This window comes from Artibeus jamaicensis, unplaced genomic scaffold (genome assembly GCF_021234435.1).
Source record: "Artibeus jamaicensis isolate MK-2021 breed Jamaican fruit bat unplaced genomic scaffold, CSHL_Jam_final contig_233, whole genome shotgun sequence".
NCBI lineage: Eukaryota > Metazoa > Chordata > Mammalia > Chiroptera > Phyllostomidae > Artibeus > Artibeus jamaicensis.
In genome coordinates, this window is record NW_026521486.1 from 7,870,283 (window position 1) to 8,131,062 (window position 260,780).

General features: G+C 56.0%; 8 protein-coding genes and 1 long non-coding RNA gene across 19 annotated transcripts; 5 read left to right on the forward strand and 4 right to left on the reverse strand.

Moving 5' to 3' along the window:
* The first annotated feature begins 6,317 nt into the window (after nucleotides 1-6,317).
* On the forward strand, nucleotides 6,318-15,680 carry LOC119060427 (uncharacterized). Of its 3 annotated transcripts, XR_008390974.1 has the most exons (8): nucleotides 6,318-6,429; nucleotides 9,066-9,188; nucleotides 9,562-9,746; nucleotides 11,510-11,603; nucleotides 11,801-11,939; nucleotides 13,982-14,090; nucleotides 14,933-15,030; nucleotides 15,495-15,680. It is a non-coding gene; the product is annotated as an uncharacterized LOC119060427 (long non-coding RNA). The 3 variants fall into 3 exon arrangements; XR_008390972.1 differs by having other exon boundaries at nucleotides 9,066-9,746; XR_008390973.1 differs by lacking the exon at nucleotides 6,318-6,429 and adding an exon at nucleotides 8,336-8,466 and having other exon boundaries at nucleotides 9,066-9,746.
* Nucleotides 15,681-15,965: 285 nt separating this feature from the next.
* Nucleotides 15,966-33,772, forward strand: IL2RB (interleukin 2 receptor subunit beta). Its single transcript, XM_037160557.2, has 11 exons — nucleotides 15,966-16,177; nucleotides 16,639-16,819; nucleotides 19,119-19,239; nucleotides 19,668-19,782; nucleotides 20,587-20,668; nucleotides 22,810-22,915; nucleotides 24,308-24,456; nucleotides 25,647-25,812; nucleotides 26,350-26,446; nucleotides 27,747-27,831; nucleotides 30,810-33,772. Exons 3-11 carry the CDS (start codon nucleotides 19,152-19,154, stop codon nucleotides 31,578-31,580), a joined length of 1,659 nt encoding a protein of 552 aa, XP_037016452.2. The 5' UTR covers nucleotides 15,966-16,177; nucleotides 16,639-16,819; nucleotides 19,119-19,151; the 3' UTR covers nucleotides 31,581-33,772.
* Nucleotides 33,773-42,029: 8,257 nt separating this feature from the next.
* Nucleotides 42,030-76,019, forward strand: TMPRSS6 (transmembrane serine protease 6). 2 transcript variants are annotated; one of them, XM_037160403.2, is made up of 18 exons: nucleotides 42,030-42,248; nucleotides 47,718-47,914; nucleotides 50,893-51,026; nucleotides 52,146-52,213; nucleotides 52,785-52,969; nucleotides 53,171-53,212; nucleotides 55,096-55,300; nucleotides 57,941-58,077; nucleotides 59,445-59,557; nucleotides 59,823-59,932; nucleotides 68,246-68,391; nucleotides 68,760-68,858; nucleotides 69,699-69,812; nucleotides 71,025-71,141; nucleotides 71,452-71,620; nucleotides 72,813-73,084; nucleotides 74,584-74,720; nucleotides 75,206-76,019. In XM_037160403.2, exons 2-18 carry the CDS (start codon nucleotides 47,719-47,721, stop codon nucleotides 75,362-75,364), a joined length of 2,403 nt encoding a protein of 800 aa, XP_037016298.2. In that variant the 5' UTR covers nucleotides 42,030-42,248; nucleotide 47,718; the 3' UTR covers nucleotides 75,365-76,019. The 2 variants fall into 2 exon arrangements, with proteins under 2 accessions (XP_037016298.2, XP_037016299.2); XM_037160404.2 differs by lacking the exon at nucleotides 42,030-42,248 and adding an exon at nucleotides 42,291-42,402.
* A 2,285-nt stretch (nucleotides 76,020-78,304) lies between these two features.
* KCTD17 (potassium channel tetramerization domain containing 17) lies at nucleotides 78,305-87,837 on the reverse strand. Of its 6 annotated transcripts, none has more exons than XM_053662226.1 (7): nucleotides 87,579-87,837; nucleotides 86,350-86,458; nucleotides 84,096-84,199; nucleotides 83,110-83,205; nucleotides 82,017-82,142; nucleotides 80,648-80,738; nucleotides 78,305-79,119 (listed from the first exon to the last, which is right to left on the reverse strand). In XM_053662226.1, the coding sequence occupies exons 1-7, from the start codon at nucleotides 87,786-87,788 to the stop codon at nucleotides 78,782-78,784; spliced, it is 1,074 nt and encodes a 357-aa protein (XP_053518201.1). In that variant the 5' UTR covers nucleotides 87,789-87,837; the 3' UTR covers nucleotides 78,305-78,781. The 6 variants fall into 6 exon arrangements, with proteins under 6 accessions (XP_053518201.1, XP_053518203.1, XP_053518205.1 ...); XM_053662228.1 differs by having other exon boundaries at nucleotides 84,108-84,199; nucleotides 87,579-87,834; XM_053662225.1 differs by having other exon boundaries at nucleotides 79,027-80,455; nucleotides 87,579-87,836.
* Nucleotides 87,838-99,494: 11,657 nt separating this feature from the next.
* MPST (mercaptopyruvate sulfurtransferase) lies at nucleotides 99,495-107,280 on the reverse strand. 3 transcript variants are annotated; one of them, XR_005084548.2, is made up of 4 exons: nucleotides 107,159-107,280; nucleotides 103,203-103,827; nucleotides 102,463-102,587; nucleotides 100,753-100,841 (listed from the first exon to the last, which is right to left on the reverse strand). XR_005084548.2 is itself a non-coding variant. In XM_037160239.2 (3 exons), exons 1-3 carry the CDS (start codon nucleotides 107,192-107,194, stop codon nucleotides 99,788-99,790), a joined length of 960 nt encoding a protein of 319 aa, XP_037016134.2. In that variant the 5' UTR covers nucleotides 107,195-107,280; the 3' UTR covers nucleotides 99,495-99,787. The 3 variants fall into 3 exon arrangements, 2 of the variants coding, with proteins under 2 accessions (XP_037016134.2, XP_037016135.2); XM_037160239.2 differs by lacking the exons at nucleotides 100,753-100,841; nucleotides 102,463-102,587 and adding an exon at nucleotides 99,495-100,086; XM_037160240.2 differs by lacking the exon at nucleotides 102,463-102,587 and having other exon boundaries at nucleotides 100,689-100,841.
* Nucleotides 107,281-107,526: 246 nt separating this feature from the next.
* On the forward strand, nucleotides 107,527-114,795 carry TST (thiosulfate sulfurtransferase). Its single transcript, XM_037160241.2, has 3 exons — nucleotides 107,527-107,624; nucleotides 108,257-108,872; nucleotides 114,328-114,795. The coding sequence occupies exons 2-3, from the start codon at nucleotides 108,278-108,280 to the stop codon at nucleotides 114,624-114,626; spliced, it is 894 nt and encodes a 297-aa protein (XP_037016136.2). The 5' UTR covers nucleotides 107,527-107,624; nucleotides 108,257-108,277; the 3' UTR covers nucleotides 114,627-114,795.
* Nucleotides 114,796-116,969: 2,174 nt separating this feature from the next.
* On the forward strand, nucleotides 116,970-135,145 carry TEX33 (testis expressed 33). Its single transcript, XM_053661989.1, has 7 exons — nucleotides 116,970-117,030; nucleotides 117,104-117,188; nucleotides 122,401-122,445; nucleotides 125,080-125,507; nucleotides 127,276-127,420; nucleotides 134,706-134,816; nucleotides 135,009-135,145. Exons 3-7 carry the CDS (start codon nucleotides 122,424-122,426, stop codon nucleotides 135,098-135,100), a joined length of 798 nt encoding a protein of 265 aa, XP_053517964.1. The 5' UTR covers nucleotides 116,970-117,030; nucleotides 117,104-117,188; nucleotides 122,401-122,423; the 3' UTR covers nucleotides 135,101-135,145.
* A 21,104-nt stretch (nucleotides 135,146-156,249) lies between these two features.
* Nucleotides 156,250-183,029, reverse strand: CSF2RB (colony stimulating factor 2 receptor subunit beta). Its single transcript, XM_037160395.2, has 14 exons — nucleotides 182,755-183,029; nucleotides 175,292-175,504; nucleotides 174,370-174,541; nucleotides 171,588-171,778; nucleotides 168,153-168,304; nucleotides 167,899-168,067; nucleotides 167,224-167,359; nucleotides 166,919-167,076; nucleotides 165,131-165,270; nucleotides 164,023-164,182; nucleotides 161,166-161,256; nucleotides 160,887-160,944; nucleotides 159,961-160,058; nucleotides 156,250-159,329 (listed from the first exon to the last, which is right to left on the reverse strand). The coding sequence occupies exons 2-14, from the start codon at nucleotides 175,365-175,367 to the stop codon at nucleotides 158,195-158,197; spliced, it is 2,736 nt and encodes a 911-aa protein (XP_037016290.2). The 5' UTR covers nucleotides 175,368-175,504; nucleotides 182,755-183,029; the 3' UTR covers nucleotides 156,250-158,194.
* Nucleotides 183,030-216,845: 33,816 nt separating this feature from the next.
* Nucleotides 216,846-235,320, reverse strand: NCF4 (neutrophil cytosolic factor 4). The gene is made up of 10 exons (XM_037160394.2): nucleotides 235,099-235,320; nucleotides 228,276-228,360; nucleotides 227,802-227,955; nucleotides 225,846-225,916; nucleotides 222,650-222,777; nucleotides 221,924-221,981; nucleotides 221,212-221,310; nucleotides 219,282-219,412; nucleotides 218,949-219,014; nucleotides 216,846-217,705 (listed from the first exon to the last, which is right to left on the reverse strand). The coding sequence occupies exons 1-10, from the start codon at nucleotides 235,128-235,130 to the stop codon at nucleotides 217,510-217,512; spliced, it is 1,020 nt and encodes a 339-aa protein (XP_037016289.1). The 5' UTR covers nucleotides 235,131-235,320; the 3' UTR covers nucleotides 216,846-217,509.
* Between the last annotated feature and the right edge of the window lie 25,460 nt (nucleotides 235,321-260,780).

Sequence of the window (260,780 nt, forward strand, 5' to 3'; positions counted from 1 at the left end):
GCACACAGCACACAGTGGGTGCTCAAAAGGGCATTTGTCAGGTGAGTGGCTGCGCTGAGCAGCCACAGGAAGCAAGAGCCAGGAGTTGAAACCAGACCTGCCTCCCCCTCGTCCACTCCCCCTCCTCCCGCAGGCTCCAGGCTCCGCCCAGTAGCCACAGACTGCCACGTGTACCTCTGGAGGAAGGGAAGAACATAGGCAGAAACTCCACCAGACCAGAAACAGATGGCAAGAACACTGTGGGCGGGGCCGAATGGGGGGAGCCGGGCCAGCAGGCGGCCGGGAGCCAGAGAGGAAGGAGGGATTTCCACTACACGAGTCGGGAGTGAGCAGGGCCAAGCCGCAGAGCTGGGAGCCTCTGGCTGGCAACCCAGCAGGACGGGCGGCCGGGATAGTAGGGCAGGGTCCGGGTGGTGGTGGGGGCGGGAGGAAGTGGTAACTGGGGTCCAGGCACACCGAGGCGCCAGGGGACCCTCTGCAGGGTGGCAGCAGGGGGTGGAGGTGCAGGTGGCCAGTCTTCGTCTGGCTGACTGCCTTTCACCACTGGAGGTAATGAACTGACGTCACAAATTCAGACGTACATGAAATAGAGCTGGTTTTATTTCTCCACGCCTCAGCTGAACTTGTATTAGGACTTCCTTTTTGCCGAAGTCAGAGAAATGTGCCTTTGGCCAGCTGGAGTTCTGGGGTTCCTTTCCCACCACATTTCTGGGGGTGGGGGCTGCATCGCAGTGCCCCTCCCCGGCAGTGGGCAGGAGTCACCTGGCGCAGCATGTCCACGTGACATCGTGTCAAGTCCCATCTGCCCTGGGCTCCTGGTGCTGGCACATACCTGTGGAGTCACGCTCATCCCTGCAGAGCCTACTGGCCCCCCGTCCCTCATGGGACAGCCCCCTCTGCCCAGGCGCTCGCCTCACAAATTCTGTGTCCCCCCCACACCGAGGGCTGTCTGAGCCCAGCCCTATCTGCCTGGATCCCCCAGGTGGCTGTTGCTGTCTAGGGGCCTCTGCTGCCTCCTTGGGGTTCTGCCTGGGGAGAGAGGACGACCCCTCTGAATCTCAGGTGCCCACACCTGCCGGGGAGCTTCCTGAGTGCAATGGAGGCTGCTGGAGAGGCCCGGCCTGGGTTCGCCTCTAACCAGGTGGAGGTGGGCAGGCAACCTGACCTCGCTGAGCCTCAGGTTCCCCCCTCCCAGAAAAGGGGGTGATGAAAACAGCATCTACCCTGCAGGACTGTTGTGGGCACTAAAGAAGTAAATATATGTGAGAGACTGGCACACAGTAGGCGCTCTTACGTGCCAAATACCATCATAAGGCGGACACTTCACTCATTTGTAGGAGAAGAAACTGTCAATCAAGTGCAGACAGACTGGAGAATTTCCTCCACGTAGTGTGTGTTCATTCATTCACCCAGTGCTGACTGACCGCCTGTTACCCAGGCTCTGCTCTGTGCTGGGCCCGGGGGGGCAAAGCAGTGAACGAGATGCCCACGTGGTCCGGTCCCTGCCCTCACGTGGCTGGGAGTCTGGTGGGGGAAACAGATGCCAGGCATCTTGTCCCACCAGGACTTCAGATCAGGGTCAGTGCTCTCAAGGCATCATGGGAGAAGCTAACTGGAAAGTGGGGGGAGCAAGAGGCAGGTTAGCTGAGCCCCGGAGGGTGGAGGGATCAGCATAGGCACAGGCCTGGAGGGAGGACCCTGCTCAGCACTTCCCAGGAACTGAAGAAAGGCCAGGAGGCAGGAAGGAGCCAGCTTCCCTGGACCTGGGATTCGGGTCCGTTCAATGGGCAGCATCGGAAGGAGTTTCTGGTCATCGGGTCAGAGGCGGACCCAGGATTCAAACTCAGGCCTTTCCAAGAAGTATCCACCCCTGAGCTGTTATTTCTCAGAGGATGGCTGGAGGATGCCATACCTCCTCAGGCTGGCCGGTCTCCACACAGGGCAGGGCCCTTACAGGAGTTTATGGGGAGCACTCGCCCTTGGGCCTTGACACCCTCCGTCAGCGGGTGTGCTGAGCTGCTGGCGCCTGCTGGCGAGGGTCAGCTGTGTGTATCTGCTCCAAGCTCCGCCTTCGGACACGCAGGACACTGGCCTGGAACCGGCCATGGCAGCAGTACTTACACCGTGGAAATTGGCAGATGTGACCATTTACATTTTTAACAGAACAAGGCTTTCATTAAAACTGCAGCCCCCGGTGATGAAAGGATGTTCCCCGGAGCAGCTGCCATCATCACGACCGCGATTCATAGGAGACCATAGTCTTTGAGGCCCCTCTCCCAACGGGAGTCCCAGCAGGCTTGGTGGGGGCAGGGCCTCGTGAAGGGTGTACCCCGAGTGTGGTCCCGAAACTCAGTGACCTCCTCTTTCCCTGACACCCCCTCACCCCACCACCATCCACCTCCCCACCCAGGGCCCGGTCTCTCTAGCCTGCCCCCTGGTGGCCAGGGTGGTTGATGGCTCCATGGGAGGCCCCAGCCCCAGGGGCCCAGCCTGGGTCCTGCTCCTGGGATTTGGGAAGCAGAAGGGCACTGCCTGTGGGCGGATGAATAGGAGCCCTGGAATTTGGGGAGGTGAGGGGGTGTCAGGAGGCCTTCCCCGTATGCTCCAGCCAAGCGAGGCCCAGGTGGTGGTGTTTTATTTTGTATTGTTTTGTTTTGTTTTTGTCCTTTGTGTGTGTTTTGTTGAACTTGGCCCATTCTATGTCTCTTATACTCATTAAAACCACATTTTAAAAAAGTTTTAGAGAGAGGGGAAGGGAGGGAGAAAGATAGGGAGAGAAACATTGATGTGAGAGAGGTACATAGATTGGTTGCCTCTTGCATGCCCCGAACCAGGGACCTGGCCTGCAACCCAGGCATGTGCTCTGACTGGGAATCGAACCTGTGACCTTTCAGTTTGCAGGCCGGTGCTCAATCCCCTGAGCCACACCTGCCAGGGCTATAACCACATTTTTGAAAAACAAATTGCCTATACAGTCTGAGAGATTATTTTTTCTGTCTTGTTATTGAGATAAAACCTTAAAAGGGTTAGAGTCAAATAGCCTGCATTTATTCTTACACTTGGTCCAGGACTGTCCTGAAAATGCAGGCCCACGGTACTGTACTGACATGCTTCCTCTGCTACCTAATTGCTTGCATTTGCCCTTCCCCCATAGTAAGAGAAGCTTCCTTGAGTTAGGCAGACCTCAGTCCCCACACGTCCTTGAAACTCCCCCAGTGCCCAGCGCAGGGCTGCCAGCAGGAACTCGGTGAATCCCTGTGGAATGAAGGAAGGAAGGAATAAATACCTCTCCGCCCTCGTAACAAGATCTTCCTCCCTGCTGTGCTCCCTTCCTTTCCTCCACCCTTCCTTCCACCCATCCACGCATGCATCCATCCATCCATCTATCCTTCCAATAAATACAGTTGATCATCTACCCTGAGCCACTCATGGCTTTAGGTACTAGAGAAGCCATGGGGCTCCATGGACTTGACCCATGACTTTGACAAGCCACAGTCCAGCCAGGAAGACAGGCATCAATGTCCAGCTAATTACAAATAACAGCAAGTGATGGGGGGAGAAGGGCAGGTGCTGGGACCGAACAGGCCCATGTCACCTTTAGATCGGGTAGGGCTGGCCAGGGCAGGCCTCTCTGAGAGAGCGAGCACAGGCCGTGGTGGCAGCAGGGGAGAGGCCGAGGCCTGGGAGAGCCCGGGCCTTCCAGGAGCTGACAGGCAGCCAGGGGGAGGGGCGGCAGGCCCGGGCCTCTCAGGGCAGGCAGGTGATGTTGTATCATGAGTGCAGCAGGAACCCTGCCTGTGGGTGACATGCTCTTATGTGATTTTCATTTGAAGAGACCAAGGCTGGGGGCAAGGGCATGGCAATGGTATTTGGGGGCAGAGTGAAGGACAGACAAGGGGAGAGAGGGCTGAGGTTGTGGGTCAGGGCTGGGGGTGTTGGGACTGTGAGTCCTCAGTGCTCTGGGGCGAGGGGACTGCAGGTAGGGGTGGGCACCATGATCATCGCTAAGGGAAAGCGATGCGGGAGGAACAGAGGGCTGGGGCTGGCGGCTGTCTCAGAAGCCTCAACAGTCGGGCTGGGAGAAGGGGGCAAACTCATTTCTGACCAGCACCGCTAAAGGAAGATGAGGAATCGCCTGAGTCAAGTTCCCTGCTCCATCCGTATGTTAAGTGGGATGAAGGGTTCTGGAAGGCTGTGGGTCAGTGTTCAAGCCCCCACCCTGCTGTGTGACCTAGGCTAATAGCTGCACCCCTCTGAGCTCAGGCCCGTCCTCTGTGCAGAGAAGAGATGGACTTGGGAGCCCCTGAGCTCCCTTGCAGGTCCCTGGTGTTGGCCTTTTTCTTTCTTGGGCTCCCCTCACGCTTTCCTGGAACCCAGAGTCACTGCCTTCTCCCATGCACCCCCACCCCACCCCGGTTGCCACGAGGGCCCCTGGAACTCCCAGGAGGAGAAGGTGCTGCTGTCCAGTTTGGGTGGCTCTCCTCGTCCAGGCCTCATCTCCTTCCTGCAGAACAGGCCCTGAGTGGAGGCAGCGGAGAGGCCAGCATCGCCCTCTGGTGGCAGCTTCTGGGCCCACATGTCAGCGTGCCTTTTCACACTTCAGCTCAACTGTGGTATCCTTAAAGCAACTACCAACCTTCTTTTGTAGGTCATGTCCTGAGGCAGGTGTCAAGGAGGTGGGTGGTGAGGAGCAGGTGGCGGGGCAGGGCGGGGGAGGCGGAGGGATCCTTTGTGTGTGGTGCGCAGAACTCAGCCGGACCCCGTCCTGGGTGTCCTCCTCTCTGCCGTGGCAATCACCGTAAAGTAGCGCACGTGGTTGCAGTGGGGATTAACCGGCCACAGGCCCAGGGTGCCGGGCAGCCTCCATTCATAACACATGTGTGCTCAGCGCCTTCAAAGGAGCCCACCGCCTGGAGGGGCAGGCCGCTGTGTGTGGACACAGCCGCCTTGGGGTTCCACAGGCAGGGAGGGGCTCAGGTGTGGAGGGGCCCTTTTTAGTGCTGTCCCTGCAGTGCAGTGGAAGGTCCCCCTGCCCGCCTCCCCATCGTGGCTGCTCTGGGTGGAGAGACCTGGCTGTACAGGTCCCCTGCAGATACACCCTGAGTAACAGTGGCATTTCCAGGAGCCAGGGCTTCTAGGGCCTGAGGGAGAGGGGACCCGTCTGGTGCAGCAGAGACCTTGGGTGTGTGAGGTGTCCCTCACCCCTCAGGCAGCAGCTGGGCACACCTGCGTGTCCACCAACGCCAGAGTGGGCTGGCTCCTCTGGGTGTGGGGGGAAGAAGTGATCTTGCTGTCACAGGGCGAATCCAAGAGAGTCTGAGTGAGATGCTGTGGAAGGGAGCTGGGCACTGGGTGAGGGTTGGACTGGGGGATGTTTAAAGCTCCAGGCATCTGCTTGCACCACATGAGCCTCTTTAATGCCTTTGTCCACGGCTCTGCCCCTTGGCTCAGGCTGGTCTCTGACCTTTGCCCTGTGTTAGCCATCGTCCATCCTTCAAGGTCTGGCTCAAAGCCTCCTCCTCCAAGAAGCCCGCTCTGCAGAGGCAGCTGCCCAGGGAGTGTCTGAGCACCTTGCGCAAACTCGAGCTATTGTCACAGTGTTCACACATGTGCCATTTCCTGTTTCCTCCGATGGGCCCTGGACCCCTCGAGCGTGGGCTGTGCCTGGACTATTGTCTTTGGCCACCAGAGCTCTCAGCCCAGAGCTGATACCGTACCTGACGAATGCTCCGTGCTGACCTTTAGGTGCTCTTACCTCCTATGCCTGGGGAAGCGTGACTCAGACTCTTCCCGGGGAGGCGGGAGGTCAGAGAAACGGTAGGAAGGCCAGAGTAGGTTCCGGAAGGCCGGAGCAGCACGGCCGGGACAAGCACCCGATGGCGAGGAGTGTCCCCTGGTCCCACGGCTTCTCCTTGCAAACCCAGCAGCAGCCCAGCAGTTAGGAGCCTGTCTTTCAGAGCCAGATGGCTTGGGTTCAAGCCCCAGCCCTGGCACTTACCGCCTGAGTGACCTCAGGCAAGATACGGAACCTTTCTGCGCCTTCGTTTCTTCTTCCATAGAATAGAATCATAAGGGTACCGACCCGAAAACATTGCTGCCAGGATTAAATGAGTGAATATGTGAGGCTTCTCAAACTTCCTTGTGCACATAGATTGCCTGCTGACCTGGTTAAAATGCAGATTCTGCAGCTGAGACGCTGCACTTCTGACGAGCTGCGGGGGAGGCTGACGCTGCTGGACCCCCGCCTGGCAGGCGGGGAGCCCCTGGGTGTAAGGTGCTTAGTGAGGGCTGGGGGCAGTGTTGCTGGCTGATGTCACCTGGCATCTCTCGGGGAAGGCTGTGGCTTCCAGAACTTTCTGCCCTCTCCATCCTTCATGGTGCTTCGCTCTCTGGAGCCCTGGTGTTGCTGTAGCCAGTGATGTCTCTGAGGTGGGCTGTCTGGACCTCCTTGGTGTTCTGGGTCCTTAGGAGGGACAGGTGTTGGGGGCAGGCAGAGGGTGGTTTTGGGAGAGCTGAGAAGGAAACAGGAAGAGGGCTGGTGGCATGGGCTGGCTCAGAAGCCCCTCGTAGCAAGTGTCCGGGCTGTGGTGTGAGTTTCACAGCTGCAACCACACACCTCGCAGCTCCCCCGCCCCCTCCGCTCTCGCCGCCCCCCTGTTTCCTGCAGGAAAGGCACAGGTGACTTCAGCCAGAGTTCCAGTGGCGCTTCTGGGCTGGAACCACAGGCCTGAACCACATCCTCCAGATTGAAATGCCCTGTTCCATCCCCTCCAGCCGCCAGCGCGCTGGCCAGGCCTCATGTGGTCCCTGAGCCTGGGCCGGGGCTGGGGTGCGGCCGGGGTGCGGCTGCGGCTCTTCAGCGTTCTGTCAAAGACTGGGGGTGGGGAGTGGAGGGACTGAGGGCCGGGTGTGGACAGAACCCTGTTGGGGAAGCTGGGTGGTGCGTCTCAGCTCTGCCCTCACGCACTCCTGTCCCACGGTCACCTTCCACCTCCAGGGCTTGTTTCCAGGGGTCCCATGTGGTGACCTGTGGGGAGTGGTCTGGGAGCCCAAATCCCCCCCTCAGTTAGGAGTGGGCGAGGGCCTGAGGGCAGGTGCAGCCGGTCATGGTCTGAGCTCCAGTTTGAGGTCATTTCCCGGAGAGCAGCTCTGGGCCCCAAGAAGTGAGCTAGTCACAGCGGTCCTGCGGCTCTGCCCCGAGAGAGGTGACACAGCCTGGGACTCTTCGCCTTCTGCTGCTTTCGGGTTGGCTCATGAGCTCTGGGAGGCCTGTGAGGTCAAGGTCACTGGTTCAAGCCCCACGTTGGGGATGGAAGTGAACTTGCCCTCTTTTCCACTCAGGTGGCAGCCCTGCCCTTGTCTCCTTCCCTCCTAAATAGAGGGGGAGTTCAACGCCTCCTCATGCTAGGAGCCCCTCAAGGGCTGAGAAGAACCCCTCCTCCTGTGAGGGGGCAGGTGCCCAGTTTGGATGCTTGTCATCAAAGAATATACTTCCTGGAAGAACTTTCAGAATCTTGGGCCCAAACAGGGAGGCCTGGCCCCTCGGGCTCTGGCTTGCTGGCACCCTCTGGCCTTCTGTTTTGGCAGCTGCCCCTTTTTCTCTTTGAAGATCTACCTTCCTGTAAGAGGTGAGATCTTGGCCAAGCTGCAGTCCAAGTGCCCTGTCTTCTCTAGCCAGTGGTGGGGGAGGGGTGGAGGACAGCGGGGACACCTTCCACCCCATTGTAGCCAAAGAGACTCAATTCTAGTGGAATAAAGCCGGGAAACAGCTGGAGATGGAGATGGGTGCCTGGCAGGGATCTTTGCAGCTAGGCCTGGAGTCTGTGCCCCCCGAGGTCTGGTCTGCATCTGTGTCCAGAACCTGTGAACCTCTCCAGAGCCTTCTAGCTAGTTCTGTTTGGCTCAGGTTCGCCATGGGCCTTTCCTGTGGCCTGTAGCCCCGGCCCAGTGCTTACTGCAGGGAGGGACATGGGACTGCTGAGCTGATGGCCCTGCTGGGACTGAAACCCAAGCCTCTTGACTCCCAACCGGGGCTCGTGTCCCCTGGGAGGAGCCTGGGGCCTGAGAAGGGTGGTGGGGCCGAAACGCAGAAGCGAAGGGGAGAAATGAGTGTTCCCATCTACAGCCAGGTGTTGGGGGGTGGGGTGGGGGTGTCGGTGGTTTGGCTGCTGGGCAGAGTGTGAGGAAGCACAGAGAAGCTGGGCAGGTGGGAGTGCCGGCAGGGGGTCGCCCCCCGAAAAGGAACCAGGATCTGATCAACAGAGTGCACCCTGACCTGGTTCAGCTCAGCCGTGGTGGGTGTGCGGTGGGAGAACTCGAACAGGGCCGTGTCTCACTCACTCTGAAAGCGAAACCAGCCACCCACCAAACACGGGGCCTCTGCCACTCTGAGAGCTCTGGGAAGCCTGCTTGTCTCTCTCTTCACCAGCACTCAAAATGGGAGCCCGTCATCAAGTCAGATTCGAGGTCAGTCGGCCCGCAGGGACTTGCATGGGCCTTAGCAGGTGGCAGAAGTCAGGCCTTCATCCCCATGTCTAGCCAGGAGGACACTCACCTGTGACTTCCTTTCGAGAGTGCACCGGGCAGTGGGAGGCTTTGTCTGGGAGCCTCCTGCATAGCCCGGCCACCCGGCCTGGTGACAACACGGATCCTGTCCCAAGGGCCCCAGTAGAGGGATGACCATGGGGACAGCACATGCTCTTGCTGCCCTCTTGCTCAGTGTCACCCCCCATCACCAGGCTGATCAGCCATGGTAGAAGGGTAGGGCAGGGGGTGAGGTGCTGGAAATTAATGATGACGCAAGCCTTAACCTGTGAGTTAGGTTGCTGCTCCTCCCCACCAGGCAGAGGCACCTCTGCCTGTCAAGGATTTTGGCTGCAAACCACAGAACCCGGCCTGGCTACTCTCCTTACAAAAGGAGTTTGTTCAGGGCGTGCTGAAGCGCAGGAACCTCTGGCAGGCCTGGGAAAGCAGGCAGCGCCTGCGTTGGGATGTTCCGAAGCCGCTCCCCGGGATTCTCTGCCTGCTTACTTGCTTCCCTCTCTCACACTGAGGTCTGTCTGCAGCAGAGGCTTCTGATTGGGTGAGCCTGGTCACGTGCTACCAGAGAGGCCGGGGAAGCAAAGTGTGTGCCTGTTGCTCGAGACACGTCAACTCCTAACGAAGTCAACACCAAACACACAGGACAGGTTTGCACGGCTGCTGTGTGACCACAGCATGAGATAAAGAGACGTCCCCGATGGAGGGCGCCTCCTTCGCCCGCCCTGGCCCTCAGCGCCACCCCCCCTCTGAAAGCGGCCCCTTGTGGGGTTTCGTTGTGTGTTTCAGTTAGAATTAATGACCAGTATTTTCAATGAGAGGATTTCATACTTAAAAATATCTCAATGTTCTGCTCCTCTTGAAACTTTGGGATTTTCTGGCGGTTTTCTGCCATTTCTCCTGTAGGTGGGGCCCCAGTTTGCCCTGGTCCCTCCACCCCCTGCACCGGCCACCCCCACAGGCATTGTAGTGGGGGCTCCTGCCCGAACTCACTGTGAGGGAGACCGGGCTGCCCCCCTCCAGGAAAGCCACTGGCGTCGGAGACCAGCAGAGTCCGGTGGACGTCAGTTACCGGCTGCTGGTCCAGGAGTGCCATTGGCCCGTGCCGGTGGGGACGGCCCGGGAGCCTGCCCACCAACCTGAAAACATGGAAACGACGTCCAGGGAATCTCTTTTCAAGTTGGCAGTGCACCTGGGAGAGCTCACAGGTGGGCAAGGCTGCGGGCCGCCAGTGCAGGCACCTGGGCGGGAGCCCCGAGTGCCGTTCACAGGGGTTCTTCTCCACGAGCCCCCGTGGCTGGACCAGCACACCCCGAGGCTTTGCCTTGATTGGCCTGTGCACCCCCTCTGCAGGCGCGCCTTTGGCCACCGTGCCCTGGGGAGGAGACCCGTGGTCTTTGTGGCCTGTTTTAGGATCTGCCACATATTGGTGTGTCTCTCCTCTCAGGCCACCTTATTTAGGTTCTTGAGGTGGCGGCGGTGGGACTGGCATGCCAAGATGCCAGGAGTAGGGACCAGAGGAAGATTTATGGTCTCATTACATGATGCAGGGCCGGGTGGGACCCAGGTCTGGCCCACTTGGCCCCTGTGTACAGCCCAAAGCTGGCATCGCCTCTGAGAAGGGAGCTCAGGGTCCCCTGTTCTCTGAGGGTCCAGGGTCCCTGGCCACAGATTTAGGCTTGACTGGGGGTGTCATTCCAGAGCTGGTGTGGGTTTCTGACCCCATCTGCTGCTTTGCTCCAGGCAGACACTGCAGGCAGGCCGTGGCGGCAGCCAGACACAGCCACCAGAGAAGGACACTTAGTTTTTTTTCTGGTTTTTAAATAAAAACTGTAAGCAAAAAAGTGATCGAGCATAACTGCTAGATAGAAAGGAACCGCTCCCAGATGCTGGGCAAACATCACACGTCCTCTTTCCTCACTGTGACACCTAGACGGGTTTCTGAGAAAGATAACAGGTCGGGTGAAACCTGCTTGTGAATAACAAAAAGTAGAAAGATTCCTTTCTGCTCCTTTCCCACGGGAAAGGAAGAGACCGGTGCAGGTGCCGGCGGATGGTCGGGGAAGCTTCCCTGACTGTCCCGGTTCTGGACCCCGGCCCGGCTGCCGGGTTGGACTTGGGGGATGGGGGTCGGTGTGACGGGGGACAAAAGGTTTCCCTCCCTCCCTGGGCTCCCTGGTCCCACTGGCCTGGGGACGCCGGGACATTTTCAGGTGAGGGCTGGTGTTCGGGGAGCCCTGAGGGGCACTCCACCTCCCACAAGGGTCCCACACTTTTGATTTTGGTTCCAATTTTATTTATTTCCTCAAGTAGGCATTATGTTCCCATGAAATGAAGCTCAAATAGTCCAAAGGGTCGTTCTGGAGAGTTCCGCTCCCCGCTCTACCTCCCGGGTCTCCCAGCTCCGCTCCCTGATGGGAACCGCTTCAGCCAGACCTTGAGGGTTTCCTCCAGAGCTCCTTGGGGCATACACATGCCCGGTCCCGGTCACGCTCACACCCACGTGCACACGTACACACTCCCCCTCTCACATGCATGTGCGGCACACTCACACGTGCGTATGCCCTCACGCACAGAAGGCTCACCTTCACACCCATCACACTCACATGTGCGTGCTCAGACCTCGTACTCACCCCCACACGCAGTGAGGCTCACTCTCACACAAGCACACCTCACACAGCCTCACAAACACCCCCACACATGCACATGCCCTCTCACACTCACACACTCACTCACATTTACCCCCTTTACTCCCACTCCAGTGGTGGCCCGCTACACACTTTGTTCTGAACTTGTCTCCTTCCCCCCTTTTCTTGACACGGCTACATTGCGTCCCACCAGGTGGATGACCCCTAGTTAACTCACTTCCCAGCAGTCCTCTGTCCATGTGCAGTTAGGCTGCCTAGGTCTTGCTGCTGCTGTGTGAATTCCTTGCACGTGCACCTCATGCTGGGTGTATGCTTCTCTGCAGGGCGGCTCTGAGTCACGGCGCAGGAGCTGAGGCGGGTGCTGGGGACGCTGGCGGCTGCTGTCCAACGGCCTCCCTGAGAGGCGGTGGAGCCCCTGTGCGTGCAGGGCAGCAAGGGACAAGCCCCTCAAGACCGGTTTTGGTGGCAAACCTTTCAAACTTGTAATACATTGTTCCCAGCATTGTTTTCAACTTTTCTGGGAACTTTGGGGTATTAGAGCATGGGAACCTTTGATTCTTTTTCTTTTTCTTTGTTTCTTCCATCTCTGCATCTCGACACCTTCTGCCTGTCAGGTACCTTCCCAGGCTCTGGAGCCGTCTGCACGGATCGCACGCAGGCCTGGCTCTCCGGGGACGCCTGGGCAGACATGTGCATGGAAGGCCACGAGCAGAAGCTATAGCTGGTGTGTGCGTGGATCCGGCCTGGCTAGAGGTGCAGATCAGGGAAGGACTGGTTTAAATTGGGGAGCTGGCTTAGTCTGGAAAGAGTGGGTGGTAACGGGGTGACCAACTTTGTCCCAGCTTTAGCTTGGAAAGTCCTACGTCCTGGAAACCTGTTCAGGCTCTGGCAAAGTGGGACAGCTTGTCCCCTGGAGTAGTCTCAGCAAGGAACCAGAACAAGGAGTGACTTTCTACATGAACGGAACAGTGTGCACCAGATATGGGCTGCTTGGGGTGCTGGTGTGTGGGGCGGGGGGTGGGACCAAGGAGTGGGCTGCTCAGAGAGGAACATGCCAAGGTGTTCAGGTCTGCAGCCTGGGAGGCGACCGCGGCAGAGCAGAGATGGCGAGAGGGATGCTTGGAAGTGGGGGGGGGGAGGGTGAGAAAGAGGAAGTGCCACCACGGATGGCCTCATTCTGGCTTGGGGGCCGGTGGCTGGTGTGTGAAGAGTGGATGTCAGTGGAGGGGTAGGTTCAGAGCAGAGCCCTCAGGGTGCCCAGCACCCCACCTCACTCTTTCTCCTTATTCTACTCTCAGATTTCCTCCTGCCTTGTGATCTCCACTCATGTGGAGCCCCCTTCTATCTTGGGTGGGGGGTGACCAAGCTGAGGGTGGGATACAAAGTCATGTTCAGTGTCCCCTCCTGGCCAGGGACCGGGACTTGTGTCTGGTCTCCAGTGAAGCCTGGTCTACGGGGTTGGGAGTTGCTCCAGTTGCGGACTCGGCTCCCTGCTGACTGTGGAGAAGGCAGGTCCGTGCACCTGGGAGGGCTGGGCGGGGCGGCCCATGCTGCGTGAGCCACCAGGCCAGCCAGGCTGAGCGATCGAGGGAGGGAGGCCTGCAGCAGCGGGTGGCCCGGAAGGTGCTGGAGGTCTTTGTGATGGCAGAGACAGCGAGCGGTCCCTCCAAACTTCTCTGCCCTGGCTGTGGGTCTCTAGTCCTGGCCAGGCCCAGTCCCCAGCCTTCCTTATAGCTGGGTTGGTCCTGTGACTCTGAGACAGCCAATGGGATGGAAGAAGTGTTAAGGGCCACTCTGGGAAAGGGTCCTGGAGAGGCAGACACAGGCCTTTCTTTGCTCCTTCTCCCACATTCTAGCTGCAGGAATGCAAATGTGGTGGACGGAGCTTGGGCAGCTCTCTTGGGCTGTGAGGAAGGAAAGAGACTGGAGATGCTCTGGGCACCAGCCAGCCAGGGCTCAGGGTGCTGCTGACATCATGAGGCCCTCCGCCAGCCCTGGACTGCTAGCCCCTGGACTTCTTCTATGTGAGCTAGAAAGAAGCTCCTCTCTGACCTCAGGCCACCATTGTCCTCTCCTAAGACTCTGACCCCACAGCTAAGACATCACGCTAACTGGGGCACTGATGTAGGTGGGACAGGGGGAGGTGCAGTTTAGGGGGTCTGGGCTGGCAATAAGTCAAAGTGGTGACCAGGGCCCAGTGTGGGCTGGGCCTGGGCATTGATGTGGGGTCAGACTGAGGGGCCCTGGGGGGAAGAAGGAGTCTGCAGGCGGGGCATGGACCCTGAGGTCTCCCGGGAGTTGCAGTGGAGAGGAAGGGAGGGGAGAGGCAGGGGCCAGGGCTGAGGAGGGCACGGGGGCCTGGCAGCCTGGCCTGACCCCCCAAAGAGGCAGCCCTATGATGGGCAAGTGGAAGAGCCCTGGTCAGGGCAGGACATGGAACCAGGAAATGCCACTGAGTGCCTGCCCCACGGCACCTAAGAAAGTGGGGTCCCTGAGGGGGCGTTCAGTGGTGGCTGAGCAGCTGGGCCTGCACCCTCAGAAGCTGAGGGAACAGGGAAGTTGATTCACAAAGGGATCTGCAAGGACGCAGTGGGCAGGGCTGGTGGAGGGGGGCAGGGCTGTAGGGGTGAGGGGGCAGTGGGGGCAGGAGAGGCTGCTGGCAGAACGAGGGTTGACGCACTTGGGGGTTTGGGCCTGCCGGAGGGGGCTGGGTTGGCTCCCCAGAATGCCTGAGTCAGAGGTCTGGGCAGGCCTGAGGCCCCAGCCCTCAGAGAAGCTTCTGGATTCTTCTGCAGGTTTCCGCAGAGAGAGTCCGATGTGCCCTGTCCAACAGACCCCAGTTCTACCTCTGGTTGTCACGTTCTGGCCGGATGACCAGTGAGCCCCCGCTCTCTTGCCTGTGAGGTGGGAAGGCAGGGGCAGCTCCAGAGAGAGCCTTCGGGGCAGGGGCCAGCCTGTGAAAAGCCCCCGGGGAAGGGGAGCTTGGGCTGTTTGCTGAACTTGGCCTGTTTGCTGAACATGAACACAGCCTGTGCTGGTGGGAAGTTCAGAGATGACGGCCGGGCTCGCTCATGCGGATCTTTGAGGCCGAGATCTTTGAGGCCGAGAGGAGGAGTCTAGATTCTATTATGAATGCTCTGGGAACTCCTGGGAGGCGCGAAAGGGGGGCAGTGCAGTGAAATGACCTGATTTGGTTTGGGAAAGATTGTTCCCGCTGCTGAATGGGGAATAGACGGGAGGGGGTCAGGAGTGGAAACAGGGGGACCAGTCCTGGCTGAGGGGACACGATGGCAGCGGGACAGGGCTGGGGGCCATGCAAAGCACTTGAACTTCCCTGTGCACTTGCTCACCACCCTAGCCTTTGGGGCGCCTTCTGTATTAGTGAGTGACTGTCCACTGGCTGCGGACACCTCCAAACCTCAGAGGCCCCACACCCTGGAGGCTGTGTTTTTGATCATGTCCCAGCCCCGCATGGGTTGTCCAGGCTTCACACAGCGCCAGCGGATTGTTGCAGGAGAAGAGGGTTGGGGAGGGAGCAGGGAGCGAGGGGCAGAGGAGAGACACAGAGGAGGATCCAAGGAGGCCTTTTGGGCCTGGGAGGAAACTAAACCACTTCCCCCACGTCCCCCTGGCCAGGCTCAGCTCACGGAACTGCAAGGGAGCCTGGGATATGGGATCTAGCAGATGCCCCACAGGGAGCGGGGACACATTGCCACCTTCTCGCTGATGTGTCCCCTCCCTTGTAGCCCTACAGCCAAAGTTTAGGTGGAAGACTGAGCAGTGTTGAGATGCTCCAGGCCTGGAATTGTCCCCTGAGATGTCCTGGCCTGAGCCCCTCATGAAGGTGAGACACACTGGGCCTCCGGCGGGGACAATGAGTGTGTGGCCTGTCCTCTTCCCTGTCTTAGTTCCGCTGTTCCAGTGGCCTCAGACGATCCCCCCACCCCTGCCTCTGGGGACCCCAGCAGGTTAGAGTCACCTCCCTTCCCTCACCTGGCCCTACTGTGTGGCCTGCTCATAGAGATAGGCCTGTGCGTCACCTCAGGCTCCTCTGCACCCGGCCGGCCGCCAGGACACCCTGGGTGGTCAGCACGCATTTGCCGAGCAGGTGACGGGAAAGAGGGAAAGGGACAGAGGAGGAGGAGGACGCGCCCCAGGCAGGCACTCGGGACGGGCCCAGGTGGTGATAAGCACCGGCGGCCGCCTATCCCCAGCTGGGTTCCTGATGCCTGGCTTCGCCCGGGGATGGGTTTTGTTCTTTATTTGTGTTTTGAAGTTATAACTGGATTCACGTGTTTTGGGGGGCAGGAAATACGTTCTGGTGACGCAGAAGGGTCGACGGTGAAAAACGGCCTTCCTGCCCCTTCCTCACCTGGCTTTCTTTCCCAGAAGAACCAACACTCCTGCTTTCTTGAGAAGCTTCCAGAATCCGGTCTTGGCTAGTATTCACATCTTGCTGGTGGTTGTCACCCTCTCCTGCAGCCAGAAAGCCTTGCTGGGCCTGGGGGGTAGGGAGTGGGGGAGAGGGGCCCGCCGGCCTTCATTGCAGCCTGCGGTCTCCACACACCGGTCACATACCCGACATACCTAGGGCCCTAGACAGGCGCAGGACAGGCCCGCGGGCGCTGTCAGCCCTTCACCCAGCTTCCAGGGGGCCTTGACTCAGGCCTCCCAGGCGGAGGCACTTCCTGCTCAGAAGGGAGTCACCTGGTTCTCAGGGTCTCCCGGCTTTCTCGGGGGCTCTGGCTCTGTGGAGCCCCTCGTTCCCTTCTGGGAAGGAGGCGGCTGCTTACCAGCAGGGCCAGTGAAATCGGGAGGGGGGAGCTGCTTCTTCACAGGGCTGGCACCACGTCGCAGGGTCCCCGGGCCTGGGACACCCCGAGTACATACACATGCGCTTTTCTAAACAGGGGTCTGTAAGTTTTCATCCTTAAATAGAAGCTGACCTCCTCCCCCCTCAAAAAAGAACCACGGCTCGAGAGGAAGGTTCAGTAAGTGGCTATCAGATTCTTCGCAAAGCCCCCCCCAAAAGTCACCCCTGGATGCTGGAGTGAGTAAGGGGCTCCCTGGGGGGCCAGGGGAGAAGGGAGGCCCCAGAGAAATGGGTTTGATGAGACTGAGAAGCCCTGGGGGACACCTCAAAGGGACGTGTTTGTGTGAGGCTGGGGTTCGTGGGCATGTGTGACCGGATGAAGGCGTCAAAGGTGGTTGATGTGGGACGGGGTGGGGGTGGCGTAGGAGGGAAAAGAAGGGTCTTTGTCCTCCCCCCCCCCCCCGGGCTCCTGTGTGCAGCAGGGCGTCTGTCTGAGGTGTGTGTGCTCACGCTGCTTCAACACCCACGCCCCCCAGCCTCGCCCGCCCCCGGGAGGAGGGAGATCTTATCGGGTCCTAGGTGCTTGGGGAGTTTCAGGCTTTCTCAGCAGCCCCATCTCTCTGCCCCCCCCACCCCCAGGCCATGCCCCCTCCAGCCTCTGCACAGGAAGTAGGCTGGCCCTAGGGTTCGTCTGCGGCCCTATCAGCCTGCTACATGAGTCGCCAGCGCCAGAGCCGCAGCAGGGCCCTGGGGAGATGGCTGTGGTCTCAGCCGCAGAGAGAATCCGAGAGAACTGGCCGCAGCCCCATGTCTCAGCCAGGTGATGTGCCACCTTGTAGCCCCTCTTGCCCCTGCCGGTCCCGGGGCCGCTGGAAGTGGAGGTCTCGGGGGGTGGGGCCCGCCCTGGGGAGGCTCCCCTGTGAGTGCTGCCGAGGAGGCTTGTGGGGCGAGGGAGGCCTTCGGGGTTCGAGTCCAGGCAGGGCCCTCACTTGGCTGTGTCACTGGCCTGGTCCACCGTGTCCCCAGGCTCCACAGGGTGTGGGTGGGACGCCCTCTCTGGCATCTGGGGCTGCCTGGAGGGCGGCTCTCTCTTCTCCCGGGGGCGGAGGACACCCTTGGCTGTGTCGGGGGAACTGTGGGGGTGGGTGGTGGTGGGGGGACAGAGCCATGCTTAAGGTCTCCTTCCATCCCCCACAACCAGGAGGCCAAGTCCAGAGGCCGGGTGGGATTCGTCTCTGGCTACTGACCTCCTGCTTCACACCCTCTCCCAGCCCCCAAGAGCCCCCTTGTTCCTCACTATCTGCCCCTTGGAGTCTCTGCCCCAGCTGACTGGGTTCAAAGCTCGGCTCCCCCAGCCTCCAGCCTGGGTAAGAGGCTCGCTTCCTTGTGCCTCCGGCTCCTCGTCTGAGAAAGGGAGTCACAGTAGCACAGACCGGAGGGCTGCTGTGAGGGTCGGGTGAGGTGCTAGTGCCGGTCCGAGTGGGGCTGAGTATTAGTCACCCTCGGCATCCTCCCCGCCATCAGCCTCTTCTTCTGACTTGAAATCAGATGACCTGGTTAGAGTTCGGCCCCCGGGCAGCTCTGTGTGCCTTCACATCTGTCAAAAAGGAGCCGATGCCGCCCACCTCTCAGGGCTGCGGCGGGGACCCAGTGAGTCAGTCAGTGGGGATGGCCCTGCAGATGCGAAGGGCGTTCGGTGATGCGTGTGGGGACCCTGGAGGCCGGTGCTGGGGCTCGGAGGTCGGACCGGTCCTCCCTGAGGCCGGGCCTCCTCCTCCTCCCGTGAACCTTGCCCTGCACCCTGCCTCCCCGCCCGCCAGGCCCGCCCTGCTGGGGCTGCGGTTGCGCTCTGGCCTTCTCGCAGTTTTCCGTGCCTGTGCCCGCACTTCCTCTCACCCCGGGGCTTTGTATCCTGGCTTTTCCGGGACATGGGCTTCCCTGGTGGCCGGGGCCTGGCCCCAGGTGACACCCTCCAGGGCATCCACAGCAACAGTGCCCCAGGGTCATGATGGAGTGACTAGGGACAACAGGGGGCTTGCTGGGAGCCCTTTTGCTGGGCTCTGTACCCTCTGGGGGCCCAGTGCTGTGCCCTGTGGTATTTGGTGGGGGTCCAAAGAAAGAGGCAACCAGCCCCACTCTGGGGAGCTCGCCCTTTGGTGGGGATTGTGGGCCAGGCATGGAGACGCCCACCGGGACCTCTGGGGGCTCCTCCCCACACCAGGCCAGGGTCGGGAGGCCTAACCTCTGGGACCGGTGCTGGGGACGGGGGCTGGGCAGGGTAGAATGGCCTGAGAGGACAGGCTTTGGGACGGAGTGCGGGGACTGGATCCCGGCTCTGCCTCTTCTTCCCACGTGACCTTGGTCAGGTTAATGGTGTTTCCTCATCTGCGTAAGGGGAGAATACCAGCACCCCCAAGCCCCCCGGCTGCTGGGCAGATTAGAGGAGCCAGTGGGCCGAAGCACCTGGCAAGCGTGAGAGCTCAGTACCAGTGAGTACTGTTCTGAGGTCACCGGCCTGCGTGCCCTCTCAGTAGGTGGGAAGCCAGAGTCAGAGTTACCGGAGGAGCCCTGCCCTGGCCCCGGGCAGTCTGTGCTGACTCAGATCCAGTCTGCGCTCACTGGCGGTGTGGCCTCCGGCAACTTGCTCTTCGCTCTCTGTGCCTCAGTTTCCTCATCTGAAAATGGGACAGTAAGACTATCTCTAGTAGACGCTCTTGTAGCTGCAGATAAAGGGTTTAAAACAGAGCCTGGCACAAAGCACATCTTCGCGAGTGGTTCTAGTGCAGTGAAGGGGGCAGCCGGGTAGAGAGGAAGCAGCCGCTAATCCCCGCTCTGTGCTGGCCTCTCTAGGTGGCTGTGAGCAAGTCTTTTCCTCTCCTGGGACTCAGTTTCTCCAATTTTGAACAAGTGGTTTGGCTCACCCAAAGAGCCCTTTCAGCAGTGTCCGTGTGTGGGTCCCAGAACGTCAGAAGGAAGGGAACGAGCACGGGTGGGGCGGGGGACCAGCACGTGCAAAGGCCCTGAGGTGGGACTATGCCGTGTGGTGGAGAGCAGACCTGTGCACCCGAGAAGGGCGGGGGTGGGTGCTCACTTGTGCTCTCCCCCTCTTCCTCCCTCAGGGCTTCCTTCCCTAGCTCCCACCTGTGGATGTAATGGCGGCTCCTGCTCTGTCCTGGTGTCTGTCCCTCCTCCTCTTCCTCCTGCCCCTGCCCATCCCTCAGGCATCCACAGCGGTGAAAGGTGAGGATCCCAGCATCTGGACACAGTGGCCCGGGACCCTGCCACTTGGCAGGTCCATCATCAGGGGCAGGAGGCAGGGAGGAGGAAGTCAGGGGAGATGGGACCAGAGATCAGGGGTCCCCCTCCCCCTGCCCCTCCGTCCCACCCCTGACGCCCAGCCACCCCCATGAGCCTCTCCAAGACACAAGAGGACACTGGCCTCTTGTCCCTGCCCCGCCTTAGCCTGCCTGTGGGGATCTTGCAGTCTCTGGGGCTCTGTTTAGTCCTCTCTGCAACGGGCCGCTCACTGCCCCTCCGCCTATGGGGGTGGCTCACCTCCCCATCCCGTAGGCTGAGGGTGCCAAGAGCAGGGATGGTGGGTGGGTCTGGAAGAGCAGCAGGGCAGGGGGCACCCTGCACCAGCCACTCACACCTTGTCTTGCTGGCAGGCACTCCTGAGCTCACGTGCTTCTACAACTCTCGAGCCAACATCTCCTGCATCTGGAGCCCGGATGGGGCCCTGCCGGACACTTCCTGCCGCATCCACGCGAGGCCTGCTCAACGGTGAGGGTGGCGCCAACCAGCCCGGCTGCGGCGCCTCAGGATGGTGGGGTCTTACCGTCCCTGCCGGTCAGGCTCTTGGAATTCTAACGCTCAGACTCCAGACGTCTTCATTTTGAGAACCTTGGGTAAACGGAGACCACGGACTCTCATTATCACAGGAGTCTGGAAAATTCGGGAGTCAGATATTTAGACTGCTGGAACCCAGATGGGAGTAGGGTGTGGGGGTCCAGGCTGGAGAGGGGCTGGGCAGGGTGGACCGGGGACACGGGCTTTGAGTTTGCTCTGCTGCGGCTGGACGTGGCTTTAGAGGCGGAGGGGGATGAAGGGAGGATCCCAAAGCTTTGTGAGTAATCTGGGATTTTGAGAGACCCCTGTGGGATCTGCGGGGACAGGGGATGTGGGAGTGGTTGGGGAGCTTCGGATGGGTGGGGGTTGATGAAGGGAATGTGGTGACCCAGACATCGTGGCGACGGCAGCAAAGGCTCCCAGGGGTGGTGACTCCGTGAGACTCCCAAGCTCACTGCAGCCCCATGGGAAGACTGCAGGGCTTTAGCTGCAGAGGTGGGTGTCCTGAGCTGCTTTGCTTCTAGAAGATCCCTCTGGCTGCTGCGGGCCAGGCCAGGGTGGGGAGGGCCGAAGGAAGGGCTCGTGAGGGCAGGTGGAGCAGATCGGGGACCTGACACCGCTGGGAGGTTGGCATGGAGCATTTGCACAGACTGGCCTCATGGCGTGGCGACCATCCTGAGAGCCAACGCTGGGGTCCCTCCCTTGCTTCTAAGGTTTTCTTTTTTCTTGCCTTGAAAGTCCCTGGAACAAATCCTGTGAGCTGCTCCCAGAGGTACCGGCATCCTGGGCCTGCAACCTGATCCTTAACAGGAACCCAGAGGTGAGAGGCCCAGGGGCAGGGTGGGTGCCAAGGGCTGCCCTTCCAGATAGGAGTGGGGCCAGCCCAGTGTGCAGGGCTGGGAGGCAGAAGGAGGGCGGGCAGCCACCAAAGGCCAGACCACCAGCCTGCCTCCGGGAATGGCAGATCCATGGTGCACGGGGCTCCCATTCTACTCTGTTCCAGTGGCCTCCCCAGGCTGGGGAGACCTCGGGCACTCCTGCGCCTCCCATCGAGTGGGGAGAGCACCCCAGTAGTAGTAACAGCCACACAATGGACTCTTTCTGAGGCCATGGGTCAGGAGCGTGGATTCCAGAGCTGGGCAGCCTGGGCCCCAACCCTGGCTCCACTGTGCATGGCTGGGTGCCACTGGGTGGCTTCTGTGCCCGGTTCCCTCCTGTACCTGCCTGGAGGGTTGGCCTGGGTGCTGTGGCATGTGCCACCTGGAGTAGAACAGGCCTTGACACGATCGTCAGCAGGTCCCCAGGACTCCGGTGGGCACCAGCACTCTCCCCTTCTTAACTAAGGAGGAAACTGAGGCTCAGAGAGGTGTGGTCTCTGCCCAAGGTCACAAAGTCAGAGAGTGGCAGAGTCGAAGCCCAGACACTTCACCACGGCACCAGGCCGCCTCTCAAAGGACACGTGGTCATGATCATGGCCATGACCCTGTTGCTGTGCATCCCATCATTGTCTGGCAAACCCCCCTTGGCAGTGGGGGACGCCAGGGTCACCCAGACCATGTTTACCCACTACCCTCAGGTCCTCTGCCTTCTCAGGGCACAGGAGAGTGGGCAGACGGGCCTGTGCAGCGCAGTTGATAAAGGCGCAGCCTTGGGGACCAGGCTGCTGAGCCTGTCCCTGTGAGCTCTGCAGGCCCTGGTCCTGCCTGGCTGGGTGACGTTCCTGACTGCGTGGCCTTCGGCGAGTCCCCAGCCTCCCTGTGCTTCAGTCTCCTCAGCTGTAGGACCAGGAAAGTAAGAGTGCCCGCCTCACAGGGTGTCGAGAAATACATCAGTGCTCAGAAGGGCACCTGCCGCAGACTGAGGGCCACGGAGAGTGTTATTGGCACCTTTCCAACCACAGCCACGGCAGCAATAACAATGATGGTGCTGTTCATGACCCAGGAAAACCTGGCCCCTGTAGGAGCTGGGAGAAGCCTAGGGCAGGGTCCTCAGAGCACAAAGGGAGGAACTGCTCCCAGCTCCGCACACTCTGAGGCCAAGGTTCAAGGTTTGCTCACAGTGGGCCCTGCAGCCGGTCAGAGGGACCAGGCCCTGGGTCCTGGCCGTGAAGGCAGCACCCGGCCCCGGAACACAGATCCTCACTGCTCCGGCTCTAGGCCCTCCTTCTGCAGGAAGCTGCTCGCTCCGCTGCCCCGGTCAGCCGCGGCGGGCCAGGGCTGCAGTCTCCATTGGCGCTGTGGGCACAGAGCGCCAGCTGCGGTTGAATCTGGTTCCCCGGCAGACCAGTCGTGTGACATTGGGCAAGTCCCTTACCTACCTGAGCCGCAGGTTTCTCACCTGCAGGGCGGGGAGGGTCTGCAGTGAGAATCCGCGGAGAGGCAGGCGGCTTAAACGCCTGAGTGGTGCCTGCCCACAGATGCTTAGTACCTCCCAACCATTTCTTTCCAGAAAAGTCGGGAGGTGGGGTCGGGGCAGGAAGGGGGAGGGGAGGCTTTCCCACTCAAAGCCATTACACAGGTGCAGGGCCCACCCTGCCCCTTCTTGGAAACGCCTCCCGCTTGCATACCTCTTGTGACTGGACACTCCCCCTTCCCAAGCAGCCCTCTGCCCTTTAGGTCAGTGGTTGACAAACGATGGTGGTCCATGGGCCAAAACTAGCCCGCTGTCTGGTTTGTAAATAAAGTTTTATTGGCACATAGCCACATCCATTCTTTTACTTGTCTGTGGCAGAGCTGAGTAGTTGTAACAGAGACCACAGGACCTGCTAGGTCAAAAATATTTACTCCCCGACCCTTTACAGAAAACATTTGCTGACCCCAACCTTAGACAGGGTGGTCGAGAGGCGGGGCCCCACCTGCCTTGTGGCCCTGCTCTCCGCTCGGCCCTCCCCCCACAGACTCGTCCCTATGGCCTCCCTTCCCTGCCCCAGCTGCTGGCAGCAACACCTCTGTCCCCTTCTAGTCTCAGATGCTGACCTCAGCAGATGTCGTCCACATAACGGTGATGTGCCACAAAGGGGAGAGGTGGCAGGTGGTGATGACCCAGCAGTTCAAGCCCTTCGAGAACCGTGAGTGAGGAACCCAGGGTGGGCTCGGGGCCGGGCACTTCCTTCCCTGCCTGCTCTGTGGGATCACACTGCTCCAGTCTCTCCCCATCATCTGCCACACCCGCAGCTCACAAGTTCATGGCCCGTTGCTGTTGGGATGGAGTCCCAGCTCTTTACCCTGACATTCAAGGCCATTTGGGAATCTGCCTGGCTTCCCCCTCCATGCCAAAGGCCAGCTCTTCAGACTCAACTTGCCCATTCATGCCTCTAGCCCTTGCGCATGCTAATCACATGGCCTGGAAGGCTCTTCTCCCCGAGAAGATTCCCACTCACCCTTCAAGTCTCAGTGAAAAGCCACCTCCTCCAGGAGGCCTTCCCAGACTCTCCCAGCTTTTTGCATCTCCTCTTTCAGGGCATTTATGTGCTAGGTCATTGGTGGCTGATTACGGGGCTGTCTTCCTCACCGGGCTCTGAGCTCCCTGAGGGCAGAGATTCTGCCATCCCTGTCTCTATACTGAGTACTCAGCACCAAGTCTAATCTGGGTGGTGCTCTGGGAAGGTTTGTTGAATGACTGAGAGTCCGGCCCCATGCCCAGCCCTCCCCACCTCCCCCCCCCAGACCTTGCACGCTGTCTGTAAGGAAGAGGAGGGGCAGAGGGTGAGACCCAGGCAGGGTTCTGAATGTAGCCCTGCCTTAACTGTCATCTGACTGACAAATCATTTAATCCATCTGAGCTCAGTGTCCTCATCTGCAAAATGAGACCAGTTCCCTGCCGCCCATGGTGGCCGTAAGGAGACTGCTCCGCCCATGCTCAGTAACCATTCGCTTATAGCTGTTTGTGAAGCTCTACAAAAATCTCAGAATTATAAAACTTTGATCAATTTAACTTCAGAATCATAAAATCTCGTCATCGCATAAGACCGATGAAGTTGAATGAAATGAATGAAATGATTCATTGAAAACTCTCAGGTCGTTTCTGAGTGCAGAGAAATGCCGCCCTAATTCATTCATCCAGCAGATATTTAATTTAGTGCCTATGACCTGCCAGGTAATGTCCCAGGCACCAAGGACGCATGAGAGAACAGGGTCCCTGCCCTCAGTGAGCTCATGGTCTGGGGAGGGAGGTAGGAAGTAAATAAAGGACCCCAAACAGGGACTTAACGTGTCAGGTGGTGGTAGTGCCAGGAAGAAAACTGGAACAGGTGAGGGACAGAGAGTGGTGGGGAGCTGGGGAAGGCTTCTCTGCAGAGGTGATGTTTGAAGGGTGACCTGCAGATTTCTGGGGAGGCCATGCCAGGGAGGAGGAACAGCAGGTGTGAAGGTGGGGGTGGGAGCACCCCTGGGCTTTATCATCTCGGGGTCAAGGTCCAGGCCCCCCAGAGCTTCCTCCCCCTCCTCTCTCCCTGCTCCAGTTCGCCTGATGGCGCCGAACTCCCTCCGAGTCACCCACATGGAGACCCGGAGGTGCAACATCACCTGGGCCGTCAACCAGTCCTCCCACTACCTTACAAGATACCTGGAGTTTGAGGTCCGGACCAGGCCCCCAGGCCACAGCTGGGAGGTGAGTGCGGGGCCCAGGCCAACGCACCCTGATCCCCCCTCCCTGTGCTGGGCACCCCGCCCATTGCCCCTCTCAGCAAAGGCACAGTGGCCCCCAGGAAGTCCCTGCTGCCCCTATGTACTGCTTGCCTTGGCCTCTTCCTCCCCCCATGCGACCTCTGACACCCAGGGTTCCAGCTGGTGGCAGATTCCAAGCTGACACCAGGCAAGGTTGACGTAGCCAAGACACAGGAGACTCCCCTCTCCATGAGATTGCAGAGGCCCTGGGATGCACCCTCCCCACTCTTCAGATTCGGTGTGGTCCAGGCCCACAGGGGTCTGTCCTTATTCATTGACTCATTCCTTTGCTCACTCACTCAGTGACAGTAGGCATTTCCTGAATGCCGAGTGTACGCTGAGTGCTGGGGGGAGGTTGGAGGGGCAGACTGACAGTCTTCCTGCTCTCAGGAAACTTACATGGATGCACATGCAGGGTGGGGCGGGGGGGGGGAGGCAGACAGTCAGCAGATGGAGGACCAGCAGGCTGTGGGACACTGAGAAGAGTCTGTCAGGGACACAAAATGGGATGATGCTTCTAAGAGGGACGGGGACAGGCTACTTCCAGGGACAGGTGACCAGGGAGGGGTGCTCTGAGAGCTGAGGGTCAAGAAGGAACTGACCTTGCAAAGATCTGGGGAGGGTGTTCCACACAGAGGAAGCAGCCACAGCAAAGGCAAAACACTGCCCGGTGTGTGTGGGGCGGGGCGGGAAGAACCGGAGGGAGGATGCGGGGGTGGGAGAGGTCTGTGGAAAATCCCTCTTTGTGGTCGTGTGGAGAGCAGGCTGCAGTGGATGTGGTGGGAGCAGGGAGGCCAGGCTCGGGTCTGAGAGGTGGTGGGAGTTCAGGCTGGGATCGGGCAGGAGAGACAGGGAAGGGTCCAGAGGAGGTCCGGGAGGTGGAACCAGTTGATTGGCAGGTGGCTTTGGCTGGAGTGGACGAGTGAGAAGGGAGGGTTTAGGATGAACCTGGGGTTTGGGCCCTAGCAGTCGGTAGTCAGGGGGCCTTTGGGAGGGTGGGTGAGGTGCGGGAAGGAGGTGGCTGGAGGGGAGGACGGAGGGCGTTGCTTTGCTCAGCCTCCTGGTCAGCCCTGCTGTGAGAGCTGGGTGGGCTGTGGGCGCCCCTCCTCTTTGACAGCACCGTCTCCACCGCAGGCGGCCCCCCTGCTGACCATCGGGCAGAACCAGCAGTGGATCTTCCTGGAGACCCTCGCCCCGGGCACCTTGTATGAGTTTCAGGTGCGGGTCAAGGCCCAGCGAGGCAGCAACTCGACGTGGAGCCCCTGGAGCCAGCCCCTGGCCTTCAGGACGATGCCTGAGGGTAAGACGCAGTTGGGCAGAAAGGAGCTGGACAGGAAGTGGCGGCTGGGGGTGGCTCTGGGGGCAGCGGGTGGGGTGGGCCGGGGCTACAGTGCTAACTTTCATCATTAGCTCACTTGACATGACCCTGCAGGGTGGGCATGGGGGGCTCCAGGGGCATGTCTGTGCTCATTTTATAGATGGGAACAGGGACTCAGCGAGGGGGTGGGACGGCCCACGGCCTTAGGAATTAGTGGGGAGGCCCGAGAGGTTATGCTCACTTTCTCCACCTGAAACCTCTCACTCCGGGTTTCTGCCCAGGGCAGCCTCGGGCTGCTTCCACCTCTCGGCCTCAGTTTCCTCATCTGTGAAGTGGGTAGCACGATGCCCCGTGTTGGCCCAGCACACAGCAGCTTGGCCTGGCCAGTTGGGATGCTGGGAAGGCCGTTGGGATGCTGAGATCAGCCTGCCCCCAGCACAAGTGGGTGCGGAGGGATCTGGGTGAGTCAGGGAACCCCTCTAACCCCTCTCTCCCTGCTTCCCCTCCCACCACCGGCAGCCCCTTCGTTGGGGCATATCATCGTGGGCCTCAGTGGTGCCTTCGGCTTCATCATCTTAGTCTACCTGCTGGTCAACTGCCGGTACCTCGGGCCGTGGTAAGAGCACTTGCCTCCCTGACTGTCCTGCACTCTCCCCTTGGGCACATGCACCCCTCTCCAGGTCAGGTGCTGGGCTGAGCCCCTTGCTTGGACATGTCAGCACCCCCTCTGCCCTCCCAGGGGCCTGCCCTGCCTAACACCTGGCCTCTCCCTGTGATCCCACTCCAAAGATGGAACCCACGGGAATAGCCTGATGGGAGTGGGGGAGGGAGAGCCCTAGGTGGGGGCCGGTCGGAGTGATACCCTCAGGAGAGTGTGCATGCATGGGCCTGTGCGTGTGCACACCAGCTGGTGTGTGTGTAGGTCCTCATGGCTCCGTCTGGGTCCAGGCCGGCTCAGTGCCAGGCATGGTGCTGAGTGCTGGGAGCAGCCACACACACGTGGTCCCGTCTTCCTGGAGGGGAGGCTGATGCTTGTTAGTTGAACGCATACAGAGTGACATGCTGTGATTAGCATGGTGCAGGAAGGCACTGGATGCCCTGGACACAGAGCACTGGGGGAGGAACCTCAATGGAGGGGTAGCTCAGGGAGCTTCCCTGAGCAAGCAATGATTCCCAGTGTGGGGGTGACGGGGACAGGAGGGGAAACAGCATGTGCAAAGGGCCTGGGTGGAAGCAGGCAAGAACATTTCAGAAACTGAGAGCGCAGGGAGGTGGCTGTGGCTGGAGACCAGAGGGGGTGGGGGAGGTGCTAACCCGGGCTTGGACACGTGGGCAGCAGACACGCTTTCTGGGGGTCTCAAGGCCGTAGAAATGCATGCACTACATTTCAACACCGGTGCATACAGATGCTGGAGCCCTCAGGGTGGAATTCGGCCCCCACTCTCCTCTCCCCAGACCGGGAGCCCTGGGGCAGCGTGCCCCCTGAACTGCCGCCCAGGACAGCCCTGGCCAGGAGGCCCACGATTGGGCCTCTGTCCTAGCTCCCTCCTCCTGGCTCGCTCTGCGCCAGCCACCTCTGTCCCTGACTTCTCTGGCTCCCGTCGTCCCCTGCCACACTTCCACAGTCGCTGTTTGTCCCCTCCGATGAGTGGTAGCATGGCACCCCACTTTGTGTCCGTGTCCCTGTTAGAATGTCAGCTCCTGGAGAGCAGGCACCTTCCCCGTTGGCCAGTCCTGTGTCCCAGCGCCCAGCACAATGTCCTTCGTTACTGGGCATTTGATCAATGTCAACCAGATAAATGATCCCGTGTCCAGTGGCTCCGTGCCCTGTCCCCAGGGCTGCGGGCTGATGGCAGGACACAGTGGCCCCGTCCCCTCTCCCCCTCACCCTCCCTCCTTCCCTCCCCCCTGATCAGGTTGAAGAAGGTTCTGAAGTGTCACATCCCAGACCCGTCCGAGTTCTTTTCGCAGCTGAGCTCAGAGCATGGAGGAGATTTCCAGGTAGGAGTGCGGAGCTGGGGGCGGAGTCAGACAGCTGGTGCGGGCCAGCCAATGCATGGGCAGTGGTGCCGGGAGGTGGGGCCAGAGTAGAGGGTAGAAGCAGAGGACTGCTGAAGGGAGCAACCTCTGGTGGGTGTGGGGTGGGGTGGGTGTGGGGTGGGTGGGCCCATCCCCCAGCTCTGTCACAGCATTCTCTGGTGGAGAGGCGCCTCCTGTTTGAGCCAGGCTGCCTGGTTCTAATCCCGGGTCCACCACGTCTTGGCTGTGTGACTTTGGGCAAGTTATAGAACAGTTCTACGTCTCGTTTCCTCACCTGTGAAAGGGGGAGGAGCATAGTGTTACTAGGTACATGGCCCTGAGAACATTGCTGGCTCACAGGCAGTGCTCAAGCAGCCCTCACTAGAACTGTCAGCAGTCCATTGACCGAGCAGGTCTTGGCAAGCAGAGCACGGGCTGGAATTCAGCCCCGTCCCCACCTCTCAAAACCAGGTGCCCTGGGTACCCCCCGTTCCCTGCACAACCTGAACAAACCACCATCCGTGAGGGCCCTGACCAGGAGGCCAGGATCTGGCCTGTCTTCTAGCTCCCTCCTCCTGGTTTGCTCCGTTCCGTGGGGTACCAGCACTCCCCACACCACAGAGCACAGATGGTGCTCCCTCGGCCCCTGCACAGAATCCTGGGTAGACCTGTCACTTTGCATACATGCTCAAAGTCCTCTAGTCCCTTCTGATCACAAAACAGATTCATGTGGAAGGTGCTGGCCCGTGGAGCAGTAACATTCTAAAGCCACTCAGAGTCGTCATCTCCCCTCCCCCAGTCCACACCCACTTCAGGAAGGAAGCTTCAAGGGGGAAGGGGGATGTGGTGGGCTGCCTGTACCACCCTACCTACCCCCTACCTCAATCAGGCTCCCTAGATCTGGGGGGGAGGGGATGAGGTGGCGCTGGAGGAAGCTCAAGAGGAGTGCTGAGGGGCTGGAAGGCCATCATGGACAGGGACTGTCATGAGCTGACTTTGGGGTTTTCTATCAGGGCTGGTCAGGGCCCTCGTGGAGTTTTTTTGAAAACTCAGCCCTGTAGGTAGTGAGCTCCCCACCAACAAAAGTATGCAAGAAAGCCTGACTATGCATCAAAAGGTGGCTGAAGGGATTCCTACATTGCACCTGGTTGGAGGCTGAACTAGATGCATTCTCAGTCCTCTGCAAGCTTGAAGCCTTTCTGATTCTGCAAGCCTAGGCATTTTGAGGTGAAAGTGGGGTCTTTTCCAGAGAGCTGCAAATCACTCCATCTTCCCAGGAGGTCACCCCCAGTTTCAGACTCCTGCCCCAGGAGGAGTCCCTGGGCGCGCACCTGTGGCTGGGGGTTGGGGCTGGCCAAGGGGCACCCCTCTCATCCTCTGCATCTGAGTGGGAGCCTGCTCCTCTTTGTCTCCGTAGGGGTTCTCTCTGAGGACCCCAGCTGCCAGGCCACAAGGCCCACTGTCCTGGCCATGGGACCCGGAGTGCACGCGAGTGTGTTGGTGTGCATGATGTGGGATGAGTTTCCCCTCCTGCCCCCTCCCTCTGCTTTCAGGGCATTGTGGAGGGAGGCCCAGGCCTGGGAAGCGGCTGACCACACACTCCCGGGAGGGGGTCTGGGAAGGCCGGGCGCACCAGCACTGGCCACAGGCCTGGCCTCGGCCCCATGCTGCCCTCCGCTGCCTCTGTGGCCCCCACCCGACCTGTGCTCTCTCCCTCCCTCCCAGTTGTCTCCCCTTCCTTGCCGTCTTTGGTTTGCCCTGGGGTCTCAGATTTTTCTCCTGTAATAACCACCTCTGGTTTGGGGGACAGGGCAGATTTCGTTGAGTGGCGTGTGCAAGCATCTGCACGTGGGCACATATATGTGTGGGGTGTGTATGCACATGCCTGTGTCTGTGCATGTGTGTAACAGCCCGCATGGCTCCAGAGACTCTCTCTGGGGAGGGAGAAACGAGGCATTTCTCTACTGGTCCATTAATTCACCCAAAATATATGGACTGGCCCCGCAGGCCCGGTACCAGGCACAGGAATGTGGGGGGAGCCCGTCAGGCCTGGTCCCTGGGCTCTAGGAGCTGCTGGGGTTCTCGAACGTACCACCCCGAGGGGTCGACTGCCCCCACATCTCTGCTGTTTCGCCTGCATTGCACCCCACGCCAGCCGTCCTGCCTTGGTTTTCTCACCTGACAATCCCCTGCAGGTCCACAGGGAGGAAGCCAGGGAGGGGCAGCTCACTGCTGTGGAGCTGAGGCTGAGAGAGACGCAGGGACCTGCCCAGGGTCACACAGCTTGTGAGGGCCGGGGCTAGAACCAAGCGACCCTGCTCTGGATTCTGAGGCAACCGAGAAGTGCTCTGATGGGTGCAATCCTTTCTCCGTGGACGGAGGGCGGGGAAGTGGTGGGGGGATGCACGGGGCGGTGGGAGAGAGATGCACATTAGAGGACTATTAACTCCCCACCAGAGATGTGCCTGTGGCAGCGTGAGGGGGAGTCTAGGTCCCCAGCCCTGCTGCGTGATCAAGGCCAGGGCACATCTGTAAAGTGAATGAGATGCGCTCTTGGGCCCTTCCTGCCTCGGCACTGGCTGGTTCGTTCACATATTCTCGCTGGTCCAAAGCGGACCCGGACATTCTACCCTTTGCTGCGTCCTCGATACCTAGACTAGCACAGGACTTAGAGCAGGAAAGGGAAGCGGTCCCTTGGGCCAGCACATCCCCGGGCACCTGCGGTGGGCCAGGAAGGCCTGCCAGGGGGCTAGGAAGCAGGGGCCTCCTCTGGCTGACCCAGAGGACTCCCAAAGCATCAGGCAGCAGGTGGGGCCTGGGGGCACAACCAGGGAGGGCTTCCCCCTGGGTGCAGCCTAGAGCGGCTTGCTGCCAGAGGAGTTAGGAGCTGTTGTTAAGAACCTGGAGGAGATTAAACTTAACCTCCCACTTAAATCCTGCACCCGCCTGTCTCCCTGCAGAAGTGGCTGTCCTCGCCCTTCCCCTCATCCTCCTTCAGTCCTGGCGGCCCGGCCCCCGAAATCTCCCCACTGGAGGTGCTGGACAGGGAGGCCAAGGCCACACAGCTGCTCCTGCTGCAGCAGGACAAAGCGCCCTTACCCTCCCTGGAGACCAGTGGCCACTCGCTGACCAGCTGCTTCACCAACCAAGGCTACTTCTTCTTCCACCTCCCGGATGCGCTGGAGATTGAGTCCTGTCAGGTGTACTTCACCTATGACCCCTGTACCGAGGAGCCCGACGACCAGGGTGGGCCTGGAGCATCTGAGGGGTCTCTCCTCCCACCCCTGCCGCCTCTGCCAGGGGAGGATGACGCCTACTGCACCTTCCCCCCCAGGGATGACCTGCTGCTCTTCTCCCCTACTCTCGTCGGTGGCCCAAGCCCCCCAAACACTGCCCTGGGGGATACTGGGGCTGATGACCAGAGGCTGTCCCCATCTCTGCAGGAGGGAGTCCCCAAAGACTGGGGCCCCCAGCCCCTGGAGCCTCCCACCCCAGCAGCCCCTGACCTGGTTGATTTCCAATTACCCCTGGAGAATGCACTGGGAGAAGCTGGGGAGGAGGGCCCTGGCCCTGGCCCTGGCCCTGGCCCTGGGGTGCTGGCAGGCTTCCCCTGGGCCAGCCCCCCTGGGCAATGCCAGGTCAGGGCCCCCACCTTCTGCCTGCCCCTGAACACTGATGCCTACCTGTCCCTCCAAGAGCTCCAGGATCAGGACCCAGCTCACCTGGTGTAGACAGACGGCCAGTGGTGGGGCAGGTGGCTGTTCACTGTCACTCCAGGCTCAGTTGGGGACTCTGTCGTCAAGGCTTGTCCTCTGCTGAGTTACTCAGTATCCAGCTGCCCCATGGACATCTTTGCCCAGATGGCCCCCACTGGGCCCTGCACATGGGGCTGTTTACTTCCAAACCACACATGCTGCTCCCTGGTCCTACTTACTGCCCCAGCCAGGAACTGTAGCGGGGCACTTGGATCCCCCCATCAATCATGAGGAAGCCCTGGGTTTTGCCTCTGAAGCATCACTCCTCCCCAGCCTGCAGCAGTTCCTCGCGCCAAGATCTCACGGCTCTCCAGGGGTGGCGGCCAGCCTCTTTACTGGGCTCCCTGCCCAGTCCCACCCCCTGTCAGCCCCTCTCACCCACCTCCCCGGGGCTGCCAGAGCCCTCTTTCCAAAACACACATATGGACATGCTGTCCTTGTTTAAAACCATGCCGGGACTGCTCATTGTCCTCTTGGCCTGGCCCCGCCCCTCTAGCACCACGCTGGTCCAATCCCTTCAGGAACCCTCTCTACAGTCCTCCTGAGCCCCTTGGAGCTCCTTCGTGCCCCTACACCTTTGCACATGCCATTCTCTGTGCCTGGGTGCCCTCCTCTCTCATCTAGGTGACAAACTGCCCTATTCCTCCACTGTGTTCAGCCTTCCCTGGACGGAAACAATGCCTCCTTTAACGTGCCCAGACCCTGGGAGAGGAGAGCAGGAGAGACCCTGGGAGCAGGAGGGACCAGTTCTCAGGGTCACAGGGTGGCTGGACAAAGAGGCCCTGTCACCTTTCTTGGGAATCTCCCATGGCCGCAAAAGGTTTGGCTCCTGCATCTTTAATGTGGCCCAAGTATGGATACAAATCCCCCGCCAAAGTGGACATCGGCTGGATCCTTCCGCAATGGCTTGTTGACAGTCCTCAGGCATGTTGCTGGAGGAAACCCCGCCTGGTGTCACAGACAGCCCAGTGATGGTCCCTCCTGCTCCACTGCAGGGGTCTCTTCTGAAGCCTAGGGGCTGGCGGACCTCTTCCAGAAGAGCAGCTCCATCGCTGCACTTGGCATGGTGCACTTGGCCCCCCCGCATTGTGTCCCCCTGATGAATTAATGAACCGTCTGGTACCACCTTGCCCGGACTTCCTGCACCCAGCTGCCTTCTCACAGGGGGGCACCATCCACTTCATGAGAGCACCCTGGGCACCCTGACCCTTCTGAGGTCAGCAGGACTCAGAGAAGTGAGGCCCCACGCCCACTAGGTTCCAGCATGTCCACTCCAGCAAGAGGCTCATCCCCTTACATGGAAACCCTCCCCCTCCCACTTCCTTCTCAGGGCCTCCCACCATCCCTCCACTTTTCTTCCCTCTGCCCCTGGCACTGATCACACCAGCAATGTGCATTTTCCCACACCGGGAAGGCACCAGCCTCCTTTAAAACTGAGCTGGAAAAGTAAAATGCCTGTGTTTATAGGCCTTGCTTGCAGCTGATTGGGCACTTGACCCAGACGAGCAACCTATGGGTGGTTTAGAACAGAAACTATCCAATCAGGGAGGCCAGGCCTGTGCTGGCCAATAGATTTCTCCCAGTCTTGGGCTTTTGACCTCAAGGAAGGAGGGAGGCCCCTGGATATAGGGACGTGTGGAGAAGGCACCAGAAAAGGTTAGGGAGGCATTGAGCCCCAGCTCCGGATCCAAAGACTCCTGCTGCTGAGGGGGCTACTGGCCGTTGACTCAGGATTCCTGTTCCCTTATGGCCAATATCACCCTTTCCTGAGGCAATTCGAGTCTTGAGTTGTTACTATGGAATAGCTTAATTGCCCTACGGGGTCACTTCCCACTCCCTACCGTCGGATGCCCCTTATTCAGGGCCACTAGGCAGCGCGGTCCTGGCCAAGGCGTCAGACCCCAGCTCCGTGCCCACCCCTGCTGTGTGCCCTAGGTAAACTGGGAAACCTCTGAAAGTCACCTGGCAGAGTCCTTGGGAGGGTGACATTGCTCAGCCTCAGTCATTGGTGTTACATAGATGTTTAATGATCTGTGTGCGCTATCTTTGTTTATTTCATATTTTTAAGTCAGTTCACATTTTTGGTTAAATCCTTTTATTTAATGGAAAATCTTTCAATTGCTTCTCTAAATGGAAAGCTGATACTCACTATAAATAAAAGGTAACTGTGAAAACTAAATACAACGAAACATGTCTTAATTCTTTGCCTACTGGCAATCTGCTCGGGCCCTCGGTTTAAAGGGGAGATTACAAGTGTCGTGAAGCTGTTGAAGGCATGCCAGCACTAAACAGAGACTCCTTCTTGAGAAAAAGCAAAAGCGTTGAAAAGGAAATATCTTTTTCACCAACAAGAGTCAGGTTTACCTTATCCTGTGTCCAGGCATCATACAACCTGGTCTCGTGGAGAAATATTGCGCTCGACTTCCATGAACCCTGGCTGCACCGCCCATCAGCTGCATGTCCTAACTTCCGTGGACCTAATCTGCAAAATGTGTGACATAGCACCTGCCTCACAGGGGCCTTTTCAGGTGATGAGACACAATGCGTGGGATGTATATGTACATTTTTTATTTGTTTTTATTTTTTCAGAACTCTCGACTCTGAAAAGTTGGACAGATTGTGGACGGCAACATCTGGCACTCAGAAAACTGCGCTCCAGGCAGACTACTGACGGGCTGTGCCCGTGCAGGGCAGATGTTGCGACTGACCATGACCCGCCTTCCTCTGGAGCTTAGGTGCAGCTTTGGGTTCTGCAGGCAGGTCCCAAATGATCGGGGCTGGCACCTGGTGACGCCTATGGACCAGATAATCCCTCAGGTTCCTTCCACAACAGAGACTCAGAATTTCCAGGTGGGAAATGAGATGATGGGGGCTGGAAAGCTGAGAGGGGACCATGACAGGCAGGCACAGGGAACCCAGCTGGCGCCACCATTTCTGATGAGAGACCTGAGCTGGCAGTGAGCAGATTAAGGGGCCACTTCGCACCTGGTAGAGATGGTGTGATGGTCCAGAGTGCATGAGAGTGTGGGCCTTGGGCACTGGAACAAGGAGGGGGTGGTGGAAGGAGTAAAGGAGAGACAGGCCCACAGGGTCAGATTGCAGGGGAGAGGAGCGGCACCAGCTGGGGACCAGGTAGCCTACGGCTGGGGACCGGCAGGTGTGGAGCGGGAAGCAGGAGGCAGCTGGGGCTGATGGGGGGGATAAGAGCCAAGGGCGGAGAGGCGGGTGGGGCCTTCATCCTCTCAGGTCCCCAGTGCCTTGAACAGTAACTGTCCCCTCAACACCCTGATCCTCTAGCATCTCTTCTCCACCCCCATCACTGCACCTCCGGCTCCCACTCCAAGCAGCTTCCAGCGTCCAGTTACCAGGAGAACTGTGAAAACAGACCATGATGAGGATGAATAATCCACCACTGTCCTCCTAATTATTGACATTCTGGATGACTCTCAAAACAGCCAAGAAGCACATTAGAAAGGGATGAAAAAACTGATATTTATGTTTCAGACACTGTGCCAGGCACGTCCCAAGCATCACCTCCTATCACCTGAAAGGCACCCTCTGCGGCAGGTGTTGCACGTTTGGCAGATTAGGAGGAAACCAAGGCCCAGGGAGGTTAAGACGTGCAGCTGATGGTTGGTACAGCCAACGTTCGAACTCAGGTACATGTGGTTCTACAACTTTTTGCCCTCTGTATATATAAGACAATTACATTAGTGAAAAAAAAATAAGCAAAATTCCACTCTAAACTTACTGGCAGCCCATTAAAAAGATTAAAAGCAGCTCACATTCCATCGCTGGCATGGTGGCTGAAACTGGCCCCTCGCCCGCGGCCTGGCATCTCTGGGTCACATCCCTGCTCAGCCTTTCCTCGGTCCATGCATCCCCTCTGATCCCCCCACCTGTGAGCCCTGCCAGGGTGGTCTCTGGCCACGCCACACCCTTGATTAAGCCTGCATGGGCTCCCTGTTATCTTCAGGACAAGGGCTGAACTCCTTAATATGAGTCCACAATTGAAGGGCCTTGGGCAGGGCGCCTCTGCTCTCGTGCCTCAGTCTTCCCATCTGTGAATGGGGCAGTCAGATGACGTGATTTCTAAGTGTTTTCTTAGCACCGATATTATGTGGTTTCGGGTGCTACACGAAATGTGGCTTGTGGCCAGGTCTACGCGTATTTCACTTCAAGAGTGGGAGGCAAAGGACAAGGGTAAGGACCATAGACGGCTCATTTAGCTCGACATCTGTTGGTGTTTGAAGTTGTCACGACACCCAAACAATCTGCTCCCAGACTCCTACACATCCCTCAGGACCCCACTCAAGCATCTCCACCTCTGGGAGGCCCTTCGATTCATCCTGAGTGGGGTTGATTACTGCCTCCTCCTGCCCACTTCTGAATTCCCTTGGTGAAAGCCATCTGCTGTGCAGTGGGCCAGGCCCTGTGCTAGATCCTGGGATGCAGGGGACATAATAATAGGTGTGGTGGAAAATCAGCCATACTGCATTGGCACAAACCCGTCTTCAGAAACCCCAGGCACGAGAAGACTCTGCAGGAGCCTCTAACTCAGGCACGGCGGGTGGTGTGTTGTTTGGGCCTTTAGTAGAAGGGTCTCATCAGAGTCCAGCTAGTTTTGGGAAAAGTTGGTTAGCACTTGGAAGAGGAAAGGAATTGTTCTTGTGGATTTGCGGCCACTGTTTGGCAATTCGGATTTTATCAGCAAGCAGTAGGGGAGGGACAGCTGTGGGGACCAGGCCTGTGAAGGCCATAGTGGAGAGTTTTCAGTCCTTCAGGGTCTGTGTCTCAGGCTGTGTGCTAAGTACCATACTCCCACCCTCCACCTCTCTAGAAGCGGGGGGGGGGGGCTGCTCTTCATTGTCCAGATGAGAAAGAAGGCAAAGACCAAGAGTGGTCAACGGCTTGTGCAGGGCATCCCGGCTGGAGCACGGTGGAGCAAGGACGGGAATGAAGGCAGTCTTTAGCATTCACAGGGGCAAGCCCTTCGTAGCTCTGAAAAGGTGTGCGGTGTGGAGTCTCATGAAATCTCTTAGCGACCTAGCAAGACAAGAATGACAGAGATTCTTGGTTCTGCATCACTGGAGAAGATAGGAGGCCCTGTGAGACAATGCTGCCGTGTCCCAGGCCACACAGTGGGTTCAGGGGCCAGAGGAGAGGACTGGAACCATGAGCGCTCACTCCTACATCCTACTGTCTCATGGCCACTGTCACTGGGGACAAGAGTTGGGTGTTGGGTTGTTGATTAAACTTAAGCTTAGCACCAGCGGCATCAGCCTGGCCCCTGTGACCGCCCGGGGACATCCCCTTGCTGGCTTGCTTAGAGACATTTTCCACCACCACAGGTATGACACACTCCGCTCCCGTCACAGTGCCGGGGGAGCAGTGGTGGCGTTCAGGGCTGTGGGAACGCGAGGCAGGAAGTGCTGAGTGGGGAGAGAGATGCTTCGGGGGGTGGGGGGTGCCCAGTCTACAATTCCAGGAAGCCAGGGCACAGAGGGGAGGGAGGAGCTGGCGGGACACACACCACCTCCCATTCCTCTGTGCAGCTGGCTGTGGGCCGGGTGCTGGTCACAGAGAGGAGTGCGATGACCCTGTCTACAGAGTCCTCAGCTTGGTGGGGGAGGGAATGACCACTGAGGGCAGGGACAAGAAAATTGATAGCTACACCCTGCCTCTCAGAAGAAAGGCGCTTAGAAAAAGGCCTGGCTTGGGAAGGCTCTGAAGAAGCCATCCAGCTTTGGGCGGGAGAGCGGAATCTGTGATTGAGCCACAGGGGCTCGGCCCAGCTCTGCAGGTTTGGGGTGTAGTTGGTTGAGGACGGCCCTCGGAAGAGGGAGGGATGCATTCCTTCATTCCTTCAACAGGCATTTGCTGAGGGCCTGTTAAGTGCAGGTCACGGTGCTGGGTGCTGGGGATCCTGGGGTGGACAGAACGCCCTCTGCCCCACCCAGAGGGCCGTGTGGTCCCCGCAGGGCAGCTGGTATGATGGTAGAAGCATGGACTCGGGACCTGGGTGGCCCGGACCAGGTCCTGCTTCTGCCGACTGCCAGCCGTGCCCCTGGGCTGATGCGTAGACACCTCCGTGCCTTTGGTTTCTCATCCGTAGGACGGGGGAAGTACCTGGGCAGTGGTGAGGATGAGAGACATGAGTATATGTAAAGCACTCGAAAGAGGGGGGCTGGGCGGGGGCTGGGCGGTGACCACGGCTGCAGGTGTGGATGCAGCTGGCTTGCCGGCTTGCCTGTCCGGTGCTCACCACCGGCTCTGTGAGGCTGTTTGGGCGGGGCCACCCCCTTGCCCTTGCCCACCTCCCGCTCCTCATGGGCTGTCTTCCCCAAGTCTCAGGGCTCACAGGTCTAAGGTGTGACTCTCCCTGTCGGGTCTGAGTACTCGGAGGGATGACTCTCTGATGTGGGGACTCTGGGAGGTATGACACACTTCAGCAGTGACTCGAGGACCCAGGGATACATGGCCCTTTGGAAGAGCAGCCTGCAGCCCACGGATTGTCAACAACCAGCCTGCTCCCGCCTGCCTCCCCCCACCTGTAATGGGATGAACTGTGTCTCCCCAAGACAAGTTCGAGACCTAACTGCCCCTCCCGCTTATGAATGTGGCCACATTTGGAAACAGGGGTCTTTGCAGATGCAAATAAGGTGAGGCCATTAGGGTGGCCCGTAATCCAATACGACCTATGACTGTGTCTCTGTGAGAAGAGGGGAGGAGACACTGGGAATGACACAGGGGAATGGCCATGTGACCACAGAGGCAGGGACAGATTGAAATTAAGCTGCCACAAGCCAAGGAATGCCAAGGATTGCCACCAACACCACGGCAAAGACGAGGCAGGAAGGATCCTTCCCTGGCAGCGTCACAGAGGACATAGTCTTGCTGACACCTTGATCTTGGACTTCTAGCCTCCGGAACTGCGAGACGATACATTTCTGTTGTTTTAACCCATCTGTGGGCGGCTCTTTGTTAGGACAGTCCTAGGAAACCAATACACTGTCTCGGGGCCTGGCGGTCCCAGGCCTCCCAGACTCCACCTGTTCAGACAGCATCTGGCTGGGACCCACGGAGCCAGGCCCCGCAAGCCCCTCACTGCAGCTCCTGAGCCTGCGAGCCCCACACTTACCCAGAGGGCTTCAGAGAGGCTCGGCCAGCAGAGAACCTTCGCCAGGCTGGGCCGGACCCTCAGCCCCCAGGACCGCAATGATGGCCTTCTCGAGCTCTGAGGCTTGGCAGACCCGCAAGACGGCTGACTAGGGCGGGCAGCTCTCCGTGGTCTCCCACCCTGACCTCCTGGAATAGTTCCGACCCCCCATATTGGATTGAATAGTGTCCCCCCAAACCTGGAACCTGTGGCACTGGCCGTAGCCAGACGTAGGATCTTAGCAGACATAAGCAAGGTAAGATGAGGCCGTAGTGGATGGCATGGTGCTATACAACCGGTGTCCTTAGGAGAAGAGGGGACTGGGCACGGAGACCCGGGCCGCAGGGAGGCGGGGCCAGAGGGGAAGGGCCGCTCCTGCGAGCCAGAAAGCAGCGGACTGCTGGCCCCTCCAGTAACTGGGGCATGGCTGGGGGCAGGGGCACGAGGGGTTCTTCCTGGAGCCCTGAATGGATCTGCTGGCATTGTGTGAAGCTGCCGGGTGTACAGTGATTTGCACCGTGTGTTACAGCAGCCCAGGCAACCAATGCTCCTCCCAGCAAAGAGAAGAGGATGGAGTCCCTGTTCCACCCACAATGGCTGCGGGACCAAGGATGGGTCACCCCCCTCTTGGAACCTCGGTCTCTTTGTCAGCTGAGTGGGGACATGTCACTCCCCAGCCTGGACTCGAGGCGCCAGCGTGAAGAGCCCAGCGTGGGCCCACAGCTCGAAAGTCTCCCTGTAAGACCGTCGAAGGAGTCAGCAGCGGCTGTCATTTGTGCGCTCAGCCAGTGCTTGTCCCGTGTGCCGGGCGCTGTTCTAGGCTGGCACCCAGCAGGGGACAAGACAGGTGGGACTCGATCTTCATGGGGCTCACAGTCTAGGGGTGAGGAGGGAGCTTAAGACACATCCCTGGCTGAGGCCTGATAAAAATGCAGCTGTCGTGGCGCTTCAGCCTCTTCGGCGGACAGGTGTGAGCACGTGCTGTGTGTGGCCTGGGAGGAAGCAGGACACATACATGCCCTGGCATGATACCCACCCAAAGTTTCAGTCGGCACTGCGCTAGTTTGCTGGGCGAGAAATCACCACAAGCTGAGGGGCTTCAGCCACAGAAGTTCATTGTCTCACAGTTCTGGAGGTGGAAAGTCCAAGATCAAGGTGACGGCAGGGCTGACTCTGAGCACTGTGGGGGAGAGTTCATCCCGTGCCTCCCCCCACCGGCTGGTGGTGTGCTGGCCAGCTTTGGGGTTCCTGGGCTGGTGGGAGCCTCGCCCTGACCTCTGCCTCTGCCCTCCTGGGACCTTCTCCCTGCATGCCTGTCAGTCTCTGAGTTTCCCTTTTATCGGGGCATTGGTCACCGGTTTGGGGGCCTGTCCTGCTCCAGTGTGGCCTCATTGTAGCTCACGGCATCTGCAGCAATCCTGTCTCCAAACAAGGTCCCAGCCGAAAGGACGGGGGTTAGGACAGCCGCATAAGAGCTGGGAGGACACAGTCTAAGACATCAGAAGCACCTTTTTGTGCCTCCTGCATGTCAGTTTGTCTTAGGATGTTTTGGGAAGTGGGACAATGAATGGCCAGGCCTGATGTGTTGTAGGCACTTCACACAGGTTTGCGTGATTAATAAACCGGAGCTGTGAGTTCACATTTCATAATGGTTGGGTTTCTGCACGTTGGGGCTAAAAATGGCACCGATGCAGGGGCTGCTGTGCAAAGTGAACGGGATAACACGTGCAGTGCAGGGCAAGGCCCCTGGCCGTAGTAAGCGGTCCTCACAGCGCCAGCCACGACCTGGTGCCCATCTCACGAGGCCCCTGTGGACAGTGGGGAGGACACAGCTGCCTTGCCCTGCCCCCGACTCCACCTGAACTTTAAAGCAAGAAAGGCAGCTCACCTTTGTAAAGACTTTACAAAAGTCTTCACAAAGGCCTTCAACAACCTAGCTTCATCCTCCCTGTCCACAGTGATGAGGGGGCAGCTTGGGGAGTGCCAGGTCTTGCCAGGTCTCCAACCGGTGGAGGGACCGAGATTCTGGCCACAGCCTCTCACTCTGCAGCCACTGGCAGGATCCTCGTCACCTGCCACACGAAGGCCTGGCCTCCCAGCCTCACTGGCCACGCCTTCGGGACCTTTCTGGAGACCAAGGGGGCCCAGCATTAGTGTGGAATGCAGGCTCCCAGAGAACAGGGAGGTCTTCGTCCCCTGTCTGTGTGGGAACACGGTACCCAGGCCACTCGGTCGCCCTGCCGACAGGAGGAATCTTCTCTCAAGGGCCGGCTGCCACCTGCCTGCAGCTCTCTGAGCGCCTGGGGAGGTGGTCCCCATGCCCATGTTTTCAAGTGCCCCCCTCCTCATTTTGCCGCCAACCCATGTCAGCCCCTCCCCCGGGCTGGGGCCCATAAATCGATCAATCGATCAATGACCAGGCAGGTGACCAGTACAGAGGACATTGATTGCGCAAGATCTACTTTTCAGACTGTCCAGCTGCACAGATCTCAGGCCCAGACGCCTCTGTGCATGACTCTTGCTTCTGATGGACATACCTCGGGACACACGTGGGCCCCATGGACCCCTTTGCACTCAGCAGGCTCCTTACAGAGCACACGCAGGAGCACGCACACGCATGTGTGTGACACTGCGAGGTGCCACGTGGTCAGTGTTGCACAGACACCTTCCTCACCTTCACCCAAAACTCCATGTGCACACTAATGGGGCACACGCACACACCTCACATGTGTACACACATGTTGGGACCCCTGTGTCACAGCACACAGGGTCTCAGGTGTGCAGCTTCCTCACTGGGACAGATGCTGATCAGCCTGCACACACCCAGAAAACCCCGGTGCCCAGCACGTGCTTCGGAGATGGACAGCACAGCTCTATAGAATCAGGTAGAAATTAAAATAATTGCCAACTAAACAGAAAGTGGCAGCAAATCCCACCCCCTACTCCATTCGCTTCTCTCCTGTGCCAGAACCACGTGGGCCCCACCTCCTTCTCTCTCCCTGGCCACTGGCTCCTCTGGTCTCACCTGCCCAGGTTTGGAGACCTGAGTGAGCCCCTGAGTGCACCATTCAGGCCCCTCGGTTTAGCCCCCAGGCCTTGCCACCCCCACCTCATGCTCCAGGGGACCAGGGGCTGTAACCAGGCAAGAATGTCACCAGGCAACGGGCCTCGGGGGACAGCTCAGATCTCCTCCAGGGTGCCTGTGGGGCGGGGCAGGGCAAGGTGGGGCGGGGCCGGCACTGCCTGCCTCCAGCCTCTGGACTGTTTACCTGAGTGCCGGCACACAGCAGGTCCTGAACGGACCGGCAGGCCCATGGAGCCTGGGGCCACAGGCCGCAGAGGACAAGGGCCAGACACCGGGGCCATGGCTCTGGGCCATTGATCCAGCCCCAGCTGGCCAGGTGGGGGCAGGGAGACCTTGGCCTGGAAAAACAGTGGCTGTGAGGTCTGTGTGCAGGCCCGGCACTTGCTTGCCACTCCCAAAGGTAAGTGGGGGCCCCCAGGGGAGGAGACCAGGATCTGTGAATGACCCAGTGACAGTGTCCATGCTGAGACCTGGGCCTGGCTCCCTGGAAGTTGAGCTGTCCACCCTGCTGTGAGGCCAGGTCTGCGGGGCCTCATCGGCCAGAGGGTGACCGTGTAAGCAGAAGGCAAGGGGCCCCCAGAGCTGGGGCTGGGGCTGGAGCAGGGCGGGGTGGAGCTAGGCCAGGGGCATGGGCAGTCCAGGGGCAGTGGGCCTGTGCCCAGGTGGGGCTGGTGGATTCTGGGGCAGGGCCAGGCAGAGGAGAGGCCTGATTTGTCGCTGAGCACCCCACTTTTACTGCAGGACTGGACATGCTGCCTTCTCCATACCCGGGTCCCCCACCTGGGCTGTGCAGTGTGGAGACAGGCCCAGAGTCCCACACTGCATTAAACAGGGGACCCTTAGCTGCCAGGCTCAGAGTTTGGAGCCAACTGTGTGCGTGCGCACGCGTGTATGTGTGCAGCGTGTTCACAAGTGTTTATGAAGTAGTAGTGTGCATCTATGAATCTGTGGCATAGGTAGGGGTGTGTGTGTACCTCGGTTGCTCCATGAGTCTGTGTACACCGTGTGTGTGGAAGGGACATTCATCCAATGCCATCACATTGGGGACACACGGCCACAGCAGCTCAGTGCAGGGGATGGTACTCTAGGCCCAAACGGCCTCCCGGGCAGGCTGCAGATCAGAACTCCAGCTCTGCCCTGCTCTGCCTGCCCTGCTAAGTGACTGGGGTGAGCAGCTTCATCTTTCTCTACCTCAGTTTCCCGGCCATTAAGTAGATACAGCAAGGCCGGCACCCCAGGCTGCTGGAGGCTGAGGCGAACTGGGGTTTGTGGTATTGCCTGGTACAGGGCTGGGGCTCAGCCTCCAGTGGGCAGACTGAGGACCCTCCAGTGGTCAGAAGGGCAGGAGAGAGAGAGAGGAGCAGATTTCAGGGTGGGGTCCAGATACTCACATCCAGGGACTGCCTCAGCCCCTATGGCAGCTGTGGTACACCCAGTCCTTTCTCCCAGGGGCTCACTGTCAGTGGGTCAGAGAGACTGTGCCCCAAAGCAAACTGCTCATTGATGGAGATGGCCCAGGACGCTGCAGAGGGGTGTCTGCTTCTCCTGAGGCACTCTGGGAAGGCTTCCAGGAGGAGGCGAGAGCTGAGCTGAGGTGTGAAGGGGCCATCAAAGAGCTGGCCAGGTCAGGAGGTGGGCAGCCAGGCATAATGAAGCACGTGTGGGAAAGCTAGGGAGTAACAAGAACGTTCAGTGTTCAAGAACCCATCTGTGCTATGCTCTGCCATATTCGTTGTGGGAATTGATAACTGTGAAGTCCAATGTCACTGAGGTACAAGGGGAAAAAGAAGGCACAGGGAGAAACGAGACGAGAGGTCGCCCCGGCCACATGTGCACACAGCGCCTTGGAGCTGTGTGGGGAGGAAGTAGGATCTTAGCATTCATTCATTCAACTAAAGTTACGGAGTGCCGAATTCTGCTCTTGGAGCAGGGCACACAGCACTGAACAGAATCAAGTCCCCGCTCCCTTGCAGCTCACAGGCGGGGAGGGGACGGACAAAGGACACAGAAGCATCTCATGCAGGGTTGAGAAGTGCTGAGGAAAAAAACGCTGCAGAGAAGGGCGTGGGAAGGTCTCGGGAGGAGGAGGTAACATTCGAGCAAAGACCTGCAGGCGGTAAAGGAGCAGGCATGAGGCAGAGCGAAGGGAAAGCATTTGGGTGGTGGGAACAGCAAGTGCAAAGGCCCTGAGGGGCGTGTACTTGATATGTTGATGGTTTGGCAAGGAGTGGGGTGGGGCTGCAGCAGAGGGCGGGAGAGGACAGAGACACGGGCAATGGCCAAATCACAGTGGGCCCTGGTGGGCTGTGATAAGGGCACTGGGCTCTGTTCTAGGCGGATGGGAGCCACGTGAGGCTTGTGAGCAGGGTGCCGGGTGAAAAGACCACCCCGGCGGCTGTGTGGCTCTGTGCCATGTGGGTGGTCAGACAGCTGGCTATTACTGCAGCAGACAAGGTGACTGACAGTGTTGACCTAGATGATGGTGGGAGCCATGGAGGCACCGAGAAAGACCTGGGTCCTGGGAACATGTGGAAGGTAGAGCCACAGACTTTTCCGATGGGCTGGGCTGCTGAAACGATGGGGCAGTTGCCATACAACAGTGAAAGACAGGAACGGTGTGGTCATTGTCAGGGCTGTCAGTCGTCCCAGTTGTCCATCTCCTGCGGGGCCGTCAGCCCCGAGAGGATGAGAATGGGGCCTCGTGTTCACCAATGTCCCCCTTCTGTCCAGCATGGAGCCTGGCATCATGCAGACGTGCTCAACAAAAATGGGGCAGCCTGGTCACTGCATGCAGGATTCCGAAGCCAGCACCACCATCCAGGTGCCAGCGGCAGGCTCCCCAAGTGGGGGGAGCACTGCCCTGGGAGTCTGGAGACCCGGGGCTGTGTGCGTTCACCCTTCCCACGAAGCAGTCACTCACCTGGCAGGCCATGTGCTGGGTGCTGCAGGGAACGGGGCTGGTGGGGAGAGAAGACGCAGCTCACTTCCTTGTGTGGGAGCGAGACAAAGCTGAAGGACAGGCATGTCGTTGATCGGACCAAGGGCTGCCCCAGGGGAAGAGGCTGCTCACTCCCCAGAGCCCCGGGCCCCAAGGCCAGGCCTTGGAGTCACCTGTAAGGGTCCCCACTGTTCTTTATGCAGAGGGTGTGGCTACACAGAGGTGGCATCCCCTGGGCCTGCAGGGCGATACGTGCGATGGAAATTAGGGCCACAGTGGGGTGGGCAGCAGCCTGGGGAAGAAGGCGAAGGGTCCGGAGGTGGCTGGGAGGATGCTGAGTGGTAAATGGCTGGGGGTGGGCGGGGCAGGAGTCTGTCTGGTGCCACGTGGAGCACGTGCGGGAGGGGAGGTTCGCGGTGGAAAGCCCAGGTGGATGGCTGCCCCAGGAGTCATCGGGGGGTGACAGGGAGCCCAGGCGAACAGCACCCCTTGCCCCACCTCTGGGCTGTATCTAACCTTGGGTTTTTACACAGCAGGTTTTCTGCAAGTGGGCTTTTCTGTGACATTCAAAGTCCTCCTGGACAGAAAAGGAGGGCATTCGTTTACGAGGGAGGCAGAATCTGCAGAGCGAGGGCCTGGCTGGGGAAGGGGGAGCAGCAGGAGGAGGTCTGCTGAGTGTCTCACCCTGGATGCTCCACTTGCTGCCTTCCCTAGTGGACCTATGACCTTCTCTGAGCCTCAGTTTCCCCCTCAGTACCCAGGTGATATGTGAGGCAATAGAGAGTAGGGACCAGGAGGTTATTCTGTAGACAAACTATTTAGGTTTGTAGCCTGGCTCTGCTGCTGACTGACCGCCAGTGCGACTTTGGCCAAGCTGCTCAACCTCTGTGCCTCAACTTTCTCATCTGTAAAACAGAAACGATGAGAGAACTTACCTCCACAGGGTCTGAGGAAGGCTTACATGAGACAGTGCATACAAAGCACAGGAAACAGTTGAAATAAATGTCAACTATTGTCATTTCTAGTGCCCCTGAGTCCCCAACATGCTATGAGTCATCCCAAAATAGGTCCTTGGTGATCCCGAGTCAAGAGTAAAACCAGTGTGGCCCTTCCTGGGGGAGGGAGCGGCCCAGGCCTGAGAGAAGATGAGGACCTGGGCTGTCACAGGGCTCTCCCTGCTCTGGCTACCCCGCTCAGCTTTCGGGGACAGGTAGTTTCTCACCGGGGGCTGTCCCACCCGTTTTGGTATATTTACCATCCTTGGCCCAGCCCCACAAAAGCCAGAGGGCCTGCCCCTCATATCTAGATGTCCACTGGTTAGGGGTCGAGGGGGTTCCATGCCCACTCGAGAATCCCTCCCTCACTTGCACTGGGCGGGGGCCACTCAAGAGGGTCACGGGGGCTGGATGCCGGAAACCCGGACTGGGAACACTGCTGAGAGCACGGCAGGAAGCGGGGACGCAGGAGAAGGCCAGGAAGAGGCTGAGCACCACTGAGCAGTCTCCTTTGGGGAAAACCCGAGACCCAGCCCAAAGCAACCCCCACCCCCAAGCATCTGGGGATGTATTTCAAAGCCACAGTGGCGTTTATGGACTTGAGAGGAGGAGACTAACTGCTCAGTGGTCCAGAGCCCTTGTTCCAAAAGGCTGCCAGAGAAGCTGGAAAATACTCAGTTTGTTTGGGGTGGGGGGGCAGGGGGTTGGATGATAGAGCTGCAGACCCAGGGCCCTGAGAGGGATGACAGTCAGTTATCACTTAATCATGATTTGCTAATTAACAGCTCATTTAAAGGAGAAGGTGCAGGACATCCGACACCTGGGGATGTGCCCCTTCCTCCTCTCTCCCCACTTACCTGCTGTTGGGCGAGTGGCTTAGCCTCTTGGGGCATCAGTTTTCCCATCTGTAAAACGGGGCTGGTAGTAAGTGCTAGATATTCGAGTCCCACTGGGCGGGTGGGGCCTGGCCAGGAAAACCCTGGCCCAAGTTACTGGCGAAACATGCTGGGTCTCAGTTTCCTCCTCTGTCCAATGGGTCAGAACCTTGGAAGGCGGTTGGAGGTTTAAGCAGGATGAGTCGTGTAGATCGTCCGCACGGAGTGGGCCTGAGAAAGAACGCCTGGGACCATGGTCCTCACATCCCTGGGTGAGCAGAGGGTTCAGTGAGGTGATGCCTGTGAAATGTCCTCTGTAGATGCTACACGAGTATTAGTGTTTGTCTCCTCTCCTGCCCCGGAGAGGACCTGGGGTTCCTGGTCCCCAGGGTGGGTCCCTGGCCCTGCCCAGCGCTGGCTCGGGGGCTTCCGGGGGCAGGGCTAAGTGAACTCTCCTCGTGGGTATCCCGGGACGCTCTGCTGTGGAGAACCAGGAGGAGCAAAAAGCCTCCCCCTGGACGAAGGGAAGCGGGGCCAGTGTCTGGACCCCAGGTTTGGACCCCATGTTTCTCAGTACCATCTGTGGGCACAGCCCCCAGGGGCCAGGGTTCAAGCCTGGAAACCTCCACCTGTCCTCTGAACTTAGAAAGGCTGATTTGGGGGGCTCCATGAGCAAGTGGGCCCCATGCCCACTTTCTTTTCTTTTTTTTTTTAAAAAACATTTTATTTATTTATCTTTAGAGAGGAAGGGAAGGAGAGAAGGAGAGAAACATCAATGTGTGGTTGCCTCTCGTGAGTCCCCTGCTGGGAACTGGCCTGCAACCCAGGCATGTGCCCCGACTGGGAATCGAACTGCGATTGTGTGGTTCACAGGCCCGCGCTCAGTCCACTGAGCCATGCCAGCCAGGGCCCATGCCCACTCTCGATCACAGCTCCCACCTGGTGATAGGACCCTCCTACCCCCAAAGGCAGGCAGTCTTACATCTGTGCATTGTGGGCCTTCAGCAGAGTCTCCCTTGCAAATGCCAGGCCACTCTCAACCGAGGTCTGTCTCCTGCTAGGATGCCCGTGGCAGAGGCCCCCCAGGCGGCTGGTGGGCAGGGCGATGGAGGTGATGGTGAGGAGGCGGAGCCGGAGGGGATGTTCAAGGCCTCTGAGGACTCCAAGAGAAAAGCCCGGGACTACCTCCGCCTGGTGCCTCTGTGGCTGGCCCTGGTCGCACTGGCTTCAGGAGCGCTCCTGCTCTGGTATTTCCTAGGTAAAGGCGTGGGCCCAGCCAGGAAAGGCACCTGGGAAGAACTGGGGGGGGGGGGTTGTGGGGGGCACAGCAGAGCAGACCAGGAGTCCAAGTCAGCAGTGCCCAGCAACCCACCTTGGGCAAGTACTTCCTCTCTCTGAGTCTCCCTTCTTATCCTGTGGGGAAAAGGCAGGGAGGGGAGGAAGGGGAGATCACTGGACCTACGTTCTGGGTCCTGGGACTCAGGCCAAGTGCCTCCAGCTCTCACCAGCTAGGGAAGGAGCGCTCTCCCAGCACCCTGTTCTTGTGAACCAACATGCCAAAGGGGTATAAACATTGCCTCCCCTTGCCTGCAGCCCTCCAGGATTGCCCCTGGGACTGAGCCATCTGGCTCTGCAGGAGAAGGCCCAGTGACACCCATGGTTCCTGGCACCAGTTAGCGCTTCTGTTCACTTGAGTGCCACTTGGGAGCTCCTCTAGGGTAGGGACCACAGCTCTGTCACCTCTGAGTCCCCAGGGCCAAGCATGGATGGGGGTGAAGCAGAGGAGGGCCACAGGGCTCAGGCATCCAGGAGATGGTCCACATGCACAGAGGGCTTTCATACCCCAGCTCAGGCACACGTGGGATTCAGCACGCAGTGAAGTGGGGACCTGTGGTGTCCAGGGCAGGTGGCCCAGAGCCTCTCCCAGGTCCTGAATTTTGGCCTCCCTCTGTGGTATCATGGCCCTTAGCCTCCTGGAAGCAACTGGCTCAGAGACTGGGTCCATTTGTCCACTTTTGCTTTCATTCATTCATTCATTCATTCATTTGTTCAATAAACACTCCTCAACACCTACTGTCTCTTTCTCTAAATCTGATGGGGACTATATCTCTTTCGCTCCACTCTTGACAATGGAAAATAATGGGTGAACCAAGTCAGCTCACATTGGCTGTGAAAATGCTCCCTGTACACTGTAGAAGACTCACTCATTCATTCGTTCATTCGTTCATTTGTTCGTTCTTTTGTTCCTGACCACCTATACACCAGCTCTGTGTCAGGCTCTGAGGATGGCCCTGCCTCGCCATAAGGCGTGTCCTCACTCGGACAGAGGAAGCCGAGGCCACGGGGGAGCATAGCAGGGACTGATGATCAGAGACTTCCCATTAGACACTCCGCAGAAGTTAGTGTTCTTACTGGCTGAATCTCATGGTGGAACTTCAGGTCCATGAAAAGGGACGGGGGGACCCACTCTGGAGCAGTCATGGGGAGGTCAGCCTAGGCCCAGCTCCAGGGGGGGCTGGGGGTAGTTGGAACCAGCCGCCAGACAGACACTGTTAGGACGCCCAGGTGAGATGTGAGTCTACCCGCCACGGCCCAGAGTGGATGGCAGTTCTGCTCAGGACCAAACGACATCGGCAGGGCATGAAAGCCGTGTGCATTTCACCACCGGCAGGAAGCCAGCGAGTTCCCCAAATGCACCAGGCTGCAAGGCCCTTTTAGGCTGCAGGATAATTAGTCCTCAGGGTAAACCACAGAGCACCAGGCTGCAGGGCCAGGAGCTCGCCTGCCAACTGTCTGTCTTTGCAGATGAGTCTAACTTCTCCTGATTGTGCTCCAGCAGTAAACCGCCCTCCCCCCCACAGAGGGGGTGCTCCACGCCCTGGGGCCGAGTGCCTCCAAGCCTCAGTGGGGGAGCTGATTCCGCCCTGCAGAGGGGTTAGGGTAGAGGAGGCATGTCAGGGGGATATGTGAGCTGTTCCTCCCGCCTGGCCAGGCTGTGCCCTGGGGACTGGGTGCTGGGTAAGGGACGAATCAGGGGTGCACCCTGCTGACCTGGAATGGAATAAGCCCAAAGTGAGTGGCAGCCTGACCCAGAAATGGACAGGAGAGGGGAGGGCAGAGAGTGGCTTCCCCAGGCAGATGGGCCCTGTTGCTCACGCTGCCCAACTGTGCCTCCCTGGTTTTTCCCCTCTCCTGCTCTCTAGGTGACTGTTTTATGTTTGTTTCTCAAACCCCCTGTACCCCCACCCACCTTGCCACCAGTTTTAATGAGCAAATGAAACCGGTCAGAAGAAAAGCCCCCTGGAAGCCCCCATAGCTGCACCCACGTGCTCTGCCCTCCTGCTCGTCCCCAGGGTGAACCAGGGCTGCCTATTCTAAAGCCAGCCCTCCTGGGTTCCCCCAAGGTGGCCCGGCTTCAGCAGTGCTCCTTCTGTTTGCCAGCACACCTGGTCACCTCCAAACACAGTGGGGCCCCAACCACTTCTCACCTTCTCCGCCACCACTGTGCAGCCTGGTCCAGGCCACATCGCCTCTTACCCACACCGCTCGCCTGGGTCTCCCTCACCTGAATCACTTCCTGCAGGTCTCCCAGCTCCTGCCCTGGCCTCCTTAGAGCTGGCTCTTATCACAAGAGCAAATTAAATCATTTAACGCCTCTGCCTAAAATCCCCATGGCTCCCATCTCACCCAGAGTGGAACAAAAGTCCTCGCCCTCTCGTCCCTTCCTGCCTCCCCCTCACACACTCTGCGGCCCCTCCAACACAGCAGACAAGCCCCTGCCACAGGGCCTTTGCACATGCAGTCTCGGAGCCTGGGCGACTCTGTCTGCAGACAAACGTCCACATGGCTGGCACCACCCCCTTCTCTTGTCTTCACGTGGCGAGTGGAAGGATGAATAGAGGCTGTAACCCATGAACTGGACCTGGGTCCTTGGGGTTTCCCGGCCTTTAGGTCATCCATGTCCTGGACTGATCGCTGCATCAGCTTCTGACAGGGAACCCGTAGGACATCATCCATCTCTAGGCCTCTCTCCTCCTTGGCAAGTGGGGCCAGTTTGTCACTAAATAAACTTTGGATAGCCATGTTGACAATGACAAAGATGAAGGATGAAGCTAGTGCCTCGGAGGCCCGAGATGTAGGAGGCCGAGCTAAGGGTCAGGTGTGGGAGAAGGCACGGAGGAGGCAGGCCCCTTCCCTGCTTCGCCCTGGTTAACCTGCTGGTCTCTTCCTGGGCAGGGTACAAGGCAGAGGGGACCGTCAGCCAGGTGTATTCCGGCAGCCTCCGAGTGCTCAACCGCCACTTCTCCCAGGACCTTGCCCACCGGGAGTCCAGCGCCTTTCGCAGTGAAACCGCCAAAGCCCAAGAGATGGTAGGGAAGGATTTGGAGGGCGGGAGGGAAGGAACGTGGGGGGGAGAACGAAGAGGGAGGGGCCTCATCGTGTCAAGCCCATTGGTCAGTCTGTCTGGAGAACTCGCCAGAAGCAGGGGCCTGTTCCTGGCGTGATGGAAGGGTACCAATAGGGTGGTGGGAGAGAAAATGGACTCGGGTGTCAAATGCACTTGGGTTAAATCCTGATTGTGACACTAACAAAGAGCGTGACCTTGGGGAATTGGGGCAGTACCAGGAAGCTGTCAGGGCCCACCCACCTCCCCTCCCATCTTGAGCAATGGCTCCCTGCAGAGGTGGTCTCCCTCTGCCAGCACCTCCTCTGTCTGGGCTCTCTGGTCGCAGGTCGCAGGTCACAGGGCCACACCTGCCCAGTGAGGGGTTACTCCCAGGAGCAACCCTCAGCCACGGGAAATGAAGCAGGCAGATAAACATCGCAGAGACCCTGGCCCCTGGTGGGGGCAGTTCTGAGGATGCCCCCTCTGTCTCCAAGAGCTCTCTTCTGGCTGTGCCTCAGTGGCCCACAGCCCTACCCTGCACCTTGTTGGCTGTGCCCCACCACCCACTGGTCTTCCCAGAATCATTTCCACATAGACCACTTGCCTCGTGCCCCTGACCTGGCCTGCTCCTGGGGAACCCACCCAGGGCTCTCCTGGGAAGTGTGGTGCTGATGGCGGACCTGTCCGTAGGTCGCTGTGGGGTTGGTGGGCTGCTCCCAGTGCTGCAGGACATCCAACCGCCCTGTGGCTGGACATGTGGAAGCCCAGCCAGCTGCACTCTGTGGCTAGTGCCTGGGGGTGAGGAGGGGACTCAGGAGCCACAGGGGCTTCTCAGAGTTGAGTGGCATTTGACAAGGGGGACAGCGGCCATGGGTGGTCTGATGGAGGCCAGGGCTGATGGAGGGGGTTGGGGGGCAGTGCCTGAGTGTGGGGGGAGGGGAAAAGTGGAAAGGGTGTGAGGTTGCCAGGCGTGGCCACCGAGTGACCACAGGCAGGGCTCTCTACCCTGTCGGGCGGGGCCGCTGGAGGGGGAAAGGGCATCTCAAGGTTGGAGAGACTTGGCAGACGGTCGCAACCGGCCTACTGTTTCCCCTCCTTTTAGCTCAAGACCCTCATCGCCAGCACCAGCCTGGGCACTTACTACAATTCCAGCTCCGTCTACTCCTTTGGGTGAGTCCCTACCCCTCCCGCCCTGCCCCTGCTAGAACCTCGAACTCAAAGAAGGGAGGGGAGTTGACTGATGCCATGCCCTTGTTTAAAAAAATGAGGAAACTGAGGCATGGAGAGGCAATTTGGCTTCCTGTATGTGACCTTTCTTCATGCACTTGGTTTCTTCGTCTCCGGAGGGGGCACAGGTGTGATAGAGGTCACCTGGACAGGGGCCACACTGTGCTTGCCAAGGGCCTGGCTGGTAGTAAATGGGGTCCCCGTCGGGGTGTGAGCGGGGGGGGGGGGGGGGCAGCTCTTCCACTCATGCCTGGTTCTGCCAGTTTTGATGTGGTCTGTGGCATACACCCTGACCTCTTGCAACTCAGTTTCCTCACCTGCAAAACAGGGATGAGGCAAGCACCTGCCTAGAGGTGGTCAGGAGGCTTCCCTGTGAAGCTGGAGAGCCTTGCCTGGGAGGTAGTAAGCGCTCAGCGGGTGTGAGCCACGGTTGGTGTTCTCACCACAGGAATGGGGGCTGGGCTGGGAGACAGCAGGTCCCTTCCCCAGCCCCTCTCGCTTCCGCCCGCCTTAGGGAGGGACCTCTCACCTGCTTCTTCTGGTTCATCCTCCAAATCCCTGAGCACCACCAGCTGATCCTGAGCCCCGAAGTGGTGCGGGCACTGCTGGTGGAGGAGCTGCTGTCCACAGCCAACAGCTCGGGCCCTGCTCCCTACAGGACGGAGTACGAGCCGGACCCAGAGGGCCTGGTCATCCTGGGTCAGTACTGGGGAGCGGGGCACAGGAGGCTGGGACCCTCTCAGGGTGCACCCCCGGGGTCCCGGGAGACAGGACTGGGGCGGGGGCCATGGGAGGGTGGGCATTTGGGGCAAACTGTAGGCAGGCTGGCTCTGGTGGTCTCTTCAATTTTTGTTTTAATTTTATCTATTTATTATTTGTTTGTTCATTTCCTTTTAACAGAAGCCAGCATAAAAGACATAGTTGCACTGAATTCCACGCTGGGTACGCTCCTTTCGTTTTTCCACTTCTGAGCCGGTGTCTTTCTTGGCTTGGTCGAGCGTCAGGGGGCCTCTCAGCTGCTCTGGGGGCACAGGGGGCACTGGCCCGGGAAGTCACCAGGGTGCGTGATGGGCCTGGTGGGGGTTCCAGGCAAGGCTGTGGGGGGACAGAAGGAGGCGTTGTGTATGTGTGAATACGCGTATGTGTCATGTACAGAAGCGTGCATGTGTTGCCTGTGCGAGGTGTCAGAGCGTGACTCTGCTTTCTGTCATTGAGTTCAACTTGCCCTCAGGCCACAGTTTGCACGGATAGTTGAAAATAGTCTTGCTATTTCAAGGGGTATCAGTCATCTCGGGTCATCAGAACTTGGTCTTCTGGGGATGTTTCACATTCAAGGATATTCCCTCCACCTTTTTCTTCCCTTTCTCCGCCAGCCCGGCTAATCTGCCCTCTGCCCTCTGCCCTCGCCCACCCCTGTGCTATATTGCTAGAGCCCCTTGCTACTTCCCAAGAGGCTCCACTGTCCCCCTGCCGAGCCCCGGGCAGCACAGCACTGGCAGGGCCACCGTGCTGCCTCAGGCCAGGGGCACTCCACGTCGCAGTCTGTGTGACTGGCGACTCTTGGGCTGCGCAGGGCAGGACTTGGGCCACTGTACCCTGTGGTCCTGAGCCCAAGCCCCTGAGTTCTCAGGTCCTTCCTGTAGTCCTGTAGTTTCTGCCCAGAGCTACGGTCTCACTGCCTGGTCCTTGTGGGGGCGGAGCTTACCCCCCTCCCGTGCGCCTGCACTCACTTCTCTCCTCCCACTGGCCTGGCCCACTGCTTCCTTCCTCGGTGGGTGGAGACAGTGGGGTCCCAGCACCACTTTCAGACAGTTCACATGGTGACTCTCACACACAGATAAAGTGAGCACAAGGCAGAGATTTATGTCACTCTGTGATTAGGGAACCAGTAGGGTAGGTGCGGGGTCAGAGGAATGCACGGGAAACGGATCTATCTATCTATCTATCTATCTATCTATCTATCTATCTATCTATCTATCTATCTATCTATCTTCTAGTATCTGCCATCTATCTGGCCTATCTGTTGATTGTCTATCATCGATCAATAATGTTTTCTATCTATCATCTATCATCTGTTTCTCTACCTGTCCATCATCGATCTATTACTTGTCTATAATCTATTATCTACCATCTTCCATCCTGTCTGTCCATCCATCCATCCGTCCACCCATCTTACACATCATCGGCACACTTGTACTTGCACTGGCCTTTGGTCTGGGCTGCCCTCGCCTATGCCAGGTGTCCGTGTGTCCCCAGGTTTCTCTGCAGCCAGCCTTATTTGGGTCCGTGAGCAGCTGGAGCCCTGCCCTCTGGGAACACAGTATCTAAGCGGGCAAGGATGGCCATTAAAGCCCTTTAAACAGGGTTTGTGAGCACGTCTTCCGTGCCAGGCCCCACGCCGGCGGAGGGGACACCAGAGGAGGCGCCCTCACCCCTGCCCTGGGAGGAGCCCGGAGCCCCATGAGGGAGACAGACCGAACAGGCTCTCACCAGCCCAGAAGTGCCAGAGCTGGACCCGAGGCCCCAGGGTGGTGTGTGTGTGTGTGTGTGTGGAGGGAATCATTCGGCCCTGGGGGCAGGGGCTCCAATCCAAAGCAGAGGAAGGGGTGTGCCTCCAGAGAAAAGGAGCTGCTTCTGGCTGGGGGGTTCTGGAAGCCTTCCTGGAGGAGGGGCAGCAGACTCGGGTATGGGGCATAGGCAGGAATCTGTCAGGTCGGGATGGGGCAAGGGCACCCCTGCCCCGGTGAGGACCTGCTGGGGCTGGCTCTCTGGGTCTCTCCTCCCGACTGCTAGAGGTCACGGAGCCTGCCCCTTTCCCCCTGCAGGCTGCTACCGCTACAGCTACGTGGGCCGGGGCCAGGTGCTCCAGCTGAAGGGGCCCGACTACCTGGTCTCCAGCTGCCTGTGGCACCTGCAGGGCCCGGAGGATCTCATGCTGAAACTCCGGCTGGAGTGGACGCTGGCCGACTGCCGGGACCGGCTGGCCATGTACGATGCAGCGGGGCCCCTAGAAAGGAGGCTCATCACCTCGTGAGTCCCTGAGAAGGTTGGGGGTGGGGGTGGAGGTGTGGGGTTGGGAAGGAGGCGGTGGTGTGGGGTCAAAGGTCACACCAAGCTTTCCGAGCCCAGGGGCTGAGTGACCTCACGTTCACTATCTGGGAGACAGCCAGGCCAGCCCAGAGGGAGAGGGGGAGGGGAGACTGGAGATGGCTGTGGGCTGCAGGCAGTCCCCTCCCCCGTCCATTTTCCCCATGTGTAACAGAACAGTTGTACTAGATGACCCACAAGATCAGCTGTGGGGTCAGAAGAATGCTGGTCAGAAGAATGCTTCAGAGTCTGGCAGCCCCGACCCCAACTCCCATTCTGCAGCTTCCCAGCCTTGTGCCCTGAGGCGAGTCTTTGCCTCCCTGAGCCTCAGTTTCCTCACCTGCAAAATGGGTGCACAATCGGGCTTACCTTGAAGGGTAATCGTGAGGATTTAAACCGGCCCATCTGTGCCAGGATCCTTACACGCAGTAATGCTCTCTAGCTGGGCAAAGTCACGGAGGGCACTGAGTGCCAGCAGCAATGTAAACTTTAATACTTGGGAAGTGGGCACTGCCCGTGCGTTCTTGAGCAGAGGAATGGGGCCTTGGGACACAGGGTGTGCAGTGGGGTGCAGAAGCGACCAGGTCAGAGGGCAGGTGGACGTGGGGCAGGGAGGCCATAAAAGGGCTAGAAATGGCTTCAATCACCAGGGTAGCAGGTGGGGGAAGACAGGGAGGGTCCCAGGCGGCTGCCTTCTCCGTCCTGCCCACCGGGCTGGGCCAGCTGCCAGGTGGGGGGGGGGGCTGCTCAGACCGAAAGCTGTCCTTGAGGAGGGCCTGTGAAGCTTCTTCCCAGCTCCCTCCGCCAGGGCCTCTGAGTGTCCAGGCTCCTGGTGGCATAGATGACACGCTGGCACCCACCCCTGCTGCCCTGCCAGCCTTGACCTTAATGTAGGCGTGTGGGGCCCCCGTTCCTGGAGGGCTCTGGGAAATGCAGAGAAGCCAGATGATATCTGGTCTTCAGGAGGGCGGAGACGCTGATGAACTTCCCCTGGGGCTTCTCAGAGGGGCCCTGCCCCCTGCTGCTGCTGGGCTCAGCTCCGTCCCTGTTCACTGTGGCACCCGGGCAGGCGACACCCTCCACCTCAGGCCCAAGGAGAGGGTCTAAAATGACAGACAAGTTTGGGGGTGTCCTCCAAACTGCACCCAGAGTGTGAGAGGGAACTCAGGGGTGACGGGAAGACAGAGCAGGCCCTCGCCCGTTTTCAACCTCCTGGCTTGTTTTCACGTGTTCGCACCCCAGGGAGAAGGGGCACACTGTATCTGCAACACAGCTCTGCTGCTAAGTAAATGGAAGAAAATGAAAGGAACCCCCAACATTAAAGGTGGCAGCCCCCATTAAATGTGACCTCCAGGTGCCTCTTTACCCTATTGCACTTTCTGGGAGAGGAGCAGGTGAGGGCCAGGAGGCATGGTGTGTGGAAGCGTGGGGGACACCCAGCAATGAGAACAAACCAGAGGATAAAAGCAGGAGGAGTGAGGGACCGGGGGACCTCTGCAACCTCCTTCCCTGACAAGAACTGAGGCCCCGAGCCAGAGCCCCTCCCTGGGACCATCCCCGGGGAGCTGCCTTGGGATTACTCCCACTGCTCTGGCTTTGGAGGCTGCACTTAGACCTCACACATGCCCTTGCCGACATGCCCTGGTGCCCACATCAGTGCCCATCCCCTCCAGTCAAGTCCATGGCCAGCATATGGGAGGCAGGCAGTACCTTGCGGCTAGATGGTGGCACGGCCACTCTGGGAGGCAGGGTTATTAGCTGGGAATTGGTCTCCAAATTAGCAATGACTCAGAGGATTCTGTTGGAGAGGAGGGGTCGTTTGAGGGAGGTTGGTAAGGGGTGGGGGGAGAGCTGGGAGCACCCCTGCTTGAGATGGCAAACCCTGAGGCCACCTACTGGGAGCAGACTCCAGGTGCTGTCACAGACAGGGCTCAGCACATCTCTCCCTCTGCTGTGGACCTGCAGTGGGGTCTCGGCATGGTGCTGAGCCTCAGTGTTCGCCCTAGAAACCAAGCAGTTTACTTGGACCATCTCCTGACAGCCTTGGCAGGGCCGACGTTCCAGCCCTCGAAGCATCTAGACTCCTAAGATGCCATGATTTACTTTGTGCATCCAGGCACGAAGCTTTGGGTGGGACCCTGGGGTGCCCCGGGGGTTGCCAGACCATGCCCCTGCTTCCTCTCTACCCCAGAGAGGATGGGAGCAAGACCAGGGTTAGGGTGCAGCCAGCTAGAAAATGGGGCCCCCACAGGAGCCTGTCTGCCCTTCCTTCAGGCACAGGCCGAATATTCAGAGGTCATGGGGACCCTGAGGGGTAGAACAGATTCTGTGGGGCGGTAGTCAGCTGGCATCGTTGAGTATAAGCTCTCGACAGCCCAGCAATATCCCAGCCTTTCTCAGCTGAGATGTTGGCCTGATCCTTACGAGGCCCCATCCGTCCCCTGGGCCAGAGAGGGTCAGCACGTTGGGAGAACACACGGCAGACCGGCTGTGCACCCAGCCGCACAGATTCCCAGCTGACCCTCCTCGGCTCCTCCCAGATACCTTCTGGCTCGCCCTCCCCACCTCTCTTTGCCCCCCCAGGGTCTACGGCTGCAGCCGCCAGGAACCCGTGGTGGAGGTCCTGGCGTCGGGCGCCGTCATGGCGGTGGTCTGGAAGAAGGGCCTACACAGCTACTACGACCCCTTCGTGCTCTCAGTGCAGCCCGTGGCCTTCCAGGGTGAGGGCTCGGGGTCCCGGGGGCGGGAGAGGGAGGGGGCGGACACTAAGGACGCACCCCCAGACATGCCCTTCACCTTCTTGGCTCCAGTTGGCGTGGGATGAGGGAAGGTTCTGGAAGAGCTGCTGCTCTCCACCCTGCTTCCCACATATGCCCCAGCCCGGCCCCCTTCCCTCTGTGCCAGTCCACTGCCCTCCCCTTCTCTGCCCCCCCGGATGCCGCCCACATCTTCCTCATTCCCTCTCCTGCTGTGCAATTTTCTTCCCTGACTTTGTCCTCGCCTGGCCTCCCTCCTCTCCCCGTTCTCGCCCTGGCTTTGTGTCTCCTCAGCCCCTCCCCGTCCCACTTCCCTTTGTGCCCACCCTGAGGACCTGAGATTCACCTCCAGACACGCGTCTCACACCCAGGGTGTCCCCAGCTCTGGGGAGCTGGGGGAGGCTCTCCCCAGGCTGCCCACAGCCCCTCCCCAGCCACCACTCTCCTGTTCCGGACCCCTCTCCAGATGCCCCCTCTCTCAGGAGAAGCACACTTACCTTTCCCGCCTGCTAGCTGTCCTGGGCATGGCCATGGCCTTGCCTCCAGGCAGGCAAAGCAACCCAGCAGTTTCCAGAGCTCTGCGTGGGGAGGGCTGTAAACAGGAGACCACATACACAGAGGGGCTGCTTTTCCCTCCTGCCCCCCCAACTCAGTTTCCTCCCCTTCTTCTGATGTTGACCCCCTCGGCCTCCTGGCAGTGGCCCAGGGCCCCAGGTGACCCCATTGCGGTGCTGGCTACCCTCTGGGGGGGGGTCCCTGGGATAAAGGAGGGGCCAGAGCTGGCTCAGTTCTCATGGGAGAGTCTGACACAGTTTTAGGGGGAAGGGAGCAAGGGGCTCTGGGGACCTTGACTCCATGGAGAGGGAGCAGGACAGCAGGGGACACTCCAGCTCCCCCACCCTTACCCTCTTGCTGTGGGACTTCGGTTGAGTCACCCCTCTTTCCTCTGAACCTCATCTTTTCAAAGGGTCCCAATTCTTCCTCCCCGAGGCCTGCGACTGAAGCTCCCACAGCCGCGAGTGTACTCAGTAACTGGCCCGACGCCACACGGCGCGTCAATAGCTCACATTTGCTGAGCCCTTACCACATACCAGACCCTCTGCGTGTTTTACGTCTGTTTCATTCTCTGAAGTACCCTCTGAGCTATGTACTGTTGCTGTCCCCATTTTGCAGAGGAGATACCTGAGGCTCAAGATCACACAGTCACACTCAAACACAAGGCCTACTGTTCAGGGACGGGGGTGGGGTGGGGTGCAGCTGCCCGCCACTGGCTGGGAAGAGCAGTGGGACTCGGCTGAGGGACCCTGTGTGACCACTGTTCTCTGAACCAGCCTGCGAGGTGAACCTGACCCTGGAGGGCCGGCTGGAGGCACAGGGTGTCCTCAGCACGCCGTACTTCCCCAGCTACTACTCACCCAGCACCCACTGCTCCTGGCATCTCAAGGTGAGCCCCGCACCCTGCCTGCCCCCCTCCCTGCTGTCAGCCCAGGGCACTCTAAGGCCCTCCGGGGGCCCTGGCTGGGAGGGGTCCACTGTCCTGCCTCTGATGAAGCGCTTGCAGGCTGAGCCTGGGATCAGATTCATCTGGGAGTGGGGATGGTGGGGGTGGCCAAGGCCTGGCTCTGTTGGGCACAACAGTGTGTAGAAGGTGGACTCAGCAGACCAGCCAGAGCCCACGGGCCACCCAGTGACCAGTTCCTCTCTCACAGGTGCCCTCCCTAGACTACGGCTTGGCCCTCTGGTTTGATGCCTATGCACTGAGGAGGCAGAAATATGACCTGCCGTGCACCCAGGGCCAGTGGACAATCCAGAACCGAAGGTACTACCCCCGTCACTGCCCACCTCTCCCTGCAGGTGCCCCCTTGGGAGCCCAAGCCCTGGACCTCAGAGGAGCAGCCCGGGAAGACCGCAGGGGCGGGGCTGCTCAGGCCTGTGGCCCCACCCTGTGACCCAGTCCCCGTCGCACCCCCGCCCTGGCCCCAGCTCCCCTCCTGCTTCCCAAAGGTCTCAGACACACCTTTGTCATTGGACAGCTTGGATGTGGACCCTAGTTAGAGGGAGATGGTTTCATTTGCTTGGGTGCTATCACCCCACTGGCTGGTACCCAAGCCCTTAGATGAAGTGATGCGGGAGCCGCAGGACCCAGTGGTGCTGAGCACCCTTCCCTGAGCCACCTCGGTGCAGCCGGAAGCCCCTTCCCTTGGCGTGCGCCTTGCTCTTGGCTAAAGTCAGGGGCTTCCCGGCTGGAAGGCTGCACGGCCAAGTCCAACACTTTTGCTAACCCGACCGCTTCCGCAGGTTGTTCGGTAACCAGGGTTACCCTGTGTCACCTGCATCTCCTGCGGGGCACCCACCCTGCTACCTGCCCTGCGTGTGGCTTCCCTGGTGACAAAGTATCTGGAGAAGAAGGGAGCCCCTTGGGGAGGTGGGCAGGACACAGTGAGGCCAGGTGACTCGAGGGGCCCTCCTCAGGTCTCTGTGGTGGCAGTTTGGTCAGTAGGATGAGACTGGTCTGTGACCGCTGGGGCGGGCCACCTGGGGCTGCTGGTCCTGACAGCCACCAAGGAGTCAAGTGGGCTGGGAGGTGGGGCAGCGGGAGAGGAGGAGACAAGGAGACATGCAAGGGAGAGGATATGCACGGTGGAGGGCTCACGTCCACGTGCTGCGTGGGGGCTCTGACAGAGAGCGAGGATGATGAAGGTGCAGGTGCCGGCCACAGTGCTGGGAGGCAGGGCTGGGAGGGGAGGGTCGCATGGAGGGGAGTGGGAGGGAGCCCTGCTGGGCAGACAGAGGCTCGGGGACAGAAGAAGCGTCTTGGAGTGGCCTTGTAGAGCCAGGAGAGCCCTCCCCACCTGGGATCTAAGAATGCCGAACAGAAGAAGGTCCTGTATCTAACAGCAGCCTGGCCCTCTGCCCTCCCTCCGACGCTGAGGTTCTGGGGGGCTGTGTAGGAGGCTGTCATTCTGATGCAAAGTCTGACTTCTTGGCTTCAGATTTTGAGTATCCAACATTCCCATAAACTACAGTCGAAGGTTCCCGAACTCTGGAATGCTTGGATTCTGGGGTTGGTGTCCACATTCACCGACACTCACACTTGGCTCTAGGTTGGCCCTGTTCAGAAGCATCAGTCAGACAGGGGTGACGGTCTGACAATGCTCTTTGACCCGTCATCATCCTTTCCAGGCCTTTTGAAATTTATCAGAGACAGTGATTAAAGGACAAAGAAGAAATGCAGGTGGTGTGACTGCAGACCCGTGCTGTTCGGGGGGTGCGGAGGGCATGAGTTCAGGCCCCTGGTTCTGGGGGTGACCCCAGATGCCGAGACTGGCACTGCGCTGTTTGGGGAGCAGAAGGCACCTTGTCCCACTGTTCCCAGCACGTAGGTGGCATCTCCGGGCATGACTGCCTTGGGCCTTCATGGAGTTCCCTTGGGGACCCCTTTCCCCCCGCCCGGGGCCTGGCCAGACTGAGGATAGCTGGGCCCACCCCTCGGGTTCAGGAGGTCACAGAGACCCTGACTGTGGCCCACGATTCAGTCCTTTGAATGATGGCCATGGGTTTTCCTGCCGCACTCCCCACCCCACAGCTGAATCCGATCTCGGGGAGGAGCTAGGAAGGAGCGAGAGGGGCCCTGGGTCTGATGTTCCTGTCCCAGACTCCCTGAGGCCATTCTGTGAGCCAGGGGCCCAGCCCTGGTCCCAGGCCCTCAGCTACACCGAGCCTGGTGTTGAGCACCGGTGTTCAGGTCATTGGCCCGATGGCCCGTGACGTCCAGGGAAACGCCATTCCGCTTCTTCGAGAAGGGAGTCGAGGCTCAGGGGGCTTAGGTGGTGCTCGGATGGGTCCACAGTCGGGGCCTCTCCCATGCCCAAGGCTATGAACAGCAGGACACGCGATGGCTACAGTGTGCTCCCTGCGGAGGGCCGTCCTCCTCCCTCCCAGATGCAGGGGGGGGGCGGGGGGCGGGCAAGGGGATGGGCCCTGGGGGGCTGGGGACATCAGGAGCTACCTGCGGGTTTTAAATGCGGAGCACGGTTGGAGACAGCCTTAACCACGAAGGATGCTCCCCTGATGGCGGCACCTCAGGCACAGTGAAAGAAATGGGTCAGAGTGGGGCTCCCTCTCCCAGTGTCCAAAAGAACCACCGAGCTACGGAAAGTGCGAGCAGAACTGGCCAACCCTCCCCCGTCGTGTGGGTGGGGAAACAGAGGCCTGGACAGGTCTAAGGACTCCGCCTCTTGTCCTTATCTTTCTGCCTTGAAGTGGTAGGGAGGGACCTCGGGGGTGTAGCCAGGTGGTGGGTGGGGCGGGGACCGGGAGGCCCCCTGCCTATCTTCCCGCACCCCTCCCTCCTCATGGGGGCCACCTGGTTTCCTCATGTAACTCTGGGGATGCCCCCTTCCTCGTCCGTAAAACAAGGGATGAGTCCAGCCAAGGGCCCCAACTTTAAAAAATTTTTTTTTAAATTTGTAGTTATTGATTTGAGAGAGAGGAAGAGAGAGAAACATTGATTCGCTTTCCAAAAATTTGTGCATTCATTCATTGGCTGATTCTTGCATGTGCCCTGACCAGGGATGGAACCTACATCCATGGTATGTTGGGATCATGCTCTAACTGACTGAGCTTCCTGGCCAGGGCCCCGACTTGTTATTATTTACCCACCAGATAAATGCACCCAGTGTGCTGTGTTTTTCAGTTCCTGGTGAAATGTCACTGTAGAAAGAGCTTACGTGTGGAAACCCAGAACAGGGTTCAAATCCTGGCTCCTCTGCTGCCTGCTCAGCCAGGACTCACCTCTCCCAGCTGACTCATCTGGACAGTGGGCATGAAACAGATCCCCACCCAGGAGAGACTAAACGAGATGATGGATCTTGCAGGCCACTGGTTCCTGCAGGCCTGGGAAAAGCTCCGGAAGGCACCAACCACAAATTCATACCTGGCTGCTGACCCTGTGCCGGGCGGGCCCCAAGCTAAGGGGTTTGGTGCCTTTTCCTTTATCCTCTGCAACCCGGTGAGGAAGCAGGTCCTGGCACTGCCTTCCTGGACCATGGAGGAGCCTGAGGCACAGAGAGGCCGGGTCACTTCCACAAAGGCACCCTGCTTGTCAGGGGGGAAGCCAGAGTTGAGCACAGGGTCTGATCCAGCCCCCTCGTGAGGGTTGCATACACGTGCACACACATGCCCGTGTATCCATTATCATCTCCTTTAGTCCGTGCAGGCGTGTGTGCGCATGCCAGTGCTGGAGCTCATGAGATTCTTCCCGCAGAGGCTCTGTGCTGCCCCACCAGCTGTGCACCCTCCCGGTGGCTCCCAACCCACCCGCTGGTTGGCATCCCGACAAGGGACTGACAGTGTCTGTGGCTCTCGTCAGTTCCAAGAGCATCCTGCAAAGTCCCATCTCTGTTTTCTCAGACCTCCACTGGGGTCCTGGGGTCCCGGGGTCCCCAGTGGAGACTTCCGTCCCCTTCCCGTAGGCTCTGCCCGTGAGTGAGTGTGGAAGGGAAGGCAGAGGCGTGCGTGCCTCTGACCTGTGTGTGCACCGGACAGGCTGCTTCCTCTGGTTATGATCTTCTTTGATAACGATCGTCCTATGTAGATGCCGGGAAATTCTTTGAGTGAGCATTTGTTGGAAAATCTGCTTGTGTGGGTGGCAAAGATGCGAGACGTCTGGGGAAGGGTGTAGATTTCCAGGCATGGGGTTTGTAGGCAGGGGGAGGCATGACCGTTGGACCCAGAGTGACCACTGGTGAGGAACAACACAGGGTGAATCGAAGAGAGGGAGCCTTGCCCCTCAGGTGCCAGCAAAGTGAGCAGGAAAGGCTGGCCTGGCTTCCCGTCACTGTCCAGGCACCACTGGGTCTACTGCCTCACTCTGCTGAGCCCTTTCTGCCTCCCCCACCCACCTCCCTGCTTTCTACCCAGCTTCTCCTGGTGCCCACCTGACTCTGGCTGAGGCCTGATGCCCTCTGAGTGTCCCAGAGGCAGGGGAGGGACTGGCCTCCAGGGATCCAGCCACCAGCTGCTTGGTTTCGCAGAACCCAGTCTGGCTGGGCGTCGCCGAGGCAAGGCTTCCCCCTTTCCGGGAACCTGCCTCTCGCCAGCTTCCTCTCCTGTGATGTCACTGTTCTTGTGATCTAACCATTTCTACTGCTCCCCTATGGATAGGCACACGCAGGCTCCTCAGGCCTGCCAGAGCCCCTGCTGGCCTGGCCCTCTGCTCATGGGGGTGGGGGGCTCTCTGCTCTGTGGAGTCCCGGGGTGTCAGCACAGCCTGCAGCCACCCAGGCCCACTGAATCCAGCCCAGTGGCAGAACCTGTGCTGGGCGCTCCGGCTGCTGCCCCAGATGAACTCAGCCCGACCACATCAGCAGCTGGCTTCCAAAGAAGTCATCTTGTCATGTATTCCTTAAAACCTCCCACAAGGGAGATAACATCGCCCCGTTTCACAGATGTGACGACTGAAGCTTGCTGAGGTTGAGCCCTGTGCCCAGGGTCACACAGCTGCCTCATGTGGCAAAGCTGGGCCTGGAACTCAGCTCTGTAGCTCCAGGTCCAGGGCTCTGGCCACCACGTGAGAGGCTGCTGACCTCCTTTCTTTACTGCTTGCATCCTCTGACCCTCCTTCCTATTTAACTGGTTTCGAGGGAAGGGGATGTATCCATCCATCTTCCTTCCTTCCTTCTTCCACCGCCCTTCCATCTACCCATCCATCCATCTTCCCACACTTCCTTTCTTCTACTTGCTCACTCACTTGCTCATCTAGCCATCCATTCATTCACCCATCCATCATTCACCCACCCTTCCCCCTCCATCCGTCTATCCACCCATCCATCTACCCACCCTTCATCCACCCACCCATCCACTCTTCCTTGAATTCCTCCCTGTGTGGAGTGGTTGATAGGCAAGACGGCTGACAGGGTCCTTGCTTACCACCTGAGACAAGAAGGAAGAATCCCCAAATCCAGAGGAGTGAGAAAGTAAGGCAGACCACAGTGCAAAAGCATGCTTCAGAGCTTTGAGGCTGAGATGAGAGGGGGCTTCACAGCCTTCAGACTTCTGAGCTCCTTCGAGAGGGCTTGTTGGGGAGGAGGTGGCTTTGGTGGTGGGGAGGAATCAGAGAGCTAGAGCATGCACAGCCTCCCCCAGAAGGCTCTGCAGCAGAAACCAGAGATGCAGATGCACAAAGGGGACGGGGGTGCGTAGTTCCATGAGGCAGGCTGCTTGGAGGTGGCGGGACAGGTGGCGACCAGGTGAGCAGGACCACACGCGCACTGCCGAATTCAGACGGCCTCAAAACACCAGCCAGCATTTCTGGGCTTATTTTCCACGAGAAACAAGAATCTAGATTATGATGTGAAATCAGCTAGCAACTAAATTTGGAGAAAAAATTAACATTGCATAGACTAAACAGACCATCTTTACGTTGAGAACTCGGCTGAGTAACCAGATCGCAGGCTCTGCCCTGAATTCTTGTCTGGCTACCTGCTGACCGAGAGAGACTTGTCCCAGGAATTCTGCCACTCCGCCCCTGCCCCAGGCCTCTGGGGGAGAATCCAGTGCTGCCCAGGCCGAGCCAGTAGCTGGTCCTGGAATTCACTCTCCACTCCAGTTGTCAACACATCCTGTCTGCAGGTGCTGGTACCTTGGGGCCCCTGGCCAAGGCTTGGAGCGAGCATGCAGCCCTTGAATTATTTTAGACTGGAGCGTTTCCACTCCCCTCCAACCTGGTTCTGGCTCCTTCCTGTCACACCATCTCCAGGGACAGTGGGGAGGCAGCCCCCCATGTCCTTGAATCTTCAGATGTTTAGGGATGCACTTGATTCCTCCTTCACCTTCACCCCGGCCCAGGATTTCCCAGGCTCTTCCGTTGGCTCCCCAGGGTGGTTTTCTGGGGATTACAGACCCTCATAACATTTGTTTATCCACTTTAAAAACAAGGACAAAATCCCCTTCTTTCCTTAAAGACCAGAAGGGCCAGGCTTGCTCGGGGGTGCCCCCTAGTGGCGCCTTCTCCCCGGGCTGTAAAAATCCTAGCAGCGGTTCTCAAAAGTGTCCACTTCAACATCCCTTGACACTTTAAAAAATTTTTGTGCACCCCAAGGAGTTTGTATACAGGTTACATAATCTATGTTACGGCATTATAAGTTAAAGCTGAGAAATTTTTAAGTATTTATCGACTCCTTTAAAATAATAACAGACCCATTACATTTTAACATTAAAAAAAAATTGTATTTTCCCAAACTAGTAACTTTGGTGAGAAAATTAACGCCACTTTATACTTTGGCAACTTGCTTTAATAACTGGGTTAGTAGACCGCAACTGGACCCCCCCACATTTGCTCCTGCATTTAATCAGTTAACCCTCTCATGCATCATGCAGTCTCTGGACAATTCCACTGTGCTCTTCTTGTGAGTCAAAACGCCAGGTGATTGCTGAGCTTTATTAAGAAAATTACTGTTACTTTGGACCCCAGGGGTCCCCAGAGCCCACTCTGAGAGTTATTTGTTGGTGTGCGGGCAAGAACACGGTCACTGCGCCCAGTCCGCATAGGGAGGCCACCCCTTGGGCCAGGTCTGTGGGCACAGGTGGGGACGTGTGGGCTCAGCCCCTGAAGCCCCAGTTGCCTTGAGAGTCGGGGCCACCTCCCCCCGCCGCCGCCGCCCCCCGCCCTCCAGCAGGCTGGAGGGTCCTCCTGGGCCCCGAGGAGGCTGGGTTCTGGCCTCGGGACCAAGTCCCCTCTCCCAGGGCGGAGGTGCTTCAAGAACCCGGGAATGCCTGTGTGATGCGGCCTCTGGAGGCTGCAGCTGTGCTCGGCCCCCGCCCCACGCTGTGAGATGTTCCCGTAGCCCCAAAGCTCGTCCTCAGTTTTCATTGGTTAACTCGCTGATTAACTCAGTTAGGTGCCTAGCACGTTCTAGAAGTTCTGAGGAAGCACCTGGTCCCCCGGAGAACCAGGTGACCTGCTGGGGTGGGCGGGCGTGTTCCCAGCATGCCGTGGGGCACTCCCACCTGCTCTCTTGACTGCCTCTGACCTGCTCAGCTGTAGCCTTTCTACCTCTCTTTGGAGCGCTTTGTGCCGGTCTTCTGGGTGTGTTTCCCTGCTCGGTGGAGGTGCTCCTGTTGGCGCGGTGAGGGGGCACGCCTGAGAACATCGCGTCTGTTCCGGGACTGTTCCGCCTGGGAAGGCGGGAACCCCACGCGGCTCCTTGGGGAGGGTCCCGATGCTCTGGGGGTGTGGCTTCACCCGACCCGTGGAAGTGCGCCCACGTGCTTTGTGAGGGGCGGTCCGCCCAGATCTGTGCGGGATGAGCTCGCTGCGCCCCAGCTTTGGAGGTGGGAGGACTGCCTCCTGCTCAGTGGGGAAAACTCTGCTGCTCTGCGGGGGCCTCCTTCCTGCTGTGGGAAACAGGGGCATCTTCTTGGGAGGGAGGGTGCCCAGCAGGGGTTGGGGGTGCTCCCACCTCTGGGGGACGGTCCCACCAGGTGTGACCACGCACAGAGAAGGAGCTTCCCACCCATCAGCACTGTGCTGTTGGTCCTGGAGCAGGGCCGGCGCCTCCGGCATGCCCAGAGCGTCACAGGAAGACCACCAGGGCTATGGGGGGGGGGGTGTCTCTGTGTGAAGGACCGTGCAGAAGCAGGAGTGTGCTGCCTTCTCCCCCCACAGAGTACAGGGGGCACCCTGTCCTGTCCACAGAGAGCAGAACAGCCAGGACTTCAGCCGCCGCACACACATTGCAGCCTTTTTGCCAGATTTCAGGCCAGCAGAGAACAAATAGCCCTTCTTTTATCAGGGAGGAAAGGGAGGCCCAGAGAAAACTGTGGCTTGCTAGGTAATGGGGACTTCCAGACTTTGAAGTGTATCCTGCAGGCAATGGGGAGTCATTGAAGGTGTCTGAGCACAGGTGTGGTGCAGCCGGGCTGCGCTCTGGAAGACAGATGACCCCCGGGGGGTGAGTGGTCGCCAAGCGGCCGCCTGAGGGAAAGTCAAGACAGAGGAGGTGGGGGTGGAGGTGTAGCCCGTCCTCACTCTCTGGCTGCCCTGTCCTTGACCTGTCTGCACCAGGGCCCAGGCTGTCCCGCCCCGGGGACAGCCCTGCTCGACCCTGAGACTCTCTCCTGTCACCCCTAGGCTGTGTGGCCTGCGCACCCTGCAGCCCTATGTGGAGAGGATCCCCGTGGTGGCCAGTGCCGGCATCACCATCAACTTCACCTCCCAGACCTCGCTCACCGGGCCCGGCGTGCAGACACACTACAGCTTGTACAACCAGTCAGACCGTGAGTACGGGCGGGCCAGGGGTGAGGGAGGCATCCCCGCGGCGCCTCAGCCTCTTCCGGCCTCTTTGCCACCCCCGGGAGCACCAAGAGGCTCGACGAAGGGAGTGTGTGTATGCACAGGCACACTTGTGCTTGTGTACCACACACACAGTTTTGTGTGTACCCACACATGCAAAGCAGTCACGCATGTTCACTCAGTGTACACACCCGTACACACTGTATGCATGCTGTATGCACATGCCTGGACATGGGTGTCCACGCGGACCATGCACATACCATGTGTACATGTGGCTACACGTGTAGTACAGACGCTGTGTCTGCATGTGTTTTCATGGTGACATGTCCTGATGGCACCTCCCCTGCCCCAGCCTGCCCCGGAGAGTTCCTCTGCTCTGTGAATGGACTCTGTGTGCCTTCCTGCGACGGGGTCAAGGACTGCCCCAATGGCCTGGACGAGAGAAACTGTGGTGAGCAGTCCGCCCGTCATGCCCCTCCTGCCCCCTCGCCTTCTCCACACTAAGCCGAGTCCTCCCTTGGGAGTAAAGGCCCTGTTAGCAGCACCCAGGAAGTGGGGATCTCTGTGTCCAGACTGCAAGGCAGAGATACCGAGTGGGAAAGGGGTCCCCCAGGACCACCCCATGGAACAGTGGTAGAGAAAGCTGGGGCCAGGGCTCCTGACCCCCAGCTCAGGGCTTCTCCCCACCAGCCCATCATCCCAGCCTCTGTCTCGGCCGTCCACCCAAGAAGGAGCAGAGCAGGCGAGGGCGGGACCAGGAAGGAGAGGCATTCATCAGAGGCAGGCAGGTCCTATGTGTCCAAGACGAGAATCCTCCGTCTCCATCCCTTGAACAGGCCCCTCACTCCTCCTCTGGGGTTCAGGCTGGAGACGGGACTTGTGGTCATCACTGCCCAGGCCTGCAGAAGGGGCTCAGGGACCTGCTGTTCCCCAAGCCTGGGCTTTCTGAATTGGTCCAGTGTTATCTCCCCCGACCTACCTCCTCCCCGTCCCATCAGAGTCTTCCGTGTGCGGGGCGAGAGGCTGCAGGGCAGGGAGATGCACCTTCCCCTGGGAGGATTCTGCCTGGTGCTGGGGAAGGCGTCCAGTTCTGGCTGAGCCAGATGACCTTGGACAAGACGCTTCATTTCTGTTTTCATCGAGGAACTAGGGCAGGTCCCCAGGCTGCTGGGACACTCGAGTGTGAAGCACCTGAGGGAGATGTGAGGGCGACACACGTATTCCACAGGCGTCGCCGAGGCCCAGCCTGTTCCGTGGGCGCCCTCCTACCTGCCCCTCTGTGTCCCCACAGTTTGCAGAGCCACATTCCAGTGCCAAGAGGACAGCACGTGCATCTCCCTGTCCAGGGTCTGTGACGGGCAGCCTGACTGTGTCAACGGCACTGACGAAGAGCAGTGCTGGGAAGGTAGGCCGGGTGCGGCCAGGTGTCCGGTTGGCCACCAGGGAACGGGTCTCGCCAGACAAGCCAGCCCTTGGCCTGCTTCTTTGGCAAAGGTTTCTGCTCTTGTGTTCAGACACTGACTAACCTAGCTGCGTGTACGCCGTGTCCATCAGCCTATCCATCCATCCATCCACCCACCCACCTTCCGGTCTCGACAACCAGAACTTGAGTGTACGTCCGCTCCATCAGACTGTCCAATTTATCCATTCACCAGCCTGTCCAATCACGTGTCCCTGTCCACTCAGCCATCAATCTACCCATTTACTGGTTTGCCCCCCTCCCATCTGTGCATCTGTTGTTCCATCGTCCATCCGTGCATCCTCGAGTGCATGTGCACACACATCCATCCGCTGATCTCGCCAACTACCTGTCTGTCTGTCGGTCTTTACATTCACTCAGCTATCCATCCGTCCAGCCGCTTGCCCATCTTCCTGCTGGACCATCAGTTCACCCATCTGTTGGCCCGCCAAGTTTCCTATATGTGTCCATTAGTTTAGCCAGCTATCTATCCATCCAACTAACTGACCAACCAACCAACACTTGCCAGCTACCCGGTGATGAGAGAGGCAGGAGGAGAAGCGGGAGTAAAGATGTCAGAGATGTGGCCCCTGTCCTCTGGGGATTGTCTGTTAGTAGGAACACAGGATGGGCGACTCTCTCTGCCCAAAGCCTCCTGGACGTGATGTCCAGTAGCTTGGGGAGCCTGGAGGTGAGGAGAGACCAGGTCGGGGGGGCTTCCTAGAGGAGGCAGGCTTTGCACTGGGCCTTGAAGAGAAGTAACATTCAAATAGGTGGGAGGGAAGGAGACCAGGCGAAAACCAGGTGGTGGAGCAGAAGGGCCTTCGTGGAGAAGGCAGGGAGGGGCGGGACCTGGGGGACCGCCAGGCGAAGTGTGCAGCCTTCGTCTGATGGGAAAGGCGCAGCCCTGTGGCCAGGGGCCCCAGGCTGAGAGGGGAGACCCAGCCTTGCTCTCAACAGAGCAGTCAGGTTCGGGGCGAAGGGACATAGCCTGGGAAACACTGAAGGGGTCTCAGGGAACCTCCATTATGACCAGGAGACCCTTCACCGGTCACCTCCTGGCCTCTTCCAGCCTTCATCTCCCCTGGGCCTTGATTTGGAGGCTTCCTTGGGCTCAAGGGCCCACCTCTGTGCCCTGCCCCACCCCCTCTATCCCAGGGGTGCCCTGTGGGACATTCACCTTCCAGTGTGAGGACCGAAGCTGCGTGAAGAAGCCCAACCCGCGGTGCGATGGGCGGTCGGACTGCAGGGACGGCTCCGATGAGCAGGACTGCGGTGAGCCCGCCCTGCGCCGGGCTGCCCTGGGCTCTGACACTGTGGGGTGGGCAGGATACCCTCTCCCTGCACCAGGCTCCAGAGCGTGGGAGGGAGGGAGGGAGGTGCCCACACCCGGAGGCTGGAGGGCAAGCTCACCGTGTGTCCGTCCGTCTCTGTCCCACCTCCGGCCCTCCCTCTGCCCTCCGTTCGTTCTTTCCCTCCGTGTCTTCCTTGCTTCCCTCCCTCCCTCCCCTTCCCCGTCTGCCTCACTGGCTTCCCTCCTGCCCCTCTGTCCCTGCCCCTCCTGGCCCTCTCCTCCCACCTGCAGACTGTGGCCTCCAGGGCCCCTCGGGCCGCATCGTGGGCGGGGCTGTGTCCTCGGAGGGTGAATGGCCGTGGCAGGCCAGCCTCCAGGTCCGGGGCCGACACATCTGTGGGGGGGCCCTCATCGCCGACCGCTGGGTGATTACAGCCGCCCACTGCTTCCAGGAGGACAGGTGAGGGGAGGGGATGGGGACAGAGACTGTAAATGCTGGGGCAGGGACGGCCGTAGCAGGGAGGGCCTGTGTCCCCAAGCTGTAAGCAGACAGAGGGAAGGCTGGCGAGGCCCCCCTGAACACGGCTGCCCCCGCCGTTGGGTTCAGTCCTGGCCCCACCACAGACCTGCTCCGAGGCCCCGGACTCTCCTTTTGGGGCCTCACTTGAAGTTGGGTCAGTAGCTCACTCCTTCCTTCACACGCGCATCCACGCAGCGACGTTCGTGGTGCTCCTGCTATGTGCCAGGGGCTGAGCTTCTCACCGGGTCCAGCGGGGAGCAGCATGGCCCGGTCTGGTCCAGGCCACGGCCCCCCTCCTCCGGGCGTGCCTCCAGGAGGGGACAGCGCACTGACCCTTCTGCGTCTGCAAGGCGGTGGGCTCACAGGGCCACCCAGCCCTGTCTTCTGGGCCCCCGGCTCTGCCCCCAGCACAGCTACCTCCTCTTCTGTCCTGGGTCTACACAGTCCCCGACCAAAGGCTCCGCACCACCACGGCACCCCTCCCCTCACCCCAGAGGCAGACAGCAAGCCTCAGTGGGCTGGACGAATCCTCGGCCACTGCCCGGCCACACCGGCACCATCGCCCCTGGTCCCCCCAGCAGCCCGGCGCCCGGGGACTCTTTCTGAGGGCGGTCTGACCACCTCAGTCTCACTCCATCCCTGGCTCCCCTCTGCCCTCAAGGTAGAGAATGGCCAGATGCTGCCTTGCCCGGTCAGTCTGCCGAGTCCTCCACACTCCGCTCCCCTCTCAGTGAGGACTGACGGGTCTCAGCAAGTCCACGGCAGCCCCGCCTGTGAAGCACCCACATAAGAAGGAAGGGATACTTGTCATGTGTGCTGATTTTTTTTACCTACGGCTTATTACACTCCCCAGAAACATGCGTAGAAGATGCTGTTCCCATCTCACAGATGAGGAGACTGAGGCTGAGAGAGGCGCACACACATCTAGGAAGGGGTGGAGCTCGGGCTGGGTCCAGGCAGGTGGGCCCTAGGGAGGACAGTGAACACTGTGCCTGTGCCAGTGACCCGGCCTTCCAGAGCAGGGAAGGAGGGCACAGGTGTGGGGGACAGTGCCCCAGGTGCGGAAGCCGGCCGCTCTAAGGGTCTGGCGTGGTGGAGGCAGCTGCTGAGCAGGACGCCTCCCCGCCCCCAGCATGGCCCTGCCGGCGCTGTGGACCGTGTTCCTGGGCAAGGTGTGGCAGAGCTCCCGCTGGCCCGGCGAGGTGTCCTTCAAGGTGAGCCGCCTGTTCCTGCACCCGTACCACGAAGAGGACAGCCATGACTACGACGTGGCCCTGCTGCAGCTGGACCACCCCGTGGTGCGCTCGGCCGCCGTGCGCCCCGTCTGCCTGCCTGCGCGCTCCCACCTCTTCGAGCCGGGCCTGCACTGCTGGATCACGGGCTGGGGCGCCCTGCGCGAGGGCGGTGAGCGGGCCTGCAGGGCAGGGAGCGGGGTGCCTGTAGATCCTGGGATTAAGGGTTGGATTTCACAGGAAAAAGAACCACCACCACGGGCCCCCTGCCTGCCTGGCTCTTCCCTTCTTCCCGGAAGGGCATTTAAGGAGAACTGTCCCGGAAGTTTACCTTGGGGCACACATGGGATAAAGGGGCAGACCGGGCACCCCACTACCCCACAGGCAAGCTCCGCCTCTGCTGCCTGGACTGTAGGGCAACGTGTGTGTGTGTGTGTGTGTGTGTGTGTGTGTGTGTGTGTGTGTGTGTCGGGGTAGGGGAAGCTCCTCGTTAAGGCTGGGTGGTGGGGGAAGGAGATTCCATTTAATCCACCCAGTAGTCCCAGGGTGGGTTTTATGACCCCATTTTATGGATGGGGAAACGAGGTTCAGGGACAGTTACGGTTGCTCAAAGACAGGCAGCCAGAGTGGGCTGGAGCAGACACGGGAACTCGGGGCGGCCGGAGCCCCCACTGTTCCTGCCACTGCCTCTCAGAAACGGGGCGCTTCTCCCCTTCCTGCCTAACCTGACTGGGGCCCGATGTCCCTGGAGGCCACCTCTCAGTTCCATGAACACAGGCCTGGGCTGGCCGACTACGGCCACGCTCTCTGTCCTTCGTGGTGGTGGCTCTGTCCTGTCCGAGGGGTTGGCGGAGGACAGTGGTTAAGCAAGGATCGGTTCCCTGGTCCACGCATTCACTCAGAGACACTGATGTGCACCCACTGTACAGCGGGCCTGCAGCTGGGCTTGGGGAGGACTTTTGCGGGGAGACAGTGCTAGGAGCTGACCACTGACACAGGCAGGGCCCAGGAGGCTTCTGGGGACGGGCGGGCTAAGCTGAGGCTTGGCAGACAGCGTTGGCAGTGTCCTGGCAGAAGGGGAAGGCGTTCCAGTGAGGGACGGCCAGCAGCCCGGGGAGCCCTAGAACAGTCAGCGCCAGAGGGGCGCCAAGGCAAGGGACTGGGGCAGGCTCTGCGGATGGCTCTCGGGCTGTGCATCAGGGCCCCCTGAGGGCTTTGGGAAGAATGCTCGGTGCGCTCCAGGTGAACGGGTCTCTGCGTGGGGCCAGGCACGGGGCAGAGTGGAACTGCCAGGGGCTTCTACACCGACCTTCACGGAGGAGCACTGGGTTGGACCGTGAGAGGCGCTGGGGTACTTTAGGGGGCAAGAGGAGGGGTCACATGTGTGCTCTGGGAAAATCTCCCAGGGTTGTCACAGAGCAAAGGGGAGCTGGCCAAGAGGCCTCAAGCAGGAGAAGACACTCACTCAGACAGGCTTTGGGTGGGGGCTCTGCTTGTGGGCCATACAGAGTGACCGTGAGGGGGAGGTGGGGGGGGGAGGAGGAGTAGGGAGTGGGTGGGGCCAGAGAGGGGCTCCTGAGATGCAAACGTGACGGTTGGGAGAAAGTGCGGGGCCTCCTGGGCAAGTAGATCTTCTCACCTCTGCCCTCTGGCCTTAACCCCACCTGACAGGCCCCACCAGCAATGGTCTCCAAAAGGTGGACGTGCAGCTGGTCCCACAGGACCTGTGCAGCGAGGCCTATCACTATCAGGTGACACCCCGCATGCTGTGTGCCGGCTACCACAAGGGCAAGAAGGACGCCTGCCAGGTGACTCCCGTGGGGCTGGGCTGGAGTGGGGAGAGGGCGACGTTCCTCGTGCCCAGCCATCTGCTCACATCAGCTTGCTGAAGCTTCTTGGACTCCCAGCAAGGCGAGGGGATGGCTGTGTCGCTTTACAGGAGGTTGAGGGACATGCCCCTGGTTGCACATGGGGAGGGACCTGTGGTGGGCAGGTGGCTCTGAGGCTCAGAGCCGGTTCTGCTCCTTGCCTACCTCAAGGCCGTTTGCCCGAGCTGACAGAGTAGAGGGCTAGAAAGAGCCTACAGGAGGAGGCAGAGGGGGACGGGGGGTGGGCACAGGTCCAGGACGGTGGGAACACGCTGGGGGCCAGGCCAAGGCACGAGGGGAGCCGAGCATCAAGAGGCGCTGTGCCTTTCCCGCTGCCACTTAGAGACGCCCAGCAGTCAGGGCCCTCTCCTGGAGGCGGGGCGCCCTAACCCTGATACAGCCCTCCCTCCTTCCCCCCCTTTCAGGGAGACTCCGGAGGCCCGCTGGTGTGCAGGGAGCCCAGTGGCCGCTGGTTCCTGGCAGGACTCGTCAGCTGGGGCCTGGGCTGCGGCCGGCCCAACTACTTTGGCGTCTACACCCGCATCACAGGTGTGATTGGCTGGATCCAGCAGGTGCTGACCTGAGGAGCTGCCTCCGTGGAGCCGAGGCCCACCTCCTGGATGCAGAGAGCCCAGGGCACCCACTGGGTGGGGGAGCAAGCGTTCTGGGGTGGCGGGACCCTGTGAAAAAAGCAGGTGGCATCCAGTCCCTGAGCCTGCTCCCTGACATTGACTCAGAAAGGGCACGAGGAAGGAAGAGGGCCCTCAGCTGGTGGTTAAGGCTTTCCTGGAGTGGCCGGCATGGTCGCCAGGCCTGGTTGGTGGGGTCACATCCAGCCCATCACCTCCCAATTCTCTCCTCCTGCCCCATCCTCCCCTGCTGACTTTGGGGGGAAATTGTTCAGCAGTGTGGATGCAGCTGCCACGTCCCAGCAGGAATGTCTGAACCCCGACCCCACCCCACCCCCAGTGCAGAGGCTGCATGGGCAGCACCCGTGCCAGAGATCAGATTCCAGCCTTTGAAGCCCCTGGCCTGCCTTGAGAGGTGGGGGTGGGAGGTGCCCCCAAGGAGGGGTCCTCAGCATCCTGGAGACAGCCAAGCGGGCCAGGGGCCCCTGTGAGCCAAAGGGTTGGGGAGCTGGGGCCCAAGGTCTCCACACCCCTGCCTGCCCCTGGGCCTCCGGTGCCCACTCACCTGGAGGTGAGCTCAGCTGACCCGGAATAAAACCGTCTGATCTGAGGCCCTGTTTGGAGATTGAATGGGGCGTAGGCACCAACCTCATACCCTTCACTGAGCAGACTCTGCTTCCTGCTCAGCCTGTTTGCCAACTGTCTAGAAGCCAAAGAGAGGTCAGCAGAGTCAGGGTTGGCCTCTGCGACAGCAGCGCATGTCCCAGGAGCAACCCCAGGAAGGCAGCAGTTGGTGATCCTCAGGTCAGAGAGAGGAATGGGACAAGTGATGGACTCCTGAGTCCTTTGGGGGAAACCGAGGCTCAGAGAGGGCCAGAGACGTCCTCGTGATCGCACCAGGGGTTGGGAGTGGAGCCTGGTGTGGAAGCCCTACCCCATTTCCTGGTCCCCACCCCCACCCCCAGCCGACACTCCCTCTGAGCCTGCAGCTCGCAGGTTCCCACCAGGTGTCTGCTGGGGCCACAGGCGTTCACAGAGCCCGGCTCCTGCTCTGTGGCGTGGGAGTGGGGGGGGCGGGTTGCCGCTCCAGCACAAAGGCTTTCGGGTGGCCTCAGACCCAGGCAGTCAGGGAAGGCTGCCTGGAGATGAGGTTCATGGTCAAGGGGGTAAGGGCATTGTGAGCAGTATGTGCAAAGGTAGCGTGTCCCACAGGAACATGGCACGTTAGGGGACAGCAAGCTGTTTTAGTTACACAGAGGTTGAGTGGGGGAGGGCCACAGAGAAATTGCAGGGGTGGGGGGCAAACTGAGACCAGATTATAAAGAGCCGGGAGCTGAGCGAAGGACTTGACCTGGATGCTCTGGGGGAGCCATGGAAGGCTCTGGAGCAAGGCAGTGGCAGCCCTGTGGAGGGAGTGGGGGGCCTGGACTGCGTGGGGTGGTGGGGACAGGCATAGGGTTGAAGTGCCTCTGTGGATGGGGTAGGTGAAGGAGCCACCCAGAACCTCTCCTGGTGGGGGCTGGCCTGAGCAGTTGGCCGGGGCAGCGGGCGGGCAAGGCTGTGGGAAGGTGGACAGGTGTGGACAGGTGTCATGAACGAGGCAGAGACACTGAGCACAGTAGGAGGCTGAGGACATGGCCAGAGGCTGGAGGGAAACTGAGCAGCAGCGTCTTAGTACCAAGGCCACAGGGCAGTGGGGGAGCTCAGAGAGGGCCCGGGGGCCAGGCCTGGGTCACTAGCACCTCCTGGGTGCAGTGGGGGTGGGGTGGGGGGGGGGGTGTCAGTGCGGATGAGCCTAGCTGGGGGAAGGGGAGCCGCAGAGGAGATCTGGACTTCAGGGGGTTTCGAAGACAGGGAGCTGCTACCTGTCCATGGTCACACCTGTCCACAGGTGAGTGGGCAGAGGTGGCAAGCCCTGTCTGTGGGAGGGAGGGGACAGCAGGCGGAGCCAACGCTGTGTGGGGACCCTCTGGGGCAGGATGGTAAAGCATCCCTACCTAGGTAGGCTCACTGGGTAGAGCACTGTGGGAGCTGTGCTAGAATGCAAATCATGGGCCTACCGAGGCTTAGTAAGAATTTGGGGAGGGGAGCTGGCCATCTGTCTTTAACAAGCTCCTGGCGAGTCTTTCACAGCCAAGTCAGACACAGAAAGCGAGGCCAGCTTCATAAACACAGCGTCCTGAGGGGAGGAGAGGACCTGGCCCAAGGGGGGCCTCGGCCTGGGGTCACGGTTTCGCAGGGCTGTGCCCCAGCCACATTGAGCTTAGCAAGGTGGACACCGCAGGGCTAGGGAGGAGGCAGAGGGCCAGGGTGGGTGGGTCCCTAGGTGTTTATTTCTTGGGATTGAGGACAGAAGGCAGAGCCACAGGGAGGAGGAGTGGTCCTGGCAGGAAGTGGGAGTGCCTTAGGGCATTAGGATGAGTAGGGGTGGCCGCAGGGAGCAAGCAGAGGGCTGCCTGGACGGTGGGGTGAGGCTGGAAAGGGGGACAGCATGCCAGGCTTGAGAGGACCTGGTTTCTCAGAGCCCACCCCCTCCTCGGCAACCCCAGCTGGTCTAGGGCTGCCTGGAGGGAGGGGGAGACCCCCGTGACTCTAGGGGCAGGGCCTTGGAAGTCATCTGGTCCAACCCCTGGTTGTATAGATGAGGAAACTGAGGCCGAGAGGGGTGGGCACCAGCCAGCCAAAGCGGATGCCCACGGTGTCTGAGCAGAGGGTCCAGCCTTGAACCCAACCCCACCTCACCCCACCCCACAGTGGAGTGATGGCAGGGTGTGGTCCCTGGGCCTCGGACAAAAGCCCCATTACTTTTGGGTCACTTACCCAGCCTTGAGTTTAGCCCCTGTTCCCAACAGGGACCCAGAGAAAGAGAGCGAGGCGGGCAGGCCAGCTGTTTCTTCAGCTTTTATTACACGGTGGGGCCAGACACGGCAGAGCACTACCCAGCCAGGCAGTCACCCGTGCGGGCAGGCGGGCCCCTGAATGGAGGAGGCAGTGTCCCCCCTCCCCCGTATCACCGGTTCCTGAGCAGCCCCACCGCCCCTGCTGAGCCACTGCCTGCCAGCTCTGGGCCAGGGCCCTCTGTCCCCAGCAGTACAGATGGGGGTGGGAGGAGTCCAGGTGATGGCCACGTCACCGCACCCCCTCGGACAGGGCCAACACACCTGCTTCATCCCCACCAATATGGGAACTTCATCTGGGGCTGAGCTGGCCCTTCCCCTGAGGGAAGGGTGAAGAAGCCCCACCTGGGGAAGGCTTACTCTCTGAAGGAGGACTTCTGGGGAACCTTCTCCCCTTGGATGTGACCTCACAACAGCCCTGTGAGGTAGGCGGGGGTGGGGGGAAGAGAGAACCCACTCGATAGGGAGACTAAGTTCAAGGAGGCGACGTGACTGGGCCAGGAGGGACTGTTTCCACCATGCAGCTGGGGGCTTCGGGAGAGGGGACACAGGGGCTTGGGAGACACAGCTGGACAGCGCCACACTTTGGCTGCTGGCAGGCGGCTGTGCCAAGGGGCCCCAGGGCCCACCAGGGAGGCAGGGGGCGGCCACAGCCCTGCAGGTGCAGACAGAGGCGGCCACAGGAAGGGCGCTTCCTCCACCCTGAGCTGGGGGCCCACCCCACGGTACAAAAATAAAGGACGTCAGATCGGAACCCCAAGTCCCTGGAGGTGATCTGGGACCTCACATCCGGGTGCCTCTGGCCTGTAACAGCTAGAAAATAAGAGAGAAAGGGGCAGGGGGACAGGTGGGGGGTGGTCCGGACACCGGGAAGGGGGTGAGGGGTGGAGCCGGTGGGGGAGGACAGGGCGATGCAGGGCCAGGGGAAGGAGGAGAGGAGGTTGAAATGGAGGGAGGGGGTGGGGGAGAGAGGGAGAGAGAGAGAGGTAGGTGAGTCACAGAGTCCCTTCTGGGAGGAGAGAGGGGAGCTGAGGCCCAGAGAAGGTGGATTCAGAGCCCAGAAGGAGGGTGAGCAGGAAGGGGACCCAGCTCGCCTATTTGGGGTCCCCAGGCCCCATCCTGGGCTGGCGGTGGCTGCCTGGGAGGCCAGATACTGCCAAGACTGGCCAGGGGGGTCAAGGCCAAGAGGCAGGTCACAGTGAGCAGCTATCTGTCCCCACTTTAGAGGCAGCTAACATTGTAGAGGGACAGAGACTTGCCCCTCTGGGCTTCTGGGCACCTGAGCAGGGCTTTCGTCTGCCACGCCCCAACCCACAGCCAGCGGGGCTGATTCCAGTCCTTCCCACCCCTGCAGACAGGGAACCCGGCGCCTCGAGGCTGCAAGGCAGGCGCTCCCACGTGCAGGGTGGAGGCTGAGGCACCTGGCTTGTTCCCCTTCCCAGCCTGCTCTGGCGCAGATGAGCAGATGGCACCGTGTCCACCCCTAACTCACTCCTCCTCTCAGAGCCTCATAACCCAGGGCCAGGATAGGCCGGCCAAGAAACTTGGGTGAGAGGCGAAAATCAGCCGCAAGTTCAGCCCAAGTCCGAGGAACAAGAGACGAGCACCCTCCTGGCTTCCGCCACTCCCTCCAGTGCCGCCAAGCTACAAACCAGGGCTGGCCGCTCTGGGGGGCAGGTGAGGGGCTGAGGAGAGGCCCTTACTGCCAGCGCAGCCTCAGGTCTGAGGGGTGCGGACAGGAACCTGCAAGGAGGAAATGTGAGCAGGAGGCGAGGAGGTGAGGTGCTGGGGCAGGCGGCCCAGTCTCAGAGGTGCCCGGTGGGCTGGGCAGGCGCGGAGGAGGTGCAGCGGCACGCCTGCTCCCCAGGCCAGGATGCGGGAGCTGCCAGAAGGGGTGCGGGAGGCGGCAGGCAGGGTGCCCTGAGATGCGAGGCCGGGGCGCCTGGGACCAGGGCAGCCCCGGGATGGAGGCGTGAGCAGGCAGAGAGAAAGCCCGGACAGGGGCAGAGAGGGAAGAGGCAGGGTGCAGATGAGATCCAGGAAGAAGAAGAGGTGGATGAAGATGAGGCAGGACCTCCAGCGGGAAGCGGAGGAGGAGGAGGCGGTGGTGGGAGGGAGAAAAGGTTAGCGGGATCCTGAGATGACTGGGCTGCAAAAAGAAAGTGAGAGAAGGGATGGTTATGCAGGTGAGGCACCAGGCGGGCAGCTGAGCTAACCCTGGTGGCCCGCCCCCCAGCGGCCCCCGGCCCCCCGGGCTCTGTGGCTGGGCTGGCTCCGGCAGGGAGCGGGTGGGAGGCTCCGGCTTGGATTAGCAATCATTCTCCTCGGGGGTTGGCTGCACCTTTCTCCTGTGTATCTGCCTCCACCTGCACCTGTTCCACCTCCACCTCCTCCTCCTGCTGCTGCTCTTCCTCCAGCTGCTCCTCCGCGCTCTGTGAACCAGCCGGCGGACCCAGGGAAGAAAGAGTGCAGAACTAACGAGGGGGCCTGTGGGCGCTGTCCCCAAGGGCCCCAGCTCAGGGCAGGCGGCGGGCTAGATGAAGGGGGGCCTCCAGGAGAGTGGGGGACTACAGCCAGAGAGGCTGGGGCATCTTGTCCAGTCCCCTGGGAAGGGCAGGAGAAACCAGCGAGGACGGGCCCCACTGGGTGCTCTCCAGTCAGGCTGGCTGCCATTACCTGGAGCAGACTGAGTGCAGGCAGGAAGAGGACTGGGGCGGGCGTGCAGCTGGGGTGTCCTTGAGGGGCACTTGGGAAGGCCTTATTTCAGGAGGGCTGCCCCAGAGGGGAGATGAGGCCAGGGAAGGCCCAGGGCAGACATCACCCAGGCCTGGGATGCCAGCCACAGGCCCTGGCAGCCCAGGTCCCAAAGGCAGAAGCAGAAGGCTCGCTCTGCACCCCTGCGAGGCAGGGCCAGCCACTGGCCCTTACTGGGGTGGGGGTGGGCAAAGGGACACACAGGACAGGGAATGCAGGCAGACAGACAGGAAGCCAGAGTCCTTATGTCTCCGATGCATGCGGACAGGCCCCGGAAGGAAGGGTCTCCTTCCCTCCCAGCCTGTAGCAGGCCCTTGAGGCTTCCGACCAGCTGCGGGTCCGGGTGGCAGGACCTCAGTTCCTCACAGCCAGCCGAGGCCACCTCAGAGGCCAGGGTGGACACACAGGGCTGGGCCCCAGAGGGCTCCTGACTCCTCTCCAGAAGAGGGGTCCTGGGAACGGGGCAGCACTAACCGATTTGGCATCCCCACCCGGACCCGGGTCAGCCGGACACTGACCTACCCCTGGGAATAAACTGGCCAGGAGTCCCAAGCTTGACGGCCTGCAGAGAGGACGTGGTCTACCTCCCTCAGTTCTCAGCACAGCAAAGGTGCCAAGGGGTCGGGGCTTGTCTGGGGTCACTCAGAGCGAGGCCCACCATGCCCAGAGACCCCTACTTCGGGGCACTCCCCCTCATGCCATGCTGCCCCCTGGCCACCATTCGAGTGGCATCTAAGTCACACTTGCCTCGCCCTTGGGATGGTCCCATCTCACTGCTCCCCCAGCCTGGGCCTGGGTGACCAGCGTGAGCAGACAGGACCACGGGTGGCATGGGATGGATGGCACTGGCTGTGACTGGGGTTGTGCGTGTGCAGCGGGAGGGAGAGAGAGAGCAGGGACGGCTGCGAGGAGGGGTGGGGAGGGAGGAAAGCAGGCAGGCGGGGCAGGGGGCTCACCTTGGTTTTGCGGCTGGACTCGGAGCTCAGCCCGTGGGGGGCGCTGTGGAGCTCCTTGGACACCACGCACAGGAACTCCGCCTGGTCCTCACTGCCATAGTTGTAGGAGGAGCCGATGTTCACCAGCTAGAGGGGTGGCACGTGAGGGGCAGAAAAGGATGACAGGTCTGGCTGGGGGGGGAGGAGGGCGTCACACTCATCCTGATGCCAACTTGTGTCCTGGCCTGGCTGTGCTGCTCAGGCACATGCCTGGGTTTCCAGAAAATACCTCTGGGCTGAAGTCCCCTCCCCTCCCCCATCTACACCCCCCAGTGAATTTCTAGACTGGCCTCCCCACCTGGCTGGCTGGGCCTGGTCCCTGGGGGAAGGTCTTCTTGCTGCTCCTCCCCCAGCCCAGGGCCAGCAGGCCACTTCCTCAAAGCAGGAGGAGGCCTGGAACCCGCAGGCTGCCGCCTCCCGTGTCGGATGGGGCGGCCCTAGCACCAGGTTGGCATGGTGGAGCCCAGAGAATATTCTGTTCACTCTTGGAATATTCTACAGTCCTACCCTGGGCCAGGGACTTTATCGGTGGTCCCTCTAATCGAACCCTCTGAAAACCTGAGGCAGGTGGGATGCCTGCTGTATTACTAGGGCCACACGACTCATGATAACCCCCCCGCCATGGGAAACCAGCATCTGGACTGGGAGGAACTAGAGATCCCTAAAAATCCCTCAGGGGGAGTCGCTGATTTGGGCTTTCCTGAACGTGGCAATGCCTGTGACTGGGCCTGTCCCTTGCAGGGGCCCTGGGAGCCACATCGGTGGAACTGTTCCAGGCGGTATTCAACCAGGTGGGCTCTGCCCGCCTGTCTGCATCTCCACTCTTTGCAGGAGCTGTCGCCCGGGGCCCAGGGCCTCACTCACACCGCCATGTGCACGACCACCCAGTTCCTGTGAGCATGGCCTTTCCTAACCCTGTTTACTTAAGACCACCCCTGGGTGGGGGCGGCAGTGGGAAACCCAGTGCTAGGGCTGCAGGAAGGGAGGGGCCTGCTTCGCCTGGAGACTAGGAGGTCCTGAGCATGGTCCCCATGTCCCCGCGTCCCCGGCCCACCTGCTCAAAGCGCCAGCCATCAGACATGGTGGAGACCATCTGGGTGAGCTCCTCCTCCTGGCACTGAAGCACGCGGTACACGTGCTTGGGCGGGACCTGCAGGCAGGGAGGCGATGTGAGGGCGCCCCAAGAGTGGGGTGAGCACCTGCCCCCCAGCTTCTTTACCCCAAACCCCACCTCCTGCTGAAGGAGAGAAGGATGGGAGCTGTGTCCCAAGGGCCAGCTACATGTGGGACACTTCACATTCGTTGTAGGGTTTTCGTGGAGGCTCAGAGAGGGTGAGTTACTTGCCCAAGGTCACCCAGCTAAAGAGAGGCAGGGAGTCAGAACTGAAATACAGGTGATACAAGACAAAAGGGAGGGGCCTGGGGGGCATCCTAGGTCACTGACTACAGCAGGCCCTCCAGGAGACAGGGCCTCCCCACTTTAATCGGGGCCAGGAGATGGTGCCTCACTACCTGTTCCCCACCCTTGCATCTGCCAGGGTAGGCTGGGAATCTCTCCACCTCCTCCTACAGACCGGTCACTGAGGCTCAGGGGCCAGGCTCAGAAATGTCAGCTCCGGCAGCCCTGCGGCACCCACCAGGGGGCTGCCTGACCCCATGAAACAGACAATGTGCTAACCCCGCACTGACCCCATCTGGCCCCTGAGGAAGGGAAGGGTGAGCAGTGCTCAGGACCGCTGTATGCCATCAGAGGAAATCAAGGTCCAGAGAGGGGCATGATTGACCCAAGGTCACACAGCAAACAGCTCAAGGCAGGAAAGAACCAGTGTTTACCTCCCAGTCTGGGGCTCTGCTGGGCAGTCTGGGAGCTGGATGACTACCTCTCTCCTCACAGGCTAGCAGGGCATCCACAGGGAAAAACTACCCGCTCCTGCCAACCTTTCTCCCGCCTCCCCCACCCCTACCCCAGCCTCCCTCTGCCCACCGCCAACTGCCCTGGGTCAGTTGGCTATGAGTGCTGCCCTGCTGCTCAGGCCCGACCTGCGCCCCAACCTGCGCGACAGTGTAGTCCTTCTCCTCCATCCGGTCTTTGATGATGCGAATCAGCGGCCCGATGTTGTAGAACTCCGCTTCTTCCAGGACCCCTGGCACAGACAAAGCCGTCCCTGGGTCACTCCCACTGCCCTGTGCCCTGTTCTTCCCTTGTCCTCGCCAAACCCACTCCAGTCACATGAGGGCAATGAGCATCTCTGAGTTCAGGAATAGAGCAAGAGGAAACATGTCCTTCCCTGGACCCCATGCTCCATGCTCTTTGTGGAAGGGGCCAAACACCACCACGCAGCGCCTCATCGCATCTCTGCTCCGCTGCACACGGTGACCCAGGGGTGCCTACCAGTCCTCTAACCCGGGGGCTACTCTGGGGCTAGCAGGAGGCAGCAGGCTCATTAGGACTGGACCCTGCAATGCCACAATGAGAAGGGCCCCGGTGGACCCCTACTACATGCTCCCCTTCGTGACTGAAGCGCATGCCAAGTGCCAGGCACTGTGCTGGGCCATTTCCATTCCTCACTGCAGTTAATTCTCAGAACCAGAAGTAAGTACTTTCATGGCCCCACAGGAGAAATGGGGAGAGAAACAGCTTGTTGGTAACCCACAGCCACTCAGCGGCAGAGCTGAGGTTCAAGCTCAAGTTCAGCTGACTTCAGAGCCCACTGCAGGGGCCTGATCTCTGTGCGCGTGCACATCTCCAACTCCCACGAGTGATGGTTTGCAAAACCCCTCCTGTGCACATCGCAAGCCCTGGGGACGCGGGGGAGCGGGCCCCATCGTCCCCATGCCGTTGAGGAAGCTGTGTCTAAGAGAAGAGGCGCGTCACCTCTCCGGTGCAGAGGGCGGGCCCCTGGCCTGTGGGCTCCTCAAAGCTCCTTCAGGGGAGGGACACTCCTGACCATTCTCATGAGTGGCGGCTGAGCTCCCTGGGCCCGGGGCCCACATAGCGCCCAGCACATAGCGGGCGGCCAGTGAGTGGACTGCAGGGGCCCCTGCAGGTACAGACGACTGATGCTGCCTCCCTGGTGCTCGGGGCCAGACGCTGCACTAAGTCCCCACTCTCGAGATTCTCGCAGCAGAACCGCTGCGTCGCCCCATTCCACAGATGTGGCCCAAAGGGGTGAAGGACTTTTCCATTGTCACACAGCCAGTGAGTCTCCTCCCGGATGCCCTGGCCCCCTGCACGCAGCCCTAGCCCGGCCTGGAGGTGCCAGGAGTGGCAAACACGGAGAAACCCCGAACCCGTAAACAAGTGCTGGCTGTGCCACAGCCAGAGCGCGTTCACTCCCCTGCCCCAGGGATCTGCTCCTGGGCCAGGCCACGCCCATGGTACCTGTGCTTCCGGAGGCGCTGCCTGGGAAGCTGTGGGCTCTGCTGAGCCAGTGCCTGTGGTGGGCTCTGATTTTGAAGTCTGGGCCCACTGGGGACCTACTGGGGAGCAGGGATGGGCTGTGCTAGACACCCCCAGGGTACAAGCACCATAACATTAGTTGCTGCCAAGTGTGTTCACCCCAGTGCAGATCACCATCTACACTTTGTAACCACATGGAGGCTCAGAAAGGAGAAGTGACAGGTCCGAGCTGGCCTGGCCAGGTCAGCTGACCAAAGCCACATACAGCCTTAGTACAGACTGTGGTCCCTGCCCCTGGCGGGGGCTCTGTCAGAGGCCATCCCCCCAGGCATGGTTTCCCTACCACCTGCCAAGCCCAGGAGTGGGCGTCTACGGGGCCTCGGCCACCCAGGCCTGGGAGGGTCCAAGCCCCTGCTGGGGAGCGGGCTCCCACCTTCCTCGCTCCACCCACATCCAGCACGGTGCTGCTGAGGTTGCCGAGTTTGGGAACAGTTACCCGGCCCACCCACCTGCTGACTCAAGTCCTCACCAGGCATCTGAGATACTGGATCACCCTGCCCAGCTCCACCGCTCACATCTGGCTTCCCGAGAGGCCAGCAGAAAGGGCGGCCCTGCCCACGACGCCTGGGCTCCCTCTAACCTCTGCCTGGGTGTTTCGGTCGCGTCCCCGACAGCATCCAGTGAAAGCTCAGCCTGGTCGGCTTGGCAGAGGCCCTTGGCTCAGCCTGGGCAGAAGCTTTGGGATTCAGCTCCGACGGGGATGGGAACAGGCAGGGAACACAGGAAAGCAGATGTCCCTTCTGGCCGGAAGAAATGGCTCTGGACTGCACAGAAAGCCTGGCAGGCTGCGGGTAGCATGAATGTGGGCCCGGCCAGCCCCCTGCACCAACTCACCCTCCTCGGCCATGTCCTTGTCCAGCACCAGCTTGCCATGCCGCAGGAAGTTCAGGATGGGCCCGAAGTAGGTGGGGTCGCGGTCGATGAGGTAGGCCCCGGTCTCGTCCTGCGGACGTGAGGGGTGGAGGCTGTGAGAGGGGGGTGAGGCTTCCCCCTGCCTGCCCCTCGCTTTGGGCCCATGAAAGCGTTGGAGGGAGGAAAGGAATGAGAGTGTAGAGTCTGTTCTTCCCTGGAATGAAGTAGCACGATGGATCACAAAGGTTCAAATCCTGCCCCTGCCTTGTCCTGACTGTGGCCTGGGATTTGGCATCTCTGAACCTCATGCCTCTCCCCCATAACTGGGGGTCACTGTGGGCACCCAGTGAAGGCTCAGTGATTGCCCCCTTAGAGGCTGTTCCCTGGCAGCCAGCCCCACTCTGTCTCCACCAGATCCCCAGTCATTCTGGGGTGTCTGCAGGTTGCCAAAGGAGCCGCTACCTCATTGGACACCCTCAGCCTGCAGGGAGGCAGGGCAGGCAGCAGCACAACTCCACAGAGAGAAAAGAGCATCAGGAGGTCCGGGGACTTGCCCAAGGTCACAGCATCAGCCGGCCAGGCAGTGGGGGAGGAGGGGCCATCGCGGTCATCTGCCGACCAGCCCCCCTGGTCACAGACAGGAGGCTGAGCCTGCAGCTGCAAATGTCAGGCCTCGGGTCCCGGAGGCAGTGTCCAGCAGGGCCCCCTGGCACCCCAGACCTGGGGCTGCCAGCCAGCTCGGCTCCTAGGTGAAGCCCACTTCAGAAGCCACCTTGGGCCTTCTCCACCCAGCTCCCTGCACACCTGGGCCACCCACACCCCAAACGGTAGGGGAGAAGCAGCCTCAGCCACTCCCGTTTGGGAAGGTCCCACTTGGGAGGGACGGAAGGCCCTACGCGCCTGATTGAACGCCCAGCCCCAGAGGGGAGAGAGCCGGATTAGATCTGCCGGCCTCCTAGAGGGAGTCCAGGGCAGCTCTCCTAAGCTTCAAATGGCCGTTGCCTGGCGTTGTCCCGTTGCCAAGGCAATAGGCACATTCCTCACTATCCGATCCACTTCCTCCTCCGCTCCTCCAGCCAGTTCTTCCCGCCTCCGACTCTTTGTAAATAAAACCTGCCTGTGTCCCTGGCCCGGCGGAAGTGCCAGGCCCGACGCCCCGATTCCAGCGAGCTGGAGACCCCAGCCCCGCACCACCCACCCGAGGGCCTCACCCGGTCCGACTGCAGCTCCTCCCCTTGGCACAGGCGGCTGAGGAAGGACTTCTGCTCCCGGCACAGCGTCTGCCGCGTGGTCAGGAACACCGTGCCCCCTACGTTGAGCCGCACCCACTTGCCCCAGCCTCCTGCACCGCGGCCTCCGGCCCCCGCCGGCGGCGCTGCCTCCCCGGCCTCCATCCTCAAGTCTGGCCCCGGATCCTGCATCCTCCCAGCTCCCTGGAGCTGGAGGCGGGCAGGTACTGCGTGCAGGGTATGCCGGGAGCTGTAGTCCACGCTTCCCAGAACTGGGCGCCCGGGGGGAGGGTCCCCGGATGCCAGCAACCTACCTCCCCCAGCCCCGCCCTACTTTGCCCTTCCTGGGAAGCCCTGAAACCGGGGTCTCTTGAAGAAGCCCATTGGTTAAATGACTGTGTTTGGGGAAGGTCAAGTTCAGGGTCACTGGGAAAATAGACCCCAAATCCTCCCATTTGTTCTCTGTATTATTGATCTCCCATTGCCCAGGCTGGATCATCCAACAGCTAATAAATATGAGAAGAAACGTTTCTTTCCCAGCATTCCATAGCATTTGCCTGTATTTGTTTTCTAATATTCTTTCATTCTGCCCTTCCTGTGGGAAGGGGGTGGAGGGAGGGAGCTGGTTCTTTACCCACATCAGTTCTTTGAAGGCAACACGGCTGGGCTTAAAGCTGACTGAGCTCCCACTGATTTCCAGGTGCTTCTTATATCCGTACTATTCACTGACGCTCTCAGCAGCCCCATACCCAGTGCACAGAGGAGGACTCATGTGAAGTGACCTCCCTGACTCAGTGGCAGGCTGGCAGCAACCCACGAGATTTCCAAGTGCATTGCCACCACCAAAGCCCCTCTCCTGCTTCCCTACCACGGACTGTCAGCGCTCCTTGGGAAAGATTGCTCGGGAGGAAAAGTGGATAGAGCACTGGGTCAAAGTCTGGAGAACTGGGCTTTCGTCCTGACTCTTGTAGGATGAGGTATGGGGCGAGGCCTCAGTTTTCCCATCTGTACTTTGGGAGGGGGTGGAGGGGTTGGTTGTGTGGGTCCCCTTCTGAGCCAGATAACTGGGATCGGAAGTGGGACTACCATCGTGGGTGCTGCAGGATGGGGGAAGAGGGACAGCTCCCCATGTCATCTGGGACCCGGGAGGTACAGGGGCTGGAGAGGAAGCTGTCCTCCTTCACTGCCTCTCCTTCTCCACCTTTCAGTCCTGGTCTTAGATGAAGGGGCAGGGGTCTGAGGCTCCCTCATCGATCCCGGTGTCACGCCCACAGGACCCACACGCTGGGCAGCCTGACCCTGTGCTGGGGGAAGGTTCTGTGTTACCATCCAAGGTCCCCTTTTTTTCTCCATAAAGCATTTCCTCTTGGCAGGGAGTAGGTCACAGCTGCTAGAATATTGCTCCCAAGAAATCACCAGCATGTTCTAAAGCAATTTCCTCCCTGAACCTGTTTTCTCTTTTGGAAATTGGGAATTATAATAGTCCTAGAGCAATTATAATAGTCCCATAATAGTTGTCAAGATTAAATTATATGTCTGTAAAGCACCTGGCATCGTCCCTGGTTTTAGCATATTGAATGAATGCATGAGTGGATGCGTGCATGAATGAATGAAGTGGGGTATGAACTGTTTTTTTTAATACAAGTATCTTTTTAATTAAGAGTTTATTATTTATTTCAATTTATTTTTAGAGACAGGGAAAGGGAGAAAGAGAGGGGGAGAAATATCGATGTGCGGGAGAAACATCATTCAGTTGCCTCTCGAACACCCCCAACTGGGGACCTGTCCCAACACCCAGGCATGTGCCCTGACAAGGAATCGAACCAGCAACCTTTCGGTTCACAAGGTGGCACTCAATCCACTGAGCCACTCCAGCCAGGGCACAAACTGGTCTTGAAAGACCGGCAGCACTCCTGATGCTCAGTGAGCCCTCGGCCGTTGTTCGCTAAAACAAAACTAGAGCAGGAAATACTTTTTTTTTCTTGTCAACTTAAGCGTTGTAGGCAGGGACTGACCTGGCCTACAGATCTGCAGCTTTGGTCGCACCAGGGCCCACTGCCGTCCTGCCACAGGAGCGGCCTGGGAGGTGTCTGTGGAGGCTGAGCCAGCACCTTTGATTTCCAAGTCGAGGAGGAAGCCTTTGTCATGGGTGGAAGTGGGGTTATTGCGGTGTTATGAGGAAAAGAATTTCCTGAGATCTGCAGGGGAGGACGGGGCTCTGTGGTACAGTGTGTCAGTGGTGTGAAGTTAAGTGGATTTCCCTCCAGACTTCCCAGTGTCCCACCTCCGTCAGTCTCCCCACAGAAGAACTCTAATCTTGTCTTCAGTAGGGCCAGGGTGAAGGCCACTGCCCAGAGCTTCTGCGCTGTGTTCCAGTCCAGTCCAGTCTGGTATCCAGCGAGCATAGTGTGTGCTGCCAGCTGCTGTCTGCTGCTGTGCTGCCGGTGTGGAATTCGGGCTGCCTCGTGGGGTCTGTGTGTGGGGTCCGAGCTGTCCTGGGCTACATGGCTCTGGAGAGAGGACTCGTGGGTGCAGGGTGCAAGCACCAGTCCTAAGGGTAAGGGAAGGGTGGGAAGAGAGAGAGTCTTGGTTCCTCTGGGATTATATTAGCTTGGGCTTGGGAGGGACCAGGTGCCTTTTCAAAAGAACCAATCAATTTCCTAAGCTTTCACAATCTTTGGATGCATTTATACCTCCCCACTAGAACAACAGGCCTCTGTGGTCCAGCACCTGCCACTGCGTCCCCAACAAGCCGGTACCAGAGAGGGACACAAGGAGCATTAATCCCCTTGGCGAAGCAATGCTGTGATCCCCTGGGGTGTGACGCTGTAGCTTCCTGGCCAGGAAGCAGGCCTGTGCTCCCCAGTTTATTGAACTCAATGTCTAAGTCCCTTTGTTCCCCCTTTCTAGCTAAATACCGATAGTAACACTGATCCAGTCTTCCCCCCTCCTTCCTCAGAGGACACTGCCCGTCCCTGGACCTGGTGTTCCCTCTGCAAGCACCTGAGAGGTTTCCACCCGAAGCAACTACCCCATCGATGAGGTGTAACGGGGTGCACCTCGGGGGCGGGGGCCCAAATAGGGATTTGTAATGGGGTCCAGAACTTGGTATCCAGGAAATATTAGGAAAAAATACATATATATAGGATGTCCTGACTCCCACAAGTCTGAACTGGGGGATGGGACGTGTGGAGCAGGGCCATTGAAGGTTGTTTTAAATAGCAACAGCTTTGTAGCTAATCTCTAGAATGGTCTATAGACCATTCTAGATCTATAACCTTTAACTGGTTTCATAGATATGTTAAAACTGCTGTGGCCACGCTTTGAGCCAGGGGGGGTGGGAGTGACTTCAACCCAGGATGTAACTGGGAGGCAGCTCCCCCTGGTTACAGCGCCTGCGTGAGAGCTTGGAGATGATTGGCTCCACGCCACAGGACCATGCCTGCCCGGACATGCTATGGAATGCCGTCAGCTGTGGCCAATTGTGGGCGGAGTTGGAAATGGTGCAGCATAGGGAGGTTGGCGCTGGGATTTAAACTCAGGCACGGCAGCCATGCGACATGTTTTGGGGACCACGAGGCTTGGGCAGAGGAGAACCGTGGACTTCTATTTCTTTTTCTGAGATACGGTACCCAGACTGGGCAGAGGGGGAAGGAAGGACTGTGCGTTCGTGGGTATTCTAAAGGACTTTGGGATCTCAATGAAGACATTAAGTCATTACTCTTAAGGTTGTATAAATAACTCTTTAAATAAATAATCCCTTTCCTTTACACCAATCTCTGGGATCAAGAGACATCTTCCCCTGATAGTGGGCAAGGTGAACCTAGTACGGGGTGGGGGATTCCCAGAGTACAAGGGTGGGGCCGTTTAGCAATAGTGTATCATTTATTTGCACCACCCCTCTCCCCGGTCTGCTCTGTAACAGAGGGACACAGCTAATGACCAGGTGGCAGGACCCAGGGCTCTTCACCACAGCTGACAGGTGCCACTATGTCCTCACCCGTGGCTGGGTTTCGTCTGGGGGAAGCCACGTTCGGGTGGCAGAGCTTGAGGGGGGCGGGTGTGCCCACCGCTGGAAAAGGACTCCTGACCCGCACTCCCAGCGGTCCTTCAGTGCCGACCCTGTGTGTTGAGTGACAGCTTTGTGGCAGTCATTGAAACAGAGAGATGAAGATGTCAGAGGTGGTCCCCAGCCTAGAGGGGGCTTCTGTCTGGGAAGGTGGGTGCGAGAGGCTTTGACAAAACTCCGGATCCCAGACAGGCCTGTTTGTAACCACAGGCTGGCATTCTTCATAGTTGTTTGCTGTCTTCCCCATTTAGGGGATAAAGCCAAACATTCCTTAGATGCCTTCTAGGGTGATGGTTACCCTGGAGGAGGGCCAAACTAACAAATGCCTGCTGGTTACACTGCCCCCTGCTGTCCCTTCTGGGAAGACCAGCTTAAGGTGCTTTTTTATTTTTTAAGACTATTTTTTTTATTTTTAGAGAGGGAGAAAGAGTGGGGGAGAAACATGGATTATTTGCCTCTCACATCCTCCCAGCCAGGGACGTGGCCTGCAACCCACCTGACCGGGAACCAAGCCCACTGAGCCGCACAGAGCAGGTGTTTTTTATATGGCTCCGAATTCACCTTGAAAGTGAGTCCAGACAGAGGGCATTGAGTGACAGGGGCTCCCAGACAAGGCTGCCGGCCCGGGCTTTGTGGCCTGCTAGCTGGGTGGCTTGGGAATGTCGCTTAACCTCTCTGAACGTCGGCTGCCCTGTTTCTAAATTGGAAATAATCGTGGTCAGCTCTAACCAGCCTCCTCCAGGAGCCCACTCTTCCATGCAAACACCCCTCCGCCTCCCGTGGCTCTCATCCCACAGCTCGAACCCAGGATGACACAGAAGCAGGACTCTGCTGCCGGAGGGTCTGTGCTGAGCACTTGCGTGGGTTCTCTCTTTTAATCCTAACCCAACAGGGAGCTGGAGCGTAACCCCCGTTTTACAGAGGAGAAACCCTGGGGGAGTGGTTCCGTAGGCTTTCTCGGCCCCCACATTCTCCTCCTGCTCTTCCGTGCTCCACCCCTTCCCCTCTGCCATGGCCGGCATGGGATAGGGGTGGGAAAAGAAAGGAAGGCTTTTCCTTGCCTAGGGCCATGTCCTCTGGGGTGGCTGCGCTCTGGCCAGAGCAAACGATTCAAACTGGCTTGTTTTGTTTTTCCTGGAGGATTGTTTTGAGGTTTCTTTGGAGCCCCCATTGCTAAGAGTGGCTCATACTACAGTTTCCTTCTTGTTAGCTGCCTGGGACACTCCATTCACAGACAACCTCCCTCCGGCCTCACCCCACGGCTGGCATGCATAAAGCCCCTTCTGTACCGCTTCAAGCCATCTCTCTTCACCCAGGTCCTCAGCTGGTCCCCCAGAAGCCACCCATGCTCCTGGCTGATGGTCCGCCCGGCACAGCCACATCTCATTCCACTGCCGAGCAGCCCATGGGCCAGCATCCGCCTGCACGCTTTCCCAGGCCTGGGTCCCACCCAGCCTGTGAGCCACCCCCAGAATCCAGGACACACAGGTCAAGCTGTGCAACTGGCCTCCTGAAACTCCTCTCCCTCGGCCCACAGAGAGGGAAGGCACCTCCCCACATAAGGCGGGGGAAGTGAAGGGCAGCAGCACCCTAGGGCTGCTTCTAGAGAAAGCCTCGCCCGGCATCCAGCTCCCCGATAGCATCTCTCCTGTCTCTGGTGTAGGCAGGAGCCATGTGGTCTCCTAAGGCATCTGAACTCGTTCTGAACCACCTTGGCTGAAAGAGCTACTTCAGACGGTCTCCGAGTGGCTTGCTTTGGAAGGTGGCTGTAGCAGAGCCCTGGCTGAAACAGAATCAGAGAAACCTGTGTTTAAAAATAGCATTTTGTTTTGAAGTAATTTCAGATTTAGAGAGAAGTTGCAAAAACATCCTGTTTTCTGTCAAACGTATTTATCTCTTTATTAGTTTTAGTATTCATCAATGATTTTGACTATAACAATTATTACGATAACGATGACCAAATTGTGATTTTTCTAATTCCAACATCCCTCTCCTTTTATTAGGGGGCATTCGATTGTAAGGGAGACATTTCCCTTCTCATTCATTCATTTATATCACAATGGAGTATTGGATTCTTATTGTCTTCTATGGGTTATAATTTGTTAGTATGTATTTTGGCGCTCAGATTGTCTAAGATTTGGTCAACGGGAACCCCTCCAAGCTGGCTCTTATATCCTTTTTCTTTAATAGATTCTTAAATAACACACTTCCTCTATTTTTAAGTTGTAGTAAAACAGACCCAACATAAAATTTACCATTGACATGGCCCAGACCACTGCACTGAGACCACATGGCCCAGATGTCAAGGGCCCCGAACTCCTCTCTCAGTCTAAAGTCGCAGACCCAGAAGAATTCAGAAGGGCTTCATTGTCTGATGCTCCCGCTCCAGAAGCCCCCAGGGAAGACCCGTTCTTGTCATTGGGGATGGGAAGTCCATACCACACCTGCACAGACATCGTCATGAAGCTGTCATCCGTGCCGGTTTGTGTTCGTAAGTGCCCTTTCTTGCCCCTTCCCCTACTAACATGGCGAGTACCTGTTCCCTCCTCGAGTCAGGCTGTTTGCGAGCTCCCATAGGTGTGCACGTTGCCACAGGAGTGAGAACTGTCTTTGTCAGTGTGATTTGACAGCCCTGTGCATACACCTATGAGGGTAGGGACAAGTTTTTCTGGCATCACGGCTGTTTTGAGTGTCCGGTTCAGTGGCATTAAGCCCACTCAGCAGTGTTGCAACATCGTCACCGTTACCCCTTCCCGTCCTGAGGAACTGAAATCTGTGTCCGTTGGATAATAACTTCTGATTCCTCCTTCCTGCACCCCTCTGTCCCTTGACCCCAGCCTCCAGGCTCTGGTGTCCTTTTGACAAGCGTGGTCCCATGGCTCTGGGGCCCTTCCTTTGTCCTGGCAGCTCCAGATCATTTGGTTGGATAATGACGTGAAGAGCAGAGCCCGAGCGCCAGGGAGGCTTGTAGCACCAGGGTGGCATTGCTTCTAGCTCCTCTTAGCGAGCAGAGCTAGAGCTGGGAGACGTGCACGCACATGCGTGTGCGCTAGATCTGTGTCTACATCTGCCTTAGAAACCCCGAGATCACACGGGTACCTCCAGTTCCAACCCCACTGCATGGATTTCACCCCAGTTCGGTTTTCCTCTCCCTGACGGGGGGGAGGTCGGGTCCCTCATCCACAAAGTCTGCTCAGTCCTCGTTTCATAATCAGTGATCCATTAACTGCGAAACACAAGCCAATAAAAAGGGTTCAATATTTATTCCTAGGGTGAGTGTGTTTTGTCTTTTCATGGAGGATATATAGTCAAAACAGTCCAAATACCACATTCAAGGACCCCTTGGGTGAGTTATGGGGTTAGTTTTCCCCTGTTCTGTGCTGTTACCTATTTGAAGCCCAGTTAGGTTCACTTGTTTCCGTAGATGTTAGCACTTCCTCCTCCCCTTCCTCGTTAATTAATTTTCCAGAGTATGCGGAACAGGGAGTAGTTCTAAAAGTCAGAGGATGCAAGAAGTCATATTCAGAGACATAGACCAGTGTCACCGCAGTCACCTTGGCCCATCCCTACCTGTCCCCATAGACAGCTGGTCCTGTTCATTTCTGGTCGATCTTCCTGTGTTTCTTCTGCAGGAATGGACAGATACACGCACGTTTTCTTACTTCCCCTCCCTTCTTCCATGGAAGGCAGTGTCCCACGGATACCCTCGTGCCCTTTGCTTCTTTCTCACTGAACAATGTGTCCCAGAAGTCAGTCCACCCACTTCTCAGAGCCCTTCCTTGTTCTTGTCACATCCGCACAGGTCTCCACCATGACCTGACTGCAGCCTCTTTAGATGTCCTTCTCCATGGTTACCTTCAGGCGGCCCCCAGTACTTCACAACCACGGATGATGCTGTAACGAGCAACTCAGTGTGGAAGGACTTGTGTGCCGTTGGAAGTGCGCCTTCAAGGCAAACTCCTGGAAGTGGGACTGCTGGATCACGAGGAAGCGTGTGTGTAGTTTCATTAGGTACCTGATTTTTTAAGCCTTTTATGGTTCAGAAACGGGGGAAGGCTACGGGAGGCAGGAGGAGAGGTGGGAAGAAAGTGCACAGGAACTGGTGTTCCTGGGGTACCAGCTCGCAGAAACCTCCCTGGTACCCAGCTCGCCTGGGCCTTCTGGGGGGCCCCCCATCTCACCCTGAGCCACACAGTTCTGCAGCGTGTTGCATGCTTTCAGCCAGTTGCTGTGCCTTTCCTCCTGCTGATTGCCACTGCACGCTTCGAAGAGAGGGGGTGCGTGTTGTACACAAGAGTCCCAGAGAAACGGACCTGAGCACGCCTGTAGCATGTCAGTCAGCCTCTGGCTCCCTCGGTCCTCACCCGTGAGCAAAGGGTGAGCATGTGTGTATGCCAGTGCCTTTGCAGGGGGCTTAGGAACCCCCCACTCGGAGAGAACCCCCACCTCTCTCCTGTGACCCTCCCCAATTCTGTCTTGCAGTGGCTGAGTGCCCTGTAGCCCTTCCATCCAGGACCCCCTCCCACTCCTAACCTGGGATCTGCCCGAGAGCTATCGGGTCTGAGCAAGGCTGACCCCTGCGTGGTGGCCATGCATGTGGAGTCAGGGAACTCGGCCAGAAGAGCGGGCAGTGGGCGCAGGGATCAGAGCCCTGCCCTCGGCTGCAGGCCAGATTTGAGAGCCCCCACCAGTTCAGCAGTGAGTTAAGCCCCTGGAACGGGGGGCCCCATGCAGGTGGGGACTCTCGAGCTGGAGCCCTGGTCAGGCACATCCATTGGGGCCAGTTAGTCCGGGGGAAAGTGGAAGGGGTCCCCAGGGTATCACAGTGCGATAAAGCAGTGAAACGAGGCCTCGAGGAGTTTGGGCGCCCTCAGCATGCCACGTTCCGCCCCCTCCTAGTTTAATGTGTTAAAGAGTTTGGTGCTTAAAATTATAAAGTGTCAGTCAACCTGAAGACTTCATCTCCTCCCAGGTGACTCACTCGCTGTAAGTGGAGGACGATAAATCTCTGTTCTGCTTACATGGCTGGGTTGTTCCAGTAGGAGTGAGAGCTTATTGTCTGAGCTTCACCTTATTTGACATCACACCCACCCTGTGTGTGGGTGGGTGGCGGGGCCGAGTTTCTTCCCATTTTTTGGAGGTGACAGCTGAGGGCCCAGCCAGAAGGGCCTAGAAGACAGACCTTCTGGGGTCTTGCACAGAATTGACCCCAGTGTGGGGTGGGGGCTTCTTCAGGCCATGAGCCCTCATGGGAAGACCCAGACAATGGCCCTATTCCAGCACTCATGGTTAGACGAGGCTGGGCACCTTCCAGATGTCCCTGGCCCAGAGGCGTGCTCAGCAAGTATTTGCCCAGTGGACAAAAACGGCATCGTCCCCACAGTCTGTGTTGCAAGCTCCTGCCTGCAATATACACAGTGGATGGGCGGCCTGGCCCCTGCAGCGAAGCAGAGAATGGTTAATTATTCTGGAAATTCAGGCTTGTGGGAGGCAGGGTGGCGGGGAGTAATGCTCAGGGCTGGCCAGTAAAGTTCAAGTGAAGTTCTGAGAACACTAGAAGGCACGGCTCCACCTCCTTTCTCCCGCCTCTGGGCTGGGCTCCTCTGAACCTGTCCAGACCCATCGAGGACGGCCTTCCCAGGAGGAAGATGCCCTGACTCAGACTGGCCTCCGCGCTTGCTGGGGGTGGACTGGGTGAGCAAAGGGAGACTAACCGAACACCCTTGCTTATTTGTATCCCACAGTGCGAGGAGTCTCCTCATGGAGCTGGGGAGGCACTTGGCCATCTTACATGAGCTTGTCACTTGTGTTCCCAGACCTCCTAGAAAACCCCCACAGGCAGGCGAGGCTCATGGAAGAGGCTCCTGCGCTGAGAATTTTGACTCCAGTTGAGTCCCTCTCTCAAATTAGGTGAGTGCCCTGAGGCAAAGCTCTCAGCCTCTCTGAGCTGCCTTCTCACTTTCCTTGCTCCCTCCCTGCACTGCCCGGAGTACAGGGAGCACTCGACATGCTGCATAAGTCTTTTAAAAAATAACAGTAACCGTGGATGTTGACTCTGTGCCTGGCACCAAGCTGGCCAGTTTCTATGGATTCTCTTATTCAATCCCCATGTTGCTTAAGGAAGGTACTATTGCTCCCATTTTAGAGATGAAGAAACCAAGGCTCAGAAATATGGCCCTGGCTGGTGTGGCTCAGTGGACTGAGCACTGGCCTGTTAACTGAAAATTCGCCAGTTCAATTCCCAGTCAGGGCACATGCCTGGGTTTTGGGCCAGGTCCCTAGTTGGGGGCGTGCAAGAGGCAACCAATCGATGTTTCTCTTGCACATCGATGTTCCTCTCCCTCTCTTTCCCCTGCCCTAAAAACACAATCAGAAATGTGTCCAAGGTCAGGCAGCCTTGCATGGGGTAGCAGAGACAGAAGCTGGATCAGAAGCTCCCATGTGCTGGCAGACAAACCTTGCTCCTTGGAGGAGTGGGGACACTCCCAGGAGAGGCAATGGGGCTTGTCGAAGGCCAGCACCAAAGGAAGGTTCCTCGGCTGCTGCCCTCCGTCCCCAGGGGAAGGGCTTCTCCACGAGGAGGTCCCTGTCTGCACCACTCCTGACCGCTGAGGTCGACTGCAGTGTTTGTTCCCACAGCAGAGGTTCCCACTGGGGGTGATTTCTGGCCCCCAACCCACGAGTGGATATGTAGTCACGTCTGGAGACGGTTTTGACTGTCACAACCGAGGGGTCCACTGACATCTAGTGGGTAGAGTCCAGAGATGCTGCCCTGCAGGGCATAGGCACCCGCGTGACCTGGCCCAAACGTCCCCCAGTGCGGAGGCCGAGGCACCCTGACTGGGAAGACGGGGCTCCGCTGGGCTCCAGGGACAGCCCTTGCCTGAAATCCCTTCTGGCAATAGAACACATACTATCCCCACTTTGCAGATGAGGCAGCTGAGGCTCAGCAAGGCTGGGGTTTACTCTGGAGCTCTTATTTGGAAAACCAGGCTTCTGTCCTGGGGGCTCCCCCCAGCCCCGTGGACTTGGAAGGTGACCAGCATCATCAGAAGAAATGTGATGTCAGGAAATCTGGGTCTGGTCCTGGCTCTGTTGTAACCCCACTGGGTCACCTCAGGAAAGTCACTGCCCCTGTTTTTCTCATGCTGGGGTCCCCCTGAAACTGGCTGACACTGGCTGTCTATGAGTGACAGGTGCCTGGGGTGCTCGCACATGCGCAGGGCTGGCCTGCGTTCTGACGGGGAGCATTTGGAGCCTTCTCAAATATCTGTCCGCCTCTGCACAGATGGGGGGAGGGAGGGGAACGGAGTCCTGCTATGAGGAAAGGCTTCTCCTTGCACAGAAAGGATGGACCCCCCAGGGTCTGCCCACACCCAGCAGGTCCGGAGGTGAGCCTCCAAGTGTGGTCTCCCAGAGTCTAAAATTACATCCCCCCAAACAAATTAAAAATTAGATTCTCCTCCAATTTAACTAAACTCGGCCATCCTCCAGTGTACCCTGCTGGGCCGGGGCGGGCCTCCACGGTGTGGTACAGGCTCCCGTTAGGTTTTGGACCCACCTCTGCCTGGAAATGAGGTGTCCTGCTGACCCACTGGGGACTCTGGGTGGGACTCCAGACACAGCACGGCAAGATTCACCTTGACTACTCCGGAAGGGAGACCCCCTCCCCAACATCACGGGCTGGGGGACGGTTTGTTGGGGGCATTCCGGTTACAGGGATGAAAGGGCTCTGGGGCCCCATTGCCACTCAGAGGTAGGGACAGGTTCCTGAGACCCTCAGGCCCCAAGGAGCCCCCCGCGCTTAGGAAACCGAGGCAGTCCCAGCGTTGGTGGCACTTAGCACTTGGCTGTTTTATTGTCAAATGTAAAACACAATGGAGGTGGGGCCTAGCAACATGTGGGTGGCTCCCCTTCCCGGGCCCACTGCCACCTTCTCTTCCGCCACCACTGGGAGCCCACACATCAGAAAGAACTCCTGGCCTCTGGGATGTCACTCCGTGTGCCACCTGGGTTGGAGGAAGAAATGCTCCTCCGGTGACAATAGCATCCGAACGACCAGGCGGGGCAGAGCTGGTGGCTGGGTGTCCCCAGAGCTTCCCAGGCCACATCCTGCCCAGCCTCAGTGGGTCTTCCCCCGGCCCTCGGAGATGACTTCCTCGGGCTGGGCCCGCATGTACCACTCCTCCCAGGAGCCATCATAGATGGCCACGTCAGGTTTCCCGCAGAGGTAGGCCCCCAAAGCCACGTGGCAGGCTGTGACACCGGAGCCACAGGTGGCCACCAGAGGCTGGGCCAGGTCCACTGTCTTGTCCTGGAACAGGCGGCGGATCTCCTCAGGGCTCTTCTCCAGGCCCTCGCTGGTCAGGAAGTCCACGAAGGGGATGTTCACCGTGCCGGGGATGTGGCCAGGTTCAATGTCTGCAGCAGGAGAGCAGGAGGAGGGAACAAATACAGGGGTGGTCTGAGTGGACCCCGCAGCACTGAGAACCTCCCCCACAACCGTGGCGCAGAGCCCTCTGTGTGCGCCCCCTCACGCGGTCCGCACAGCTGGAGGCCCGGGCTTGGTGTGCGGGCATTCCCACTTCACAGACGGAGGTGCCGAGGTTCAGTACCGCCCAAGGTCGTGCCACTAGCAAATTGCTGGTTGCAACCTAAACCCCAGACTGGGCCCCCCAGAGCCACAGGCTGCCCAGGTTTCCTGACGGCAATGAAGATAAATGAGACCTCTGCCTGCAGGGATGGGCGTCAAGGGCAGTCTAGGAGTTTTGATCTGGCAGGGCAGACAGGCCATCAACCGGGTAATTACAAGGACGAGGAGGCTCCCAAAGGCCCCGCTGCGTGGGGCACGTCACAGGTGATAACGGCTGACATTATCGAGTGCTCGCTCTGGGCTGGACGCCGGTATCAGCCCCTCAGCTGCAGTTTCTCCTTGAATCCTCCCCAAACTCTATGGGAACGAAATTCCCACCCTCCCCTTTGCACAGATGAGGAGGCACATGGACTCACCTGCCCAAGGCAGGGTGGGCCGACAGGTCCCGGAGCCTGTGCGCTGACTGTCAGGCAACACTGCCGGGGAGGGGTGGTCTCTGAGAAGGCCCCGAGGGTGACTAGGATTCAGCCATGTCGAGGGGCCTGGGCCGTGGGGGCTGAGAGCATCCCGGGCAGAGGGGCTTCTAAGGGACAGGGAATAGCATGGTGCTTAGAGGGGCTGAAGGTCATTGGAGCAAAAGTCTAGACAGTTGGGACCACCTTCGCAGGCCTGGGTTAAGCCTTAGAGCTCTGACATGACCGAGAGAGGAAGCAAGACTTCCGTTTTCCAAAGGTTATTTGGACTGTAGTGGGAAGAGCCTGGGCGAGGCTGGAGACCATTCGCTTGGAGGGCGGCCCCTTCGCCCACGCCTCCAGAAGCTCCCGGGCTCCCGAGCGCGCGTTTTGCTTTCACCACTGGTCATTCTGTCCTCACCGCCTCCTCCTCTTAGGCCTGTGTTTGCTAACATTCCCATGTTCACACCAAGGGCTGATATTGCGACAAAATAGCCCCCAACGGCCACTTGGCCTCTAGGGTGGCTTGTGCCTCAGTTTCCCCCCTGCAGGGGGATGACGCTCTGACAGGGAGCTGCTGACCCACGTCACTATCTCTTTTCAGGACTTCATGTATAGCCAGCACTCGAGTCCACGGTGAGGTTGGAATGTGTCACGCAATTCCCCTTCACAGATGCAGAGAGTGGGGTCAGTGGGACATGTTAGCAACAGACTAGCCCGGAGCAAAGAAGCAGAGCAAGCTCTCAGCCCAGGTTGGCTCCTGCCAGAGGGGGACTGTCCCCACACCTTCAGCCCCACCAAGCAAAGCAGGCCTCCCCTCCCTGCTGGAACCGTGCGGCCCACCGCAGGCCCACTTGGCCAGGCCCCGGGCAGGGGAGTGGGACTGATGCGAAGAGCATTTCTGCACTGGTGCAGGCCGAGCCTGGACACACGTCAGCTCAGTCCAGCGTGACAACAGACCTGCTGGGGGCCATGTCATTGTCGCCCATTTCCCAGAGCGGCAGGCACGACTGAGGCAGGCATGTCAACCAGAGAGGCACGCGCTCACTATGTCACCGCCCATTTCTTGTGTGTGCACCGTGTGTGCCCACATGGAGCAGAGTGCTTTACGTGCTTGCTGCCATGTGGCATCTGATGCCGACCACATCCTTTAAGTTCCATGCTCTGTTGCCACCTGACACATGCAGAAGCCACAGTTCGGAGATTAGGTGACCTGCCGGCCAGATGTCACGCAGCCAGTGCAGGCCGGGGCAGGGCTCTGAACCCAGGTCTGGTTCTGGTTCACTGTCCTATGTTGCTTCACTCCCCGGGGGCTAACCTGAAGGACCCAAAGGGGTCAGGTGGCATCCTCTGTGAAGCTGAAATGCATGACATTGCCACCCATGTAGGTTTAAAAATGGTTGGGTACCAGCAGTTTGCACGTGGTTTGACTGAACATCAATGTTGCTCGGCAGGGTTCTATGTGGCAGGGACCTTCAGAATCTACCAAACCCTCTGAGGCACCAACTCTTCCAGCCGCTGGATGAGCTTCAGGGTGCACTGGGAACAAGGACAACCTTGCCCTCTGGCCACCCAAAACAGAGCCAGGACGGGGTGAGCCCAAGCAGCTCTGCCAGCACGGAGAAGCTGCAGCCTTGATTCGGGGGCCCAGGGGTGCCATGCAGGGAGTGCTTCCTGGAGGAAGTGGCAAGTTCCCGACCCCCTCCGGGAAGCAGGCACAGGAGGAGGAGTGGCTGGGGAATCACGGGCTACCTGCTGGCACTGCGTGTACGGGCTCCAGGACCTCAGCTCCTGGCCTGGCCGCTTCCTGACACCTACGGCAACGTTGCAGCGCTAAGGTTCCATTTTCTCCTCTTCTCTGTGGTGACAGTGGACACCTTGAGGGATCATTAAAAAGCTCACACCAAGTGGCCGCTGAGTCGCCCGCTTTGTAGAGACCCCTCTCTGACTCACATGGAGCTTCTCTGCAGGCTTCTTGCCTGGAGAATTGAGCCCCAGGCAGCAGCCCCCTCTATTCAGTTTCTGCCCCAGCCTGGGGCAGCCACCTCTATTTAGTGTCCGCCCCCCAGCCTTGGCCCCTCTGAGGGGTTTCCCTGTCCTCCTCGGCCTCCCCCTCTTCCTGGACTCCATCACCCCGGGGTGGCATAGGCCCCGTCTCTTTGGAGCCTCTCCCACACTGGGCGTGCCCACCACCCCTCCTGTCCTGCAGTGACCCCTACACCCATAGGATTGCGCTGAAGCTTTGTGGGTTCTCACACATACACAGGGCACCCTGGGCTCCCAACAAATTTGGGTAGTCATTGCCCCAAGTATGTGTGGGGGGGCAAGTATTATTGCCCCACTTGAGGAAAAAAGCGGGGCTCAGAGAGTGACTAGAAACCAAACCTCGGGTCCCTACCCCATGTCGTGTTCTTTAACAGCAAGGACAGTGCCCAGGGTGTGCCTGACCGGGGCCCCAGGGCCCCTCCCAGGCCCTCTGGCCAGTCTGTTACCTTCTCGGGGCTCAGGCTCCGTGCCCCGGAACCGGCCGGCGACGCGGGAGTCCACCACCTGGAAGCGCCGGGACTCGATATTCTCCTTGATGTCCTCGTACGTCTTGACAAACGTGGGGTCCAGAGTGGCTCGGAACTGGGTGGGCACCGCGCAGCTCTTGCCAGAGCTCAGCGGGAGGCCCTGGCGCAGCCAGTTTCGGAAGCCACCATCAAGCAGGGACACTGCGCGATGGCCGAAGGCGCGGAACATCCACCAGACGCGTGGCGCAGTGTAGAGGCCCTGGTCGCTGGCGTCATAAACCACAACGTGGGTGGTGGCGCCCACACCCAGGTTGCCCACGTACTCCGCGAAGTGTGCCGCGCTGGGCAGCATGTGGTCGTAGGGCGATGTGCGGTCACTGCATTGGTCTATGTCAAAAAAGGAGGCGCCAGGGATATGCCGCTCCTCAAACTCGCGTTGCGCATCACGGCCCAGCTTGGGCAGATACCAGGAGGCGTCCAGCAGCTGGAGGGGCTGCCCGGCTCGCTGAGCCCGCAACGCCTCCGCCACCCACTGCGCGGACACCAGAGCTTGGAAGAGCTGCTGTGGGGGCGTAGTGGCGTTAGCAACACTGGGGCAGCAGGCCTGGGAGACAGGGAGAATGTCAGGAGGGAATCTAGGAAGAGGCCTGCTGGGGGGCGGGAACGCCGCCCCTCATCCAGGAGGCTGGGGGTGGGGCAAGGCCAGTGGTGGGGGGCAGGGCAGAGACCAGAGAACGCAGAAAATCAGCAGTAGTAAACCGAGATGCAGACTTGGGTCACTCAGTTCTCTCTCCCCTCCGCTGCCAGGATTTATACCCAGCACAGTAACCAAATGACCATGACCCCTTGAGGGGCCAGGAGGGCCCCTCACTTCTGCTTGTGGCGGTGGGGGAGGGGGTTGGTTAGTAGGGGAGAGGGAAGGGGCAGAAAGGGAGAGGACCCAAGCAGGGGAAAGCCCTGCTGGCACTTTAAAGCAAGCAGGGGCAAAAGCCTTAGCCCCCACTCGATGGGCGCAGCACACCTGCCAACCAGGCAGGGTCCCTAGTGGAACCCATTCAACAAACACGTTCATAAGCGGCCTAATAGAAAGAGTAGCTGGGATTCGCTGGGTCCTGGCTGTGTGCATCATTTACTCCTCCCCACACCCTGGAACACGGCAGAGGAGGCTGGAGTGAGTGTCCTCAAGAGGTTTGGCGTTATTCTCACTGTTCCACAGAGGGGCCACCGAGGCTCAAGGAAGTGCACTAACTTGACCCAGGTCAATAGCTGAGAAGTGGAGACACCAGACTGCACACCAGGCAGGATCCAGGCCTCAGCGGCAGGCCCCGAACAGGCTCCCACAGTCCAGCAAGGTCAGACCTTACCCCTTGAGCCTGAGCTTTCTCTCTGCATCTTTCACTGCAGCAGCAACAGCGACTCAGCACCTCACTCCCTCCCCCCTCCACTTCCCTGCGCAGGGGTCAGCAGCCCAGAGTGCAGCAGCCCACCTGCCCGCCGCCAGGTCAGCCCACAGCCTTCCAAAGCCGAGAAGCCCCCAGCACACAGAGCCCCTGTGCCAGCAGCCGACAAATTAGAGAAAGGCAGAAAGGCGCTGCTTCTTCAAAGTAGAGGCAGAGCCTTAGGCCAAGCCCCTCAGCCGGGCAACCCCTGGGCAGGGCGCAATCTTTGTATCTGCATCAGGATACGGAGTCCCACCACGGAGGGGAAGAGGGTGGGTAGGTAGAGAACAAGAGTGTGGAGGAGGGCCTTTTGGGCCAGGCTACAAGCTAAGGGCCGAGCAGGCACAGGCAGCTTCAGGATTTGAAGCCAGGCTTCCCCTCTCGAGGCTGGACTTCTTCCCCGGCCCTAGGCCACTGATGACCAGGGCCTAGCCCCTTGCACAGTCTCCCTGCAGGCCAACTTCTAGGAACCGCTTTGCCCACCGGGCCAGGACAGGTGCTGGACACTGAGACACTTGCCACAGGCCTGCTTGAGAAACAATACATTAAGGAAAGGCTAAGGTTCGGTAGGAGTTCAGGGGGGCCACTGGCTCAGCCTGGGGTGGGAAGGCTTCCTGGTGGAGGGGGAAACCCAAACTGATTTGACCTTTTCAAGGACCCAGGGAGCTTGACCCTTGAAATGAGGAGGTTGCCAAGGGGGCTTTGGCTAAAGGGTTATCCCAGAACCCATGGGTTCCACCACAGCTTGGTGATGTTGAGGGGTGTTGCGGGCCTCCTCTTGAGACCTCAGTTGTGAACCATAGCAGCCCCTGACCCCCACCATTCTTGGGGCTCTTTGATTTTTTTCCCCTTAAGGATACATTTAGAGTGAGAAGAATCAGTACAGATTTCACTCTGCAGCTCAACAATTTATGTGAGGTTGGGCTCCCTGGCCCATTTCCATTTCCTTTTTTGTTTTTCCTAACACTTACTCGAGGACTTTTTTCTTTGCCGTTTTAGAGAGAACGGGAGAGAAACATAGAAGCGAGAGAGAGACGTCGACTGATTGCCTCCTATACACGCCTGGACCGCACCAGACCTGGGACAGAACCGCAGCCTAGGTAGGTGCCCCGACCACAAGTCAAACTCATGGCCTTTCAGTTATGGGACACCGGAATTCCGCTCGGACTAACTGAGCCACACCGGCCAGGGCCATTTCCATGTCTTATAATGCGGCCTTTTAGCGAAGACGGAATGACGAATGCAGAGGGCCATGATGGTGCCCTGTATTTGACTGGTGTCAATAATCATTCAGGACAGCTTCATATGAATCCCATTATTTCTTCAAAGCTACTCTCATTGGAGGCCTCTGAAAGGACAGCTGCAAACCTAGAATCTAAGAGGCTGGGAGGTAGAGGGTCTGGGAGAGCCAGCAGTGTGTCCCTGAGGGGCGGGTGGGGGTCATGTCCCTGTGTGCTTGGCAGGCCTGGACCAGTGTGGTTGGGTGGTACTCTGGGAGGAAAGGACTTCAGGACACACAGAACAGCCCCGGGCCCATCTCAGGAGGGTAAACAGCCCCGCTTGGGGAAGGGTGAGCCCCAGGCCGCCATCTGAAGGGCAGGGTTCGTATTGGCCCTGACCTTTGGGGAACCCCCTCTGCCCCCACTGCAAAGCACAAAGCTCAGAGCCTTCACTGGATAAATGCTTATCAAAGCATGGCTTTTGGCAGCTTCCTGTGAGAACAGAATGACTTCAGAATAAACCAAAAATGTAAAGGGGATGAGAGAGCATCCCAGGCATATGTAACAGCACGTGCAAAGGCTGAGCAGGGCAGTGTGGTCCTGCCAGTGGTGAGATTTTCAGGAAGTAGTTGTTAAACACAGCCATTGTGAAAAATTAGAGTATATAAACTTACAATTCAGTGAAAAAAAAAACAACCAAGGCAATTATTTTTAAAGGTATGAGGCCTCAAGATTGGCAAGGTAAACAAAGGCAGCTGGTGCCCAGTGGGCTTCAGACCTGACCTCAAAAACACGGGGTGCCCCGGGGGCAAACAGCCTCACTTCTCTCTCTGGTCTGTCTTTAAATAAGCAGCAGGTGGTTGTGGGAACTAAGCAACAGCCCTAAGAAAAGAGTGCCTCACCACGCAGGCCCTGACACATGTTAGTAGTTTCATTTCACTCCAGCAAGTTCTCTGCCAGTTTCTCCTCCTGGCACCTCAGGGTCAGTTGGACCCTATCAGGCTATATTAGTTCCCCCTCCCTCCCTCCTGTCGTTTCTGGTGGCACCAAGTGTCCCCCTCCCCCACTGAGGGCTCCCCACTCGCCATTCAGACCCCACCCTGCAGGACTTTCCAAGCTGCCGCAGACGGCCAGGCTTGGGGCAAACCCAAGGGCGGGCCTTCCGTCCAAGACTGTAGCCCCTTTGTCTGCTGCGGCCCCGCAGGGGGCTCTGCGCCACGCACTCCAACGATCGGCCTCCCCCTAAGGCAATCAAACGGGACGCCTGAGCAGTTACCCCAGTTTCGGGCTCTCGGACTCCAGGCTCCGCCATAGGACCCGCCGCAAGGGTCCCCCTCCTCGCGTCCGCAGCGATCCCCTCCTCTCGCCAACAACCCGCGGCCAGCGGGTGGAGACTCGGGCACAGCCCTCAGCCGCAGCCACTGGGAGCCGCAGTTGCTCGCGCCTTCCATTGGCCGGGTCTGGGGGGCGCCTGCGCCGCCGAGTTTCACTCTGTGCCGCCCCGGTGCTACCCGACCTCCCCCCCGGGTCTTCGGGGATTTGAGAGATGCCGCACGCGGTGTGGCGGTCTGGAGCGATCGCGGCGGGATGGCGGGCAGCGCAGGGCCGAGGTGAGTGGCGTGCGTTCCCCCCGTGGGCAGCGGTGCGATGGTTTAGGCCGGCTGGGTAGTTCAGGCTTTGGAGTTTGAACCACTGACTTCTCCAGCCGGCAGGGGCGTGATCCGGGGCTGCAGCGAGGGCGAGTAAGTGCGGCGGGGTCGGGGCGGCGATCAGCGCCCTGGCCGCTCCGGATTGTGCCACCGGTCTGGCCACCTGCGACCCAGGGGAGGGAGCCCGTGGGGAGGGCGGGTGTGATACCCCAGGAACCCCTGACCCAGTTAGGGCAGAGGGCACCGAACTGGGGCCAGACGCGGGAATACTGGGGGTTGGCAAGCCCCAGCTGCCTAGAAACCACAGGAAGGTTTGCGAGACCAGAGGACAGGGGTGGGGGGGTGGTGTGGGACCGCAGCGATCCCTCTCCCACGCTCTCACTCTCCTACCCTCCCAGGAAAGAGGGCTCTAAGCCCATGCAGTCTGCCCCCATCCTGGGCATCTTTTCTGCCCTGGCATCCCGAGGGCAAGGATTGTAGCTTCTAGGGATAGTTCGCCCCTGTAGACCTCAGAAGCTCTTTTGACACCCTCTTCCGTGAAGGGGACCCAGGGAAGGGTGGAGAAGCTTTCCTTAGTTAATCTGCCCTACACACCGCAGACCGCTGGGTTGCTGTAAACGCGCCGTCTTGGAGGGTTGGTCGGGGAAAAAAGCTCCTCCCAGGTCCCACCACATTGAGCACGCAATCCTCATAAGAATCTCCTTCCTGGTTCTCGCCCACGCCAGGTGAAGCGCAGAGCTGAAACCATGGTTCAACAGGTGCTCTACCGGGCGCTGGTCTCCACCAAGTGGCTGGCAGAGTCAGTCCGGTCTGGGAAGCTGGGGCCTGGCCTGCGGGTACTCGATGGATCCTGGTATCCACCAGGCACCCGGGATGCGCACAAGGAGTACCTAGAGCGCCACGTGCCTGGTGCCTCCTTCTTTGATATAGAGGAGTGCAAGGATAAGTCCTCACCCTACGAGGTGATGCTGCCCAGCCAGGAGGTCTTTGCAGACTACGTGGGCCACCTGGGCATCAGCAATAACACCCACGTGGTGGTGTATGATGGTGACGATCTGGGAAGTTACTATGCACCTCGGGTTTGGTGGATGTTCCGCCTGTTCGGCCACCGCATGGTGTCGGTGCTCAATGGTGGCTTCAGGAACTGGATGAAGGAGGGCCACCCCGTGACGTCTGAGCCCTCTCGGCCAGAGCCGGCAGTCTTCAAAGCCACATTTGACCGCTCTCTGCTCAAGACCTATGAGCAGGTGCTGGAGAACCTTGAGTCTAGGAGGTTCCAGCTGGTGGATTCACGGCCCCAAGGGCGGTACTTGGGCACCGAGCCGGAGCCAGATGTCGTAGGTAGGTGTCCTAGTGGGTGGGATGCTCCTTAGAGGGAATGCCCAATGGAAGGTGGGGAGTAAAGCTGTCTGCAGGTGTTGCCCTCAGTACCCCTACATAGGCCTCAGTTTTTCCATCTGCAAAATGAGACAGTGGAGCCAAACCTAAAGGCTTTTCAGCTCTGGTGCAGGAGGACCTTCATATGTGGCCCCGTAGGCACAAGCTGACTGGAGACTGGTGGTATTACCAGAGGTGACTGGTGACCCACATCCACACCCAGGTACTAGCTCCCCACATGCCCAGAGGTGTGTCTCTGAGGCAACACAGGAGTCACTCATTACAGAAGCATCTCAGGGACACCTAGCTTCTGGGCCTCTCTTCCCTAGAAACCCTTATGGACCTCAGCAATGTCCTTCCCCAGTATCCCCCACCTGAAGTCTCCCCAGCTCCCTGACATTTCCAAACAGCTGCAGCCCGTCTATGGGGCTGCAACGGCGCCTGCCCTCTCATGCCGAGCACTCGACATTGTGTTATCTCATCCAGTGAGGCTTGGTATCCCCATGGTAGAGGGGAGGAAACTGAGGTGCCCGGATGTGAACTTTGCTCATCAGCGGCAGAGTCAAGATGTGAACCCATGCTACCCAGTGTCAGACCCGTGATCTGAGCCAGCACACACTGCCGTTTCGGCCACCCCCACCCAGGCACCCTCAGGGGGATGGTGTGTGGTGCATCCCTCTCCCACCGAGGGTTGCCCACCTCTGGGCGTGGGGATCGTCTCCGGAGAGGAAGTGCAGAGACCTAGAACCTCCTCACAGACCTTGGCAGTCTTGTTGGCAGTCTTGTCATTGCTCTTGCCTGGCAGGGCACCCAGCACCTGGAGCTGCTCATGGCCCAGGTGGGCCTCTCCTCTGTCAGGGCGCCTCTGCAGAGTCTCACTTCTGTGCAACATTGTGCCTCCATTGTTGAAAAGTGTCTTCCTGTTTGTGCCTTTGAGGAAGAAGACTCTGAAAGCTGTTCCCAGCACTGTGAGCTGGAGGCCCTGAGAGGTCACCTCACTGGACAGAAGGGACACTGAGGCAAACAGAGGAAGGGGGGCAGTTCGGGGCCACAAGGCTACTTAGTGGGCAAGGCAGGAGAATGCAGGGCTCTGCTGAGCCCACTGTGCTTTTTTCCCAGGCTGTTTCCACGCCCCACCCCCCCAACCCCCGCCCTGGCCTGGCTGGCTCTCGGAAGGTCCAAAGTTGAAGATGCAAGTTTGTTTGGCACCTTCCAGAGCCTCCTGGCCCGGAGCTCCTGCAGCCCCTGCTGGTCTTGGTTCAAGACTCGTTCTCTTCTCAGGCTGAAGTTCCACTGGTGGAGGAATGTGGAACTGTTCCCCTAGTTGCTCTCCAGCTTGTCCTGAAGCACCCAAGAATAAGTGCAGGGGGACTTTAGAGATCCCAGACCCAGTCTCCTCACTCCTGTTTTGTTTTATTTTATTTTATATTTTCATTTCTTGAAGATTTTATTTTTAGAGAGAGGGGAAGGGAGGGAGAAGGAGAGAAACATCACATGTCTCAACTAGGGACCTGGCTTGCAACCCAGGCATGTGCCCTGACTGGGAATCGAACTGGTGACCTTTTGATTCACAGGATGGTCCTCAGTTCACTGAACCACACCAGCCAGGGCTCCTCACTCCCATTTTAGAGATGGGGAGCCTGAGGCACAGCGAGGGGAGACAGGCAATGGCTCCTGGAGGCCTGGCATTTTTAAGCACCCCCGCCCCCTCCAGTTCCCCTCCGGAGCCCTGGGAGCGTAGGTCCTAGTTGAGGTCGGCTCCTCCCTTGTGATGGGACCTCAGTCTAATTGCTCAGCTTCTCTGGGTTCTGTTGTTGTAAAACCAGAAGAGTAATGTCAGCCCTATCCGCCACCGGGGGGGTGGGGCATATTCATTTAACTGTAGCAGTGGCTGGAGGGTGTTCTGAGAAGGGCAAGGAACTGGGCAGAGGCCAGGGCACCTAGAAAGGCAGGGAGGACCTGGCACTTTCTCATTTTCTAAGAGGCTTTTGCTGGCCTTCCAAGACATTTGGGGGACACAAAGGCACAGGAGGCTCTGCTGAATTCCTGGTCACCAACCTGGGGTGAGATCAGGGAGGCAGCCTGCGGGCTGGGCAGTCCAGATGTGACACCGAGGGGGATGTGGGTGGCCCTGGGCTTCCCTGGAAGGTGTGTCGCCCAGGAGGAGCTGGAAGCAGGGCCTTAGAAACCCGACAGCCACTTTCTGTGCAACTTAGGCCATGTGATGCCCCTTCTGGCCACGGCGTGGTGCCCCCTGCCCCCCAACACGTGCCATGGGTCCTGTTTGAAAGGGAAGCGAGGTGAGAGCCAGGCACCTGAGTTCATATTTTGGTGCAGCATTTACATGCGGCCCTGAGCAAGTCCCTTTGCCCCCGAATCCTTATAGGAGCTGGGGGAAGGGAGAAAACAGGTGGGGATTGGTCCAGCTCAGCATCTGTATAAACCTCTGCTCTCTGCCCCAGTGGCCCTGTTGGGGAGGGGCGAGGCTGAAGAGGGATGATATTGTCCCCAATGAAGGTTCGATTTGCAGAACCCTTTAAATATTCTGGACACCTGAATATTTAAATATTTAAATATTTGGCACCCTCCCCGGCCCTGCATGGGGAGGCAGGTGGGGTTTAGAGTTGATCCCACTTTGCAGGTGGGGAGTGGGGGGCAGGACTTACGAAATGAGGCAGAGTGGCCGGGACCTGACCCCAGCCTGCAGGCGTCATCAAAGCCGGCTGTTTCTCAAGACTACTCTGTGTGAGGAAACGGCTGGGAGGAGGGGCCGGCTCTGGGATGTCGCTCCGGCGTCATGGGGCCCCTCTGCCTCTGCCTCTCCCTAGAAGGCCTGGAGGCTGGGGCAGGAGGGGGTGGGAGGGTGCCAAGATGCCTCCCAGTGGCCAGGGTAAGGGGCTAACTACTGGGGCCACGGGTGTGGTTTTCTCTAGTGTCTTTGGGAAGAAAGAGCCAAACAGGTTTTCCTGGCTCTGAAAAGCCGCACCTGTCAGTAGCCTCACAGACTGGACTGGCATCTTCTTGGCCAAAGCTGGAGCACAAAGTCCCAGACCTCCGAGCAGATGAGGAGAACGAGGGGTTGTCTCATCTGCTCCCCCACCTCAGCCCCCTTGTCCGGGAAAGCTCGGGGTGGTGAACAACAGGCTCTGGGGCCAGACAGACCCCACTCCACAAACCTGTACTGTGTGTCCTGGGGTAAATTTCCTCCCCTCTCTGAGTCCGGGCTCCCCTTTGGGGCTGGTTCTTGAGATAACCCCTTGTTATTTTGAGATAACCCGATCCCAGAGGTGGTTATGAGCGTACTGGTGTGCTTGCTCAGGAGGGGGCGTGGGGAGCCTGTAGCTGCTGCTGGACTCAGAGGGGAGCAGAGGAGCTTCCAGGCTCCAGCTGGCTATTCTGCAGCGCGCTCCAGGCCAGGTTCATCCCCCCTGTGCCCTGCCCTACCTTACCCCACCCCGGCAGGGGGTTCCTGCTTGTCTAAATGCCTCAGCCAGGCCCTGAGCCCGGACAGCAAAGAGGACTGGACCAGGGCTGGCAGGGGGTGGGAGGCTGGGGGTCTGCAGAAACCCCCTGACTGCTTTCCTCCGAAGAGGTGCCTTTCATGCAATCAGAGGAAAACAATGAAGCCATTTCATCGGGGATGGGGGAAGGAAAAACAGCATTCATCACTCAGCAAACGCTTGTGCTTTGAAATGCACCAAGTCCAGCCCAGCGCATGGACGCCGAACATTTTACCTTTGGGTTTCTAGGCAAGGAACAGCCTCAAAGCCAACAAATGGACAAATGGCTCCTCATTGGTGGGGTCAGCACATGTGGAATCCAGATTAAAGTTTCCAGGCAAAAAGGTGCAATCACACAGGAAGAAGTTGCTATAATGTTATAAGTTGGACATCTCTTCAAAGAACACTGGGGTCATGCCAGCACATTCCAGAACCCTCTCTGACCCTGGGTGAAAGGAATGGGATGCACCGCCTATGTGCCCAGGGCCATTAGGCGCTTTTGCTGGCAGCAGCCAACTTACCCCTTCGACCCATGTGTGTGTGTGTGGGGGGGGGGGGTGCCTTATCTCCCCAGTGTACCGGAGGGAGCCTCAAACCCAGAGGCGCCCCGAGTGCGCCCTGGTGGCTCCGGTCAGGTCCTGTCCTGCTGCTGCCGTAGGAGCTGGAAGAGACGCTGCAGCGTGTCTCAGGCCCCACTCCCGGTGCCCAGTCTGCCGAGGTATGGGGTGCTTGAAGAAGCAGGGAGCGACCTGGCCGTGCTGGGGGCTAGACCAAGGCCTTGGCCCTGCGGGGGGTGGGGGCACCAGCCCTGGCTGTGACCCCAGTCCACTTTGCCCAACTTGCTGGCTTTTCTAAAGCCAGATTTGGCAGACTCACTGGGTGCAGAGATGGTTCTGGAATAGGCCCCAACGTCAGTCTAGACCCCTATTCTGCTTCCATCTAAGCCTCTCAGTGTTGCTAGGAGAAGCCTGAAGACAGACCACACAGCCCCCAGTCTCACCTGCCCCCCTGTGGTGGGTAGCGAAGCGACAGCATCTGAGGGGGGTGGGCGAGCCTCTACAGTCAGTGCCTCCCGCCTCCCGGCAGCCCCGACGCACGTGACTACCCTCACTCCCACTCACTCTGGGGGGGGCGGGGGGAGGCCGAGGCTCAGGGAGGCAATGTGGCTTGCTTAAGATAGCCCTGCTGGTAAGTGGCAGAGCTGGGATTTGAACTTCTAACCCCAGGCCATATGCTCCTTCCACGGCTGTGTGCTCACCAGGAAACCCCGGTGACTGCATGTAATCCCAGCTCTGTCTTTACCTCTCCGTGTGGCCATAGGAAAGCTGTTTTGTTTTGTCAGCCTCAGGGTGGGTACCCCGTAACATGGAGTCATGTTAATCGTAGTGAAGCCCACGAATGTCTGTTTAACATCCATCTTCCTTGCTAGACCGTCCTTCCAGAGAGCAGCTGGGGCTCTCCCTTCCAGCTCTGTGTCCTCGGCAGTCGACACAGCACGTAGCATTCACATTAATCGTGTCATTTGCTCTTCTCAGCAACCCTATTCTCATAGGGGCCTGCACCACCGAGCCCACTTTACAGATGAGAAAACTGAGGCCCAGAGAAGTGATGTGATTTGCCCGAGGTAAAGGTTAGTAAATGGTAGGGCTGAGACGGGTACCCCCGTCCTCTCAGGTGGGTATGATTTTGGACATTACCATGTCAAGGCAGGTCTGGGGGGAGAGAGCCCTGAAGTCCTGAGCACTGACTGTAGTAGGACCGGGAGCCAATCGAACTCTGAGAAGAGCAGAGATGTTATTTTCATTTGGGCTTCTCCCCATCCTGATAGCCTTGGCTGGTTGCAGCCCCACTCGCTGTCCCACCCCCCGCTCTGTGCCTTCCTAACCCTGTTCTGCCTTTTGTCCTCCGCCCCTGCCCAGGACTGGATTCAGGCCACATCCGAGGCTCAGTCAACATGCCGTTCATGGACTTCCTGACCGAGGACGGCTTCGAGAAGAGCCCAGAAACGCTCCGAGCTATGTTCGAGGCCAAGAAGGTTGACCTCGCAAAGCCCCTCATTGCCACGTGCCGGAAGGGCGTCACTGCCTGCCACATTGCCCTGGCCGCCTACCTCTGTGGCAAGCCCGATGTGGCCATCTACGACGGCTCCTGGTTCGAGTGGTTCTACCGGGCACCGCCCGACACCATTGTGTCCCAGTGTAAGGGCGAGAAGGCCTGAGCACTGCGCTTCCCCTCCACCCGTCCACCTGCCCATAACCCAGCCAGGCCAGTGACTGGCGTGACCTGCGGCTCGTTCCTGCCTCTTCAGGGAGACTAACAAGGTTTAGAATTGCTGGGTGACGCTCTCCTTCCCCCACCAACACTGGAATAAATGTGGCTTTCTCTGAGTCACTGTGTCTGCCTGCCTCTCCCTGGCGTCCGTCCCTGCCCCGTCCTTTGCCCTGTCTCCTCATACTTGCATCTCCCATAGAGCCCACCAAGGGAGGAGGCCTCCAGAGCAACTGCCAGCTGGGGAAGCCCCTTTACTATTTAGTTTTGGCCAAGGAGCCGCCTATGGTCCCATGTCAGGCTGAGCGCACTGAGGCCTAGCTGAAAGGGACTAGGAGGCAGAGAGAAGTGGAGCCGCAGCTGGCCGGGCACCCACACTTGCTGTGGTCCCAGCCCTCTGGGTGCGTGTGTGGGGGGTGGGGGGCAGGTAGCCTGTCAAGTGACTGGTCAAAGAGATGTCACACAACGTGTCCTGGGGCCTCAGGAGAGGTGATGTTCGGAAACAAGCCAAAGGAAGGATGTCTCCACTCCAGGAGACCTTCCAGGCTCAGAAGAAGACCCTCGGAGCTGCAGGGGGAGGGGCCGGAGAAGCAGCTTCAGTTGCTGGGATGAAGTCTCAGAGCCAGAGCCTGGCAGTGTGAGCTGGGTGGCCACAGTAGGAAAAAGCCACTCGGCACACTGGCCCCACGGGCCTGGGTTGTGTTGTCCAGAAATGGGATCTCTAAACCCTCCTCTGGGGCTAGATGATTCTAGGCCCCCCACCTTCTGGGGGTTCCCTGCTGCTCACATTGTGGGTGAAACACTCAAACAGCATCACGTGCTACAGAGAGATTGATACAGCAGACCTCATCTCTGTCTTATATGAAGAAATCGCCACAAAAAGAAAAAAAACTTGCCACAGCCACCCCAACCTTCAGTGGCCAGTACCCTGGTCGGGCAGCAGCTGTCCACATCGGGGTGGGGCCTCCACCAGCAAACAGGCAACTGGCTAAAGGCTCAGCCGACAGCATTTTTCAGCATTAAAGTATTTTCAATGAAAGGGTGTACGTTGTTTTTAGACACAAGGCCGTTGAGCACTTAATAGACTGTAGTGCAAACACAGCTTTTGTGTGCACCGGGAGTGCAGGGAATTTGTGAGACTTGCTCTGTCGGGGCCCTTTGTGGTGCTGGAGCACGCCCATGGTGTCTCTGAGGTCTGCCGGCACTGTCTCGCACCTACGGTGATTCATACAGGGGACAGCGGCAAAGACGGAAAACCAGTGAGGAGGCGAGTGTGTCAGTCCAGGCCAGAGGCGGTGGCGGCTTGGACCGGGGTCAGGGAAGATGAGGAGGACGTGGCTGAGCGGCCCGCCGAGTCTGGCGTGCTTCCAAGGACTTGCTGACCGGTCACTCATGGGGTCAGCGCAGTCAACAGCGGCGTCCCTCTGTGCCAGGCAACACGCTAGGCATTTCCCAAAAACTACTTTCTCACTCTTAGCCTCGGGGACGGGGGGTGTGGGGGGTGTGGGTCACATGGGTTCCCATGTGAGGAAAGTTCAGCTAAAGGACAAAGTCGCCCTTCTAATAAGTGGCAGGCCCCAGGCTCTGGGAGTCCCAAGTCTAACCACGGTGCTCTCACCCTGGGGAGACCCTGAACAGCGGGGCATGCAGGATGTATTCCCTGTACCCCCTTCCTCCTGCTGAGCAGCAGCCAGGCCGAGCTGCTGGCACCGCTGCGGAGGTCACTTACCCCTGTATCACTTCTGTGCCCTCATGTTACAAGAGGAGGAGGGCAGCCCCTCGCTGTCCCACCTGTCCTCCTTTTACTCCTGCGTCCTGGTCCCTTCACGTCCAGCTCAGCTCAGGTCCATCTTTCCCTCTCCTCCCCCCGCCCCCCTTAACCTACCCTGGTGCTCATAAATACATCCACGCTTTTAATATTTGAGTCCCTTCTAAACTATTACGCATCCTTCAAAATCTGGCTCAAATGACCGTCTTCTTTTCCCTACACAGAACTAATCACCCTCTCCGCTTAAGCCTTTGTAATACCAACAACTTCCTTCCCACATGATGGCGTCTGAGCCCTCTGTGCCTGGGACACAGCCTGGCACACGGTGGGAGCTCGGGCTGTTTCCCCCCCTTGGTACTGGCTTTCGTGGCCTCTGTGCCCTGGGGCTGGCCTATCAGCCCTCTGAGGTAACAGAGCCTTGTGTATAGTGATCGCCGTGGAGACTCCAATGAATGGCAGGGGAGGGCGGCTCCCTAGCAACCACCCATTGGTCTTGGCCAGCAGTTGTGCAGATCTGCACTCCCCGGCTTCGGCACACACCAGAGAGCTTCGCGTGGCTTCCGATGTTATGAAAAGGAGTGCAGAGGTCAGGCAGACCCCGGCGGGGTGGTCAGGGGGCCCGCTGTGACGCACGTTTCAGCTTCCTTCTCCCCATTCAGAATTGCTTGTGAGTGAAGAGTGCCCAGCCTCACCCGGACCCTGTCCTCCCTTCTTCACTGGCGTCTCTGGGGGCCTTACCTCCAGGTCAGAAACTGCAGTGGGCCCGCACATCTGTGGACCGGGGGTGCCATTAGGGCGGATGGGAAGCTGCTGTGGGCCCTTCAGGGTGGCTGGGGTTGGGGGAGGGAACGGGAGCAGAAAGCTCACTGCCTGGGTGAGACCCTGTTTCTCCGCCTGGGAAGGAAGGTGAGTTACCGCTCTCTGAACACTGCTCTGAGTCCTTGCGAGGACACGCTGGTCTGCCGGGCTGAACAGGTCATGCCAACACTTGGTGGCTTTAGACGCCAATACCGTGTCACCGTGTCTCTGGGGGTTCTCGTCTTAGGTTCTCTCACAGCCTGTGATTAAGCTGTTAGCAGTTGGGGGGTTCAGGCTCATCTCAGGGCTCCACTAGGGACCCCTCATGTGGCCGGAATGCTGGGCCCAGCCCCGCACAGGCGGGTGGCGGAGGCCACCCTCAGTTCCCTGCGCCGCCGGCCCCTCTGGAGGGCAGCTCAGAGCGGGTGAGCTGCTGTCGTCATCCACGTGGCTGAGTCCCGATGAGCCAGAGGGCGCCAAGGAGACGGGCCCGTCCTTGGGGGTCTCATCTGGGAGGCGGCGTCCCACCACTCCTGTGGGACCCATCTGTCGGCAGTGAGCCAATAAGTTCGGTCCAAGTGGATGAATACGAGGAGGAGGGGACACTTGAGCCAGGTCAACTGTCCCCCTCTCCCCCCCATGACACGCAAAGTACACCGTGCCCTCCCCAAATCTCCCCACATCTGATCCCACAGCAGCAGCCCCCTAAAACCTAGAATCTGGTCCTATGCATCGGGTCCAGGTGTGGATAAGGCTCGTGAGTGCCATTTCTTTTCTCTTTTTTAAAGATTGTATTTCTTTATTCTTAGAGAATGGGGAAGGGAAGAAGAAAGAGAGGGAGAGAAACAGTGATTGGTTGCCTCTTGCGTGCACGCTCCTACCAGGAACTGGCCTGCAACCCAGGCATGTGCCCTGACCAGGATTCGAACCGGCAACCTTTCACTTTGCAAGATGATTGATGCCCAACATACTGAGCTACACTGGTCAGCCCTCCATCAGTAGAGCCATGAAGCCAGGCTACCTGCCCTGAAGTCACCTGCCCGCGCACCATGGTGTGGCAGGCGCAGGGTGAGAGCGGCAGACCTTCACATGCAAATGAGGAAAACGGAAACACGGAGTCACTGACCCATAGAGTTTCTGAAACCCAGCCAGGCGAATGCTGGACTTTCCTCGACAGGCTTCGAGGGGTAGAAATAATTTTCTGTGGCTCTCGGCAGTGCCTACTGGACATTTTCTTGGTCTAAGTTACCCTTTTCCGAAGACTATTTTCCGTCAGAAGGATTGGGAGGTCCGCCGGTCTGCACGTTGCACGATCTCCGTCCCTTACACTCCAAGCTGGCAGTACTGTCACTGACATGGTTTTCCCAGAGACTGTGACCCCCGCGCCCGACACAGTCCTCCCGCGGCCACCCCTGCCGAGAGGCAGCACCCACGGGCTTCCTAGGGGCCCTGTGCGTCTTCTGAGAGAAGTCTGAGCTTTTCGTCTCTTGGAAGGGCCCTTTGTGTCTCTGAGCAACACTCTGCATCTTTCATCTTTCCGAAGTTTTAACGAAAGGTGCACGATCACACCGTGTTCCTGGCAGCGCTCTGAAGCCTTTTCTCAATTTTAGTGTCCTCTGGCACCCGGAGAGGATGAGAGTTCCCAGACTACTAAGTCTTCCCTCCTTTTTCCGTAACAGCCCTTCCACCCGCTGCTTTGCCCCTCGCGTGTTTCACTGCGGGCAGCAGGAGGAAACCAGGAGGCGTCTGCAGGGCTCTGTCTGGGAATCCCCCGGGCTGGGTCCCCCAGGTCATCGCCCCGTCTCTGCTTCCCACGTGACTGCTGACGAGCATCACCCAGTTTCTGTCTCTGTACAACAAGGACACTTCAGGTTCTAATAACGTGTCCTTCACTTTCTTTTGTACCATCAGCAGCAACAGCCTCCAAGCCCAGATTTCTACTCATAGTCTTTTTTAAAAAAATTTTTAAATTTTGTATTTTATTTTTTGTTAAGAATCAGTTTATTTTAATTTTTTAATTTATTTTTTTATTGATTATGCCATTACAGTTGTTCTATTCCCCCCCTTCATTCCCCTCCACCCTACCCCCCCGTGCCCACTATTACCCCCCCTTTAGTTTATGACCATGTGTCTCAAGTCCTTCAGATTCTATATTTCCCATGCTATTCTTGCCCCCCCCATCTATTTTCTATCTACTGTCTACGCTACTTATTTTCTGTACCTTCTCCCCCCTTCTCCTCCTCCCACTCCCCTGTTGCTAACCCTCCTTGAGATCTCCATTTCTATGTTTCCACTCCTGATCTAGCTGTCCTTTTAGTTTGCTTTTGTTTTAGGTGTGGTTGTTAATAACTGTGAGTTTGCTGTCCTTTCACTGTTTATGTTTTTTTAACTTCTTTTTCTTAGGTAAATCCCTTTAACATTTCATATAATAAGGGCTTGGTGATGATGAACTCCTTGAATTTGATCTTATCTGAGAAGCACTTTATCTGTCCTTCCATTCTAATGATTTTCTAAAATCTATCGTTTCATGACTTGGAATACCTCTTTCAGCCCTTCTCAAGAGTGCCTGAGAAATAATCTAGACTCCTTGTAGTGCTGTCCCCTTATCTCTTGCTGCTTCTAGGATTCTCTCCTTCACCAATGTAATGATGATGTGCCTTGGTGTTTCTTCTTGGGTCCAACTTCTTTGGGACTCTCTGAGCTTCCTGGATTTCCTGGAAGTCTATTTCCTTTGCCAAATTGGGGAAATTCTCCTTTATTATTTGTTCAAATAAGTTTTCCACTGGTGGCTGTTCCTTTCCCCCTTCTGGTACCCCTATAATTCGGATGTTGGAGCGTTTAAAGATGTCCTGGAGGTTCCTAAGACTCTCCTCATTTTTTTGAATTCTTGCTTCTTCACTCTTTTCTGTTTGGCCATTATTTGCTTTCTTCTGGTCCACTCCATTGATTTGAGTCCCAGTTTCCTTTTCATCGCTATTGGTTTCCTGTGCAGTTCCATTCATTTCAATTAGTTTCGCCTTCATATGTTCCTCTAATTTGTGACTATAGTCAACCAGTTCTGTGAGGATCCTGATCACCAGTGTTTTAAACTGTGCGTCTGAGAGTTTTGCTATTTCTTGGTCACTTAGATTTATAGGCTCTGGGGCTTTGAGATCTTCTTGAGCCATTTTTGGTCTGTTTGGGCCCGTTAAGTATGAGGACCGGAGCCTTGGACTCTCAGGTCGCTTGGTTGTGACGCTATATGTGGGGGCGTGGTCAGAGCAGGAAAATGGCGACCTCCTCTGCTGTTTCACGCCGCTGGGTGAGGAGCAGAGCCTTAGGTGGTTCCCCTGGGCCGGGCCACTCAGAGTCGCTGGGTTATGACCCTGTATGTGGAGGCGGGGTCAGAGCGGGGAAATGGTGGCGCCCTCCACTGCGGCTCGCCGCTGGAGCCTGCTGGGTCCCGGTCCAATTGCCCACTCCCTCGCTTGTCCATCTGCACACAAATGTGCGACCACAGTCAGCCCGCAGCCCTGCTCCCTCGCTGTTTCCCCGTGGTCGCTGGGTCTCTCACTAGGTCCAACCCTGCGCCTGGGTTCTACGCGCCTGAGTCCGTCTGACCAAGTCCTCCTGTGCAACCCCACTCCGCCAGCTGCTGGTTTCGCCCCTTACCGGTCAGGCTGAAGAATTTGTTGTTAACGGACTTCCGAAAAGTTCAATTTTCTGTGTTCTGGCAGTGTTTTCTGTTGCTAATATTTAGTTGTCTCTAAAGTTGGTTGTGTGAGGAAGCACGGCGTCTCCACCTATGCCTCCATCTTGGCGGAAGTCTCTACTCATAGTCTTTTTAAGGCAATTTAGGCTCTTTCTGTCCTGTTCCTCAAAATCCTTCTGGGCTCCACCCACCTCTTGGTTCCAAAGCCACACCCACATTTTTAGGTTTTTGTTGCAGCAGCACCCCATCCTTGGCACCAAAATATATATTAGTTAGCTATTGTTGCATAACACATTACCACAAAGCTCTTGGCTGAATGAAACTGCATGCATATAAAAAGGACAAGTTCAAAAGAAAAAAAAAAAAGGACAAGTTCATTATCTCAGTTTCTAAGGGTCAGGACGCGGGATATGGCTCGGCTGTGTCCTCTGGCCCAGGGCTTGCCATGGGGCTATAGTTGACGTGCAGGCTGGGCTGTGCCGCCCTGTTGCAGCTCAGCTGGGGAAGGCTCGTTCAGGCGGCAGGGTGCGCGGAGTTACTTACCGCCCCCTGTTGGACGAAGGGCCTCCAGCAGGAGCACCTCCCCGCCGGAGGCCCGCTCTGTTCCTTACCACGGGAGCCTCGGACAAGCCAGCTCAAAACGCACCAGCTGCTTCCCTCAGGGCGAGCCGCCAGCTAAGAAGAGCCCGAGAGACAGTGTGAACAGTCACCGATCTAACTGGGCAGTGACATCCTCTCGCTTTTGTCACGTTCTTTTGATCTGAAGCAAGTCCCTAGGTCCGGTCCACTTTCGAGGGGGACATCTTGCCCAGTGTATGAACGCCAGGGGCGTAGGCAGCGTTGGTGGTCATAGCAGAAGGGACACAACCATCAAACAATTAATTAACATTTAAGAAGTTGCTTTGCTTGATGATTTTTCAAGGTAATAAGATTAATTCAGTTCTTCAACTGCTTCAAGCTCACCAGCAGAACAACTTGCTGGGTGACCTAAGACAAGTCACTCTCCTTCTCTGGGCCTCAGGACACATTTATTGATTTCAGAGGGAGAGGAAAGGGGAAGGAGGGGGAGAGAGAGAGAGGTGAGAGAGAAACATCAATTGGTTGACTCCCAAACGTGCCCTGATCGAGGATTGACCCCCACAACCTAGTTATGTGCCCTGACCAGGAATTGAACCCGCAACCTCAAAGGCCTTTGAGGCCCTCCCTCACTGGCGGGTGGGAGCAACCAGGGCTTTCCAGAAAGGGCAGAGCCTGCGGGCTGCGGGAGGCAGGCCCAGTGCCAGGGCTGACTGGAGGATGGAGCAAGGGGCTCCTTGAGGGCCGGAGAGCATTGGGGGGAAAAGTGCAGAGGGACCTCGGTTGGGGGCTGGGCAGATGGCCCCAGTCCTCCTGGTTGGGATTCCAGCTTGTCCCCATTCACAAAGCCGCTGTGATACCTGAAATGACAGTCTGTTTCTTTGCTGACAGGGCTAAGCTTGGAACGAGAGTGCATGGAGCTGGGCCGCCGAGCAGGTAGGATGGCCGACCAGGGACACACTGATGGGGACACTAGGTGCATGCCCAGGGCTTCGGGAGGGGACTCCCTGGGGGGCATCGGGAACAACCTCTCCCCTCCCCCTCAGTCTTGCTCTGACTTCCAGACCCTCTGAGAGACCCTGACTCCCCCCCCCCTGGTGCTCTGTTTGAAGGAGGAAGGAAAAGGAAGGGAGAGGAGTACCGCTGAGTCCCTCCCAGCTGCCAGGCCTGGGGATCGTGACCCTGTCACAGTGGTCCCCTCCTCAGGGCTCAGAGGGGGGACAGCAGCCCCCTGGGGGCATCACGTTGACACAAGTCTGCTCCAAACCTGCAGGGAATTGCTGTGAAGGTTTATCTGAGCCAAACTAACAACGAAGGCCTGAGACCAAGATCGCAAATGCTCCGGAGAAAACTAGTTCTGCTCTTTCTTTTAAGCATTTGAGATTAAGAAGGGAGCGGAAGGGAGGCTACAGGGTGGTGGGCGGAGGCGGGGCCGGACTGGAGTACAGGACAGTAAGGATGCCTCGCTCTCTGGAGGGTGGATGCGTCTGAGGAGCAGCGTCTGATGGGGGTCCACCCTCAGAAGGAGGGGTCTGAAAAGAGGCCACTGACCAGTGTGCTAATCTAGGTACAGAAACAGTGGCAGGGCTTGCCTGAGGCTGAGATGAGCGGTCAGTAGTGAGGTTAGGTGCCTGCCTGGTGATTACCCACCAGGACCCGCCCAGTTAGGAATCTGTGATCAGCTCCCCCTGTGACATTCCTTTCCATAGAACCCCGTTTTTTTCACACAGTACTGACCAGACAGACAGACGGATGGGCAGGCGGTGGGGTGACATGGGGGGGTGGGGAGGGCAGGAGGCCTGGTCTCAGTGCGGGGGAGGTACGGTAGGTCAGAGCAGCCAAGCCGTGTCGCCGGGAGGGACAGAGTGTTCTAAGCCCCGGAGCAGTGTGGGGGAAGGTCTGACAGAGGTGAGAGGCGCTGGAGTTTGAATGAAATTCAATACAGCAAAGTGGGAAAGAGGCCAGGCAGCCGGGCCAGGTCCCCAGGGAGGCGGTGGAGGCTCTGTCCTGAGGACAAGGAGAGGGTTTCATTGCGGTCCCCACGGGGGAGCGCATGGCAGCTGGGTTTGGCAGCTGAGGTGTGGGAGACAGGCCAGTGGGGGTGGGTGGTGGGACTCCTGCTAGAAGCTTTTCCCCAAAACCTGAATGGCCCAGGGGTCTTGTTAGACACCCAGGTTCCCCGCCTCTCCCACAGGGACCCTGATGTAGCAGCTCTGGGGGAGGCCTGGGAATCTGTGTTCTCACTGAGCACCCTGGGAATTCTGATGATTGGCCAAACTTGGAAAACTCTGAGGACGCATCAAGTGAATCTCACAATAGCAAGTGAAGTCAGGCTTATTCTGTCCATTGTACAGCAGGGGAAGAACACAGTGGAAGGAAGATGGGGTTGGTGAGGTTCCTGGAAGGCCAGCGGCAGGCCTTCACTCACTTATTGAACAGACACTGAACTCCCAGAGGACAGGAGCTGGCCCACTGAGGGGCTCAATTCCCACTGAGCTCACTCACTGTGTGTCCCCAGTGCCTGGCACAGCACCTGCCCAGGCACGTGCCCTGACTGGGAATTGACCCGGTGACCACTTGGTCCGCAGGCTGGCACTCAGTCCACTGAGCCACACCAGCCAGGGCTCCACTCCTTTCGAGAAGGGTATCTGTTCCCCTCCTGGCAGCCCTAGTTTTCCCTGCAGGCCCTGTTGCTGAGTTGCCTGCTTGTTGGGGCAGAACCAGGACTGACTCAGCTGGGGACCCTACCTTAATGGCCCTGCCCTGCATCGAGGCAGGGAAACTAGACGGTTTGTAGGTCCCGGTGGTGGAGAAAGGGAAGCCCCAGGGTTGTGTGGGGTTCGTGGAGCAGGTTGTGAGGTGGAGGGGAGGAGAGGCCCTGAAGCTTGGGGGTGGGGATCGGGAGAACTTCCTGCTGAGACTGCATTGAAAGGAATGGTAGAATTTTGATTTAGGGAAAAGGAGGAGGTGGTCTCTAGGCGGCAGAATCAGCCTGGGCAAATGCTGGGAGGTGCGATGCCCCGGGTCATGGTGGGGGTGGCAGAAGAGGATGAAGAGGAGATCTCACAGGATGGGAGTAGGAGAACCCCCGGACTGGGAGTCAGGGGCAGGAATGTGGGTGGGGGGTGGAGGTGCGGGGTGAGAGCAGGGGACGAGGCTAGGATGGCACCCCCCCGCTTAGCCCCGGGAATAGAGGAGGCAAGGGAGGCTTGGGGAGCAGCTCAGAATGGGGAGCAGAGGCAGGCCCAGACCCAGCGCTGGTCCCTCCCAGCCGAGGGACCTGGAAGCGCTGCAAGCTTCCCTATGGTCAACGACCTTGTGGAACGACCCTGTTCCGCGGGAGGCTTGGCCGCTGAACTGCCTTCTCTCTTTGTCTCTTTCCAAATTTCTCACCCACGTTTCTGGCTCCCGGGACTTCTCTTTGTCCCCGTCCCTTTTTCTGCTCTGGGTCCCTGGGACTCTGTGTCTGCCTGTCCCCCTCCTCCCCCTCGCCGCTCTCTTCCTGCCCCCCACTCTCTGCATCTGTCTGCCTGTCCCCTTCTCTCCCGCCCTCTCTCTCCCCCTGTTCAGGTATGACCACTCTGACCAGGGCCCATCTGAGCAACCAGCAGGACACGGACCCCAGGAGAACTGCCCACAGCCCCTTGGATACGTCCCAGTTCGAGTGCCAGGCCCCGGCCTCCCCGCAGCCACCTCTGCACCCGCCGGGCAGCCCCCGGGGACAGGCCTGCCAGGAGGGGTGCTGGCCTCCAACCCCCTCAGCTGTCAGCAGGAGCCCCTCTGGGGTGGCCTCCCGGCCTGGGTCACTGAAGAACGGGGACTGCAGACCCTTCCCGAGGGAGAGCAGGGCCGCCCCCCACGAGGGGCCTCAGCCGTGCCAGGGGCTGAAGCAAGGCCCCGACTCGGGGGCCCAGAGCGAGAGGGGCAGTGTCATTCCTGACAACATTCGCCACAAGTTTGGGAGCGACATGGTGGACCAGCTGGTCTCCGAGGAGCAGGTGCTGGCACAGGGCACAGGAGGCCAAGGGCGGCAGGAGGGGGGTGCAGGGAGACTGGTGGTGAGGAGCCCGAGGAGCCCACTGTGGAGATCAGAGTCCCCGGAGCCACATCGCCACACGGCAGTGTTTACTGAGCACTCGCTACGTGCCAGGCACCGTGTGCTGTTGAAACGCTTCACGTACAGCAGCTCATTTCCGGGGCCCAGTGAGAAAGGTGCTATCGTACCCACCTTAAGGACAAGGAGCCCAAGGCTTCGGAAGCATTAAGCTCGTTCTATCTACCCCGTTGTGCAGGATGAGGGCCCACACTGGGCCAGCCGGTCCTGGAGCCCTAGCTCTCAATGACTTTGCAGTTACAAGCCCTGTGTTTGAATTCAATGCTTTCTGCTCACACAGCCCTGGAGGAGACAGCATTGGCTAGATGGGCCGCATTGAGTGGGACTCAGCAGACTCGGGTTTGAGTCCTGGCTCTGCCCCGCGTGCTGGGTGACTTGGAATAAGTTGCTCCCCCAATCTGGGCTTCAGTCTCTACACCTGCAAAGCGAGTCAGACTAGATCCCACCCGCATCTGTGCCGCTGTCACTCACCCAGGCCGGTCCCTGCCCGCGTCCCACACCCCACTTTAGGGAGTTATTCCCGACCAACTGAAAGTTGACATGAAATTCATCCGCCACGTCTGGCCACCGACGAAGGGTTCTTCCTGCCCTGGCACTCGGAGCCTCCCTCCCGGCACTCACAGCCGCGACGTTGTGCCACAGGCTGGGCAGGAGTTCCAAGTCCCCCCCTTTTTTTGGGTCCCAAGGTGATGTGCTGTTCTGGAAGTACAGGAGTGCCAGGTCCATGCTGTGGACAACCAAAACCCAATCTATTTGTTGTCCTCGAACGCAGGATGTCACACTGATAAGAACAGATGTCTACCTTTGATCCAGAATCGATTTGCTTTATTTTTTTAAACAGTTGTTAAAGCTAAGGCTCAGAGGGGCTACGACCCGCTCAGGGTCACACTGAGCAAAGGGAAGGCCCAGAATCAAAACGCCATGGGCCGGGTTCCTCCCGTTTGTCATCTTAAGGCAGGGGAAGTCACAACTCTCAATGTCCCACCTTCCCAGGCGCATCCCGTCCTGGTCTGGGGTGCAGTCACTATCTCTCACGGGCCCCTCAGCCTTTGGGAGGTCACCCTTCTCTTTTCTGAGAGGCCCAGAGAAGAGCAGAGACTTGCCCAAGGCCAGCAGCTGGTCTGTGGCAGAACCGGGACTCAGACCCAGGCCTCCTGGTCCCCAGGCCTGGGCTCAGTCCTCTGGGCCTCAGTTTCCACACTGGCACGTGGAAGGAGTCGGCTTCCGTGCAGTGGCCCCCTGGAGCTGACTGGCGTGAGGCCTCCGGGAGGCAGGCCGGGCTCTGTGGGTCCCCGGCTGTGCAGACGCTGTGTCCCTGCCCTGAGCACCGGCTTCCCTCTTTTGTAAAATGGCAGGAGAAATATCACCTTACAGAGAGACCTCTCCCACAAGGGATGCAGCAGGGGCTCAGGGCAGGAGGAGGTTGATGACCACCACCCTCTCTGATGTGCGGACCCACGGGAGGTGGGGTGGGATGAGGGGATGGAGGGGCCTCGGCCCTGCCCGCTCCCCAGCCCTGGGGGTCCGTCGAAGGCTGCAGGCTGAAGGTCAGGTAGGGGTGGTGAGGGCAGGGTCAGCAGAGTTGGAGGGGTCAGAGGGGGCTTGACCGTGCTTCTCTGTCCCTTGTCTCTCCCCTGCCCCTCCCGGCTCAGGCTCGAAAGGCCCTCGGCGAAGGCTGGGAGGGGCAGAAGAGGGCCAGCGTGTGGCCCAGCGAGGCCGAGAGCTCTGCGAAAATCGCCTCCATCTTCTCAGACTACTACGATCTGGGCTATAACATGCGGTCAAACTTGTTTCAAGGTCAGGTCAGAGGGCAAGGGTGCGGGCTGGGAGCACCCATGGTCCCCGAGGGGCAGGGGCGGCCCGTGGGGTGTGTACCCCTTCCCGGCCTCTGTGGGTCACAGCCCAGGAGGCATCCCCCGGGGCCCTCATTTCATGGCCCCCCGGGGCCTGCCCTTTGCCAGGCCGTGGGCCGAGTGCTATAAATGTCCAGTCCCCTGGCCATCCTGTCCATGCTGCACAGGTTGCCCATCCTGGTTGGCTGTCATCTCCTCCCTTCCTGGAACACCTCTGGTGTCCAACCCTGTACCCTTGGCCTGGGCACCTTTGGTCATGGTGACCTCAGGTTCCTGGTTCAAAGCTCGGCGCAGCCACTCACTGGGTGTGGCCTCCCCTACGTGGGATCCTTAACCTCTCTGAGCCTTAGTCACCTTCTTGGTACAATGAGGACAATAGGATGACAAGGCCACTCTGGGTGGTCTGCAGGCCTGTGGCCTGTGAGACGCAGTGGATGCTCAGTAGTTGGTAGGCTGGGATTTTTCCTTCCTGGAGCCAGGTGGTAGCACTGCCTGGGGACAAGGGTGGGTTGGAGACGTTGCCAGTGTCCTGTGGGTCAGCCTTGGACCAGTCTGGTACGGGTGCGGGCCGTTAGCTCCATTTCACTGATGGGAAGAGTTTGCCCGGGCCTCTCTGCAGTCGGAGGTGGGCCCAAAGCTCAAATCCAAAGATTTTTTTTTTGCCTGTGAACCCTGAGTCATTCCGGGTCACCTGCCTGCCTAGGGACCCTGTTCACAAGTGGCTAATGAGTTGTTTGGATCAGGGTCCAAGGCCAGCACACAGGGGCTTCTCTCTGCCCCCACGGCCCAATTCAGCGTCATTGCAAAATGCAAGCTTTTCTGAACCTCTCCCCTTCTCTGGCCTTGCCCCGGGCCCTCTCCAGCTTCCCCGGGGCCCTGGCAAACCTCCTGCCCTGGCTCAGATCCCCGTCACCCAAGGAACCAGACAGCCACTGGAACTGTCCCGGTTTTTCTTTGAGCTCTGACTGGGGGCGGTGCTGGGGGAGGGGAGAGGGAACACAGCCCGGATTGTCCTGTGTTCTGCCTCCCATTCATCTCTTAACAGTTATCGGTAGTTCTTACATTCCGCCTCATACAGGAACGTCTCCGTAATGTAAACGATTAACATAAAAATTGGGGTACCCATCACCCAATCTGAGAAACCAGCTTGCACCAGCTCACCAGGCAGTGGTTGAATTTTCCTGGCCTCATAGGCTGGTGTCACAGTGCTATCCGGCACACTGGCCGCAGTGGGATTTGTATTCCAGAAATGAGCAAGTGCTGTGAATCTGGACGCCCCCTTTAGCACAGGGCTGTCATTGTGCCCCACCCCCACCCCACCCCAGGTCAGCCTCTGTGCTTGCTGTTGCAGGTGGGTGAGGCTCAGGGGGCTGAGCAGGAGGAAGAGGAGCTGGGGAGGAAACCCGCTAGGTGGGAAAGGCCCGGGAAGGTTTTTGTCTTTGCAAGACAGGCAGCCAGGGAGGGTCTGTACGCAGGAGAACGGCGTTGTCCGACTTAGGTTAAAGGATCGCTCCCATTGCCGAGTGGAGAATAGATGTGGGAAGCTGGGACAGGGACAGAGAGAGTGGTGAGGAGGGACGGGAGGTGGGGGTTTGGTCTGGGGAGCAGGGCTGGCGTGAGGCGTGACCCGGAGGGCGCCACGGTGCAACTTGGGTCCGGTGGAGGTCACGGTGAAGGCGGTCTGCAGTAGCAGGGTTCTGGGCGTTTGTGTGAGGTGGACGGAATAGGCTAGTGAATGCATTCGGGGTGTGTGAGGGGGGAGTTGAGGTGGATGTTAGGGTTTTAACTTAAATGACTGGAAAGGTGAAATCCAATGCGCCCAGACGGAGGAAGTTCCGGGAGGAGGGGTTGAAGAAACCCTCCACCTGCTGAGTCATATAGAGGTCTTTTTCTCAGTCTTCTGAAACTTCAGTTTTGCTTTTCACATTTAAGCCTCTAATCCACCTGGAGTTGATGTCTGCTTTGAGTGTGAAACCTGTTTAACTCCTCCTTTAGGCGGATTACCGATGGTCTCAGGCCGGGGGCAGAGCAGTCTCCTCTTCCCCCCCAGCCACCTGCAGGGTCCGACTGGGATCCATCCCGTTTCCCAGGAGCCCAGATCCGTTTCCAGGCTGGCCGCTCCGCCCACCAGTCTAAGTTACACTTTCAGTTACTAGGGTGTCACAAGTAGCCTGCTACCTGGCTGGGTAAACCCCCCTCCCCCACCCCCCAACCCACCGCACCACCAGCAGCAGCCAATGCCCGGCTAGTCTAGGTCCTTCACTCTTTCATACAAACTCCAGAATCAACCGGCCAGTTTCCATGCAAAACTCCCTCCAGCATCGAATCTACAGCTCCATCTGGGGCAGTCGTCAGTTTCAGGGTAGTGCATTTTCCAATCCATGAATATGGTATTCAGCTCCATTGATTCTATTCTTCCTTCAATAGCCGTCCGTAACATTTTCTATAAAGATTATACAGTTTTTTGGGTTAGATTTATGTAGAAAAACCTTTTTTTTTTTGCTGTTTATTGCAAATGGTATCCTTCTTAAAGTTACATTTTCTAACTTTCCTGCTTATATACACACAGAACAAATTAATTTTTGTGCACTAATCTTATATACAGAAGCCTTACTCAGCTCACCTATTAATTCCATAATTTGTAGATTTTGGGGGGCTTCTTTTTAATAGTATAATGGCTACATTTATGCGCAGCATGGAGCATGTGCCAAGCACAGCTTTACTTTAAAAACATTTTAATTCTCACAAGAACCTCATATAGTAAGTACTATAATTCCTTTTTTAAAAAGAAGATAGACACAAATGAAGCATAGAAAGATGAAGCCACATAGCCAGGAACAGGCGGAGTCGGGATTTGAACTCTGGCAGCCTGGACCAGCATTTACATTATTAGCCACTAAGGCTGCTCCTGCCTTCAGACCCCCTGCCCTGGCAAACGGGTCCAGAGCAGTGGTGCCTATAAGCAGGGAGGCACAGGCATCCTCATCTCATCCTCGATTCTGACACTTTTCCACTCAATATAATCATTTGAAATTTTTATCAGATTAAGGAGGGGTCCCCTTTGTTTCTAGTTTGCATATTCATTTAAAAAATTATGAACAGGTGTGGGGTTGTAGCAACTATTTATACAACAGTTATGTAGATGATCATATGATGTTTTTTCTTTGATCTGTTGATGTGGTAAATTCTATTCATTGGTTTCCCAACATTAAGCCAAACTTGCATTTCTGCACGGAAACCAGTACAGGTGCACTGTCTTTTTTTTTTTACCTGTGAAAACCCACACAGTAGAAGAGCCCATAAAACCTGTGTGTGCAGCTCAATGAGCGGATGGGGCCGCCGGCCGCCTCGCAGATGGGGTTTCGCAGGGGCCAGGATGCCTCTCCTGCCTTCTTCCAGCTGCATCGCCCAACTTCAGTCAACCCTCCCTTTGCTTTTCTTTGCAGTGCCAACCCCTCTGTACGAACCCCTGTGTTAGATAGACCGGCTAGGGTAGGCCCCTCAGAGCGGGTGACCCCCGAGTCAAGACCTGCAGGACGGGAGCAGGTCGGGCTGTGGGGTGCTGGGGGAGGAGCGGTGGGGCGGAGGGTCCGTGATGAGGACGTTGGCTTGTCCTGGGCTTCTCTCTGGGAGCCATTGCGGTCTGCGCCGCAGCTCACTGGGATATCTGATCTCTATCTTGCCTAGGCTTCAGTCCAAATTTCTAGCTTAACATCCTGCTATGTAGGCTTGTATTGTAAAGCCGTGCCTGCCAAACACAGTATAAACATCGCTTTACAAAAATGTTGATTTCTAGCTTGATGGCATTGTCTCAGGCAACACAGGCCCATAATGACTTCGGTTGTTTGAAATTGTCGGAACGGCTCGCTAGCCCAGGAGTTGGTCCATTTTGTAAATGATCAATATGTTTGAAAATAACCTCCTGGGTTCAAGATTCTGTTTGTCTAATAGAGCAGGCTTGCTGATGATGTCTCCACAAATCTCCTAACTCCTTGTTAATATTCTTTGCTAGATCTATTATTTACTAAATTGATGTACCTTTCAGTCTTTCCTGCTGATGGCAGATGTGTCCATTTCACCATGTGGCTGTCACCTGTTTTGCTTCACCTGTTTTGATGTTACCCTGATGTAGCAGATTTAAATCACTACATCGCCTGGGTGAATGGCAGTCATTTTTATTTCTCACAGGGCCTTTGCCTTATAGTTTATTTTGTCTGATAATTTAAATACGACGAGACCAGATTGCTTTCGGTTAGAATTTGCTTGTCTATCTTTTGCTACATTTCTGTATTTATCCTTTCTGTGTCCTCGAATTCTAAGTGTGCTTTAACTAATATATAACCGGAAAACATTTCTGTAGCCCGATCATCTGTTTTTCTAAACTAGTGAGTTAGTCCACATATATTTATTCTAATCACCCATATATTTGGATTCATTCCTATGACCTTATTCTGTTTTCTATTTCTGCTTCCTTTTCTCTGCTGCTTTTCCCCCTTCCTCTCCTTTCGTATTTTGGGCTCAAGAGAGTTTTCTTTTTTTCCCAATGTAATTTTGTCCTCACTCTCCTTTTCCTTTCAGTGGTTACATTTTTACATGCACAGGTGACACGTTCTAGAGTTCATCGAGATTTTTGGGTTTTCCCGACTCATATAAACACATTAGGAGGCTTCAGCTTTATGCTCCACACTCCCATCTCAGCCCACATGTTATTCTTTTATAGAATTTTAACTCTCCATAAATGAAATAGTCAAAACCATGGGTTTTGGGGCCACAGGGCCTGGGTTTGTGTGGGGACAACTTTGCCAGCAAATCCCCCCGTCTGCCATGGATGAAAGTAACCTAACAAGACATGATCTGCTTGGGGAGGAGAGGTAGCCAATCTCTCACAGGGGAAGGGCCAAGAACCTCTTCATCAGTGGCTTTTATTAGGTTTGGAACGCATAGGAATACAGGTAAAGCTCATCAATCAATGTCAGGTGGCAAAGATAAAAAAACAGACAACATTTCAAAGAGATCTGAGGGCTTAATCTGAGTCAGTGTCTGTCAGATAAGGGGGTTGTAGAAAATTTGGGAGACATACTCATATTCTGCTCGGACCTTTAACATATGAATGAAAGCACTCGTAGCAAAGCAGGCTTCACAGGACTTTAGGAATTCTTTCTTATGCCCGATCATCCCGGATCCCGCTGTAGCTGGCAAGGGGCTGCACCGCCTTACCCATCATAGGTTTTCAGGCTTAAGTGGATTAGAGCCAGGAAGCGCTTCTCCCAGACGGAAATGGGGACGCGGGCTATGTCAGAATAGCCTGGGGGGGGTGAGGGTCCATCATGCCCTCTTTGTTGCAGCCTCCTGAGTCCTTCCTTGATGGCCCCCCAAGTGATTGTGTCTGGCTTAGGTTGCCCCAGCTCTGAGGGGTCTTACCCATCTTTGACTAACTGACCAGGTGTTGGGGGCAGGGGATGAAGCAGAAGCAGCGTTGCTGCCAGAGATAAGCTTTGTCTCCTTAGCGGCTCGCATTCTGGAGGTCGCTCACTCAGACTTAGCCATGGGGGGCAGTTACAACTCCTGAAACCAGGCAGAGTGGTTCCCAACAAATTCGAGTCCTAGATCTTTTGCTTACCAGCTGTGTGAGTTTAGCCCAGTGACTTAACCTTTCTGTGCGTCAGTGACTTCAGCAGTTAGATGGGGGGCGGGGCGGCTGTTGAGAAGATTCACTGAGTAGGTTCTGTGGGACTCTGAGAACTAGGTCCTGAGCACATGGTTGGCCGTCACTGCCCTCACCACTTTGCTCCATGCACTTGACATTCTACTCTTACTATAACTGATGTATATTTAGATTTATGCAAGGTTTCCTTTTTTTTTTCCTACCATTTCTTCTTGTATCTCAGGTCTTCCTTCTGGGATCATTTTTATTTTCTTTTTTCAATATGTTGTTTAGATATTTTTGGTTAGATTCTGTTGCTGGTAGATTTTAGACCCATCAGAAGTCTGTCTCCTCCTCATTCTTAGCCAGCAGTCACTGTAAACAGTTCCAGGTGGACGACTGTCCTCTGCCAGCCCTTCAAGGGTGTTGACTCGCCTCCTCCCGGTTTCGATGGCGATCGGATTTATTGTTATTCTTCGCAAGTAATCTGCCTTTTCTCTAGGGCTCCTTTTAAAATGTCTTCATCTCTGGTGTTTTAAATTATAGTTGGCTATGCCTAGTAAGGAATTATTTTTACTTATGCTGGTTGGAGAATTACAATATGATTTTTGAATCTAAGGATTTAAATATTTCATCAATTTTGGGAAGATCCCACCCATTATCTTCAAATATCGCCTCTCCCCATTTCCCCTGGTCACTCCTTCAGAACGCCAACTAGATGTATGTTAGGCCTTCACGGTTAACCTTCATTTAACAGCTTTTTCACATTTTCCACATCTTTTTCCCCCTGTGTGCTGAATTCCAGTTAATTTCTTTAGCTACTCGTTCGGGTTTAACCTCTTTTCTCAGCTGTATCTAATCTGCTGTTCTACCCGAGCACTGACTTTGTTCTCAAACATTATGATGCTAATTTTAAACTTAGAGAAAGGGAGAGAGAATAGCTTAATGGACAGAGATTCATGGCCAACCTGGTTTCATCTTTTCTCCCATCCGCCATCCACCCCACCCCAGATCACTTCAAAGAAATCTCAGGCCTCTTATTATTCATCGAATTTTCAATTGTTTTGTCTTTCATTTCTGCTAGTCCATTTGCTTCTTCTACTAATCTGCTCTTTCTGGGCACTTTCTTCTTCTTTGTTTATGTGTTTACTCTCCTTCATGACTCCCAACATTAAATATACTTGTTTTATACTCTGTAGCCGATCGTTTGAATCTCGCTGTCTTTTGGGATTTGGCCCCTCTGATGTTTCTGCCGACTCTTTATCGTGGTAACTTATTTCCTCCCGGGTGTTCTACCTTTAGACGTAGAAATGAATCTTGTGAAAATACAGGTGGTAATGGCCACATGCAAGATCATGTTCTTCCTTTGAAGAGGTAAAGAGACCAAAGCTCCGCGAGGTGAGAGACTTCTCTGAGGCCACGCAGGCCACAGAGGGTGGAGCCAGGGCCTGGCATCCTCTGCCTCGCCCTCCCCACTCGCCCACAATCCGCCCTGCACAGCGGAAACGGACCTCCCGTTGCGGCCACAGAGCGGCTGGCCTCCGCTGACTTGGGGCTTCTGGGCTTTCTCCGTGGCCTTCCACAGGGGCCCCGGAGGCGGTGAAGAGCCTCATGAAGGACTCCTACACCCCGGAGGTGCTGGAGAAGTCGGTGCGGGACGCAGAGCACTGGCACGGCAGGAAGACGGACGACCTGGGTGTGCGGGGGGTGGGGGGGGGGGCGGGGGGGGGGCGCTCCCCTCCCCGGCTGGGGTGTGTGTTGGGCCCAAGGTCTGGAGAGATACCAGAGCAGCAGAGAGGGCCCTGGGTGTGGGCGGTGGGCCTGGGCCACCACGGGTCCTGGGGGCACGCGGAGTGATCAATGCTGGCGTCTGCCCTGCTCTCTGCAGGACGGTGGCACCAGAAAAACGCGATGAACATGAACTTGCAGAAAGCACTGGATGAGAAATACGGAGAGAAGAGCAAGACCTCGAAGTACTAAATCCGACCCAGAAGCGGCGCCCTGGACTCAGAGAGAGTGCTAACAGTACAGTGAACAATAAAAAAAAAGGCGCAGATCTAGCCCTTCTCCCCTGGCGTGGTGCGGCTCTTCGTGCTGAGGTGGGGTGGGGGCCAACGCGCGCAGTGCTGGGGAGGCTGGCCGGGGGAGCACAGAAGCCTCGAGGGACCCAACTGTCCCCCTAGAGACACACACACACGCACGCACGCACGCACGCACACCCCTGCCTCCGCCATAATTCCAGGGCAGGATGGGGGAGCTCAGCGGAGCTCTGTCTGGGGACCAGCCTGCAGGCTTCTCTCTCCTGCCCTTTGTGGAGGCGTCCTATGGCAGACACTGCTGGATCTGACCTGTGTGCCCTTCCTAGTGGAACCCCAGTTATTTCCAGACACCCATGACCTCCCTAGGAGCCCAGGGACTTCAGAGGAATTGGTCACATCGCCCTGCAATCCAGGGGTAGTTTTGATTGATCTCACAGTAATTCTGACCCCTCCCTCTACACAAGTGATTGGGTCAGAAAGGAGCAAGTGACTCAGTTTGACCAATGAGATGTGAGGGAAGTGTGTGTGTGTGTGTGTGTGTGTGTGTGTGTGTGTGTGTGTGTGTGTGTTGCCTTCTGGGTATTCTTTTCTCTACTAGGAGAGCCCAGAGCACCTCCCTCCTGTGGTACTGGGTGAGGAAGCACACACCCCAGACTGCTCCTGGCAGACACAACCTGGGTCCTGCACAATCTGGGGCCCCCAGGGCCCTCACTGAGTGGCTCCATTCCCCTGGCCAGGAGCCTCTGGACTTATACTGTGAGCATGTGTAAGATGCTCTCTTTAGAGAGCTAACCTTACCCTTTACTGATAAGGGCCCCTGGTAGCAACAGGTAGGGACCCAGGCCCCAGGGAAGAGGGCCCTAGAGACAGGGTTTCGGGTTGGACAGTCATGTGTCCCTGAAGCTTGCTACCCACTGGGGCTCCAGGCCAGCGTGGACCTTACCCTCAGGTCACTGACGTGCTCTACTGCTGGGGTCTTTGCTGTGTTTCAGACCACCCCGAAACCTAGTGGCCTAAATGAACAGCAACCATTTATTTGCTTATGATTACAGTTAGGGCGAGGGATCAGCTGGTATGGTTCATTTCTTAACGTGGCACATGCGGTGAAGACGGCCACTTCTCTCACGTACCAGGCACCTCAGCTTGGAGTTCCACAGCTGGGGGCGGGCCAGGCACCGCTCTCCGGCCAGCCTGGGCTTCCTCCTGGCATGGTGACTGGGTTCCAAGAAGGAGCCTTCCAAGGGGACAAGAGTCAATGTGAAAGAACTCATCACTCCTTGCACTGGTTTGCTGATGTCCCTGTGGTCTGAAGGTCATGTGGTCAAGCCTAGTGGGAGGGGACAACCTGGAGGTTTCCTGTGGGCAGGACCGGTTCCCTGGGGACCACCATGGAGTCTACCACAGTGACCATCACACTTTGGAAAAGTCAAACAGGATCACTGCCCGGAGAAGAGGGCCTGGCCCTCTTCCCACAAACAAAATGACTTCTTAAAGGTAGGTGGGGCAGGATGAGTACAGAGTGAATTTAGCCTGATTTACTATTTATCACACTGACGTATGTGCAAGGTGTGCTCAGCTCAACTTCCATACTGAGAACCTAATTTCCGCAAGACGCTGCTCTTGTTCTGGAAAACCCAGACTTGACTGAGTAGCTGCTACCGGCTCAGCACATGGGACATCTGAAAACACGAGGCTCCCTGCAGGGAACTGCTTCACATGGTGTGGAAATGTAGCTCAGCCTCCACGTGGAAAACCAGTGGGGAGCGAGTGGCACGCAGGACCACGCCCACGGAGAGTTTCTCCCATGGGGAATCAGGCCTGCATTGTACCTGCACTGCTACGAGGCTTTTGCTAAAACTCCCTCACCCTGAATTGAGGCAGAAAGTGCTCACTGTAACTTCCTAGAGTCTGTGCTAAACCTCCCAAGTGTGGAGTGTGACCAGTTCGACCACTTTTCCCTTGTATTGGAAACATCCTTCTCTTTGAAGGAATTAGCAACATTCTTTTCCTTGTTGAATGTAAAAGGTAATCATCTACAGCGAACCTGTGCATAGTAAGTGAGGACCATCCTCCATGTAATGTACCCAGAAAAGCAATAAAGGCCTGTCCAGGTAGGGGCCTCTGGCCCTCTCGCCCTCTCTCTCCGAGAGTGGCCATGCTGTCCTGTTTTCTCCACAGGACTTCTGTTGTCCGTGTGTATTTGTTCACTAGCAGCCACAACATACACGGATCCTGCAGGCCAGGATCCGCCTCACCACCCAGAGTGTTGCAGCCAAAGCAAACCCCAAACCGTTTGGACACAGAAATTGTAATACGCCAGATGCACATAATGTGCCGAACGCTTCACAAGCACAACCTCTTCTCATCCCGACACCCGTCCTCAGGGCTGTCCCTGTCCTCCTCACGAAGGTGAAGGAACGGAGGCTGGCAGAGGCTGTGCAAGTTGCCCGAGGTTCTACCAACAGGAAGCTGGAACTAAAACTCTGGGAGAGCCCTTTTCTACGCCACCAGGCAATCATGCAGTCACGTCAACAAATACACAGCCAGTGCCACTAACTTATGACCCTGTTGGGTGCTGTGGGGACAGTGATGTGAGTCTACTGCAGTCCCTGTCCCCCTGTAGAAGACCGACGTGGGAGAAGCTGGACCTAAGGATCACCCGTCCACCCGACGAACATGCCCTGTGCACCTGCCCTCTCTGCTCGCCCTGTTCAGTATTTCAGTGGGAGTTCAGAGAAGAGTAAGACACGGCACCTGTCTTCTGTGTGTCCAGAGTCCAGTGGGAAGATGCGTTGCAGTGGGAGGTTCATATGGTGTCAACGAAAGCACAGAAGACAACCTGGGGTGGGGCAGCAGCTGGTAGTCATAGAGGACCTCATGGAGGAGGTGGCTCCTGAGATGAGTCTTGGGGCACGAGTCCGTGCGTTCAGGTGGACTGGGAGAGGCACAGCATTCCAGACAGAGGGTGCAGTGTGAACAAAAGCCCGGCATGGCATATTTGGGGAGCTGCAGGGTGGGAGTGTGTTGAGCTTGGAGAGTGAAACTCCAAGGTGAGGCACAGAGGTCAGGTTGGGAAAGCAGAAAGAGAATCTACACTCGGATGGGGCTGCCAGAGCCCTGTAGGGCCTCAGATGTGAGATCCCGCCCTCCTCCTGGAGCTCACAGTCCAGTGGGAACATAAAGGGTTAATAGTGACTGCAGAAACCACACCGAAGACTTGAAAGGATGCTTAATATCCTCAACAATCAGAGTGATGCAAATTAAAACAATAAATTCATCTTGTTGAAGGGTAGGTGAGAAGGATGGAAATGGGAACTCTCATACCCTCGATGAATTATGAGCGCAGAACAGCAAGGAAGCATTTATCGAAATTGAAATGATATCTTGTAACTTGAGGTTCTATGTCCATGTAGCGTAGAGAAACTCAAACATGCACACCAGGAGCCTCGTACAAAGAGAGTCATGGCGGCACTGTTTGCCATTGCAAAGCAACGCACAGGTCTGTGAGTGGGGGAACGGACAGATGGGGTAATGCACAGCCGTGGAAAGGAATGAGCCACATCGACACGCACTGCACAGAAAGACCTCACAGTGCAGCACAGAGGGTGGGGACAGCGATCTGCAGAATGAGCCCTGGGTAGGAAACGTACTATTTGTCCTGCCTTCAAAAGGGCCCCACGCAGCCATTCTGCTGCTCAGGGACATGGTTATGAGAGTGTGGAAGGTGTGTTTGGAGGATGCTGCAGGATTCAACTTCACATGAGAGTGAGCTTAGCCCTTTGCAAACCTGACTTTGCTTTCTATAACTGCAAGAGAGAGAGAGAGAGAACGCATGCAAGAAAGAAAACCGCCAAAATGTCCACTGGGAGAACGTCAATGCCGGAAAGGGAGGCTGAGTAACAGAACGCAGGGGGGTTGAGCAATTCTGATTTTGACATCGATGAACAAATAATATGAGCTTCACCACTTTGCCTTAGTTGAAGGTTTTATCTCAGAACATTAAGAGGAACTCCTTTAAATTAAATATTGGATACTTTGGAGACAGAGAAGCTGTAATCCTAGCAAAATAAAACAAGCATACATTTTTAAAACTTAAATAAGGTCTTAGTCTCCGTGATGCTGTTTCCAACAGTGTTCCTTGGTCTTCATTCTTCTGAGATCCCTAGATGGTGGAATTCCTAGTGACTCAAGTTTCAAGGAGGTACAGGGACCAGATCTTAAGTAGCACGAATTCACACAGTGGAGAAGTCATTCATCCTTCCGTGCAGGTAGGGCCCCCTTTCCTCTGTGACTCAGAACCGGTTTCATAATTTCTGCTCTGAGTACCATGGGAGGGTGGCGATCCAGCAGTTGACCAGCACCACATGGTTGTATTCCTAGTTCAGCTCACCCCCTGGTGGCAGTGTCTCTAAATTGCAGGCAAAGTACTTAAGGAGGGAACTTAGTGACCACGGAGTTACATCTTTCTAACCATGCCTTCCCTGCCACCATTCATATTTCCATTTTCAGATGAAGAAACTGTGGCCTGGTGAGATTTATGTCTAATCTGGAAGCTGCCAGTCCCCATTGGCCAGCATGGCAAATCCAAACTGTCAGGGGGGTTGGCCAAGTCTTTTCCCGTTCTCCCTCCAGAAATCATGGTTTCTGTGGTTAACAGGAGCCTGCAGCAGCTGCAGCAAATGCAGAGGAAAATCCAAATGCAGGTCTGTGGTCAAGGGGAGACTCTGCAGCCCTGAGTGACTCCCCAGCTGGGCTAAGCTCCTGGGGAAGGCTGTCGCACCTGGAGAAGCCTGCTTCTCATCTACAGCAGGGGCAGCAGCTCCTTTCTCACAGGCCAGTCTCAGGGTTACCTGAGAAAATGCGCGTCCGACACCTGGTCCAATGCGTAGCCCTCCCACAGGTGTATGATAAGCGCTTACTCTTTTCCTTCCTTCAGGCCCAGGTTTGCCAACTCTGAGCTTCAAAGAACTCTGGGACCTGTGAACAGGTCCAAACCTGAAAAGGATAGATAAAAAATTCAAACCTGAAAAGAATGTTTATGAGATTTTATTTGAGCCAAACTGAAGGCAATTGCCGGGAAGCAAGGTCTCAAAAGCTGTGGAAGATGACAGTTTTGCAGCTTCTTTTGCACGGTTAGAATTCATGAGGGGTTGGAAGGTTACACAAAGGTGAGAGAAAGCAAGGCACAGGCTAGTCGTGGACATTCTGCGCTCCCTGGGCCTGGGGGAGAGGATGCCTCTGGCATTTCAAGGCGTGTTTACTAAGCCGCATAGGGACAAGGGATGGGCCTTGCTTAGGGCAAAAATAAACCTTTGTACTAAAGAAGTTTTGTGCCTGGGGCGTGACTGCCCACCTGGACCTGCCCAGTTGGGGATCTGTGACCGACCACCCCGTGAGGTTCCTTTCCCCTCCTGGACTTGCCAGCTGCATCACAGAACCCTTCCTGTGCGGTTGCCTAATGAATGGGGGCTGTGCTGTCCGACAACAGCACACAGGCTGAGTTTGTGTGAGACTTCTCAGAACCCGAAATACGCTCCCGGTCCTGGTGCCACTCCCAGTGACTGCAGACAGCGCCCACTGTGCCGGCACAGGCAGAGCAGGCCACTAATGGCTGTGGCAGTAGTCATGTGTTATTAAAATTGCAAGTTCAGAAGCCTGGGAAGTCACCTTGGAAAGAGCAGACTTTTTTGGGGAGGCGGTGAATGAACTGACATGTAAACCAGGGTGCTCATTATGAAGGCTCATGGAGAACCGTCTGCCGAGTGGGCCTGGCCACTGCCTCCCTCTGGCCTGCTCCACAGACACACCCCTGGGGAGCAGATAGGTCCTCGGAGTAGGCGTGAGCCCGGCCACTGAACAAGTCGGCCAGAGTTATGGCTGGTACTGCACAAACCTGGCTGAGGCCTGTTCCAGCCTCCTGCTCACTGCCATGCTGCTTCCTGACCTGGTTTACAAACAAGAGCGTGACCTGCCCCAGGCAATAATAGCCAGTGGTAATCTCTTGCCAGTGGGCTGGTATTTACTGAGCACCTACTATGTGCTGGGTATGTGGTATCATGGGGATGACAAGGATGTAGTCCTTGTGCTCAGAGGGCTCCCAGGCTAGAGTGTGATAAGGGGGGACATAGACAAGCATCATGGAAGGGGGTGAGAGGGTCAGGAAAGGATGGGGAGAGAGAGAGAGAGAGAGAGAGTGTGTGTGTGTGTGTGTGTGTGTGTGTGTGTGTGTTGGGGGTGGGCTCTGGGCCTCCACCCCAGGACTTAGGGGCTGTAAAGCGCTGCTCCAGGCCACAGGGGATGCGGGTGGGCATTGATGGAGCCCTGCAGCTGGTCAAGGTCCTGGCGTAGACTGGTGAAGTAGAACATTCCAGGTGTGAGCGAAGGACATTTGAGACTACTGGCCTTTTGGAGGTTAGCTTTGCTCTCCAGCTGGCTCCTCCCATAGCGCTTCCCCGCTGTGTCTAGGCCCTCAAACCCTCAGGCTTCTAAGCTGTGACTCCTGAGGGGTTCCCCCCACTTCTCTTAGGCTGTGACTCCTGAGGGGGTTTCCCCAGGTTGGTCAGGTCTGTTTCCCTCTTTGCCCAGGGACTCCCCACTCTCCAGGCTCCTTGCAAATGTTTGCCGCAGAAAAGCTGAGTCACTGCAGAGAGACTAGGCTTTCCTCAGCCTTAAGAGACTCGGAACGTAGGGCGACCCTGGGAAGAACCATAGCTAGCACGGAGACAGGGCTATGCATGCATTAACTCCATTGCAATGCCCCTGTGGGGTAAGTGCTGGTAATGTCCCCATTTCACACATCCAGACATTGAAGCACAGAGACGCCCAGTGACTTGCCCAAGATCACGCAGGTCACATAGCCAATAAGTGCCAGAGCTAGGATTTGAACTTCATGGCCTAAGTTTGAAGTCCATGCCCTTAACCAGGAAGTGACATTGCTTTGAGGAAGGGTGAACTATGTTTTTCTCTGGAATTAGTGTGGGAAGGGGCAAGGCTTCTAGAATGTTTGTGTGGTCCAGACGGGGCAGTTCACACGGAGATTCTGTTTGCTGCTGCTCCTCAAATTCTTCCTGGTAATGAAATGCCAGTAATCTTTTAAAGCCCATGAAGGAGTGGGCAGCTGCCAAACATCCGGTCTGGGTAAGAGCCAGGTCACGTCTGCAAGGAAAGTTAACCCCGGGGAACCTGTACAGATGACCCTGCGTGCAAAGCCTCTGGGACTGTGGTCCTGAGGTCATTAGACCACGCGCTCGCTCCCTCCAGAGGAACAGGAGGGCAAAGGCCTGAGAGTCCTCAGAGACCCCTGAGTCACCTTATTTACAAATGGGGAATCCGAGGCACATGGGGGAGAGAGAAGTACTCCCCCCTCAGCAGCCTCGGCACCCTTGTTAGCACAGCTCTCAGTGGGCAGATTTGGGTGTCAGGTCTCAGGATCTTCCCTCCACACCCGGTTCAGCCCAGGATCAGCGGTGAGATCCCAGGGCCGGGCGGGGCGGGGTGGGGCGGAGCGGGGCGGGGCAGGGCAGGGCGGGGCGGGGCAGGGCAGGGCGGGGCGGGAGCTGGCTCTGAGCCAATCAGAGAACCTGGCTCTTTGGGGCTGCGAGGTCAACTGTCAGGGCCACTCTGGCGCAGCGTAGCGCCTGACAAGTGCTGTGCAGTTGCATTCCGTGCACTCTTGCTCCCCAGAAATCATTTAAAAGATTTCATTTATTTATTCTTAGAGGGAGGGGAGGGAGACGGAGAGGGAGAGAAACATGGATTGGTTGCTTCTCACTCGCCCCCAACTGGGGACCTGGCCCACAACCCAGGCACGTGCCCTGACGGGGAATCCAAGCAGCGACCTTCCCGATTTTCTGACCTTCATCTCAGGATGATGCCCAACGCCCTGAGCCACACCAGTCAGAGCCTGAAACCATTTCATTTATTTATTTACTTTTAAAATATTTTATTTATTTATTTTTATAGAGAGGGGAAGGGCGGGAGAAAAATGGAAAGAAACATCAATATGTGGTTGACTCTCAAGTGGCCCCCACTGAGGACCTGGCCCGCAACCCGGGCACGTGCCCCAGCCGGGAATCGAACCAGCGACCCTCCAGTTCGCAGCCCACACTCAATCTACTGAGCCATACCAGCCAGGGCACCATTTTTAAAAGAAAGATGCAAAGGAGAGGGTAAAAGGAAGAAACCTTTCAGCCGGGAAGCTGGAAAGCTGAGAGGGGAGAGAGAGGACATCATAGAGTCAGAAATCAGACCCCAGGTGTCCCAGTCCTCGGAGTCTTTGCCTTCAGGAGACAGAGAAACACATCGCCCACTACCCAGCCGGTCCGTGGTCCATTTTTAAATGCCTAGAGAGGCATTTAAAAACCACCCGTCCCGACAATCTCCCGGGGGGGGGGGGACCCTGGTGTCCGAGTCGGAGCCTCAGAGTTTGGGTTCCCTAGAAGCGGACGTGGGCAAGGGTCTCGGGCAAGGTTTGGGAGCCCTTTGTAAGAGATGACGGCTGGGGAGTGGAGAAGTGAGAGGAAGGAAGGAAGCCAATGAATGCACATTGTTGAAGTACATTACCATTAGGAGGGAAGGGACTTAATTCCCCCAAGGAATGCTGGGAAGCGCTGTGGGCCCTGGGCCTCCGGATTATCCCACCCGAGGGGGTGGAGTGAGGGCTGCTCCTGGGCGCCCCCTCCTGGCCATTGCAGCCTCTGCAAGCTCTGCCCCAGGAGCACGGCCAGGGGAAGGCAGGCCCAACGCCCTGGAGAGTTGAAGGTGGCAGGGGTGTGGTGTCAAAGGCAGACAAAGCCTGACACAGTGAAGGGGGTGGAGGGCAAACAGATATCATTTCGTAACTTCTGAAGGCAGGGGTAGGAGCTGAGTCCGTTCCGCCTATACAGAGGTGACTGGGTATTTTCAAGGGAGAAGGAGGGTGTGAGGAGGGGGAGAAGTCAGGGCTTCAGTGAAAACTTTCAGATCGTTGGCTGGTGTTGTGACGAGGCCAGCAGTGTCTGCTGGGCTGGCTGTTATGGAAGCTGGAATTCTGTCTACCCACAGGCACTGGGAGAAGAAGCCTGTCCCTCCTGATTGTGGCATTTTGAAGGGGTGGCTTTCATTCAGGTCCTTGGGAAAAACACTCCCTTTTTCGTGGATGCTCCAAGGAAGGGAGGGCAGGGACCCGTCAGTCATGAGTGGGCTGGAACAAATGATAAATTGTCCCGGCCACTCAGGCTTTCTCACACTGGCATTTCAGTGGGGGCTGGGGTCACAGCCTTACGCTGCTAGAAGCCCTGCCAGAGTCTAGTCATGCCTCTTAGCTTGGGGGTTCGGACGAAGGCCATCCTGTGTATCTGCAGTGGGGAGAGCTTAACAGTTTCAGTGGGCGGGGCCTGAAGCCTGGGTACAGGTCCTGCTGGAGAAGCCAATGGTCTCGCCCATTCCCGGGGGCCTGGGTCAGAGACCCCAGGATCGCCTGTCCTGGGACACAGAGACCTGCTCTCTCTCTGTGTCTCACAAACACACAAATGCACCCCCACCCACAAATACACCATAGATGGACATACCCATAGCCACCTGAGCAAATGCGTATTCACTCAGACACAATCGGGTGCATGCCCACGCAATGCATACTCGTGTTAGCACACACACATGTGCATGGTATACAAACGCACTGTGAACACACACACACATCTACCTACAAGTGCACAAGCAGGGGCAGCTTCCCAGGTGTGTAACCTGCACAGGTGCACAAGGCCCCATGCTCAGAAGGGCCACACACTTGGATTAATGCTCTACTGTCCTGGTTTTGAAATGCTTAGTCATTTTTGCACCAATGCACACACACAGTTGTCCTCTGTCTCATTAGGACTTGCCCTTTCCTATTGTTTTGTCTTCACACTGGACGTTCCCACGAAGCTCAGCCCCGAAACCAAGGGCTGAAGATGAAAACTGGAAACTGCAGCTTGAGGGGCTGCCCCTTCAGAGGGGATGAAGTAATGTCCGCTGATGACCTCTAGGTGGCAGCACGAAGCCGAGCCAAGCTTCCCAGCGGATGGGATGGGGTGGCGCTGGAGGAAATGGGTGTGGAGTCATTCCTGGAATCGACCCTTTTCCGGAAAGCACGGAGATTTCCCAAAGCAACAGTCTTCGAAGGGTTGTATCTAGTCCACTCTTCTGTGTCTATATTTTCATCCAATTCATTTTTCCATTCATTTTTAATATTTTTCTTTTTCCGTTTCTGAAGTTTTTCTGATTAACAGTGCGAGACATTTTATTATAGAAAACAGGAACACAAAAAAGTAAAAGCCATCCACAACCTGACACTTCGTGGTTCTTTTTTTTTATGGCTGCAAAAGGAAGTGACAGTATGTCCCCTTCTCCGAGGACCCTGCCCGCACCCTGCCAGACTTTCCTCTCTGCTTCAGCACCTACACGTGTCTACACACACATATAAACACACGTGTGCGTGTTTTATTCCTTCGCTAGTCTACACACGCTCTTCAACTTTACGTTCTCACCTTGCATGACCCGGTCATGTTTCCAGCTTGGCGTGTGCAGATCTGCCTCAGCTCTTAAGCGTTCGGAATCTAATTTTCCAAAGTCGGGCTTTAGCACAGCCGAGGCGGCCAGTTTGGCGAGTGGTCTGCACACCGTGGGTGCAGGTGTGAGCCGGGCCGTGGCCTCTTCCCGGGGCTGTGCGAACCCTCCCCTTCTCATCCTTGAATGACATCTTGGGCAAGTTTCGTGGTTTTTTTTTTTACCACTATCAGTATGTTAAAAGATCACCCCACTCAATTCCATCCTTTTTTAAAAATCTTCACCCAAGGATATAAACTTATTGATTTTTAGAGAGAAGAAGAGACAGGAACATCGATGTGAGAGAGAAAGATCAGTCGGTTACCTCCCGCATGTGCCAGGGATGGAACCCACACCCTGGGTATGCGCCCTGACCGGGGATTGAACCGGGAACCTTTGGTGTGCCGGATGGTGCTTCAATGAACTGAGCCCCCAGCCAGGGCTCCATCTCGTCTTCCTGCCCCTGCGGCTTGACCCATGGCCGAGGGAACCAGAGGGGGCGAGTCAGGAACACTCGGTCCTCCTCACCCCTCTCTGATGACGTGTTGGGGCGGCAGGGCTGGAGGAGAGTGCACCCCGTTTCAGGTGACGCTGTGGTCGGTCAGTGTTACTGTGGCTGCCTCTCTGCCGGCTCTGACCTGGGCCCTGTCTGGGAGAAGGGGGGCCTCTTCCTGGCTCCTCTGCTGCGGGGGAACACGCTGCACGGTGGAGGTACAGGGTTCAGCCGCTCCCATCCCGCCTCTGGTCCTGCCGTCCTCATGGGGCCCCCATGGCCCCTGCCTGCCGGGGTGTCCTCAGCCCGTGGCCTGCCCTCTTGGATGGGCTCCTGTGGCCACTGAGGCTTGTTCCCGTCCGCAGGTCTACCCGGACTTTGGGGGGCTCCCTCGTGTTGTGTGCATCAGATGCGGGAGCACAGGCAGCCCTGCTTCCCTCACCCCTCCACCCACCACCTCTCGCCAATCCTCTTTATATAAATACATATAAAACAGAACGTTATTCGGCCACATAAAAGGAAGGAAATCCTGGTGTCTGTGACAACACAATGTACCTGGAAGGCATTATGCTGAGTAAAACGAGCCAGACGCAGGAAGACAAACGTCCTATGATCTCGCACACATGGAACCTAAAAAGTACAGACCCATAGAAACAGAGAGTAGAATGGGGGCTGGAGGCGGGAGGTACCGGTCGGGGGCTACTACACACATCCTGTCACAGATGCACGGGCCTCGGGACCCAGTGCACAGCACGGTGATCACTACTCTGGTGTGTGCTTGAAACTTGCTAGACAGTAGCTCTCAAGTGTCCTCCCCACAGCAAATGGGGAACCACGTGAGCTGATGGATGTGTTAATCAGCTTGCTAGTGGGGATGACGGCTTGATAGTAGTACACAGTGTGTACTTCCATTAAGTCATTACCTTGCATACCTTAAAGATCACATCTGCCGCCTAAATAAGTAGCATTTATACCTGTCAATCATGCCTCAGCGAGGCTGGTCATCCGGTGAGGCTCGGAGGGAGGCCTGTGGAGGTGAACAGCCTGGTGTCTGTCACTTGTCTGGGGACACGGAGCTGCACCGCAGCGCGGATGCCAGCTGTGCGAGACGGAACTGTCATCCAATGAGCAGACGGCATGTCTGCTCCGAGTGAGTTGTTAGAACGAGTTCATCAGAGGGCACGATGATGCGCAAGCCCTTGGTGACGAATGAGAGTGGCTGGAACTCTCAGGGGTGGTGTCCCCAGCCCTGCGGGCTCTGGAAGACCCCCAGGGGAAGGTGGGATTTACTGTCATAGATAAGGGAAATGGAACGCTTAACTGAGGGGCCCCCACCACAGCTCCTTATTCCTTTTGGTTTATTTGGTTTATCTCCTGTCAAAGAAACCCCGTGCGACCTTGAGACCTTTGGGAGTGTGGTAATTCCTGCTGCAACGGTGAGAGAAACACCAGCCTCCTTGAAAAGCTCTGGGGTGGTTTTTCTCTGCAGACCCGGGAGGCTGGACAGTGGGAGCTGCCACCTTGGACACGGCCCAGTGGGGCATGACGGGATCCGGGCGCAGTGGAGGCCGAGGGGAAGAACTTCAGAGGCGGGTGAGGTCTGCGTAATGGGAAGCAGCGATGAAGCAGGCGGAGCCCAGCACGACCTGACAGGCGCTCAGCAGACGTTTACTGGGCTGACGGCGTTCAGCAGCCTCCTAAAGTTTTGGTCTGTACGAGAGAGAACACTCCCAGTGAGCAGAGGGGTGGCGTGAGGCGCCCGGCCATCGAGTGAGGGCCCCTGTGTCCGGGTCCTGGACCCAAGCCAGCTCGCAGGGAGACCAGAGCCCCGTCGCTGCAGGGAGACCACGCCACACGGCCAAAATGCGTGTGGTGAGGGTGTCTTCTCTCATCTCCGAAGGGACGGGGCGCTGCAGGGTGAGGAGCACTCCAGCTTCCCGGAGAACAAGGCTGGGCCTGAGACTGGCCCTTCCCAATGGTCCGCTAGCAAGACGTGCGCCTCTGGTTCCCCCGGGCCCCCCGAAGTCAGCAGGGTGGTCTTCCCCTCCTCCCTCTCCTCATGCCTGTCAGTATTTTCCATTAGGACTTTTGGGTTTTATTCCTTCGGTTATTCAACAAGTAGTATTAACCGTCTACCTTGCTGGGTCCAGCCTCTATAGAGCTCTGGAACAACAGCACTAATAACAAAGCCACTAGAACGCTCTAGAACGCTCGCTCGTGTAGAAAGGTCACAAACACCATTGCCTGTATTTTTTCTAGTACTTTCATGGTATTATGTTGTTTTATTTTTAGGTTTTTGGCCAAACTGGAAATCATTTTTGTAAGTGGTGTGAGCTAGGCATCCTAACTTCCAAATGAAGGCTAATTATTGCAGTAATTATTGCACAGGCCATCCTTTCACCGTGATTAGGAACTGGTTTCCATGCCCTGTGAAGTGCTCTGGCCTGGAGTGTGGCCTGGACTGAGTGACTTGCCGGCCAGCAGATGCCGCACACGTGGTGGGCACCTCCTCGGGTTCGGGGTATAAAGGTGGGGCTCTCTCCTGCTGGCTCTCTCTGCTCCTTTTCCCTTGCCAACTTTGGGGAAGCCCGCTGCCATGTCATGAACTGCCTGATGGAATCGCTCGGGAGCTAAGAGACTGAAGGTGGTCGGGTTCTGGTTAGTAAGTCAGGAAGGACTTGAGGTCTCCAGTAGCAAGGGAGTCCCACCTGCAGGACACAGGACGCTGGGGAGGGCAGAACAAGGCAGGCCGCTCTCTTGTCTTTAGGACAGAGACTCCGGCGTGGGGAAGGAGGCAGGAACTTAGCCTTCAGAGGCTGGTCCCAGGTGGCCCCAGTTCCTGGGAATAAGATTGGAGCAAGGGATGAGAGCAGAGGCTCACAGGGGTCGGGAACCACGCTGGCCCTGCGCGCCCCTCCTGGTTTCTTGGCTCAGGGCTGGTCCTAGGGCTGAGGATGGATCTCAGCCTCCAGCTAGGCCATGGGGGTAGGTGTGCTCAAGGTCAGAGGATGATCCAGGAGCAGGAGGCAGGCAGGTTACCACTGAGCACAAGAGAGGCCTGGGCAGATTCTGTGAGTGGCTCAAAGCATAGAGCTGCCTCTCATGGAAGGCCAGTGGGCAGAGTTGCCAATGCAGCAGCTAAATAGGGGGCCCTGCACAGCCTTGGGGGGCCTGTGACGCTGGCCCTGGTTGGGGAGCTGGCAGAGAGGTTAGAGAAGCTCAAGGCCCGTGAGGGCCCCGTCCCTGTCCTGGGAATCCCCCCCCCATCATCACCCCTGGCAAGGACCTGCCCAGGTCCCCTGGGGCACCCTGACTGTGCGCACTAAGCTCCTGGCTGCAAACACAGGGACCTTGGGGGCCAGGGCAAGAACCTGCCCCTCCCCAGACTGTGGTTGGTCCAGACCTTTCTGTTTCCCCCTCTCCTTTGTATAGTTTGATTCTTTGAACTACGTGCTGGACAAGGCAGGGGAAGAGTTAAGCATGTGCCTTGGGAGATTAAGATGGAAGTCACTCAGACATAGGGCCGACCACACCAGAGGGGGCCCAGGGAGACCGGGGCTGGGGTTTGGCGGGAACATGGGTGGGAGGGGGAGAGTAGATCCAGGCTGCAGGGGACCATCGGGTCTGGGGGTCAGGCTTAAGGGGAGGAGACATGTGTTCCACCCATGGACAGGAACAGCTGCCGAGTCCTGGTGCAGAGCACGGTGCGCGGGCGGGGCTGCCTGGCCATCTTTGAAAGCGAGGGCCACTGCCCATTTCAGGGTCAGCAAGGAGACCGAACATTGGTTTTCACACACAGGGAAGCACGTGAGACAGAATGAGACATGATTTACAGGAAAATCGGTAATGTTTCACCAAAGAGGAACGTGGAAGTCACCTGAACGCTTGTTTCCTGAAGAAAATGCTCAAGAGGTGTAAAACCCTGTAGACTTTCGGACGGACAGTTTCAACCCGTAAGACCGTCAGCCAGAAACACCTCTTCTGACAGTTAAAATCCTTGAAGGATACACTGCCTTCCTTGGATAATCACCGAAAGGCGTTCAGCGGAGCCTGGAATCTTACTGGAATGGAGAGGGGCGTTAAGTTTAACCCTAACTTGTTGGGTGTCTACTCCATATCTGGGTTCATCAGCCTTCTGCTCCTGAGCCGTGCACAGCAGAGTGAGAGGGACAGATGAGGGGGAAGAGAATTTCGATTCACCGTGGGGGCTACAGCAGAGGGCGGGGGGCGCGCAGGGTGGGGAGGCCCTGGCACCCTGGGGTGGGGGGACTGTCGGGAGGGAGACAGAGGAGGGACTGAGCCAGAAGGGAGGGTTGAAACTCCAACAGGAGTGCACTGTGGCCGGGGGGGGAAAGGGCACAGCACGGACAGCTACAGACAGACCGGAAAGGATCTTTGTAAAAGAAGGGCCTCTGGGGTCATTTATCACAGTCCGGGTTTTTGTTTTTCTTATTTCCAGATTGAAATTTTATCCTTTAAAAAAAAAGCAAACCTGTTTTATTGTTAAATACAAGTACTCCAGACCACATGAGAATGTTTAGCTTAAGTTGTTATGAAATGCATATCCTTGTGATTTCCTCTGCAGGATAGGAGATGGGGCCTAGCCCCTGCCCCCACCCCCACAGCCTCCCGGTGCTGCTCCCAGACACACCCCTGAGCCCCCTGACCCGTCCCGACCTCTGGGGCAACGCCCACCACCTTCCTACTTCCCCTCATTGTCTGGTCATCCACTGCGCCTGTCAGAACTCTCCTTAACCTTGAAGTTCCTCCCAGCAACGCACTTGCTCACGCCCTTCTTACACTGAAACGGAATCAGCCAGTTGAAGTGTAAACACTTTAAGCCGGTTGAGTAAAATGCTGTAATAATTAGTGGTCATGAAAGCTGTTCATATTATGAAGGAAAACAATAAAAGCTTTAAACAGTTGAAACAAGAAATAGGTTGACAGTTAATATTAAGAATTTATTTGCTGACTTCCGCCAAGATGGAGGTATAGGTGGATGTGCCGTGCCTTCTCACACAACCAAGTTTAGGGACAACTAAATATTAGCATCAGAAAACACAACCAGAACACGGAAAATTGAACTTTTCGGAAGTCCGTTAACAACAAATTCTTCAGCCCGACCGGTAAGGGGCGAAACCGGCATCTCGTGAGGGGTTGCACAGGAGGACTCCGGTCGGATGGACCCAGGCACGGAATCCAGACGCGCGAATCCAGACCCACGGGTTCCAAACGCAGGATTGGACCTAGTGAGCGACCGAGCAACCCACCGGGTGAGCGACTGCTGAGGAGACAGTGGGGAGGCGGTGCTGCGTGTTGACTGCGGTTGCCTATCCGCGGGCGAGTGGACAGGCGAGGGAGTGGGCGGTTGGACCGGGCCCGGCGGTCCCCGTGGCATGCAGCAGTAGAGGGCGCCGCCATTTCCCCGCTCTGACCACGCCCCCACATACAGCGTCACAACCTAGCGACCTGGGAGTCCAAGGCGCCGCTTCTCACATTTAAAGGGCCAGAACAGACCAAAAATGTCGCAGGAAGACCTCAAAGCCCCAGAGATAAATCTAAGCGACGAAGAAATAGCAAAACTCTCAGACGCACAGTTTAAAACACTGGTCATCAGGATCCTCACAGAACTGGTTGATTATACCGACAAATTAGACAAACATATGAAGGCGAAACTAATTGAAATGAATGGAATTCCACAGGAAACCCATAGAGATGAAAAGGAAACTGGGACTCAAATCAATGGAGTGGACCAGAAGAAAGCAAATAATGGCCAAACAGAAAAGAGTCAAGGAGCAAGAATTCAAAGAAATGAGGAGAGTCTTAGGAACCTCCAGGACATCTTTAAACGCTCCAATATCCGAATTAGAGGGGTACCAGAAGGGGGAAAGACACAACCACCAGTGGAAAAATTATTTGAACAAATAATAAAAGAAAATTTCCCCAATCTGGCAAAGGAAATAGACTTCCAAGAAATCCAAGAAGCTCAGAGAGTACCAAAAAAGTTGGACTCAAGAAGAAACACACCAAGGCATATCATAATTACATTAGCCAAGATTAAAATGAAGGAGAGAATCCTAGAAGCAGCAAGAGCTAAGGGGACAATCACCTACAAAGGAGTCCCCATCAGACTGTCAGCAGATTTCTCAAAAGAGATCTTACAGGCAAGAAGGGGCTGGAAAGAAATATTCCAAGTCATGAAATCTAAAGACCTACAACCAAGATTGCTCTATCCAGCAAAACTTTCATTTAGAATGGAAGGACAGATAAAGTGCTTCTCAGATAAGATCAAATTCAAGGAGTTCATCATCACCAAGCCCTTATTATATGAAATGTTAAAGGGACTTATCTAAGAAAAAGAAGTTAAAGAAACATGAACAGTGAAAGAACAACAAGCTCACAGTTATTAACAACCACACCTAAAACGAAAGCAAACTAAAAGGACAGCTAGATCAGGAGTGGAAACATAGAAATGAAGATCTCAAGGAGGGTTAGCAACAGGGGAGTGGGAGGAGGAGATGGGCGGAGAAGGTACAGAAAATAAGTAGCATAGACAGTAGATAGAAAATAGATGGGGGGGCAAGAATAGCATGGGAAATATAGAACCTAAAGGACTTGAGACACATGGACATAAACTAAAGGGGGGTAATGGTGGGGATGGGGGGCAGGGTGGAGGGGAATGAAGGGGGGAATAGAACAACTGTAACAGCATAATCAATTTTAAAAAATAAATTAAAAAAAAATTTATTTGCTGACAATTTCAGGAAGAATATAAGCAGGGTGAGCTTGTAAAATTTAAATAGTGATGAAAGGCAGGACATAGACGTGGTTACGTTATCATTCTAACCTCTGTAGGTGGTGAGTACTAGCATCCCTTACATGGAACAGTGTCCCTTTAAGAATTCCATTTCATGCTTTAGACATTTCATTCCTTTTATTTCCCAGATCTTCAAAAAAAGGTCCTGTTTGAGAATCGTTCACATCTTGTGAGAATAAACTTTGAAGCAAAATGTCAGTTTTGGCCCTGGCTGTTGTAGCTCAGTGGACTGAGCGCAGGCCTGCGAACTGGACAATCACGGTTCGATTCCCAGTCAGGGCACATACCTGGGTTGCAGGCCGATTCCCTGCAGGCCAATTCCCAGCAGGGGATGCACTAAGGCAACCATACATTGATGTTTCTCTCCCTCTTTCCTTCCCCTCTAAAGATAAATAAATAAAATCTTTAAAAAAAAATGTCAGTTTTGCCCTGTCCAGCTTTCACAAAGAGGAAGAAGTTTGAAGTTGGTTCAGGATCCATGGTGAATGGTTCCCGAGGCAGGCGTGGCGAAGTCGATGAAGACCACCGGGAAAGGGGACAGTGTCACGGACACACCAGGCGCCCCGCCCACATTCTGTTCTCAGCATTCAGACTGCAGAACGACAGACTCACAGGAACGCCTCACGGATTAAGATGCTTACAGATTAAGCACTGAGGCTTCGAGGCCCAGTGTGAGGAAAACACTTGCAGAGGGGGCTGCTGCTGACCACCCGCCACTTAGAGAAGTTAGAGAGGAAGGTTCTGGGGGTCCGCCTGGGCCCTTAGTCCTGAGCACAGAGGTCCTTCTAGATGTGCATTGCCCCAGCTCCGATCCAAAAGATCTTCCACCGTGTCCTGTGGAGAGATTGGGGACCTGTCCAGTGAGCTGGCAGAACAGGGGTGCTTACCAGCACCCCAGCAGTGGTGCTGCCCGCACTGACGAATCGGCACAATTGTCCAGACGAATGTCTACACTTAGAGTTGCGAGACTTAACATTCATAGTTAGAAACTTGCAGTGATGTTCCATTTCTGGTGGGTGATGTTTCCGATTTATTAGTGGCCCCAAGCAGTTTGGTTCGGGGCAGTGATGGCTGACACAGGCCTGCAGGGGCTGGGCTTCGGGCACAGGCTGGCATGTGCCATCTGCTAGCCACATGCCCAGAGGAGACCTCAAAGGGAGGGCCAGAGGCAGCGAACGGCACGCCCTTGGTGACACAGCCAGGTAGAGGCCACGGGGAGGCTGGAGCTGTGATGCGGGCTCTGGGCCATGCACGGGCTTTGCGGAGTGGGGGCAGCGCCTCAGGGACCCACACCACCCGGCGGCTCAGCCTCCCGGGCCAGCCGCGGGCCCAGGGAAGAGGACCTGGGCTCCTCCCTAGGACTCGTAGATTCTGTCTCTCACCAGCCTTCTTTGGGCTCGGCCTTCCTGTTGTGAGCTCACTGTCTGGGAATCCACCTAAATCTCCTCATTTTATCTTCCACCCGAACTCCCCGCCACACGCCTGCCCACGTGGCAGGAGACCCCAGGTTGGCCCTCCTACGTAGAATGGCTGTGCCTCTGGCTTGGGTCCCATTGTTCAAACACACGGTCCTTGTCCCCTTCACACCCAGGTCCCCGCCCTGGTGGTCCCTGTCTGACCCCAGGTCCTTCTAGTCCCACTGCCCTCTCAGCTACCCTCTGACCCCGATCTGACCGAAAAAGCACTTGCAGTTCATCACAAAGAGAGTGGCTGAGACAGAGAGTCAACAGGACACGTGAGAGGGGAGCAAGGGTGGGTTAGAGACTCGTCTGCCCAGCGGGCGCCAGGTCCCACTGGGTCCCACCTCACGGAGTTCATTAGGATAGCCAGGGAGTCACTCCCCTCAAGGCCGGCTGGGGACAATTTTGGGGACAGAGGGCCTTGGCTTAGAGACTTATGTAATCAACCATGTGGATGAAATGAGGAAGCACGGCTGGGGCCCAGGCTGAGGGAGTGCTGTGCAGGCATTGAAAAATGGGGCCTTTCAGATGGCACCTGAGATGCCACCAGTGCCTTCAGTGGTGACAACTGCATCATACAGAGTGAATGCCTATAACCCTCCTCTGCCCCAAGTGCTTTATCCCAGTCTATACGCCAGAGAACTGAGGCACAGAGAGGTTAAGTAACTTGCCCAAGGTCACACAGCAGCAAGTGGCAGAGCTAAGATTTGGACTCAGGCCAGCTCCAGCTATGCAGTCCCCCATTCACTGCAGGACATCGCTTCCCTTGATGCCACTTTCCAAATTTATCTCTACAGTTGATGGTCACAGCCAGACCCAGGACCCAGACCCAGGACCTCCCACAAAACTCCTTCATCACCATTTAATTTTCAGATATTTCATTGCTTCATATTTTAATATGCTCATAAAAGCTAATATTTTAAAGTTTGTAGTTATGACAGTGTTTATAAGAAGGTTTTGCTTCGATAACTTCTTGTGTTGCATTTTCCATTGACCACTTCCCTGCAGCCTGGCCAGGGGTCAGCTCCTGTCACTCAGGGAGACTCCAGCAGGAGGTTGGTCTGTCCCACCACGAAGAGGTATGACCCGGCTTGGGGGGCAGGCTGAGAGGTGGGGTGGGGTCAGGGGGGTGTGGGGAGACTGGGACAGAAGGGACAGGGAGAGGCTGGGGGTGTTGGGTGGGCAGGTGTGCTCTGGGGACTCAAGGACCTTGGGGTTTGACCTCTTGGCAAGGCCTGAGCCCGGACTCCCAGGCTGGCTGGCTCCGCCACCTACCTACCGGCTGGCAGACCTGGGACAAACTGTGTGACCTTTCTGCGCCTCAGTTCCCTCACTCACAAACCGGCAGGACAAAGACTGTGGACATCAGATGAGCCGATCCTGCTGAATCCGCTGGGCAGCCCCTGCCAGCACTCAGCGCTCAGTCATTCTTCGCTACCTTTACGGGGAAGTCAGTCCGTCCCTCACCTGGGCCTTCCCTCTCCTCAGGGAGCAAACACAGGACATCCGGTTGAATTTGAATTTCAGAAGACAACAAATCATTTTCTTTAGCATGAGTATGCCCTTTCTACGCCCCCCTTTGCCTCCTCCCCCCACTCCCTCCCGGCTTGTCCCAGCAGCTCCCCCGCCTCTCACCCTGTTCGGGGCAGCGCCTCTGTTCTCCTTTCCCCTCTCCCCCAAACTCAGCCTTCTCAGTGCAACTGAGGTTTCAGGTCACGCCCTTCCCCAACCACTCTGACACAGCCACATAAGTTTAGGGCTTGGTTTTAGAATTAAAAACATTTTATTGCAATTTTTTCCTAGGTAACAATGTCTGAACATTTTGGAATTAACGTCTAGGACTTCTTTCTGATACAGTAGGTTTCCCTCATTCACTCGTAACATAGGTTTCTACTTTAGAATGTACAAAAAGCACTGGTATTAATTTCACTCTTGGTGAATATTCAAGTCGTGTATAATCTTCCTCACCCACAAACATTGTTGAGATGAACAGGGATTTGTGAACAAAAAGTAACAAGAACGCTTGCTCTACCACATGTTAAAACTTATAAAGCTAGAAAGACCCATCAAAGTGGCAGGTGCCATTCAGAGAACAATAAAGTCCAAAGCCTAGAAATGGACTGAGCACATTCAGGGACTTTCTGTGTCGTAAAACTGGCATTTCATACACATGGACGAGGAACAGGAGATCCAACCAGTAATGCAAAGACCCCCGGGCCACTCGCTAGAAGGCAGCAGAGGCTAGCTCTCAGCTCCTGTGTGTGCATTCCAAAAGCATGACCATTTTACATGAAAAGGCTGAAACCCAGAAAGAACTAGAAAAAATAAATTAGGACGAGTGCACTTTGGAAGCGGGAAGGCCTTTGTGGGGCCCTGCTGGTGTTCCCCGGGAGGCCGAACAGGAAACTCTGCTTTGTGGGCGCCCACAAGCCCCACGTACACATTCAGAGGCAAATCCTATGCCGGGGAAACACAACAAGCACCGTGTGTGGAAGACCATACGTAACAGCTTTAAAATCTTCATCAGAAGAAGACGAGCACCTGACAGAACCAAGTCCTCCCTGAGCATAGCCCAGTAAAACAAAACAAAACAAACAAACAAGCAAACAAAACAAGGCCCATGAGATAAAAAAGTATGTGCAAACTTGAAAGTTATTAGATAATGAAAATTAAAATAATTTAATGCCATAATTTTTGCCTAGCAGGAAGGCAAAGATTTAAAAGAACTGTGATCCCTTCATAGGCCTAGACGTAGGCCACAAGCCCCTTGAACTTGGCTGTGGGCATTGCAGGCCTTTCTGCAAAAAGGACGGAGCAGTTCTTCTAACTTGCCCACAGCAGACGTGGGTTCCGAGCGCCCCTCTCCTCCTGACTTTTCTGGTCCCGCCAGCCTGGGTGCAGGAAGTCCGCCAGGAAGCAGGTCGGTGGTCACCCCCGGCGCAGGCCCTATGGCCCCAACCCTCCCTGCCACTTAGCTGAGACCTGCCCAGCTTCCCACAACCTCAGAATGGTTCTTCCTAACCACACCCTCTTACCACACCCATTTCTTGGAGTCACATAACGGTGCTTGGCCACCACATCTGGGGCCACAGTGCCTGACGAAGGCAGGTGGAAGGCAGGTGCAGTCCTGCGCTGCTCAGCCAAGCCCCGGACCCCCGGGGCCCCACTGCCCCTGTGCCCCCGCCCCCTGCCCCTGGCCTGGATCTGGCATTTGCACCTGCTGCAAACAGGCTGCGGACACAGGGCCTCCTACACGGCCTGTCACGCCCGCCTCAGAATAGGCCCTGACTGAGCCGTGACCTCTCAGAACATGCTTCGCTTGGACCTCACTCTAATACTAAAGCAGGGAAAAGAGAAAGAAGAAATGAGCAAAAGCCTGGTAATAAAGAAAATGAGGGCACACGAAATGAGTGTGTATGGAATGTTCTAATAATTCAGAACCTAAAAATAGGCGAACTTGAAAGAAAACTGTGTGTGTGTGTCTGTGTGTGTGTCAGTGGGACAGGGGAGGGGTGCAGGGGGAGAGAGAAGCTTGACCTTGCTAAAGGCCAAGGGAGAAGTTAGGTGGTTCACTCATTTTTCTGGTCTCCTTTCTGTGGCGTTGTAGAAATGAGGGTGGAAAAAACCCGAGGCTGGTGAGAGGAAGGCAGGCGGGAGGGAAGGCAGACGCCCCTTCCACGCGTGCCCCCCCGGGGGCTGCAGGGGTCAGCACACCTCCCCAGGCCTGCTGACGTCCCAGGGCGGCAGCGACAGGTAGTCCTGCTGCTTCAGGGCTTTGAAGAGCTGAATGGCAGGCACCTGGGGAATGGACTGACGCGGAGACTTCTTGACCTGGAACACCTGGTCCAGGTCCCTGATCTCAGGACAGGGTTCCGGAGAAGGGGACTTACTTTGGGGTGAGAGCGCACCGGACCCGACACCAGGGAGGAAGCAGTAATCGCCCACCTGCTGCAGGACCAGGAGGCCCTCGGGGTGTGGGGAGACTGGGGTCACCTCTACCCGGGGCTCCTTGGGGCTCGGGATGGGGCTGCTGGCTATGGGAGGGGCAGGACTGCCCAGAGGGGGCTTAGGGGGCTGGCCCATGGCCGAAGGGAGCTCCACATAGCTGTCAAATACTGACGTCATGGGGGCCAAGGCCTCAGGTGGCTGGCCGGCCAGTACAGGAGGGAGGCTGTGGTTCTGGTCTGAGGGGAGGCTGAGAGGGGGCACCCAGGGGGCTGTTGGTGCCCCTGTGGATGGGGTGAGTGCCAGGTCTGCAGTGCTGACGTAATCAGAGACCATGGTGTCACCCTCAGGGCCCTGAGCCCCACTAGACAGAGCTGTGGGGCCACCCTTCATGCCCTGACCCCACAACGTGAGCGTGAGTGCAGGTGCGGGGGGCGCAGTGTCTGTCCCTGCCTCCAGGGAGGGGCTCGCCTCCTTGGCCCCGGGGCAGGGCCTTCTCTCTGCTCCCCCGGCCTGGCCCCGTCCCAGCACCTGGGCCAGCGGGACCAGCTGCACCTGCTCCCCTTCAGGCAGGCACATGTACTCCAGGGACCCTGAGGACGGCGGCTCGTGGCTCACGCCCGTCTGTGGGAGCACCTCCGGGCCCACGAGCTCCGGCAGGGACAGGCTGTGGGGTGGGCCCAGGTAGGGGCCGTTGAAGTCAAAGCCAGAAACCTTCCTCTCAAGCCTGCTTGAGGCGGCTGGCAGGCAGGGCTGGAGGCTTGGGGGCAGCTCCGCGGGCAGGTCTGAAGTGGCTGGGGTGGTTTTAGGCTCAGACGGTGAGTCGCTGGCAAGGTTAGGGTCCTCTATAGTAAGATGTGACACCTTGCTGTGCACGCCGTCCACAGGGGACACCCTGTGGGAGGGACAGGTATGGAGATGTTGGGCCCGCCCTGGGCAGAACTGAGGTTCATGCAGGTGGGGCTGTGGGGGCCGGGGCACCGGGAGGTTTGGGATCATCAGGGTTCACAGAGAACCCAGAGCAGGGCTGGGGCTGTGGGGCATCGGGGGCGGAACTCAGGGCAGGAAACCAGACGTTCCTTCCGTCCCCCTGTGAGTCCGGCCCTGCAGCCTCCGTGCTCTTGATCCACGGCTTCCTCTCTCAGGTGCGCCGCTGTCCCCACTGCTCCCTGATGTGCTCCCTCCGGGGCCCAGTCCTTCCCACGCTCCTCCTCCCTGGTGTACAGCGCCCTCTCCTGAGGGTTAGTGGAGAGCTGGTGGCGCAGGCGCTGACCAGAAGGATTCGTGGCTCCTTGGCCACCCCACGAGGCCGAGCCGTGTGGGGAGCAGGGCACGGAGAGCTTATCAGTCAGACCTGAGCTGCGGCTGCTGTGAGCCTAGGCATCAGGAAGTTCTTCCAGCCACCCAGTGGGGAGGCCCCTTGTTTCACACTGAGCTGCAGGCCAGAGGGAAACCCTTCTGAGCCTCCGAGGTGCACGCTGGGGCCACCCTCCTACCTCCCGGGGATCCCAGGCCCAGACACTCACCTGTCCAGCCCAGGGAAGGGGCTGTCCCACGGCCCCCCGTGTGAGGCGCTCCTGCAGGTGAGGATGCTGTCTGGGAGCCGGAGCCCCGCACTCCCGTTCTGGAAGAGAAGGACGTTTGTACCTCTGGGGGTGGGACCTCAAGATGGTGAAGGTGGGGGATGGCTGTGGGGTGACGAGGGATTCGGGGAGCCCTCAGACACGGGAGAAATCTCAGCATGGTCAGGACCAGATGTGGCTTTCTGACACCGGAAGGAGAGGCCACAGATGGGCCGGGACCTCGCTGGGGCCCTCCACTCCAGCACTGAAGGGCAGGGTCCCTATTCAGGTGAGGCTCATCTGGGGGGTTGCTGCCTCTGGGCTCGCACCCTAGACTGCCCACACTGGCCTCGCAGAGACCCCCCTACGGAGAGCTGGCCCTGCCTGGCCGAGGGGCTCCTCCGCTCTGTGGTCCTCTCAGCCTCCTGCGATGGGTCTCCAGCCCCAACATCCCCCCATCTCCATCCCTCATGACGTGGCCCCGCGTGCCTTCTGCCTACAGTGACCTTCCCACCAGGCACCACTCAGATCGCTCAAGGCTCAGCTCTGCTGTCCTGTCCTTGGGGAGCCATTCTGCCTCCCACCCACCCTCAGTAAACCTAGCCCCTTCCTGGGCCCACCTTTGCCCTTCCAGCATCCCCACCCTCAGCTCTCTCCTGCTGCACGTGGGCCCCTGAAGGCAGGGCACCTGTGTATCTGGGGGGCCCAGGGGTCTTTAGGGATGAACTTGCAGGTGCTGGCCTTGCTCCTAGAGCTTTCCAGCCCCCTCCCGGGGCCACCTATGCCCCACTTTCAAAGCCCCCCCGGGAAGGGAAGGAGGAGTGGCATGGGTACATGGGCACTGGCGCAGGAGCCCTCCCCACCCCAGCTGTCCTCACGGCAGATCCTACCTGGAACAGGTGGCTCTTACTGGGGTTGGGGATTTTCTCCTCCCACTTCCGGTTCAGCCTGGAAAGACAGCAGGGAGGTGAGAGCCACCGGAGCCCTCAGGGCAGCTGCCTATGCTCACATTCAGAGGGGAAACTGAGGCCCAAGGAGAGGACAAGATCTGCCCGAGATCCCCCAGGGAGTGGGGGGCAGAGCAGAGACTGGAGTGATCAGCTGTGGAATCCCTGTGGCCCCTGGGGTCTTGGGTGTGCCTACCCCCACCTGTCATGGGGGCCCCTTACCTGTACCAATATAGGCCACAGAAGCGCAGGACCGGGAGTAAGGTGAGGGTGGTGAAGACCAGGATGAAGGCCAGGCCCCACGTGGGCAGCACTACCAGGTAGCCAGGAAAGAAAGAGGAGCATTAACACCTGCGGACAGAAAGGCTGGGGCTCTGGGGCGGGTGGGGCCAGGTCAATGCCGGTGGAGTATGGGGTGGAGAAGGGGGGGCAGACACAGGCTAAGAAGGGGGCACTGTTCTGCACCCACCCCCACCCCGCCACCAATATTTCAGTGCTAAAGAGGACACAAGAGGGTAGATCTTTTCCAGTAGCAGGAGGTGCCTGGGGTGGGGGCAGGGGTGACTGTAGCCCATGGAAACCATGGGGCCAGCCCGAAGAGGGTCCTATGTAGGCGCACCCTGGAGATACTGCACGTGTGGTTTCAGATTACGACAATAAAGCAAATTCTGCAATAAAGTAAGTCGCACAAATGATTTGGTCCCCTAAGGGCATAAACATGTTGTGTTTGCACTATCCTATACTCTATTGTGTGTGCAATAGTGTTACGTCTTAAAAACAATGTAGAAAAATAAAATGCCTAGGAATAAATTTAACCAAGGAGGTAAAAGTTCTGTGCCTGAAAGACATCGAAGAAAGAAGTAGAAGAAGATACAGATGAGGGGGAGCAGACACCATGTCCAAGGAGAGGAAGAGTTGACATTGGTAAAAAGTCCTCACTACTCCAAAAAGTCAATAAAGCCAACTCAGTTCTTATTCAAATACCAATGATATTTTCACAGAACCACAGTGATCAGCCACAGTGAATAGCCACAATGATCTTGAGAAAAAAGGAGCAAAGTCGGAGGTATCTCCCTACCTGATATCAAATGATACTACAAAACTACAGGAATCAAAACAGCATGGTACTGGCATAAAAAAAGGACACATAGATCAATGAAACTGAAGAGAGAGCCCAGAAATAAACCCATGCCTACATGCTCAATTAATATTTGACAAAGGAAGCAAGAACATACGACGTGGTAAAGACTCTATTCAGAAAATGGTGTTGAAAAAATTGGATGGATACATACAAAAAAAAAAAAAGAAACTAGACCACCTTCTTACACCCTAGACAAGAATAAACTCTAAATGGATTAAAGACTTAAATGTCAGACCTGAAACTATAAAACTCCTAGAAGAAAACATAGGCAGTAAAATCTCTAACATTTCTCTTAGCAATATTTTTTCTGATATGTTTCCTTGGCTAAAGAAAAAAAAAAGAGCCAGCATCAAATGAAAAAGATTTTGCACAGCAAACCACCAACAAAGTGAAAAAAGGCTACTGAATGGAAGAAGGTACTCCCCAATGATACAACCTATAAATCTTTATATCTTCATATTCATATTCCTACTTTATAAATATTCATATTTTCACACAGCATACTCATATTTTATAAAGAACACAGACAACTCAACACAATAATAAAAATACACCAATCCAATTAAAAAGTGGACGAGGCCCTGACCAGTGCGGGTCAGTTGGCTGGGCGTTGTCCCACGCAGTGAAAGGTCACTGGTTCCGTTCCCGGTCAGGGCATGCAGTGGGTTTGGTCCGCCAGTGGGTTTGGTCCACGCATGCCAGAGGCAACTGATCGATGCTTCACTCTCACACCAATGTGTCCCTCCTTCTTTTCCTCCCTTCCTTTCCCCCTCTAAAAATAAATAAATAAAATCTTTAAAAAGGGGGAGTGGACAGAGGGCCTGAATAGGAGTGTCTTCAAAGAGGACACCCAGGTGGCCAACGTACATGTGAAAAGATGCTCAGCATCACTATCAACCTCACTACTCATCAGAGAAATGCCAGTTAAAACCACAGTGAGATACCACCTCACACCTGTCAGAATGGCCATCATCAATAACTTTTTTAAAAACACCAAACAAGTATTTGTGAAGACATGGAGAAAAGGGGACCCCTGTGCACTGTAGGTGGGAATGCAGACTGGTGCAGCCGCTGTGGAAAGCAGCATGGAATTTCCTCCAAAAAGTAAAAGTGGAGCTGCCTTATGACTCAGCAATTCCACTTCTGGGCGAATATCCAAAGAAACCCAAAACGCTGGTCTGAAAGAACCCATGCTTCCCTATGTTCATTGCAGCATTATTTATAATAGCCAAGCTATGAAAGCAACCCAAGTGCCCATCAATAAGCAAGCAGATACAGAAAACATGGTAAAGAAAAGTGGGTTTATATATATATAATGAAATATTACTTAGCCTTAAAAAGAAAGAACTCTCACCATTTTGGAAGGCCCAGGTAGACACAGGATGTATTATCCTAAGTGAAATACATCAAACAGAGAAAGGCAACTACAGAACCACATAATCTCACTTACGAGTGGAATCTAAAGAACAAAACCCAACAAAACAGAAGCAGACTCATAGATACGGACGACAGGCTGATGGTTACGGAGGAAGGGGGTGGAGGGCTGGGTGAAAAGGGTGAAGGGATTGACAAGCAGAAATCTGTAGTCACAAAATCGTCACAGGGATGTACGCACAGAATAGGGAATATAGTCCTTAACGTTGTAACGACTGGGTGTGGCGCAGGTGCGCGCTGTAAGTATCGAGGGGCGGGGCACTCTGTCAAGCCTGTCATTGCCTCACCGCCACTCTGTACGTCTGAGGTTAATAACGAAATGACACTGAGTATCGGGACCTCACTGCCATCCGCGGTGCACTCCAGGTGACGGGCGACACATGGGAGCGAAGGGCGCTCAGGCTGGGTGGGGTCACAGCCCTGCGTCTTGATCACCGCCGTGCGTGACCACAGCCCGGCTATGGCAGGAGAGGCGCGTGGGTGCGGGGAGACGGACGGACGTACCCCAGTCGGTGTCCCAGGAGCACTCCGCGCTCCACTCGCTCCAGATCCCGTTGTAGCCGCTGTCAGGCTTGACCCTCACTCTCGCCTGGTACCTGGCGGAGGGCTCCAGGGACGGCAGCGGCATGACGCGGGTGTTGGGAAGGCGCTCAGTCTTGCTCTCCTGGGGGTGCAGGCGTGTCGGCAGGGGTGCCGAGGCAACTTCCGGGCTCACGCGGGCATGGCTGCACTCCCCTCCCACCTCAGCACCCCAGTCTCTGCTGCCCGTCAGCCCCCTGCTGGGGTCACACTCCCCAGGTCTGAGGTAGGACACCCCCACCGGGAGGGACCCTCCTTTACTCCCAGAGACAGGGAGCACTCCCATGGGACCAGGGGCCACACGTCTTGCAATGGGCCCCTGTGACATATGATGACACCAAGGCCCAGAAACCCTACGGGGTCACCCTGTTCCATCCTCATCTTGAGATGCCTCAATTTCCCAGCTCCTCAGGGACAGCCAGGACCCCATCTGTGACCTCCCCAGACTGCCGCGCAGGGTGACTAGACTCCAGATCTAAGACAGGGGTTCAGGAGCCTGGGGCCTAGCCCCAGATCCACCACTGACCCATCCCCTCCTGGCCTCAGTTTCTCCATTTGCAGCTGGCCCTGAGGTTTCTGGTCTGCCCCCTGGGGAGCCTCAGGCTCTGCGAGTGGACGGAGGGCTGCCGGGGGTTGGGGGGTTGGGGCCGCGACCTCGCCCTGGGCGGGGCCCTGCCTGCAGTGCCAGCGGCAGGCTGCGCGTTCCTGTCGGATGGGACTCCTCGGAAGGAACGCCCCCTTCCTGACTTGGAGAACTCTTCACCCAGCACCTCGCAGCCCTCCCTGCCTGGACTTCTGTGCTTGCTTCGACATTCAGGGCCACCTGGGTCCACACCGGCCAAGTACCATCATCTCTCCGAATCTCACTCCAAGGGATGAGACAGTGAGCCACTGATCGCCCAGGGTTGTGACCACCAAGTGCCAGTGGCTTCTTTTGCCTGGTCACCTGCAGGAGCCAGGCCTCTGACAGGAGGCACCTTCCCAGGTCGCCCCCACCTGCCACCACAGAACCCTCCAGGGCACATGCCCGCACCTGCCAGGAGACCGCAGCTTTCTTGTACTGGACTTGGAAGGCGTGCATGATGTGTGAGAAGGACATCTTCTCCACCTCCCAGCGCAAAACGTGGCCGTCTCTGTCCTTGGTCACACTGAGCGTCGGGGGCGCCATCTGGACTGGGGGGAGGAAACTTTTAGGGGCGTTGTGCCTATGTTCCTCCCAGGGGACGTCCCTTGCCTTCTGTGTCGATCCCAGGTGCTGTCTCCAGTGGCCCGGACCTCAGGCCCCGCCCACCCCAGGGTCACTGTCACCATCTCCCCCGGTTTGACCTGAGCAGCCCTGTTCTTGGCTGCTGAGGAGTCTCCCTTGTTTTGTGGTGAGGGGACCCACAGCACAGGTTACCGTATGTTGCTGTGTATAACGTGCACTTTTTTTGCCCAAATTTTTGAGGGAAAAATAAGGATGTACATTATAGGTGGGTAGTACTAATTCTGTATCTATATAAATATTTTCAATTCTTTTATTTATGCGTATGCATCAAAAGTGTAATTCTAGAAAGCAATAACGATATCCGTGTGCAAAATAATATCCTGGAATACAATAATCAGGTTTGTTTTTAAATATAAATAAAAATTGAATTAAAAAATTAAAATGAAAGGATTTTTTCCCTGAAAATTTGGGCCAAAAACATGTGCATTATACATGGCAAAATACGGTACTCAAAATACTTAAGTAAAAATAAAACCACTATAATTGGCTCTGTTCTAGAGCCGTGACTGTGTTCGAGACACTTAGACATGCTCAGCCCGTGTGAATTAGTTCCCTCTAGTCTGGCAGCAACCCTCTGGGCAGGTGCCAGTAACGCGCCACAGTTTGCAGACAGAGAAGCTGAGTCCCAGAGCACTTAGTCACTTGTTGAGGACAGGCAGCTAGTGAGGGGCAGAGGTCAAGGTTGTAGCCTGGCCGATCCCCAGAGAGCAAGTGGTGGATCCTAACCCCGGTGACTCGGACAAATGGGCTCCAGCCTGGAGGTGGGTGGGAGACCTTGATCGTCCTCAGACAACGCGGGGGTTCCTTTGCACGGCACTCGCGGCATAACCGGAAGCAGGGATACTAACCCGCAAGGAGTGTGGGCTGATTCGCCCCCACCCCAGCCCCCACGTGAGGCAGTGAATCCCAGGTCAGTTATTGTGAAGACTGAAAGGATCCGTGGGGGGGACTCCGGAAACGTGAAAGCAGAAAACCCAACCGGGAACTAAAGGAACAGTTTGGTGGGAGGAGCAGGCTGAGAGCTGGAGATTCAGTGCCTGGGAGGAACTGGACAGGAAGGCAGAGCTCAAAGGAATGGAGGAAGGGCATTGGACTCCCGGGGAAGGTCAGTGAACCTTCTTACATGCTAGTTGCCATTGTCATTATTTTTAAAATTTATTTGTTTTTAGAGAGAAGGGAAGGAAGGAAGAGAAACATGGATGTGTGAGAGATGGATCAGCTGCCTCATGCACACCCGCTACTGGGGACCTGGCCTGCAACCCAGACATGCACCCTGACTGGGAATCCAGCCGGCGACCTTTGGGTTTGAGGCCGGCCCTCAATCCACTGAGCCGAATCAGCCAGGGCTTTTTTGTATTAATGCTCCCTGAGAACTTAAAGAGAAGATTCTAATGAGCTTTGTTCACTTTACCCACTGGACTGAGTTTCTTCAAAGCGACAAATGTAGAGACAGGGACATAAGGAGCCCTGAGTTTATGCAGGTTACATCCACAACACACACAACTGTCCCAAGATCCCCTTGTCCCCTCGCTGGAAGGCTGAGGGCAAACTCACTGTTCTCAGAGCTCTTTATACACTTCTCTTCCACCTTCGGCCGAACGGAGATGAGGTACTGGCTGTGGCTCTGGGGGTCGGCCACGGGGACCTGGCACCGGTACAGGGTGTGGGGGCCGTGGGCCTCCTCCTTCAGCACGGAGGAGCACTCCTTCTCCCTGAGGGTCAAGGCAGCAGTGAGCGCAGCAGGAGGCAGGGACCTCGGGAGGGGTGGGACCTCGGGACGAGCTGTGGCTGTTGCTGAGCACCCAGGGGAGGGGGTGGCCTGGGGAAGAGGGGAGGGTACGGAGGAAGGGGACACTCACTCTGCGTCGGGGCCGGACCTGTAGAAGAGGGTGAAGGAGATGGAGCTGGTCACCTCGGACCTTACTTCCCAGGAGCAGCTGAGCACGGCGCCCCCGTCAAAGACGCACCGGAGGTTCTGGGGCTGGGCCTTGTCCCCTGGAGGGGAGACAGTCCCCCGCTCACTCACTCCTCCACTCCTTCCCCAGCCCTCCGCCGCTGCCCACCTCAGGGCTCACTCCAGGGAACTTCTGGGCTTTGGGGCCCAAAAGGCCAGGGGTTAGACTTCAGCCTGAACCTGCCAGCTGTGCGCCCACAGGACAGAGAGTGAATTCTGTGAACCCTCAGCCCCTCCGCCACCATGGGAGTGGGGACAGTGTCTAGTGCCGGGGTCTGGGGATTCTCGCAGGAATGGTGTTTGTCTGCCCATGGTGCAGGTTTCATGCAAACGCCGCCATTCAGGATGAAACGGTGACCCCAGTGTCATGATTACAAGGCACACAGTGTGCAGACACCAGGGCCCTGAGCAAGCTGGGCTGCCTCTACAGAGCCTCTTGGGGCGGGTGGGCCCAGGGAGGCGACTTTAAACACCCTGTGTAGGTGGGCAGAGTCCGCAGTGTGGACCGTGGGACTCCTGCCTCGGAGCCCAATGAGCCGCCCTCCCTGCAGAGGGACAGCGCCTCCCCTTGTCCCCTTACCTGGCTGGGAGTCCCAGTGAACCTCTGGGCTCCACGGGCTTGGCCTTCCAGAGAGCCTGGAGCCCTGGCCCAGCCGGGCGCGCACTCGGGCCACGTAGGTGCAGCTGGGTAGGAGGTGCTCCGGCCCCAGATCGGCCTGCGGGGAGGTGGTGTAGAGGGTGGAGGCATCCTGCCAGGAGAGAGGGGCTGTTGGAGCAGCCGCCGGCTGGGCCTAGTCCCTGTGGGCTGAGGGCCGAGCTGGCCGGGGTCCCTACCTCCCAGGAGTCCTGAAGCCGCCTGTAGACCACCTCAAACTCCAGGTCTGACAGCCACTGGCCCTGGGAACACCCGAGGGCCGTACTCCAGGTCAGCTGGAAGTGGTCTGTGGTAGCAGTGATGCGGAGGTCCGTGGGTGCGGGGGGCTGCACTGAGGGAGAGGAGGGCAAGGGACTGTGAGGGGCTGGGCGGCAGCGAGGTGGTCAAGGCCCTGCATGGTCTTTGTGTGGACAGCCGGGGTTTCCGGGAGGAGCGCTGGCCCCACTGGCTGACTGACCTCGGACCAACCCCAGCCCTCTGTGGGCGTCAGGCCCTTCCTCTGCCAAACCGTGGGGACTCAGTGGATAAAGGCTGTGCAGATGGCTGTGCCTTGATACAAGGCGCCAGCAATTAAACTGGAAATGCAGCCTCCCTCAGTCCCCAGGTCCCACTGCCCAGGATGCTGTGTGTCCTTCCCCACCCAGCAGAGGGCGCTGTGGCTCACATTACTCTCTATGCTCCCCCTCTCCACCTGCCCTAGGTCTTGCACCTCTCAGTGCCCAGCATGAGAGTTCCTCTTCTAGAACCTTCTTGGATCCCCTCCACCAGGCAGAATCTTTGCTCCTTTTCCAGTTCCACCATCATCAACTATATGGTCCTTACCCTGGTGGGTTTGTGTTTCCCCATCTGCCTCCCCAATGGCAGAGGAGCTGGTGGGTGGCAGGGTGTGGCCCTTGGTCCCCTCCCTTCTCCCCAGGGCCTTCGATGCAGCGGTTCAGTGCATTTGGGGGGGTGAAGCGAACGAAGAGGCGAGTGAAGACAGGCGGCAACCCCCAGGGCCTTCTCATGAATCCCGTCCCTCCACCCACAGCAAGCCGGCCCCTGTGGAGGCCTCGAGGGCAGCGTGGGCAGCTTCACGAGTGACTGGTCAGGCCCTGACCGTGAAGCCTCTGTGTCTGGCTGCCCAGGGGTGGCTTTCAAACACAAAGAATTCAACGAAAGCCTGAATAAGGTGTACACATTTGAGGCTGGGCGAGGAACGTGGTCAGAGTGGAGCCTGCAGAACATGAGCCCGGAGCGGCGGACACAGGGTGCCCCCTTCCTCCCATGGCCACACCAGGCATGCCTGGTCCCCCCTGCACTCCCAGCCCCCCAGCCTGTCACGGAGTGGGCGTCCTTCTCTGCGTGGGGCTCTAGGAAGCTGCTGCCAACTGAACTGACTGGGAGCCCAGTGGAAGGCCTAGTCATCGAACCTGAGAGGCTTTAGTCCACCAGCCCATTTCACAGATGGAGAAACTGACTGAGGAAGTGAAACATCCAGATCTCCAAATGTGGGAGCCCCGAGCCTGCCAGGTGCATCCCGCCCCCTCCTCAGCACCTCACAGCCTCCCTGACTCGTTGCCATAATAAATGAGGTGGACCTGACTTCCACCAGGCAAACGGGCCCCTCATGCCCCATTTCCTGGTGTCCCTGTACCCACTGTGATACCTTCCCCATTCCCAGGCCATAAGCTTCACAAGGGCAGGGGTCCTTCCAGGCTTGTTCAGGGCTTCCCTGGTGTACGTAGTGCTCAGTGAAGGAGCAGATTAAGGGATGTGTTGCAGGCACATCCCAGCTTTGACTTAGATCGCCGTATCCCCACCCCTTGCCCCGTCCCAGGTGAATCCTCCTCGTTTCTCCACGGGATCAGGACCCAGGTGACGCTCTGAGCTCCGATCTCCTGCCACTTCCTCCCCGAGCCGTTCACCGTGTGCATCCAGCCGTGCTGGCCTCTTCACACCCACACCTGTCCCTGTCATGCCCTTTCAATGCCTTTCCATCGCCTAGACTCTGACCTATAAATGCCCCTGCAGGGCACAGGCCTCTCTAGGCCAGGCCCCCGCCTTCACTGCCCCGGCCTTCCTGCCACTGTCTGGCCCTCCTGACGCTGATGCTCTCGGGACTCAAGTTATTAGCGGGTTTTCCAACCTGCCTGACACTCCCGAGTCTCGCGGCCTTTGCACACGCTGCTTCCCCTGCTCTTCCCGCTCTCTTCTCCCACCCACCCTGCAGGTCTCCCTGCAAAGCTTGTGCCTCTGGAAAGCCCGTCCCAACCTCCCAGGGTCTCCTCGCCCACCGCTCCTCTGTGTGTGGCATGACCTGCCTTCAGGGCACGATCACTGCAGACCGTACCTGGTGCTCCCCCTCCAGCCCCAGCCTGTGCACAGCACCCGGGGCAGGGCTCTTTCTCAGCCATTGAACCCACACTGTGAGACACAGTCTGAAATGCATTCCGCCTGGTCTAACCCGCCTGCTCCTCCAGACACAGCTTTGTGTTGCGGGGACAGAGGCAGGCAGCCACGGCCAAGCCCTCCCATCGGACGTTTGCAAGGCGCACCACAGGATGGCCCGTGTTTGGGACACTAAAGTCAGAAATCAGATCTGAGTCACTCTGGACAAGTCCCTTGCTCTCTCAGCCTCAGTTTCACCATCAGGGAATTGGGGTAAAAGAAATGGCACCCGGCACCATATGCTACTGTAACTGGGAAATAACCTCAGGCAGTATTTCCTGAAAGCCAGCCATCGGCAATTTCCTGCCATGTGGACATTAACTTTTAAAAAGGACCCTCTGCCCTGGTCGGTGGCTCAGCTGGTTGGAGTGTTGCCCTGTAGACCAAAAGGTCATAGGTTTGATTCCTGGTCAGGGCGTGTGTGACAGGCAACCAGTCAGTGTTTCTCTCTCACCCTGCTGCCCCCCAAGCCTCTTCCCCCCATCTGTCTAAAAAGCAAGGAAAAAATGTCTTTGAGGGAGGGTTTAGAAAAAATGACCCTCCTCCGTCTTTACTTAAGGCTCATTCTGAGTGAAATAAAATTGAATGAATGAGATTAAAGCACTGGTTACAATTTTGTCTACTGTATGGTCAAAGGAAGCCTAACTATTTACATAAAGTGACCATGAAGACCATGGGCTGTCCCGGGCCATCGTGTGACACTGGGGGCCACGCAGCGAGGGCAGTTAGAAGGTTGTGAGGTCCTTCTGACGTACAGGAAGCACCTGGCAAGCCTGACACAGAATTGTCACTTCTGCTCAGTGGCGGCACTCTGGACAAGTTACAAAACCTCTCTGGGTCTGAAGGGCCTCCTCTGTAGGACGGGCTATTGCAGACCGTGGGTGGGATGAGCTGGCGAGTCATTAGTGGATCAGAAGATTCTGGAAGGGAAGCCTTCGTGCCGGAAGGCAATGGCTCAGCACCGGGGGAGCGGCCAGGGCCGGGGGGCCACTTTATCCGGGCTCCCCACAGTGTTCCTGCTCCAACACCTTCATCGTAAGGGGACTGCACTTCTTCCCTCAAAAAACCAAAGCACCGCCAAGCCAGCGTCTCCATCCCTTGCTGGCCCACCCCCGGGAGTCCAGCCCCCCCGGGGCTGCTGTCCTCACTGGGGCCCATCCCCAGCCGAGGACCCCAGGTCTCACCATTCTGGCTCAGAGTAACGGCGAGCTGGGCGCCCAGAGGCCTGTCTGGTTGGAACGAGAAGTTGTCCTTGTCAGAATTGACGAACAGCGTGTAGGGAATGACGCATCTTCTGGGCACACAGGGAGGAGAGGGGCATTCTGACCAGAGCATGTCGTCGCTGAGCTCACAGGACACCGGCTGCGGGGGGCTCCTGCCAGGGGAGGACACGGGTTAGACCAGCGCGAAGAGGAACCGCTCGTTCATGGCATCATCGTGATTCCCATGTGCGAGGCTTCGTCCCGGGCCAGGGGCCCTGCTGTGGACAAAACACCCACAAATCCTGCCCCTGAAACCGACATCCTGCTGGAGGGAGACGCACGTGAAACAGCTGAATGAAATAAGTCGTGTGCCAAACAGAGGAGACTGTGCGCGATCGGGCGCAGCCGGAAAGGACAAGGAGCCCAGAAGCACTGGAGTGGGGAGTGCAATTTGAAACAGGGGCGATAGGAAAGGCCTCCCGGAAAAGGTGCCAACTGAGGAGAAACTTGAAGGAGGTGGGGGAGGAGCCACGCTCATTCCAGGGAAAGGAGATTTCAGGTCATTGAAACAGCAAGTACAAAGGCCCTGGGGCAGGCTCAGAGGGGCAGGAGGTGCAAAGGCCCTGGGGCAGGCTCGGAGAAGTGGGTGTATGAGTAGGCAGTCAGACACTGAGCAGTGTGTGCAAGTCGGGAAGGTCTAGGAGTCTAACTGAGTCAGGCGACAGGAAGTCACCAGCTGAAGAGAGTTTAAGGAATTTGGATTTTACTGTAAGAGGGAAAAATGAGAGAGTGGTGAGCAAAGGAGTGACATCTTCTGACGTGCTTTGCAAGGACTCCTCTGGCTGCTGGGTTGTGGATGGCTAGGGTCGGGAAGGATGGCAGTTAGGAGCAGTTAGGAGGCTCGTGGAATATCCCGAGTGATAGGAAATGGTTCGAACCAGTGCGGTGGCGTTAGCACTGGCTGGATTCATGTTCTATTTGAAGATGAAGTTGACAGAATTTGCAGACTGGTTAGATGCTCCAGCGGGGAAGGAGAGGTGGTAGAGAGATTCAAACATCAACAAAACCCTCCAGGTGTTGGGCTTGAGCCACTCGGAGCCCCCATTTAGTGAAGGGAGATGGCAAGACTGGAGCTGGAGCGGTCTTCGGGGGACAGGGCAGAAATTTGGTTGAGGATGTTTGGGGTTGAGGACATCTGTCTTCTAAGGGATGATGTGGAGAGGCAGGCAATCCTGTTGGCTTGCAGCTCAGGGGGAGGTCTGGGCTGGAGGGAGCGGGGAGGGACCCGGAGCCTGAGGCTGGATCTTTGCCATTGGGTCGGGATATAAGACTGCAGGACTGAGCTCTGGGGCATCACACTCTTCAAGTTCAAAACCAAAGAAGGGAGCAGACTCGGAGACAGAAAGAATAGGCCAGGGAGACACAGGACAAAGAATGAGTGTGGTGGCCAGAAGTCAGGAGAGAAAAAGGCTTCAGAAGGACCCTGTGGTCAGTCCAAGTCAGGTGTGCTCCGGGTCCAGAGGGGAGAAGCTCAGACTGACCATTAGCCTGAGCCCCAGTGGAGGGCTTTGCTGCCTTTGGCAGGTGCAGTTTGGGCGGCCTGCTGGGGGCGACAGAATCCTGGGGCAGTAGTTCGGGAGAGACTGACTGGAAGGACACTGGGAACACAGGCTGGGACAACTCTTCAGTGGAGTGTTGTTACAAAGGGAGGCGGAGAGTGGGCCCTGACGGGAGGAGATGGGGTAGGGAGGTGGCCTGGAGTTGCACCCCCTTCTTGGCATCTGGAGGTGGGGGTCCGGCACGTTGGCTCAGCAATTGCGAATGATCCCAGGGAGGGTCCACTGAAAGCACAGGGAAGAGTGGAGACCATGGTGGCAGTGATGTCCTTCAGCAGCAAGACCGGGGGGTGGGGGGAAGCTGGCTGCAGAATCACTGCGGGGGATCCCTCCCTGCAGGTAGGTCCAGGGAGGTGGCCGGCGTGTGGCCCCGCAGTGAGAGCACGCAGGGGCTGGCGCTTCCTTCCTGGGAGCCTGGTGTCTCAGCTCAGGAGGAAGCCGGTCACAGCCAAGGGCGGGCGGTGGCGGCAGTAATGGGGAGGGTGGAGAAGGAAAGGTAGACGTTTCTGGGAGAGTGGCAGGAGGGCTGAGTGGCCATGCTGTGGCTGTGACAGTGGCTCCTTCCCAGAGTGACCCCCCCAGGGGTCCTCCCATCCCTGGGATGCTGACAGTTTAATTATTCCTATCACTATGAGTCAGACTGTCACCAAATCCCAGCCTGGTGGGAGGCGGCTCGCCAAATGCCACAGGCCCTGAAGACGCCCTGAGGGGAAAGGACAAACCCCTCCACCTGGAGGTCTCAGGGTCTCAGGGACACATGGAGCCCACCCCCACAGGCCCGACACAGGATTCCAGCCACCACGTGGTTGGGCGGAGGTGCGGACCTCAGCTCCACAGCCTCGGTTTCCTCATCTGTGAGCTGGGCAGTCTACCCCTGCCCTGCCGGTCTCTAAAGCAGAACTTGCGCAGGGTGACTTTGCTACATTGTGATGAAATTAGGGAAGATTATCACCATCGGCAGCAACAACATTAACGCAGATGCTTTCCCTGGAAACCCTGGTGTGAGACGCCAGCACCCCTGCCCGGAGGCCACCTGACGGAGCTGGAGCTCCTAGGCCTCCCTCCTCCGTCCTCTGTGCAGCCCCCCGTGGGCACAGCCAGGCACGGCAGCCCCGCCCTGCCCTCAGCCCCGTGCCCCCGCCACTCACTCATTCAGCCTGCGGTAGAGGGTCACATTGACGAACCGCTGGGCATCCTGGGTGTCGGCCCACCCACACACGATGCGGCTGGTGTAGTCATTGTGACAGCGCAGGGTCTGCAGTGGGACGGTCCCCGGCCCGGGAGAGGCCAGGAGGGGGTCACACCTCTCCCCTCCCCTGTCTGGATAGAAGCACAATGTTCTAGTTAATTCCCAGTGCATTTCCTGAGCCCCTGCTGTGTCCCTGATGCCCCAGGACAGGGACGTGCACCTGGCACAGACCCTGCTCCTGGAGCCCTGGGTGCATCCCGGGAGGAGAGGCACAAACCCACCGAGAGGCACCGGGCCCACCCTGCTCTCGGACCTCCTGTCAGTTAGCAGCCGGGCTTGATGGCTGGAAAAGGGAATGTGGCTCCCATGGTTACCAGAGAGCCGAGTTCCCTGGGAGCCCTGGAGAAGCAGGGTTCACGAGCCTCAGGAGCAGCCCAGCTGGGCCTCCAAGCAGGAGGAGTTTGCTGGAGCTGAAGCAGGAAAAGACCCCCAGTCAGGGGGCCCCAGGGAGATGGGCATCAGTCAGGCCACCGTCAGAAGAGCAGAGTGGGGAAGGGGGGACAAGAGAAGGGGCAGAGAAAAGGCTGGAAGGGCCGGCCTGGAGGTCAGAGGCCTCGAATGCCACACTGAAAAATGTGGGCAGAGAAAAAGCATAAGCCGAGATGGACTTTAGAGGAGGCCTGAGAGAATGGGCAGGGGTGTGGGAGGATGTAGGGTGGGGGGCACCTGGGAAGGTTAGGGAGAGAAAAGAAATGAGGAAAAGGAGAGAGGGAAGGGAGGCCGGAGTCACTGGGAGCCTGGGGGGGGGGGGGAATGTGTGGGGGTCCAGCAGCGAGGAGTGAGACTGAGAGGGGAGGGGGTGGGGAGGGACGTCAGCTCACCTGGGGCCCCTGCCATGCTGGGCCCCCAGCACAGAGCCAGCAGGGTCATGAAGAGCAGCCACCAGGGCGACGCCATCTCCGGGTCAGCTGTGGATGAGCAGGGTCCAGGTCTTCCTGGCCTGGAATCTTGTGTCCCTCCCCAGTTGGGGGCCAGACTATAGCCTTGTCATCTGTTCTTGTGAATCCTCCCTCCAGAACTCGTTTTCTCCAGGCCTGCGGAGGAAACGTCATTGGGAAGCTGCCCCTCCCAGTCCTGTATCCCCAGGGCCTCAGCTCACTTTTGGGGCAAACCCAGGAGTAGCCCTGATGCATGGGCTCCAGCCCCCACTGGAGAGTCCCGTCCCCTGAGCCTCAGTGTCCTTGGGTGTGACCACGAGCGAGAAGCACTCATGACCTCTGAAGGCGTGGGCTCCCACCGGGCGGGGCACCCGGCACCCCGCGCAGTACCCTGGTGGTGGGGAACCCTGAGAGGGAGGCCTGGTGTTTGGCTTGCCTTGAGTGCCCCGTGGCTACTGACCTACGTCTGCTCTGGAGACTCGCCGGGTGCTGGGGCCACGGCGTCCTCCCCTGGGTGTGATCACGTGCTCACTCACACCCCCGGGACCGGTGCTCTCCCCACCTCTGCCCGGGTTCCCGGCATTCCTCCCACACGGCTGTCTGAACGCCAGTTCCCTATTCTCAGCAGGAGGCTGGGGACTTCCTCTTTCCATCCCTAGGAAGATGGCCTGAAACTTCGCTCTAGTTGTGGGAGCTGCGTGCACACGCATGCACACACACACACACACACACACACGAACACCCTCACACACCAGCAGCCACCCTGCTGGGAAAAGCAGTACTCTGTGCTCAGCCACCTTGACCTTCAACACAGGCACTGGCCTGCTCTGGCCGGGGGCCGGACTAACTCCCCCACGCCCTTTGAACCTCACTGTGCCTCTGTGAAGTGTCCATGAGCACGCATGTCATTCACAGGGTTGTCATGAGGAGAACCAAAGGCGATGATGTTTATAGACCGTTTGGGCTGATTAGGGTGCAAGAAAGAGGAGTGGGTTTGTTGGGAGCTGGGGAGAGAGGGCCCGCTTCCCGTCCTGCGGGGGGTGGGGGGGGCAGTGCCCAGGGTGGGCGAGTGCGAGGCTGTGCGGGCTGCCCCTGGCACTGGCCCGAGAACAGTGCTTTACTGGGGTCTTATCATGGCTAGAAAGACTACGCATGTAAAGAAAGCAATTCATCCCGAAATAAGTTAAAGGGTTAACACGAGTCTTATAAAACTGAAACTTTTTTGCAAAAACTCGATAGAAAGAAACATTTTTGGGGAGAGTCAATGAGATATTTAAAGATGAGGAGGTTTAACCCACTAGCAAAATGTACTAGAAAGATCTGACAAATAAAGGAGTGTGTTGTGCTCTCTCTCTCTCTCTCTCACACACACACACACACACACACACACACACACACACGATAGATCAATGGCCACAGACCCGACAAAGTCTGTTTTGCCCAAGGATGGGCTCTCTGGTGAAGGAGGGACAGGAAATCAGCAGGGAGGAATTGGAGGAAGCGCTAAGATAACTGAACAGCATACAGTGCATCAGCCCAAACCCCTCTCTCATACAAGTCCCCGAATATCAGGCCTTTTTAAAATTTAAGTGGAAGAAGTCAAAGCATATTAAACTCACAAACCATAGAAGTGAATACCTTAAAACTGTGCAAACTTAAAAGCAGAAGAAGAAATCAGAGACGAAGGCTGACAGAAAGTACATAAAAGCAAATTTTTCTATATTTTATAAAAATAACTAGACCGTAAAGCAAAGAACAAGGGGACGAAGTCATGTCCGCAGCAAGAACACAGAGAACAGATAGCTGTCTTCACATTGTAAATGGTGAAAAGTAGTTAGTGTCAGCAAAGAACACACACGTAAAAATCACTCACACACAGAATTCCTGTTAGTGGCTAACAGTGATAAAAGGCTGACCGAGCCCTGGCTGGTGTGGCTCAGTGGATTGAGTGCCGGCCTGTAAATCGAAGGGTCACCAGTTCGATTCCCAGTCAGGGCACAGGCCCGGGTTGAGGGCCAGGGCCCCAGTTGGGGGCCTGTGAGAGGCAGCTGATCAATATGTCTCCCACACACTGATGTTTCTCTCCCTCTCTTTTTCCCTTCCTTCCCCTGTCTCTCTATATAAACAAATCAAATCTAAAAAAAAAATAATTCTGACCATGAGCCTGGCCGGGTTCAAAGGGCTTTACAGATATTAATAATCCGTGTGTTGGTTACTATGAGAATCCCCACTCTATCACTGAGGAAAGAGGTAAAGGGTCCACGGTGACAGCCTGGTGACAGACAGGCTGGGACCGAAGGCCACAGCAGGCAGGCGCTAGAGTTTGTGCTCTCGACCACTCCATCGGCAGCGGTGGTGTTTCCCAGTCTCCTGTGCCGCACCCGAGCCAACACTCTCGCAGACACGTCTGCGGGCGTGCCCACCCAAACAGAGCCCCAACACACCAGGACTTCCAAACGTCTGAACTGGCGCCCCCAGGGAGATCTGGGAAATGACGGCCATTCAGAAGGACAAGCCTCTAGGCAAAGAACAAACAGAGATTTTGGAATTTGGTGGTGAAATAGTCATAATTTTAAAAAACCTCAGTAATGGGCCAAATTACAGAACAGACACTATAAACAATTACATTGTGATGGTGCATATTAAAGACAGAGCGAAAGGACAAGGAGAGGGAACGCCCTCAAGGGCAGCTGAGACCTGGCCATGAAACCCAGGAGTTCCGACGTCTACGAGCAGAGGACAGAGAGAGCTGAGGGCGGGTATGGCGGACAGTGTCAGGCAACGAGCTGACAGAAGCTCGGGTTTTATCTGGGACTTTGGCTGCACAGAATAAACGACTATTCCCTACAGTCTCTCATTGTTGAGTGTGGTCACATGACTAAAGGTTGTCCAAGGAGATGTGAGTGGACACATTGGATGAGCTACTTAAAAAAGGTTGTTTAAAGAGAGTTGGCTCAGGTGGGAGAGGTCCATTTTTGTTCTACCTTTCCACATCCTTCCAGCCTGAAACTTGGAAGTGATGGTCGGAGCTCCAGCAGCCGTTTTGGACCATGAGGTTACCTTGAGGATGAAAGCTACGTGCAACAGCAAGGGGGAAACCTGCATCCGTCTTTTCACTGTGGAGCAACTGCACCAGCCTGAAACTGCCTACTTTTAGACATCTTTTATGTGAGAGAAAAATAAACTTCTGTATTGTTAAACCACTGACTGTCGTTTGGGGATGTTTCCTTGTGCCCCCAAATAGATACAATTAGAAACAGAAGAAAACATCACAGGGCTTTGAAGGAGATGACAGTTCACTAAGTGAGGAGCCAGATTAATTTTTAATAGTGATACCAGTCACATACTGCTGAACTTTCAATCATCCAAGAATAAAAGCGTAATCCTAGAAGCTTCCAGAAGGAAGGAAACAAACAGATTATTTTTAATGCAGCAAGGGTCAGGTGGGAAAGATTTTCTCAAGAAGTTAGTGACTCTGAACTCTAGATAGATAGTGCTGTCTTGAAAGTATGGAGAGACAATATATTTAAACCTAGACTCATAAAATGTCAAGTTTACTTTGAAGTTCAAGGGCCAAAAAACCCCCACAACATTTTGGAAATGTAAGGACCAAAAAAAGGGTTTTACATCTTTTCTGAAAAATTACTCTCAGATGTATTTTTTTTTAATCCAAGAAAGAAAGAAAACATGTGATACTGGAATCGGTGGTAAGAAAATAAACCAATAAGACTTACAGTTAAGTAAAGAATCGTTACTGAATAGAAGGAAAATAAATCAGTACAAGATACCAGTATTAAATCCAAAAATCAGATGATTTTAATGTGACAGTTGGCTGTGAGGTTGGGGTGACAGCACAGAAGTGAAAACCTACCAAGGAACTTGTCTGCTTTGGAAGAGCGTGTGTATGGTCACTGAGAGTCAAGGTAACCACAGGGGCAGGACGATGACAGAGAGGGAAGGAGAGGAGGGAGAGGGAGAACAGAGAAGAGAAAAACCAAATACTCTCTCGCTCAAAATGAACACACACACCAAAATTCCCAAACTTGTGAAGAACTTTAATGGTAGGAATGAAAGCTGGAAATGGAAAAACAAACAAACAAACCAAGTTTACTGTAGAGAAAAACAGTTTCAGAGGGTAGTCTGGCAGAGAGCCATTGAGAAATCTATTCATGATAAAAAGAAACAGATGAATAGAGTGGAGAAGAAAAATGGGTAAGATTATTATTATTATTATTATTATTATTATTAAATTATTTTATTCTTACCCGAGGACATTTTTTTCATTGTTTCCAGGGAGAGAAAAAGAGAGAGAGGAAGGGGGAGAGAGAACATTGATTTGAGAGAGAAAAGCATCAATTGGTTGCTCTTTGCTTGTGCCCAGACTGGGGATCACACACGCCTGAACCAGGGATCGAACCTGCAGCCTACGTATCTGCCCTGACTGGGAATTGAACCCACAACCTTTCAGTTACAGTGCTGACGCTCCATCCAACTGAGCCACACTAGCCAGGGCGGGTAAGTTTATCTTGATAGACACTCCTAAGTAATTGATACGAACGCCATTTGGTACAAAAACCATTCCTGACTAAACAAACAAACAAACAAACAAACAAACCACGGCGAATGAGGAGAGGACGGACAGGTCTTTGGCGTGTCTGGTTATCTACTGGAAACCTGTGGCTCCATCAGAGGCAGAGAGAACGACAGGGCCCTCCCGGTCAGAGGCACAAAGGAGAAGCTGCCCCTTGTCGGCAGTCTTCTCCCCAATCATCTCCAAACTCCATGCAGTCTGGATCAGAACTCCAAAACAAGTTCCAACAGGATTTTTAATGGGTGTGACTGACCAATTGTAAATCATAACAAACCAAAGATGAGAGACTCGCTTTATTAGCTATACAAATAATAGGGAAGATAATAATAGGCAGATGGGACAGAATACAGTAAGGAAAACCAGCAAGGAGGGCTTTAGGGGGCCATGATGGCGTTTCAGCCACCGAGGCTGCACACACGTCATCGGTGACATTGCCACAATTAGCTGATCACTTTATAAGTTAACTTATTACTTTACACATTACCCTCCTCTCTAAATTCTAGGTGGATTGAAGATCTAAAAATCAAACTAAAATGATGAAAGCATCACAAACAGATCTTTAACCTTAGGGCTTGAACACGAAATCTAGAAAGCGCTAAGTAAAAAATAATACAGATTTGATTTAGAAGCAATGAACACATTTTTAAATAAAACAAGGTATCTTTCACGTGGTGGAAAAAAATAGACAAGTGATCATCTGGAAGAATATTTTTTCGACATATGCAAATAAATTGTTAATCCACAAAAGACTGACTCGTTTCTAAAGTGAAGGCGTCCAAGTCACAGAGCCCATCAGAAAGGAGACAAAAGACACTTCCATGGGCGCCATCAAAGGTGTCCATTTGGCGACGACGCGAAACTTCACCCATAATCAGAGACAAAAATCCAAGAAGAACCAGATCGTTTTCATCTGTTACATTGGACCCAATTAAAAGATTCTTTTTCTGAAGAGAAATCAGCCTTTTTGTGCATGACCGTGTGGGTATCTGTTAATTTTGCTACCTTGAGGATGATTTGAAAAGAGCTATTATAGGTTAGTAAACGCGCAGTCTCCTGTTGCCCAGCAATTCTGCCTCTGGGGATCTGGGCCGCAAAATCGCTTTCACAGGTGTGGGAAAACACCCCAAGTGTCGGTGGGGGACTGGGCAGACTGTGGAGTGTCCGCACTAATAAATGCCACACATCTTAGGGTTAATAATGAATTCAATCTATATGCATTATTGTGGAAAGTTGCTAAGACAGTATTAGGTGAGAAAATAAGTCACAGAACAATATGTATGTAATAATCCCATTGATGTATGAGGAAAAACTATATACTGCTGTGGCTGGGTGGTCAGTTGCTTGGAGCATTGTCCCATACACGGAAAGGTGGCAGGTTCAAATCCCAGTCAGGGCACACACCTAGGTTGCAGGTTTGATCCCCAGCATGTATGGGAGGCAACCGATCCATGTTTCTCTCTCACAACAATCTTTCTGTCTCTCTCCCTTCCTCTCTCTCTAAAATCAATAAAACCATAACCTCAGGTGAGAATTTAAAAAAAAAGAAAGAAAGAAAGACTACATACACTACACTTAGAAAATGGAAGGATGCATGTGATGAAGAGGGTGGGATGTGGGACCGGAGGACAGAGACGACCGGGACTTTGTCTTTTTTGCTGCACAATTTCAGGTTGTTCCAATTTTTCACAGAGCAGCTACCCATGCATTCACTTGTTTAATGTTAAATACGCTCATTAACTGCGTTCGCCTGTAGTGTTGGTGAAACAGCACAGAGTGAGAAAAACTGAGGAATAAAGAAAGAGGAGATGAAAGGTCCTAGGAAAGGTGTTACTCATTTAAAATAAATTAATTAAAAAAAAAACTACTAGGCAGTAGGAAGGGCGACAGGCAGAGGGAATCAGAATCGGGTCGCGAAATAGCAGGGCCTTGGAGGAGGAGAAACCACGCACCGGCTACTTGTCACTAAAGGCAGTGTGGTGAGGCCCGCGGACTCCTGCCCTGGTTCGGACCCCACAACTCCTGCCCTGTCGGCCACAGGGCCAATGCCCACACCTGCACGAATGTGCTGACAGCCCTGGACGCCCACCCGCCCACCCAGGTGGCACACTGGGGGACAGAACACACACCAGCTAAGTGATAACACTTCAGGGCGAGTGTGATAGCAAAAACGTTCTCCGAGGAGGAAAAATATGTGTGAGAGTAAGAGACTGGCTCCTTCTCATTTTCTGAAGTGAACTTCCCAAGCCGCACCAAGCCCTGGGCCTGAGCACAGAGGGCTCCAGGTTTCCCCTTCAGCCTCCCAGTCTCACGTTCCCTCATCCCCGAGTCCCGTGGACATCCCGTGCGCTCCCAGTCTCTCTCTCTCTCTGCCCACCACCCCACGGGGTATCAGGTACTATGGCGCTCTTCCCACACAAGCCCGGAGCAGAAAGTAAATGTTCCCACTGCCTCCAACACCTAGTGACACTTTAGTAAACAAAGCAGAGAGGGAGGGGACCCGGCATCTGACTCGCAGGCCTGACCCTCCACCCTGCACCATTCCAGGGCAGTAGAAGCCCACCAGCGAGGCCTGTCCTCTCCCCAAGCCCAAGCACCCAAGCTGGTCAGCACCCAGGCTGACTCCTCGCCCACCAGCTTCCCTGGGAGTCCGGGCTCAGGTCTTTCCAAGAGGTCAAACCCCAAGGTCCCTGAGTCCCCAGAGCACACCTGCCTACCCAACACCCCCAGCCTCTCCCTGTCCCTTCTGTCCCAGTCTCCCCACACCCCCCTGCCCCCTACCCCACTCCAGTCAGCCTGCCCCCTAAGCTGGCCGTACCTCTCCGTGGTGGGACAGACCAGCCTCCTGCTGGAGTCTCGGTGGCTGAGCGCCTCTCACGCTTCCTATTTATGCTGCCGTTGTTGGAAAACAGAAGCAGAAAGAGGAAGCGGTGCCCAGGCCCTGTTTCTGAGCCAGCGGCTTTTCTCAGGATTGCCTGCTTCTTAGAACTGCGGACTCCGGGACGTCAATTCTCATTCTAAGTCTTAACTGATTTTGCAAACATTCCTTCTGCTAATGTCCACTTTGTCTCCCCAGGAACTCCTACACATCCTCCTCTGACCGTCAGCTCAGTGCCAAGTTCCTCCACACAGCCTCTCCCGAGGCCCCAGGGGGGTGCAGAGGAAGCAGGGGGGTGCAGGGGGAGGTGGCTGCAATGCCCAGAGCGGGGAAGAGCCCAGAGTCGAGTGGACCCACGTCCACTACTGCTCAGAGTGTGACCTTGTTCCAATTCCCCGCGTGTGACTTTGCCAAGGTTTAGGACCCCCATCTGCTACTTACAAGCACCCAAAACACCAAAAGGCCACTGAGAGGACCCAGTTTGATGCCGCAGGGCCAGACCTGGGCTCGGACCTAACCACAGTGACCCCCAGGGGCGAGTAGGTATTAATTTGATCCCCCCAGTGTCCTTCCATCTTGCACCTCCCCGCGCTGTCCCCCTGTCCTCCGTGTTCCAGCCTGTCTTTCCCCACCCTGTCGATGGGCGGCTCGCACTGCTCTCCCCAGCACCCAGCACACAGCCCAGCAGAGGAGGCCCTTAGTGCCTGTGGGTGAACGAGGGACTCCTGAGCACAGAAGGGCTGGGGTGAAGGCAAGCTGAGTGGACGCCTCCCGGGGAAGAGGGTGCAGTGGCAGGGACAGGGACAAGAGGGTCCGAGAACCTGTAGCAAAGCCATTGAACTTGTGGCCTTCCTCCCGCCAGGAAGAGTGAGCCTGGGCAGAAGCAGCTTGGCCCGTCCCAGGGGGAGAAGGTCCAGGCTGCAGGCCCGAGTGCTCTGGGCCGTTTGCTGGTGTGAGATCCCTCCTGGTGTGGAGTGGTCATGCAGGGGTCTGTCCAGGGCTGGAGAGGAGTGAGTGCAAAATAATGGCCAGGGCCTGTCTTCTCTCCTGGCTGCTCCCAGCGGCCAGTCCTGAAGGGCAACACTCAGGCCTGGTCAGCAGGAGACCAGTTAGAGGGAGAGGGGCCCTTCTGAAGGTCAAGGTGGGTGTTTGGCTTGGCACATCACTGGCTCAAAGCATCGGGGCCTGGAAAACCAACAGGGATGCTGGGCTCTCCAGGTCTCCAGGGATTGCTGACGGGGAGCTCGGGAAGCTCCTTCTCATTGCCCTGGGGGAAGTTCTAACCCCCACCAAGAGAGGGCGGAAACCCACACTATGAGATGTCCCTCCATCCGGCTCCCAATTCAGTACTTGTGTGTCATAGGCAGGTACGACCACAGGCGATTCCAAGGCTGCCGTCCACACGGGACTGGTGCACGGAGTTCAGGGCCGCCTCCGCGGGCCTGGCAGCCAAGGACTCAGGCCCTGGCCAGTGACGCTCTCACCTGTTCTCATGCCAAGACCTCTGTTTTCTTAGGAGCCTTTAAGGAGGCCTCCTTATTGGAGGCGGCACAGGGACAAAGGGAAAAACACCTGTTTTCCCCACTGGCTCAGCATCCAGTCCTTTCCGCTCCCAGCCCTTCCCTACCCCAGGAAGTCTTTGTTCTCCTTCCCCGCAACAGAGAGAGGGTCTGTCTCACCCTGCCCAGGGGCACTTCTTTTACGGGGGGAAACAGGGAAAAGGAGGATTGGGTGCTTTTTTGGGTTTTACACTCTTGCTTCTACCATCAGTAGTAAGCGATTAGGGCTTAACTCTTTCTTTCGGGTTGGGGAGGGTACTTTCCGTGGCGCCTCCCACACCTGGCAGCTGGGCTCCCTCTCCCAGCCCGGTGAGCTCACGGCCCTTCCGCAGCTGGGCAGAGGTGCATCTCGGCTTCCGGGCTCCCCCTGCGACAAGGACTCGTGCGTGGGGTGAGGTGGCTTGAAAATAGAAGAGCAGAATTTAACATGGTTTGACTCTGAAATAGAAAATTGCCAGTGCTATAAAAATAAGCCAACTAGCAACAGCAATAAGAAGCCAAGCACAAGTGAGTGGAGAAAAGCTCAGTCACGCTGTTGAGGTGCCTTTGATGTGGGTGTGCAGTGCCACAGGGGATACGGGGCTGTGGTTGGTCACTCCAGGTGGCTCTGACGGGGGCGTGGGTGGGTTCGGTCTGGTTCACAGGCTTGCCGTCCTCAGCACCACGATGCCTGGCTCCTCTCTGCCTGGGACTTAGGAGGTTTTGCTCCTGGAATTTCAAAAAAATGTTCTCTACTTATATCTGCTTAAATTTTTTTTCAAATGTCCATACTTTAAAGTGTAGGAATCTTAAGTGGACAGTGGGGTGAATATTTATAAACCTGTACACTCACGGGGCCACCGCTGGATGGAATACAGAACATCCTGGACTCCCGAAGCCCTTCTTTGCTGGGGCATTAAACATGCTCACACTGTCCTACGACCGTCACCACTGTCCGCGTTCATAACACCTTCGTCACCTCCAGCTGAAGCTCTGACCCCACCAAACACTAACCCCAGGGCATCCCCCTGCCCCTCACCCCCATTCTACTTTCTGTCTCCATCACTGATTGCTCTGGGTACCTCAGATAAGTGGAACTATACAATATTGGTCCTTTTGTTTCTGGTTAATTTTACTTATTACAGTGTGTTCATGACTCGTTCACGTTGCAGAGTGTTTCAGAATGAAGGCCGAATAATATTTCACTACACATGTTTGTTGGTCTGTTCATCCATAACTAGACATGTGGGTCGTTTCTATCTCTGCGCTACCATGAGTGACACTGCTTGGAGCGCCAGGGCACGCAGGTCTGCTCGAGTCCCTGCTCTCGATCCCTTGGGTGTGCACTGGGGCAGAACCGCTGGTCATGCGGTGCTTATGTTAAATTACCGGGGAACTGCCATACTGAATTGTGCCTGTCTTTGAACTTCACTGTTTGGAATCATTTTACGCTTGCTTGCATCTCAAATGCTTCAATTAAACAAAGTGACAGGCGGTGGCTTTCTGATGCCAGCATTGTCCCCAAGCCTGCTCTGTTCTGCTTATTCATCCCAACTCGATGATGGCTCCGATGGCCCCATACCCGGCTCTGAGCTGATTGGCCAAGATCACCCCCCCGAGGTGCTGTTAGAAACGCAGGTTTCAGACTTCCAGGTTAAACAAGAGAGTGAAGCAAAATCACAAATTGTATCTCTCAGGTGCCGATTAAAATGATGAAAAAAATCAGTTAAGAAATTCAGGCCAACATGTACCTGGAGCACTGAGTCGAGGGCAGGGAAGTGACTTGCTGCCTGCCAGTGTTGTGACAGGGGAGCAGGGAAGTCAATGCGGGTGTCCCTCTGTCCCTCCAGTCGGGGCAAAACTTGGGAAGAGGGCGAGCCAGGGGACCCTGGCAGAAATGACCATCGAAGTGGAGAAGGGCCGTTTAGGGGCAAAAGGACACCCTGCTAAAGTCTGGGGGCCTCAAGCCCCCTGCACACCACCGGTGTGGAATCGAAGAAGGTTAGGCCAGCTCAGAGTCACACGCCCCACAGCGACTTCCCACAGGGGGCCCAGGGCTGGGAGACGGTGGAAGACCTGTCACTTCAGTAGGCGAGCGACCTGAGTACTCCGGCGTCCCCCGGATCCTGGATGAGCCCAGTCTTCAGATGCATTGCTGAACTCCTGGGAGGTGAAGCTACTCCCTAAGGCAACCCCACTTTTCAAACAAAAACTGAAACCAAAAACTAAAAATCAACAAGAATTGTGAGGTGAAACCTGAGCAGTAAACAAACAGGAGCCCAAGTGTCCATCAGCAGATGAGTGGATAAAACAACTATGGGACATTTACATTGTGGAATTCTACTCAGCTGGGAAAAAGAAGAAAATTTTACCCTTTGCAACAGCGTGGATGGACCTGGAGAGCATTGTGCTGAGTGAAATGAGCCAGTCAGAGAAAGACAGATACCATCTGATCTCCCTCACTGTGGAATCTAGTGAACAAACTGAACAAACAAGGAAGCAGAGACAGACTCACAGATGGAGGGCAGGCTGGGAGCTGTTGTGGGGGGAGGGTTAGGGGATGGATGGACTGAGCAAAAAGGAAAAAGGACTCAGGACATGGACAACAGGGTGGCGATTGTAGGGGTGGGGAGAGGGAAGTACAAGGGGACTAAATGTGATGGGAGGAATACAATGAAAAAGTAAAACGAAATAAAAACAAACAGGAAATGTGGTCTCGAATTTGCTGTCAGTGCAAATGCTGGGTTAGCAGTTCTGACCCCCCGACATGGCAACTGGGTTCCCAAGGACAGAGGCAGATTCTCACCTGGCTCTCAGGGCCCCAGAGGGAACAGAATCAATTCCAAGGTGCTCCTGGCTCCCCGCAGAAACAAGTGCAAATCTCTCTGCAGGAAGAAGTCCTGATGTCCCATCTGTAAGCCCCAAATCACCGACCGTCAAACTCACGAGGAAACCAGCTGCCACGAAGACTGAGCAGAAGCACCTAGGAGTAGATAGGGACCCCGAGAAACCAAGGTATTGTTGACAAAGGTATTGGAAGAATAAGATACTGGCTATAAAATAAGTGTTTAAGAAAGAGACGCAATTCATGACCTCCCCGCCCTTCTTTCTTCCCTCATTTTCCTCATACAACAAGTGTGAATACGTGTGCAGGGGTGGTCCATGGTGCTTGGGAAGAAAGTTCCAGAGACCACAGTGGAGCACTGACGTCTGAGACATCGCATCTCCACTGGGCAGGGGGTGGGGGTGGGGGATGCTGACGGAGGGAAAAGCAAAGATACAGGGCTCCGGGCTCCGCCCAAGGGTGAAGCCGTCTTAGACACACTTCAACCCATTCATTTTGCTTATGCTCCCCTGTTTACTGTGTGTTCAGGAGAGTGACATAGGAGTTCAAAGCCTACCATTAAAAAGGCTAAAATAACTCTTCCAACACACATTAAAAATTCCAAGCGAGAAGAGTCCCCTGGTCAGTTCAGGTGGCCGTGTTTCTGTGTTCCCAGAGGCATACAGAACAGTGATGTGTCTTGCAGTGGGTGGCAGCTTGGAGTCTATGAAATGTGCTCGAATGTGGACAAGAACGTTCCAGGAATAACGACCACAGATTCAGCACTTGCACTACGGATGCCGGACCCCGCCCTTCACTTCCACGGTTTCTCCTGATAACCTTTAGGTTTCTATTATTATTTTTACGTTACAGATGAAGAACCCGAGGCATGAAAGGTGAAATAACCTGCCAAAAGTAACATAGCCAGTCTGTGGTAACACTGCATTTTTTTTCTTTTTACTTTTATTCTCAAACAATTTCAAACCGTGGAAAGTGTTAATAAGGATGGCAGAGAGAACTCCAACACACCTTATGTGTGGAAACCCCATTCAAGCCCCCAGAGCCGTCAGGGAGAGTGTGGCTCGCCCACACCTTGATCTTGGACTTCCAGTGTCCGGAACTGTGAGACGATATGCTTCTGTCACTCTGAGCCACCCCATTCTGGGGACTCTGCTACGGCCGCCCCAGGACAGCAACGCGCCCTCCTCCCGTGAGTCCTGGTGGCCGCCCTGCCCTGTCTCTGCTCCGCACCTCAGGGGAAGGGGAGGAGGAAGGGAGCCTGGACCCAGAACTTAAGTAGGGCCCATCTGCCTCCCAAAGCTGTGTTCCTAACTATTTTACTCTTCTGATACAACGACGGGAGAGACCGACATGAGCCTTTACTGGGTAATCAGGCCTCCATCACGTCTGCAGCAGGTCCTGGGGCGCAATGGCCTGCAGGCCAAGTGTGGGTTACGGCCCGTGTTTGTCCAGCCCACGAGCTAAAACTGGTTTTAAACTCTTTACCTGGCTGGGAAAATTCCAAAGAAGAAAACTGCTCTGTGACACACGGAAGTTATATGACATTGAAATCTCAGGGTCCGTAAATCAGGGTTCGATTGGACCGAGGCGGCGTTTACGCGCCCACGTTTTGTCTGAGGCTGCACTAGGGCTCTGCGCTGCATCCGTGAGGTCGAGCCATGGAAATGGAGGCCATGCGACCTGCAAAGCCGTGTTCCCTAACTGGTCCTGTGCAGGAAACGTTTGCCAGCCCCGGTCCTCCAGCTGATAGTCCAAGAACACCCGATAAGAGCATGAGAGATGACATCCATGTAAAGAGGCCAGAGAAGGCTTCCAGGGGCGTAGGCTGGCTGTGAGGAGTGAAAGAGACTTGCGATTTTGACATTCACTCATTTATTCATCCACTCAAGCACTGAGCCCCTGCTGCGTGCTAGGCAATGGGACCCAGAGATGAGTAAACCCGCTGTCTGACCACATGGGACTCACAATCTAGGGAGGTGATGTGCAGACTGTGCCCTCCTTTGACTGTGAGGACCCCCGCTCCCCCACAGAGGAGGTGCCCCCAGAGCCTGGTCTTGGAGTTTATGAAGGCTCTTGCCAGAAAAAGGAAAAGGGATATCTGGGAAGCCTTCTTGGAAGTGAGGGCTTTTGCCCTTGGATGCATCATCCCTGGGACCTGCTCGTTGGATGGCTCACAAAGGAGGGCACCAAGCTGTCCCGAGGGCTGAAGTCTCACAAGCAGGGGGTGGCATTCCCAGGTGACAGCCAGTCAGTGGCGAGTGGAGGCCAATGCCACCTCTTACGACTGTGAGCACAGGAAGGAGTCCCAGAGGGGAATGCGAGGTCCTGCGCTTTCTGCACCCTTTCCCCCGCTGCACTCTCTGGCTCCTGGGCCCTGGGGTAGAAAGAGGACCGAGGAAAGCTCCCCATGGCCTCATCTCCACAGGAAACCGGGCGAGGGGAGCAGCCCTGACTCTCCCAGCCTTCTCCTGCCTCTGCCCTCCCTCCGCGACCTCCAGGAGCCCCTTTCAACGTCGTCCACATTCTGTTGTGGTCGCTCGTGTTTCCGTCTCCCTGGTTAGCCCTACAGCCAGTCAGGAGCAGGGACCACACCGTTTGTTTCTTATTTCTGATGCTGAGCAGCTGCAGAAACTCACTTAGCGTCGGATGGACGGACTTGCGTGTGGCTGAATGGGACGGGATCGGATCAGAGAGGGGTGAGAAGGCACCAGAGATGACCTCTGCGGACAGGGGCGGCCCCCCCCACATCATCTCCAAAGTCACGGCCTGTCTCAGTAGCCCCCCCCCGCCTTTTTTTGGATAGGTAGTGAATCCCTTTCATGAGTCATGCCTGAGAATTTATCTATAATCGTATATATTTTTAAAATGTTATGGTATCTCAGCGGACTTCCTTCTTCTTTCTTGAGCAACTGCAACTATCAAAACCTCAGCCCGCTATCTCCCCGACACAGCAGCCCCGCTCCGCGGGGCTTCCCATAAACAATTAGCGCTCAGCGCGTCTGACCACCGTACCTTCCCACCTGCTATTAGACCTGAGCCTGGGTTCATTCGCCTCTGGCAAAAACTCAGGCTTCTGGAACTTTCTACCTGTCCCTACCGCCACCCCCAGTCAGGCCTTATTACATCTCCAAGAGCTTCTCATCAGACAGTCCTGCCCTGCGCCCCTCTCGGCACCAGCCCTCCTTACCGCACAACTCCATGGGGCACCATTCACCCTGTGTGTGCTGTAATGATGGGGTTCTCAAAGGTATCTCCTGTGCGGTGCAACACAGTGACCCTGAAGAGCCACCAGAGTGACCTGTCACTGCCTTGCCCCAAAAGGCCATCAGCCAGGATTCCCACGACCCAGAGCACTAACTCGGAGTCTGCCACAGTTGTCTCTCCTCTCCCTGTGCGCCTGACGCTCCTCATCTCTAAGCCCCGGAGTCATCCAGTCCCACTTCTCTGCACTCTGTTTTTAAACCAAGAGTTTCCCTCTGCCATGAACATAATTGGATTGCTGCCATCTTTAAAAACAAAACTCTCTTCCCCCTACATTCTTCTCAAACCCCACTCATCCCCCTGTTCATTCATTCACTCATTCATTCGGTATTTTTGGATACCTACCGAGTACCAACCCCTTGCACAAGGCCCTGAGGAGACATCAGTGATCGAAACAGACGAGGTTCTCTGCCTTTGGGGTTCTTACCGTCTCAGCAGGCAGATACACAATCTACAAGGAATGTAACAGTTTAGTAAAGAATGGGACGCGCATAGTATTTGGGGAGGGGATACGTGCGATGCATAAAAGAAGTACAGCTATTTAAGGGGACTGGGCAGGCGAGGGGAGAGCAGGCTGGGACATTAAACGGGATGGCTGGGACACCTCCTTGGGCAGAGGAGATACTTGCCATCCCTACAGTCTCGTCCGCACTCCCCGTCATCACTTCTCGCCTCCCATCCTTGTAACTTACTCCTCCGCCCAGGGAAATCTGCTCCGTAGCGCTGCTGCTGACCAGTCCAACAGGCCCCCCAGGCCGCCGCAGCCAGGGCCGCCGCCCGGCACTGTGGCCGCAGGGCTTCAGGCTGCTGCTCACGGAGTGCAGGTCACCTGCTTTGTCTTGGCCTCCAGGACATCACACATTCCGATTTTCTTCTCTTCCTCCCTTGTCATCTCTCCTTTCTCTGCCCAACCCTTAAGTGACGGTGTTTCCAAGTCCCACCTGGGCCCTCGCTCACAGCGAGCTGAGTTTTCAAAGGGCGGTTCCATCCACTTCTGCTATGGAATCCAGATTTCTGTTTTAGCCCGGAGATCGGAGAGATGGGCAGGCTCCTGTCGACATGGGCAAGGTGAGGCCATGCCCTTCCTGCCGGCAACTCGCGCTGCTCTGCGTGACTTCAGGAATCTGAAAGGCGCCCCCAGGAGGGAGGCTGTGGGGTAGGGCCTGAGGTCTGGGCTAAGAAGGGGACCAGACGGTCCGAAAATACGGTCACCAGTGAAGCCCAAAGGGAGCGCTCCTTGGGGGTGGGAATGGCTGTTTGGGGGGTGTCCTGCCCAGTGTGCACCCAACCCTGGAATCATGGGCCTGAACAGCACAGGGTGTTAGGAGAGAATGCCCCCTCCCTGCCCACCCTGAGTTCCTGGTTTGCTTGGTGTCTCTTCGAGGGAACAGGTGCCACAGTGTGGACACGCCCCCATGCGACTTGTTTCAAACACAAACTGGGCCAGTCCCCAGGAGGAGCGGTGGGACACTGGGCGTCCCTCAGTCACCAAGCTCCAGCTAACCGTTTGTAGAAGACACCATGGCAACGTTCCACAAAGAAGGGGACATTCCCTGGATCCTTCCACACATGGACTTGTGATTAAAAAACCACTAAACGCAAAAGGGAACAAGCCACCATAGGTGAGAGTAAGCAGAAACAACAACCCGTAGAAGAGATAATCAGATCTTGGAACTATTCCTGTCCTCATGGCCAAGAAGGCAGAACATGACTCATCTCGGCTGCTCAGGATAATTCCGCTCTTTCCAGAAACTGGCTTAGGAGGGTGCACACCCATTGAGCCTGGCCCGGGAGATGTGAAGGGAGACCTCCCCTTTCCAGAGAAGATGTCCTTCCTACCTCTGGAAACTGTGCTCTGCCTGGAAAGCTACCTCAGCCACCTCAGCCACCGTCACGCAGGGCCTGACCTGTTAGAGCAGAAGGAGGGGAAGCAGGTGGGTTCAGGATGAGGCTGAGACCCTGCGTTGACTCGTCAGTGCCGCCCCGTGCCTGGGCTCAGCTGTCAGTAGTTTCTGGTTGCCTGCAGCTGACCGGGTTCCCCAACAGCGATGCCAGCCAGGCCGTTGCCCCTGCAAGTGTGGTCCCCAGGCCACCAGCAACAGTGTCACTGGGCATCTTGTCAGAAAAGCAGAATCTCAGGCCTCGCTGCAGCCCCAGTGAACCAGAACCCATATTTCAATGAGATCCCCAGGTGATGTGTGAGCCCGTGAAAGCCCGAGGCATGCTAGACGGCAGCCCCTGCTGCCTCTGTTGCCTGTACTTGACTTTTCTCATTAGCATCGCTGTTACCATGGGTGCTCGGGGCGGCCGAGCGGAACATGTGCAGGGTGGCCCTGGGTGAGCTCCTGGACTCCGCCTGGCCAGCCTGGGGCCCTACTCCAGGGCTCCTTCCTCCCGAGGGTAGAAGTGTGCAAGCCGATCCTCAGTTATGTCTTGTTTTTTGACCTCAGTTTGTCCTTTTTCCCCCAACACAAGATCTGACTACACAGCAAGGACCCGACTTCAAACTGCCAAACAAACCACTTCACTGGCTCCTGCTTAAGCTACTGAGCTGACCTACTTCACTGCTTGATGCCCCTCCTTCCTTTCACACCATAGATCATCCCGTTTGATCAACACCGCATCCCTGTCCCCCACATTTCGGTGTCTCTTGTTGGGGAGTGGGCTCCGAGGCACCACCCTATGTGAGCCTCAGACCCCGAGCAACTCTGCCCCAGCACAGCCCCGTGTGAGGGGTGCGTGAGCATTGCTGCCGCCCGCATTCGTCCCGGGGACACCATTTTTAGCGACACCAATGTTTTGAAATTTTCCCTGCAATTTCATGTATTAGTTTTATAACTTTGAAGAGATTCTAGTGCCTGAAGCTTTTTGTGCATAATGTCCAAGCTGACTGTTAGGTCGCGATGGAGAAGTAGCTACGTACACAACCCCTTTTAAACTGAAAACAAGGGGAAGTTTCTGTTCTGCGCATTCAGCCAAGATCTTATCAGGAAGTAACTGTGCATCTGAAAGGAACTGGGCATCGCCCTGACTGGGGTGGCTCAGCTGGTGGGGCGTCAGCTGTTCCACAAAGTGTAAAGCCGCCGGTTCGATTTCTGGTTGGGGCACATGCCTGGGTTGCGGGCCCGGTTGCCGGGCCGGTCACAGGTCGGGGTGCGTGCAAGAGGCAGCCCATCGTCCCCCTTACTTTCCCTCTCTCTGAAAAATAAATAAGTATTTTTTTTAAATGAAAGGAATTAGGAGTCTTTTCGTTAATCCTCTAGCCTGTTTGGCTAAGAACCAGATAGAACTTTGCAGGAGGGCCAGCATCGTAACCTTCCACGTGCCTTCCACGTGCCTTCCGTAATCCCAAGCACCCAGCTGGAGACCTTTTTTCCTCTCCTCCAAGGACAGAGCACTGGGCTGCAGATGAGCGTCCCACGCGGCCCCGCCCCACCAGCCAGCATGGCCTTGGGGAGGCGTGGACCTCGGTGCTGGGTTTCCACGTCTCCAGGGCAGACATGAGACAAATGCCCCCCCACCCCACACCTTGCCAAAAAAAAAAAAAAGCCCTCGGAAATAACTAGGGAGGGGGCAGAGGTGCAGAGAGGTAGAGAGATACTAACCAGATGGCATCCGTGGGCTTTCTCAAGTTTTTACTGTAGGAATGTAGGAGCTTTTAGAATCATTTAAAAATATATATATAATAAAACTCAATGTTTAAATTCAACCTTGGACAAAAGGGGACTCGTCTGGGGTCAGAGTGAGAATTCTCACTGTAATTTTCGATCGTGTGACCTATTCAAAATATGTACAAAGTAATAAATTCTATTCATCCTGGAAACCCACTTCAAATGCGCTGCTCTTCTCCGTGAAACCTTCCCCAGTTCCCCACCCGGCATCTCTCCCCGTCTTAGCCCTCACCTTACAGAAGCCGTAACACACGGAGTCCTCTGCACAAGATGCTGCGGGCCCTTGACCGCTGCCCTGCACTGTGCGCCTCCAAAAGGTCTCAGACTTTGGAAAGTTACGCCCCAGTGACATTCGCACCTGCTTTCCCCCCCAGATTATTGCGGCGACCCTTGTAGCACTGCCAGCATTTGGCTGGAGGCTGGTACTAGGCAGGGACATTTTTAAAAGCAACTTACTGGCCAGCCAGTTCCTTTCTGGTTGAGGGCTGCTCACGAAACTTGCCACCAATTCCTAATTCTTAAGTTGGGGACGTGTCTTCTTCTTCTAGTTCCTTTCCTGGAATGTCAGGAGTAAAAGGAACTAGGAGATGTGGAGGTCAAGGCCATTGCCACGCCATCCACCATTGCTAATTACTCCAGGGAATTTTTCTTTTCCAAAGAGGGAAAGATTTAATCTCAGAATAAAGAACAGTCCTTTACCTTTATCATTGTTATTTTCCCCCTCATTACCCTGTGGATTGGTGAGAACTCAGTCTTGGACTTGAACTTGAGAACGGTTGGTTAATTGCTCTTCTTGGGAGGGAACCTCTGCAGATTCCACTCTTGGATCCTCAGTTTCTCAAGGCCACCTTGTCTGGTGGCAGCAGCACTTGGGAGAGTCGCACGTCCCTTCTGCTTCTTCCCGCGGACCAGGGCTCCGTCTTCTAGCCACACCCCAGCAGCAAGGGAGAGTGGGAATGCCCTCTTTATTCCTGGTCACTGTGCGGATTGGCTTCCTAGAGTTGCCGTAACGAGTCACCACAGACTGTGTGGCTTAAGACAACAGAAGTTTATTCTCTCACACTTTCGGAGGCCAAAATCTGTTGGATCAAGGGGGCTGTGCTCCCTCTGGAGATGCTAGGGAGGATGCAGGCTGGCCTCCTGAAGCTTCCAGTGGCTCCTGGCACCCCGCGGCTGCGGCCGCATAACTCCCATCTCTGCCTCTGCCTTCCCATGGCCTCCCCTTCTCCTTCCTGCAGCTCTCCCTGGCCTTTGTCTTATAAAGATGCTTGTCCTTAGAAGGGATTTAGGGTCCACTTGGGTAATACAGGATTATCTCCTCTCAAGATCCTTAATTTGGTTATGTTTGCAAAGAAGGTTTTTCCAAATATGGTCATGCCCACATGTTATAGAGGTTAGGATGTGAACATATCTTTTTTTGGGGGGGGGGGACACCATTTAACCCAATACACTATGTGTCCAGTACAAATTCTTTTACTAGGAGGATGAAAAGGGAGGTACAGACACTGGGAGACAACGGGCAACCTACCCCCTGAACAGGAGGATGGGGACCCCGGGAACCCACAGAGCTGAGCTTTGCAGAACCGAGAACGTGGTCAGGGTGCTGCAGGTGGCTGAGAAGTTGAGACCGCTCTAGGAACCAGTTACATTGTTGGTCCCTGCACAGCAGCACCTGCCACCACCATGACCACCGCCCTCCATTTCTGCCCCCACCCTCCTGCCACTGCCCATCAGCACCCTCAGCCCGGCTCCCTGCACTCCTCAGGGCTCCCCCGGGCTTCTGTCTCAGGGTCTGTCCCCTGCCTTCTCTGTGTCACAGGCTGGGATCCCTGTTGGTCAGACTCTGAGATGGAGGTTAGTGAGTTGGGGGGGGTGTGTATGCCCCTGGGACCGACCCTAGAGGACGGAAGGGCAGGAGGCAGGACAGATAGCAGAAGTTGAGTGACACATAGTGGTACTGTGTATCATAGTGATCATAGTGATGCTATGAATGATACAGGCCCAGCCACAGCCTGGGCCCACGATGAATCTATATTTATTCTGACCTTGGTCTGCTTCTCTTCCCACACAAAGTAAACGAGCAAATGCCCTGCCCAAAGTTGTGCCCACCAGGAGGACTCTTCCCTGCCCCATCTTTCCAATTCACCCCTCTGTGGGCTGCCTCTCTCGTCTGCTGACACCCACATACCCAGCCGGCCCACATATGAATCAAGCTTAGCTTTTACTTCCTCTGTCAGCTTATCCTGCAGGGCATCCTACCCCTGCCACCTAATCGTGAGTCCGGAAGGCGCCCCGGTGCAGGCAGCTGCCTGTTCCTGCCACACAATTGTTTCCTGCCCTTGGTCCTGTTCATGCTGGAGCCCAGGTGTACCACCTGCACCCGATGACCCAGTATGTGCGACAGAACCCAAATCGCTGTAGCCCGTTGTGACCACATGGCCATGGGGTGCCCCATATCCAAGCACTGTGTCTTTATCAGGGCCCGAGAGCGTGCAAAGGGCTGTCTTCCAAACAGCGCACCATTCTCCCTTGCAGACGGCATGGCCTTGCCCCAGGACCCCAGGGGTCCCCCTCACACACTGTCACCAGGGCCTGCCCCATGGCATCTCCGCCTACCACTGACTCCTCCAGTAGGGTGCAGTCTGCTGCACCACGCGGCCTGAGTGGCAGGGCTGCTGGCACGGTAGCTCGACCTACTGCCAAGCTCCTTTGTTTGTGTCCCTCTCAGATCTGGCAGCGTTTTATGTGTCTCCCTGGGGGTGAGTCACAGACATCTTTCCAGGTTTGGAATATGTGACATTTTGTCCTTTCCTGTGTGTGGAATGGCCCAGAACTCCCTTGACCACTGCACCCTGAAAAAGTGAAAATCCCTGACTTCCCATGGGTTTATTTTCTGCCCACTGGAGTGCATGTGCCTTATGGAGGTCCCTAATGCGCTGGCCACTGCTCGCTCACCTGGTTTGATGAGTGCGGCGCCGTTGCTGCAATGGGTCGCTGGGGCCAATGTGCTGTTCTACGGGCTCTCTAGGGAACCCAGGTGCTGTTTCTGGGTTCTATTGTCACCAAGGATAGAGAGTCAACGCGAGGCCCGTCAGCGGCCGTTGGAGCTGCAGCTGCCTGGTTGAGTTTGCAGCAGGCCACTGCCACCCTCCAGGCTCCGTCTGTTGTTTTTAGGGGCTGTGCACTGGTGGATTAGCTGGAGTCATGATGGGGACCACCACCCCTGCATCTTGACCACCAGGGCGGGGTCTCACTGCCGGGGGCAGATCCGGAGCCTCGTCTCTGTGCGTGCTTTCTCGAACTGTGACAACAGGTCAGGTTTCCCAAGAAGTAGACTCTGAGGCTGCTCAGAGCACAGGGCATTGGCTAAGGCAAGCCTTTGGGATGGAAAACTGGGGAAAGGAGGGGATGGAACCAGGACTGAGCAGAGAGAGATGCTGAAATGTGATTCAGACCTACAGCTTGCCCTGGCCGGACCCCACAGGGGCCAGAAGGTCCCTTTGTAGTTGTCTTGAGTTGGGTCAGGATGGTCAGGCCTTTTGCATCATTAGTCACTGTATTTCCTCCCCCCCCCCCCCCACACAAGAGACGTGACTTTGAACAGGGTGGAGCTCTGCCACTGAGGCTGTCCGGGCTGTCAGCCAATGGCACTCCCAGCCCCTGGGGTAACAGGTCCTTCACTGATAGGGGGTCTCAGTGGCGAATCAGTGGTCACCACAGTGTGGTTCTTGGCTTCTGCTCCCAGCTCCAAATCCTTACTCCCTCATCAAGTCTTCTCTGTGCGGGTTCCAGGAAGAGAATCAAACCGACTCAGTTAATCCAAGCAGCACAGACAGAGAGCCAACTGTGACTGGGGACGACAGCTCTAGAAAGGGTCAGCTGCAGGGAGGGCAGGCTGAGGTTTGGCCTCTGGTGCCCTTATTCCTGAGATGGAGACATCACCTCCGACCTGTCACAGTGCCGTTGGGGAAAGTCGATGAAATGACCTGTGCTCGTGGCTAGCTTGTAGTAGGCATGAAATTAGTGTCAGCTTTCTTATCCTGTTCCTTCTCTTCACCCTGAAAACAGAAACCCTTCATTTCAACACATTCCCTTCCTTTCTATTCAGTTCAACTCAACAAGTGGGCAATGTGACCGCCGAGCCCTGTTGTCTGCTCGACGGTCATCTCCAAGGTCACCCCCACTAATTCCCATCTTTGGAACTCACTCAAACTCATGGAGTCCCTGCTGCTACCATGCCAGGGTCGGTCTGTGGGACCAACAGGACAGGGCACACAATGGCATGTCATTGCTCAGATTAGGTTATAAAAAGGCACTGTGGCTTCCATCTTGGCCCTTTCCCTCCCTCTGGGAAAGCCAGCTGCCGTGTCATGAACAGCCCTTTGGCATGGAGCTGAAGCCTTTTGCCAATAAACATGAGAGTGACCTTGCACATGGACCACTCCAGCCTGCAGCGGACCACTGCCCCATCCATGAACTTGAATGAAACCTCATGAGCGATCCTGAACCAGAACCACCCAGCTAAGCTGTTCCTGACCCCCAAACACTGTTTCCGATAACGATTGTTGCTTCAGATGGCTAGGCTTTGGGGTCATCCGATGCACAGCAATAGATAATTCCTGTGTTCCTTTCCCCCACCTTCTTCTTTTCTTCTAATGGGACCGTTATTTTTCAGGTGTCTGGAGACATGGGGACAGCTCAGGTTCTGGGGGCCGTTGGGACCACAGCAGGAATTTGGGACTTTATCCTGTGGGCACAGAGAAGCTATGAGAATTTCAAGGAGAGGAGTGAGAGGATCAGATCTACTTTTTGGACAGACGGCTCGTGATGTTGTGCTAGGAATAGGCCGAAGACGGGGACAGTCACCAGAGGAAGATGATGCTGGTTGGGATTCTGGTGTCGACAGTAGGAAGAGAGAGGAGTGAGAGGAGTCTAGACCCATTTAAAGGACAGAATCACAAGGTCTGGTGATAACACTGCCCCGTAACCCTGCAGAGTGGGGAGGGGGGCCACTAGGTGTTTCTTTGTGCAGCTGGGCAGGTGGAGGGAGGGCAGGGACAGGGCTGGGGGGCGTGAGGCCTCCAAGAGCAGTTGCTATGGGCCAGCTGCTGAATCCTAGGCGTGGAAAATGTTGTTTCAGGATTCGTGGGAAGAATTGTTTTCCCTGGTGGGGGCGCTGCTCTGACATCCTGGAGTTGCAGAATCTGTATTTTGGGCCCTAAACATTCCACCCCCATCACTGGACCATCTCAGTGGCTTTGCCTTGCACCGGTGGCTCTTCCAAGGCCAGGAGGGTGCCCAACACACATGCCCAATGGCAGGGGCATCCTGAGCCCCGAAGCGGGAAGTGTGAAGGGGGCCCCAAAACCACCTGCTGTTCTTCAAGGGCAGGCCGAAGTGGTGAAGGAGATAGCAGGAACTGAGCTGTGTGGTTGGAGTCACGAGCAAGATCAGAGCCTGCCAGCGTTTCCTCTGCGCAGAGGCAGATAAACAGCCGCTCTGGTTTGAGGGATTCCAGGAAAATCCCTGCCCGGCAGGCTGCTTCTTCCTGAGAGATAGGTCTGATTCACAGGCTCTCCGGGCAGGAAAGTTCTGTGCCAGGAGACTCCAGGCAGTTGCCAGTGGCAGGTAGCAGTCACCCAAGGAGAGGGGTGGCCCTGTCTGAGGCTGAGGAGAGTGACAGGGAGAGCAGGCTTGTTCTGAAGGGCAGGCTGTCAAGGCCCCTGAGGGCTGGGGGCCGGGAGCACCCAATGCCGGGTTAGGAAGCCAGCTGGTGAGGGGCAGAACAAGGCGGGCCTTCACCTTGAGCTTTAAAAGTAATTTTAGGAGTTCATTTTTTAGAGCAGTTTTAGGTTCACAGCAAAATTGAAAGGAGTGTAGAGATTTTCCCTACACCCCCCTCCCCACACATGCACAGCCGCCCCCAATGTCAGCATCCGGCCCCAGAGGGCGCATTGGTGACAATCCATGAACCTGACACATCATTGTCACCCAAGTCCACAGGCCACATTCAGCTTCACTCTTGGTCGTGTGCATTCTATCGTCTGGACAGATGTGGAATGACAGGTGTTCACCACCACGGCACTGCACAGAGCAGCTCCGCCGCTCTACAAATCCTCGGCGCTCCTACGCATCCCTCTCTCAGCCCCCGCTACCACTGATCTGTTTCGTGTTTCCATCGTTCTGCCTTTTCCAGAAAGTCCTGTAGTCGGAATCATGCAGCATGAAGCCTTTGCAGCCTGGTTTTGCTCACTTAGTAGCATGCATTTAAGGTTTCCTGGTGTCTTTTCACGGCCTGGTAGCTCCTGTGTTTTTATCACTAAACAATATTCCATTGTCTGAATGTCCTACAGTTTGCTTATGCATTTGTCTGCTGAGGAACATCTTGGCCGCTTCCCGCGTTGGCAATTGTAAGTGAAGCTGCCGTAAGCACCTGTGTGCAGGTTTCTGGGTGGACGTACGCGTTCAGCTCCTTTGGAAGGAACCTCCCAGCTGTCCTCCTAAGCGGCTGCCCGGGTTTGCAGGCCCGCAGCAGCAGCACCAGCCTCCCTGGCGCTCCACAGCCTCGCCGCCCTGGGGGCTGCCAGTGCTCTGGACTTGGCCCCCTGGGAGGTGAGTGGTGGCCTCTCCTCGTTGCTTTCATCTGCATTTCTCTGACGACCTATGATGCGGAGAATCTTTTTGTATGTTTATTTGCTGTCTGTTCATCTTCTCTGGTGACGTGACCGATCTTTCACTCAGGTTGTCGGTGTTCTTGGTGTTGAGTTTTAAGAGTTCCTTGAATACTTTGGATTAGATGTTTTGTAAATATTTTCTCCCATTCTGTGGCTTGACTTCTTATTTTCATGACATCGCCTTCTGTAGAGCAGGTTTTAATTTTAATGAAGTCCACCTCATCAATTTTTTCTGTCATGTATTGTGCCTTTGCTGGTGGTGTACGTACGAGTCATCACTGTCCCCAGAGTCACCTAGGTTTTCTCCTGTGTTACCCTCTGGGGCTTCTATGGTTTTGCACTGTACATTCAGTAGATCGGCGATCTACCTGAGTTAATCTGTGCAGAGCGTGTCTAGATCCATTTTTCCCCACGTGGATGTCCAGTTGCTGAGGAGACTGGCTGTGCTGCCTTTGCTGCCTTGTCCAGGTTCCGTTGACTGCACAGACGGAGGTCAATTTCAGGGCTCTCTGTTCTGTTCCATTGGTGCATTCACGTTTCTTTCCTCACTAGTGTCGCACTGTCTTGATTGTTGGTGGGTCAAGGTCAGCTAGCGTTGGCCCTCCCACTTAGTCCTTCTCCTTCAGCACTGTGTTGGCGATTCTGGGTCTTCTGCTTCTCCAACTAACGTACCAGCTGATACCCACAAAACCACTTCCTGGGGGTCTGAATGGGATTATGTTGAATCTTTAGGTCAAGTTGGTAACTAAGGGCTGACATCTTGAAAAGAATGCATCTTCCTGTCCATGAACATAGAATACCTCTCCATTTAGTTTGTTCTTCTTTGATTTTATTCATTAGTTTTATAGATTTTCTCGTATAGGTCTTGTATGGGTTTTTTTGGCAGATTGATATGTAAGCATTTTATTGTAGGAGCTAATGTAAATGCCATTCTGTTTTTAATTTAAAATTCTACTTGTTCATTGCTGCTATAGAGGAAAGAACTGACCTTCGGCTCTTGTACATTAATCTTGTCTCTTGCAAACTTGCTGAAATCATTTACTTCCAGGACATGTTTTGTCAGCTTTTTCAGATTTTCTACATAACTGATCATGTCATCCGTGAACAAAACCAGTTTTATTTTTACTTATAATCTGTATACCTTTCACTCTATTTTCTTATCTCCTGCATTAACTAAAACGCCCAGCGCCATGTTGAAAAGCAGTGTGAGAGCGGACACTCTTGGCTTGTCCTTGATCGTAGTGAGAAAGCTCCCAGCTCCTCATCATTAGCATAATGCCAGGGGTAGGTTTTCTCTGTAGAGACTCTTTAACAAGTCAAGCCTCCTCCTGCGTTTTTAGGCAGAAGTGTAGGAGTTGAGGAAGCAGGCTGGGCCAGGGTCAAGGATGACCTCCAGGGGAGCTGAGGAGCAGGTGCCACTCTGGGCAGCCCTCCCCAAAGGCTCAGAATGAACCTGAGTCTCCAGCTGGGGGGGTGAAGGGACAGTGGCTCAGGTGTGGGTACCGGAGAACTGGAGGACATCACTGAGGACACCGTCCTGGGGCCGTGCTCCAGGTGAGAACGCAGAGGCCTCTGGGAAGCCTCCTGGGGTGAGTATGACTCAAGGCACGGAGCTGCCTCTGACCAAGGATGTTGTTCCGAGGGTAGAGGTGCCAGCGGAGCAGCCAGGAGACCTGGGTGTGGAGCTCTGTGCTCGGAGAGGATGGGGCTGCTACACGGCCACAGGGAGCCTGGGGCACCGGCTCCGGGTTGGGAAGTGGACAGAGGGACGGGGGAGCTTGAGGCCCACGTGGCTCCTCCCCCCATTCTGGGAATCCCTGCCCCACCCCACTATCAGCAGCCCCTCCAAGACTCAGGGAGGGCTCAGACTCATTCCTAGTTTCAACATATCTTCCCTGCGTCTGTTCCTGCCTCGGCCAGATCTCTATCTCTGGGCCGCCCTCTGCGTTTCCTAATTTGACTCCTTCGAATTGATAGTTTCTTAGCTGATACTTGATAGTACAGCAGAGGAAGTGGTAAGCATGTGTCCTGGGGTGATTAGCCGGTGGGGGGTGCCGGCTGGACCCCCGTGGTCTCTGACACCACACCGCCTCGGGTGATGGGCGGGGGAGGCTGGGTTTTGGGGAGGAGGAGGCGGAGGAGACTGAGTAGACTCCGAGTGCAGGAGGCCATCAGGGCCTCTCCCATCTGGGTGCTGCCCGGGGACCTGACCCTGCCCTGTTTCTTCCTTTCAGCCCGGCCCACAGGCTGGTCTTCGGTGCAATGGGTTCTCTTGTAGGCTCCAGAAATTCTCTGTACCGCCTGCTTCTCTCCAAGGGGCGGCTGCTCTGCCACCTCAGGGATCCCTGCTGCCCCAGCTCACTAAGACGGAAGTCTCTGAACGGCCCTAAGCACACCCCAGGCTCTCAGGGGTCTTGTTTTCCTACTTATTACAAAGTAAAAGTCGATGGGGTAAGCACTCTGGTTAATTGAGGGATATCAGAGAAGTTCTGGAATGATCATGGACCTTACTCTGCTCAGGACAGTCGGTGGAGTTCGGCAGGGCTAACTTGGTTCTCTGATGGCCTTAGGGGGACCTCCGGTCCCTTTATTTCTAGGAGGAACCCCCGCCACCCTCCACCCCACCTGAGGGAACGGCTCCGGAGGAGGCCTGCACTCCCAGCAGGCAGCAAACTACACAGAGCGGAAGAGAGGGAGCTGCAACTGGTTGCCATCTTCCCCAGGAGACCACCAGAACCAGGGCCAGCCTGTCAACTCCCTGGTTCACCCCGGCACTGCCAGGGTCCAGGCTCCCGGGGCCTCCCACGACCCAGAACTTCACTCCGGAGCACTCCCTGTTCTTCCGGGTCAGACCCCTCGTGCGACCCCTCAGCCTTCCCAAACCCTTTCTGGCACTCAGGGGGCTCTCGGACCCGTGGAGAGCTCGCTCTCAGTCTGTCTCTAACTGCTCCGTCCAGTCTTGTCCCCGCTGAATCGCACCCCCGCCCTCCGATTCACATGCCAAGTGCCAAACCCCCAGCCCCTCAGAATGTGGCCTTATTTACATTCCCATAAACGCAGTCCAGTTACAACGAGGTCCTTAGGGTCCAGACACGGTCCACACGGGCCCTTAGCCCAGCATAAGTGGCGGCAGAGTGGTGGTCCAGAGGCTGTGCCTTCCCCAGTGCCGCAGCCAGCGGGCACAGTGCAGGGATCCCGGCGACAGCGGCCCTGGGTGACTGCCGCCCCACCGCCAAGAGCTCTGAGTCCCCCCGGCAGGTCTTTTCAGCTCTCGGCCATCAGCACCGTTGTGCACAAAGTGAGGGTTACACCAGTATCTCCTTTACGGGCTGTTTTGAGGGGTACACGGGAAAATACAAATAAGGAACTATGGGGCACGTAATAAACTCATAACCAATGATAGTATTAGTACTATTAGTAGTATAATACTAATTACACTCATAATTAAGAATGGGCTAGCAGGTAGAACTTGGTAAACCGAGAGGTGGGAGCGGAGCGAGAGGACAAGCTGAGAGGTCGTTGATATGACGGCTTCAGAGACTGGTGGTGGAATCAGGTCTGGGACACCGACTTCCGAAGCCCCAGAAAATGACGATGGCACACGTATAATTAACTTATAGTTATCCTACAAGTCAGGGACAGAAATCACACCAGTTACTCTACCAGAGAGAACGTAACGGAAAGCTTTGTTAATTGAGTGTAAAGTTGACTGGGCATCGTGCTGGTCAGAGAATGACAAGCACCGCCTGGTTTCACTCACATGTGGACTCTCATGAACAAACTGAACCGAGAAGTGAAACAGACTCGGAGATGGAGAGCAGATGACAGCTCAGAGGGGTGGGGGCTTGAGGTGTGGAGGGACCGGGTAAAAAACAAGAAATAAGAAAGAGCTCACGGACCCGGAGGACAGTGTGGTGATTGTCAGGGGGAGGGCACGGGTGGGGGCGGAAGAAGATATAGGGGGATGAAGGGTAATGGAAAAATATAATATAATGAAAATAAATAAACAAATAAAAGTTTAAAGGTGACTAGGTAACCAGAAGTTTAGAAAGACAGCGGGAACTTTAGGGCACCACGAAGGCAGGCAGCGACCTAGGGAAGCAGCCAGCAGCCCCGGGGCTGGCGAAGCAGAGGGGAAAGGAAAGTGTTTGGGACACAACGAACCAGAGACTGAGAGGAGGGTGGGGTGTGGGGGGCGGATCTCTGAGCAGCGGACACTTGCTGGTGCTGGAGTCGACGGGGGCTGGGGGCGTGGACAGAACAGGTGTTGCTCAGTGAAGCTGGTTCTGCCACAAGACAGAAACCACCACAACCGGGGGGACCCAGGGAACAGCTGGGGCCCCCCTCCCGGGGCTGTCTCCCTCCTCCAGCCTCATTGCTTCCCTCTGGTGGCCTGCTCCCCTCCCACACCCCCCTTCCAGATGAACGGGAAACCAGCTGACAGCACAGAAATGGGACTAGGGAGGCCCAGGCCCCCTGCATCCTGGCAAAGCAGAAGGACCCAAGGAACAATAGGTTACTAACTAACTGGCCGGGGCAGGCTGTCTGTACGGAGGAAAAGAAGGAAGCGGGCTGGGGGTGGGTTAGGCAGGGGCTGGGTCATTCAATCAAAAGATGAATGCCATCACTAATGCCAGGAAACGGTACACTTAAACTGGGGACACCACTGTTTTCTTTCCTGGGACAGCGGATGGAAAGTGCCAGAACCGGCCCTGGCCGGTGTCAGCGTGGGAAACCTGCCCCTGAGATCCGAAGCCTGGCCGTTCTTGCCTCGGGGCAATTTTACCTCTTCCACGTGGTCGGGTTAATTACCCCAAGCAAATCATGTGTTATCCAAATACGGTTTAGTCTTTGAACCATTCATCTGATAGAAACTGATGCATGTTTTAAGTATCTTACTTATTTTTATTTAGTCTCTAGCAAAAAAAAAAAAAAAAGACCCTTTTTCTTTTCCTGAAAGAACTTTACTTTCCCCCTTGGGCACTGTATCTTACCCGTTCCATCTGTTGAATTTCCTTAGTTATCGACTTCCTCAACGTTTCTATTAACGCTGCTGGACCTGCTTTGGGAGCCAAGAGCCTTAATGAGACGTTCAGAGCCCAGGGAGGGAGGTGGGAGGGGCATCTGGTGGCTCCGCCTCATCCTCGGGCAGGGCCTCCTCTGTGAGCGGGCAGAGGCTGGACCTGATAGCGCTTCTGCCTCCTCCAGGACCAGGGGACAGGTAGTGGGGCTGGCGCGTCATCACCAGGCCGCTGTCTACTTCAGGCTTCAGAAACATTTTGTTTCTCATGTGTGACTTCGATCTCATCCACCCCATGTCGGTTTTGTCGTTTTGGTACCTCTGTCCCACACCCCTCCCCCAACACCTGCGTGCGCACACACGCGGGGCTTCAGAGGGTCTGCGACTCAGTCGTGGCGATTCTAGGGTTCCAGCTGCCTAGGTTTATGAGGTTTTAGCATCTCAAGAGCTAGCGTTGCTACTCAGAGGGCCCACTTTCCAAGCAGGAAAAGACCAGACCAGAATCACCAAACACGGCAACTGGTGTTATTTGCATTCGAGCGCCCATTGCTTAAGTGTCCACTGGCTGAACAAGCCAATCCGCCTTACAGGAAACCTACCAACGAATTCTTGTAGGCACGAGAGGAAACAAAGGCAGTTTGGACACGTCCGCTTCACAGTAATAACTGTGTCGCAAGCGCACTTCCTGGATGACTTCGCGTGCACGGGGCAGCTCTCTCCTCGGAGGAATCGTCACAGACCCATTGGGCAGGGGCCCGGTGGCAACTGATGGCGCTGTTTACGATTCCCTCCGGACCCCGGTGGCCTTGACTGGGCCCAGCGCCCTGCAGTGCAGTGGGCCCCACTCAAATGCTCAGTTGCTAGTTAAAGCTCAGTGATTCAAGTCTGCATTTACTGGGGGAGCCCTGTGTGCCAGGCAACGAACGTGCAACATATACTTCTTTATTTTTAGCCCATTTTACACACCAGGAGATTGAGTTTCTTACACAAGCTACCCGGCCACGAAGTGATGGAGACAGGTCCCGCGTTTTCACCCACGGGGCCAGGCAGCCTCCCCTGCTTTCCCACCCTTCACCGCAGCCTCCACGGGCAGCTGCGTCACTTTCCTTTTTAACTCGGTGTTTCCACTCCACCCTGGGCCCTCCCAGTTACACCCACCCTCGCTTCCTTCATTCCCATTCCTCCTTGAGCCAAAAGGCAGACAGCCTTCCAAACCAAAGCTACTGAAGAATTTATGGTACTTGCTTGTGGGGAAATAGAACATTAACCAGAATGTCAAAGGCGGAAAGTCCCCAAATCTTCAGCCTGGGAAGAGAGCTCCAAGTCCCTCCCCGAAGACAGACTGACTCCGGCCCCAGCCCTGTTTTCCAAGGCCAGGCTCACCAGCCCACAAACTCGTCCTGCCCAGTTTTCAGGAAAGTCCCTCTCCCATCACATTCCTCGGCCAGGAGAGCACTGAGGTCAGGTTCACGGATCCCCGGTCAGTCCTCGGCAGTCTCTGGAGCAACAAAGACTAGAAGTTACTCCCTCTCAGAAAAACTGGCATTACCCAATCACTGTGGAGAAGGGAAATGCCACCCCTCACTCCTGCTGTGCCCCCTCTGGAGTCAGGAGAGAAAGAATTGACCATTGTCACAAATGTGTGAAGTGACCCAAGGTGGGGAGGGAGCAATGCATTTAAAAAAGATGATAATAAAATAAAGCCAAAGTTCTGAAAACTGGAGGATATGAATCTCCCATGGAAGCTAACTTTTAAATGTTTAATCTGCATTATATCTTTAATGTCGTATTTGAGACATAAAACGAATATGTGTAACAGAATGTGAGCTACAAAGTATAGCAAGCAGTTGTGAACCCACCACTCAACCCCACTAAACACGTTACCAATCATTTGTCTGTGTCTTCCTCCCAGTCAGTGCGCTCCCTCTCTCCCTCCCTCCTTCCCTCCTTTCTTCTCTCCCTCCTTCTCTTCCTCCTTCCCTCTCTCCCAGAAGTACCACTACCCTGAATTTTGTGTTTGCTATTTTTTTTTCATAGCGTGAACCCTGAGAAAGAAGACACTTACTAAGAATGGTTCCTGGTGGCTAATTGGGTTCAAATTTTTAAAAACAGAGCCAGCAGCCATTTCTACGCAGGGGCCCCTCACACAAACTGCACTGCAGGGAGAGGCCTGCACTGACCTGCCTGCCTGCTCTGTGTTTCTGCCATCTGCCAGACTTTACAAAGGAGGTCCTGGGATCCTGTTTCAACCAATAGAACTGAGGCTGTCCCCATCCAACAACTCCAACCACCACAGCAGCTCTATTCTGACCAATCAGGACAGTGCCTTTTGAACCAATCAAACTGAGAGGATTTGGGGACCTCATTTGCATGAGAGAAGACCAATCGGGGATCAGGGATGGGGACTTCTGTCCATGTAAGCCAGCTCCACTCTGGCTTTGAGAGTGGATCCTAGACTCCGCGAAGATATCTTGGCAGAGTGGACCAGTGCGGTGCAGAGCAGACTGGCATGGAGCAGACCACCCAGCAGGGCTGTCTGCCAGGAGAGAGCCCTGGCCCCAGGGCTGCCTCACGGCCGGACTGTATCACAACCAAGCTGTTTCACACTAAAATTTCTTCACCACACCTCAAATTGGGGATTCCCGCTGGCATTGGTGCCAACAACCACCAATGGACAGTAGTTCCTGAACTTTGTAAGAATAGAACCACACCTTCCAAGACTTGCTTCTTCTATTCCACTATGTTTCTGAAAGTCCTTCATGTCTTTGTGTGCGTTGCACCATTGTGTTACAATCAACGGATGAACCTACTGTTCCCTGGTTGTTTGCATTTGTGGGGGCTGCTATTTGAAAGAGAGCTGCCATGAATATTCCTGCTTGTGTCTCAAGAGCTCATTGTGGGGTCATAAAACACAAGAATGGTCAACTTCACACAGTAATGACAAGTGCTTTTCCAAAGAGATTGAATCAACTTACCTTCTTATTATTATTACTGAACATCTTTTCCTATATATATTGCCCATTTATTTTTCCTCTTCATTGGAAGACTTATTCAACTCCTTTGCTCATTTTAACATACTTGTCTGTGCTTTTCGTAGGATATGAGGGAATTCTTTATATATTCTGTACACTAGCCTTTGTCAGTTACATATCTTGCAAATATCTTCTAGTTTTTGGCTTATCTTTCCCTTATATCTTTTCATGAACAGAACTTCCTATGTTTAATGTAGTCACATTGATTATTTGTTTATTTTGTTTTGTTTAAGAAATCCTTCCCTACCCCGAGATTAGGCAGCTAGTAGCCTATATGTCTTCTCAAGTATTGCTTTTCCTCCTCCTGACGTAAGCCATCTAAAAGGGCCTTTTGAATGGTTTGAGTCGGGGATCAGTCTCATCTGCCCTGTGTTCCCTACAGCAGAGCAGTTTGCCATTCTGGGACTTTGTTCTTTCTCCCCACAGCTCCGCCAAGTGACCTACGTCTGCTACATCAGACACAATGAGCACCAAGCACACATGGACCTTCTGGGCGCCCTGTTCTGCTCTGCCATCGAGGTCCCAGTCCCTGTGGTGGCAACATGCTGCTGGCGTTTCCATTGCTTTCTAATCTTCATACTTACTAGAGAGGAATTTCAAACATTTAGATAACATTATTCTATCATAGTTTTATTTTTAAATTAAATGTGTTGGGGTGACATTGGTTAACAGGTTATACAGGTTATTATATAGGTTTCGAGTGTAAAACTGTGGGACGCATGATCTGTATATTGCCCACCATCCAGAGTCGCGTCCCCCCCCCACCATGTACTGACCCCTCCCCCTCTTCCCATCGCTCTACAGTGAGTCTTGCTGCCTGGAGGGTGTCCCTGTCACCTCTTCTCCTTCAGGACTGCGTTGGCTATTCCAGGTCCTTAACTCTTCTGTACAAATTTTAGAATAAGTTTATGAAATGCTAAACAAACCAACAAAACCAAAAAATATATATATATTGCAATTTTTTTCTAATTGCATTAAACCCATGGGTATCTGTGGGTCCATGGGGCAAACTGACATCTGCATATATTAGCTTTCTACCCATGAACGTGGGTTCTCTTCCTATTTATTTTGGTATTTGTTAATATTTTGATTGAATTTCATAATTTTATACACACTGGTCTTGTGCGCCTTTCATTAGATTTAGTTGCAGGTACCTTGAAGATTTCATTGAAGTTTTAACATTTCTTTTCAAATTGTTGATTGCTGGAGTATAGAAAGGCAATCAATTTCTAGCATCATTATAATGTCATGTAGTTAAACTTTATTTACTAGCTAAACTCTATTATCACATCTAATAATTGTATTGGGTTATCTCTATAGATAATTATATCAAATGTGAATAATGACAGATATACTTTTGCCTTCCAGTCCTTATGCTTTCACTCCTTTCTCGTGCCCCACTGACCTCGCCGGAACCTCCGGCGTCAAAGGCCACTGTCGTGGCTGACAGTGGGTGTTCTTGCTTCTTCCTGCCTTTGAAGGAACTGCTCTGAGTGCTCTGGTATCTTTTTATCGAGGACGAAGTTCACCGCAGGTTTTCTTGAAGACAGTCTTTGCCCGTTTGAGGAAGTCTCTGCATGTCCAGTGCACTGAGTTGTGCATGTGTGTGCATGGGCATGTGACTTCATTATGGCTGGGTTTCTAGTTGTTTCCATTTTCTTTCCCCCCATCTGTTGGGGTGACCACACAGTTCTTCTCCTTTAACGTCTTATGCAGTGGTGGGTACTTGTAGATGGTCAAATGTGAAACCTCCTTCGAATGCCAGGTTTAAACTCGGTGTAGGAGTTTGGGTTTCTTCCATGTCCTCAGGCCCCCCGCCCCTTTGCTGGATTTAATTTGCTAAAATATTTATCTATGCTCATATATGTAATTGGCTTATACCGTTTACTACATGTACTATGTTTGGGCATCAGGATTATTCTGTCTGCATTGGAGGGTTGGGAAGTATTTTGCCCTTTATATTCTGGAAAGTTTTTTCCATTGTATTAGTACGCTCTGTTCCTTGAATGCTTGATAGAATCTGGCAATAAACCTCTACATACTGGGTGAGGCCCGATACCTCTGCTTCAGTTTATTTAACTGTTAAAGGAAAATTCAGATTCTAGTTCTCCTGATTTGTTTTTACCAAGTTACACTATTCTGAGTATTTGTTTTGTCTAAAATTTAAAATTTAAGATGGACAGCTTTTGATAGGTTTCTCTTAATTTCTTTTAAATCTCTGTTTTCTCTGTAATGATGCTTCTTTTCATTTCTAATACCATTTTTTCCCGTCTTTTTTATCTTCATCAGTCTTGCCAGAGTCTTTCCAAAGAACCGATTTTTGGCTTTATTCGCCTGTTTCTATGGCCTTTGTTGTTGACATTGAGTTCTGTGTTCATCTTTCTTATTACTTCCTCTTAGTCTCCTGGACATAATTGTATTGTTTTCTTTTTTAAACTTTTCTACTGGAAGCTTACCCTGTTCATTTCTAACTTTTTCTTTTTATGCACCTTGTATCTTGTTATATTTTACAATGCAAAGTGTCTTTATAATCCTCACTAATGTAGAAGTTTAAAAACAACTTCCGGTCAAGATGGAGGCGTAGGTGGAAACATTGTGCCTCCTCCTACAACCGAGTTTAAAGACAACAAAGTTTTAGTAACAAAAACGCAACCAAAACACAGAAAATTGAACTGTACGAAAGTCCGATAACAAAGAACCGTTCAGCCATACTGGTAAAAGGGCGGGAGTCCAGCTGGTGGAGCGGGGTCATGCAGGAAAAATTGGCCAGACCAACTCAGGCACACAGGCGGCAGCTGGCAGATCCCAGGTGTGGGGTGGCAACGGGCAGACCCAGTGAGGGCGCAAGGCAGCTGGCTGACCGCGGTCACACATTCACACTCAGATAAACCAGGTGAAGGAGAGAGCAATGAGACAGACTGCGCAGGCTAGGGCCCCAGCAATGGGAATTAAAGCCTAAAAGCACCAATGGAAAAACTTTTGGGGCTGAGTTGCCCGGAGTAGCTCTCAGGCTCACAGAGAGTTTGTTGGAGAGACCCACAGGGTCCTGGAGGATGCACAGGCCCACACACCCAGGAGCCAGCACCAGAAGGGCCCGGTTTGCTTGTGGGAAGCAGCAGAGGGGACTGAAACCCCAGAGAGAGGAACAAATGCCATTGCCCCTCTCTGACCCCGCCCCCACATACAGTGTCACAACCCAGTGACTGGGTCACCCCGCCCTGGTGAACACCTAAGGCTCCGCCCCTCATACGTAACAGGCATGAACAGACCAAAACATTATGGCTCAAGAACAGCTCAAAGCCCCAGAGCCAATACTTCCAAGGAACCAAGAGATAGCCAACCTATCAGATGCACAGTTTAAAACACTGGTGATCAGGATGCTCACAGAACTGGTTGATTTTAGTCACAAATTAGAGGAACAAATGAAGGCTAAACTAATTGAAATGAAGGGAAATGCACAGGAAACCAGTAGTGATGGAAAGGAGACTGGGACTCAAATTAAGGGAGTGGACCAGAAGGAAGAAAAAAATGACCAAACAGAAAAGGATGAAGAAACAAGAATTCAAAAAAATGAGGAGAGGCTTAGGAACCTTCAGGACATCTTTAAACATTCCAACATCTGAATTATAGGGGTACCAGAAGGGGAAGAGGACGAGCTACAAGTGGAAAACTTATTTGAACAAATACTAAAGGAGAACTTCCCCAATCTGGCAAAGGCAATAGACTTTCAGGAAATCCAGGAAGCTCAGAGAGTCCCAAAGAAGGTGGACCCAAGAAGGAACACACCAAGACACATCATAATTACATTAGCCAAGATTCGAATGAAGGAGAGAATCCTAGAAGCAGCAAGAGCTAAGGGGACAGTCACCTACAAAGGAGTTCCCATCGGACTGTCAGATTTCTCAAAAGAGACCTTACAGGCAAGAAGGGGCTGGAAAGAAGTATTCCAAGTCTTGAAATCCAAAGACCTACATCCAAGATTGCTCTATCCAGCAAAGCTTTCATTTAGAATGGAAGGGCAGATAAAGTGCTTCTCAGATAAGGTCAAGTTCAAGGAGTTCATCATCACCAAGCCCTTATTATATGAAATGTTAAAGGGACTTATCTTTATTCCCATGGACCCAGGAAGGCGAAAGGTCCATAGTTTTATCTCTGGAATATTGAACTACACTTTGCTGTTTTCCTACACACCACCTCTCTCCCTGCACGTAGCTCCTTTATTAAACCCTCCTTGAATTACCCTAATTTGAGGAGGCTACGGTTTTCCTATTAGATGTTTGATTATGGGTCAGGAGCAGGGTTCTCAAATGAAAAAGCAGCAGCGCTGCAATTGATTCTTTTTTAATGAGTTCATCCTGGGATGTACCCTGTTAATTTAGATTTCTACCTAAGAAGTCTATTTGTGATTAGGTAATTTGCCATTAACTTCTACTCATTATGAACTGTGAATTGTTAACCGATCACAAATAGTCACCGTATTACCAGCAAGACTTTTCATCTGTGTTCACATCCTCACTGGTGTCCTGATTGCCAGGCAGTTGTTACCTGCATTTCCACCCCTTCAGCAAGTTTCCCCATCACGCAAGGAAGGAGAGATGGGTGAACCCCAGAGTTCAGCATTTTCCTGCAGCTGGCCCCTCTAACTTATTCATACATTTGGCTGATAAACATTTTCTGCACGAATGAAGTTTTATATCATCTTTTCGTTTGTCACAGAAAAAGTCTTCCAATTTCGTATGGGCAGGTTCATTTTTCAAACATTCTCGTAGACACAGTCTGTGTCAGTCCTTTGCGAAGGCTGCTTTGTCAGCATCGTTCCAAACACTGGCAACTGTGTAAACAACATTCTTACGACTGCACTCTTTCGGGAAGTCGTGGAACTGTAGCAAGTACACAGCCTGAAATAAGTGTTTATCCTCGCTCTCCAGTTCTTTGTTCAGGCTGCGACACACATATCCCACTGGGGAGAAATAAAAGCTGAAACACTGCTTTTCTCAAGTTCAGGAAGGAGAGGTACATGGCAGCTTTCGGGGATGATGATAGCATCTAACGACGGGCGTTTTCCAGTCCAGACTGCCAGCACTGCGCTGGTGCCAGCGATACCAAGTGGCTGCTAATGGGTCAGAGAGCCTGTCTCTGGTTACTCCTGCCGTCTCCTGCGTGTGACGGTGGGCAGTAAATCGCAGCAAGCGCTCTTCAAAGGTGGGGACCGTGGGTCTGTTCCAGGCAGCTCCAAGGGTGTCCTGTGTGTGTCCCCAGCAGCCGGCACTGAGAGCGGCCGACAGGGGGCCGGGCGGCGGGCCCTGGCCAGCTGCCCTGCAGAGCAGGCGCGTTCCCGAGGTCGACCGATTGTGTCAAGGTTGTTGTCGGGAAACAGCAAACCCACGGCTGCGGTTTTCAGCAGCTTTGCAATCAGTAAAATCATTCTCACCTCCGATGTTGGATTTTCTCACTTCAATTAAGCATAAAGTCAAAAAGCATTCCCTAAAAGCAACAAAATATAAAAGAACCGCAAGCGAGCGGTTCTGCTTACCAGCGGCGAGCATGGCTGGTAAGCATAAGTACTCAGTGTAGGGTCAAAAATTGTCACTAAATGAGTTTTGGTGCCAAGGTTACACAAAAATAGACTGTGAGTCTCACAGGCTGCCCCCCAAGCTGCCTTTTACTTAGTAGTTGCCAGAAATATACTTTCTATGCCTTTACTTCCAGTGTGTCCATGTCTCACATTGTGTCCCCCATGTGTGTGACCCTTACGGGGACGTGTTTTTTTCATCCAATCTGACAATCTTTTAGTCGGTGCTTTGAGTCCATGTATCTTCACAGTATCAAAATTATTGACATATATGCACTTTGATCTATTTGTACCAACTAACCTTTTAAATCCTTCTTTTTTCCCTCTCTTGCCTCTTTTTTAATGGATTTCTCTTTCTTACCAATTCTGATCCAAATATTAAGAAATACATATGTTCTGTTTCTATTCTTTGAATTACTTTCATCGAAATTTTACTATGTGCATTTTATTTGGCAGTCTAATAGTTAACAGCTTTTTGTAACTCTGCTTATGAATAACATAAGCACCTTAGAATATTTTAATTCTGCCTTGCCCAATGCCATTATTATTATTATTATTTTCATCGTCATCCAGTATTCTAGTTCTGCCTTTTTTTTTAACCGGACAAATTAGACGCTACGATTACTTTGTCCTGAGACTGTTTGCTTGAATTTACACACGTGCGGATGAGAGAAGCAGAACTGCTGGGAAAGACGCAACAAGAGCTCTGCTTTGAGGGTTCAATCTTCCCTCATCATGGGGGCTGGTTAAACCATGTACATGATGCCATTGCATCTGTGTGAGGTCTGCCAGCCAGACAGGCAGAAATGGCAGATGCACGTGAAGTGAGAGAGGCAAAGACACACTGTCACCTGCAGGCGTGACCGGGAACCACAAAGACAGACTGTAACCAGGCCAGTCTCTCACCACCTCCGAGGCTCCAGGGAGGGTGGCCTGCGGGAGAAACAGGTGGCCTTGCCACGCAGGCAAACGCACAGCCAGCCCAGGAGCAGGAGAATCCACAGGAGCGGAAGCCTGACTTCCAGGAGGTCACTGAGAGGTCCGCCCATCACTCAAAGTGTCACTCTTTGCGGGTCTCCGAAGACCTTATCTTTCGACCTCCGTGTTCTGAAGTTTCAGAATGTGAACCAGCAGCAGCAGTCAGAATGTTTACCACAATGGCCGCAAGTTGAAACAGAATCTCCAACCTGAACTAAGGAGAAGTTGCCTGCGGCCTCGCTCTTGCCTTCTGGATCTGTTACCAAGTGTCTCCGGTCCCCCGCGCCAATCTGGACCCACGCAGGAAAGGGAATTCTTGGAAATCGAGTCGCAGCCAGGCTGAGTCAACAGACTCCAAACCCACCAGTACAAATCCACAATGCAAAGAAGTCACCATTGTCTCTGCTTATCATTTGTTCTTGTGTCTATTTAGTCTTCAAGAAGGACTCACATTCCTTCTTCTTGAAGGAAGTGCTTTAAAGATGCTTCTAGTTCTCAGTTTTTATCTGTACTTGTCTTCATTTCATCCTCACTAATGAAAGATGATTTTACTGAGTATGTCATTCTTTTTTTAAAAAAAGATTCTATTTATTATTTGAGAGAAGGAAAGTGAGAGAGAAAGAGAGGGAGAGGAACATCAATGTGTGGTTGCCTCTCATGAGCCCCCTACTGGGCACCTGGCCTGCAACCCAGGCATGTGCCCTGACTGGGAATTGAACCAGTGACCCTTTGGTACACAAGCCACACTCAATTCACTGAGCCACACCAGCTAGGACGTGAGTTTATAATTCTTGATTGAAAGTTATTTTGGTGCAAAAATTTGAAGCTATAACTACATTGACTTTGGCTTCCATTGGTGCTGTTGGTAAGTCTGGCTACCATTCTAATTGTTTTTATTTTGTAATGATCTCAACTTTTTCTGACTGTTCTTGAGATCTTCTCTTTGGCTTTGGTGTTTTGTAGTTTCAAAATGTTGTAGCCAGTTGTTCACCAGTTTTTACTGGTCCTGCGTGCCCGGGCTTGCTTCTTGTATCCACAGATCTCGGTTTTTCATTACTTTTGAAATATCACATCTGCCATTAGTCAAATATTGCTTCTTCTTCACACTCTATATTTTCTCTTTCCGAGACTCTGATTTTAAAAGAACTCTCATTGTGCTGTTCATAACTCAACCTCATTTTCATATTCTCTAACTACGTGTCTCTGTGAATTATATTGTGGGTAATTTCTTTGGTTTTATTTTCCAACTCACCAGTTTTTTTTTTCCTTCACCTGTGTGCAATATACTGTCCGACTCATCCACTGAGTTTTCTGTTTCAATAGATTTACACACACACATACTCCTACACCCAGGTATATGTGTCAGTGTACACCCTTGTATGTTTACACACTTGTATGTTTACATATATTCTATCTCTATTTTGTAAACCTGCCTGGTCATTCTTGTTAGCTTGTTTATTGTGATGACTTTATTCTTTATTTCTTTAAACATTGTAGCCATGCCGTTCAATAATCCATAATCCCTGGGACTCTAAAGCAATTGTTTATTGTTATTGTCTATTCTCACTCACAGAAATTTGTTGGTTTTGACAACAAGCTTTTTGCTTCATCTTAATCTGAGTGACTCACATCATCCTAAACTGGGAACACTTTACTCCAGGGGGACACTTTTCTTCTTCTGCTTCTGTCACTGTCCCAGGATCACCTCATCGTCTTGACCTCGCACAGGAGCCCTGGTCCCAACTCCCCACCTCAGCGCCTCCCCAGGGCTTAGCATTCCAACAGCAGCATCACCTCTGCACCCCAGAACAATTCTGAAATGAGGCCAAGAGGATTCTGGCCACAGCCCTGACCATGTGTGGGAGGGGGAGAGTGGGAGGCCATTGGGGAACCCCCCTCTGTCTGGTGAGGCTCTTTGCAGGGTGTGTCCTGTGTAGGGGCTGGTTGTTACGCAGCAGCCGGAGCTCTCCATGAGTCTGGTTGGGCAACACGTTAGAAGCCAAACAATCGGATTTGTGTGGACAGACATTTTGAGGTCTGTTTAATCTTTCTCAAATGGATGTTTCTGCAGATGTCCCCTCACTGTCCCAGGGACACCATCTGCTCAGGGGACTGTGTTGTAGACCTTGTAGTCGTCCTTCTGGGTGACGTGCAGCTTCCAGGGGAAGAGGCGCTTCTGGGAGGGAAGGGCCTGGGCCCGCCTCACCATGAGCCTCACATCCTCATCCGAGAGCAGCCGGACCAGGTCCCCGTCGGCATCCCGGTAATTCAGGGCAATGTCCTCCTTCTGGAACTCCCGCCTGGGTGGGGAAGGTCGGGGTGAGCGAGCAGCACAGCAGCCTTAGGCCTAAGCCCTGGGGCAGAGAGTGGGGCCCATGGAGTTTCGGGGGCTGGGCCTCAATGTCAGAAGAAGTCAGAGCTGGACACAGGCCTTATCACCTGCATGGTCCCACTCCCACCGCACAGAGGGGGAAACTGAGACCCGCAGCGGAACGGAACCCCACATTAAGTTAGTGACGCAGCCCGAAATGTCTTGTGTAGAGTGTGGTGAACACTCAGAAACGGTCGTGGGGAAGAGGAGTGGGTTCGACCAGGCCCAGAGCAGAGCAGAATAAAGCCCACGAGACACCTGTGTGAGGCTGCAGATGACGGAACGAGCTGATGTGGGGTACAGGCAGATGGGCACCCTTACTACCTGAGGGTACAGGCAGACGGGCACCCTTACTACCCGGGGGTACAGGCAGATGGGCACCCTTACTACCTGGGGGTACAGGCAGACGGCCAGTCTGAGCTTTCTGTGGGTAATTTGACAGAATGATTGGAAAACATAAATGATTTGCAAGCACCTTGGTCCCACACCTCCACCTCTAGAAACTCATCCTAAGGAAATAATCGGGCAAGTCACCAAACATGGGACACAATGTTATTTATGGTAGGAAGTGGAGGATGACTTAAAAGGCCAACGAAAAGGGATGGTCCCATTAATTAAGGTGCATCCATAGAATGATACTGTGTAGCCAGTTAAAGTGATATTTATGCAGGGGGCGGGGTGAGCCCTAAAGCAATCTGAGTGTACGTCAGATGGTGGGAGGAGCAAAGCTACGGGGCGATTTCACTGGTCTATCCCTTCCTGTGATTTCCGACAGTTATAAAAACATGAACAGCCATTACTGGCAGAGTCAGGAAGGGAACAGCGCTCTCCTCTCCCTTCTGTGGAAGAATCGTCCAACCTGGGTCCTGGGAGTTGGCAGCTCCCGGGTGGTAGGGGACCCAGATTCGGGTTGTTACCTACAGAGACCTCAGCTCCGACTGCACACCTGTGCTCACAAACTGTGGGGCCTCCCCCAGCACCTGGACCTCCCTGCAGAGCCCCCTCGACTGTAATCCGGGGCCCTGACACCCACTCTGCAGGGCTGGGCTGTGGGTGAAACGCGAAGGCCAACCAGACGCAGACAGCACCTCGATGCCGCCTATTTCTCCTTCCGGTCGCTGCTCCAGGGGATGGGACCCACCCCGACTCCCACCCACGCCCCAACCCCTCACCTCATGAGCTCCAGCAGGTCCTTGAAGAGTGGCGTGCTGCTGAGGTCTTCCTCCACGGCGATGTCCCTACGGGGACAACGGGAATGGCTGAGGAGGCATTAGGCCAGAAGGGGGACATGAGAACCACCCTGGTCAGGCCATGATGGACCTTGGCATCCTGTCGTGGCTTATCTGGAGGACAATGGGGGCCACTGCAGGCTTTCCGTGTGTGTGGGGAGGACGCTGGGGGGCAACATAATATCTGATTGGGGTCTTGGGCCCCAGAACGTGATACGGAGGTGGGAGTGGGGATGGGCAAGGAAGGTGGACCGGCCCCGCCCACAGGCCACGAACTTGATGGTGCTGATGGTGTCCTCGTAGTAATAGCAGCGCAGCCAGTTGGTGGGGTCGTCCTCCTCGGGGAAGTCCTTGAGGATCTTCACAAAGGACAGCGGGAAGATGCCTGTGGCGCCCCGGACGGTGCCCTGAGGAGGAAAGAAAGGGCAGCACTGTCAGTGCGGAGGGAGGCGGGACCACCACAGCTTAGGACGCCCATGCCTTCATCACGGCCGGGAAAGGCAGGCGAGGTCTGGGCTCCCTGGTGTAGCGGGAGGAGAAGTGACAGAGGTCACCATGCCGCACGCCCCAAGGGGAGTTCCGTTTTAGAATAGCTGGAGATCTGAACTTATCGGAAAGCCTGCTATCATCTTTCATTCATTCACTCATTCACTCATTCAGAGATTTCTTGAGCACCAGGTGGCTCTGGGCACACGGAGTGGCTGAAAGCCCTTTGCCTTCTCCCGTGGAGCTTCCACTGTGATGGGAAGTGAGGATGTGCAGGTACGTGGGTGAACTCCGTGCTGAGTCAGACGGCGGTGGGTGTTAGGGTGGAAAATAGAACCGGGGAGGGCGAAGGGGTGCGGTTCCCACTCCACTCATGCCTTCGTTCCCCAGACACCGCCGAGCCCCCGCTTCACACGAAATGGCCAGAAACCTCCCTCTGCCGCCCAGGCCTCTCGCCCGAGGCCCGGCCACTGCCAGGGCTTTGCACGCGCCTTTGTCATCTTCTTCACAGCCCTAGGGAGGACGTCGCTTCTGTCCTGTTCCACAGACGTAGAAACAGGCTCAAAGCAGTCTCTGCGTCTCGCCCGATTCTCCCCTCAACCCAAGGCCAGAGTTGCCCAGCATACTGACACAAAGAACTTTCCAGAAAACAGGAAGGCAACAACCATTTCCTGTTCCTGAAGAATGGCCCGAGATACCCCTCGGGAATCTGTCAGAGCTGATAAAAACCTGTCACACAGAGTTCCAGGACAGGGGGAAAATCAAAACTGCCAAGTCGGCGAGACCGATGGTCCTTGTCCCTCTCCTGGCCCGGATGCCGGGGACCCTGCCCAGCCCTTAGTGTTCCCTTGGGGACCTACCCCACGACCTCCTTTGGACACCACTACCCCGAGAGAATCTTACTTAAGAACGACAGCCCCTAACCTCCCATGTCTGTTCCCGAGACACTGTGGGAGCCCTGACATGCGCCCCACTTGCTGGCTGCGGGGACAGAGCAATTCACATGACAGGCCCTGGCTGCAGAGTCAACTTAACTCTCCCAATGGCCCTGGCCCCTGCCAGACGCCACGCACCCAGGCTGAGTCTCTGTGGGCGGAGACCCAAACAGCTACGCCTCATTTCTCTCTTCCCGGAACCCCGTGAAGTAACAGCAGCATTGCCTCCATTTACAGAAAAGGAAACCACGGGGTTGAGCAAGTTTGCCAAGTCATGAAACTTGTTAAAACCAGAAGGAGGACAGACACCAGACAGGCGGACTCCAGAGCCCAGGCCCTTCATTGCTCCTGCCTTGCTGCCTGTGACAGCAGTGATGTCACCATCCCAGGTCACAGAGCAGCGCACGCATCTCGGCTGCCGCCCAGGGACAAAGTTGACCGCGGCACCGAAGGGCGGCGGCTGGCATCTAGTGGGCAGAAAGCAGGCTGTGGCTGAGAACCCTGCACGAGCCGGCCCGCCCCACGACGGGGAGGGGCCTGGCCCAGTGTCCGCGGTGCCGCAGACGGGAAACCTCGTCGTAGACAGAGAAATGCATCTCACCACGCACACGCCTGTCCGTCTCCCCAGCGTCTGTGTTTCCTGGGGCTCTGCCACAGCCGCCCGGGCTGCAGAGTTCTCGCCCCCGGACTGCACCCCCTCCCTCGGGTCCTTCTTGCCCTTCCTTGTTCCTGATGCCCTCGCCAGACCCAAACGGTCTCACCCCCGCCCTCACCTCCAAACTCACCTCCAGCCAGTCTTTGTTGACCCGACTGAGAAGGAAAATCACATCTCCAGCTTTCAAATTCAGCTCCAGTTTGCTGTTCCCGGTGAAGTCAAACAGGGCCTGGAGAGAGGAGTATGGTAAGAAGGCAGGAGGAAGGGACATCCACAGAATTTCTGCTAAAGTGCTTTCTTTGACATCCCATTTAACAGGTGAGAAAACTGAGGCTCAGGAAGAATGAGTGACTTGTTTGAGGCCATTCTATTAGTCGTCAGAGGAGCTGGGATTAGAACCCAGGTCTCCCTGACTCCAGAGCGGGTGCTCCTTCCACAGCTGCGATGAGGATGGAAGGGAAGGAGCCAACCTCCCCGCACCCCCCTGGCCCCCCAGGCCTGTGTGGGCTTCGGCACTCCCACAACCCCCCGTCACTGACCACGCCGGGTCCTAAATGCATGTCTTTATGTGTGTGTCCTCAGGGAGTTGTGGGCTCCTAAAGGACAGGGCTTGTCTGTGTCCCCTCCAAGCAGGGCTGGCCCAGCAGGGCCGGGAAAGCTGGCTGAATGGGTGCTGGGTGGACACATTCTCTTCTACCTCTGCGTGTGCAATATTCCCCCGCTGTCAGCTGGGCTGGGCTCCTCGGCACCCAAGGCTGAGGGTGCAGGTAGAGCCCAGTCCTAGACGCTAGCCAACGCCCAGCAGGAGGGGCTCGGGTGGGGAGGGGCAGGCCTGCAGGTACCTCTGCTCTCGGAGCTTCCAGGCGGTCTAAGGTGGCACCTTGTGGGGACTCGCTCTTGCTGTGGAGAGAAAAGAGGAGCCATCAGCCCCCTGGTTCTCTCAGGCCCAGCTCCCTGCTTCTGAGACAGAGGCCGGAAAGGCAGGAGGGAGAGGACACTAAAAATGCAGGTACGACTGCTCCTGGGGCATCACGCTCGGCCCCTGGAGGGGAGATTGTACCCACTTTGGGACCAGGGAGCAGAAGCTGAGAGAGGAGGGCGTGGGGACGTCCAATCAGTGCCATAACCTGCCAGATACTTCACACCTGTCCTTCCTTCTGCTCCCTACACCCAGCCGCTGAAGTCACGTGACCATCCTAACATAGCAGGCTTGGAGAGGGGACACGCGCTGCTCCAGGGCCCAGGGCTGCCATGTGGCTGGGATGAACTCCTGTCTGGGTGCTCAGGAGAGACGGCTGGGCACCTGGGGGTGCTGGCTGGAGGAAGGAGGGGGAGTGGGTGGGGAGGTCAGGGCCCAGGAGCACCGCCCCCGGACTCCGGGCAGCAGCAAGCTTGCCTTTGGGCTCCAGCGCCATCTCAGTGGCTTGGAGTTTCAGTGATTATTTCCTGTGGGACAGAACTAACCTCTCCTCCTTCCCTTCCTCCTGGGAAAAGAGGGAGCTGGAGTGCCTGCTTAGGAACAGGGGCCCTTGCTCTGGCCCGTGGGGCTGCAAGGACCCGGCACTCACACTTTCCGGGTGCGTGGGCGGAGCCGGCGGAGAGCCTGGGGCACCTGCTCCGAGTCGTAGGGCGACTGATAGAAGAAGATCCGGACGTCTTCGTCCATCAGCACCCAGATGGGCAGGCTGAGGAGGCCCTGCGTTTGGGTGAGAGGACAGGACGGGCAGGTGGTCAGCAGAAGGGTCTGGGCGTCCCACCCCAGCTGCTCCATCCCTCGCCCCCACACTGAACCCCTCTTCTCTGCCTGATAACACAAACAAGGTATGTTTGAACAATTCCAGTAGGCTGGGGTAACATCTCCCAAGCTTTGCTCCTGGTTTCAAGGTCAGGAGGGGCCAGCTGGCTTGAGAAGAGCTCAATTGGAAAAGACCAAAAAGCCTCCAGACACGGCACCAGAGGGGGTGCCCGGTGATGGGATGTGGTGGCAACTGCCCAGCATTGCCCTCGGTGCCACACTGTGTGACCTCACTCCATCTCCTGGTGACCTGCGAGTCAGGGTCACAAAGCTGAAGGGACCTGCCTGAGGCCACACAGAATAGTAAGTGACAAAGCTGGAGTCCTCAGGGCCATCTGCCACCACGGCCCATCCCTTAGGTCCATGTGAGAAAACAGTGGGGAGGGAATAACCCAAATAACCCCAATGAACACCAGTTGGAGATACTCCGGCCTTTCCCTCACACCACAAAAAAACTTCACCTCATAGCACAGTGGGGGAGACTGAGGCTGGCAGGGTAGGATGTGGTGAGGTCAGCACCCTCACTTGATCCCAGGCTGGTTGTAGCCCCTCAATGCAAAGACCGTGAGGCGTGAGGACCCAGAACCCGGCAGGGTCCCACGGTGCACACTGCGCAGGTCCCCACCTTCAGCCACACGCCACTCTGGCCCCCAGGAGCCCTGTGGTTACAGGTCTGCGTGCTGAAGCCCTACAGGCAGCCTGCACCCAGACCCCCTCAGGAAATCCCACCGAGGCAGCAGGGCGGGAGGAGCGGGGAGCTCCATCCCGGAGGGACTGGGAACGCGGAGTCCGGGACAGACACAGCTGTCATCGGGGAGGGTCTCGGGGCCCAGGCGCAGGGCTGGGCTGCCCCAGGGCTCAGGCTCCAGCTCGGCCACTCACCAGCTGGGTGAGCCTGGGCCTCCATATGCCCATTCATGCAGTGGGGGTGATAACAGTATCTCCCTTGGGGGCTGTGTAAGGAATAAATACGTAAGTATGTGCACAACACTTAGAACGGCACTGGGCATCTAGCAAGTGACCGAGTGAGATATCACCATTGTGGCTGTTCTTTGTGTTACAACACAACACCGTGGGTAAGAGCACGACCCTAGTGTCTCAAGGATGTGTGTTCAAATTCCATCCCTCCTACCTAACTGCTCTGTGACACTGAGTGAGTGACTCTACCTCTCTGTGCCTTCTTTCCTCACTTCAGAATAATAGGAATAATAATATCTACTGCACACATTATTGCAGAAATTATCAATAAATAAGCACATTCATTCACCTGCCAAGAGCACACCTAGAGACTCCCTGGTACTAGCCAGTGCCCCACATAGTTCCAGGGCATTGTCGTTATCACGTGACCCATGTTCTTCATCAGGCCAGAGGTGAGAGCAGTGGGTGTGGGCTTTTCTAATAGCCATCCAGCAATAGGACAAGCAGCTAGATCAGGGGGGAGTGGTAGTGAGCTCCCCATCTCTGCAGGTATGCAAGCACAGGATATGGTTACCATAGCATATCCCTGCACTGGTTGATGTCTGGGCTTGAGGAATCAAGTTGGACCTGGATAGGCAGAGATAGGACCCTCCCTGCTGCTGGCCACTGAGGCCAGGTGTGGGACAGGGAGCCCCAGCTCTGCGGCCTCTTCTCCCCTGTGCCCCCCCCCCAGCACACAGTCCTCTTCCAGCTCTTTCGGAGGAGGGTGGGACTTGTAGCCGTGCCGTGGGAGCAGCTGTCACAGCGCGCCCTTGGGAGAAGATGCCTCCAGTGCTGGCTCCCACAGCCACCAGGGAGGACAGGTGGGCCATCTGCCCCCTCCTCCCGTGTCCTCTGCACCCCTCCTACCCTTCACTCCACTAGGTTCATAGTTTCCAAAGCACTGTCATGTCCTTTTCTCCATGTATCCCAAGGCCACTCCTATGAGGCCGGAGATCTGGATGCGCCGTCCTATTTCATAAGAGGGAAAACCGAGGCCTAGAGAGGATGGGCAAAACCTGCCCCATGTCACTGAGACCGTCGACGCCAGAGCAAAGACTAAAGAGACTCCTAGCTCAGTGCTCTACAGTCGTGAGGGTGGAGAGGCGGGTGAGCCCTCCGGTCTGCGAGCGTGCCGCTGGGCTATGAGGAGGGCTCCCTTCTCCAGTTCCTTTTCTATTTAAAGATTTTATTTATTTTTAGACAGGGGAAGGGAGGGAGACAGGGAGAGAAACATCGATGTGTGGTTGCTCCTCGTGCGCCCCCTACCAGGACCTGGCCTGCAACCCACTCACGTGTCCTAGACTGGAACTCAAACCCGCAACCCTTTGGTTAGGCACTCAGTCCACTGGACCACACCAGCCAGGGCCTTCTCCAGTTTCTTGAGGTTGCCAGCAAGCCATGGCTTGTATGCCTCTAATGATGGGGTGCTCACTACCACACAAGGACCATTGTCCCTTTCTGACCTAGCTCTGTTTGATGAAATGCCTTTTCTGACCAATCTGGCTTCTGCTTTTAAGATGCTCCTACCTCAGTCTCCTCCACCTCCTAAGGATGCAGAAATTTGTAAGTTGGGGAACATAGAAGGGCACCAAGCCAACCCTCATGGATGCAACTAATATCCAGCCTGCACCCTGACAAGGGGACCTTTCTCTAGTTCCTGCAAAGGCGCTGTGTGACAGAGCTGGGGCCCTGGTCCATCGTGCCCCTGCTATATAGGCCAAGTCTCTTTGTGATGTTGTGACCCACCTGACCATTCCCTCTGGGCAGGCACCAGGTCCCATTCACTGCTGTGTTGGAACGCCAGGCACTGACAGTGTATTTGTTGATTCAAAGCATTGTTCCTGTGCCCTCCCCCTGTCCCACTCCTGCCCTAGAACCCTGAGAACACATCTGGCTTCTCCCCCCAGGCCAGGCATTTAAGGACTGAAGGTGCAGTCCATCAGAGCAGGAGAACCAGCCCCAGGTCCCAAAGCTGTGCTCAGAGGGGGTCCCTGGGCCCCCCCCCTTACCTTCATGTAGGCGTTGAGGGCAGGTATCCGCATCTCAGCGATCTCCTGTTTCACACCCACATAGACTTTGGCTGAGGAGAAGCAAAGCGTGTCCTCCCCACTGGTCCGGGCTCCTCCCCTCACGTTTCCACCGTGCACCATCCCCCCCACCCACATGCGCTCCATGTTTTCCTTGTTTGGGTTGTCCCTGAGTTGCCTAACTGCACCCCCGTCCCCGCACACACGGGATTCTTAGCCCCAAAAGGGCAGGATCTCTGCTTTGCTCACAGCTGGGTCCCTTCACCGTGGCCACACGTTCAAGTCGCCCAAGGAGCCTCAAAACCCCCGCTGTGTTGGACTCACTCCAGAGCAATCGGATCAGAACGGCGGGGGGTGGGCCTCGGGCATCAGGGTGTCTGAAATATCGCATGACTTCCAATACGCCGCCAAAATTAGGAACCACGGGTCTAGAATGTTGCCCAAACCAACCAATACTTGTTGAGTGGATGAATGAATCTTTCTTTAAAAGCAAGATGGAGTGTTTGGGGGAGGGTGGAGGGAAACAGTGCGGGTTGGAGTGTGAGGGGTGGCCGACCAGAGACAAATGTCCTCTCCGGGACCCTCGGGTGGGGCTCTGGTAGGACCACCCACCCAGAGACCCCCCATCCGACCAAAGCCAGGGATCTATAAGGAGACATTGGAGGAGGCACAGGTGAGGCAGCAGGGGGACCGGCAGGCGCCGCTGTGACAGAAGCTTGGAGAGGGCTTCCTGGAAGAGGAGGCCAGACAGGAAGATGAGGCCTGAGCGGCGTCAGTGTTAACAGGTCACGAGGAGCGCAGTGCAGTGGGAAGGGAAGAGCTGAGACCCAGGCGGTGGGTCGGGGAGGAGGTGGGAGATGAGAAGGGGAGAGAGGGAGGGAAGATTTACTGTGAAAGGAAGGAAAGAGGAGCTCTGAGGGCTCCTGGGCTCCAGGGGCCGGCTGCACAGATGCTCACCCGTGGCCCATGTTTATTCAGAGATGGAAAAGGGCTGAGCCTGCGTAGAAATGTGGTAGAGTCGAGGCAAAAAGGAGAAAGTGCACAGAGAGCACGCAGGACAAGCTGTCGGAGGAACCCCCGAAGGGAGGGGGCGTCGGATGAAAGCAGGAGAGACCCTCCTTCCTCTGCAGCCCAGAGAGGGGGAAGCAGACGGTGCAAGCAAATCCAGCTCCCAAGAAGGACAAAAGAAGCCAGGAGCCACTAGGGGCCAGTGGCGTCAGCCTCTCCTGGAGCTGGGTGAGGAGGAACCACGGCATCTGCCCAGACAGAGGAAGTAAGAGCTGGTAGACGTGGAGTTTGAGCTTGAGCTTGAAGAAGGGAAGGGCAGGAAGAGCTCTGGGTCTGGAGGATGGATGCTCGCATGCAGCTGCAGGGCCTGGAGGGACCTCAGGAGCACGGGGGTGGGGGTCTCTCCCACAGGGCTCAAGTGGGCAGGACTGAGAGGTGGGAGGTTCAGGCCTGTCCAAGGTGTGGGTTAGGCTCGAGTTGGGCGGGAAGGCCAGGGGGCAACAGGTGGTGGGACTGTTCAGAAGCACAGGTGTGACGCACACAAGCTCCCAGCAGAATGGGGAAGCGGGGCCTGTGGGGCTGGGGGGGCCAGGACCGCAGAGGTAGAGGGCGGTTTTCACGGAGTGGCCCAAGGGAGAGCTGGAAAGGCCTGACTCAGGGGCAGAGGCCGGTGCTCACGTGCCCCACACCATGGCCACGGTCGCTGTGGATGGTGGACGCATTAAAGATCAGTGGGCCATGGGAAGTCAAGACCTATGAGGCAGGAGAGTGAGAAGGTGGCCCATGACTGCCGGGAGGGGGGGCATGGACTCAGTGGGCGCTTTTAACATGGGTTGGGGTTGACCGGCTGAACCGCGTCAGCAGAGCTGGCAGAAGAGCCCATGGACAGTTTCGTCCACTCTGCCCACAGCAGGACTGGGACCGGCCTACCTGGGAGGGTGGGCAGGCTACAGGTCAAGGGGCTGCTCTTGCTGTCCGGCCCGTACCGCTCCTCCAGCTTGCTCTGCAAGGCGTAGAACTGGCGGTAGCGGCGGTAGATGAGGTACTTGGAGCCCCCTTTTGTCTTCACCTCGATGACAAAAACCTAGGACAGAGGCCAGGGGTAGGACCTCGGAAGCCAGGAACAGAGAGCAGGATGTCCCGAGGGCCAAGGGTTAAACAGGGTTTCTCAGCCTCAGCAGCACAGGCCTTGCTGGGGACAGTCCTGGGCATGCAGCCCGTGAGGCAGCCTCCTGGGCCTCCGCCCCCTGGGTGCCCGTGGCACTCCTGCCCCAGGGGGGAATAATAAAAAATGCCTGAAGGTACACGCTGCCACTGTGCCCTGGAGGACAGACCCGCCCTGCTGAGAACCGCTGGGGGGAAGTTAAGAGATGGGAGAGGGGAAGGTCCAGGGACGTGTCTTACAAAGTGGCTGGTGAAGCCCCTCTTCTCCTCGATGTCGGCGATGTTGGCTGAGATGGCGACGTCATCAGGAAGCTGTTGAAAGTCGCTGAGGAAGGCAGGCAGGAAAGACGCCCTGGTTATCGCCCCGATCTTTTCTGGAGGTCCCGCCGGACATGAAGTGGTGAGCACCGAGAGCCCAGGCTGTGTCTGGCATCCCTCATTCAACACCCCTTCCCGGGCCAGGCCAGCACACACGGGTCAGAACTCAGAGTGCAGGCATCTGGTGATGCGACCACAGATCGACAGCCATGCGTGTGACAGTCTAACGTCGTCTGCGACTGAATGGCCCGGCCAGGACCGGCACTTCAAGCACATCCTCTGCCTCGGACCCTGCTCTTGGACCCAGGTCACCAGGGTGAACAAGGCCAACAACACATGCTCCACCGAGAGAATGGCTAATTGTGCCCAGGCTGGGGAGAGGTCACAGGGGAGGTAACATTTGAGCCTGGAATCCTCCAGGTAGGACATGCAGGGAAGGCCTTCTGGGCAGAGGGAACAGCATATGCTAAGGTTCTGAGGCCTGAGGAATAGTCAGGAGACTGAGCAGGCAGATGAGGCCAGGCAAAGGAAGGTCTCTGGTGCTGAGCTAAGGAAGTTCTGTAGGCTACAGGGAGCTACACAAGCCTTTGGAAGAGAGTGAAAACAATACAACCCCAGCTTTAGGAGGCCACCACAGGCAGCTGGGTGGAGAAGGAAAAGAGGGCAGAGGCTTGAAGGGAAAGTGTACCACTGGCGCTCCAGGCAAGAGATGATGTGATGACAGAGAACAGGCAGTGACAGGAGGAAAGGACAGGAACAGGGATACCACTGTTAGCAAACACTGTTTCATTTGTTATGTTGTGCTTCTTCCTGCTAGTCAGGCTCCAATTTTGTTGACAATGGCAAGAGGCCTAGCTCCAAGGTGATGGACCATGATTGGGCTATGCCAAACATAAGGGTCCCATTCCTGTCTCCCAGACTCTCTTGCAGCTAAGAACAGCCATGTGACCAATTTGGCCAATGAGACCTAAGAAGGAATCTGCACAGGGGCCTCTCAGAGTGTTATTTTTCTTTTTCTTTCAAAAGTTTATTTAGTATCAAGCAAGAGGAAACTGCCTAATGCTACAGAACATTTCAAGATTTGAGTTTCAAAAGAATACCACATTATTTGCACTTGTAATTGGCTTCCCTTTTTATGCAGGTTAGCAAGAGAAAAAAAAGAGCTAGCATGTGGCAGAAAGGTAAAATAACCAAATTCTATGGAAACCTTTAAAATGAAAGGTGAGGCTTGTGTTAAAGGATGAATGAACATATTTGGTAAACCTATTTTTTTGTTTAACACTAGTTAATCAAAGTTATTTTTTCCCTTTTGATAACTTTTTCTTTTTCCATATACAGACTGGAATTAACAAAATTTTACCTCTTTTTTTTCTTTCTGCCCAGGCTGATGTTTCCACAAAGTAGTGTTAAGTTCCATCCACTCAGATTTTAAGCATTTTGATTTATTTAAAAAGGGATTCTTTATAGAAAAAAATGCTTTGAACAGTATAGGAGCCCCGGGCTGGCAGAGACTGGCCGTCTTATAACTATAGCAGCACACTCCCTACCAGCCACGTGGCTCGTCTCTGTAGATGCCCCTTCGCCGTCCTGGCTGGTGGTGCCTGGTGTCTTGAGTCAGCCCACTCCTCTGCCCACAGGAATCGTACGTCTCATCACTGAGTGCCATCCACAGTTGTAGTAACCAACACACCTCCCAGCTGGGTGCTGCAGCTGTTGGCACAGGAACCATAACCCTGGCCATCATCGGTGCTGGCGTATCCGACCTCAGGGCCATACACTCCATAGGACTCCTGTGTTGGGGGTGGCAGCCGAGGTCTGTGGCCAGTTGGGGAAACCACCTCTTGCTCTGGGCCCGGAAAGTCCTCTTCCCCGACGTGCTGGCCCTGGTGGGTAATAGGAAACTGGCGACCCTCGTGGTGCGCCAGCTCCAACTGGCCAGCGGTGACCTCTCCCCGTCTCCGGGTTATCACTTGGGCGGGCACACCTCTTGCATGCAAGGGGGATTTAAGCAGCTGGCACGCCTGCATTTCCTGAGCCACCATGCACGTGTGATGACCCCTGGAGCTGTGCTAGCCTGATGCCATCATCAGTGCCACGCACGTCCCCGCTGGCACCTGCTTTTGTGGGCAGGGGGGCAGACTCCAGTGCGGGCGTGGAGCTGTGCCTGTGGTCAGGGTCCTTTGCTTCCGCCCTTTCCCTCAGCTCTTCATCCTCTGCCTGTCTCTCATGGAACCTTCTCCACGGACAGGCGTTTCTGTCAACCGCATCAGTGTACTTTTCTCATCCTTTCCTTCTCCTTTTTGAAACTTTCTATTTCTTGGCTCACCAATCATCAGTGTGCCCACAGGTGAGACCCAGGGAGTCCGGCAGGTAGTTCTCCATGCTCGCCGGCCTCTCGGGCCCTGGGATTCAGACTTGAGGTGGACAGGCAGTAAAGGACCCCAAAACCTCCCACCACGCCCATGCCTCAGGGGCACGGAACCCGGGTCAGACACTGTGGCCTACCCAAGCCAGGAAGCCAGCCTGGTGGCAGTGGCAAAGGGCAGAAACCAGCTGCATAGCCCCGGTCCGCCCGCAGTGACCACTTTCCTAGTGTCCCGTGCTGGCGACCACTCCTCCCAGAAGCACCCCCGAGCTCCTGCAGGGCCATGCAGGGCCGAGGGCCACCCCACGCTCTCTGAGCCGTGCAAGGGAGAGGGTTTGCATTCCTGATCTAGAGACATGGATAGAGCTAGCACGGTCTCCTCCCTTCTGCCCTCTGCCTGCCTTGAAAGCAGGTATGACGTCTGGACCTGCAGCAGCCACCTTGTATCCATGAGGCAAAAACATGTGGAAGACCGAAGGAAGCTCTGCGACACTGGTCCCAAAGTCACTGAGCCGCAGAACCAGCTGTGGACCCTGGACTTCTTGTTATTCGAAAAATTAAACCCCTGTTTGTTTATACTAACATCAGTTCCTCTGTCCCCTGCAGCCGTATGCATCTCCAACAGACACACTGCCAGTTTGCTGGCTGTTCCTGAGGGTGGGTGGGTGGGTGGCTGGGGAGCAGAGTGGGTGGACACAGACTCCCGCAGGCCAGTTTGGGAGGCTTCTCAGGCACGTGGGTCGAGGTCCGGCAAGAGCTGGTGTGCGGCTCTGGAGCTGGTTGGGGCCTCTGAGTGGCAGTGGGCGACGTGAGAACCATCTGCCCGTGGCCATGGTTAAGACCCCCAGAGAAGAGCAGTGAGCAGAGGGAGGGGCTGAGAGACACAGGTGGAGGAAGAGCACTCGGACAGCCAAGGAAATGGAAGCAGCCGCCCAGTCCAGCCACTTGCGGACACATAAGGAAATTAGTAGCAATTACGACTCTGCTACTGCAGCAACTGGGAAACAGGGCGGGCGCTGGGGGCAGGGGCTGCCATGGCCGGAGCCTCTGATCTGATCGGGGACTTCAGGAGATACTGGTTTCCAAGTCTGCACAGCCCGTCTCAGCCCCTGCTGCTTCCCCGTGTGACCTGGGCTGCTCGGGGTCTCGGCCTACTGCCGGATGCAGGAGGCTGCCACTGGGAGGTGACTCAGGGTGGCAGAGGGCAGGCAGAGGAAATCTCCACCACACCCAGAGTTGGTAGACACTGGCAACCGACCTCCCCACTCACTTTCCACACATGCCCTTGTGGTAACACCCTTGGGAAAGGCTTCCTCCTCCACATTCTCCCCTGAGGCTGTGCCTTTCATGGGTATTTCCTCTGTAATATGACTGGGGTGGGGCAGGAAAGAACCAGAGGGGTAATGAGGCCTTGAGCAGGGAATTGGGCAAGTTGGGTAATAGTTACCACGGCTCACTATTTCCTGAGTGCTCACTGAGGCACAGAGTGTTTAATATGCTTGCCCAAGTAGGTCGAGAGGCTGGGCTGGCCCTGGTTTGAAGCCCAAACTTAGATAAGACCCAGCCCTTCCCAGCCTCAGGTTCCCACCTGAAGTAATAATAACAGCAAACCCTCGTAGGTACCTGCTGTAGCTTACTGTTCTGAGCACGCTGGGATGCGGCCCCTGCCTGCCTGAATCTCACGGCCCAGTGGAGAAGCCAGTCACTAAACAAATGGTGACATGGCTTCAATGGGCACAGATGCTATACAGGAAAAGTGCACGGTGTTCTGAGCTGCAGCGGAAGCTGACCGTTAGTCTAGCCCCTCAGAGAATCAGTGTGCAGCAGCGGGCAAGAGAGCTGGGCAAGCAGACACTTCTGGGACGGGGGTCACATGCACGGGAGAGAAAAGCAGGAGTGCTGTGCAAGGACGAGGGCTGGGCGCACTCACACTGAGAGTGGTCAGGGAGGGCTTCCCAGAGGAAGCAGCACCAGGTCAGCGGGGCAAAAAGAGGAGCTGCTACAAGGACGTCAAGCAAAGGACACATGGAGTGCCAAAGGCCCTGGCCTTGCAAGAGGGGCCAAGTTCAAGGATCTGCAGTGGTGGGAAGGGGTCTTCTGAGTGCATCTGAGCACAGAGCTAGAGGGACAAAGCAGTGAGAGAGGAACGAGTGAGACCAGCGGGGCCTACTCACTTGTGAACGACCCTTGTACCTTGCCCTGGGGTGGCGGGGGTGGAGAAGGGGCCATCATGAGAGGGCGTCAGGTACAGGTGGTACAGGTGGAAGAGGGGACTCCAATCCCCGGCTCTGCCGTTGCCAGCAGGGACCTTGGGAAGACTCATCCCCAAGCACCCAGAACTGTGCCAGGTGCATAGTAGGGGCTCAGCAAGGGCCACCGCTGTGTCTGTGTTTTAACAAGTCCCCTGGTGGGAAGTATGGGGATGGTCTGGTTGCCTGCTGGGTGGGACAGGGGTGCAGCGACCCCCACCAGCTGTCCCCCTAGAATAACCATTCCCCTGGAGACTGAGCCAGGGCCCCTCAGAGCTGAAGCCAGCTCAGGGTCCCCGCAGGCCAGGACGCTCAGGGCTCACACAGTCACGCACAGTCCACCTGGGAGCTTGGGCAGGCGAGGCCGAAAGTTGGAAAGACCCTTAGGTGGCAGCTGGTTCAGGTTTTGTGGTTCCTGCACACAGTAGGTGCTCAAACCCTGTTTGTTGGAACTAAACACACTACCCCTGAGTAGTCCTTTCCAGCCTCAGGCCACTTGGGTCTCAGGAAGTCCAGCCGTGGGACTCTGTCGCCCGCCCATTGGATCCTCTGCTTCGGCCTCGAACAGAACGAATGTAGGGCCTGCTTTTGAATAAGGTTTCCAAGGGACAGGGAGGCCAGAGACCCCGGGACCTGGCTCGGGGTTCCCATGAAGGGATACAGGGGGCAGCCATCCTCCTCTGAGGGGCAAGGGCAGACCAAAAGTACCAGGGAGTGAGAGGGAGGGACACACAGTTGCCCGGCCAGCTCTTGGAATCCTCTCTCTGACCCACGGACCCTGAGAAACAGGAAGTGCCACCAGCCTCTCGCAGCAGCTGTTTCCTGCAGGTTCAAGTTTGCATGTCAGACCCAGCTGACAACGAGAACTTGTGGGGAAGAGGGGCTGGAATCTGGTGGGGACAACCCCACTCAGTGCCCCAGCACCAGCCTCTGTTGCTCATCACCGAGGCCATTTGTGATCTGTCCTGTAAGCATGGGCTCCTCCCACCCCTTCCTGAACACACACACAGACCTGCCTTCCTTTTGCCATTCGAGCTTCAGAAATCCCACTCCGGGCCCCATTTCCAGCCAGTTCCACCACAGGCCCTTCGCTGCCCGCTTCGGTCCAGACCAGCCTGACCATCTCCAGCGACCCTCTGAGTCCCCTCCTCACTGTCAGCTCACTCTGCTTTTGACTTTACCCGCTGCCCCAATGCTGGAAGGCAGGCGCCAAGCCCTGAGTCCTCCAGCCCCCGGAGGCTGCAGCACAGGCCTGGCTACTGAGGGAGCCTTCGGACACGCCCCTGAGATGAGCCTCAGCCCCAAGAGGCTGCGCTCCGAGTGCAGGCCTTGCCGCTTGCTGCCTGTGCCCTGGGGAGGTCCTCTCTTCTCCCTGGGCCCCTGTTTTCTCATCTGTATGACAACAGGATTGGACAAGAAGGGTCTATGGACATTTTCCCACCCAAAGATCCACTCATTTATCCATTCAGCAGCATTTACTGAGCATTTAGTCTGTGCCAGCATTGTCCTACATCTGAGGGATGTGACAGTGATTCAAAGAGACAAATACTGTGCCCTCGTCAAACTCTGTTCTAAAGGCGGAGCCTGTGATAAAGAAAACAAATGACTGAATCTAGAAGGTTATGACAGTAACACAAGGGCTGTACAGAAAAAAGAAATAGGGCAAGGGGTCAGAGAACAGTGAGGGGTTAGTCAGGGAAGGCTTCTTGGAGGAGGTGACATTTGGACCTCGCTCTGGATAATGAGGGAAAACAAGCAGTGTTCTGCATTCCATCTGAACAAAAGATAGAAAGCCATCACTGACTATGGTGTGGAGCAGTGAGCCCAGTCAGGGAGACAGATCACCTGCAATCCCATCTAGACTCTGCCACCCATTCCTGTGTGACCCTGGGACAGTCACTGCCCATTTCTGAGCCTTGAGTCTTTATCTGTGCCTGAGGGAGGTGAATCACAACTTAATTTTCTTAAAATGGTTCCAAGAGTCTGCACTTCTGAGTATTTGGGTTCTGACTCAGCCCCAGCCTCTCCACTTTTGATATTAATAAGGGGGGTGGCAGGAGGACCAGCCTCTGTCCCCTGAGGCCTGCTGGGAACAGTGGGGACGCCTGGGAGGGCAGCACCATGCACTCACCTCTTAGCCCGCAGCTGCTGGGCCACAGCCATTGCCCTCAGCAGTCCAGGAAAGTGGGGGACAGAGGGCCTCAGCCAGCCAGCCAGGCCAGGCTGGGTTCACCTCTCACTTCCCTCCAGCCACCCTGCGTCTGGGCCGTGGTCTCAGGGGTCCGCGGGAACCGCCTTTGGGGAGGTGCTGCCCCTGCTTCTCTCAGCTCTCGAAGAGGCCCCTCCTCCTGGCTCTCTGGGTCTAGCCAGTGGCCCACACTTCCTCTTCCCCATCCCCCAGCTGTGCTGCAATCAGGGAGACGCACCCCCTCAGAGGTCAGATTTGCAGGAACCTGCTGACCTGGGGGATTTGGGGACTTCCTCAATGCCCATTCTTGGTACCAGGCCTCAGGTGGGCATCAGAGACAGGGTCTCAGTGCTGGCTCAGCCACTAAGGGGCCTTGTGACTCACCAAACCCAACCTGTGCAGCCTCACTGCTGAGCCCTTGCCAAAGGGCGTCCCTAGGCTTGGAGTGCTGGGCTCCACCACGCCACCACCCAAGCGCAGCTCAAATGCCACCTCTTTCAGGAAGCCTCCCTGGTTCCCCCAACAGGTAGGGCTCTTCTGTCGTAGTAGAGTGCAAAGGTCGGCTTATGCTCCACCTTCCCCTGGAGCCCTGCCTGTACCTTCCTCATTGGACCTACACGGGACTGGTACAGCCCACCCTCTCTGCAGGGCTGCTAACCAGAGCGAGCGCCTGTTACAAACCTAATCACACCTTCTGTGCTGAAACTCCCCCACTGCTCACCCTGCACTCAGAAGAAAGTCCAAGCCCAGCCCTGCCTCCCTCTGAAGCTCTCAAGGTCCCGCTGGCTTCCCCAGCCCCTCCCCCACGCTGCCCCTTCCCACACTGGCCTCCCTCCCGTTTCCAGATTGCTCTAAGATGTCCGCCCCTCAGAGCCCTCGAGCACACTCTTCCTCTGCTGGAATGTTCTTCCCCGGCTCCTCTGGGGCTCAGTTAGGAAGTGCCCTCTCTAGCGAGGCCTGCCTTTCCCGGCTCTGTGAATGAAGGCGCTCCCTGTGCTGTTCTCCCCACATCCCTGTACTTGCTCTTTGGAGCCGTTGGAACTGCTGTCATTTCATACTCATCTGCATATTTATATGTTTAACAACAGCCTCCCAGGCTATTGGGTGCTGCAGGGAGCTCTCTGCAAAGTCCCCAGCCACACACACACTCACATTCACACTCACTCACATTCACACTCACTCAAGCACTACAGATGCACAGCAGAAAGACAGCAGAAAGGGTGGAGACAAGGGCGCAGCTGTGCCCCGTCATCAATGAGTCACAGGATGGGCCCTTCTGACTCCCTCAGCCCCCCAATGCAGGCTGCCATAGCACCCCCAGCACTGGGACAGGCGTCTGTGGGGACAGAGTCAGCCGGGTGGAGCCTGGAGCCAGGGTCTCCCACTGCAGACCCTTTGTCATCTCCCAGACAAAAGGACTGGGGACAGGAGCCATCCTCAGGATCCCAAGGGCTGTCTGGCTCCGAGAATGGAGAGCAGCTGGCAGCCTCAAGCCCTTCATCTGAACCTCTTCTCTGTCACCCCAAGGGACCTGCTGCCCCAAACAGGGCTCAGGGTGGAGCAAAGTCCCCAGGAGAAAACATGCTCTGGGCCCAGCCCCGCAGCCCAAACCGAAGAACGTGTCTCTCTCCTCATCCAGGCAGTCGGGGCCAGAGCTTCCTCTGAACCAAGCTCCTTCTTGGGCTCCCCAGGAGGGGAGGGCAGAGCAGAGCTGGGGAAAGGCAGAGCAGGGGACAAGAAAGGAGAGAGACCCACCCAACAACCACTTACTCGGCGACACTTGTGTGGGCGCCACTAGCCCCCTTGGCAAAGCCTGGGGGTCAGGCCGGCATAGCTACTGCTCGTGGAGACGTGACCGTAAGCCCCCCTTGGCAAAGCCGGGGGGCCAGGGTCAGCTGGCAAGACCGCGGCCCGTGGCACAGTTCCTCTCCACCTTGCTTGGCTCCCTGCCTGGAACCTGCTGTGGCTAGACAATAGGTCTCCCAAGAAAGCTAGACAGCCTGTTTCCCTGTAGAAGGGTAGGTCATGCACCGGTGCTTGATAAACAGAGAAGTTTTGATAGCACCCTGTGTTCCCCTGTTGTTCCGTAGAGTAACTTTGCAGAAAGGACAAAGAAACTGGCTTGGGTACAGCCCCCTCCTGCTTATTCCCCAAAATTGTAATAAAAGCCTTGAATAAACGGAGTTCGGGGCTCAGCGGGATGCTGAGACCTCTCCAACCTGACTCCCTGCGTCCTTAACTCATTTCCGCCCCCTCCCCTCTCCTGACGAGGCTGGTCCGCGGCACACTTGGAACGCGGAGATGAGTTCAGATGGCAGGCCAAACCCAAGTCGAAATTGCCCATCCTCCTCCAGCCACGTAAAATATGCTGGGTAATATATTTTTCAGTATTTTAAACATACAGAACCCAGGTCAAAGGCCGGAGAACACAATTTCCAGGTTTTAAGAGAGGAGGAACCTACACCAGTAAGAGAAGCAGGAGCGCCACACCCCATGGGAAAACCACGGCTGTCGGGGCCAAGATTTCAATGCTAGTCCATGTCTCTGTCCAGCTATGGTCCTGGTGCACTGGCAGGAGGTCAGAGCTGAGCTCCCAGCACGAAGCCAGTGTCAGGACTGATTAGAGGAGCGGACTTCTCAGCTGTCAGCCCGGGTCGCTGCAGGGGTTGAGATGCTCCCTCCCAGGCCTCGGGAGGAAGGGGGAGTACGGCCCCGGATCAGAGCCCGAAGCCTACAGCTTGCACTAGTGGGGCCCAGATCCAAGCTCGCCACCGGGGGCAGAACTCCCAAGGCGAGGCGTCACATCACGACGTCTGGAGTCCACGAGCCTGCACGGGCCCCTAGCCCCAAATCGCCCATCCTGCAAAGAATGCCTGGCCTGGGAAGCCCAGCTTAGCCGCCTGAAGACCCGGAAATCTTAGAAAGGACTCTGATCCAGGCACTGGCAGCTCGGGGCTGCTAGTCTGAGGATGAAACCCTTTGGTGAGGGTAACAGGCAGGATTGACCATGGCAGCAGTGACAGGTAGGTACCAGGAGGTACGAGCACCTTGCCATGGTCAGAGACAAGGATGCTGGCCTACAGTTGGTCACAAAGGCCAGAAGTGACACCAGTTTTTGCAAAACACTGTGGTGCCCCCCCCGGCACATGATGGCGTGTGTTGCCACACACATATACTCAAAGGCATGTGCTGTTATACACAAATGTCAGTGTAAGAAATGGCCAAACCTGCAGTGGATTTTGATGAGCTTATCCGAGCCCAAAATGGACCACAGTTGCCAGGAAGCAAAATCTCAACGGACTGAGAAAATGCGTCAGAGACTGGCAGTTCTGCAGCTGACTCTGCACCTTAGACGCAGAGGAGGAGACGGAAGGGCCCATGAAACCCACCGGTGGTGGGTTAAGGGGGTGGGCAAAGGCAAAGCGGGGGAGTCTCTGGCGTTGGGTAAAAAGTCAAATGGAGAAACGCACACTTCTTCTGCATCGGTGGGGACGAGACAGTTAATGATAGAGGTTTACAGCGCACAGGGAGGGTATTTTGGGAACCAGACAGCACTGAGGGGTCCTGTGGCCTCCACTCGGAGAGAGGTCTGCAGAAGGAGGGGGCGCTGCTTTCCAAAGGGCTGTTACCTTAGATGCAAACAGACAGCCTCACTTACGGTAAAGACCGGCTTCTGTCCAGGACGCTACTGCAGGGCCGCGCTGTGGCTGCCCACCCGGCAGGCCCCCCTGAGCTTGCTGGTTTTAATATGCGGCCCCTTTCTTTTCCACAGTGACGTGTCTATAAAGACACACACTTGTGTGGGGCAGTGTGGGTGTGTTTGTGCCGCGTCTCCACGGGAGCCCTCCTTGTGCGCAGGTGGTGGCCCGTGTGTACGAGAGGCCGTACTCGGATGCTCAAATCCAAGGTGGCACACAAGGGGCATCCGCATGAACACATTCATGCCAAGTTCACGTGCCCCTCCTGCCCCTTTCTTGACCATTTGAACAATAGGCTTACCAACTGGGGTTGTAGTAAGAATTCACGAGAAAAATGCAAATGTGCCTAGACACAGGGGAATTCCGTATTCGTGTTTATAGTTTTCGGTGTGTGTGTATTGGGCAGGGCAAGCTCTCCAGTTCACCTTCCCAGGTTTCTTGAGGTCTTGCCTTGCCATCCACGCCGCCTCGACCCCAGAGAGCCTCCCAGGGCTCTGACTCAGCCACCAAGCAGCACAAGGTTATCCAGGGAAGCGCCCAGGCCCAGGGCGGGCCTTCCCTTCTCCCCACCCATTCTTCTGTCCCTGCCGTGGTTCTGCTGAATGTGGGCATTTCTCCGGCTCCTCATACACAGAACACCACTGCTAATTCTGTGCCCGGGCTCTGCTATCGTGTCATTTGAGGCCAGACACTTTGTCAGCAGTGGGCTCCCATCCTGCTGCTGCTGTTGTGGCGGCGGCCACTGCTGCGGTTCTGTCTCCCTGTCCCCACCCGGGACGAGGAGACAAAGTCTTCATACGTCCCATTAAGCAAGTATTTCTCAAGCTCTCGGGGAAGGTACAAAGAAAGGCCTGAAGTGATCTCTCCCACATCAAAACATAACCTTCCGTCTCCACAGCCTGTGAGTAAAAGAACAAACAATTGAACGCTCACTGATCGGCTGGAATGGGTGGCTCCGGCACAGAGGCCAAAGCTTATGTGCTTTTTTCTTAGAAAAAGCCCCTCCTGCCCTCCCTCCCCCCCACCAGGTTACCTTGAGAGCACTCCAAACCCAAGGGTCTAAGCGGCTAGTTAGGAGGAAGAGAACTGCCCGGGGCAGTGAGAAGCAAAGGACAGTGAAGTGACATTCTGACCGTGACAAAGAAGATGAAATGCTGGGTAAAAAAAAGAAAAAAAGAAAGCCTGGAGAACTCAAAAACAAATGCCAAGACCTCTGCAGAGAAGGTACATGCAGCTGCTCGGGGAGAAGTTTCCCTCCGGCCATTCGCAGCCAGGCCTCCCCCAAGAGGTTCGATACTCTCAGACCAGACCTGGGGGATTCCCAGAGCTGAATGAGGACTGGCTCTAAAAGTCCAATATGCACATTCGGGGGCCGGGGACCCAAGAAAGGGCACAAGTTAACGCTGGAGTTAGAGATGGGGAAACCCTCCTCCCAGTCATGCCAAAGGCCCCCCGTTGTGGGCAATGGAGTATGGTGACCGGTGACCTGTGGCCAGTGACAGTGGGGGGGGGGCGGGGAGGGGAGTGAGCACTTTCTGCAGGACCAGGAAATGCCCTAGGGAGCTCATTATGGGAACTGGCAAATGCCTGAGTCAGCAGTCCACCTAGGGAAGGGAAGGAAGATCCCAGATTAGACTAGCAAGATTCCGGAAGATCCCTCACACACTGCATTCCCCAATCCTGACCCACATGTGTCTCCCTTCATAATTGATGAGGGGAGCGCCACTGGACCGCCTGCCTGAGCCATAAATAGCCACCTCTGGCCTGCCAGAGGAGCAGTCTGTGAAGACCGCAGGCAGAGGCGGAGGCCCCGCTTCTCCGTGAGGCCCCAGCTTGCTCAAAGCCCCTCAGGAACCCTGGTGCCCTGGCTCCGGCATGTCCAGCTGTGTGTCCTCTCTGACCACCAGCTTCCTTGCTCATTTCTAGATGGGAATGATCATATTTGCTTCATAGGATTACTGCATTATTTATTCAAAATATGTCGAGCCCCTACTATGTGCCAGAAGACACCTACTCTGTGCCTGGCTCAATGACCTTCCAAATGAAGGTCATTGTTTTCATGATACATACATTCTGGAGGTGTAGTACAAAAGACAATGAATGCCAAGGGCTTAGTACAACGCCTGACACGTAAAAGGCAGTAGATGGCAGATGTTAATGTGATCAATATTGATCATAATTTCCTTGATATGGCTTGGTCTCTTCTTGCTCTGTCTCTTCCTGCACTACTTGTTCCTCTCTGTCTTAAAACTTATCACATTAAATTCTAATCCCCATATTTGCCATCCATGCTAACGAGGTACTTGACAGGTGGAAACAACTCTGCACTTCATCAAAATGTTGACAGAAAAAGACCACCAGGGGACGCAGCGATTCAAAATCGGTTTTTACTCTGCAGCGCCACCTGGAGGAGAACTGTCATATTCGCAATAGAAGGTCTAGTCTAACTACAGGGTCAAATAGTGAGCTACTCTGGCAGAGCGCCACCTGCTGGATTGCACTGCCCTCTCCAGACAGTCCCATCACTCAGAATCTGAGCAAGGTTCCCCGGATGCTAGGGATCCTCAAACACGGATCCGCTGGTCATAAATATGATAATGGCCAAGATGCACTGAATTCACTGTGTAACCATCCCTTCCCCATAAAGTTGCAGGATCCTATGAGTTAGCATTTGCAAAGCCCTTAGAACCGTGCCGGACCCAAAGTACAGGTGGGTTTGGATTATTGCTACCTAATCCTCATACCAGGCCCCATAAAATAAGTCATATTTTTATTCCTGGTCACATTTTTATCCCTGAAGATAAGGAAACCGAGGCCCTGTGGGGTTAGGAGACTGGACCAAAATGACATAGTGAGTGAGGGGCAAAGTAGGATCTGGGCCTCAATTCTGGCTGACCCCACAGCTCCCACTGTTGACAGCTGTGCTGTGTGCGGCCCCATCATTTGCTCACCCTACAAGCACTCACTTGGTGCCCACTCTGCACAGGCATAAGAGCACAGAGATGAGTCTGGCACAGTTGTTGCTCTCAAGGAGCTCATGCTCCTGTTGAAGCACATATATAAACACACAGGCACACACATGTATGTGTACATATGTATACACATGCATGTTCACAGGCATACATGGACACGTGTGCATGCATATGTGTGCACACGCACGGGTATGCGTGCACTCATAAACACATACATGCACACACACAGAACAAAGTACAATTCAGGCAGAAGCCAGGAGATATGTGTTAAGAATTCCATTTCCCCGATTGCATGCTCAGGGCTGTCTTAACCCCCAGAGGGTCACAAACACACATTTCTCCAGGGGCCTAGCAGGCATCCTCCCTGTTTCAGGAGGAGATGGGATGGGAAGGCTCACAGCTGGCACAGGACTCCAAGGACTCCAGGAACTCCACACTGGCCTGCAGCATAGACCTTGACTTAGCAGCAGCTCCTTGGCCCCCTCTACAGCTTTAGGTGTTCACACAGGTCTGCTGGCCTCCGTCTGCACTGTTGCTCCAGTGCCTGCAAGGGTCGGGGTCGGGGAGCAGGGCAGAGGGACCTGGAAGGCACAGCAATCCTCTGGACCTCCTTCAAAGAGCGCAGAGAATGCACTGGAATATGTAAACAAAGAGGGATGCAATCTGATTAAGGATATTAACAGATCCCTCTGCTGCTTAGCAGCGTGGTTCACAGGAGGGGGCACTGGGAGTAGATTAGGCGTCTCCTTCTACCATCTTCTAACTCAATGTTTAAAAGTCAGCTTTATCGAGGTGTTACTTACATACAATAAAAACCACCCACCTGAAGCCTACAGTTCGATGGGTTTGGACAATTACGCAACCGCATCTCAACACAAGACATTTCCATTCTCCCAAAAGACCCCTTGTCTCTTTCCCACCAGCGTCCTCCACTCCAGGTGGCCCTGGCCACCACTTATCTGCTTTCTAGCATTCGACTTTCATTTCTGAAATGGCGTACGAATGGGCCCGCAGAGCGTGTGGTCTTTTGTGGCTGGCTTTTCCCACCTCGCTGTTGAATTTCGTCAGTGCTGACATACACATCGGCAATGCATTTTCTTATTGCTGAGTCGGGCTCCATTATATAGACACACCACAATCTGTTTACCCAGTCCCAGATCGGCGGACATCAGGGCTGTCTCCAGTTCGGGGTTGTGGAAACAAAACTGCTAGAAACATTTGCATACGCAGGCCTAGGTGGGCATGTATTTTCACTTCTTTTGGCTCAAGGTCCAAAAGGGGGGTTGCTGGGTCGTATGGTAGGTGCACACCTCACTTCGTGAGAGAACTGTTTCTGAAGGGGCTGTGACCATTTTGCCTTCCCACCAGCCGGGATCTCAGGAGGCAGATGGTGGAAGGTTCCAGGTCCACACTGGCTCAGAGACGGTGACCCCAGATCTGGGAAGCCCGAGGGCTACAGGCAGTGGCAGCCTCTGGGCTAGTCACTAAACCACCTCCTCTGAGCTCCAAACCTATCCCTCTAAGCTCAGCTTTCTGGCACCGGGTTTGGGTCTCAAACCACACTTCTGCTTTGTGGGCGGCCCTATTAGTCTCTGTCAATAGGGGGCGCCAGAGGGAAACCGGAGGACTGGAGAGGAGGAAGGCACTTGCTGGTCCCAGTAACAATGGATTCTAGTTTCCATTTCTTCCCATATTCCCCAGATGAGCCTCACCTGTCCCCGCCTCAGGGGTCTCAAGTTCTGAGTCTGGACTCTCTGAGGGCCCTTGTCCCAGCTCTAAGGCACCTGCACCAGTTGCACAACACCATCCTACCAGCTCCCTCCTCCGAGCTCTGAGGCTCTGACAACCCCACTCTCTCCCCCCACCCCCACTCCTCTGGCGGCAGGAACGGTTACCATCTCGTCTTACTTCAGATGCCCCTTTTGCCTTCCGGTCTTTCAAGACTTTTCAACCAACCCCCTACATTACATTCTCACCGCTAAAATAATTTGTGTGCTTCCGGTTTCCCCAGCACGCAGGCGGACCGGCAGGCCCGAGTCTAGCTCCTGGTTGGAGTGTCCCCTCGGAGAAGGATCGGCCCTCGGCCCACCACTCTGACCGTCGGTGTCTTCCTGTGTGAGGGCACCAGACAAAGGCTGATGCGGCTGAGGGCTCATGAGGAAGGACATGGGGGACGGTGGCACTTTATGTGACATGGTGGTACCTGCTCAGTTTGGGCACATCGCAAGTGTGACTCCCATACCTTGCTGGGAATGCAAATTCCTCCCCCTCCTCAGTGCTTTGCTTCTTCCTCATGAGGGACTGCTGAACCCCCTAGAATCCAGGCTGCCCAGGTCCTTTGGTGATAAAAGCCCTGAGTTGTAGCTGGGCTCGCGGCCACCCAGCTAGAGGCGACGTCTCTGAATGGGACTTGCAGCTACACACACCCATGCAACCAAGTGCTGGCCAGTGGGAAGGGAGGGAAAGTACAGGCACAGTTTCATGGCTGTGCCCTCAGAGGGAGAAGGCGGGTCCTCCCCGTCCCTTCCCCCTTCCCACTGGCTGAGGCTCCCAGGAGGTTGGAGCAACAAAGTAGAGGGAGCTCAGGACTCAACCCCAGGCAGCTGATGTTCAGGCTGTTGTTCATAATAGAGAACTTTCTTCTCTGCTCAAGCCACTGCTACTTTGCCTTGTGTTACAGCAGCTGAACCTGTGTCCTATTTCCCGCACTAGAGCTGGGCTTAGCAAAGATTTTCTGTGAAGAGCCAGGCAGCAAATGTTCTAGGCTTTGCAGTGCACCGTTCTTGGTCCTAACTACTGACTCTCTTCCACCCCCTGAGAGCTGATGGAGCAGTAAATCATTGAATGCATATGGCTGTCTCCCAATAAAACTTTATTTACAAAAAACAAGGAGCAGCTGTGGCCCTCGGCCCTGCAGCGAAGTTAAGAGCCAAGAATCTCCGCGGTGACAGTCCACAGACTGGGTGTCAGGAGCGCCCAGGAGGGCGGATCCTTGCGGAGGAGGCTGAGTGCTTGACTCTGCCCCACCCAGGGGTCACCTGCTCCCTGGGGATCTAGCTCCACTTCTTGGTGCTATTTGATGCCACGGCCTTTCAACCCCCTGCCCCAGGGCAGGAGGGCATTTCTGAGCACACTGGCATAGTCTGGACCTGTTAGAACTTGACTTTCTCAAAGGCACCAAACGTGGGGGGAGGGTGGTATAACTAGTAAAACAGCCAAGGCTCCAGGCTATCCACTCTCCGTACAGGGTTCTGTTCAAAAATCAGCACCAACGCAAATGTGATGTACAAGGAATGCGACCTTTCCTGCTCCTGAGCCCCTCCCCCTTCACACTCCACAGTTGCTCCAAGCCCCTGGCCCCTCTCACCCAGCCCCAGCCCCCAGGGCACCCTTCCTCCCACCTTCCCCTCCGCTGCCCCCCCCTCCTCCTCCCTTAGGTGGACTTGGCCTCTTTCCATGCCTTCTCTCCACTGTCATCCTGCCTCCATGACTCAATGGTTCTTCTTTATCCTTTTCATTCTGCATCAGCTGAGATTCAAAGCTGGTCAAAGACTTTCCTCCACGTCTGGGGGGCCCTCCCTCTGGCTTTTATGGGTTGGTGGCCTCACTCAGGGTGTGTCCCGACCTCTCTCAGAGCATCGCGCAGACTTGCTACTCCTTCCTGCTAAGGGCTGTGTGCCGTGAGTGCATTTAGGTCAAGGACTGGGTCGTATTCCTCTGTAAATCTCTGTGTCCAAAACAGGACCCACAGAAGTTTGTGGGAGGGAGAGAGGGAGGGCACATGAAGGGGGCACAGCGGACCCTCTCCCTGGGCCAGGCTGGAGCCCAGTGACGGTTACCATGGCCTCTGTCCCTATTCTAGGGAAGCGCTTCCTCTCTCCCAGCCCACAAAGTGCAGTAACTGCCCACAGGGCCCCTCCACCCCGGAAGTGCACACACCCAGGAACCCGGCAGCTTTGCAACAGGAGGTTCTGGAAATTCTGTAACTGCCCTTCCGTCCCCTCACCCTTTGGCATTGTGCTCCCACCCTCCCTCCGAGGCCCTGAGCCCTCCTCCAGGGTTGCTGTGGCCTCCTGGATGGCACCCGGCCTGAGCCCCGCCCAGGGTCCCTGTCTCCTGCCCTCGCCTCTGCTTACTGCCCACGGTACTCCCTCTGTCCAGCCCCCTTACCCAGCACTTGCTTGACCATCTACTCCTGTGCGTCTGGGGCTCCTTCCCAGGCTCCTCTTTACCGGCTTCCTCAGCCCCTTCCCACCCCCACGGGCTCTCTGCCTGTGGGCTTCATCCACTCCTGCGCCTCCGTGACCATCCGCACACCAAAGGTCACCCAGTCTCTCCCTGGAGTGCCAGGCCCATGTGTCCAGCTGTCTCTGGGACACCCCACCCAATGCCGCCAGCCCCTTTCTCTTCCCAAAAGCTCTTCCTCATACATTCTGTCTTCACCAGTCACCAAGGTCAGACACCTACAAGTCTCTGTGGGCTTTCTCTTCTTCGTCAGCTACTATGGCCATCAGAAATGGATTTTGCCTCTGAAGTTCCCCCCAGCTACCCCCTCTCTCCATCCCTCCAGCCTGGTCTTAACTCGAGCTTCCCTCCTCTGTTGCCCGAGCTGTTCAGCAGCTGCCTACCTGGTCTTCCCATCCCCTTGGAGCCCTGCACTCCCTCATCCACACTCGCCCCAGGGAGGCCTCTCCTAAGTATAACCAACTCCCAGGCTCCCAAACCTCTGGCTCGTTGGAGACCTCGCACAGGCTGTTCTCATTTACGCTGGGTTCTAGCCCGACTCCGGCCCCGGGCCTCTCCACTCGCAGCTCACACCCACGTTCATGCCCACATCTCTCTGCTTGGCCAACTCACGGTTCTCCCGAAAAACGACATCCACTGGAAAGGTGTCGCCGGTGTCGCGGTGGGCTCTAGACTTTCTCCGGCCCCCACTCCGACTCTTTCCAAGTGATCTCCTCCTGTAGGAAGGGGAGGGGGAGGGCCTTACCTCCTCCGCTCAGCTGCAGCCACGCCTGGGCGGGGCATCTCCCCAAACGGGGCGTGGCCCTGCCCCTCCAGCCCCGCAAACCCCGTGTGCAGACTGACACGGACTCCTGGAAGGTGTAGGTGCACCTGGAGGGGTCCTGACCAGCTCTTTGTCGCTGCGTGTGGCCTATTGGGTGACTCTCCTTCCAGGCACAACCTTCCCTCCCAACTCTCTGCCCTGTGCAGTGGCTCTGGCTGCACCTGCCGCTGCCCCTCACTGACTTCTGGATGTTTGAACAGAAGATGCAGGCATGTCGTTCACGGCAAGGAAGACGAATATTAAAAGGCCCTGCTCTCCCTGTCCTACCCCCGAAAGCATTACTTAAACCCATTCTGCTATTTCCTTTAAATGCCTCTGTATTTCTAAAGAAGAAACGTACATTTCTGGTTTTGATGGACTGACTTTTAGATAGGATGTCTCAGCTCCCTCTCACGGTAAACAAGGATCCATCCTCCTGGTGAGAGTGTTCACATGACATGATGCTCCTCCCTCTTCCCCGTCTTCCCAAAATACTGATCTCGCAACTTGTATTTAAAACAAAATCCTTGTGTATAAGTTTATGACCCTGTATATTATTTATTTATATACGTGCCTTATGATTAATTGTTTTCTTTGGGGCAACTTTTGTTGTTCCTTGAGTTAATAACTGTTTTTAACTTTTACTGGCCAGGATATTCCAAATATATATTTTAAATTATTCACAAGAGACTCCATTGCGTTACCTAAGGTATCATCCACTTTACCAAATCTACTTTTTCCGTAAAGCTCTCTGCAGGAGGTTCAAACAAAAGTTAGTCCTCCCCGTCCTAACCGGCTGCTGCTTTGCCTCCCCGCTGCTTTCTGTAGCTTTTCTCCTTGTTCTCCTGCTCCTGAGCTGGTCCCACCTCCTGGATGCCATGTCCTTGTTTTGTTCTCCTCCTTCATTGTTCTGGAGCACATCCTCTGATATGTCTCTAAGAATGGATACATTAGAGGTCCTTGAGTTCTTGCATACCTAGAAAATGCTTTTGTTTATCCTCACATTTGATTGAGTTTAGCTAAATACACATTTGTTGAAAATCATTTGACCTCAGAATACCAAAGGCAGTTTTCCATTGCTTTCTAGTATCTTGTGTAGACCTTGAAAAAAACAAAACAAAAATACTGACTTCGTTCTTATTTTTGCCTTACTATTTTTGTAGTAAACCTTTTTCTTCCCTTTGGGAAACTTCGGGGACATTCACTCTGGTCTTCCCGAGGTACATAATGATGTGCATCGCGTGGGCTATTCCTCATTCATTCTACTTGTTCCGTGGTTGACCAACTCAGTCGGGGGCTCACCATCTTTCAGTTTGGGGAACTTTTCTGAAGTGCTTTTTTAAAAAAACAATTTCCTTTTCATTTTTTTCTGTTCTTTCTTCATTTTTATATGTATATTTCTTCTAAGTGTGATGTTAAACTTCCTAGATTGTTTTTCTGCCCCCCACCTCATATTTCCCACCTGAATTTCTTCCTTTAGTACCCTTGTGACTTGTTTTCCAGATCTATTACTAAAATCCTACTTCGGCTATTTTATGTAGAATTTCCTAGATCTCTCCCTTTCTCTGTCTCTCGTTCTCATTCTCTAACTGTGCAGTTGTCACAGCATCCTATTCCTGTTTTGTGGATTGTATCAGTCAGTGTTCGCCATGTAACAAACAACAGCAAGTCTCAATGGCACACAACAAGCAGTGTGTTATCACTTGTGCACCTGTGGCTTGACCGGAGTCATTCTGAGTCAAGTCACGTATTCCTGAGTCCCATCTACAGGAAAAATGTTTCAGGGTTTTTTAAAATCTTTTTTAGTTTAGTGTCTCTGTTTCATACTGGGGGCTTCCCTCATGTGTTTAATAGTCTTTGGCTGTTTGTTAATATTTAAGACAAATGTGCTAATGGGGCTGATCAGAAGTTCTGCAAGGGCGGGAGGGGGCCTGCAGATTGACAGGTGTCCATTTGCGTGTTGGGGCGGGGAGACAGCTATGTCGTTGGGAACCCCCTCAAGTGACCACATGCATAAGCCTTTTTCTCTAGTAAATGTTCCAACAACTTGTCGGGCAGCTGACATCCTACGCTTGAAATGTAGGAATGGGCAAGGGTGGACTGGGGGGTGGGAGAATCAGGGGGCTGTTTTGACCACTCAGAATGCAGACTTCCAGTTAACTCCTGGTTTTAAGCCCTCTGTCTTCTCCCTGTCCCCTGTCATGCCAGTGGCCTTGATGTCCCAAGAATGTCCCCTCTACCAGTCTCCAGAGAATAAGCCTCCTGCAGGAGGAGCTAGGGCAGGACCTTGGCTCTCAGCTCACGCCATCATCCTCCCCACCTGTTCTCCTTAATCCCCAAACCTCGTTGGGTCTCTGAAGCCTCATTCATTTGTGTTCTCACTGTTCTCCCCTGCGTGTTCTGGTTTCTTCTGCCTTTCTAAATATGCCCTCGGCATTCCACACAAATCCCCCTTCTAAAGTAGGTCCAAGCTCTCATGTGTTGATGCCCTTTCTATCCCTTTGTCCCTGTGGGATTGTACTTTTTATATCTTTTTTCTATAGTGTCAACAAGTCCTCAGGAGGGAGGAGAAAGCCACTCCTCCACCCTTTTCCTGCAGAGTGGTTTATTGCTTGTTTGTGTGTGTGAACGTCTTACATCTAGACCCTGCTCAGGATGTCTCCCCTCCTCACAAAGACACAGAAATCAATCGAGGTGTTTTATTGAACTAAGAAGTCATCATCCTCCAGGAACAAAGCACAACAGGCATTTCTTCTTCTTCTTTTTTAATTGGCAATGTGTGTTCCTTTTCTTTTCTCTACATTATTCCACTCACTTCATGGGTGAGAAAACCAGCTTGGAGTGAGGAAGGATTCGCCCGAGGTCACAGAGCTGGGACTCGATTTCCAGTCTTTTCATTTCAGAGTGCACCGCTTCCCCTCCACCAAGTGGCCTGGTGCCAGGAGCGCCACCTGGTGGAGAACATAGGTGCAGGTGCCGTGCACAGGCCAGGGGCTTCACCTGGCTCACTCAGCCTGGCAGGCCAGCGCAGCCCCTACTCACACACAAGGAAACTGAGACTCGGAATTGCCAAAGTGACACAATACATGTCATCATATAGCAGTCTCGTCACATAGAGCTGACCTCACCCATTTCCTGCCTCTTCCTTGCGGACATTTCTAACTTCATTACACATTTGAAGATGGTTTCCTGCAGACCCCACAGGCGCCCCCTGCTGCTGACTCACGGGTTGCTGTGGAGAGTGAAGCAGCAAACACATAGAGGGTTTTCCCTTGGAGCCATCGTCCTCCAGGATGGCAGGGGCGGGGGTGGGGAATCCAGAGGCCTGCAGAGGCAGATACCCTGAGCAAGGCCACCTGGCTCCCATCAGCACTCAATTCACACCTCCTGAGGGACCACAGTCTTTATTTGTTAACCTGGTTACTGAACTGTTGTCTCCAAGGCTAACCCACTTTGCAGACCTAAGCTGGTGAATTGTATTTTGCTCTCTGAGTCTTTGCTGTTTGTTTCTTGTGTGCTGAGGAGAGCTAGGAGAGCAGATTGGGGGCCCCCTGTCCCCATCCTGAGTGTGGGGGATGGGGAGGACACAGGCCTCGGGGCTGGAGAACCAGGCCAGATGGGTGTCCACAGTGCCATGTGGGGCGGAAGCCTTTCCAAGCCCGGTGGACAAACTCTGGAAAAAATGGGGTCACCTGAACCCTGTGCAGGTTTCAAAATAAAAGACTCCAAATTGTGATGGGCTGGAGGTGGTGGGCAGGGCAACAGACAAGGCCTGGGGACGCTGGGGGAGGGGAGGGAGCTGGGACAGGGACAGGGGAGGAGCTTTCTAGGGAAGCAGCCCTGTTCAAATTTAGAGCTGCTCCTATGCCAGCACTGCCCCTCGGTGCCGCCCTCCTCGCAGTGTGGCAGCTAAAGGGTTAATGCCTGGTTCATGAGGGGCACCTCCTGGGGAAAAACAATGATATTAGCTGACAAGGAGGCCACACTGCCTTACTCACTCACTCCAGGCAGGCTCCCACCTGCCAAGGCGTGGACGGAGGTGACGGAGGCCCCTGGGCAGGGGCAGGCCCTGTGCTGGGTCTGGGGAATCAGGCAGGAGGCAGACACAGCCTGAGGTGAGGCTCGCACACCTGGGAGTGAGTTGGTTTGGCTGCAAATGGAGCAGGAGGGGAGAGGGAGGGGAGGAGGGAGGGGCTGAGAGACCAGCAGGGAACAGCGGGCCTTACAGGTCAAACTAAGGAGTGAGAACATCGCTGGGGCCCAGGGGCAGGTGGGTTGGGGCAGGACAAGACTAGAGGCTGGCAGAGTGGGTAGCGGGTCGAGTGTGTATCGGGGAGGGTGGGTGGGGTCTGAGGAGAGGGGCTGTGGAGGGGACAGACAGAAGGCAGGGTCACAGAATCCCTGGCTGCTTCCGCATGGCCACACCAGCACCGCCACACCGGGTCCGGAGCAGGTTCAATGGCCGCATCCCCCCTTCAAAGGCCAGGACCTGGAAGGCTGCAGAACCGAGCACACAGCCTGCCTTCCCTGAGTGCTCACTGCGTGCTCAGACTGCTGCAAGGATGTGTGTAACCCCGTGACTCCCATTTCACAGATGAGAAAACTGAGGCAAAGCTTGGGAAATGGTCCAAGATCACACTGCTAGGAGGTGGTCGATCCTGATGAACCTGGGGGATGTAAGAAGAGGAAAAAGTCTCTCAGAAAGAGACTCATAGTGGCATTGAAAAAATGTAGATTCATTCCATGTATCTTTAAAAGGAAATCCCAGGAACGGGGGTGGAAGTGAATGCAGCTCTATACAAAATTTATAACAATCCAGGCTGCCTTGCAAAGCCGTGAGCTCATGGCAGATGGCTAATGGCCGTATGCAAGAGAGAGGCCAAGCCCCTGCTGGGCAGACCACCTGGGGAAAAGGGGTGTCTCTGAGGAAAAAGGGACAGAGAGGTTTGGATAAAAGGGGTTCTGGAGCCAGACTTACTGGGTTCAAATCCCAGCATGCTACCTGCCAGTGAGTGACTTTGGGAAGGTCACTTAGCCGCACTGGGCTCAGTTTTGTTACCTGTAAAATGGGTCAAGAATAGCGCCTATCCGTGGTAGTAAATGAATCAATACATGGATTCACTCACCATTTTCACACCCCTGGGAGAGGACAGCGAATGGCACTGGGCCCAGGGAAGTAGGCTGAGAGCGAGTGAGGGAGGGACGGGAGACAAGGAACCTTCCTCTGGGTTCTCTGCGGGGCAGGCCGAGAGCAGGCCGCAGACGCTGGGTGGAGAGCTGAGCAGGGCTGGCTCGAACCCGTGCCCGCGTTTTGCCTGCTTCTCCGAGGTCCTCCCTTAGGTTCTAGGAAAGCCACTGGACAACTTCAGGCTAATTCCGCCATTCGGAGGACAAAAGGAGGAAGGGGTTTGTGGTGATGGGTGAATGGCAGCGTCCCCTTCCCGGCCCTTGAGGCCAGAGACGTGTAGGAAGGGGTCGAACCCAGACTCCAGGGACTGTCCCGTCCACCGCCCACTGTCTGGGACATCGGGCTGCCTGCTCCCCCCTTCATCTCACATCATTCACACCCCGTCTGTCCAAGTTGTAATGTAGAAAAACAAAACCAAGAGGAGAGCGGGAGCTCAGGAAGCCATATGAGAAAATCCACCCGTGTCTTCGTGGTCAAGCTGTATTTCAGAAGCAAAACGGTGCTAGACAGCAAGGCTCCTTTCCCCCAAGGCTAGGGTCTCTGGAATGACTGCAGTCCGCAGTCAAGTTCAGCCTGTGCATTGGCATGGTGCAACCCAAAAGGAGAGAGTGCGCCTGTTATTTTAACAGGAGTTTACCATAGCGAATGGTTTAGACAGACTTGGGGGGACCTGCAGGTCAGAGCTGGAGCCAGGACTGCGGAGGAGGGGACACTACGCAGCTGGCTCTGGGGGCCTGAGGGAGTGTGAGGGGGCTGGTTTGGGGGCGCCAGAGAAAGTCGGAACCGCCGGCGGAGCCGCCAAGCTGGGGTGAGAAGTGGGGCGGGGTGGTGCCCAGGAGAACAGCGGGCAGAGGGGAAGCTCAAGGCCCCTCCTCTCCTCTGGCCTCACGGCCTCCCCTCCCACCCCCCTCCACCCTCCGCCCAGCCCGGCAGCTGGCTGTGCAGCAGCGGGTTTGCCGAGTCCCAGCCCCACAGAGAGGGACACAGAGGAGGCTGGGGCTGGGGCTGGGGCTGGGGAGGTAGCTCCGTAACCAGCGTGCCCGCAGAGTCTCGCCACAGGGGACTCGCAAAGAAATGGGCCACTGCCGTGGAGCCACTCCCAAAGCGTAGTTTAGAGGCGTGGAGCCTTTTTTAGAAATAGATTTTGACTCTGCCTAACCTTTATTGATCACCTACTACGTGCCAAGCACTGTGCTGGGTGCTGTGGGGAGCCTTGGAACCCAAAAGATCTTCGGGGTCAATGGTTTCCACACCAACGCTTTATCAGGAAAAAGTACTCGGCACACGCTGCCCCGCTCTTGCCTGCCAGTGACCTCGGACATGTCACAGTCCGGACCTCGGTTTCCCGGGTCGTGAAGCGCAGCCGGGGTGGACGCACCGTGCGCAGGCCTCGGATGAGAGCAATGGTGTGAGCTGAGCGGCAGGTGGGTTCCTCCTTTTCCTTCCTTTTCGTTTGCCTCACCCTGTGCCCTCCTCTGCTCCCAGCTTCCCTGTTCTTCCTCTTCCTCTCTGATCACCATCATTATCATCGCCACATGCCGGTCTCCTCCTACTTAGATGCCGTGTGAAGCACTTTAATGTGTTCCTTTCTGTACTCTCCACAAGCCTACAAAGTAACATGATTTTTTAATAGTTTTTTAATTTAATTGTTCAAGTACAGTTTTCTGTTTTTGACTCCCATCCCAGCCCACCGCCCCCAGGGTTCCCCACCTGCCTCCCCAAAGTAACATTATTATCCACACTTTCTAGGTCCAGCGCCCGAGTCTCACAGAAGCACAACCACTCGCCCGAAGTCGCCACATGAAATCGGATGTCCTCCTCTCATGTGTGTCAGTGACACACCGAGGTCCAGAGCCGTCCCACTGGTGACAGACGGCCAAGCCGCTCAGAGGCCGTCTCCGACTGCCGTCTGGAACTCGGCCGGCTGAAGCCGGCTGTCAGCGTTTCCACCTTGGTTTACGTTACACATAATTAGGGGTTTTTTTTCAAGTCAGAAAATAAAAATGGGTTAATCATCCTGCGACCCAGATTATCCCCATAAACTTTTAGAGATAAAAATGAAAGCTACACCTGGTGAAAAAGAAGCTCCACAGTACATTTTGTTGACCAGTTAGTCCGTAGGGGTCTCCCATTGGTGGAAAGTTAAACTGTTTTGAGTTTATTTTGCTGTGACCCAGATATTCTGAAATAAACATTCCTTTGAGAGAATGGCTGTAAGTATCCGCACGGTAACTGTCCACCTAGTGGTGGAATTTCTAGGTCAAGGGCTTGTGCTTTTCTAATTCTCATAGAAATCACCAAATTTCCCTCCTGCAATGGAAATTCACCTTTCCTCTCCTCGTTGCCATGGCTAAATATGAGTCTACTTAGATTCTGGCCCATCCGAGAGGTAAAAAAGTGTTCTCTTTTGATTTGTGCCTCCTTGATAGGCACGAGGCTGAGATTTGCGCACATTTATCGGCCATTTGTGGTTCTTTTTCTTTTACCCTCTGTTTGTGCTCTGGACCCTTCATTCCACTGGATCCATCATCGTCTTCTCATGGAGGATAAGCTCCCGTAAGCCAGCAGCAACTGGCCCCTTTTCTCCTGTGTGCGTAGCAAATGCCTTTCTTACGTCCTGCTGTTTGCCTCTGACTTTGTCAACGGCATTTCTTGCCTGTCTCCCACAAGTCTGACATTTTTTTAGTCTTGTTTGTCAGTCTATTTGTTTATGGCCTCTGGGCAGCTGCGTGGCTTCAGCGGCTTCTCCTTTGTCAGCAGGTCAGAGGCATTGCTCTGGGTTGCTGGGTGACTCAGTGATTGGCCACAGTCCCATGTTGCCCCCCCCACCTCCATGTGGAGATGCTGCCCCCTCAGAAGATGAGCAATCCCAGTGGCTGCTTCCTCTTTCACAGCCAAGTTCAAGATGCGCCCCACTTTGCCTCTCCCCTGGCACCAGCTCCTTTTAAGGAGCTGCTGCATCTTATTCGTTTCTTAATCCTCCGACTAAATTTATCAGCTCTTGCTTGCAGCCAAGACATCAGCTACATTACACTGTGGAGGCCCGAGCCCAGTGTATCAGATGCACCCCGAGGGTGAGGAGTGATGGGCGCAGCCTCACACCCCCACAGCCCCACACCCCCACACCCCCACCCCGAGTCCTGAGGGCTGGGATCAAGCTGTCCCTGTCTCTCCAGCATTGGCATAGAAGTGCCACTGCCCTGCCTCTGGGACCCCATCTACACTGAGCTGTGCCCTCCATCTCAGGGATTCATCCATTCATTCAGCAGTGGTTCAGTGAGTGCTTCCTGTGCCACCACGTTCTGGGGGCGGGCAAACCTCCGAGGTTCTCCTTTTAGGAGCGCTGACAGGTGGCAGAAGTGTGGGCCTGCGTCAAGCAGCAGGAGAGCCTGGGAGGAAGGAAAGCAGGTAAAGAGAGAGAAGGGGAGGGGAGCGCTGGATGAGGCGCTAGAGGGCCGTGAGGCGGGACCTGGTGAGAACATGCGCGGGGTGTTGGGGTGTTGCGGGGTGTGGGGGGGGGTCCCGGCTCCTGAGCTTGTGGTAAAGGAGGAAGGCAAGGCAGTGGGAGGTGAGGCCAGAGAGACAGTGGGTGGAGCAGCCAGAGCCTTGTCAGTGGGTCGGGGGTGGAGGTGGGGGAAGAACTGGGATTTCCTTCCACACATGATGGGGAGTCATGGAGGGTTGAGAACTTGGAGGAAAGGGATCTGATTTGCATTTCCCCTCTGGGGCAGCCTACCAGACCTGCACCCTCCCTGCTCCCACCCCACCCCCATGCCCAGGAGGCGTGACTGGCAGGTCTGCCCCAGCTCAGACCAGACAGGGACATGCAGACACATACCATCCCTCCTGTCCCATCATGGAAATTGCACCAGGCCTTCCCTGCTCCGGGCGCAGAGTCGCCTGCAGTAAGGTCCACGCGGCCCAAACCCGAAACCTCTGCCCTGCAGGGAGAAGCCCTCCATCCCACCTGGAGACTGGAGCCCAGCAAGCAGGCCCAGCTGTGACCCTTCATCCCAGCGCCAGCCTCTTACTGCTCATCCTGGCCTCTGAGGACAAGATGGGACTGGCAGAGGGTGACTGTCCTGTGCAGACACAGCGGACTGGGGCTGGCCCTCGGTGCTGAGGCTCCAGGGTCGGACTGGCCAGCACACCCAGAGCTGAGCCAAATGAGCAGCCCCGCGCCAGCGTGTGAGCCTGGCAGCAGGAGCAAGTACAAGGCTCATGGCACACCTGGCGGGCAGCACGGCCCAGACAAGGGCAGCTCCCTCCAGGCTCCCTCTCCAGTCACAGCACAGTGAGACCAGCAGTCCCCAGAGGAGGCAGCCGGGACAGGAGTGTCAGGGCTGGCCACGGTTTGCTGACTTGACATCCAGCACACACACACACACACACACACACACACACACACACACAGCCTGCTCCATAGGGACAGGTCCCATCACCCATTTCTGCGGAGGGCCGCTCCCCAGGCCCAGGTATCGCCCCCATCATCATCACACCCCAAATGCCACCACTCAATTCCGCGTGGACCACCAAACTCTGCTCATATGCAGCCATAAGCAAACCACACTCAATCTGACTTTCTCTGATCGTACAGAGCATGGTATGTCCCTACACATGCCACTTAGTTACTCATAGGACATTGGAGGTAGAAATTTCATGCCAACCTGAGAAAATACGGCTTTGGGGAGAAACCGTCAAAGCTTCAGGTGTGTAGGTCCAACCTCTGGAGCATTGAAATCCAGATGTGCAGCTTGGCGTTCAGTTCAAAACAAGCATGACCGCGATGCTTTTAGTGCATTCTTAATTGTCCTGCATAAGTCTTCCCCTGAACAAAAATGAGCTGCACAAAAAGAGCACTCCTCTGCCATTTCCGCACTGTGCGTTCATTCCTTTCCATTCGTTACTGGGGCAACGGGCAAACAGGAGAGAAAAGCTCTTGGCCTTGAGTGACAGCTCAGCACTACAGGCACCTTTTCAATGTAATCAAAGGGAGGAGAAGCTGGAAGTTCAAACACCCCTTGACAGATGGGCCTGTCGTGTCACAGGGGGTCTGCAGCAGGTCTGAACAGACTAGTTTCCTGCCGGCATAAATACTCCTTCTGATCATAAAGAAATCTGCTTGGAAGTAACTCCAGCAAATCACAGAACCGTGACAGGAGGGCTGCCGAGTGACAAAGCACAACTTTGATGGTGACAAAAAAGAGAGAGAGCGAACCTCTCTAAATTCAACTTTGTCCTTCGCTGTCATCTGTCAAAAACTAAATCCCCAATGCCTCACCTCACCTTCACTAGCAAACTATCAATCTCTCACAACTTAGTATGAACGAGACAGTGTATGAGCAGGTGGGCAAGCAGCCAGATGATCCCAGAGAGAAAAGAAGGCAGAAAGGTCAAGGTGAAGACAGGACCAGGAATTCAGCCTGGCTCTGTGGCACCTTTCTGAATGTCCACCGTCTCTCATCTCAGGCCACAGGGGTTCCCCAAGCACGGCACAGGGACCACCCATCACGTAAGACGTTCCAGCGGAAAAGGTTCCAGAATATTGAGGAAAGCATAGGCCTCCTTTTGCCCCCCTGGACAGAAGGCTGCCATGAAAGACTGTCCTTTAACTTTTGCGTTTCCTTCGTGTATTTCCCAAGCGTGTCTGGCCCTGGAACGCTCTGCGTGTCGACCCTCTGAAACCACGCACTAAAACTGAAGTCATCCTGTCCGATGTTCAGCTGAGCGTCCAAACAAGAGCTGCCAGTTGTTTCTGCCTACCAAAGTGGAATTCTAGGTTGTACATTTTTTTAGACATTTTATTTATTTATTTTTAGACAGAGGGGAAGGGAGGGAGAAAGATAGGGAGAGAAACATCAATATGTGGTTGCCTCTTGTGCACACCCTACTGGGGACCTGGCCTGGAACCCAGGCATATGCCCTGACTGGGAATCGAACCAGCGACTGTTCAATCCACTGAGCCACACCAGCCAGGGCTGGTTGTACATTTTTTTCTTAAAGGACCAGACAGTAAATAGTTTAGGCTTCATGGGCCATAGCTCATGAGCCATTAGAAAAAAAGAAAAGAAAGTTGGTTGTCTGGATTCGGGCTAGTGTTTGCCAAGCCTGGTACGAGACCCCTTATGCTGGTATTGCAGAAATAAGGGTTAAAAACAGTTTTGTGGCTCTGGCCTCTCGTGCACTGGGGGCTATAAAAGGTTCAAGTCGGAGAGGTGCAGAGGTTGAGGGCTACATTTTCCTTCAGGAGTTGCTGTAGGGCCACGCTCCCCAACCTCGAAGTGCCATTGTTGGGGCACGATCTGGTGAAATACTGCAGAAAAACCCCTAATCTCCAGTGACATGCCATTTCCGAGGATTCTTGGGTTGGGTACTCAGGATGTTCTTTTCTTCTCCGGGGCATCCTTTGCGGTCACAGCTGGGATTTAGCCGCCACTGGGAGCCCACGGTGCTGTCACACAAGTCTGGCACGTGGCTGGGGTGGGCTGGCCAGGCCCCTCTCCCCAGGGGAGGACCCCTCTGCCCTATGACGAGGACCCTCGCCATTCAGTCATGAGAGCGCTGGGACAAGGTGCCAGGTCCTAAAAAAGCCAAGGCGGACGCGGCAAGGTATCTGAGGCCGAGGCTCTGAGACTCGCTCAAGCGTAACTTCTGCCCACATTGTCAGTCCAAGCAAGTCACAGGGACATCGCACAGTCAAGGGGATGGAGAAAGAGACTGCACGTTTCGCTGGGGAGCCGCGGCTGCAGAAGCCATGATAAAGTGTTGGCCGCTGTTTTTGGAGATAATCTACCAAGGCCTTCCCTCCGGCCCTAAAAGTTTACGATTGGCCAACAAGTTCAGCCACCCACGCCCCGCCAAGCCCGCCATCCAATCAGAGCAGCCACTCAAAGTCCAGCCTCTCCTCACCTGCCTGGGTTCCTTGGGCGCATCTCAACTTGGTCTGCTGACTGGAGAACTGAAAGGATCATTTATTTGCACACCACGTCTAGCCACACACACCCAGCACACAACAGGAAGATGGAGACGAGGTAACGCAGCAGACACTTTGATTAAGAAACGAGAACAGAGCAGAGAGAAGGTGCGCAGCAGTCCAACGGCCGGAGCCACGGGAGACCCAGCCAGGCGCCCGTCGCCCGCAGATTCAGGATTTGCATGGGTTCAAATTGCGTGTCTGGTGCAAACTTCTGTATCCATTTTCTACTGCGAAATAGATGTTAAGCCCGCCGTTCAGTGTGTTAAAACAACAACAGCTGTTTATTTGTTCATGATTCTGCAACTAGTCAAGGCTTGGTGAGAACAGCTTGTCTCTGCTCCGCGGGGTGTTGACTGAGCCGCCCCGCTCGGGCTCGGGGATCCGGGAGGGTTTTGCTAACACGTCTGGCACCACGCAGGGCGCCTGGAACGGCTCGGGGCTGGTTGGGTTCTCTCTCCCCTTGTTTCTCATCTCTCCGCCTGGTGATCGTGTTTCTGTAGGTGGCGACTGGCTTTCTGCAGCTCTGTGTCAGTCAAAGCAAGTCCCCCAGTCGCCGGATTCAGAGAGGGGAAAGAAACTTCATGTCTTTCTCTCTCTCCCCCCCTCTCTTTTTTTTACATTGCTTTTTAGAGAGAGAAAGGGAGAGAGAGAGAGAAACATCAATTGTTTGTCTCCTATCTGCACCCCAACTGGGGATCGAACCTGTAACCTAAATATGTGCCCTGACCGAGGATCGAACTCACAACCTTTTGGTTCACGGGACGACACTCCTACCAACTGAGCCACACTATCAGGGTGAGACCTGACTTCCTGAAGAGAGAAGATACAAAGACTTTATGACGACCATCCTTTCACCCTAGTCTGCTCTGTGGCCACAATACGCCACATGTGAGGCACACTCCCTCCCTCCCAAGAGTCTTGTGTGGGCCTCAGGCTCAAGGCCTCATGACATCAGTCACGTCCAGGCGTGGATGGGGTTCCTCAGATGCAGCTCCTCAAGTTCAGCCCCTCTTGATTCAGAGACTTGCAGGCTGAAATACCAGTTTTCTGCCCCCCCCCGACCCACACCCAGCTCACAGTCATGAGACAGGGACTAGAAAACTACAATAGACGGTACACCGGCACTCAGAAAGGAGGGGAGGGGATGTGCATGGCAGGCTCTAGTCCGCAGCAAATCTGCCAGTCTCCCCCTACTCTGCATCACTGGGGGCAGAGTAATTCCCTAATCCATTGTCCCTCTTGGTGCACGGTCTGCCCCCTGGGCTCTGGGCTTTTCCAGAAGACTCTGCTACCCTCTACAGCAGAGTAGCTCCCTCACTTTGCTTCCTGACCACGGGAAGCGGAGGTCCCAGCAGCCTCTTTTCTATTTGAACTGCCTCTGTTTCTTTAAGTCCAGGCTGCTGGCTCCTGGACCAGTCACCTTCCTTCCTTTGAACACCACGTACCCATGGCTGAGAATGACCGTCTTGCTACATTAGCTTTATCGTCCACACATATATTACACTTTCAATAAAAATGAATTGAACTCTGAGGACTCGGCAAGTCACTGGACTTTAATTAGAGTCATGATTTTCTCTCTGAAAAATGAGAAGCCTGGGGTATTATAGTCATTTGCTGCACCCAGAGCTTATCTGGGTGGTACAGCTGTTGGCTGCCTTGCCCATATATCTTGGGGTGGCTGCCTGGCTTAAACCAGTTCCCAGTCCTGGAGAACAGCCCCCATCACCCAGGAGTGAGTGCCCAG

Excerpts from the sequence above, each read along its gene's own strand:
- NCF4 (XM_037160394.2), bottom strand. The coding sequence starts at position 235,130 with ATGGCTGTGGCCCAGCAGCTGCGGGCTAAGAG. Across the intron at positions 228,361-235,098 it reads CAGCAGCTGCGGGCTAAGAG|CGACTTTCAACAGCTTCCTG; the intron begins GTGAGTGCATGG and ends TGCCTTCCTCAG. Across the intron at positions 219,015-219,281 it reads GACACCATCAGCACCATCAA|GGACATCGCCGTGGAGGAAG; the intron begins GTTCGTGGCCTG and ends TTGTCCCCGTAG.
- MPST (XM_037160239.2), bottom strand. The coding sequence starts at position 107,194 with ATGGCGGAGCCTGGAGTCCGAGAGCCCGAAACTGGG. Across the intron at positions 103,828-107,158 it reads TCCGAGAGCCCGAAACTGGG|GCCTGCTGCCCCAGTGTTGC; the intron begins GTAACTGCTCAG and ends CCTGTCTCCCAG. Across the intron at positions 100,087-103,202 it reads GGAGCCTGAGCCCCGAGAAG|ACATTGAACCTGGCCACATC; the intron begins GTAACAGACTGG and ends CTCCTGCTGCAG.
- CSF2RB (XM_037160395.2), bottom strand. The coding sequence starts at position 175,367 with ATGGCGTCGCCCTGGTGGCTGCTCTTCATGACCCTGCTGGCTCTGTGC. Across the intron at positions 167,077-167,223 it reads AGGTCCGGCCCCGACGCAGA|GGAGAAGGAGTGCTCCTCCG; the intron begins GTGAGTGTCCCC and ends CTTGACCCTCAG. Across the intron at positions 160,059-160,886 it reads GTAAGAGCCACCTGTTCCAG|AACGGGAGTGCGGGGCTCCG; the intron begins GTAGGATCTGCC and ends CTTCTCTTCCAG.
- KCTD17 (XM_053662225.1), bottom strand. The coding sequence starts at position 87,788 with ATGCAGGATCCGGGGCCAGACTTGAGGATGGAGGCCGGGGAGGCAGCG. Across the intron at positions 84,200-86,349 it reads CAAGGACATGGCCGAGGAGG|GGGTCCTGGAAGAAGCGGAG; the intron begins GTGAGTTGGTGC and ends TGTCTGTGCCAG. Across the intron at positions 80,739-82,016 it reads AGTCCAGCCGCAAAACCAAG|AGCGCGGAGGAGCAGCTGGA; the intron begins GTGAGCCCCCTG and ends GCTGGTTCACAG.
- TEX33 (XM_053661989.1), top strand. The coding sequence starts at position 122,424 with ATGGAGCTGGGCCGCCGAGCAG. Across the intron at positions 127,421-134,705 it reads GCGGTCAAACTTGTTTCAAG|GGGCCCCGGAGGCGGTGAAG; the intron begins GTCAGGTCAGAG and ends GGCCTTCCACAG. Across the intron at positions 134,817-135,008 it reads CAGGAAGACGGACGACCTGG|GACGGTGGCACCAGAAAAAC; the intron begins GTGTGCGGGGGG and ends TGCTCTCTGCAG.
- TMPRSS6 (XM_037160403.2), top strand. The coding sequence starts at position 47,719 with ATGCCCGTGGCAGAGGCCCCCCAGGCGGCTGGTGGGCAGGGCGATGGA. Across the intron at positions 47,915-50,892 it reads CCTGCTCTGGTATTTCCTAG|GGTACAAGGCAGAGGGGACC; the intron begins GTAAAGGCGTGG and ends CTTCCTGGGCAG. Across the intron at positions 53,213-55,095 it reads TGCACTGAATTCCACGCTGG|GCTGCTACCGCTACAGCTAC; the intron begins GTACGCTCCTTT and ends TTCCCCCTGCAG.
- TST (XM_037160241.2), top strand. The coding sequence starts at position 108,278 with ATGGTTCAACAGGTGCTCTACCGGGCGCTGGTCTCCACCAAGTGGCTG. Across the intron at positions 108,873-114,327 it reads GCCGGAGCCAGATGTCGTAG|GACTGGATTCAGGCCACATC; the intron begins GTAGGTGTCCTA and ends GCCCCTGCCCAG.
- IL2RB (XM_037160557.2), top strand. The coding sequence starts at position 19,152 with ATGGCGGCTCCTGCTCTGTCCTGGTGTCTGTCCCTCCTCCTCTTCCTC. Across the intron at positions 19,783-20,586 it reads CACGCGAGGCCTGCTCAACG|TCCCTGGAACAAATCCTGTG; the intron begins GTGAGGGTGGCG and ends TTGCCTTGAAAG. Across the intron at positions 22,916-24,307 it reads GTTCAAGCCCTTCGAGAACC|TTCGCCTGATGGCGCCGAAC; the intron begins GTGAGTGAGGAA and ends TCCCTGCTCCAG.